Below are 288,358 nucleotides of genomic sequence, written 5' to 3' on the forward strand. Positions count from 1 at the left end.
GATTGCCTTATTTTACTGTACCTCATGCAAGGAAATATTGAATTTAGATAAACATTTTAAAACTTCCAGTTGTCCGTGGTCATTTAAACAGTATTTGAATGATATTGTTTGGGTTTGCATTTTGCTGCCTTTCTTTTACAGCTAGCTCCCTGATTCATTGTGGTCATTAGGTACCCGCATCGGTGGATGGTAAGTCGGGTGCACTGAAAATTATTAGCAGGGAACACACACACATCAACTTGGTAGAGCTCGTGAAGTCACCCGATCGATGTATATGGTGGTTTGAAAGTATATGGGCCCTGAAGCCGGAAACGGCGAAAACTATTGGTCGGGTGGCCTCGCGCGCTCTATCAAGGTGACATGTAGAACCCTGGCCCATGATTCCACGGATCATCATTGGGCAGGATGCCACATGGGGTCATCAACACAGCCCCACGGTACGAGGTTCATCAACCAAGAGCAATGGCGTTAAAGCTCTGTGCTCATGATAACAAGTGATTTAAAAGGGGGGAGAGAAGGTTAAAACCACTGTTAATGACTATGAGACAACACAGTTAAGAATGTAAAAAGGTGTAAAACTGGGAAGATGCCTCACCCTACTAGGTGGAAGCGCTGGCTTCAACGGTCTTCTCAGCAGTAAGCACCTAAATTCTGGGCTCCCTGTGTAGGGGGAATAAAGCAACATAGCATGAATCAAGGGCCAGGGTGCCCCTGGCAGTAACGTGATTGGCCGTGAGTGACCCATCTCGGGAGGTGGAGAGTTGACTGATCACCCCCACCTTTGTGCAGCGAGTGAAGAGCCCTCCACAGTCTTAAAACTAGCCACAGAACATTTTTTAGAAAGTTGAGGAGTGATGACACAATGTCAAGCTTTAATTTCCAACTCAGGACTATGTCATAAACTGTTGTGTAGTATTTGAATTTGAAAAAAATAAGCTAGCTATAGGTTTGAACAGCCATTTTTTTTACAATTTCTCTGCGACCATCACAAACACATTGCGAACACACATAGATAGGAATCTCTTTTTGTAAAGAGGGAAAGGGGTAACAGAGACTAACCATTCACAAGTGGAGATGCAGTAGTCTAGAATTAAAGACATGATTTCTTTGCTGCCTTTCTCATGATCACAGAGTACAAAGTTGAAGAGGTTGCCATTTCATGGTTTCTTTCTATGAGAGTGGTGTACCATTCTTTTCTTAGTTTTTACAAATCCTTACAGTGTCAAAACTATTCAAAAAGAGCTAAAACAACAATATAATCTACAAAATGAATTCACTAGTATGTACAACATATTTTAATCCTTTATAAAAATTACAATTGAAATGTAGATATGTATGGGAGTTTAATAAAAAATGAGTATCACAGTCATATTAAAAATATATCAGATGAACTGAATCTATTAGAGGGTATGTGTTTAAGAGGTTAGTGGTGAATGTTTTGGGAAGTAAGAGGAAAATGTATTAGTGCCCTTTTATTAGATTGTGTACTTTATTGTAAAATAATAGTATAGTATTGTGAAAAGTTGCAATGAGGAAATAAGAATGTTTTAAATGTCTAAAAATCATGTGCAGAATAGATACATCTGTTATTTGCAATCTGGGAGTTGTAGTACTTTTAATAACATTATTAACCCCTTGGCCGCTGCGGTAATTCCGCTGCGGCGCTGGGGGTAGGAGGGGTCGCATGGCACCGCCATGCTTGTGACAGAACCACTCCGTCACGAGCCACGGGCGCGCTGTGCTTATGACAGATTGGTTCCGTCATGGCTCCGCCCACTCACTAATTTGGGCGCACAAGCAGGGAATCAGTGCCGCGTGGGCGGAGCGGCCGCGGTGTGACGTAACCACTCCGTCATGAGCACACGCCACCCGTGGCTCGTGACGGAGTGGTTCCTTCACAAGCATGGAAGGAGTTAAACAGGAGTAGTGTAGTCACAAAGAAAAGATGAGAACATGTTGTCCGCTTGTATATGAATGAAAAAGAAATAATATTTGTTAGGAATGTATTGGGAAGTGTTTATCAATGTGGTTTTTAAATTATATGACTATTTTGCAAATGCTTAGATGATGAGATATGGTTCTTGTGATTGCAAATAGCTATATATACGGTGGGACTATTGAGTTTACTTAAAGATGCAGAGAGGTATATATTTTTGGAAAGATGCCTTAAAGGTGTACATCTATTAAGAAATCGCATATATGTTTACATGATGATCCATGTTTAGTAAGTCTGATAAAAATGTCATGTATATGGTGAGAGTGGTGTTTTTTCTTTAAACATGGTTTGTTTAAAATTGAGGAGGATTAATAGTGCTGAATGCCTCAAGAGTTCTTGTGCTAGCTTCATTTGGAATGTAACTTTTGTTTGAGAAATGTTGAATATATGTTTTAGAAGCAGAAGTATTTGAGAAATGATGTAGGTATGCCATTCACAAAAGGTTTTGTGCTTTGAAAAATTAAAAAATGTTGCTTTCCATTTTAGATACTTACTGATGCATGTGCACGCTCAGTAACAAAGCAATGTATGCACTTGAGAGACATGTATACAATTATGTATCAAGTGTGATATCTAGACTTCACTCACGCATAGCTCAGTAGAAAAGCATATATACAGTAAAACAGGTAGTTTGATACTGACAGAAGGAGATAACCAATTAGTCAGGGAAATTGTCACCACTGTTATGTATCTAACATCAATGAAAGTACTTTCACAGTAAGTCAGGCAATATTCAGGCACTCATGAAATCATCCAGTCACTAGTCAGGCAGTCATGAAATCAGTGATTCACTATCCATGGAGTTATTCAATTACCTAGACACTACACATGTAGTCTTGCAATCAGGCAGGCAGAAATTATGTAGTCATTGAACTATGCAGGCACTACCTATACATTCATCTAATCACCTAGACACTATCCCTTTATTTATGCAATTAACAAGGCTGTAACTATGCAGTGATTATAACACTTGCGCAGTAGAGAGTAGAGAGTATCATTGTAGTAAACCTATCATCCACCCAGTACCTATGCACTTGTCAATTAATAAGGTAATACTCTTGCACGACAATCACCCCAGCAGTACACTTACTTTCATCCAATCTCTCAAGCTTTAACAACGGAGTCATGCAATCGCTCAGAGCCCGATTCACAAAAGTAATCTGAGAAAAAATCCTAATTTTACGACTTTCGATATTCACTAATAAACTGAGACTTTTAGGAGTAGTAAAGTTAGGAATCCTAACTTTACTACTACTAAATGCCTTTTGTGAATACCAAAAGTCATAAAGTTAGGTTTTTGTCTCAGATTACTTTTGTGAATCGGGCCCTCAGACACTAGTCATGCACTCATCTAATCAGCCATGCACTACTGATGCACTCATTGAATTATCCAGGAAATACCCATGTAGGTATCTAAACACCCAGGCACTATGGGGCTTATTTATCAGCCCTTGCATCACTTTTGCACCGCTGGTGCGTCACTATTTGTGACGATCCAGCAGGGTAAAAAATGTGCCATGTTGCGTCATATTTACAAAGTGACGCATCTAGGTGTTCAGGGGGGCATTATGACACAAGTAAGCCTCGTAGAAATGACACAGTGAAATCTATGGTGTAAGACTGATGCAGGCACATTTCACATGGGACTAGCCCATGTCTAATGACTCATTGCTGTAGTTGCGTCACTTTTATGACACACTCCAGCAATGCGTCATTTTTGCGCCTACAGATACGTCAGAAATACTGACGTATCTGTAACTCCTTGCGACATGATGCGTCATACTGTAAATATGACGCATCCAGCATGTCGCAAGGAGGGTGCAATGAAAAGTGATGCATCGCTGTTTTCATGCAGCGATGCATCACTTTTCATAAATGAGGCCCTACCTGCTTACTGATCCAAAAACACATGGGCAGCAGCCATGTAGTCATCCAATGACCGAAACAGTACTTATGCACTCATCCAATCTGGTAGGTGCTCTTCATATACTTAAACAATCATGTATGCACTATCCATGCACTCGGTAAATCAACTTTATACTATCTATGCACTCCTGCAATCATCCAGGCACTAGAGTTGAACTCATTTAATCATCCAACCACTAACTATGCATGTATTGAATTTTTGAGCCATTAGTCATGCACTTATCTAATCATTCAGGCACTACTCATGCACTCATCCAAATACCCAGATAGTAGTGATTTACTCTTGCAAACACACATGCAGTAACACTACAGATATGGAACGATCCATAGAGTTCTCATATACTCAGGGAATCATTCAGGCACTGCCTGTAACCTCAGAGAATCCCCTAGACACTACCTGCACACCAAATCAATCACCCAGGGAGTATTTATGTATTCAACCACAAACACATGTATTTACAAGTTTTAGTGAGGAATATATAGTCTTTTAGAACCATCTGGTGAATTATATATGCAAACCGTGACACACTCTTTGACAATGTAGAAGTGAGATATGGTGTACCTGTGTTGTATAATTAACAATGATACCGCTGTGCACTCAGTTTATCCAATTTTAACGTGCGTTTAGATCTTCATTTGATGAACATGCGTCCCTGTCGTTGAGCTGTGTCTGAAAGCGCTGAACTAATAATGAGAGCAAGAGTGTCAGATTTTGAAACCGCTGCCTGGCTGATGGGAGCACTTATCACGAAAACCGTCCTGTTTTAGTCTCTGTATTTAAGTTCACTTCATTAACAAATTCCTTCTGCACCAATAATATCTTGGTCATTCTTTTAGTTAGGACTGTGAATTTGTCTCAAACCCAATGCATTTTGGGTCTTTTCCGACCCTTCCTCAGGGGTCTCATCATATCAGCTTGTAAAAAATGAAATAAAAGGCTACTTGATTCAGTCCTCAATCGCAATATATACAGAAAATTAATTTCATACCTAACTAACTCCAACAAGTTTCTAAAATACCAACTGCATGCAAATAAACGAAAAACCTGAAAACGGTGTGCACAACACCATCTCTCATAAAGTCCTCAAATGATAATGTGCCTTTCAAATATGCGTATGATTTATCTATGTTACAAGTGAAAACATGCCACTATTCAAAGTCATGCCGCAGTGAATCATATATACGACTGTTGCCTCAACTCTGCGTTCCATGCTCTAGAGGTTCACCCCAAATAAAAGACTAAAATCTCCAAACAATGAGTGATCGTGGTTTAAGTTTGAAAACAATATAATCACGATCTTTCAAATGTGACACGCATGCCTTAACTCGGAGCTAGTGTGCTAAGTCACCCGACTCGGACGCAGTGCGCTCTTACTACAAAGACCGGAAACGCTCACTAGCGAGCCTTCCTTTCGGTGATTTAAGAGTAGATGACGCTTACTACGTTTATTGTGCACGTTTAAAGGGTACCAATTACCAGGATGTTAACTAAACTGTTGAAAGGTAACTAATGAATACAGTTTTGTGTTTTGCTTTGTTTTGCTTTGGGTTTGGTATATTGAAGTAAGTGCATTTAGTAATATATCTAGGTTCATCTGTAGATTTAAAACGGCTACATAACATGAATACAGTTTTTGTATAATGTGTAAGTCAGTAGTAAAGTAGTTGGTATGTTGGCTAGGGTAAAAATTAAAATATACTTGTTTTTTGACAGAACAATATCTGCATAACTACACACAGTTAGAATGCCTACAAAAGCTCAGAAGAAAAAGCAAATGAAGAAACTACAGTACCTCTGCAGAACATAGTTATAAAAGGGGAAAAATGCAGAACAATTATAAAAGAAAAAAGAGAAATTGGTAAGAGGACAAAGTCATTTCTTAATAATATATGTGGACATTTGCAAAGATTACAAAATAAAGAATATAATTAAAATGGTGGATGGCATTTTTCTGAAGGAATTCTCTCACACACTGCGCATGTGCAGAGAGGAGACGCTTGGACGCCGGACGCCGGTTGTTGGTTGCGGTTCGGTTGTGGTGCTCGCGGTCTGTGAAACTTGGAGAGTTGTGGCCGCTTGCACCTCCGGAGCCCCCGGAGCCATTCACTCGCCACCCACCCGTCACTCACCCGTTGCCGTTGAAAGTGGAGTTCGGTTCCCGGCGGAGGTGGCAGGGCTCACTCCTGGTAGGGCTCAAGGGCTCGAGTGACGTTGACCAGTGGCCAGTGGCCAGAGGAGGGAGCCAGAGAGCGCGCTGACCGCCAGGACACACCAGCAGAAGTCGGAAGCAGACAGGTGCCGTCGGGAGCAGGTGACTGCACCTCTTACTATCCTCGTCCTGGCATCATCCCGTCACCACCCAGTGCTCACCAAGGCAGTAGAGCGAGGTCAAGAGGACGAGTGCGAGCTCCTGCGGTGGCAGCCGGTGAGCAGGAGTGATTGCGTGATTGCGGTGTGGGTGAGCTGACGGTGGGTGTTAGCGCTGTACTGAGCTGGGATAATAATCCAACACGGTCCCTATGCTGTCGCTGACACACCACTGCACTGCCGTCTCCCCCCCAAAAATCTATAGTTAGATCTTGTCTCTGTACCTCGAACCCCGAGCCACGAGCCTCCAGTTAAAATCCTTCAGCAAGGCGTAGATTTCTCCAAAAGCACCGCGCGCCCAATGCCTGTCCTCGCCGTAGACACGCCGGACTGCAGAGTCCTACGGCAGAAGGTGGAAGGGGAACATCGCCCAGTTCGCATGGCCCCCTGACCAATAGCCTATAACCCCGGAAACTCGACCCAGGCACCCGGTAGGAGAAAGCCGAGAAAAGGCGCCGGTGTGTCAGCCGGGGGGGGCAGGGAGCATTGGAGCCAGTGCCATTCGCTGTAGCACGAGGAGATGGAGTTCCGCGGAGCGCGGCGTGCCAAACAGAGGTATTCAGACGGCGAGTTCCTGTAGTACACCCACGCAGGAAGAAGGCGATCAAGTGAAAAATTGTGTCGAACGGAGAAAAAGTCCAAGACCCCTAACCGGGGCACAATGAGGTCGGGGAGAACGCGACGCCCGGTGGAAAATAAGAAGTCCACGAAAAAGTTAAAAAAGTTAAACATAGAGGATATACCTTCGGGGGCACAAGCCAACCAAAGGGAGAGGTTGGTTTCAGCACCCACCCCGGAATCAAAGTCAACATTCTCAAATAAGTCAGGGCTGTTAAAATTCTTCTACTTAAAGGATCCAATTGCAGCGATCTACACGTCATCAGTCGAAGCAAGCAATTTACCAAATCCAATTTCTCCAATTAATGCTCTATCCTCCCGGGACAACAACAAGTCAAGTATGAGCGACCCCAGTACACTACCCAATGGCTTCTCTTCTAAGGGAAGCAAACTGACAATTGCTGCACAAGTACACCATTCAATTGCCCACGCGGGGAGAACAATCCCTTAGAAGCTCAAAATCATACTATGGTGGTAGACACCACAAAGGTCCATACTAGGATATCAACCGACATTATAATACCATATGATGTGGCGGAAGTAAAAAATCCAAAAGGTCCAATAAGCCCCCAGGACAGCCCAATATCAACCGACGTGGTGGAAGTAAAAGATCCTAATAGTCAGACAAGTCTTAAGGAAGGCTCAAAAGGCCAGGCTAATTTACACGCAGAATCCATGTTTGATAGTGATCCATGGCAAAAACCATTGTTTTTATCAAATGATACAGAATTGGAAGAACTAACGGAAAGGATCTCAATGTATCTAGAAACCCAAGGCAGAGCATTACACTCTGAGCCAAGTCTAAAAAATTTACATCCGAGTCTAGGTCTGGCGATGTCTACTCCTCGAGGGCTAGTAGAAAAAAGAAACCTCCATGATCGCACCATAAATAACAGTATCAACATGACAATAAATGACCCACACATAAATCATTCTGCACCAATCACCATCTCGTCGGGCAGTCCGATGGACACTGATTCGAGAGTTGCAATTGAGTCCCAAGAAGATCAATCGTCCATTTGGATTAAGTCCTTACTAAACTCTTTAGATCAAGCTATAAAAGCTTTGAACTTTCAATCAAATAAAATGGAGGTGCAGATAGATCTCATTACTTTGGTGGCAGGCCACATTGCGGGCATAAACTCAAAAATGGATGCACTTACCTCCCTATTAGGAAACCAAGGAAATTAGTAACCGAACCTGAGTTTAATAAAAAACAGCTCTGTTGCGGTGTGGTCCAATAATCGAAAAACTAGCAAGTTTGCCAGCAATTCTGACGGACATTCTGCGGGAAGCAAGACAACATCACAACCCAGTTGAAAAGACCACAAAATGCCCCCCAGAAAAATTACATTTCCGCAATAGGTCAATTTCAAAGGAGCATTCAACCAGTAATCACCTGAAAGTCTCAGACCACATTTCAAGGGAAGCGGGGCTAGAAAGATCAGTACAAGTACAGGAACTAGCATCACCCTCCCAAATTATAAGTGAAGAGGAAAAAATTGCCGTCAAATAGGCCAAAACAGTAACCAAGAGACAAAAGAAAAAGGCCAGGAAAGCTAGGCTAAAGTACAAACAGCAACAACCCTCAGATCCAGGGAAGCTGTTTTCAATCTTCAACGTAAACTCCGCCCAGGTCTCTAATTCCGACTGTCCCTCCATGTCTCAAGACGGCAAGGTAAGCTTAACTCAGATGCCTGCGAATCAAGAGTCCCAACTTCAACCGAGGGTGGACAAACCCAGGCTGAGTTTACCCACAACATCGGTTAACCATCACAGCACAACGAATTTGGTATTATTTGAAGCTCCCAGCGGCCCAAAGGAAAATCCATCAGTACCGAAAAACATCTGGATTCATACGGAAGGAATCACCGAAAATGGATCACCAGAGTAAACAACGCCCAGAAAAAATGTGGGCAACCACATAGGGGGACAGGGGCAGTCTAACCTGCCCAACAATAATAGTCCGCAGCCCACCGGAAAACAGACTAGTCGTCAGAAATCTGGATCCATCCAAAAAAATAAGTCAGGAGAATCTAATGGACCACAGCTAAAAACCGTACCTACCCGCATGTGTGTTACTATTACGGAAAAACACCGCACCTGTGCCCTAACAAAAACTCGACATAATTCTCCTGCAAAGGGTTATCATAACCCAGGTACAAATCAAAGCACAACCGATCCGACGCCGTCAGCAATTACGGACCAGGGGCAAGAGTCCTCCGCACCATCTCCCAAACCCAATGGTTTTACAAAGCCCCAACAGTCTACAGACGATAAAAAAATCCTTTTCCATTCCGAAATAACACCCCACAAATTAACATTCATCCCGGAATACTCATCAAAGGGGCCTCAGGACTTTCTAAACCGGGGCAATCTGTTAAGATTATTCCAGGAAATAGAGGAGTTAAACGAGATAACCTCTCAGGACCTTCGGTCCGTTGAATTTAAAAGAATCCCCCAGCACATGGAATCTGAAGTCACCATCACAACGTGGGCTTCAAAAGCCATTGCTGACAAAATATTCTCCACAAGAGATCACTTTGAATCATGGGGAATTTGGCTTTTAAGAAATACAATCCCAAGATACCCATTTCCATTACAAAAAATCACCCATAAAGAAACAAAGGGTATCGGGGAAAAATGTCCGCCGTTCTCTTGCTTACTAGGAGCCCGTACTACCTCTCCAGCCGATGCAAGCGCAGCGGAAGAGGTAAACTTGACAGACTACAACCACCCAAATAGGCAGCCCGGTCGGGACTCAACAGATTGGTCCTGGGTCCCAAGGTTCCTGTGTAAAAAGAGACCCTAGCACGGAGAAAAATTCTTCCCGGTCTCCATGTAGGAGGAAGGAAGCGCAAAGTGCTAAACCTACTTCAACAAAAATATCAGTATGCACATGGAACGTACATGGTTTCCACGAAATGGAGCTGGACCATGAAACCCAACTCTTTTTTTCCAACCAAGACATAATCCTGATTCAGGAGACATGGAAATTAGCACCAAGTGTTATACCAGGTTTCAAGACCCACTACATCCCTGCAGAAAGACACTCAAATTTTGGCCACCCCCAGGGTGGTTTATCAACTCACATCACTCAAAAATTTGACTGGTCTTCAGAAGCACTGGATGTAGGACTAAACTGGGTACAAGTGATCAGAATCACGGAATCTATGTCAGTCGGGCACAAAAAATGGCAAATTATAATCTTTAATGTTTATATCCATCCTGACCGTAAGTTACAACAAGGAAAACAATTGTGTCTGACGTCGCTGATTAAAACAATGCAAAAAACCTACAAAGGATGTCCTCTATTAATCTCAGGGGACTTTAACTGTGATCTCAATGGAAAATTGAGGGCAAAAGAAATCATGCGACTGCCCAAAGGAGTCCCTGGGTTAGCCTTTGACCCAAAAGCTCTGGGTCTGACAGTTCTAAATGGCAACATGACGGGGGATAGGCCGGCAGGCGTCACGTTCCTGAGTGGTAGGGTCCACTCAACAATAGACTATACAATAGTAAGTGACGATTTAATCCCAGACATTGAGACCTTCAAAATCGTCCAACGATCAGAAAGTGATCATTTCCCCCAAATAACTTCCCTAAACACTGTGCCCAACTTGGCACCGAAATTAGCAAGTCTGCTTCACCAAGCCACCAAATTTAACTTAAAGAAAATAAAATGGAGAGGAGAAACGCTCGAAAAAATTCAGTGTGCCGCAATGGCTCGAAAATCCGAGTTAGGGATGCAAAAAAAGGAGGATCTGGTAAAAAACTGGGAGCTATTGGTCCTGGACCTTCTTCATAAATTTCCTGCAACTTCAGGTGTACGGAGTAAGTCCACCGCTAAAAAGGAGCCCTGGTTTTCCAACGAACTAAGAACAAAGAAAAGGAGGGTAGCAAATGCGGTTCATCACCTTGCGTGGAACAAAAAGCTGGGGTTACCAACAAATAGGGGGGTTCTGACGGAAGCCAGAAGCACCTATAGGAAGGCTTTAAACATTGCAAAATCTGCCTATAAAGAGAAGTTATGGAATAGATTGTTAAGTGCCGGAAAATATCCCAATAGTCGTGAATTTTGGGTCATCATCAACGACCTAAACAAAGGACAAAAACTCTACCAGGAAGCGGGAGTAGGAGCTGACGCTTGGTCTCAACATGTGCAATCCCTTTCCTGCATAAGAACAGTAGGCCTTCCAAAAAATACGCAGGCAACAAATACAGTAGAGAATGGCCAGTTGGAAATCTACAATCCAGGCACAGAAAGACCGGTGATAAAGGATTGCGCGAAAGAGGAAATGATAGTCCCAGAATTGCCTACTAGTGGGGAACTGTGTAAAATCATTATTAGGCTAAAGGCTGAAGGAGCACCAGGTCCGAATGGACTGCCCAATGCCATCTTTAAACATGACCCGGTATTTTGGGCAGAAATCCTGACACCATTGTTCAACCAAATCTATCGAGATTTACAGGTTCCTGCATCATGGAAGGGCAACGTGATTCACCCAATATTTAAACAAGGTGATCATGGTAACCCTACAAATTACCGACTTATATCGTTGATAGATGTGGAAGCCAAGCTCTATGCCTCTTGTATCCTCCTTAAACTGCAAGACTGGATAGAAGAATCTCAGAGAATCCCCTGGTTCCAGACGGGATTTAGGAGGGACATGGGGACACTCACCAACTTAACTTGCCTATCAGTATTAATGGACAGAATAGCAGTAAAGGGCGCACGATTATACGCCTGTTTTGTAGACATCAAATCTGTATTCGACAGAGTAAATCGAGAGCGTCTATGGGAAAAACTGCAGCTTTGGGGGACGCCTGCAAAACTAATACAGGCAATAAAAGCTTTGCACGAAGATACATGGGCAAAGGTTAAATTGGGAGACGGAGCGTACACAACAAGGAACATACCAACATTTCAGGGCCTAAAACAAGGTTGTGTTCTAGCGCCTACCCTTTTTAATCTATTCCTTTCTGATCTCGCAACAGTGTTGGACACAGATGAGGTGCACCCTCCGTCATTGGCAAACCGGCGAATTCCTTGTCTGCAATACGCTGACGACATTGTCCTGCTGAGTAAAACCCCAGTGGGTCTACAAAGAGCTTTAAACATCTTATCAGAGTACTTAAGACAAGAAGGACTGGACTTAAACAAAGAAAAAACTAAAGTAGTACGTTTAGTGCACCCAAAAAAACTTAGTTACATATGGTCATTTGACGGGACGAAGGTGAATGAACAAGGCTCGTATAAATACCTTGGAGTAACAATATCCCAGGGAGCAAAACTAACAGAGCATAAAACTGCAATTCGAGCTAAAGCTCAAAGACTAATCTTTGCTTACTGATTGCTAAAAACAAAAATGAATTGCCCGAACTATAGTCACCTCCTGAAGGTCATGTCAGCACAAATATTACCATCATTATCTTATGGTCTCGTCACCTGGTGTGGCAAGGAAGTAGACCTACTAAACGAGCTCCAAACAAAAATTTATAAATCAGTTTTTAACCTCCCAAAGAGTGCATCAGCACCGCAAGTAAGGTTGGAATTCGGTCTGCAAAACCAGAAATATAGAAGCATGAGCGGCTTCATAAAACTGTGTCACAAATTAAGATCTGCAGATCCGGATTCGATGGATTGGTTAAACTGGGAAGCCATAAAAAATCAAGGAGCAACTGGAACCCCTTGTCCTTGGGGAAAATACCTGAAAACCTGCGTGAAAGAGCTGGGGTTGGAAGGAATTTGGGAATCTGTGACGGACAAAGCAACAATAAGCAGACTAGCTAATAAGGCAGCAAGGTTGAAATCTTTTCAGGATGACAAAGCGCTACTTCTCAAGCGCCGACATGGTTGGACCATAATCAACTCCTTCAAAGCTGGACGACCGCACGCCTATTTAACCTCTCATTTTAATGTGCACATAAAAAGAGCCTTTACAGCCTACAGGATGGGTACGCACAGTTCGAAAGACTTAGCACCTTCTTGGAAAGGTAAACACCAGACCGAGAGCTGTAGACTTTGTGGCTATAAATCGGAATCATTAGCCCACTTTTTGTGCGTCTGTCCGACTCTCCTGGTTCAACGTCGAAGACTATTGAAACACATCTGTAACGAGTTAAATATCCGCACATGTAGGCAAGCGGTAACTTGCTGGCTAGGAGGGAGTTCAATTATTTTTGCATGCCGGGGAACAAAATTCCTGGCAGAAGTGAATAAATGCCTGAGTCTTGTGGAACTAGGACATGACGAAATAAGCGGTGTAATAACTCAGCCCTGATCCCTAAGACTGGTAAACCCTGCATTAATATGTAAAAATCATTTTGATCTCTTAATGCCGATTGTAGTTCACCTGAGGAATCTTGTTTTAAAACTGTGTAATATCATTTTTAACAAAGGAAGAGTTTAATCTTCTTTTTTAGTAGCATTTATTTTTCGTATTATAATCTTGACATGTGGAAATTGTAATGATTTTAATTAATTATGCAATAAAACTTCTTTGATTCTTTGATTCTAAAGAATATAAAATGAGAAACAATGAGTGGACAATGTGCACATTGTAAGAACAGAAAAGATTGTAACAACGATGGACACCAGGAGGCAGAAGCAGTTTAAGGAAATCAGAGCCAGGATGTTTCATAGTAGAGTGGTTGTAAATCTAGTAAGAAATTTGAAGAAGTATAAAAGAAGGAAAGATGCACTGAAACAGAACATTTTACTGTTTACTACATTATTTTTTTCTGTTTGTTTTCTTTTATCTCCTTTTATTTTTTTCTCTTTTTCTCATTCTGTCACCATGCAATCTGTTACACCTCCACATCCTTTTCTACAAGAACCTGCAGAACCACTACTTAAATGGCGTCTCTGGTATAGGTCAGTCAATGCTTATCTAAGGGCTATTGATGAGGTAAAGTTTAAACCTGAAAATGTAGCCTTTTATACTATTATTTTGGTGTAGAAGGTCAAAATGTGTTTGACCACTTACCTGTATATACAGGTCACGATAGTGGTGGCCTTGACGAGTTCTAATTAGCATAAAAAAAATTATCTATATACTTTGAAGGTAAAGCTAATTTGGTGGTGCATAGGCATACCTTTTTTACTCGTATTCAATCCCCTAATGAGTCTAATGACACTTTCGTCACTTCTTTAAAAAATCTTGCTGGTTATTGTGCTTTTGAGAATTTTACTTCGCAACTTATTAGAGACTGATTAGTTTCTAGACGTTCCTCTAAGAAAATTCAACAAAAACTATTGTCTTGCAAAAATCCATCATTAGATGAGGCTATAGATTTAGCCAAAAGTATTGAATGTTCACAATTAATGCAAAACAATTGGAGTCTGAATCTTCTTCTTCCACCAATGTTGTAAAATCATCTTCTAAAGATTTTCACACGCCTAATACCTCAGATAATTTTGCAAAAAAAAGCAAAGATTACCATGGATACTAGTACCAGAGGTGGTAAGGGTGCACTTCTCTGGTCGTTTTAAAGTACAATGTTACAGGTGTGGATCTAATTCTAATGTTTCTAATTTTAAGAACTGTTCTGCGGCAACACAAGGATGTTAGAAATGTAAATCGATGGGGCATTTTGGTAATGTCTGTAGAGGGGACAAACGCACTCCTATTCGTTATGTCCAAGACCAGTTTGTAGACAGTGAACATGATGTAGTTGAAAAGAAACTTGAGGAATTAATGTTAGCTGTTGATTGTGTGGATATAAACAATGTCCATGTAGATAACAGCATTAGTGATCCGTTAGTTCAGATACAAATTGACAGTATTAACAGTCCTCTTCTTATTGATTCAGGAGCAAGAACCACTATCATTTTCATTGACAAATACAAACAATTTTGGAAACACAAAGTTCTATTGCCTCCAGATGTTATCACCACAGCATTTGAAAGCAGTCACATTGATTTGTCAGAGTATTTCTCTGGTGACATCACTTTTGAAGGAGTGACTAATGAGGCAACCTAAAGACGGTCGCTCTGAGTAACAAAAGAGGATAAACATAACCAGTGTTTGTAAAAGGAACCCTCACTCACCGGAGCAGGGTTATGTTTATCCTTTTTTGTTACTCAGAGCGACCGTCTTTAGGTGGCCTCATTAGTCACTCTTTCGTTGTTATATATTGACTTACAGGGGGTACAAGAGTGACTTGCTCCCTCTCTCTCTTTTTGTTATACATATACTAGGCAGCATGCAGCTGTGAGAGTTTTTTTCCCTGTGTATAAATATACTTTCTGAACGTTTTCTTACAAATAGCTCTTTTTCAGGCGACTTCTATCACAAAATGGCGGAGAATCATGGTTTGTCGTATTCTAATGAGAAGGTTGATGCTTTATTGGCAGACCCCTCATTGTTCTCAGATCCCTCTATTGCCCAAACTATTTCACAAACCACCGACAAATTAAATGATCAGAAAAGGAGTCGCATACGGACCATCTTACATGGTACGATTTTGGTGGCCTATCTTACGAATAAAGTAGCACCAAAAGGCCTTTTGGTGACTAACGCCCCACGCATCTTTTTAGATGACGCACAGTTCAGGAAAGAATGGGCCCAGATCGCGTGGCACTGTACCCGCGACTGGCTTGTTATAAACATAAAAACTGCCCTTAGACTTTCTCAGGCAATGTTGATTGACATACAAATAACGGAAACGCATTTCAGAACCACTTTGACAGGCTATAAAAAACGTCTGGACAAACTAAACAAAGAAGTGAATGAGTATAAGGATTCACTGGCACAATCAAAAGCCCAGAAAAGACATAACGACATGGTCATATGCGAAGGTCCACCCTTATGCCAGTCCGGATTATAATCCACCGATTAGAAATGACCAGGGTATCAATGGGTCGGATGCCGATTCCTCTGCCAGTGGTTCGAGTGGGGATAGTTATCGATCTCGCCCACGCGGAAGGGGCAGAAACAGGAGACAGCCACAGTACCAACAATCATGGCCACCTTTCTCCCAACCAGGAGGACCCAACTTGCCTAATTCTTTTCAACCACCCCAATTCCACCTGATGATGGGGTGGAATGCCCCTTTTATGCCCCATCCACACTTTCAACTGATTCTGTACCGCCCTCCCTTTTTTAGAGGGGGGCCGGGGTAGGGGAAGGGGACGAAGACGAGGCAATAACCAAGTGCACTGGGAGCAAGAGGAGGCTGTTGGAGACAACACCAGGAGCAAAGCACAGCGTGCAGGGCCCAGCAACACAAAAGCCTAGTGACCAATCTTTCATCAGTAGTTTTGACGCCTGATGAACAAGCAGTACTCGAGAAGGGACTAGGCTTTATTCCTACGGCCCGCCTGAATCGCTTCAAGCTGCATTGTGAACTTGCGGAATTTTTCCGCAAATTGAAGCTGAAGAGTTTCTTCGAGAAACAAGAAACTGCATTGACACAAGACAATCAGGGTGATACAGCCTTTCGCCTTAAATCTTCTTTTACACCCCCACCTCATACCATCCCTCCCGAGATCACAGCTTTTGAGCAAGCTGTTTTTAATGACATTGAAGCCTTTGAAGCCTTTGAGGACACAGCAGTGTTTAAGAATGTGTAGGCCTGTGAGTTCCAGACTTTGGAATCTCTGAGAAACAGCCGTAATATAGTTATAAAGTCCGCCGACAAAGGAGGAGGCATCGTGGTACAGGATGCGGAGGCATATGATACGGAGTGCAGACGCCTTTTATCAGATGGTGTCAGTTATACTCGCCTCTCCGTGGACCCTACGCCAACACTTCGGGATACCATCCTGACATTAGTGAATGAGGCTGAAGGTCAGGGTTACATCTCAAAAACACGAGGCGGATTTTCTTACTGCCAGCAAAGGCACGATACCCTATTTCTACACCCTGCCTAAAATGCATAAGAACAGGTTGCCACCTCCGAGTAGGCCCATTGGGTCAGGCTTGGGCTCCCTTTTGGAACCGTTGTCGCAATATTGCGACTTTTTCTTGAAACCCTTGATTCAGGCAACAAGTACATATTTGAAAGATACTGAAAGTCTGCTTGCTCTCCTCCAAACAATCGAGCTTACCGATGACCCTACTTACCTGGTAACTCTAGACATAGAGAGTCTATACACTTGCATTCCGCAAGACTCCACTATCAGAGTGATCGAAGAGACTTTGGCAAGCAGTGACTGGGACTACATCACACCTCAGAAGTTCATGGTTGACTGCGCCACTTTGGCCTTAAAAGAGAATTGTTGGGAATATCAAGGAGTCCTGTACCTCCAATCAACCGGGACGTCAATGGGCAGTACTTTCGCCCCAAGTGTGGCCGGGATGTATGTCTGGCGAAGGTACATTGAAGATGTGCTTATCATCTGGAGAGGCCCTGAAGACATCCTCCTTGAATTCTTCACCTGGATCAATACCTATGATGCTAATCTGAAATTCACCCACTCATACCATGAGGAAGAAATGGTGTTCCTCGACGTTGTAATTACCAAGTCTGGTTACAAACTAGAAACCAGGACCCACCATAAACCTACAGCCAAGAACAATTTACTACACTTCACTAGCTATCAACCACGCCCTCTACGGGAAAACCTCCCTTTTGGCCAATTTTTGCGGCTAAGAAGAAATTGCAGTGAGGTTGCAGTCTTCAAAAACCAAGCCAATGAACTGACCAAAAAACTTCAAAATAGAGGCTACCCTGCTGTCATTCTCAAAAAATGCTGTAAGAGAGCCCGCTACCAGAATCGAGAAGCTCTCTTGGATGTGAACACTCCCAAAGTCTCAGAACCTCCACCGCTCATGTGTGTGACGACTTTCAATGCGGCGTCAAATGCAGTGAGCAAATCAATACGCAAGCATTGGCGAATCCTGGAGAGCAATAATCATCACTGGGAAAAACCTCTCTTCTCATACAAGCGAGCACGCAGTCTCAAAGATACCTTGGTTCATACGCGACCCAGGCCTGACACACCTGATCATCAGCCAACTGTTTGGAACGCATGGGGGCTTCCCCCAGTGGTGGGGCATTTCCCCCGCGGTTCATGTAGCGTGTGTCATTTGACAACCACCTTGAAACAGCTTGACCTTGAACAAGGAAAACTTTGGTTACAAAAATCGCATGAAAACTGTAATTCTACCCACGTGTTCTACCTAATCACCTGTCCGTGCAGACTCAGATATGTGGGGATGACAACTCGAAAGATTAAACAACGTATTTGCGAGCATCGCAGCAATTTTCGGTGTAAGAGAAACAGCACCAAACTAACAGATCATTATCTCCTACAGCAGCACACTACCAATGATCTACATTGGACAGTGATAGAGCACCTGCCACCTGGCGTTACCACCCATCAGTCGCTCTTTGAAAAAGAACAGAGGTGGATTTATTGTTTGTCCACCCACCTCATATGATTAAATGACATTATTCCTTGGGGCACAGTCCTGGCCCGCTGATCTGATGCATGATCACGGTGGCTTCTAAAATCCGTTCTCCAATAATTTTCTCCAATGGGGAATGAATATATCATAAGCGCAAAAAAAAAACCTTCTTTGTGTAATGAGTACTAAACAAACTGTCTGTGCTTGGTATGATGCGTCCTTTCACTCACTTTGATTAAGCCTTCAGGGTCCCGTAGAATATATATGTATAAATGACCAAAAGTACAATACAATACGTCCCTAACCAACAACCATCTCACTGTGGCAATCAAGCGAGGGCACCCAATAGCAACACCACTAAATATGTGTCTTCTATTAGTGTGATAACCAGGCATAATTTACGCTCGCTATCACCCCCACGGGTCCTGTTTTACCTGACCCGAAGGGTGCATTATGTTTATTTGCACGTAGCCATATGGTCTTGTGCCTTTGAGCATAATGCACCAGAAGGGTGCATTATGTTTATTTTCACATAGTCATATGGTCTTGTACCTTTGAGCAGGCTAAGAATCAAGGCCGTAGGCATAATATATTACCCCATTCAACACTCAAGCGTATGGGTCGATAATGACAGTCCCTTTAAAAACGAGGGATTTGTTGTTAATAAAGTTTTTCCAAACATACCACCAAAAACAAGGCAGCGTTCTAGTTGCCTACACATTCTAGTAGCCTAAGCCCTGGCACGCCCTCCAGCTCGCGTCACACGCCTTTTGACGTTGTGACGTGTCCGCGGAGTGGCATTTGTACCCGGAAGCTCCAGCAACCGGTAATATTCGGGCCAGGGAGGACCCGATCAGGTACATCGCTGGAACACACAAGACGGGAAGTAAGTCTGCCATCGGTAGGGTTTTCCTTAAACATGGGTTTAAAGACACATTCAGGCTTTTAACTGAGTATCGTCTCTGTTTCTCTAGATGCCCGGGTGTTGGTTCCCCCTCCCTGCCGGTCCCATGAAGTAATTGACTTCATAATTTTACGTAAGCCTTTTCTCTCCACCCAATGTTGTGATTATCTGAACCATTGATATCCTGTGTTGTGCTTAGGGATTCTAATACTTAATACTTCTATTCTCAAGTCGCTTTGTAACACAACATTTTTTTGGAGCTTTTCGGAAAAAACGTTTCACATGCTCATTTGGGATACTATGCCCTACCGTGTGGTACGCTGAATAGCCGCTGTGTTCCTAAACGGTATAGGCTTAAGAAAAATTGCCCCGACCGAGCCTTTTTTGAAAATAGACATACTCCAATAATGATTATGCGATACTCCTTTAAGACAGACAAGTGGATATGCCTTTCATGTGAAGATATAAACCATTCCCAGTATGTTTGCAAAATAATCTGCGTTTTGAGTACCTACAATGATCTTACGGCTAAACTGCATATATGCATTTCTACCTTTTTTGCAGGTTCCTAAGGTCTACGAATCTACGCAAGACCTTCTCGGTATAACCGTGAGTTGTACCACACTGTATTGTTCCACAGGTTAGGGTGCGCCTTAGCGAGCGCATACCGCCGTGGAATCTTGTATAGAACCTGATAAATACTTTGCTAATGGCACTTACAGGCAGAAACATGTTGCCCATTCCCTAAAACACCCCAAATCGGATGTTGCCAGCTACTTTACAGATCTGGTCCATATCCATCTCACTTCTTTTAATGGTCTTTGGTCAGCCTTTAATAAAATAGTTGATAGGCCAGTACCAAACGGATGTATGACATTACAACGCATGCTTTTTGAGCACGCATGCCTTTACAAAGCTGTTTTTACAACGCATGCCTTTACAACGCATAGTGCTTTGGGGCGCTGCATAGTGAATAGTTTAATTTACTATTCCAACTCCAGTCCCCGTGGATAGTAGGGAAGGTGTTGGATAGTAAATTAAACCTATTCCCTATCCTAGAGCGCCCCCCAGCGCAATGCGTTGTAATGGTTTGCGTTGTAAAAGTTGCGTCGTAAAGGCACTGCGTGGTAAACGTTGCATTGTAAAGGATGTTTCCCGTACCAAACACCTTTTAAATCTCACTTTTTCACTTTCATTACCTGTGCACACACGCCTTTTGAACACACTGCTCCACTGTAAACCAGGCATAGCAGCACACCAGGGAAGCATTCGGCTTCTCTGGTGGAACCCTATGATGAAGCATGTCACCGACCAGGTCGGTGAGTGAGGGTTCCTTTTACAAACACTGGTTATGTTTATCCTCTTTTGTTACTCAGAGCGACCGTCTTTAGGTTGCCTCATTAGTCACTCTTTCGTTGGTATATATTGACATACAGGGGGTACAAGAGTGCCTTGCTCCCTCTCTCTCTTGTTGTTATACACAGACATTACTTTTGAAACAAAAATCATTCATGGAAAAATTTATGTAGCTTACAAAGGCATTAATGTATTGGGTTGGTGGCATCAAGCAGAATTTGGCATGATAATTAAACCAGGTCATAAACATACTGTATCTCTCACCAACGCTGTTTCTGATCATACTCTTTGGAAGGAGACATTTAGAGATGTTTTTAGTGATAATTAAAGACTTTTCTCACACCACTAAGGTTAAGGAAGGTGTTTGTCCTGTGAAGCACAAACTGCATAATGTACCTCATAGTGGAAGAACTGAATTATCCCAGATGTTGAAGAACACGCAAGAAGATGGTATTATAGAAAGAGTGGATGCCACACTGCGGCTTTCTTCCATAGTTCTTCCCAAAAAGAAATGTGGTGAACTACGCTTATGTGTGGATTTAAGCTCTCTCAATAATGCCATATCAGATGAAACGTTCTTCTACCACGCAGTGATGATCGTATAACAGCTGTGAGCCATCTAAGTGGTTTTCTAAACTGGATTTACATGCCGCTTACCATCAGGTGGAACTGAATGAATCTTCTAGACATTTAACAGCGCTTGTGACACCTGATGGTACGTTTCAGTTTCGGAGAATGTCATTTGGACTGGTGTCCGCTGCTTCAGTTTTCCAAAAGGTTATGAGTAACATGTTCTATAGAGTATCAAATGTCGTTGTATTTCAAGATGACATCTTAATTCACACTGTTTCAGAGCAAGAAACATAATGTAGTGATTGAACAAGTTTTTTCGATTTTGCCAAAATAATCATGTTACTGTCATGGAGGATAAATGCATTTTTGCTGTTAATGAAATTGAATATTTGGGTCATGTTCTCTCCAAAGATGATGTTAAACCAAAACCAAGTATTGTGGATGGTATCATTAATGCTCCTCATCCTGTTGATAAGGATCAACTATGATCTTTCATTGGGTTGTGTGAATTTTATTCAAAGTTTATCCCAAAAAAATTCCAGTTCACTGAATGTTTTAGGAGCTTGTTAAAAAAAGGTACTGATTGTGCCTGGACTTCAACATGTCTAGCACATTTACAACTCATCAAAGAAAGCATACTATCTGCTCCTGCTTTTCAATCATATGTTGAAGTTTGTGATACTTATGTTACTGTCAATGCCAGTTCATATGGCATGGGCGCTATTCTTTCACAGATTCTAGGCAACAAGGAAGTAACCATTGGATTTGCCTCTTGAAGAATGAAAGATGTTGAGTTAGGGTATTTGGTTATTGAAAAAGAGATGTTGGCGTGTGTGTGGGGAGTAGAGAAATTCAAATCTTTTTTTCGGGGGAGAAGGTTTTGGCTCAGAACGGACCACAAACCATTAGTGGATATTCTGTCAGGTAATAAGATTAAGAAAGCTATGGCCAGGCTAGCCAGATTGGATACCAAACGTTTGGAATTCATCTTTTCAATACAACATATTGCTGGAGGTAAAAATGTCAAAGCTGACTAGACTTCCTGTTCAAGATGTTAACCTTGATGTGAGATAAGAGGTGGATATTGAAGAATGCATCATTGCTCCTGTTAATGACACTGTGATTTGTGCCAATATGGAAGAGTGGTGCATAGCTTTAGAAAAAGCCGCAATTTTAAAACAAGGGATGAATTTTGTGGTGGTAGGCTGCCCTAAAGAAAAATCAGTTGATCCTGTTTTACAACCTTTTTTGCAAAATTGAAAATGATTTGTTGGTAAGAGAGGGAAAATTAATTCCTTCTTCTTGCTTCAGGAGAAGAATGATTTTTGGTGACCTAGTGTTGATCGTGAGGTTGAGGCTCTAGTGAATGAATGCACTCAATGCTTGTACAGTGATAAACATTTATCTACATGTTCTCCACCTTCTAAACCTGTTCTGTGTCCCTGAAAAGTTTGGCAAAGGGTTGCCCTGGATTTTTTAGGACCATTCCATGTACTTCCTAATTGCATGAGATATTTTGTGGTTCTCATCGATCATCTATCTAGGTGGGTTGAAGTCAGAGGTGTTTTCAAACCCAATACTAAATCTGCAGAGGAGTTCCTGAAGGACTTTTAACTGATAATGGTGTGCAATTTACTTCAGTCAGCATGCAAGAAGTTTTAGCAAAAGTGGGAGTGAAACACTTACGCACTCTACTTTACTATCCCTAAGCTAATTGAAAAATTGAGAGATTCAATAGGGTCTTAGTTGAATGTATCCAAAGTGCGATTAAGGTGAGAGTTGATTGTGAGACTGCAGTCAGAGATGTTCTGTGGGTATACCGAACCACTCCTGATTCTGTATGGGTAGGCCTACTGCCCGTGACAGGAAACGGCGAAAAACGCAACACGTACACACCACATATTTACAGTGAAAACTGACTCTTTTTTGCAAAGTGCCTAGCTGTAGATTTTGAACCCTAAGTCTGCTGGCACCTAGGGAAACCTCGCAAACATATACATTGTTGAAACCTAGACACCTAGGGGAATACGGGATGGGGTGACTTGTATGGCTCTCACCAGATTCTCTTACCCAGAATCCCTTGCAAACCTTAGAATTCTGATGTCTCCACAATACATTTTGGGCCCTTGCTTATCGCGGGTACTGGACCCACCTACATGAGTGAGGTACCATTTGTATCGAAGACTTTGGGGAATGTGGGCTGGGTGGAATTTTGTAGATCCAGGCAGATTCCAGCACTTTCCATCACAGAAATGTGAGGAAAATTGTTTTTTTTAACAAAGTTTGAGGTTTACAAGGGATTCTGGGTAACAGAACTTAGTGAGCGCCACACACAAGTCATCCCATCCTGGATTCCCCTTGGTGTCTAGTTTTCAAAAATATACAGGTTTGCTGTTTCCCTACGTTCTGGCTGCGCTAGGAACCATAATCCACAGGTAGGCCCATTCTGAAAAAAAGTCAGTGCGTAGTGGGATTTCTGCCCCCCTGGGGAGGGGAAAAATCGAGGGCTATTGCCCCGATATGCCCCCAAGGGGGACAAAAAGACTGTGGCTGTTGTATTGGGGGGGTGGGGGGCATTTGGATGCCTATTCTGGGCAGCCCCCACCCCTACGTATAAAAAAGTTAGCATAATCGCTGGTGCCTAGTGGGCCCTCTGACCCGCAGGGGGCAAATCAGGGGCTACTGCCCCATCTGCCTCCTGGGGTGGCACAACGACTATGGCATCTTTTTGGGTGTGGTGGAGCATGGGCATGCCCATTCTGGGCAGCACCAACCCAGAACTTTTTAACTTTGTGGGCTTTCTGCCCCCCTCGGAGGGCAGATAAGGGGCTATTGCCACATCTGCCTCAGGGGGGTGCAGAAAGACTGTAGCATTTTTTTTCAGGTGGGGGCATTGGCAGCCCCCACCCCTACGTATATAAAACCAAAAATCCCTGGTGCTTAGTGGCCTTTCTGCTCCCCTGGGGGCAGATCAGGGGCTATGGCCCCCATCTGCCTCCTGGAGTCAGAAAGTCTTTTGTTTTCTTTGGGGGGGATAGGGTAGGGGAATTTGTATGCCCATTCTGGGCAGCCCCATCCTGGCCTAGAATAAAAAGAATCCCTGACATCTATGGTGCTGTCTGCCCCCCCGGGGGGGCACAAAGACTGGAATTTTGTGGTGGGGAGTTTGGGTGCATTGGCATGCCCATCTTATTCAGCCCCCAGCCCTACATTCATCGGGCGAAAACCCTGGCATCTAGGGGGGGCAGATTGGGGACTGTAATTTTGCGGGGTGGGTGTATTTGCATATTGGGCATTCTGCCCCTCAGGGTGAGAAAGATTCAATTTACCCAATGTAAAATGGCGGGAGTGAAGGCATTTGCCCAAGGGGCCGCTCCCCCTCCCTGGTGCGTAGTGGGTGGATCCCTGCTTGGGGATCACCCTGCTGGGGCAATCCCCAAGCAGGGATCCACTAGGGAGGGGTACCATTGAAATGAATGGAGAGATTCTCCCCTTTCCAAGGATACCTCTCCTGACTTTTAATCTGCCCGGGGGCTGAGATAGCCCCCTGAGATTGTAGAAAGTAAACTGAAATGAGCCTCATGGCTCATTTCAGTTTCGGTTTCACTGAAATGACATCAGCGCGACGTGCGCGCTGATCGTCATTTCAGAGAAACCTAAAATACAGCCTCAGTAGCTGGGGAAGCTATTCCCCAGCTCCCGAGGCTGTTGGGGGGAAAACCCGCACCAGATGGATTCCCTGTACTATGGCGTCGGACGATCGGGAGCCGCCCGACGCACATGAGCACTTATGCGTCGGACAGCTCCCGTGCGTCCGACGCATGGAAGGAGTTAACATGGAGTCATGATGACTACTAGTGGGAACATTAATTATGTTATTCTCCTTTTTTTTCTCCTTTTCTCCTCTGTTTGATAGAGAGGTTAAAAGGTGTCATAAAGCTGAACATAGGATATCTACCCTCTTTAGTCCATTCAGGGCCCGATTGGGTATTAAGTAGGATTGAAGAGAGGGTGCGGTTGCGATTACACATGTAGATGATGACATATTTGTAATAATATTGGAAAATTAAATTAAGGAAGGATTTTGGTAATCTCTATTATAGATTTTTGTTGTGTTCTTTCCCTCTTTACCGCAGCAATTAGGGTAATGATTGAACTACTATCATATAATGAATTCAGTGCAGCGACTGCCAATACTGATTTAAGTACCTCCCTTTTGATAGATTGATTTTATGTTTTCACGTATATTATGCTGTTTAATATTTATCTGTAAATATGATTTTGATTGAGTTTCTACCACACTGCACAGATTGCTGTATATGGAAACAAATCCTATAGCCACTAGCACCATTTTAAGATGGCTGCCACTTTTATGTAACAGTGTGCAGAACCCTTAGAACATCATCGCTTTCCATGAAATGTCGTGTGTTATGTATTCCTCCAATGTTTAAATGCTGATTGAATCATGTATGAAACTGACATTGAGAAAGGCGTCATGCCGAAATGTGTCTGTGAATGCTTTGTGATCAAGCCCAATAAACTAATTTAACAAGATTTCTTGAGGAATGCACCCGTTATTGGCAGCGCGACTGTGGCCGTAACTTTGCTGCCATGAGGGGAACAACCAACACCACATGCAAGACTCGAAGTCCCAGGCACCCTTGTGGCTGACACCACCACCGACGCCCATATCCTACGCCCAGAGGCGCATTAAGAACAGCAGCGGGCTCCCGCAGCGTGGGAAGCCCTGTAACTTTGCTGCTGTGAGGGGAACAGCCAACACCACACCCAGGACTCTAAGTCCCAAGTACCCTTGTGGCTGACACCACCACCAATGCCCACATCCCGCGCACAGAGGCGTGTTAAGAACAGGAGCGGGCTCCTGCAGTGCGGGAAGCCGTAACTTTGCCGCCGGGAGAGGAACAACCAACACCACACACAGGACTCTAATTCCCAGGCACCCTTGTGGCTGACGCCACCACTGACACCCACATCCCGCGGCCGGAGGTGCGTTGAGAACAGCAGCGGGCTCCCGCAGTGTGGGAAGGATGTAACTTTGCCGTTGTGAGGGGAACAGCCAACACAGATAATAGATAGATAGATAGATAGATAGATAGATAGATAGATAGATAGATAGATAGATAGATAGATAAATAGATAGATAAATAGATAGATAGTATGCTGGAAAGGGCTGTCAGTATAGTTGCCAATGAGATTGCATTAACGAAAAGGCGCTTGTCCCTGGGAGTCGTGGCAAAACAATCTGGTCTTACAACAGGGGTGACTCCAACTGATCCAGCTGCCTCCCCCTCTGTTATGTTATGTTATGTTATGTTAAGAGATTTTTTCAGCGCAACAGCTGCCCCAGCAAAGAGGCGTGTCGGCGCTACCAGATCAAGAGACAAAAACAGAGGCTAGTCAGATGTTAACAGGAGAGAACTATAATTATGTTATACTCTACTACTAGCACGCAGTCTACTGCTTTGAGCACCCTACTGCCTCAGGACACAGTTTTAATAATGAGGACTTACCTAATGCACATTGTAAGGGAGAAAGTGCTGTTGATTCCCTGTGGAATTCGGATCCAACTTTAATTTCTGCGGCCCTAGGGGCCAAACGCAAAAGGAAGATGGCCAAACCCACTTGCTCAAAAAGGAAACAACCTCCTCGTGCTAATTTACCCCGCACTACCCTGAGCTCGTGGGTATAGGGTCCTCCACTCCCCGTAAATGCAGATATTGTCAATCCTACCGTTGAGCCTGTTGTAATCACCACTCCCAGTTGCAGCAACATTGGTGATACTTTTATTGACATAATTGTGGACACTGTATGTGAGCGCATTAAAGATTTAATTGTTAGGAACTTCACCGCACTCTCGAAACGTTTAGACCACGTGGACACCTTGACTAATAGAATAAGTTTACAAATCAAAACTCCCAAGCCTGTTACTTCCGATGGGGCAAATTCTAATTTGTTAACTAGTGATGTGTCTATTCCTAATCTACAGTCGCAAGTGCCAACATCTATTCCATCTACGGGTACCTGTGATACCTGCAGTAAAGTCAAGGAATGTTTCCTATTAGAATCCACCACTGTTCCTGATTTCCATTTACTGTCGGTACTGCTAGTAATCTCCCTGCTACAACCATACATATGCCATCAGCCCCTAGTGCTATGCTCTGGAGTGTCCCAGAAAGAGTTAACTTAAGGTGGAGCTGTTAGAACTGGGGGTCTCTAGTTGTCAGAGGTAGGTACCACTGTCCAAATAGGGACCCTTGCTTCTAGTCAGGTTAAGGAGGAAACACTCTTAAGATAACCCCTGCTCACCCTCTTGGTAGCTTGGCATGTTCAGTCAGGCTTATCGCAGGCAATGTGCAAATTATTTGTACCAACACTCACGGTAACACAGTGAAAACACCACAAACTGTCCCGCAAGCGAAGGATGCGATGACGCTGCGACAATCTCGGCCTTCGCGGCGGCGGGAATTTCCTCGCACTGACGGGGATGCGCTCCGCAAGCGAGGGATGCGATAAACTTTGCAGAAAGTTCTTGGAATCTTGGTTTCCAGCTTCCCAACACGGGTACAACTTCCAGAGGCACCACAACTGGCCCAAGCACTCTGGGAAGGAAATACCTCTCTCAGTAGAGTTCAGGGAAGCTGGGGGGAAGTCCTTTTGTTCCTGGGACTTCTTAACAGGGAGCCAGATCTTCTTCAGGCCCTTGGAGATTCCTTCAAGCAAGGGGACACAGCACAAAGCAAAGTAATTACCCTCTCCTTGGCAGCAAAGCAACTGAAGGTCAGTCCAGCAAAGCAACAGCAGGGCAGTCTTCCTTCTTCAGTCTTCCAGCTTTCTCCTAGGCAGAGGTTCCTTCTTGATTCCAGGTTGATCTAATTTTCTGTAGTCAGGGGTCCTGTACTTATACCCCTAAAAGCCTTTGTTCCCTTTGTGCAGGAGGGCTCTGAGCCCGGTCTGAACCAGTTCTGGGTGTTCCTTGAGCACTTTGTTTTCCTGGCTTCTCTTTTCCTTTCAGAGAGAGGGGCAGGGTCGTCAGCCGCCCAGCATGAGGTGGAGCCTGCACTGTGGAAGGCAGGCACAGCCCTATTTAGGCTCAAGTGCTATCCCCTCCCACCACTCAAGATGCAGCTGCAGTCATTCAGCCTAGGGCTGACCCAGCCAGCCTCCTGGGGGCTCCCCAGCCCCTGTCACTCTCAAACCAGACAGTCAACTCACAAACAGGCCAAGGCACACAGAAAGGTCAGACAAGAGAACAGCAACTTTCTAAAAGTGCTGTTCTCAAACACAGGATTTAAAAACAACCTTTACTAAAAGATGTGTTATTAAATTCTGAGTTCAGGGATACCAGACTTATATGTCCTACCTTGCTCCTATGGGAAGCTATGCTGGTAGCGACTGTAGCCTATGGGCAAGGTAGCCTTACAAAAGTGAAAAATGAAAATGGCTGTCATGCACTACCAGAGCATGACACCTGCACTAGTACGTGCTCTACCTTTCACATACACTGCACCCTGCCCAAGGGTATACCTTGGGCCTTTCATAGGGGTGACCAATGTGCACAGAAAGGGAAGGGTTAGGCCTGGTCAGTGGGGACACTGACCAGGAGGACATGGCAGTTCACAGACTACACACAGGCACTGTGGTGGCAGGCCTGAGACACCATTTTAGGGCTACTCATGTGGGTGGCACAATCAGTGCTGCAGGCCCACTAGTAGCATTTGTTATCACCAGCCCTGGCACACTCAGTGCACTTAACTAGGGACTTCTTGGTGACACAAATATGCCAATCATGGATAACCAATCACAATAACAATTTACACAGGGAGCACTTGCACTTTGACACTGATCAGCAGTGGCAAAGTGCCCAAAGCATCTAAACCAGCAAAAACGAAATCCAGCACAGCGTCAAAAATACAGGAGGCAGAGGCAAAAAGACAGGGGAAACCACACCAAATATGCCAGGTCTAACAGGGGCATACAACGTGAGGGTGTTTCAGTCACTGAGAACATGGAAACTCAAGAGCCGAGCAGGGAGGTACTAAGTTTACCCCTGGCAGCATGCCCTTATGTCTTGGTCCTAGCAGGGGTACCTCCTCTTAGACAAAAAAACAGGTTGAGACATGGGTTCAATTGAGAAACAAAAGTGTTGTTTGGCTTGTAAAACACAGGGCGTTTTGGGTGGCACATATCAGTGATATCATCATGGTACTCAGGATTGGGTGGGTTGGCTCATCATCAAAGAATATTGAGGGAGACTGCATTGTTATTAACTTTCAAAACCCATCATTGGTAAGATCACTACTGATGCCACAGGAGCCAAACATTGCCAAATAAACCCACATCTGGTCACTGCTGCTGGGCTATTTTTATAAGCCACTCCTAGGGTCAAAAACCAAGGACGCGGGGGCGTGGCCTGCAGACGAACAAAATGGCCGCAGACTAAAGGGACTCCGAGACCGAGACTAAGTCCCCATTAATCCGCTCACTTATCTGTCCTAAATAGTGTACCTAGAGCCCAGATTTGCGAATTGGAGGTGGAGAGACGTGAAAAAAGCCAGCGCCGGAGCTTATGCGTGCTCCGTGGAGGGAGATATCGATAACTGCTGACTGCGGCCTGTGATTGTGGAGGAAGCCGGGGCCTCGAGTTACAAGGAGGCAAGAGGGTGGCGCGGAATGTGTGGCGGCTGAGGGGGAGTCGCCTCCTCTCGAGATCGCCAATGATTGTGATCCCTGTTGTCTGCTAACAGGAACAACTGGGGCCGAGTGCAGCAGTGCGAGCCTGGCATTTACAGGGAGCCCACACACTGAGGATCGGGCTGGAGACATCGCCTGTCCGGGTGGTGGAGCCAGGGGCCGGAGCTCTCGCGCGGCGAGCCTATCCTGCATCTGGGGCCCAAACAATAGTGAATCGGAGGTGAAACGACACACGGCAGGCAGACACTGAGGACTTTGAATGCTACGTGAGGCAAAATAAAGACGATTGGGGTTTGCGGCCTGCCTGAGTGCTGTAAACCGGGGCCTCGATTTGCGGAGCGGCGGAGGGACAGAGCGGACTGCATGGCGGCTGAAGGGGGAGGCGCCTCATTGTGAGACCATAAATAACCTTGACCCCTACTGCTTCGGGGAAAAAAGAAAAAGAGGCTGTTGTCCCCGACTACCGCAATCTGGAGTGGGCGTTCCAGGGGGCTCCTGCGCTGGAAACCAGATCAAGGACGGCGACTGGCCGGGTGGTGAAGCCGGAGGTTGGAGCTCCCTTGCGGAGAGCCCCGGGGCTATATCCTGCGAGTTGCGGCGGGAGTACACGCAGCATACCGGCCCACTGTTCGGGCTGGGACAGAGAGAGAACTCGGACGTGCCTGACGCAGGTAGGCCCGGGCCCCACTGGTGGGAACCGGGGACTCAATTTTGGGTGCTGACCGGCACGGCGGGAGACTGAGTGGTGGTATATGATTCCAGTCGGGCTGCTGAGAGGAGCGTCTGCTGCGGCGGCGCTACCGGCCTGAAGTGTGGACATAGCGAGGCCCATATATACAACTGTGAGACGGGACAGTCGAGGGCATACAGACTGTCTGTGCCCAGCTCGAATAAAGCACGCCCTGAGGTGAGACACTCTGTGACACTGCTGGACACCTTGTGGAGCCCTGGGTGACAATCCCCTGCTGAGGCCTTACAGAGACACCTTTAAAACTAACCTGGTTGAGTCTGGAACCTCACCTGGATCAGCCTGGACATGATTTCAGGCACTGCGTCCGGATACAAGGGATAATACTCCCCGATAAAAGTGGTGTCCCTGTCGCATTGCCCGTATCTAATGGACTACCGCCAGGACAACTCGGCATCAATGAGAAAGTAGTATAAGGGACTAAGGGCCTACTCATCGAGGAGGCGCTGTAGGAATCAAACTGCAGGACACGCCGGCGAGATATCCCCATAAATGGTGTTGATTTAAACAGTCTTCAGACGTCGCTCAGTTAGACGGTGGTGGCTCGAGGATTGGGACTCCAAACGGGTGCCAACCAGTGGATAAGCAGCCGACAACAACAGCGGGCGCCAAATAAGGTGATGCGGACTACACAATGAGTGGCAGAGGGACCCGAGCGACCCAACAGGGGAAGTTGGATAAATTTGCCTTCAGTAAGGACTTCCCGCCGCTGCCGGAACCGAAAGGGCAGGCAAATAAAGGAGGAGAAGACGCAAGTGCGCCCAAAGTAATGCTAGAAGATATTATGGCGGCTCTCCACAGTGTGCAGACAACGGTGGGCTCCATCTCGACAGATGTAACGTTCCTGCAGGTAGATTTTCAAAAAATGTCTGCCAGAGTCGCGGAAGTGGAACAGCAGACAACATCCCTCGCTAAAGACAATACCATTCTAACCAAGAAAGTGGCACAGTTGGAGGCTGAAAGCAAACGAATGGCAGCAAAACTGGACGAGCAGGAAGGGCGGTCTCGCCGAAACAATGTCTGAATTACGGGGAATCCCGAGACAGAAGGGAGCCCCGCTATGGATCTGTACATCGAAGATTTGATAAAAACGAGACTGCAACCCAAAGGTCTTTCCAACTACTTTTCCGTCGAACGCGCCCATAGGGGGCTGGGTGGCAGGTCGAAACCCGGTGCCCCCCCCGACATGTGATGGACCGCATATTTAACTTTCGTGACAGAGACGCCATTCTACAAACATTCCGGGTGGCACCACCTGTCAAACTGCACAACCCAGTGATCTCCTTTTTTCCGGACTATACGGTAGCAGTGTTGGCACGTCGAAGGAGCTTCCTAGAGGTCAAAAAGGCGCTGAGGCCCCGGGAGATGCCCTATTCGATGCTCTTCCCGGCTAAGTTGTGGGTGGTGGCTGACGGAAAGACATAGTTCTTCAAAACGCCAGAGGAGGCGCATGACTGGCTGGAAAGTTGGCGCCAGGTGGGCAAGACTTGTCGAGAACGTCAGGGGGTCCACCGTTTTGAAAGAGAGGACAGTCTTGTGCCTACTGAACAAGGTGAAGACGAGGGGGCCCAACTGCATAAGGAATCCGGGGAGTGAAGGCGCGGGTGCTGTACCTGACCCACTGGTAGAATCTATGGAGGAACCGCACACCTGAAATCACGTTGAATACAGACTTGATATGGACATAACACACAATATGGACTCAGGGACGGGAGAGGAACGTGGTCTTCCTTGGACTTCACGCTCCCGTATAAGCAAGTAATGTTTGAAGGTTGGGGTCTAAAGCACTCTGCTGAGTTGGGGTGGCGGGTAGTTCTAATTCCACTAGGCAGGGAGGCAGGGATGGGGGTGGACGGGTTGGGAGAGTTACAATGGTTCTGTTTCAGAATTTGTTCTCAGGTTGGCTATGGTACACATTTGGGCACTTTCAGAGAGCACGGCAGCACATGCGGGTCACACTTACAGCTAATGCCCCGCCCGTGGGACCCCACTGGATATGACATTGCGCAACACCACAACTGATATGATGAACGGAGACTCACCGGGACAGATACCAACCCTCACCTTGCTTACATGGAATGTCCGTGGGTTAGGGGACAAAATAAAACAGGGCATAGTGCTACACTGTTTTAAAAGGAGGGCACCAATGGTGGTGCTGTTACAAAAACGCATCTCACAGGTAGTGCCACTAAAGCGATGGATAGATGGGATTACAGGATGGTGGCACACTCTGAGTTTACTTCTGGGTCCAGAGGTGTGTGCATAATGGTTAGGAAACAATTCCCCTTACTGGTGCATAAAGTCAAAACCGACGGCGCTGGGCGATTTGTGGCTATTAGCGCTCAATGGGAGGGGCGACCCCTCAATAATGTATCTGCTTATGTTCCCCCAGCACTCCACGCCGTGGCACTCCCAGATCTTACTGCCTTCTTGTTAGACCTGCGGGAGGGGGACTTACTTATTGGAGGAGATTTCAGCGCCATCATAGATGACACCATCGACAGACACCCAGCACGGGCAACCGGGGGCGGGAGGGTGACACGTTTCGTTTTTTTTTTAGAAGCATTAGGACTTACCGATATCTGGAGACGATATCACCCGATGGCACGCCATTACTCATGTCACTCGGGGGTACACAATAGTTTGACACAAATAGATTATTTCCTTGGGTCGACTGGCAGTCTGAATAAAATAGAGAGTGTAGAAATTACACCGAGAGCGGTGTCTGATCACTCCCCACTGATTTTGACATACACTCACCGCCATCTGACGTGGCGTCATATATGCCCAATTCATTCCGGATACTTGCAGGTCCCCAAAATTAAGAAAGAAATCGTTACAATGCCCAGTAACTATTTTCTAGAGAACGCCACATCAGTTGATTCCCCAACCATACTCTGGGAGGCCTATAAGACGGTGGTCAGGGGCTAAGCTATAGCATCCATTACGTCATATAAAAGGGAGAGACAGTCGGAGCTCCATGCCTTGGAGCTAGACCTATACGAGGCGGAAGCCCAACATGCTGAGAATCCCACTGCAGAGACATCCCATAATTTACATCTCACACAGCAACAATACCAAGCACATTTACTAGATCTAACCAGAACCAAAATACTGACCACTCTTCATAAGGTGTACGAGGTCGGCGACAAAGCTGGGAAATTACTGGCATGGCTGGACAGAAGACATAGTGGTAACAGGTGGATAGCGCAGCTCACCTCAGCGGATCGGCAGACCACAGAAGACCCACAGGAGATAGTGCACATGCTGGCACAGCACTATCTAATGGTCTATGCGTCAACCTCTGACATGACCCTAGAGGAAGCCTTCACATATGTGCAAGACATTAATATGCCCAAGCTCACCCCAGAGATGGCGAATGACTTAGAAGCAGCCTCACCACAGAGGAGCTACAGAAGGCCATCGGGGCACTGCAGTTGGGTAAAGCACTGTGACCGAACGGCATACCTATTGAGATCTATAAAAAGGCATCGGGGATTATCGCGCCATATCTTCTTAATATGTTCAATGACAGTTTTAAAGGGGTGAGCTCCCACTAGATCAACGCACGGCCACCATAGTGGCTATACCAAAACCAGATAAGCCGGCGGATCAATGCACCTCAAATCGCCATATATCTTTAATTAATGCAGAAGCTAAAATCCTCGCCAAACTATTGCCAATTAAGTTGACACCCCACTTAATGTCCCTAATACATCCGGATCAGTCAGGCTTTATGCCCGGCAGAAATACGGCCCTCAATTTGAGGCGCTTACATGGAGTGCTCGCTCGGGCAGACTATTTACAGGAGCCGGCTGTAGTGTTATATTTGGATGCCCGAATGGCATTCGACATGGTCAAATGGCCCTTTCACTTCGCAGTGCTCCAGCACCTCGGTTTCGGTCCCACCTTTTGTGGATGGGTCTGGCTCCTGTATACCAACCCAGTGGCCCATGTTACCACCAATAATCATATCTCTGAGCATTTCCCCCTGTCACGGAGCACACGTCAGGGCTGCCCACTGTCGCCGTTCCTTTTTGCCTTAGTGCTGGAACCGCTGGCGGTATGGATAAGGTGGGATCCAATGATCAAGGGGCTCAGGTGGACAGAAAACTGGGAGGACCGAATCTCCCTTTACGCGGACGACGTACTGCTGTATCTGTCCTCCCCTAGACGGTCTATATTGTCTCTTCTTAACATATGTACGATTTTTGGAAAGCGTCAGGCTATTCAATAAACTGGTCAAAATCGGTCATGTATGTCCTCTACGGTCCGTCCCCACAACTCCCTTCGGATTGCCCGCTTAGACTTTCGGAGGGAACATTCAAATATTGGGCATATACATTACTAGGAACGCATCGGAATTCTTTGATAGAAACCTACAACCGCCTCTGGACCATCTTAAAAGGGATGTGCGTCACTGGGAAACCCTTCCGCTGACCTTGTTAGGAAAAGCGGCCTTATTTAAAATGATGGCATTGCCCCGGTTTTTATACGCACTGGAGAACACGCCTTTTTTAGTACCCCAAAAATACTTTAAGGCTATTGAGGCACAGGTTTCCGGCCTGCTGTGCGGCAATAAACCAGCACGCCGAGCACAGTCCAAGTTAATGCGCGGGTGGTACGATGGAGGGATTGCACTTCCAAACATACAATTCTATTATTGGGCGGCACAGCTGAAGGTAGTTAACCAATGGCTGCACGCTCCGCAGGATAACCCGGCATTCCGGGCGGATAGGGCGCAATTGGGCACAAGGGGTATGCTGTCGCCTCTCTACAACAGGAAACAAACACTGACACTGTTCGGTCCTCTTAAACACACAACGGGCCTTTGCCATATTGCTCAAGCCAAGCTCGGATGGCGCGGGGTCATGACCCAACTTACTCCCTTGTGGGATATTAAACGTCTCGGTAAGCTTCGAAATACCAAGGGTTTCGATAAATGGGATGACATAGGCATCTCCACGGTGGGCACCTATGGCACAACGGTGAAATGGTGCCATTTGAGAGTCTCCAGCAAGACTATGGACTGGCGACTGGGGAGCGATTTAGATACGTCCAGATCAGGCATGCCCTGATGACTGCGCTGCCTCCTGGCACAGAGATCCCGGAGGCTTCCCCCCTGGAGAATAGACTACTCACAGAATATATACAGAGGAAAGCCACCTCCCTCACCTATCGCAAACTAGTAAATAATATGCCGGATCCAACGGGTTCCCGGCGTGATGAATGGTCCCTTGACGTGGGGGACCTTGATGAGTCTGAGTGGCAGGAGGCACTGGCCTCTCCGAGGGAAGTGGGCATACCTTCTAGACTCCGGCTAGTGCAGCTAAAAATATTGCATCGCTCATATTACACCAGGCACACCCTTCATAAAATAGGAAGAGCACTCCACCCATTCTGTCTGCGTGGCTGTGGAGAAGAAGGCACCTTTTTCCATACAATATGGGATTGTACTAGGATAACGGAGTACTGGAGACAGGTGATGAGGACGGTCTCCCAGGTAGAAGGAGTTTCCCTAATAAGGGAAACGAAACGGTGCCTATTAAATGTGTGGGAACCAAATGACTTGAATCGCCTGGATCAGGGTTGGGCTACGCTGAGTATCATGATTGCTAAGCAGAACATTGCCCAGAAATGGGACGCGCCAGTAGTGCCTACCCTGGACACATGGGGAGAGATATGGACACTACCATGGTTGCAGAGAAATCAGCATTTATTAATCGGGGATGCCCCAAAAGGTGGAGTAAGATCTGGGGAAAGTGGAATGCATATAGAGGTAACATTTGCGATCCCCCGCCGGACCAAGCGGATGAAGTCTCGGACGTGGATTAAAAAGGTGGGGGAGTTGAGTTCACGGTGGGACATTGAATATAATGATGTACTAATGCGATGTGCTGTGCCCGTGATGTTGGATATGCATCTGTGTGCTGAAGAACGGAATGTTTTTAATATGATATGTACCCTGCCTGTTTCTTTGATGTTTATGACAATCAAAATAATTAAAAAAAAAAACAAACAAAAAAACAAGGACGCTTTCATTTTAACCACGCACAATAAGTTCTCCCTACTGTCTGGTCTAGATAATCAGGACTGACTCGCACCTTTTCTGACACTAGATGAGTCCACTACTACATTGAATATACTTGTGTGTCATCACATTCTAGAGACCAACCCAGCTATCACTCCAATTGAGCCTAATCTAAACCTAAATATATTAAGTTGGAATGTTGCCGATTGGCATTCAAAAGAAATGCACCAGACTGGACAGAAATAGTTAAAAAATATAACAGTTTCATGTTACAAGAAACTTGGGCCACACAGGATTTATATTTAGACCGGTTTGAATGTTTTAACATTGTTGTACCTACTCCTAAGGTCGGCTGTCCATCTGGTGGCCTTTCAATTTGGGTTAACATAAATGCAGGGTGTAGTGCAAAGGCTCTTGTTACAAATAATGACACATTCCAGGCTTTGATCTACACACAGGGGGCTTCCATTTGTTTTGTTAAGTTTTATAGTAACAATTTCTTTACCTCTCCGAACGTGAATTTTATTAATTTGTTTAACTATATTGCCACCTTACAAAGCCAAAAGGTTTATGATAAATTAGCTGTTATTTGTTTGGGTGGTGATTTCAATGCCAGGATTTCCAGAGGAAATATATTAGACATAGATTCCTCCTTTAACCCCTTGCCTGCGCTGAACGTTCCGCGCTAGTGCGAAACGTTCTATTGCGCGGGCGGGGCCGCGACGTTCAACGGACGTGTGCAGCACTACCGAGGTAGTGCATGCGACGTCAGCTGAACAAAACCCAGATCTTTCGACTGGGTGTGAGTGTTTGATTGGTTCAGATGCTCCGTCCATCACCACCCCCTTTTGTACCGCTTTGTTTGCCATAAGTTGGCAGGGTATGCTCAGACGTGAGTCCCTTGCTCACTTTGCCACTGGATTCAAGCAAGCCTGGTTGAAGACGGCTGAAATGTCAGAAACTGGTCCTAGGAAGCTTGTTTGCGGTCCAGGGAAGGCATGACTTGGCAGTTCCGGCTGGACTGTTCCCATGAGGCGCAGGGTCAGACTGATTTGCATATGGCCATGTCTGAACTGGGGCGGCAGAGTGGGCTAAAGAATGGTGATGGATTAAACCCAGATCTTTCGACTGGGTGTGAGTGTTTGATTGGTTCAGATGCTCCGTCCATCACCACCCCCTTTTGTACCGCTTTGTCCACTGAACGTCGGTAGCAGCGGTGGGGTTAATGTGCCTCCATGTAACAGGGGGATAGAATTACTGGATCATTTGACAATAATAATCTACCTAATGTCATGGAAATTACGGCAGTACCCAATAAGGATAAATATGTTGTGTCAACATATAGAGGCAGAGGCAGCGCTTCCAATATTGATTACGTTTTTATATCTCCTACCTTGGAAGATTTCTTGGTAAAAGCTGAGGGTGTACCGACTGCTCATGCTGACCATGATCCCATTAAATTAACATTAAGAATTGCCCCGAGAAGGACATTTGTTAAAGAGTGTTGGGCAAGCAACCTACCATCTTCTATTGATAATCTAAGATTGTTCTGGAGAGGCGTTGACAACAATGACTTATTTCTTAGACTGGTGGAATCAAATCAATTATATCTATGCCCATGGTGGGATCACGTCATGGACGAGATGGTTCAACAAATGATTGCTCTCGAGCAAAGAGAGAGCTCCGCAAAGCACTTATAAAGAATGTATGTCATTACATCGCATACCAACACCACGCCTGCCACTACAACGCAGGTATTACTACGCAATGTCAATGACAATGACATGCCATTAAATCGCAAACTTTAACCACGACTATGCCTTTACCACGCATGCCATTACAAGGCAAAGGCATGTGTGGTAAAGCTATATTTGTGGCTAAAGTTTACAAAGTAAGCGACTACCCTACCCCTGCACAACCCTCTCGCGACCCCCAGTCCTCTCCCTACAATAACACTACTCCCCTGCATCACCCCCCAACACTACCCTAAAACACTACACAAACAATACAACACTACCCATAACCCTAAAACACTACACTACACAAACACTACAACACTACCCTAAACCCTAAAGCACTACACTACACAAACACTACAACACTACCCTAAACCCTAATGCACTACACCACACAAAAACTACAACACTACCCTAAACCCTAAAACACTACACTACACAACCACTACAACACTACCCGAAACCCTAAAACACTACAAAAACACTACAACACTACCCTAAACCCTAAAACACTGCACTACACAAATACTACAACACTACCCTAAACCCTAAAATACTACACAAACACTACCCTAAACCCTAAACCACTACACTACACAAACACTACAACACTACCCTAAACGCAAAAACACTACACTACACAAACACTACCCTAAACCCTAAAACACTACACTACACAAACACTATAACATTACCCTATTCCCTAAAACACTACACTACACAAACACTACAACACTACCCTAAACCCTAAAACATTACACTACACAAACACTACAACACTACCCTAAACCCTAAAACACTACACTACACCAACACTACAACACTACCCTAAACCCTAAAATACTACACTACAACACAACCCTAAAACACTATACTACACAAACACTACAACACTACCCTAAACACTAAAACACTACACTACACAAACACTACAACAATACCCTAAACCCCAAAACACTACACTACACAAACACTACAACACTTCCCTGAACCCTAAAACACTACACTACAACACTACCCTAAACTCTAAAACACTACACAAACACTACAACACTACCCTAAATCCTAAAACACTACACAAACACTACAACCCTACCATAAACCATAAATTACTACACTACACAAACACTACAACTACACTAAACCCTACAACACTGACACTACCCTAAAACACTACATTACACTACACTACACAAACACCCTAAAACTAACTAACCTAAAACGTAAAACACAACCCTGCACAACACAAACATTACAACACTACTATAACACTACCCTAAACCCTACAAAAGTAACCCCCCCACCCCAAGTGCAATCCCCATTACCTCTCTTACCTCATGGTTCCTCTCCTGCGTCGACGTCTCTGCTCCCAGTTCTTGCTTTCAGCGTCATCTGAGGTGCGGTGTACGTCCTTGTGAGGAAACAGCCTCAGTTTCCTCACAACGACGTGAATAGCCATTACATCACATGCGTTATAAAAGCGCATACGATGTAATGGTACGCGTAGTAAACTATACGCGTTGTTACATCGCATGCGTTGCAACGCGTGCGATGTAATGGCTACGTGTAGTAAAAACTGCATAGTAATGGCTTTTTCCCCTTATAACGAGCCCAAGAGACCTGGCCTTTATTACATTTTTGAGGCAACAGTATAAGGCTTCAACTACCCTACGGAAAGATGAGATCATAAAAGAGCGTTGGGACAACCTGGCATGTGCTGCCAGATTTAAGAATGAGAATGGTTTCTGGGCAGCAGTCAAAGATATGAGGTCTATGGGCCACACATTAACTCCCAGCTGCAATAATATAAGCTGCAATATAACAAGTGAAGCATGGGAAGCCCATTTTTCCAGGCTTTATTTAGCCCCATTACAAAACGGGTATTTTTACAATCATCAAACTGCTTCTAATATTTAGATATCCCTGTGAGAAGTAGAGGATGCCATCCATCAAAGTTTGGGCAATAAATCTCCTGGCCCTGACGGGCTCCCTATTGATCTCATCCAACATAAACAGAGTTTTGGGCGTCCCTTTTATTAAATGTTTTTGATAATTTAACCAATGCCACAATTCCGAGCACATGGTCTACCAGCATTATTGTCCCAATTTTTCAAAAAGGTGATAGATCCACTCCAAGTTGTTACAGACTGATCTCTATGATTGATAACACCTTGATTATCCTCGGGAGGATCCTGTTTAACAAAATTTGGTTATGGACCGAGGAAGAACACATTTTAAATTCCTGTTAGTCAGGTTTTAGAAGTAGAATAGGTACAGTCAAACAATGCCTAAATCTTAACTTGATCATTGGGAAATATACCATAGCCCAGAAATCTCCTATTTATTTGTTTTTTTTGGATCTTACCTCGGCCTTTGACTATGTTAAGAGGTCACCTTTATGGTTCATTCTCTTAAATTATTGGTTGGGCGAGGTTTTACTTCACTTTTCAGCTTACTTATATAGGGAACTAAAAGCTCAGGCGAGGATCAGTTAAGGTGGGGAGGTTTCAAGGGACATCAATATCGGTAGAGGGGTCAGGCAGGGGTGTGTCCTGGCCCTTCTCCTTTTCATTCCTTATATTAATGGCCTTCATAACTCATTGATTAAACTTACCAATGATGTTCCTAGAATTTATGATAACATACTTCCTGCCCTACTGTACGCAGATGATGCGGTCCTAATGGGTCGCACACCCAATGCATTACGCACTTTAGTTTGGGGATGTGTAGATTTTATGGCCGGCTTATATCTTTGTATCAATTTAAAAACATTGTTTTTAATGGCCTGTGGTACAAAAAACCATCTTATTAATACAACCTCTATAGGTTCCTGGGTTGAACATATGGCACACAGCAGGAGCAAGTTTTCAAAAGCAATCAACCCAATCCTCTGCCTCCCGCAACGCAAAAAGGCAGAGGTGGTTTTAGCTATTACCAACGTTTTTAAATTACAGTGTATCCCCACTGCAACATACGGTGAGTTTGGGGTTTTACAAAGTGTAGTAGCATTCAGGGTGAGGAAAATAGATTTTGCCGCAAACTTCTGGGGGCCCGATCTCTTCTTAACAGTATGTTTGCCACAAGGAATTGAAACTGACATACATTTAGGACTATATCAAGGTTCGTCCAGCTACATTCTGGCTCTCAATCTGGAAAAACCTGGCTGCAACTCTTACCAATGATGTAATAATAGATTGCCTCAAATGTGAAAAGTAGAGGGATATACCCTGGCTTGCTGCTGTAAGGGTGAGCCTAAACAGCGTGAATCTTTTTAATATAGAGTACATAAATAAAAAATCCCTTCAGGAGGCTTTATACACACAGTATAGAAATGTAAGATATGAAAAGGAGGCTTTGAAATCCTCCATCGCCAGGAATATGTCCCTAGTTGACGCATCCCACATGTCATCATACTTACCATCTAGTTACCTTTCAAAAAACATAGGTTGTTGGAAGCGAGGATTGCTCTTTTGCTTAAGGGCAGGTACTTTGACATTTTTACTTTACTTCCCCTTAGGGTACAATGTAAACCTCGATCAACTGCCATGTCCCTGCGATGATCATAGTACCCAATCTATGTTACATTTTCTATTTTTCTGTCATTTTTATCAAAAATAACCTAAATGGTTTTTGATTCCATTTTTTAAGAAAATTGCCATAACCGATTATAAGGCAGCCTACATGAAAATCCTTGAGCTGGAAGAGGATGATTTATTTTTCATGTGGGATCTTTTCTGAAGGCGGCAGTTCGTGCACGTGCCTCAATGAGTACCCACTGAAGGCTGTTTCCATTAAGTGCACTGATTTGTAATTTATGACCATGGTTAAAACATCTGGATTGTTGTCCCAAAATGTTAACTATTACACTTGTTGAGATAGTATTTATCAATATATTATTACTCCATCTCTTGTTACTGTCTTATGTAGTTTGACTGTCATTTATTTGATTGTACTTTTATAGTCCAATGTATTTCATGCTGCTATTTCATCCGTATCTACGGGTCCCTATTGGTAATCTTCCACCTTTTTATGATGCTGCTGCTCTTTATCTTAAACGTGTTTTTATAGTCTAATGTATTTTTTTGCTGTTACTTGACCTGTGCTTTTATGGATATATTATATCCGAATAAATAAAGATTTAATTGAATTGAATTGAATCCATAAAGGCATTTAACAGCACCATGAGTTTCTATATTCTTTTATTCGGTAGAAATGCTGTCAAGGCGTTTCGATGTCACCTGGAAACGTTGCCCAGGACAATGTGCGCCATTTGGTGAAATGTCAATATGCTTGAAAAATGTTGTACATAGAAAATTAGTTTAGGTTCTTGAGAATGCATTTGGATCGCGCCATCCTTGAATGTATGAATTTAAAACCACCTTATATACATATATATTAGTTACAGATCACTGTTTAAAAGTTCACTATGTAAACAATAATTTCCATATTGACAAATCTATTTCTCGATGGACAGCCCCAGATATTTGTGTTTCTTAAAATTGTTACTTAAAATTGGAATTCATAAGAATATTAAAGTTTATTTTACATATTCATAAAAAACAAAACAAATTATTATAGACTTTAGAATGCAATAACGATGATTATACAGTTATAGAACTTGCATAACGTCGAATTTCTGAATTTATTATGATGTTTCTCTAGGCCAGTGCCTGATTATAATCCTCATTAGCATTGTCTGACTCCCTTTGAAAAGTGCTCAGTGCCTAATAAATAAATAACGTTGAATATACATTAACTATATTATCAGGCTCTGTAGGTAATCATGTGTGACTTAATAGGGTTCTAAGAGAATACATCCATATATTTTGTTACATAACTAGCAAATGCGTATTATATAAGACTCTACATTGTCACCTAATTTATTAAATGACGGTGACACATTTCATTCTGCACTTTTTGAATAGTCTGGATCACACTCATATTATTTGTCACTTGGTCTTTTCTGAAGTCATCGAGTTTGGCATGCATGCACCCTTATAATGCTCCGTTCCAGTAAGCACTTATAATGATACTTCCAAAAATATGAACCCGCCTTTTGTAGATCCGAAAGGATTGCACAGCCTTATGCAATAGTGTTTTAATTTCATCCACTTAAACCACAATAATCAAGTTTTCATTCTTCATCATATTTACTTATTCAGGTGGATGAAATCTTCTTAGATACTCATATGGTAAAATTATAATCACTTCTTATACTCCTGAAAGATTGTATGTATATGTAATATATAACCTCAATTAAATATATAAAAATTCCTTATACCTCACTTTCTTAAACCTGTACCCATATTAAACCTAAAAGTGTGCTGAGTAAAAAAACAATATTTCATGAAGGAACGCATGTGGATGGTGTCTCCTGCCTAACTAAATGTAAAGGAGGCATGTATATAGCTCCTCATCCATTTAGATCCAAATGGCTCTTTACTGTCTAGCTCCAAAATAAACGTTTCCAGTTTACGCACTCCTTCTCTCTATCTCCACACCTCTTCTTCTTGGGTATACAGCTGTGTCTCAAATCAGTAGGGTTACTTTGATGATGTTGTTCAAAATGACATGCAATAGGATAATTTCTGTCCTTGTTTATAATAGCTGTTATATGCTGCAATATTCTTTTGTGCACAGGCAAGTTGGTACTACCCACGTATACTTTTTTCCATGAGCATTTAAGAATGTACTAACAATAACGGGGGTAGGAGGTCTAAGGGAATTTTAAGACCGTGCCCAGGCTATTATCCCCTAATAGTCAAATGTAAAACACAAAGAAGCCTTGGGGTCTAAAGTAGGAGTCAAATATGTACTCTAACCTGATGAGACTGAAAGCCACAAAAGTATGCAAAGAAACCATACAGTCTTATTCCAAGTAGGTGATTCAGCGCATCAGACCACTTGCAAAGGTAGGTGAAACCCAAGGTCCAGAGATGGATTCCCATCAAAGTCTTGTAGGTGATCAAATGTTATCATCTGGTCATCCAATGGTTGGGCTAGTGTGTCTCTTGATCACTGAGACTGCCTCTAGACCCACCGTGTAGGACTGGGATCCGAGCCCACAAGTACATATTTGACTCCTACTTTAGACACCCAGTTTTCTATGCATTTAAGAATGTACACAACAAAGTTGTATTTACATGGCAAATTGCCCCTTATTTTGATTTTTCTCTTAAATGGTATAACAAGTGTTGTCAAATTCTAACCAATTTTACAAGCCTTACTTCTAGTGCATTTTTTAAAACAATCATGTTGTGCCAACCACGTCCTGCAGTTTGTACCACCCTTGTATTCACTCTTGATCAAATAATCCATTATCAATTTGGATATTCTATAGCTTATCTGTGGGTGTTTAGACATAGGTATACCTATAACCGGATCTTCTTTTATTAAGTGTCATTGTTTCTGCATGGCCTGTCTCACTCTTCCATGCTCTTTGTTGTATGTGGTAATAAATCTTTGTGATTGTGTCATGTCTCTTTTCTTCAGAATTGTTGTAGATGGATTGAAAAGAGCTTTTTTCCCTATTGAGTTGTCTAGCTCTCTTCGAGGCAGCATTGAGTATGCCATCAGAGTACCCTCTTTGTTTAAAGCGACTCATCATTTCCAACTCTGTCTTGTCATATTCTTCCTCTGTACTGCAGATCTATAGAATTCCTCAAAGGGAATACTTTTAATCATAGGGGCAGGATGAAAGCTACCTGCATAGAGAATGGTATTTCCAGCGTTAGGTTTTCTGAATAGTGAAGTTTCTAATTTCACATTTCCCACCTTGATTAGGACATCTAAGAATTTTACAGATGTGAAACATTTTATCAGTGAATTTCAAATTGAGGTCATTATTGGTTAGTTCACTCATGAATCGCTCTGCTTCACTCTCAGTGCCCCGCCACAGCACAAATAGGTCATCAATAAACCTAAGCCATAATATTGTATAATTCGACCAATGCTCCACTGTATGGTCCCTTGCACCTGCTCCTCCCACCAGCCCATATGCAATTTTGCATAGCTGAGGGCAAAGCAGGTGCCCATGGCCGTGCCTCTCTGTTGTTGGTAAAGCTGACTGTCAAATAAGAACATGTTCCTAGTTAAGCAACACTCAATAATTTCCAAAAGTATGGTGTTATGTGCAAAACCCAGTGGCGTCACTAGGGGGGTGCGGGGGGTGCGGACCGCACCGGGTGACACCATCCTCATGGGGTGACACTGTGAGACTCTGCAATATTACACCACATATGTGCACTTGTGAGCTCATGCTGGGCATTTACACAAAGACGCGTATGGGGGAAAGTGCACCTCGTGGTGAGATGACGGAACAACCATGAAGGTTTAAATGAAACAAGCCTCTTTAGAGAATAGAGACCACTCATAGAAACGCAGCCACCCACCAAACGCTCCTAAGGGTCATAAACGCGAGGATGCGTGTTAAGAAAAGTGCACTCGGAAACAACGGATGAAACAACCATAAAAATCATTGTAGTGCAGCATGACGCTCTCCAGAGTACCTGTTTGTTGTTCAGAAAGTGCCGGCACTCTCCCATTCTATGTATTGCAACAGTGCTGAGAAGTGCAGGTGCTCTTTCAAATAAGTAGCACTGCGTACTGGACAGTACTACCTCCCATTTAAAGCACGCGCATTACTCCGACGTTACATTTTCATAGGAATCATAGAATTGGAAATCTAGGACAGGAGTTGTGTGTCAAGGATGGAAACACACCGGGCCGAATTTACAAAGCATTTATACGAATACGCCATTCCAGAGCGCAAATCCACTTATACAACTCAGGAAGATTGGGCCCGCAGGTACAGCTGTATGTATTTACTCACACAGAGAATCCCTAAATGTGGGTATTCACAAGCATTTTCTGATCCTCTTCGGGACTAGGAAAATTATAGGTATTTACGCCTGTTAGGGGTTTAAGTAAATCCACGTTCACGGTTGTAAAGTGAAAGGAACATCTCCCCAAGTCGCTGTGGTGAGCACGAGGTGTGCCTCAACAGTAAAAATAGATTTGCACCCATGGAGAAAAAAAAAGTTTGTTTACATGGGCTTGTTTTTTTTTCTTGCAGACCAGAATATACATGTATATAATATTAGTGTGACTGGGTTTCAAGGTGTCACTCACGCCTCATGATATATGAGAACATAGAGTTCACAGCTCTGCCTTTTGCCATAAAATCCGCTGCCAGGGTGTTCGCAGAGTACTCCTCACTAGCCTGAGCTCATCTAAAGGGACGATATACACGTGTCAAGTACCCAAACCCGGATGATTGATGCAGAAGATGTATTCAGAAGTGCAGGCACTTTACAGCCAAGATAGTGCAAGCACTGCCTAGCTGGGATTCAACGTGACTACATGAAGTCACACCTGACGCAGGCATTGTCAGACAAAGACTCTGTGGAACCAGTCATAGACACTCAGGGAGTGCTGTGATTTCCCCTCTATCCCAGGCTCTAAGAGTGAGACAGGTGTAGGCCTTGTAATGGGCGATGTCGACGTGCAAGCATTCCCCCCCTCCTATTAAGGTCACAATCACTCCTCCAGATCAGAAAGGGTTAAGGTGATTCCAGGGCCAGCTTTAGTGCTGATGGTGCCACAATCTTTTTTGGTGCCCCCAATGACCGACTTCCTGCGCAGATTCTCTCACCACTACCCTCCAACAGTGCCCCTCATCATCTCTCCCTAGTCGTGAGGGGGTGACACCATGAGTCACCGCACTGGGTGACACCAACCCTAGTGACACCACTGGCAAAACCTATAGGACTTATGCGGAGGAAATGTTGTACTGCCCATAAGCAGAACCAGCATTGTATACTCGTCTAAAGGGTAGATACATCTAAGGTCATCAGTAACATATCTAGTTCCCATTTTACATCATAGATGTGTTTAAGAAGTCTGATGTGTCTTTTATATTGGAGGAAAGAGTCATGACTATAGGATTTAAAGAATAATGTATATCTTTTGAAACATTTTCAAATAGGTTATTTTGTGATGCAATTATAGGTCTCCCAGTTGGTCTCAATAAATCCTTAAGAACCTTAGGTATCATATAAAAAGTAGGTATTACTGGATGATCCTGTTTCAAGAATCAATATTCATCCCAACTCAAAAGCTCTTGGTCTCTCCAGAAAACCAATCTGCGCATAAATTCTTCTTGGACAGACATTTACACATTCATTGTTACTGGCATATAGCTGTCAGGAATCGTGTTGGATAGGCCTACCTAACCACTGAACAACATTACCCAGAAGGCCTGAGGAGGAGGAGGAGGAGGAGCAAGCATCAATAACAAGTCGCGACGCACACAGGTTTTCGTGCGTAATTCTGGATTGTTTGGATGGCTCTCGGCGGAGAGTGGACCTGTGCGGAGGGAGCTCCGTTCATTGAATTCGTTGGGCGGATATGTGTCTAGTTAGACACCACTTTGTTGTGCTCAGCTCAGCACGACGTGGATACCACTGTTTCTGGACTTAGTTTGGGTGTTCCGCGGAGAGATTTCCGGTTCCTGCGGAGATGCCGAAAAAGACTGAGCAGGTCTTGCTGCCTAAGCAATTTGTCGCTTGCAGATTGTACTGTGGAGCAGTCATTCGTTGTGCGGAGAGGATTACCGCTTGCAGCATAACGGTCACTACCACTCAGAGGTAGGAGTAGGAAAGCCTCATTTGTATTTTTGTTTTCGAGTACCTCTGGAGGGAACAGCTCCACAAATGGGCATGGTATGATTGTTATTTTCAGGATGTAATATCAGAGGATATACTTGAATGCTGTGAATTCAACTCTGGATGAAGACTTTGCTTATACGTTTAAATTTCAAGACTCTCTATTACAGGCCCGCCCAACTCAGTTGGAGTTGGGGATGTCAAGGGGTGAACCCCTTTATTACATCATCTGGACCCTGAGGAGTAAACGATCTCGAGGACATAGATGCTTGCAATAACATTCTGTGACATTCAATTGATACATTGCCTCATTCGGATACAATTCTCTGTCCCACACGACCATATTACCACCCTTATCCTATGGCTTGACCATAACATTGTCCATGTACCTACATTTCTTTATTGTTTTGAAGAACATTTTATCTTTCCGATCAAATTTGTCCCATCTGTTTTTGGTAGTCCAATTGATGTGGCGTATGTCCCTAGTTACAATTTCTGAGAAGATAACCAAGTTATCCTTCCTAATCTGTAGGATATATTTAGATTTTGGATGGAAGGAAGTAACACCCTCACCTTTCGTGATGGCCGAATATTGTCTTGAGAATCCTTGTATTCACTGCTGATCAGGTTTGCGTCTGCCCTCTTCTTGTAGGGCCATAAAGTCTACCAGAATAGCCAAGTTCAATACCACTATATTACTAGATAAATTGGTATGTACTTATACTGTGTCTCTTGTCATATTTGCTGTAATTGAAATTGATGTTTCTCGTAATTTGTGTATTTTAGTTAATTTAAATTTTCTAACGAATTTATAAAAATCAATTCTAGTTTCAGGATAGTTAAAATTATTCCTGTGACAATATGATAGTCCCAATTCTAAGGTTTTGATGTCATCTTCATGTAGAGGTGTTTGACGTTCCTCCTTGTGGTTTCCTCCACCTCGAAGTCTTTCTCATGCCTGCATTACTCTGTGGTCTGTGCTTTGGTCCTGTTGTAAAAAGCACTGCTCATCGGATACTATGAATCTGGATATTACGCCATTACTTCTGGCTGAATATTTTGTTTCTTTTTCTGATCCTGTATCAGAGCTGATTTCACTGCTTGAACGTTCTTGTTGTGACTTGTTTGTATCTTGTACTTTTTGTCTTGTTAAATTATCATAGCATCTTGCAAATATATATATTTGCTCTCTTCGATAATCTAGGTAGTCCCGTAAGAATGTGTTTTCTTTTCTTTCTTTAACATTCAATTCGTATTTAGCTAATCGTTCCTTCAAGTTGCTTTTGAATTTATTATTCTTGCATGATTTATATCATTTTTCAAGATGTTATTGAGATCTGTAATCTTTTGCAGTACCTCAGCTCTTTCATCTCTGCGTATTTAATTAATATGTGTCTCATGCCCGTAGAACTTTGAGCATTGTGTTTTGCTGACTCCTTCCGGTCATCTGGATAAGGGTTTTTATATGGTGATCATAATACTTTGACCCCTAAGGTCTTGTCCCACCTGTACATATTGTTTTAACAAGGCACTCTCCCACCAACGTGAAATCTCTCTTTTTTCAATTTTTCCAGTAGTTGTGTTTTTTTTTCCAGATCACTATTGACCGTTGTAGTTGTCTTCTCTCCCGCTGATGGTTTTCCGAAGTCCATGTCTGTAAACAGTTTTAGAGCTTCCTGTTCCCTGGCAGCGCATTCCACCTATTTCTTTCACACAACGTTTTTATTTTGACTGAATTCACTATGCTCTGCGCTTGCTCTAGGCGCTGTACACCTTGACCTGTGTTCGTCGAGAGCGCTGATCCTGACTCCCACCCTTGCTAGCTTGCCACTCACTTGGAGGAGAAGATCTTGTCCATTGGGCATCCTCGGACTCCCGGCTCGTGTGTCCGCTCTCTCCATTGTTCAGGCAGCATAGTGGGAGTCCACGCCGGGGGCACACCTGTTCCGTAACTTTTTCCCATAAACAGTGTGGCTGCTTGAGTGCGTCCTGAATGTCGGTGGTGCTGTTAGATCGAGGAGTCCGCCATACCTCAAATATTCAAATAGCATCTCAACTCCTTTGTAAAGCCATAGAGCAGCACTCCTCCATGGATTTCAATATTCTTTTATTCGTTAGAATTGCTATCAACGAGTTTTGCTTGCACCTGGCAACCTTGTTCATGGCAATGTGCACCTTCTTGTGAAAGGTTTTTATGCATGAAAAATGATGAACATAGAAAACGGGTTTAGGTCACGAGGAATGCGTTTGGATAGCAACATCTTTGAATGTATGAGGTTTAAAAACACCTTACATCCATATATTAGTAAGAGTTCAATGTTTAAAAGTTCATTATGTAAACAATAATTTCATAAGTTAAAGCTTCCAAGAGGACATTTGCAGGGAGTCTGGTAGCAGGGGTGGGTATCAGAGCAGACACTCAGAAACCACAGGTCCCAAAAGAGGGGGCGGAACGAGGCCCTTTGGCAGAGAAGGGAACCAAAGCTGCCCGAGCAGCAAGAACAAAAGCAGAGCTGCTCCCCCTCCTCATTGACCCTTGCTCTTCTTGCGGGTGCCTGCCAGAAAGCCAGTCGCTCACCCACCCTGCATCCCCCCACACCCTGATCCAGGGTCTGGGCCAAGACCAAGCCCCAAGCTCGATACTTACCGGCAGAGAAGTAACAGCAGCTGCGCAGACAACTAAACATGAAAGTCGTCCAGAAGTAAATGAATGGTAGCCAAGCAGCCAACCTCAGTGCTTTAAATGGGCCGGTACTCACCGGTACTGAGTGCTGGCACTTCTGAATTTTCTGGCCCTCAGTATCGGCACTTCTCTTTAGCCAGAGAGAGTACCGGTACCCTAATAGACGGGACTGCATGCTCCGGTTATGTCTCTCCTACCCAACCTGGAACAGGAAATACGCAGGCCACTGTGGTTGCAGGAGCGGGGAGAACCCTCCTGGCACCGGGAAGCATCTTATGGCTGGGGACAACCATAGTCAGTGCAGCCGCCATGCTGTGACCATTAAACCATTACGCATCTAACAGTGGTTATTTGGCCCTGTCGGCGCAGTACTGAAACATGAAGTGTGGTGCCCTGTAGATAAAAGTTAGACATGCAACCCCCATTTTGTGACACCCACATGCCATCATGACCTGGACCACCCGGGGCTTTACTGTAAACAAACGCGGGAGAGCACACTTGTTTTTTTTTTTTTTTTTGCTCCAGATCCACAAGTCTTGTGATTTCGTAGCAAAATGTAAATAAATTAGACTTTTTTTCCTTGGTGGGGTCCCAGAGAGACCCCAGGACCAGGGCTATGTTCTCAGGGTATTCCTACCCTGCCCCCTTTTCCTTTTTTATATGTTTAAGTGTTGGCAGCCAATCACATTTCAGTATGAGGACTGATGGATCCTCTGCGGATCTGTGTCCATATATATATATATATACAGATTTGTTTTTCCCTTATTATTATTATTTTTTTTAAACTACTGAATGGATTACACTAATTTACAAAAAGATTGCTTTCCGGAGCAAGAGCTTTACCTTGCTGCCAAATTTGGTGTCATTTCGTTCAGCGATTCAGATCTGTAGTTGCGTCTAAAATCTCTATTGGAATTAACATGGGAAACACACTTTTATTGACCCCCCTTTTTCACTGCCCCTTCTTGACGGATCACCCCGAAACTTTCCATGCACAATGAGACCACCTGGGACACTTTTTTGGATAATTTCGTGAAGATTTGTTAACCGGCACCAAAGATATAGGCAAGTCAAAAAATGCTTTTTCTCTGGAAACTAGGTCCTAACTATTACTACCTAATGGCGACTGCCAGTAGGTAATATATATATAATATTTATTAATATAATGTTTATGGGCAACCCTATTTGAATATTTGCCAGTGCTTTCAAAGCTCATTTTGGGTTTGTTTCTGTGTGGGTGAACAAAACTATAACAATGACAATGAAAGTGCTGCTCAAAGACTATTATTCAGCACACTTGACAAGCTCATTATTGTGTGCCCATTCTTGATGCAAGCAAAATGATCCTCCTGAGTGTGCACAAAGAGGCTTTGTAAATGCAGGACTCTGTCAGCAAAAAGTTACTCTGTCCATATTTCATTTTATTTTATTTCATTATATGTCTTGTTAAACCTTGTCAAATGTACTAGAAAAGAAAAGCAAATTTTAGACATATAGATATCTTCCACGGTCAGGGCTTAGGCCACAGACACGTAGACACAGGTAGACACAGGTAGAAGACACGTGATCTGCTCCACAGCAAGTTTTACTGCAACAAGTTTATTCAATATGTTGGAGTAAGTTGAGTCCTTCATTAAAGTGATTAACTAAACTACCAAACCGAATTTGCTATGCACATACTGAATTCTTATGACAATGGCATCAAGCTGGGGAAAACAAATGGTCATGTGAGTCATATGAGTAAGACCCGTTCAGGTCCAAATTCGTCAGTGACTGCCATACTAAATAACTTGTTGCAGTGAAACTTGTGGAGTGCCCCGTGTGTCTTCCAGCTCTGGAGGAGGAGTGATAGGTGCATTGAGCATTGTTTGTATTAAATAAATGAATATATTTTATTATATGTATTTTTTAAATTTTATAATGATGTTTTCAAGAATATAAATGTATTCGTTGAGTAATATTATAAAGTATTCCACAGTTATTTCTTTATATACCTTATTCATATTACAAGTAAAATTAGGCTGTTATCATTGCACAGAATTAAAAAAGATATGTATTTTCCATATTTAAAATAGTTACACTTTTATTTGAATTTTAGATGCAATCCTAAACCCCTAAACTTGTTGCTGCTTCCTTCTGGGCAAAGCTGAGCCACAACATGTGGCTTTCTCAGCCCAAAACTGTCATTGATAATGACACTTTGCCCCAAAGTAAATCTTTAGGGGGGGTCTCTATCAGAACAAAGCCTGAAAACATTATGGTAGCAGCCCTTGCAATGTTACTTGTAAGGAAGCAAGTGAGTCTTGGAAAAATTGACTTATATGTAAAAATGAATCTTGGTGTTCTGTGGATTGTGTAGTGATTTAGACATTGTGTCAAGGATTGGACGTAGTAAGGATCTCTCTTTGAATCTTTTTGCCTGAAAATCCCAGTAGGAACATTGCAATCCTGCACTTGGATTTATACATAGAAGTTGTATCCTTAAGAGGGTCATAATTATGAAGAAACAACTTTAAAGGCAAAAAATCTCTTTGGCAATAATGGCGGTACTTGATTGAAGCAGAAGGGTAATGTAAGAGTTGGACGTGTCAGACCCCTTTTGTGGGTCTCCAGGGCCATTCACGGCTCCATGAGGGGGGCTGCATGCTCCCCTCCATTGTAGTATTTAGCCCCGTGGAGGTGGTGGACCCCTGGTATCCGCGACACCCCCCCTGCATTAATGTATTTCCGCCCCAGGGAGGTGGCGGTCCTGGGGGCTGCAGGGTGGCTGCACAGCCCCCCCTTATTTTCAATAAATTGCCCCAGGGAGGTGGCGGTCCCCAGGGCTGCGGAAGGGGGGGGGAGTACAAGCCCCCCTCACAATCTTTTAGCATAATTTGCCACCGTTAGATAGTGGTCCTGGGGTATGGGCAGGCCCAGCGGGCTAGCCGGCATACATATTTTCAAGTGCCATGGGGAGGTGGCAGTCGGCGGTGCTGCGTGGTCCACATGGGCTTCCCTGTATTTATTTAAATAGGTTTTCCCCGAGGAGGTAGTGGTCCCTGGGGCATACATATTTTCAAGTTCCCCAGGAAGGTGGCGATCCCCGGGGCTTTCATGTTATGTTATGTTATGTTATTTCCATTTCTATAGCGCGCAACTCACCGTGTGGGATCTCGGCGCTTTCCTAGCGAAATGAGGAGGAGCATCAGTTAAATTAAATCTGTTAGAAGAGAAATGTTTTCAGTAGTTTCCTGAAGGCAGTAAATGAGGTACACTTCCGCTGAGGGACGGGGAGCTGATTCCAGTATCGGGGGGCAAGATATAAGAATGCTCTCCCTCCCGTGCGGGTAAGACGGATACGGGGAACCTTCAGCAAAGCCAAGGAGTTAGATCTTAAGTTGCAGCCGGAAGTCTGCTTTAGACATTTCTTCTGCAGGTAAAGGGGGCCTGTACCATTCACGGCCCTATTGGTGAGGCAGCAGATCTTAAAGATGGAGCTCTTCTTAATTGGAAGCCAATGAAGGTGCTTCAAAAGGGGAGCCGAAGAGGAGCCTGGGGGGCAATTTAAGATCATCCTTGCTGCGGTATATTGAATTACCTGCAATTTGGTAAGCTGTGTCTCCCCGATTTCCGCCAGCATGGCGTTCCCATAGTCCAAGCAGCTCATCACCATTGCTTGAACCAGGGTTCTCCGGTAATCAGTTGGCAGGTAGGGGAAAATCCGGCGTAAAAGACGGAGGCTGTAATAACAGGAGCTAATAGTGGTTATTTATTTTTTATTTATTTTATTGAACTTGTATTGCGCACAGCTACCCGTAATGGGTTTCCCGGCGCCAGGGACAGACTAGAGAAGAAAGAACCAGCAGTGGCAGAGAGAAAAACAAAACCAAAGAATTTAGAACAGAAAAGTCTTTAATTTTTTACGGAAAGCAAGAAGGCTAGTTTCTGTTTTTAGCGCCAACGGGAGAGCATTCCACATCTTGGGTCCCAGATATGCGAATGAACGGCCTCCCATTTTTGTCAATCGGATCCTAGGAATCACAAGATTGCTATTGTTGGATGACCTAAGAGAGCGGCCAGGCTGATATGGCTGGGCAAGATTGAGCAGATAACTGGGAGCAGAGCCCTGACGGATCTTAAATAGGAAGCACAGAGTTTTAAAGACCACGCGATCAGAAATTTTTAACCAATGAAGGTCACGCAGAGCTTGCATTGCGGACGTTCTCCGTGGAACATTGCACAACAAGCGCGCGGCTGAGTTCTGTACAACCTGGAGTTTATTTATTGTGGCTTTATCTGCTCCTAAATAGAGCACATTGCCATAGTCGATACGAGACATCACAAGGGCCTGTACGACAGCTCTTCGAGTGGACTCAGGCAACATCCATATGATCTTCTGCAACCAGCGTAGAGTGTTGAAACAGATTGCAGCGACCTTTGTTGCCTGCTGCCTCATTGAAAGCTTATCGTCGATCAGGACACCGAGGTTACGGGCAACAGACACGGGGATAGGCAACGGACCCATATCACTGGGCCAGTGTCTAGAGCCCCACAGATCTTTATGTTTACCCAGAATAATCACCTCAGTCTTGTCTCCGTTGAGCTTTAGTGTAGTGTAGTTCCTATTCTCCCAATAGGCTCTGCGCATTGGAATAGTACCTACAGCAGTAAAGGCCTAGGCCAGACGTTAACTAGGTCTACTACTGTCGATACTAGACTTAATTTTTGGGTTTGCCAGCTAAGCTCAGAGTTCGCTAGAAACTTTCTCGAATGTTCAAGGAAGGAATTAACTCCCCTGATTAGACAAGAAGGGATTTAGTTTCTGACAACCATAGAACATGACAACTTTGCTCTCCCCTAATCAAGAGTCAATCTCGAGAGTCGTGTGAGCACAAGGCAATTATTTTACTCAGTCAGTACGTGCATTCTTAGTCTCATCAGAATGTAGAGAAAAGGGAAAGAGACGGGCGTGTTCAATAAAAAGATGTTATTTATTGATCAGTCTCTTTTCTCGTACAAGAGAAATGGATCGATATTATTGCAATACTTATAGTTAAGTAAAGTGCATACATTAAAAGCAATAGTATAAAATAATACTGTAAAAACATTGATATGGTTTCTGAGCCATATGATGTTTAAAATGATTAAAATATATTTACATACACATATACATTTGACTAAACGTACTCAACTGGTGTTTCTAAATACGCCTACCCCGTGTACCTGACCTAAGTCTAAATGCGTGGGCGGGAATAGAAAGTTACAGTTTAAGTTAAGTTTGTTTTTGCCAAGTGAATAACTAAAGAATTCTCTGTGAGGGGTTATTCAGTTCTGTACCTGGAAGTTGGGATGAATGAGGAATGGTATCTCTTTCTCTGCTCTCGATATTCCAGGCTGCCTGCGAGGGCTGCCCAGAAACGCCGGTGCTGGGTCTCTCGGCTTGAGATAGCAGCGCGTCTCTCAGCGCGTCAGGAAGGCGGGGCTGCGCCAGCGGGGTCTGCTTCTGCTCTCGGCTTCGGCAAGTATGGCTGCTCCGTCTTGTCACAACGCATGTGTTTGCATAGGGCAAGATCGGCAATATTTATACCTTAAAGGTGCCGAGATTGACGTAAGGATGGACATAGATACGTCAATAAAGATGTCATACGACTTGCTCGTTAGCACATTCTTTACTAAAGTTCTCTGTGAAATCAAAACAATGGCCGCACGGATTTTCCAGGTTGTCATAGGTTTGATTTGTTATGAGAACGTCGTATGCCTTATCAGGGGCTGGAGGAATGTCGCTTCTCTAATTAGATCTCAAGCGTTATTACTTAATCAGATAACACGTTCCTGTGCCGTAGTGTGACTGCGTCAGATAACGGTATCTGCATCATGGGGGCTGTGATTGCCTCATGGGCTGACTGTTAGTTAACTTGATAGTTAGTTTAACCAGAATAGGGTCAGGAATAGGGGGATCGATTCAGAACCTATAGGAATACATGACACCCACTCCACGCTAACTATGGTCATATTTACTAATCTATGCATAGTATAACATAGTACAACATACTATAGAGTATAGTGTATACCTTACCACCCCAAAATACATAAATGCATTTTGAAATTTTCAAATATACAGAAAAATTTTGCAGTCATATATATTGTATGCACATAAGCTATGAATTAAATGCAAAAGTAAACACGCATTTGTATGCATTATTGCTTATTTGGTATATTAGAAATACACATGAAATGGCTCTTAATATGGCTATACAGAAAGGAAGTTCGAGACCATTTCATCACATAATAAAATATTTGTGAACATCCCAGCGGGCAACTAAAGTTTATAAAGTATCTAAAAATAGAAATCTTAGTTCTCTAGGAATAGTTTCTTACTTTAAGCAGAAGATAAGTGTCCCGAAAAATTTGTGAAAAATAATTTGGGGCTGCTAAAAAATTGTTGTCCGTGAACTGGTGGGAAGAATTGTTCATGTGACTTTATTTTTAAAGTTGAAGGCCGAATTCAGGGAACGCCGTGTGCGAGCTTGCTCAAAAGTCTCTATTTCTGTTCTGGAGAGAACATCATATCATTAAGGCTTTCGAAGAAACTGTCAACAGCTTCATGGGAAAGTTCCACTAAGTCGGAAATAGGTGCAACCATGCATTCTTGCTCATGATTGTCTCCATTGACATTCTGATTCGCATTGCTGACAGAAGGTCGTACCTGTTCAATGCTGCTTTCATCTTGAACTTCACTACTCTTCAATCGTAGTGGTGAAGATTCCACGAATGCCGTCATCAGGATTGGCAGCCTTTGAGGGCAGCACAAAGCGTGAACCTTGGTAGGAACCAACAGTGTATCTGCATCCACTGGCGCATCCGATTGTAGCGTCAGACAGGTGTCTAACACGCATTCTTCTCCGCATAGCAGACATCTCAATACAGGTAAAACACATCTTTGCCACATTGGTCGAAATGATAGAAACCAAGTCATGTTCAGGTCTCTAAGCCGGGATAGTCCCAGGATTTTTGATATCCGGTCCCGGTATCCAATGGCTAGGATGGTATCTTCCATTGTCGCGAGAGTTTGGTCTGTGACATGGGTTGCCATAGCGAAAAACAAGGACTAAGAATAGGATTCCAGAAATTAGTCCCAGTATTAGGGGAAGTCCGCCAAAAATCGAATGGACGAAATCTGGAAAAATACCCAGTATGGCTTTGAATGGTGTTAATGCCATCGAAAATACTGTCTTAAATACCCCTGAGATCCCATTGGTATCAGAAATATTTAAGATTTCACTTAGGATTTCTGCGAAATGTACGGGGGAATTAGTTGATAATAATGTATGTATCTCTGCAGTCGTCCTTGCGACTTGTAGATCATACGTTTCTTTTGATGACGTGAGCCTTGTAGGCGTCTGAAGAAGCACTGTTTTCATTCTGCTTAAAGTATCTATTCGAATAGAAGTAATTTTCAAACTGGGCCATGCCCTTGCCTCCCTGTCTGGAAAGGAGCTGGGGAACAAAGAACGTCCACAGCACTTGACCTTCGCCGTCGTAGTGACTAGATAAGGAGTCCCGGGCATAAGACTACAACATCTGCGGTCTACAATAAGAATGTAACTCCCATTATAGAGTCTTTGAAAGAATGGTTCTATTTCAGTTGCAGGTGCGCCTTGCTGGTGACATGAAAGGTTGTATGAATTCCCTTCACAGGCTCCGTGCAAACTAATGCCGTTACACAGAAGCGTGCCGCTTAGTGACATAGCACAATTGTTGCCACTAAGAAACACTTTCTGTCCTTTATTACTGATACATGCATGTGAATAGGGCAGGTGCCAAGTTGTTTTAAGGTACCCCTTTCCCAATTTCTCGTACATGCCAGCCTGTATATATTTTTGGCAGTATTGAAACCTGAAGGTTGAGATTGGAATATTTATGATTCCGTGGATTATCCATTCACTGACAGGTCGTTCTGACATTGTCATTGGTAATCTTTCTAGTTTTTCAATGCTCAAGATTGTATAATCAGCACCCTTTTGCGCCATACCGATTTGTCTATCAGTAAGGTTAAAGATTTGGAATAGTGACGTTGTGTTGATTAAACGCCATGGCACATAGCCTGAACGTAGATTTTGCAACGTCCAGCCAAGCTGTACAATAGAACGCAATTGTGACTGACCATGTTGTAATAACAGTAAGTCTTGCGATAATATATCGATTGCTGAAGACACAATGCTGTCCAATGAAAAAATTCTGGAGGACAGAGTCATTAACCCATTGTCCACTACAGAAAGTGATTTTTCCAAATTAATACGGTCAATTTCCCGTATTCTTTCTGCTGTTTCAATTTGAGTAACCTTCCAGGCCTCATTGTATGCTGCATATACAGAGGCTGCTATGAAACGCTTTTGACGCTGTTTGCGTGGTCCCAGTATGAAATCACGCAAGTCAGCACCATCAGTAAGTAAAGTTAGGTGTTGCTTAATTTCAGGCAGTGTGGAAGTTTGTAGCCACTGAAGGCATAATTTGCCCACACTGTAGGTTGTTATTATCCCTGGGTGATGTCTTTGGGGATATCTACGGTCTGGCCTGGTCATTTTGAAACCCTGTGTTTTATTCAGGAATCTATCTTGACAGTTATTTGTATCTGTGGGCCAGATCAACCATTGTTTCCAATCAGGATGTGTTCTGTTTTGGTTTAATATATGGTTTACGTCTATTTCTTCATCTGTATCAGAGTTATTGCTAAACATTATTGGCTTTGGAATAGACGGTTTATTTAAATCTTTGATTTTGGCTAAGCCAAGACAGGTGGTTTGTTGAACAGTGTCATTTAAAAATATCATTTGTTCTGGGATCATGCAGGCTCTAAACAAAGCTTCTAAACCCTGTACTTGCCATTCTTTTGTACCCCAAACACTTTTCCAATCAACATTTTTGTCCCAATAATCAAATCCAAAAGTATTCATTTTTTCAAAGAATGAATCTGAATATATCAATTTTGTGTTGGTTATCATGGTTTTCATCCCTGTCTTGTTTGACAATTTATAATAAAATGTTTCAGCATTACTTATGTTAAAACCAGAAAAATATGAATATTTGTCGTAAACGGTTCTTGAGCTCCCTTTTGGAGGTGTTGCACAATGTTCCCATTGATTATAATTTAAAACATTTCTAGGTTGTGCAGATTTATGCAAAAAATGATTACCATAGTGGTTATAGCAATACATACTATCATAATTTGTAGAACCTTGCAAATAATCATGTTTTGTAAATTTAGCAGACATTACTAAGTCAGACATCATGTTGTTAATATTTTCGAAGTCCCAATCATCAGCAAATGAGTTTGGTTTTGCAAAGTCACTCAAGGAGATCTTAATTTGGTGTGGATATTTCAGGATCTCGACCGGACCATAAATTTCATAGTCAGTGTTGTCCCAGGCTACCCCACCAGGTATTGGATTGGCTGTGAAGTTGGCTGAAGAAAGTTCTGGAGAAAGTTCTCTTTTCTCGACGTGTGAAGATGTGTGTGGTTTGAGGACCAAGTTGATGTTCTGGCTTGCTGTGTCCATTTTAGCATATTTTCCCTCAACGAAGCGTCCCAAAGTAAATACCATGATGAGCCAAAGTATGAGGATAAATGCACCAAAACCCACCCAAAATTCAATCCATGGAGAAACCAGATATGTTTCTTTTAGTTGTTTCAAAAGTTCCTTTGCTTTGTCTTTAAAGGATTTTGATGATGGCTGTGTCTTTGATTCACTGAAGCCGTCAGAGGAATCATCGAAGTTGATGAAGTAACCGGATGCAGTTCTGTCAATTGTTCCAATTGGTTCAGGATTTTTGTTTCTTGCATTGTCACTTGGTACTTCAGTATAGATTGGTGTGTTTCTGCTAAATGTCTTTATTTGGGTTTTCAGAGGTCTGAGTTCTATTGCATTGTTGCATAGTCCTTCTTGTTCTTCTTTAGGCGTTTCGAATGTGATGAGCCTTTTTGTTAAGACCTCTGTACTGGTAGCAAACCTTGGTGTTCTGCTACTTATTGGGAGTCCACTTGGCCTACTGTTTGTTATCGGCCACATGTTGTGGTTTTACCAGGTCGATGGATACAACTCGGTTCTCCTTTTTACCAGCAAGTGGCGGTAGTACAACTGATCTTGTCCCGTTGACAGACAAGACAGGAACTGCTTTTCTGTAAGAAGGCCCAAATTCCTTCTTTACCGCGATCTTCTCCCTGACTAGATCCCCGACTTTTGGAATCCAGACAGGTCTTGCTGGGACAGGTGGTGATTCTTCAGTGGTTGTTGGCTGTTGTTTCAACTGTATGTTGCTCAGGTCTTTTCTTGTTTTGTTTAAGTCCTGCAAAATAGCCAAACGGTCTTTGACATCAAAGCTTTTTTCTTTAACCACTGAAGTCTGACTATCAAGGTCAGAGATCAACATCCTAGTTCCAAATAATAATTCGTACGGACTGAATCCCTTCAGAGAATTTCTTGGCAAGTTATTTAGACTACGTTGGACACTTATTAGATGTTTGACCCACCCAGCTCCCGAACCTAATACCTTTGCCGTTATAGATTGCTTTATGTCACGGTTTTTTCTTTCAACAATTCCGTTCCCCTCAGGGTGAAATGGACAAGAGTACCGCAATTGCACGCCCATGCTGACCATGGCCTCCTTATAAGCCCGAGAGCTAAAAGCAGGACCATTGTCCGAATGCAGAATGCCAATTGCGTATGTGCCGATAAAGACTCGCAAATCTTTTATAACAGTTCTGGCGTCAGCCGTTCGCTGGGGCCACATCCAGATGAATCTCGTGCATGAGTCCACTGCAACCAAGATATATTTATAGTTACCATCCCTTTGTAAGGGACCGCAGTGGTCTAGATAAACACAGGCTAATGGTTTATCCGAGATTAGAAGGGGCGTCTGCGCTGGACGTCTCACCGTTGATACTTTCATTTTTTGACATATTTCACATGCTAGAACATAGTTCCTCGTTTGTCTTCTCATTTGTGGCCACCAGTATCTCTGTTTTAATAATGATACTGTGGCTGAGACGCCAGCATGGATAGAAGCAAGCCCTTCGTGTGCCGCTATTATTAGTCCTAACCTATGTTCCATGTTTGGAATTGCCCTATCCCCCACTCCAGGGATTTGAGCAAAAGGAACATTGTTTGCATCAGTTATGTATGAGTATTTCACTGGAAAGCCTTTAGGGAGTGGTTCTATCGAATCCTTTTCTGAAGCGCTGACAGCTTGTAATATTTCGCTGTCTATTTTTGTTTTTGACCTGGTGACGGCAGCTACGGAAGCCGTTTGCACAGCTGCCTTCGCGGCCTCATCAGCCAATGAATTCCCTGCAACGTGAACGCCATCACGTTGATGACTCAGTGTATGTATCACGTGAGTCTTTGGTAGTTCTTTTTGTAAAAGAGCTACTTGTTCCCAGAGCATTTTATGCTTGATTGTGCCACCTTTCGCATCCTTGAAACCGTTCTGAAGCCAGATCTGCAAGTATTCATTATAAGATTGAACGCAATAATACGAATCGCACACTATGAGTGTGGGGAATTCTCAATCGGTATTTTCAAGCGCCATCTTGAATGCTAGTAGTTCAGCTCGCTGAGCTGTACAATCTCCTAGGGATTGTGTTTTAGTGAGGGTTGGTTTAAATTTCCCTTCGTGCCAACGACCTTTAACAATCGCGCACGCAGCACTGTAAGCTTGTTTACCCCCTACTGCGGGTTGTGCTGATCCGTCTGTATATATTATACAGCCGTAGTGATCTAGAGGCAGAATTTCGGTTGGCGGAGGACATTCAAATTCATATTGGAGAAATTCTTGTGTTTTTAAATAAGGATCAAATTCGTACACCACGTCTGTTGCAGCAAGAGAGTTAGCCCATTGTATCCATCTTGGATGGAGTGCTTTAGCATTTGGAATGCTTGCCTTTGTTACCGCCTCTAAGGCTGGTATTGGTGTCACGATTATTATTCGTTTACCTTGTGCCAGGGCTCGTTCTTTTGCTATAGCTGTCTGTGTTGCTGTAAGAATTTTTTCCGTTGGGCTAAATTTCATTTCAGCCTTAGTGTACAAGTGTGATTTGAATGCAATCGGTACCTTTTCTCCCTCATTAGAGGTCAGGTATGTGAATCCGCATCTCCCTGGGATGACTCGGATCACAAGGTTACGTGTGTTATCACGTGTTTCTAATTTTGTTTTAATTAGCATGTCTGTTTGTAAGGATCTCAAAATTTCTGTGTGTGTTTGAGTCCAATTGGATCTTTTAAAGTCTGGTTTAATTAGATCATAAAGGGGTTTGACCCTTTCTGCGTAATTTGCAATGTATGTTCTTCCGAAATTTAGGAAGCCTAAAATTGACTGTAGGTTTTTTAGTGTTTTAGGAGCTTGGATTACGGCACATTTCTCTAGGAAATTGTCTGCCAGGCTTTTACCTTCACTTGATAACTCATATCCTAAGAATAGGACTGTCAGATGGGCAATTCTGGACTTTTTGAAGTTAAATTTGTAACCCTCTGCTGCGAACCCAAGTATTATGGTGTTCACTCTTTTCAAGTGAGTATCCAAGTCATCATCTGTTAAGTAAATGTCATCGACATAAGATAATGCTTCATCATCATATAGTTGTAGTAATTCTGTTACTCTCGCTGAGAATACCCCTGGGCTGTTCTTGTACCCCTGGGCTAATCGACAGAATTGCTTTTGAGTGCCATTTACTGAGAATGCAGTTAAATATCTGCTCTCTGGTGCTATGTTTTGACAAAAGAATCCATTGGAGATGTCCAAGGTTGTTTTGTATTTTTTGCGCACTATGTTATTTATTAGTGCAGCACTGTGTGAGTTTTGCACTGCAAAGGTTTTGCAACATGTGTTAAGGTGTCGGTAATCCAAAACTAGACGATATGAATTGTCTGGTTTGGAGACCGGAAACAAAGGATTGTTCATTTGTGAGGTGCAAGTTTCAATCACCCCCTGGTATTCTAGCTGATCTAGTATCTCATTTACCTGTTTTTTAGCTTCTTGCTTAATTGGGTACTGCCTTTGTGCAGTAGGTTGTGATTTTAACTGGATTTTGTGAGGAGGAGAATCCTCATCCATTGGAGATGTCCAAGGTTGTTTTGTATTTTTTGCGCACTATGTTATTTATTAGTGCAGCACTGTGTGAGTTTTGCACTGCAAAGGTTTTGCAACATGTGTTAAGGTGTCGGTAATCCAAAACTAGACGATATGAATTGTCTGGTTTGGAGACCGGAAACAAAGGATTGTTCATTTGTGAGGTGCAAGTTTCAATCACCCCCTGGTATTCTAGCTGATCTAGTATCTCATTTACCTGTTTTTTAGCTTCTTGCTTAATTGGGTACTGCCTTTGTGCAGTAGGTTGTGATTTTAACTGGATTTTGTGAGGAGGAGAATCCTCATCCCATCCTACATGATTTTTATATAAAGCAGGTGCTAAGGCCACTGCCCACTTTCTAGCAAGTGTGTATTTTTTATGAATCGGGATTTGATTCGAGAAGGCAGGCATAATTACTTCTTCGCCATGAGGGCACTCCCTGACAAACTCTGGTGGCCAGTCTTTTTCAGCTAGAAGGATGTCATAACCCTTGGAGAGGTTATCCCAAAATAGTCCCCTTATTTTCCTAGTCTTATCTCCCTCTATACGTAATGTTATCTCGTATATCTTGTGGGGCTTGCTAACTCTGGTGTCTGCAGTTTCCACTTGAAGGTATTCATTCGTGTCCACTGTCTCCAGATGATTCATAAGGACTTTGCGAGCTATGCTCACCTCTGCTGCGCTGTCTAGCATTGTCTGAGCCCATTCTCCGTTTTTCAGTTGTGTCCTCAGTATTCTCGGCATTGTTAACTACCTTGATACTGGCTACCTTCTTTTTTGGAAATTGTAATTTCTTTTTTAGCTGAGCAGGTTCCTTGTCTTTGGACTTGGCGTGCTCTTCTGATCGTCCTCTTCTTTCCGATTTCTGCGAGGAAGTCTGAAAAGATTGAGAGGGACGTGTATCAATGTCTTGATATCTATCAGGTTTTTTAATATTATCCCTATTTCTAAGGTTATATCTATTCCCAGAGGGGTCACTCTGCGGTGACCTCTGTCTTCGGTTCGGAGATTTCTCCCTTCGCCTAGGAGACCTTCCTCTGGACTGGAATTTCTTTTCTTTAGGATTGGATTGTTTGTTTCCATCCCAGTTCTTTTTTGGTGAATTATTATTAAGAAATATTTTTTCTGGACTTGTAGTCAGTTGCGGTTTTACTGGTATTCCACCTAGACTATCTCTGCCTAGTTCTTCATAGGATTTTTCTATGATTCTGGCAATTTCAGCTGGTTGGTCTGCTATATCTGTCTCTTTTAACCTCTGGCGGATCGCCACGTTTGCTGCTTCACCTTTTATATTGGCTAATAATATAGCCGAGACCTGCTTGAAGTCTTTCAGTAATTTCATACCAAGAGTTAAAGCTGGTTCTGGACCGTATTCATCTTGAATTTGTTTTAGCACATCTGGTATTACCGAAATGGATGGAACACCGTGCGTTTTTGTGTAGATTGAAGCAAAGACTGTACCCCAAGTGTCACAGTCCTCAATGTGTGGTGCGATTCCCATTGGGAGACATATAGTCAGAATCCTGTGTTTTTCTAATGGGGTGGTGTCAGGAAACACCGCCTCTATTTGGGTGATTTTCTGTGCCAACCAGAATGGTATCTGTTCCCGTTTAGCTGGAACTTTACCTAGGCAGGATTGGATGTTCTGTGGTGTAATTTTATTTGTGTTCCCTTGGTGAGGGGTCAGCTGTGGAAGTTTAATCGCTGGCTGAATTGTTGAAGTCCGCATTACATACTGAACTAATTGTCTATGAATTTTTAGTAATTGTTTTAGCTGTATTAACAGCTCTGCTGCAGGCATTCTTTCGATGTCTGGATGTGGTGTGTATCCGGCTAAGACCGGCCACGTTGCTCCTGGTCTTCCTAAAGGACCGAGCCTTGTAATGTGATTGTTATGTTTTAGGGCGCCATCAAATAAGAGCAAATGCTCTTGGAATTTGAGTGGTACTTCCACCTCCTCGAAAGGAGTGTACTCATTAGGAGGTTCCTCTATTTTGTAATAGTGGAAGTACTTTGTTACAGCATTTGCTGCTGGAAAATGTATCCATGAATAGTATACCTCTGTCTGCCGATATTCGTGTGCCTCAATTACGAATATGACTGTACCACCTCTAGGTGTCAGTCCATTTTCTATAAGTTTTAATGTTATAGATTTCCTTTTGATGACCGGGATGAGTATTATATCCGGGTCTGCTGCTTGCATGGTAGCATCAGCATCTGCGAGTTCAGTTGCTAATCTAACTGTCTCTCTTTCATCATCACTCTCTGCCATTTTACAGACAGGATGGATATTTTGTTTGTTTGCAGATCAGGTTTCTTTATGGAACAAAGATTAGATGCACAATATTTTGGAACTGTTTATCCTTCAACGTTGACTGTACCAAGAACCATACATAGGAGTTCCCTCCTGCGAGGTTTTGGAGGATATTACCTTTCACCCACTCCAGACGTCTTTAGAGTATTTGGGAAAAGGGGTCTGAGTGAGAAAGCACGACTGAGTTACTCTAAAAGTCTTACGTTAGTTTTATCGCCCTTTCCAAACGCGTTGGGCGCCATGTAGTGTAGTTCCTATTCTCCCAATAGGCTCTGCGCATTGGAATAGTACCTACAGCAGTAAAGGCCTAGGCCAGACGTTAACTAGGTCTACTACTGTCGATACTAGACTTAATTTTTGGGTTTGCCAGCTAAGCTCAGAGTTCGCTAGAAACTTTCTCGAATGTTCAAGGAAGGAATTAACTCCCCTGATTAGACAAGAAGGGATTTAGTTTCTGACAACCATAGAACATGACAACTTTGCTCTCCCCTAATCAAGAGTCAATCTCGAGAGTCGTGTGAGCACAAGGCAATTATTTTACTCAGTCAGTACGTGCATTCTTAGTCTCATCAGAATGTAGAGAAAAGGGAAAGAGACGGGCGTGTTCAATAAAAAGATGTTATTTATTGATCAGTCTCTTTTCTCGTACAAGAGAAATGGATCGATATTATTGCAATACTTATAGTTAAGTAAAGTGCATACATTAAAAGCAATAGTATAAAATAATACTGTAAAAACATTGATATGGTTTCTGAGCCATATGATGTTTAAAATGATTAAAATATATTTACATACACATATACATTTGACTAAATGTACTCAACTGGTGTTTCTAAATACGCCTACCCCGTGTACCTGACCTAAGTCTAAATGCGTGGGCGGGAATAGAAAGTTACAGTTTAAGTTAAGTTTGTTTTTGCCAAGTGAATAACTAAAGAATTCTCTGTGAGGGGTTATTCAGTTCTGTACCTGGAAGTTAGGATGAATGAGGAATGGTATCTCTTTCTCTGCTCTCGATATTCCAGGCTGCCTGCGAGGGCTGCCCAGAAACGCCGGTGCTGGGTCTCTCGGCTTGAGATAGCAGCGCGTCTCTCAGCGCGTCAGGAAGGCGGGGCTGCGCCAGCGGGGTCTGCTTCTGCTCTCGGCTTCGGCAAGTATGGCTGCTCCGTCTTGTCACCACGCGTGTGTTTGCATAGGGCAAGATCGGCAATATTTATACCTTAAAGGTGCCGAGATTGACGTAAGGATGGACATAGATACGTCAATAAAGATGTCATACGACTTGCTCGTTAGCACATTCTTTACTAAAGTTCTCTGTGAAATCAAAACAATGGCCGCACGGATTTTCCAGGTTGTCATAGGTTTGATTTGTTATGAGAACGTCGTATGCCTTATCAGGGGCTGGAGGAATGTCGCTTGTCTAATTAGATCTCAAGCGTTATTACTTAATCAGATAACACGTTCCTGTGCCGTAGTGTGACTGCGTCAGATAACGGTATCTGCATCATGGGGGCTGTGATTGCCTCATGGGCTGACTGTTAGTTAAGTTGATAGTTAGTTTAACCAGAATAGGGTCAGGAATAGGGGGATCGATTCAGAACCTATAGGAATACATGACATTAGCAGATGCGCTTGCATCCAAGCTGCAACACGAGAAAGGCCAATTTTAAGGGCGGAAATGTCCTGAGTCCTGCTGCTAGACAAAGAGAACACAATCTGCGTGTCGTCTGCATATGAGTATATAGACAGACCGGCGTCCTGTACGATAGAAGCAAGTGGTCTGATGTAAATATTGAACAGCAAAGGGCTCAATATAGACCCTTGAATGACGCCGTAAGCAGAGGAATAGATCGCAGATTCAGCTTTGTTCGAGAAAACCTGAAAAGTGCGCTCATTAAGAAATGAGGCCACCCAGGCAAGCGCTGGTCCAGCAACACCGAGGGAGCAGAGAGACTCCAATAAGATGGAATGGGACACGGTATCGAAAGCACCGCTCAAATCGAGAAGAATAAGCGCAAAGGTCTCACCGCTATCGATACCGTGTCGGAGTCGCTCAGTCACCCCAAGGAGTGCGGATTCGGTGGAATAATTAGCGCGAAAGCCTGATTGGGATGGATGGAGATATCCCATGTTTTCAACAAACTCATTTAGCTGAGTGTTAACATGACGCTCCAATATTTTGGAGCAGGCTGGCAGCAGGGATATAGGCCTGAAGTTAGCAAGATTTGTGATGTCGGCACCTGATTTTTTAAGCAGGGGAACGACCATGGCATGTTTCCACTCCTGTTCTACCCGAGATTCAGTAAGAGAGATGTTAAGTAACTTCATTAGGAATCGCCGCGGTTCGAGGTCAAGTTGTTTCAGTATCTTCATAGGGACTGGGTCCCTCGGAGAACCTGACCTGATGCTTTTCAGGCAAGACAGGAAGGAAGAGTCATCAAATAATGTCCAGTTGTAAATGAACTCAGTAGGGGGAACGAGAACATTGCCGAGGGAGCTGGGTTGAGAGAAATCAGTTGCTACATGATCCTTCATAGTTTGTGTTGGATTTAGTTTCAGTCCATGGTTTTTCACACCCTGGGTAGGCAATCGAGCAGCTCCTAGCTCTTGAAACCAGATAGAGGATGCTTTGCTTTTTCATAAGCCTTAGGAGGGGGGCCAGTGCACCCCCTCCTATTTTTATAGCATGCCCTCGGGACCTGGCCCATTCGGAGGCTATAATAAAAATAAGCAAGGGAAACTGCGCTTATTTAAAAAAAAAATTGCCATAGATTCACAACCCTGTCATTGGGTGCAAAATTTGTGCTGATTATGATGCTGGTTAGACGTGCGTCCAACCAACAGCCTAGTAGAAGTGGGACCGCCGAACAAAGAGTTGGAGGTCCGCTTTGCAGATTACGATCTGAGCACTGTGTTGGCGGTTGGATCCTGTATTTTTTACATTGCTGCTTGTGCTACTGCCCCCCAGCACAAGCCGCAATGGAAAAATTGCAGAGTTTAAACATCCTTGCACCATGTGGCAGGCACCATGCGGTGCCTGACACATGGTGCGAGTATGTTTAGGGGGCACCACAGGTGTTCTCCAAGCCCCATAGCAGACGGCCAGAGGGGAAGTGCGCCCAGCTAGGGATACCCAAAGTCACTTTTGTCCTGCCTTTTCATGACGGGCGGACTGCAATGAAAGGGCAGGCAGAGAGCAAAACTGTAATCCCAACGGCGGAGCCGAGGCTGACTCTGCTCCCATTTGTGGATTACATTTCTGGCCGCCGCCTATACGAGCTCTGTGAGCCTGTTGAAAATGGAACAGTATTTAAACACAGGTTTTCCTCCGACCGCCAGTATCGTAATACGGTGGTCAGACGGAATCCTCTGATGTTGGGCAGAAAGCCTCCAACAATCTGTCGAATAGGTTTCCGCCCGACATCATAATGAGGCCGTAAGTGTTGTAACTTGAGTCTTGCTATGGCTATTTCCTCTCTTCATGAAGAGGTTGTGTTAGCATTTGACCCATGCTCATTTGTAAAGAGCCTCTATTGTGTTGAAGGTTTTTCCAGTGGGTTTGATACTTGCCCCCTAAGATCTTTGTAATTTTCCATTTTCTTTCTGAGGTGAACAATTAGAGTTAGTTATTGTCTGACATTGTGGAAAGTTCAGATTGAAAGGTGCACTTCTGTTTTCTTCCAGAGTTGATAAGATTATGATCTAGAAGGCTTTCATGAAGTAGAGAAGGCAGTAGGATTAAATTATGCCGGCTTCCTGGGTTAGTAAATTCATTTTGAGTACTGATTTCTACATTAGCAGTGGGGCATTTGCAGATTTCTGTGTTTTAAGTTCAAAAGCTGAATGAATTGGAGGTAGGAAATCCTAAACATCACTATAGGTGATTGAGTATGTTCCTACACAATAATTGTTACATTTGGCGTTAATTTTCCCTAACCAATTATTTCCAGTTTTACTGAGCCATTAGAATTGGTCATTGTTACCACTCAAAATGGCCAACTATTTACTCTTTGTGGGAGAGTCTGTTTTAGGGGCTTCCATTATTAGGCAGATGAAGGAGAAATGGGTAAACCTCCAACACTGTAGCTGTAACGAGATTTCCTGTGCATTCATCCAGATCTGGCTAATTGGCATCTAATTGTTGCAGATCTAGTACTGTGTACACCCAGTCCCACACATCGTTTATAGAAGCAATTGCCTCCAAATGAATAACATTAGAATACACTGGGGCACTGCCTTTATCATTGTAATAAACGACAAAGAGTTTTGATATTCTTATACAGAGATGCTATTATCACTAAGACAAGCAACTTTGTGTCCCACGTTTGTCATTAGGACAAACACACCCCCCCGGAACAATGTGCCTCATTTATGAAATGTTGCTGTAGGGCAGTGCCACAGGCCTTCGTGCAGCGCTTCCCTACGCCAAAAGAAAAGGGCAGGAATTACGGTGCTTCCAGTCCTTTTCCCCTGTGCCGGCGCATCATGGGCTGCCGTGCTCCAACACAGCCACCTTTGCACCATGGCGCAGGGGTGCCTGTGTTGCGGGGATGATAATTTGTATGCAGGAAGGGAAACCTTCCTAAACAAAAGCAATCACAAGAGGCTTTTTCTCTTACTGTGTGTGCTGCAAAATGCAGCATACATAGAAAAAGGAAAAAAAATAAAGCTATTTCTCCATGTTGTGCCTGCCATACGCCTCCACTGTGGAGGCATACATTTTTGTTGCAGCCTCAGATTTACGATTTCTCGTAAATCTGGGGCAGTGTCAAAAAGCCATAGATGTTGCTGGGAACGCCTCCAGCAACACCCATTGCACACCACTTTAACGCAGAAAACTGCGTTAAAGGTAACAATATTTACGAGGCAGAATTAACCTAAAAAAATGACTTAGTACTGCCTCCTAAATATTGAGCAGTCTCCTGCGCAGCGGTACTTCACACTTCACAAAAAGTGATGTTCCGGAGTTGCAATAGGCCTCATAAATGAGGCCCTAAATGCCTCTTGATTAAATCAGTATTCTTGGCTACCACATTCCTTACACTGCCCCTCATTCCTGTTAAAAACTATGTGGGTATAGGAAGACGTTTCTATGATTTAATTGTTTCTAACCAGTAATCAATAATGTATACAAATTAAATTGATTAAAGCATAGATTTGTCATGCAACTCATAAATATTGATTGGTATGAAAAGACTCCAAATGTTGATTAATTGTTAAAGGCATCATCCGTCTTTTTTTAATAGGGATTTCTTGTAGTGTCGCTACACTTGTTCAACCTGAAGCAAGTAGTTGTACCACATCTATCTAAGTGTAATCAATTACTCAACCTCACTAGGGGGCTCATTCCGATGGCAGGTGGAGTTCAGTCCGCCCGCCATCGATGCGGAGCTGGGACCGCCCGCCGGTAAGGCGGCAGTCCAGCTGAGTGTATTAGGATGTGCCCACGACTACGGTGGGCGCATCCAGGCCCTTGACCATTGCGGACGGTGCTGCTGGCTGCAGCACTGTTCACAATACACACATGCCATGTAGTGCATTTCCATGCACAACGTGGCAGGCACCACGCCGTGCCTGCCACCTTGTGCATGGAAATGTAGGGGGGTACCACAGGTACCCCCCAGTGCACGTATACTCTCCCCCCACACATAAGGGGCCCGCAACGGGCCCTAGGACCCAGCCTCCACCAGCCTTTCCATGGCTGGCGGAGGCTGTGTATATTTTTTGCAGGCATAAGGACAGGAATTCCTTACCTGAAAAACTATTTTCCAGGAAGGACAAAATAAAAATGTTAACACCCAGCCATGAATCTGCAGAGTTTACGCTCATTGAAAGTTAGCAGGTTTGGTCCTATGCATATCCACAGAAAGCAATTTTTGTGGATCTAGGTATAGACTGTCATTAAGGATTAGGCTTATGCACATAAATCTATGATTTTCGTAGATTTAAAGAATAGGCGTATGCACATAAATCTATGATTTTCATAGATGTAATAAAATCCCATAACATTGCAAAAATAGTAGACATACACCTATGACTCGTTACATCATAATTTCTGAGGTGATCAAAGAATGACTCTAAAAAAGTAGCTGCTTCCATTTCTATCATGATAATATTATAATTTCCCAGACTATTAACTGATGCAACAATGGTTTCTCTCTTTATGGTGGATTCATCACAAGTTACTTCTTAAACAAAAAAAAAATATATATATACATACATACATACATATCCATTCTATAGCATTGATTTATTAGTATAGATTAAAGATGACAATATTTCTGCCCGCAATTAAAGTTTTTCTTCAAAATTTAAAATGTACTCATCCATGGACTTTGATGCAGATAATCTGTAATCTTTCTCTCTAATGGAGATTTATCTTTAGCTAATGATGTTGAGGTTATAGGTTTTGTGAACTACCAAATACAATGCTTATTAAAGAGGAACAAAGAGTAATTTAAAGTACTATCTGTGTTGTTGTGGCATCTGCTGATAACCTTAGCCACAAAACAGGAACCCCATGATGCATAGGACTCTGGATCCCTCAGTAAATTCACCGTAAATTGTTGAGTTGACTCAATTGTCTTTATACACATTTCTTTTTATTCATTCCTATTGGTAACAGACATGAGACAGTAGCCTGTGATAGACAAAATAAAAGTGAGTGCATATTATAGATTAAGTGAATAAGGCACTTGTTTAGAAGGTAGCATGAATGCAGCATCACCAATCAGAATGTAGGAACAGAATCCCTGTATGTACATCCCTTCTCCTACACATAGTATATGTCTTTTCAGCTGGCATTCAGGGGTCATAGGTGGGACAAAATGGGCATTATTCCTCATGCCTTGTCAAGTAACTTTGCTCGTAATAACTTATTTTAATGTGTGTTTGCTATCACATATGTTTATAGTTTTGATGCTTCAAGTGTTTCCATTAACCAATTTAATGGTGCTCAGTTGATATACCTTGGGATAGTACGTTCTGCTATTGTTTGAACTGTCAGCTGACACGAAATGCAGTCACTCCTATCTTCAGCACAAGCCCACATGGTACTCCTTTGGTGATCAGGGTTAAAGTTCATCGTGGCTGATTCTTCACTAAGCTGTCATTTTTTCAATTCCCATATGGCACTGGAACTAAGGGCACCACGGGGCCCTACAGCAAGACATATCCAAGTGGATGACTGCAGAACTGAAACCCTAGGACTCAATATGACACTGATTTCATCCTGGTAACATTGATCACATCTCATTTCCTCGAGGGATGCCCACACTCAGGTGTGTCGTATGCATCTTCTCACAGAAGTTTATCCTGATCTTCAGTCTTTCATGTTCTTCTTGTCTCAGCTCATTTAGACTGAGAGTCCTGATGGCGATTTCCATATCCTTCAGGGTATCAAACTATTGATTACTATTACGGAACCTTTCGCAATTGTATATAGAAAACTAGGCCATTTGTTTCATTTTTTTAATGCACACTCTTGATCACCGATTCTCACATGTATGTATCACATCTATAAGAGCACTGCACACTTTTGCTTGTACACACCCGCTGCGCCATCACTAACGTTTTTAAAGAAAACTATATATTTGATAAAAGCAGCGACTTTGTATATTGGAATTGACTTTGAGATCATTGGTGGAGAGACAAGTGTTTCTCTGCAATTGGCTTGAATCATCAGCAAACACTTAGCTCAATGAGCCTTCTCCAGCACAATAGTTTACAAAGGTGGAGTCTGTCTAGTGTAGGGTCTATATAATGAAAAACTTCTTTGAAGTGCAAACACTGTTTACAACCTTCTTACCAAGATGTTGCACAACATAATCATAAGCTTTATTCTTTGTGTTTATGCCTGTAGACGACATAACCTTTTGACCATAGCCCCACGCTCAATTACTAGAAACTGGGTAATCTGACCCTATTTAAAAGTAAAAAGTGGGTGTAGAAAAGGACTTGCAAGTTTGTTAATATGTAAAATGATTACCTTCCAAAAAAGGGATTTTAACGCTGTTTGCTACATGTAAGGGATTAACCTGAAGTCACCACAACTCCGGCTGCAAAGCAGAGGGATCTAGGAAAAAATTATTACCAGTGGCGGAATTTTATGTTGGAATTTCTCTGGTCTGAGACCAACACTCCTTAGAAACTTGTGACCGCAGATCTACTTTCCATTTCAACATGTTCGAAGGTCAAACATAGACTACTTTTTAGTAGATCAGAAACCTAGGTGGCAGGTCCAAGATGTTCGGCATGTAAGAGACCACCCTGCAATATGTCTTGATCTCAAACCAGATGGTAGAGCAGAACAGCAGAGGTGGACCTTAGACCGCATGCTTATGTTAGATGAGAAAGCCATTAGGACTCCACGGTCAGAAACAGAGGAGTTTTTTCATATGAACTTAGGATCGACATCTTTGAGCATAGTATGGGACTCCTTCATGGCTTTCGTAAGGGGTTAAAATCACTAGTTTAGGAGCTTTAAGGGAAATAACTACAACAATGAGATTAAAGAGCTGGGGTCAAAGATTCAGGAGGTGGAGGGGAAATTGACTCAACAGATATGGGACCCTAGTGAGATAGAATCGAGCAAGCCTTACAGAGGGTAAGGACTGTCCCTAGGCATTCTTAAATGCACAAAAGTGCGTGGTTAAATGTATACTGGTACTCCAGAGGTGATTAGAATGATAGTAGTCTTTAATCAGTTCGATTTTTAGTTTTCAGCACAAAGTTCACATTTCAATCATATTACGCCATATGATGGTACATTTTTGAACGTGAGTTTCAATCACATATCCAATGATCATAAAGAAAGTATACTCCAAAGGTATAATAATCCCCGATGCATTTCGTGCAAGGTTGCACTTCTTCAGAGGGAATCTGTGTAAAAAAGAAAAATAGCTGTAGGGCGCTAGAAATTAGCTGTAGAGCGCTAAAAAATACAGGAGCCTAAGATTCAGTGAGACCACAACAGAGTATGTAGAGTTAATACCTAAAGAGTGTGTCAGAAAAGGAAAAACCAGATGCGGGTACACCAAAATTAAAAACCGTGCAGATTCCGAAGATCTTAGAGATTTGGTTACAAAGTATTCATAGAAAAAAAGAAAGAACCGAACGTGTGGTGACTGACATGCAGGAAGAGTTAGTGCCGTGTCGAAACGAAGCATAAAAGTGACTCATTTGATATCAGCTCCAGTAATCCAAGAACGAGGTACTTTAGAGCGGAATAGTTATCGTGCAAAAATTAAAGTGGCTGGTGATTGGTGATATTGCGATAGGTGTAAAAGTATGTGAAAAGAAATCATGCGTTTATAGGTACTATTGGGAATTAATAAGTGCAAAGAAACTAGTGGCTGGGTCACTTACCGACCATAAGAGCAAGGATTAAACCGGCAGGTTCCTAACGGTAAAGTCCGGTCCGTATAGACGGCAACCCGGAAGACGCCGAGCATGCGTACATGCTCCTTAATGTGGGTAAAGGGTGTGGACATAGAAAGCGGACTATAATAAACGAAGTGGCTGTGAGAGTGAACGGTGACGCGATCATAAAAGGTCGTGATCGAAATGAAAAATAGAGAGCTGCGGGACACCATATATTAACAGAGTTAGGCGTCTGGTGGAAAGGTAATGTGTGGGAGTGTGGAGGAATATGAATAAGAAAAATTCTGAACGAAGTGTAGAAAAAAGAAAGAATAAGAAAAGGTGAATACAGGACAATATAGAAAGACAATTGGAATGAAGAAAAAGTGGAGGTATAAATCAGAAAAGGGGGAAACAAGTGTGGTAAGCAACACGCAATAGGGAATTAAAGGTAGGACAAGATGAACAAAAGAAAAACCAAAAGTATAAGCGGGCAAAAGAGAGATCAGGCATATATGGAACAGAATAATTATAAATGACAACTATATTCCAGTCTGTCATTAAGTCCTTTTGGATGTAGGGCATGAAGGCGATGTATCCAATATAGTTCACGCTGTGATAAATGTTTATTATTGTCTTTGTGAATGTGTTTATCCACCACTTCAAGGATAAGAAACCGAATTTGGCTGGGGTTATGAGAATGTTGAACAAAGTGAGCAGCAACGCAAGACTTCAGGTTCTTCGTACGAATGTTGCTGCGGTGTTCAGTCAGTCTTGTTTTAATTTTACGTTCTGTTTTTCCCACATATGGAAGGCCACATGGGCACTTCAACATTTATACAACATTCATTGAATCGCAGGTGGCATTGACTCGAAGATGTATGGGTGTACCTTGAGTAGGGTGGGATAGTGAATTACCTGGAATAATGCTACTACAGTGTCCACAGTTGTGGCACGGTATAGTGCCTTTGAAGGTGTCATTTCCAGTGGTCGCGGATTGTTTCAATAAAGATTGGATGTTTTTGGATCGTTGGTAAGCAAAGATAGGTGATTTATCAAAAACTTTGTTGAAGTCTGTTTCTAATTGTAGTAATGGCCAGTGCTTGCGATTGACTCTTTGATTTTTGTAGATTGTGTAGAGAATTTAGATACAAATACAGATCGTGTGTCTTTGTCTGAAGGCTTGTTTCTGAGTTTTAGCAGGTCTTGCCTTGGTCTGGCGGATACTCTGTCTTCTGCAGCTTGAGTAAGTTCTCTCGGATAGCCCCTTTGGTGAAATTTGGTCATAATGGTCGTACTGTCCTGTGCATACAAGTTAGATGTGGATGCAATCCTTTTGGCACAGAGAAGTTGTGAATACGGTAAATGACGTTTTAAACTTGGTTGTTGGAAGCTTCGATAATGAAGGTAATTGTTGCGGTCGGTGGCCTTGGTATGTATTGATGTAACAAATTGATTGTTGGATAATAAAATTTGTACATCCAAAAAAGGTATAGTTGATCTGTTGAAAGTGTGTGTGAACTGAATGCGGTCATTCACTTGATTAAGAGAATCAATAGCGTTGGTTAACTGTGTTTCATTACCTTTCCATGGCAGGGAAATGTCATCAATGTACCGGTGAATGGGGGTTTGACACTGGCTGATTTCCAATACTATGCAAGGGCCCTCTTATTAAAGAATGGTAAAGTGTTGTTAACCAGCCTGGACACCACGCTACGCTAACAGATGTTCAGGGTGGGGCTTCTTGTTTTATGTATAAATTCAGCTACCCCAAATACTACATGAAGTTCAGGTTTAAGATGCTGCAGAATTTAGCAGAGTTGTGGTCCTGATCAAGAAAGAGACCTCTGTCCCCTGTTTCAGTAGAAACTCACCAATCTGGGAATCCTTAGGTTCCCCTGATTGGATAAACAACAAATTAGCATTACACATCAGGGAGGTCGGCTTCCATAAATGGGGCCAACTATTCCAAGATGGTGTACTGTTGCCCTCTGGCGAGCTCTGGGTAGCCGCAGACAGTAAATTATCAAGTTTTAAGTGCCTTCCAATCAAAAGCTGGCCTCAGAGTTGAGGTAGGGAGATAGGAGTTCGAAAGATCTTGAAGAGACTCTATCTCAAGAGAAACCAAAGAAGAAGGAAGTTGCGAGATGGCATTGGCTGATGTTTGATCTAGCAGATGGAGAATTATTTTTGCTGGAGGAGCTGAAAGGAATGTACTTGCAAGATATACATGGCAAGTATCTATGAGCCTTTTATATTGCACTGTTAAGCATGCTTTTTTTCAGAGTAGCTATCTGTTTTCCCTCCACAGAACGTATTGGACCACTGAAAGACTATCGAAGACAGGGAGAGGAGGAATGGTGAACTGCTTAAAATGCTGGCTTGATAAATCAAATTATATCCATATGTTTATGGACTGCCCTGGAATCTCTGGCTTTTGTGAGTTGTGTGATGCCTTCTGTGTTGTACTTACCTCCAATATACACATAAGCGTCCCCCTTGTTCTCTTTGGGATTCTGCAGGGCAAGGTTGAGCTAAACAAGGATGGAGTGAAACTACTTTTTTTATTTTGATCCTCCTGACCCGGAGGGAGATATGTAGGAAATGGTGCAGAAGAATCCCACCTTTATACACAGAATGGCTGGCCTTGATTATATATAACTACAAAATTGACACTGGGTTGTTAGGGCAGGCGATACAAGCTTTGACTCCCTTTGGTAAAATGGTTTGAAAGAAAAGGCATGATTTGAAGGAATAACAGTAGCAAGTACGTTGTCCCATGATCAACCCCATTGCTGACTTTATACTTCCTACAAGGTCTCAAGGCTGTAGTGTGTCAAATAATCAGCAATGCATCCCACTGGTGCGGAGGTTTTGTCCGCTCTGAGATCTGAAAGAAGGGTGTGCATAGGAATCGATCTCAAGTGGGCAATCAGTGGTGAATGAGAAAGAAAAAAATAATAATATCCACATCATGCTTGACCTTAAGTCCAGCTACCTCCAACTTTTTGAATTGAGGTTTAGATGTTTTAGGTATGTCTTCCTGTTTACAGATGAGCATTGTGAGTCCGTCTTTGGTTTCACATACTGGTCCGATTTGTGCTCTGACCGTCGATCTTTCTCCAAATGTTTTTCGGATGACTCCTGAGACAAACATGTATCCTAATACCTGTTAGGTGGTATTATATAATCACGGTAACACAGGTTGTAGCACTTCTCAATGGCTTCCTGTTGAGAATACGCACCCCGCGATTTAGTTTTGTCTTGTTTTTCTTATTATCCCATTTCTTCTTTTAGAAGACTTGGGTGCTTGTTTAGAGTAATCTTTTTCAGAACTACTCTTTAGTTGTGGTTTCCCAGGTTTGACTCGCAAATCATATCTACCTAATGTTGCATAGGTTGCCTCGATAATTTTTAGTAACACACTCCTGTTGTCCTGGAGCCAAATCCCTTAAACACTGGTGTATAACCAAAACTGCTGCTTCCCCTTTTATGTTACTTAACATAATGGTGGATGCTGTTGCACAATTGCCCATCAGTTTCCTCCCCAAATCCAGGGCTGGTGCTGCCCCATACTCATTCTGGGTTTGTTTAAGTACTTCTGGCAAAACAGCTAATGAAAGGGTGTCATGTGTTCTGGTATATACGTCAACAAAAACTGTACCACAAGTGGTGCAGTCTTCCACAATCCCATCCTAATTGGCAAGCAAATTGTTAAAATCCTGTGTTTCTCCTGCGGCCCCATATGGGCAATCACCGCTTCAAGCTAACTTGTTTTTTGTGCAGTCCTGAATGGAATCTCCTCCCATCTGATGGGAACCTTACCCATATTTGCTGGCTGATGCCTGGTGTAGGCAATTGTGGTTTTGTAGCTTGAGTAGTCCTCGCCGGATTCAATGTTAATCTTCGCTTAACAACTGTGTCAAACACGTGTATAGTGTTACAAAATTTTCTTATAATCTACACATTTGTACTGTTTTCAAATTATCAACATCGGGATGCAGTGTGTATCCACAAGAGTGGCCATGAACTCCCTCATTGCTAAGGGGGCCTCGTCTAATGTCTTCTGTTGTGTGTGGTAGGACGCAATCGACCAAAATGGTGTGCTCTTGTTAAAGGTTTCTCTATTTTCTCATATTTTGTGTAGTTATTTGGAACTTCATCTAGTGAAATGTTGTGAAATGGCTTTGTTGTGACATCTACTGCCGGGACTATAAGCCATGAATAGAATACCTTTGTCCAATATTGCTCGTGAGTCTCAACCACAAGGACCACATCTCCACCCATAAGTGCAAGACCATGTTGTAGCAGTTCTAAGTAATAAATGTTAAGTTTCTCTGTTTCTGACATTGTAATGAATGTAATTCAGAGAGGGTAACAAATGAGAAAAATCCTTTGAAAGTTCAAGCTTGAACAACCTACAGCCAATACATATGGATTACCTACTCAGCTGAGGAGGATAGTCCCTACCACCATGGGCGTCTCCAGTAAGAAGGTGTGTAGGGATCTCTGGGTATGCAAAAGAGAATTGTTTGTTTGTACAACAACATAAACGTCGGGATGGTGCCAGACTCATTCTAGGCACCCCCTAGGATGTTTCTTTGGTCCTTCCGTATCCGGAAAGACCAAAGGAACATCCTTCGAACTGCATCTGCAGTTTTCCTGTGTAGACGGTTGTACCCGCCCGTCGTTCACTGCTCCTGATATTTATGGGAGATTCGCCAACTTTATTTACGCCACTACTCGCCGCTGTCCTGCATCATTTTACCCATTTCAAACCGGGTTGGAATTATCACCGGTCAACCGGTCCTAAGATATTTTGACAATTTTCAGCCCTCATGGATGACTACCCGATGGACGAAACACGTATCGGCTGGTTTGTTCTTGGTGTTACCTCTTGAAGGAGATCCATAATATATAAAATAGAGAAAATTCAACTATTGCTTGTCAACCCTGTCTTCAGTTTTTTAGCTTAACACAAAATAATTGTTGATATACGTTGTTTTAAATTCATTTACCTAACGTGTGCACAGGACCTTTGTTTACATGGTACAGGGTGGGCTCTCGCCACTCTTTTTCAGGGGTTTTGGGTTCCCCCTGACCTAGTAGCACCGTTTGCATTTTGTACCGATTCCTTACTATACCGCTACCTGTTAAGTGCGCCATTCTTCCTGTACACTAAAAACCCTACGCTGAAACCTCATTACTGTTGTCATACTTTAGAATTGTTGCTCTCCAATTACTGTGGTAATCATTTGATTTGTATTGTGGTATTACAGTTTCCTATACATGACCTTCATAACAATAATTTTTTAAAAAGACAAATTATCCTGCTCTGGAATGGATATTTCCTGTCACATCCATTAAAAAGTCCCTAGCCTATGCTGACGCTGTATTGTTTATTCTCTAAATCCCTATTGCTCAGTAGACATTATTGAACTGTGCATCCAGTTGCAAACTAAAACTTATTTCAAAATCTTGCCATATAAGGTATTTGGAAGATTTGATAACTAAATCGTCTCCATAAGGTATCGGGCACCTGGGTATAAACATTCTATTGGATCCTTCAAATATTGTCGCCTTCCATCTACAGGACATTTCAAAAAGTAAAGATGGACTATGATAGGTGGGCTACCCTTATTCTTACCTAATTGGATAAGACAAATGTTATTAAATTGAACAAACTTCACAGGTTTGTTTATAGACCATTTTTACTGTATTCCACATTTTATTGAGTAAAAATATTTAAAGCCATCATTTAGCTTGCCTGGGGAGTTTTTGTTTGAGTTATGAACAGAGTCCAAAACTTGCATGAGAACTATTAAAAAAGAATCCGAAAAGGGATTGTTTTTGATTGCCTGATTAATTAAACTACAAACTTTAATTGACTTCAATTCAGTTTAATGAATAGCTTTCTTGATGGGGAAGACTATCCTTTTAATTGGATAGAACTGGAATATACTACCGTAAAACTTTTCAGTATTGATGCATTTTAAATTCAGGCAGGATGCAGACGAAAGCCAAATTGTTCAAATATATTCATGCATGAATTCAACTTTATGAACAAGCACTGAAGCAGTTAAATCAGGACATATATCTTCATATATCTTCTTAAAGAATCTGCACTTAACCAGACATATTAAATTGTGCAATCCTGTGGAGAAAGAAGATAAAATATTTTTAAAGCAAACATTGAAAATAGCATTGGTTTGCAAGTACTTGGCTTCCTACTGTTACTTTTCAAGTACTACGGATGGAGAAAATTGCATCTTCATCTGTTTATACATTTCTAAAAGTCTCTGCTGAGGACACATTTTTGAAAACTTTAAAAGAATGCAGATCTTGATGAACAAATAACATACATTATATGTTTGAAGATGCTGGATACTAAATTTTAACTTGTCAGTTAATTTATAGATAACCTTTATACAGCAAAATTCCTTCATATAAAATTTGAACACCACTGAATCCTTTCAGATCGAGGCTGTCATATAATGATAGATGGTATGCAATGGGCTTGGCAGTGGACTAATACATATTATCTATGCATGCAAAGAAGTAAAGCAATTTTGGAGAGCGATCTTTGAGAATATTCCAGAAGAGTTTTTAGAGTTGAAATAACAATCTCTAAAACATGAATTACCCTGGGTTATGTTAATGTTAATGTTATTTATGCTTGTAGAGCGCGATTTGATACCTGAGGGTGTCCTGGCGCTATGTGAAGACCTGTTGGGGGCTAGGGGGGGAAGGAGAAATGCACCGAGTCAGTTAGAAAACAGCCATGTTTTAGTGCTTTCCTAAATGGAAAAGATTGGTCATATTTCTAAGGGCTAGTGGTAGAGCGTTCCATGATTTTGCCGCATTGATAGTAAAACTTCTGCCACCCAGTTGGCTTTTTTCACCCAAGGGAAATTTACGAGTTTTGCGTCGGATGACCGCAATGCTCTCTTTGGTAGATACCAGTGGAAGTGGTGTTTTAGGAATTCCGGTCCGGCTCCATGAAGGGCTTTGAATACCAGACAAAGAGACTTAAATTGAGTCAGTTTCCTGACTGTTAACCAATGAGGTTTTTTTATTTTGGCTGAAATAGATTCGCACTTTGGTGTGGCAGTTAGGAGTCTGGCCGCAGCATTCTGCAAAATCTGTAGTTTATTCATCAACCCTTTATGGATCGTGAGATACAGACTGTTGCAGTAGTCTAATCTGGACATTATAAGTGCCGTGACTTCAGTTTGTTGTGCGTCTATCGGCAGAAGAGGCATTATTTTTTTGCGGGATTTGAGGATGTACAATATAGAAGAGGCAACATGATTAACCAGGTCCTTAAAGCTTAGTTTAATGTCAATCAAGCCTCCTCAGTTCTTCACCTTCTTGATTGGCATAGGTAGAGGTCCCAGCTCCTCCGGTCAACACTTAGGAATCCAGAATGTAGGGTTGTTTCTGAACAACACTACCTCCGGTTTGCCGGAGTTAGGTTTCAAACAATTTTGGGCCATCCAACCCCCCACTGCTTTCATGCAGTCCTGCAGCCTTGACGCGGTTTCGTGTATGTCCCCTGGTAGTAATGTCACCACAATTTGGGTGTCATCAGCGTAAGACGTCAAGGTGAACCCAAAGGTCTGAATTAAGGGAGCTAGTGACGACACGTAGACATTGAATAATGTTGGGCTTAGAGATGAACCCTGCGGCACCTCACAAGGTAAAGAGAAATATTCGGCTTCAAACTCATCCAGGGTCATCGTTTGAATTCTGTCAGAGAGAAACGATTTAAGAAGATTCCACGCAGTGCCCTTAACTCCGATCTCATCCAATCGGTCCATCAGCAAAGCGTGATGGACCGAATCGAGTGCCACAGATAGGTCTAACATGATCAGTATGGCCTTTCCCCCTTAGTCCAGAATGGCCCCGATCTCTTCTGTGGACTTCAAGAGCACCGTTTCTGTACTGTGGCCCTCTCTAAACCCATACTTAGTTGGATCAAGGGCTTGGGAATCTTGCAGAAATTTATTGAGTTGGGTATTCAGATTACTTTCTCTGATTTTTGCAGGAAAAGGTAGCCTAGATATTGTTCTTAAATTGTTGGGATCACTAGCGTTTTGGATGGGTTTTTTCAGAAGAGGCAGAATAGATGCATGTTTCCAATCTTTAGGAAAATATCCTTCTAAATACATAGTGTTAATGATATGAGTCAGTTGCCATGAGACTGGCTCAGCAGCCAATTTTAATACTGAATTAGGACAGGGATTGTAGAGGAGCCTGACTTCACTTTCTCCAATAGTTTGTGGGTGTCAGAAACATTTAGAAGGGCAAAGCCGTTAAAAATCGGAACATCCAGATTTGATTCCAACTGATCATATGCCGAATCAGTGTTCAGTAAGAATGTTGAGAAAATGCTATTAACTTTATCAAAGAAAAATGTAGCAATTTGCTACGTAGCTCTTGACTAGCTGCAATGGGCGGTGCGCAGGGATGGGCTAAGGAGTTTACTATTTTAAAGAGCTCTTTAGGAGAGTTTTTGGCCGATTTGATTTTATTGCTAAAAAAGACTTGTTTGTGTTTTTGAGTAGCTGTTTAATGAGTGCTAGACCAGCTTTATATTCATTTTTATCTTTTTCCTTGTATCCCTTCCTCCAATTTCTTTCCAGGTGTTTGCAGGCCAACTTTTGGTCACTCAGCTCCTTCGAATACCATGGCGAGGAGGGCTGCTGCCTAGTGTGGCTAAGGCCTTTTGTGGGTGCTAACTTGTCTCCTGCAGCTTCTAACCATTTGGTGTATGATCTGGTTGCCTCATCCAAATTATTGGGTGTTGAGGTGGTAGTAGCGGTGAACAAATGGTGTAAATCCTCTGCTTTTATCTTGTTCCAGGCCCTGTCCTCAGAGTAATTTGTGGATAAGTTTGACAGCATGCGGTGCGGCACAGTGAGCTCAAATAAAACTGCTGAGTGGACTGCCCAAACTAAAGACAGGATCCTTGTGAAGGAGAGCTGCCGATTGTTAGAGAAAATGCCGTCTAAAGTGTGGCTTGCTTGATGGGTTGCACCAGTCATCTTTTGTTGTAGGTTTCCACCTTTCATCAAGTCAAGCAGATTGAAGGTGTCTGGGTCAGAGGGTGCGTCAAGGTGATAATTAAAATCTCCTAGAATGGTATAGGAGTTAGTACTAATCCCCCTTTCAAGTATACTGCTTTCTTGTATTAGAAAGAGTCCTCTTGGGCCCGGTGCTCTATATTTGAGAGTGCTTCTGAAGGTGTAGTGATGTGAAAGATTGAGACAAAACTCAAGCACTTCACAATCCTCTATGGCTAAAGGATTAAAGGAAGCCATAATGGATTTGTGGTAGATGACCGCAACCCCCCCCTCGTCTCTGTTGTCTGTTAAGTGTGTGACAGAAGTAGTCATGGGGTACGGCCTTTACGAGATCAGGTCCGGATGCCAGATCCGTCCATGACTCGGTAATAAATGCAGCGTGTAATTTATCGTCACCAATGAGTGAGGCAATTTCTAAGCTGTGTTTAACTAAAGACCTTGCATTGAAAAGTGCAAATTTCCATGCGAGGGGAGGCGTCCTTTCTAGCTGAGTGTTGCTTGAGTCTTATGTCTGCTATAGGCTGGACAACAAACTCTGGTATCTTAGTGTTGCACCCAGTACAGTTAGAATGGACCCGAGGTAGTGCAACGTCAAGATGAAAATTGCAGCAGTTATGATTTGTGGTGATTAGATTGAACTTTTTCAAATCATTACCAGAGTATCGTATTATTTTGTCCGTACCTGAGAGATTTTTTGCTGGGGGGCTGGCGCTGAGTGTGTTACGAGCACAGAGGGGCACAGACCGGCTTGCCTTTGGCGCACCTGTGGCGCGCTTGCACCAGCGTTTGTTTAAGTAGTGTCAGGGGCATGAGAGCTAGCCTGCCGACCTTCCTGCCTCCAAGATGTCTGCCTCAGTGTCGGAAGTCCAGTGAATCACCCTGCGGTGGACTTCTAGCTGAGAGCAAAGTAAGTGCAAAGTGAGCAATGGTAAAAACTGATTAAAATGATTTTAAAAATAGAGCAGCGTCAGAAATGTGCAAAATGATTCAATTACGAGCAATTACAGTGTAGGTCTCTCCTGGCTGAGCCTCAGGCTGCTTTACTTGAGAACCTTCAGATACAATTCTTATGGAAAGTATTAATGATTGCAAAGAAAATCATTTTGAGAATATGGAATTGCAGCAAGTGCCTTAAAGAGGAGCAGCGAATAACCGAACTGTGTTCCCAAGCATCACTCGAGAAGCTTTTACATTAAACTTTATTCAACTCTATTGAAACATAAAAAAGGGGGGATTTAGTAAATGAGAACATATGGCAAAAGTTTTGATTAGACAATATATCTTATGTAGTGCACATTATACAACACTAGCTGTGGTTTTTTTCTTGTCTAATCACCCAACCTTTTCTCTTCCCGTTCTCACTATCCTTATGAGCTCATGTACCTTCATCTTCCTCTCGAATATATGACGTTACAACGAATTCCGTTGCAACGCATGCCTTTACCACGCATGCGTTACAACGGAATTCGTTTACCACGCATTACATTTACCACAATTACTAGCGTGGTGACGTCATACGTCGTTAAGAGAAAGCGGAAGTTTATTTTCCGTTTTCTCTTAAACGACGCTGATACCCGACGTGACTTCAGGTGAGTTTCTTTTTTGGGGGGGAGACCCCCCCAAGCCCCCCTCTTTTTACCTTTACCACATATACCTTTACTACAAACCTCGTAGTAAAGGTATGCGTGGTAAAGGCTTTCGTGTTAACCACGCATGCGTTGTACTGCATGCGTGGTTAACGATTTCGTTGTAAAGGCTTCGTTGTAATGGCCGTTTCCCCTTCCTCTCCTTCTGTTGGTTATTAGTTGTTAATGGAGCTCTACATATAGAAACAAACATGGCTCAGATCATGCTATAACCTACTGATTTGAATATTGTTGAATACCGTTGTCTACCTATGAGATGTATTACCACACTGGACAAAGCTTTTGTAATTGTGATATATGTTTGACATTTATTATCTGCACAAGGATGTAGGACTTCTTTTTTTTTTTGTAAAAATAAAATAACAAGAAGTATAAAAAAATCTTAGCTGGTATTTTATGCTAATGAGGGTAGCTGTGCGTTTTAGTAATATTTTCATCAAGGTTTTTGAGAGTATTGTCTGCCAACTGAAAATTCAAGACATGCTGTATCTTCTCAGGACAGAGATGCTTAGTGCCTAAGGATTGTATAACCAGAGACTTTGTGAAATACCTCAAATGTTTAAAGCAAGCGGGAATGAATGAGCAGGTATTCTGGTACAAGGTAAATTATATAATCAGCAAATAGCAATAGCCGTATTCTCTTCCATGAATGGTGTGCCCTTTTATGTTTTGATTATCGCTAATCCATCTAGCTCCAGCTCATCTGCCTTGCAAAATTGAGTGTTGTCAATGAGAATCTTTATCTCATTTCACTTTTTAACAGAATGTTTTTCTTAGAAGTCTATACATTTTAATTTTTCGTTTCAGTGGGTGTAAATCCAACAGAATGGCAGAATTGATGTACTAAGTCAGATTGTACAATATTCAGTATGATAAAGTTCCAATTAATACAATCAAAAGCCTATTTGGTGTCAAGTGATAACAGCAAAAGTTGAGTTTGCCATTCACTGCACACGTCCACTGTATCAAGCACCCTCCCTACATTATTAATGCTTTGCTGTTGCTTAATAAGTCAATTTTGATTGGAATGCAAAATTAGAGGTAAATGAAAGGAGAGTATCATTCAGGTTGTTTTCTATCATTTTCTAATAAATTCTAGCATTACAGTTGAGAAGTGCAATCTGTCTACATGAGGTCAATAGTCTGGCTAAAGCAGTAATGAGAGTGCGGACTCCTTCATCATGGGAGTGATCGGGTCACTCATATCTGTGAACACATGGGTTGGCCCTTGTGGTGCCAGTGAAGGATCTTATGGTGGTGTGTTTTCACCTCCCCAGAACTGATGTCACAAGTCCAAAACGATTCCATCTGCTCTGGTGACGTCATTTCCCCTTTTCTTGGTGCCCCTGGTGCAAAGTAATAGAGCTGACTGATTTGAAAACGAAAAAAAAGGTATCTTTATTTGATCTAATTTTGGTGTTCAAGGGTTCAAACACAACTGTGCATCTTGCTGCAACTGTACATGAATGCCCCTAAAAGCCATGTAAACAAGAGAGGGAGCTGAGCTTTTTCTGATCCAACACCTTCAGGAGAAAATGTTAACATAGTATTATCTGTCAAGGGGTTTGCTGGAGTCACCAAAGAATCATTTAGTTTAGCCAGAGAAAGACCTTCTCTGAAAATTCTGAGAAGAGCAAATACAAGAAGCAAAAAAGCAGAAGGATTCACGTTTGCAGAGCTCTGGCAGAACATTAATGGCATCCTATGTACTCTATGGCACAAGCTGATACCTCTGATTTGTCTCCTAACCCAATCCCAATCCTTGAGAAACTACACCTGAAGGTACGTTTTTTCGACATCCACAAACCTACCTGTAGTAGGCCAGAATGAGGGAATAACACCAAGGTGCTGCGTGATGAGGTTTTTTATCAGGTATTTGTCTCATATATAGTTCTATGTTTATAGAGATTCCATATTAAACAGAAATGTCAGTGTTTTATTTGACCTGTGTTTTGGTAGGATGTTCCAGACTTTGTCCACCTCGCCATCACAAGGAGAGCAAAGGAAAAGAATACAAATGGAAACACCTTTATTTGTTTGTAGTTGTCACTAAGATGTATACACCACTTTCATCCTATGTGCACATGAAGGTTTAATATTCAGAAGCCCAGCATTTTCTCCCTAGAACTTCTGAGGATCACCTGTGAGGTGGGTGGCATTGTGACGGAAAGGGCAGGTTTGCAAGTGGCAAGGATATGATAGAGTGTCCTACCTACTGTCTACCATTGGTCGGGAGTGTATCCGATTTCAGTCCCCTGCGGATAACCACAGTTGAGGTTGCAACTCTGCATTCAGGTCTTCTCGTTAAATGAATGCCATTGAAGTTGCCAGCACAACCATTTTGGACACTCTGAATCAAAGACAGTGGTAATAAATAGGGCACAGGTACGCTCCATTCTTCATACGTGGTTAATGAATATGATGTTAAAGTGTAGCAAATTCGCACACAAACCATCAGCAGAGAAGCCTCAAGTGCCATCAAAGCTTCTTAGGTTTAAAGCTTTATTTTAGTCATACATTGAAGCCATAGATTTTCAAAAATGATAATTGGAACTTTATAGTCACGCAGGCAATTTTTGCCCATGAAGGACCAAGACACAGGTCTGTATATTGATTTGCGCAATGCCACTGACTTACACACCTACCTTCCCCAACAATGGTTTCTCTTCGCCATCAATATCACCTTAGGAGGATCAAGGGGGTTGTTTAGACTTTGGAGGATGTCTTGTCTGTCCTAATTAAAGTGTGCACCAGGGTATACACTGTAAACATTGCAAATGGGAAATCAGCCATCTTTTGGCACATGTTTCTCCTCTACAAAACTCTAATTATCCCAAATATCCTTACCAGCCATTATTAGGAGTGCAGGATTGAGTGTAATATTTTTCCATCCCAAAAGGTTGACTGTGAAAATGAACGAAAGGAAAATATGCTCTTTATTACAATGTGAAGTCTTTATTTTTCAAACGTTTTACCTTTGAAGGATTAAAGCATCCAGGTCTTCAAATAACCAGCAAAAAAAACTGAGTGCCCTTTTTGGAAAGCATATTTAGAAACTATTTAATGCATTTACAGCAAACCTCTCAAAGGCAATATTCTGTTTAAAGTGCTAGTTTCATATGAAGTTTAGTATAATTCGTTTCACAAGTTTTGCTGTTGCTTTGAACAAACATCTTGTGGAATTTATAATGGAAAATGCTAATTAACTTCCCCTCCCCATAACTTATGTCTTTTTGTATGGAGGTTGGCATGCCAAATCTTAAATTGACCAACCAATGGAGTGGCAAATTTAAAAAATCCGATGAAGCAAGCGTTGTAAGCAAACCAAAAAATCTATTTTAATGGAAACGTGAGACTTAACTAACGTATCACTCTTGCAGACTCTGTTATATACACACAGACAGACACCCACAAGCGCGCGCACCCACACACACAGATACACATGCACACACACAAGCGCACAAACACACACACACGCACGAATATCTAACTATGATGCTTTAAGAGTCTTTATGATGCACGTCCTGGACAGAAATTTTTAAAGGAGTTTAAAACATTTACAAAACTGGAGATTGCTAGTGAGAAGAAAAACAAGGCTGCACCTGTACACTGGCAATGCAAGATATATTCTGGTCAGCTATTTTTCTATAGTGTATTGTTATGCCAGCTGCTTCTGTGCTCTGGATGCAGGTGTGAGGATGGACTTTGCTATCTATAAAACCACACTACAGGAAAAAAAGTAATAATGCAGGCCAGCTTCCGCCTCACCTCCCTGGGGATCAAAGTTATTGTGTTACTAGTGTATACAGGGCAGAGTACAACCAAGGCGGCACGTGGTTGGCTTCGATTTTCTCAACTCAAAAACTAAGATCATTTTCGGAAAAAGTTATGGGTACAATGACTTACTTGAATGTACATTACACAATTTTACATTGCCTGATGAGCGGACAAAGGCAAACAAGAAAAGTGTATGTACTTTTTTCCAGGAGCACCAATATATTTGTATTCTTGGAGAAGGAACATCAAGAAATAGGCCATTTGAGACAACCACTAACAAAACTATTAAGAGAAGAAGCAAAAAAGGGATATCTGTACAACAACATGATAAGAAGAAAAGGGCAAAAACATAGACAGAGAGAACAGTTGTCCAAGGATTATCTGGATGAAAGACTTGCAAGCGAAAACTAATGCATAGCATACATTAGAGGGAGAAAGTGCATGATGAGGGTCTTGTGCTCACTATCAATAAAAAGGTTACAAAAACCTCTACCTTTGAGGAAACAACAATGGGCCAGAGAGAATAATAAGCAATATTTATCAGCAAGGTGAGAATGTTATATCTGGGAATCTACGGCCACATGCATCATTGTTGGATTTTGCACTTCCTAAATTGCGAAAATTAAGGAATCGCAATTTAGGAATTGCAAAATCCTATGCATCAAGAAATCCTAAAAGTTTTTAGGATTTCTTAATTTTCGGAAATTGCGATTCCTTAATTGCGTATCGCAATTAAGGAATGGCATTACATTGATTCCTATGGGCCTAATCAATGCCGTTTTGCATTTCTTTTTTTTTTTAACTCGCAATTTGTTGATGCATTGCAAGGGTGCAGAGGGGGGTCCAAAGGACCCCCCCTGCACCCCTGAAATTTATTTTAAAGTGCATGTTTCACACACACATGTCCTAAGGACATGTGTGTCTGTAACATGAAAGTTTAAAAAATGCATTTTTTTGCTTTTTTAAAGATTTTCGCACGTTAACACGAGGGTCAACCTCGTGTTAATTTGCACTTCCTATTTCAAAATTCGCATTTTTTTAAAAATGGATGCATTGCATTTAAGGAATCGCACAAATGCGATTCCTTAAATGCATTCGCATTTTTAGGAAATGCAAAAAAAAGCGAATTTTGAAACATTCTTTCATGCATCCCAAAAACGTATTTAGGAAGCGCAAACGGCCGAATTTACCGATTCGCACCGATTGCACTTCCTAAATAGGTTGATGCATGTGCCCAGTAGATACAAAAGAAAGTGCATGTGAATAAGGATGCTTATGCAGTGAGGAGCACAAACAAATGATTGAAAACTATGAAGAGAGTATAGTAAAAAAAGAGACAAGGCATGTTCCATCCAATTAAGTCTATGGGCCTGATAACGTTATTGGTTGGAGTTGCCTCTGACCGACACCGTTTTGGGGGAGGAATCATCCAACCATAGGCGGAATGTACACTGAATTACGATCGGACTGCACATAGTGCAGTTGGAAACTCTCAATTCGCAATGGGTGCCTGTGCGATGGGTGGAAACTGCCCGCAGCACAACCTCTTATTGAGAAATGAGAGTTTGTGAACATTCCTGCACCGTGTGGCAGGCACCACAAGGTGTCTGCCACCCGGTGCAGGGATTTTAAGGGGGCAGCATAGGTGTCCCCCAAGCCCAGATGCGGAGAGCCCCCAATGCCGCTTTCTGACAGCCTTTCCATGATGGAAAGCCCACTTGGAAAGGTTGTTGTAAACTGACATCATAATCCCGACAGCAAAATCACCGTCCTTAAGGGACTATGGTGAGTTTCTGACCGACCGACGGGCTCCATGAGCCTGTCGGAAAGTGTCGCTCAGTCCCACCGACTGCTGCTTCCAACCGCACACATTGTAATGCGCCGGTTGGACGCAGTAGTAGATGCGGTTTAGACCGCAACCAACAAGTTGTCATTTGCGGTCTGAGCCGCATCGTAATTAGGCAGAAAATGAGTTAAAAATACTATTAGTGTCAGTGGGGATAGGTATAAAAAGATACATTTATCTTTATCCACATCTAACTAGAAATGTATGTTTTACCAATTATTGATACATTACTTTTGCTATTGTGAAATTAGCTAATGAGCAATAATTCTAAGGAGATTGTATCGGTTCCATCTGCAAAAAGTCTCAATGCCAGCCACCTGAGGAAACCCAACTTCACATCTTTATCTATAGAAATATTTGTTCTGGTAAAGTTGAACTGGTTAAAATGTCATGGCATCAATGAACAGAAACATGAACTGGGCATTGTAATGTAATCTGTTCCTTGAATCAGAAGATGATGAGTCATCTGACATTTTTGATAGTTCAGATACCATTGACCTTTCTGATGCTGAATGATGAATATGACGCTTCAATCTATGACCCCTATAGTGATGAACAATAATTATTGTATCCTATTATTATATTATTGTATTGTTTTGAATAAATGTACGAGACTTGTGCCCAGACTGGGGACAAGGAAGCCTGATCTTAGGCTTTGAGAAAGAAGTGCTATGTTTAATAAATTGGAATATTCTGTTGGCTGGGTATGCTAAAAGGTTGATTTAAATTTTGTGGACTATATTAACAGTCTTTCTCTTGTATGTTTGCAAGAAACTTAACATGAATTGATTAATAAAGCATTAACCACACTGCCAAGGGCTATAATGGTGCTAATGCCCCTGGACTTGAGCTATAGGCCTGAGCCACAGACAAGGGTCTAACATGATGTTGACGGCCTTTAACAACCGGTACCTCCTGAGGCAGAAGGGCTAAAATGTTATAAGAACATTCCACCCACTGAGGATTGAATATTCTAAATGAAAAAGAAAAGCAAGCATTGAAATGTTCCAGCAGAAGGTCTATACCAGCCTTTATTGGTCCTGATCTACTCCAATGTCATCAGCTGAGATCTCAACATTTCAGTGTTCTAATCTCCATTAATTTAGTAGTGGACTGAAGATCCATTAAAAGTTGACCATCTGGCAATTTTGATACTCGAGAAAGACTGTAAAACTGAGGTATTTCAGACCCTCCTTGGGCTAAAAAATCTGGTAAGTACGTGCTCCTGAATTTCACAAGTAAGTAAGAGTACTACTGACTCACTTTTCGAATTCTTGAGTAACTAGGGGGCATATTATCAAGGATCAGAGTTAAAATTATCGCCATTTTATCAGCAGGAAACTGCAGATAAAACGGCGATAATGGGCTTGATAATACGCCCTTGTTAATTCCCATAGAAGACCATGTTCTGATGTTAACATGGGCTGCTATGGGAATTAACAAGGGCGTATTATCAAGCCCATTATCGCCGTTTTATCTGCAGTTTCCTGCTGATAAAACGCTGCTAATTTTAACCCTGGTCCTTGATAATATACCCCTTGGAGTATTACAATAGTAACGAACAGCAACTTCTTTGTGAATCGGTCTGATTATGTTCTTGCCAAAATCAGTTGGTGTTAAAGACATTATATTGTTGTGCATCTATTTGCAAACATTTTTAGCACTTAAAATCTTAGAATTTACTTTAACACCGCTTGTATTATCAAAAGTGCACAGCCTTAAACTCGGAATGAAAAGCAAGCAGGGGCGTAACAGGCCCCTGCAGCCCATGGGGTGGGGGATGGGGCCCGAGCTGCAGGGGGCCCCCTCAGCACAGAGCTCAGGCCTGAGTGCTCTGGATTAAATCCAGAACGGAGGGCCCCCTCTGTGTACCTTGCAGGGTCCCCCCCCTCAACTTTCGTTACGCCACTGAACACGAAGAGAAGAAAAGTCCTCCCAACAAAGAGTTAAAGATTGACACGCATGAAAAATTGACATCCTGCACACATCATAGAAATGGGAAGCTTCGAAATACCCAGGCGTTGTCTTTTTCTTGCAACAACAGATGCTTAATTTTAGTTTGTTTTCATGGGTTTTACACCACTGCTCTGTGACCTGTGGTCTCAGGCTTGACATTGATGCATGGTGACACTGTCGGGAAGTGACATACAGGTGGTTGTAACTTGTTAAGTGTTGTCCAACAATTCAAACGAGTAGTTGCCCCTACAAACACTGCACTTTACTTAAAAAGTCTGAAAATTCATCTTTAAAACACCATACATTATTTCACACACACTGTACCAAGGTACTTATGCAGGCAAACAAATGATTGCACAGTTACAGATTCTCTTCTCACACATAATGAACCTAGTCACTCAATCAATGAAATGCACGCACTGACTCATGCTCATATTGACATATGCATTTAAACTTTCATACTTCATTGCCGGGTGGGAGTTAAGGTTTCTTTACATCCTGGTTTTCCTTTGCCTTTAGGCATGCATAGATTTGTACTCGAAGAGCAAGCAAAAATACTGTTCACTTAAGAACCCAGCCAAGCCGAGGGCAATTCATACCATTTACATGTTTGTGACCTATTAAATGCTGAAAAATGCATGCATAGTTTTTCTATATTCAATGGTATTGCGGGCATAAAGTGCACTGTTTATTTCCTTGCTAAGTATATGACTTCGGATCCAAATTTTTACATTTAACCCTGAATACATGTAACTTAAGTTGTTATAAAGCATATCATTATCAGGTTGTTATACAGCATATCATGTTCAGGTATATACTGCAGCAATAAAAAATTGCCATGAAGCAAAATTAAAAACCAGGCAAAAAAAGTTTGCCATTTTGTACAGCTCTACGTAAAACATTGACCATAAAATGTACTGAAGGTATGTATATATAGGTATGCAGAGTTTTATAATTTCTATCTCTACATACGTTAAGTATGTATATATAAATATATGGATGTACGTCATTACGACGCACACTTTTACAACGCGTTCCATTACAACGCGGTTGTAACAACGCAAGTCGTCAAAACGACTTGCGTTGGGGGGGCGCAAATTAAAATTTTTTAATTTACTATTCCAACACCAGTCCCCGTGGATAGTAGGGAAGGTGTTGGGATAGTCAATTAAATGATTTACTATCCTTGAGCGCCCCCCAGCGCAATTCGTTGTAACAACTTTCGTTGTTATGACCGCGTCGTAATTGAACGGCGTTTCTAATGGTTGCGTCGTAAACGTTGCATACAATATATATATTCACTGAACATAATAAAGCTAAAAGTGACTTTATAGCTAGGTGTTGAAATGAAATAAAAATAAAACCTTTAATACGCCCCAAAACACTGAAATTCACCAGTTATGGTTTACTGAGTTAACTTTAAATCCTGCCCCTGCCATGCACTGCTTATGACTTCATATATTACGTCACTCATGACATGTTAAATTACATAATTGATGACACTACTGATCACATCGCAAATGGCATCATTGATGACATCACTGATGATATCATAGGGAGAGGTAGTAGAGTGCCTCTCATCCCAGCACAGTTCACCCCATTGCATTCTGTTAAATACAGTACGCTTAATTCAAAGTTGCTGTAGTTTTTCACCAAAGTTGGTGCAGGTAGTGCTGCTATCTTTAGACACGTGTTTCTGGGTTTAGCCCTTCATCAGTAGAGAGCGGAAGTAGTAGAGAGCAGAGAAACTTCATCTGGGGTTGCTCAAATGCTGCCCAAGTCTTAACAGGTCATAGTACCACCCCATGTTATATCATCCAGTCTTTGTGACAGCATCCTATAGGGTTTGTGGATATGAAGTAATTCAACATGCTACACCTGTGTGTGGTAAATGTTCTATTACCAATCACATGTAGCTGGACATGTAGCTGGACATGTAGCATATCTGTCTAGTCACCCACATTTGGTGAATGTTACTGTCTTTTTACTGGTATTCACCCACCTAACAAACAAAGGGCTTCATTTACAGTTGAATGGCACAATGCGGTGCCACAAGCAATTTTGCAATGCCGTGCTGTGTCATTCTGAAAGTGCAGGAATGCGCTGTATTTACAAGAACTTTAGGACTCCTAAATGCCTTCTGTGAATACCGAAAGTCTTAAAGTTAGGAGTCCTAACTTTACTACTCCTAAACTGAGAAAAATCCTAACTTTAAGACTTTCGGTATTCACAGAAGGCATTTTGGAGTCCTAAAGTTAGGAGTCCTAACTTTACTACTTCTAAACTAAGAAAAATCCTAACTTTAAGACTTTCGGTATTCACAGAAGGCATTTAGGAGTCCTAAAATTAGGAGTCCTAACTTCTGTGAATACCGAAATGAGTAAGTGCCTACTGTGAATATCAAAATGAGTAAGTGCCTACTGTGAATATCAAAATGAGTAAGTGCCTTCTGTGAATACCAAAATGGTAGTAAGTTTAGGATTTTGTCTTAAGTTAGTTCTGTGAATCGGGCCCATAGTTAGCACAGTTAACTATTACTGTTGAATATCAATGTTTTTTGGCGGTTAAACATTTGTTTTTATCTCCTTTCAACAGCTTACTGCAGTACCATTTTAACCTTCATTTTTTCCAGCGAAAATAATATATGTATATCAATAGGGCACATAAAGGTGGAGTTAAGTATAGGAAATCTATACTTGCCTATCTGTACCTGCGTTCCTATATTTTTGTAGTCAATATTCGTGCTATTGGATTTTTAGTGCTATCCATAGGTCACAACGTTCTGGTGGTGTTGGAAATGTCCCTTTTTGCAGGGTTGTCCCCAAACTTTTTGCTTCTTCCTCCCTTGTTTTTCCTGACCTGTGGTTGTTGGCAATAGGACTCTGGGCACTTTACCACTGCTGATCAGTGCTAAAGTGCATATGCTCTCTGTGTAAATTGTTATTGTGATTGGTTGTCCATGATTGGCATATGTGTTTTACCAAGAAGTCCCTAGTAAAGTGCACTGAGTGTGCCAGGGCTGGTGATTCAAATGCTACTAGTGGACCTGCAGCACTGATTGTGCCACCCACACGAGTAGCCCTAGAAGTGTGTCTCAGGCCTCCCACCGCAGTGCCTGTGTGCAGTTGCTAACTGCCATGCTGCCCTGGCCAGTGTCCACAATGTCCAGGCCTAACCCTTCCCTTTCAGTACACATTGGACACCCTTAAAGAAGGCCCTAGGTATCCCCCTGGGCAGGGTGCAGTGTATGTGAAAGGTAGAGCATGTACTAGTGTGGGTGACATGCTCTGGTAGTGAATTACAGCCATTTTTGTTTTTCACTATTGAAAGGCTATCTTGCCCATAGGCTTTAATGGGCAATGCTGTGTATAATGTTTACCTGCATATCTTCCCATAGGAGCAAGATAGAAAATTAAAGGCTGGTATCCCTGAACTCAGAATTTAATAACACATCTTTTAGGAAGGATGTTTTTTAAATCCTGTGTTTGAAAACAGCACTTTTAGAAAGTGGCTGCTTTCTTGTCTGACCTTTCTGTGTGCCTTGGCCTGTTTGTGAATTGACCGTCTGGTTTGTGAGTGACAGGGCTGGGGGATTCCATAAGACAGAATGAGTCCGCCCAGTGGCGAATAGAGAGATCTGCATCTAGATGGGAGGGAGGTGTTGCACCTGGGACCTGAATAGGACTGTGCCTGCCCCCCACAGTGCTGGCTCCACCTCCTGTGGTGCGTCTGATGTCTCTGCCCTGCACTGTGAAAGGAGAGAAGGAATCATGTCAACAAAGTGCTCCAGGGCTGTGCTTTCCCTCCACAATGCTTGCTCCACCTCCTGTGCGGCGTCTGATGTGTTTGCTCTGCACTGTGAAAGGAAAGAAGGAGTCATGTAAACAGAGTGCTCCAGAACTGGTTTTGACCGGGCTCAGATCCCTCCTGCACAAAGGGAACAAAGACGTTTTGGGGTATAAGTACAGGACTCCAGACCACTAAACTTTAGATAATCCATGAATCAAGAAGGAACCTCTGCCAAGGAGAAAGCTGGAAGACTGCAGAAGGAAGACGGTCCTGTTGTTGCATTGCTGGACTGACCTGCAGTTGCTTTGCTGCCAAGGAGAGGTGAAGGACTTTGCTTTGTGCTGTGTCCCCTTGCTTAAAGGAATCTCCAAGGGCCTCAAGAAGAGCTGGCTCCCTGTTAAGAAGTCACAGGAACAAAAGGACTTCACCCCCAGCTTCTCTGAACTCTACTGAGAGAGTTCTGTCCTTCCCAGAGTACTTGGGCCAGTTGTGGTGCCTCTGGAAGTTGTACCTGTGTTGGGAAGCTTGAAACCAAGATTTTAAAGACTTTCTGCAAGTTTTAACGCATTGCTTCCTTGCGGAGTGCATCCCCGTCAGTGCGAGGAAATTCCCGCCGCCGCAAAGGCCGAGATCGTCGCAGCACTTGCTGCTGCCAGAGTCATCGCATCCTTCGCTTGCGGGATGCCCCAGACCGGCGCGGGAAGATTACCATTGTTGCAAGTATCGTCACACAGCCTGTCGTCACTGGGTGAGATCATCGCAACGCTTGCTTGCGGACTGCATCACATCGCGGCAAGAGTCGTCGCTGAGCCATCGCATCGAGGGATCGCGAGAGGAGAAGATCGACGCTGAGCCTCGCATCGTCGCCGCACCGGAGATCGTCGCCGCCCCGAAGATTGTCGCACCGTACCTTTTGCGAGCCGCTTCCACTGAAACCTGTGCACCTGAATCCACTCAAGGTATTGCATCCCTCCCCATACAGACCAGAGTCACCACAACACACCCACTACATCCAGCGGGGTTATCGCATCACCTCCCCAGGGTCTCAGGAGTGACGCATCGCTTGCTTTTCAATGCTGCAGCTTTCATTTGGAACTTTTGTCGCATCTAAAGGTACTTTTGGCTAAAACGTGATGCAACTGTGGATTATTTTAACGCAACCTTAAGAACTCTTATGAAACCATATTCTTGAACTGTGTATGTTGGATTTTTGTTGTTTGGTCTTGTGTAGTTTAGATTAAATACCTTTATTTTCTAAACTGTTGTGGAGTCAGTTTGTGGTGTTTTCACTGTGTTACTGTGAGTGTTGGTACAAATACTTGGCACATTGCCTTTGATAAGCCTGACTGCTCGTGCCAAGCTACCAAGTGGGTAAGCAGGGGTTATCTAAAGGGTGCATCCTTCTTACCCTGACTAGAAGCAAGGGTCCCTATTTGGACAGTGGTAACTAGAGACCCCCACTTCTAACAGGTGGTATATATTTTTTTCACACCCGTAATCAAGCAGCAAGGGAACATTTTGGGCTGATGTGCTGGTCATATACTCGGAGGTTGCTAAACTGGTGGCAATGATTTAGCTTGTTTTTGCAATAGATGCAAATTTACTTTTGGAAATAACTTTCCATGATGCTCTGCCTGAGTTGACAAATCCATTCCAATATGTGAACCAGTTTAGTCCTTTTACTGTATGAGAGCAAAGCACTAGGCTCCGCTTTGCATGGAGCGTGAATGTGGGGGTTCTCTAACCATGAAGAATTAACTAAAACCGAAAATAGATTTCTTAGGAATGTTTCCTCATTTCCCTTAGCACCTCATTATACCCACTTCTTTAGGATCTGGGTCTAAAAGGGTTGTCAGGCAAGATTTTGGCTGTATTCGCTGCTGTATTGGCGATGTTTATGGTCTACCCCTGAACATGTTCATTACGTTAAAGGACTTAAGGATGTTATGAAGGCTGACTGCTTTAATAGGATCCCATGGCTTATGCATTAAGGATGTGCTTTACTCACTTGGAATGTCTGAGTTGTAGGAGCATCTGGAACCTGTCAATTACCCGACTAAAAACATTTGAAAAAGATTTATTAGGAAAATCTTATGGCCATTGAATCCTGAAGAGCCATCTGCTCTAAGCTCAACAATGATTTCATTGACTTAAAACCCACTCCTAGGTTTGAGCTGTTTTGGGACCAGGTGACTGTTGCACTAAATAGAAAGTTATGTTTTTAATTTCAAGAGGGTAGTATGCCATTGAGAGCATTCACTTCTAACTGGGCTGGTGTGAGAGCTTCTCTGTGCCCAATTATTAATTTTTTAGAGGAGAATGCTCTGCATATCTTCTTTGTGTGTTCAGCCTACAATTCCCCCCACAGTGCCTGGTTAGCGCCCATTTGTAGGCTGCTTGGTGTACACAATCATTCTGCCACCCTTCATATTCTTAGGGTGAATTGTTGCCTGGCGGAGCCATCTCTGTTGCCAATTGTTTGCCAGCTATGTGGGTGATTAGAAGGAAGGCTCTTTCTTCCCATGCAGTCACCTGCCATTGTTTGGACCATTTGTGAGGTACTGTTTGTTGTTCAGAGTTTTAATATTGTCTTGAAGCGTTTTAAACTGGGTACTTGTCTGCAACAATGTTTTCATATTTTTCATTTATTATTGCTTGTTTCAATTTGTTTGTACTTGTACAGCCCTGGTGGCCGAAGTAAAGTTATTTGACTGACTTTTTGCATAGTATCTTTTGAGGTTTCGTGCTTGACAGTTCTAGATGTTGTCTCTTATTCAATCGCCAGTGATGCAGCCTCAAATCAATTTCCACATGATCAAACCAGCTAAGAATTCAGTATATTTATCTAAAACGTTTTGCAAATAGCTTCATTGGGTGGGCACTGGAAGGAAGGCAAAAGCCAAGGACATTACTGATGGCACTATTGACGGAGGACCCCATGCACACACCTTTACTCTGACTTACTCTTGTAGTACTCCTAGTGTATTCCTGAAACTCAATAGCAGCCACAGCCCATGCAGATAAGAACAGTGGGACTGTGGGGTCGGGTTGAGGGGGGGATTTCGACAGACGATGACGAGGGAAAATTAAATAAATAATACATTTTCCTTCATCATTGTCCATTGAAATCCACCACCACCCGTCCCCATCGCTCTTAACTGCATGGGCCGCGGCTGCTCAAAATTTAGTACTGCAAGTGTGAAGCACACCTATTTTATCTTTGTGAGTTGAGTTCCCAAAGGTGACTCACATAGGCCCAGGGCGACCGGGTCAATTTCAGTTTTCCTGGATATCATCAAAAATTAATTATTAAAGCACTGTTTCTAAATGGATCCCACATTTGCATTGGCTGTGACTATCTTGAAAATCTGGCAGGGATCTGGCCCATCTGAATCTATTTTGGGAGCCCATGGTCTAAAACAAGCTCGGCTACATACACATAACACGACTGGGAAAAAGGAAGGAACATTCATTCTCCATTGTGAAGAAACATCAGCCCATACATCCACTCTATAAATCATTGTTAATCATTTACAATTTGAGGATCTTTTGGTTGCTTTCTGATTACTTGAGCCACCGCGTCTAACCTTTAGTAAGGTTAAGGAGCTCATTTTTCTTTTGAATTTTTTTATTTGTAAATTAGGCCAGAGGTGAAATGTTAAATTACTATGCTTTTATAAACCATGTGTTAAACTCGAGATATTTACTTTTGCATTATAAATCTTCTTGTAGCTCCGTTGGTGAGTAAATGCTAATTAAATTTCCAAAGGCCGACAACTTTCACCATAGAATGAAGACATTCCTTTGTTTACATGTCGATCTTTTACTGCAACATCAAAGGTCACATTGAACTGCAAAGCAGCACTTTGAATTGCACAAAATGGCACCAGAGAAGTGGAAATGTGATAATGACTATATAGCAATAAGGAAATAACAAATTACAAATAGCAGCAAGAAAAGTACCCAACTTACAGAAGAACATAACTCTGAAAAAACAATAGGTCTGGCCTTGGCAATTGTTGCCTTTTAAAAAACAATTAACCATCAGATATATTTTCCATTGAGCAGAAAATATGATTCTTATTGTTGCAAAGAAATGAGAAAGAATTGTATTGGCTTAAATTATTGTAACCTAAAAACATAGTGCCTCATTTACAATATTTTGACGCTCAGCAGCGCAGCAAGCCTTCCTGCTGTACTGCCCTGCGTCAAAATAAAAGGGCAGGAATGCGCTGTATCTACAAGATACAGCGCATTCCTGTCCTTCTTCCCTGCGACTGATGCGGAAACAGCAGCCGTGCTATTTTACAAGGCTGCCTGCGCTGAGGGGATGATTGCTTTTGTTCAGGACGGGACACTTTCCTGCACAAAAACAATCATTGATGGATTTTTTCCTCTTTCTATGCGTGATGCAGAATGCATCATGCATAGAAAGAGAAAAAAACAAAGGAGAAGAAATAAAAGTATTTCTTCTTGTTGCTCCTCCTTACGTCTCACCTGGGGAGGCATTGGATTCTGATGCATCCCTAGGTTTACAAAATGCGTTGGAACACCCACAACAACACCCATGGAATGGCCCTTTCATGCAGAGTTATGCATGTAAGGGAAACATATTTACAAGTTCATGAAAAGACATGCAGGGTGACTTTACATGGCCTTGTAAATATGGGGAATGCCATTGCGCTGTGCCAATAAAAGTGATGCACCAGCAGTTCAATGGGCTTGTACATAAGCCCCAGTGTTTAAACACACCACACAAGTATGACAAAAAAAATAGAAGTATAAAGAGAAGAAAGAATAAATTATTATCATAGTATTGCCTCACTGCTGAAGCAATTTGTTTTGCTACCAAAACCCCTGAGTAGGAGAAAGCTGGATTTCATAGCCCTTGAACGTGCTTCATTGCTGGGATTGATTTGCCCTTTGCCCCATTCCAAGATTTTAAATTCAGATTTAGCTGCTTTTTTTGTTTCTCAAAATCTACTGGCGGCGCAATACTGGAATCTTTAAGTGTGCAGGGCTCCAAGAGGTAGACATATTTTCTGCTAAACCTGTTTCCAGTGCGACAAAAAGCTCCAAGTAGGATGAACCAGGTTTTATTGCCCGTCTTGGGTGTGCTGTCCTTGGGCAAGCCTTAGCACCTTGTACTAGTTCTCTGGAGATGGAAAATGTGAAAGCCCTAGTTTTTTCAAATGCTCAAAAGGTCAAAAGGTTTGTCCCAGTTCCCTATTTAAGGTTTAGAGACACTGGTTCTCTCTCCTTCAAGAAGCTACACAATAGGTAAATTGTATTGGCAGATCAACCTGAATGGGCAGGGATGACTCCTCTAAGCAGGCCTGGACTGGGAATGCAAGCCGGCCCAGGCAATTAAGTCTGACAATCCGATGGGGGGTTAATGTGGGATGCTGGTGGGAAACACTGCTACTGCTTTTGGTACAGGGAGACGATATTGCAGTACTGCTTCAAAACGGCCCCCATGTACCAAAAATGGCCTCCACCAGTCCAAAACCAGCCACCACCCTTCCGGCCCACTGGGAAACCCAGTGTCCACTATGGCTAGTCTGGCCCTGCTTCAAAAGCAATGCAGAATATGCAGAGGGGAGCCCTTCAGCATCCTATTGGCTAAAAAGTGTCGTATCCTGCTTGACAGGTCAATCAATCAATCAATCAATGCATTTATAGAGCGCGCTACTCACCCGTGAGGGTCTCAAGGCGTTGAAGGGAGGGGGGTGCTGTTACTGCTCGAATAGCCAGGTTTTGAGGTGTTTCCTGAAGGTGTGGTGGTCCTGGGTCTATCTGCACACATAAATCTCTTGCACTCTGAAAGAGGTCAAACTGGACAAGAGAACAATTACTGTGTATCTTCTGTTTGGGTACTGAGGGACTGTTTCATTAGACTTCTGTCTCCTCATTTGTTGTGGGCTCATGGCTTCAAACTGGAGTTTAATGGGATGGCACTGTTGATTTCCCTATGACACTCACTCACACCCCCAGCTTTCAATGTACAACTTTAGTGTGGCTAAAGCCTTTAGCTGTCTTGAAAATTCCCTGGTACATGGCATTTTGGGCCTGTTTGCTGTAAGGCAAACAAGAACGACTGAAAAGGTTGCCACCAGGTACCTTTACCCCACTGATTAAAGAGTGCCCAGGAGTCACCCTCACCCACTGGATGGTGCCAGCCATAAATGTGGCACCCCAAGGTACCATACATTTTCTGTATGTGTGCAAGAACAAATGAGGATGGAACTTGCTGTCTGTGACCTGAGAGAAGCCTTCATAGACTAGACCTGCTCCCTGTGGCACCCATGCAAATAAGTGGGATCCAGTGGTGTGTTGGCTGACTTCCAGTGTGACTACATGGACGCAATAAGCTTCAAGAAGCCTTTTTCCTAAAGTCCTCAGATGGCCAATTTCAGCTAAACTTGGACTGGACTTTGCAGTTGGCCTCGGCCTGATGCACCGAGTGTCTCTAAGTGTCTTCCCCTGAGGCCCTGGGTGGTTTAGACGTGTCCTCTTGTGGTTGTGTGGGACTTAGAAGACATGTGAACATTTTTCTTCAATATAATTACAATGTCAATCAATCAATTGTGTGTTTGTATAGCACAGCCATGAGGGTCTCAAGGCTCTTTGGGGGAAATGGGGTTGCTGATCCGGCTGGGTTCAGTTGAAGAAATCCTTCCTTAATTGGGTCAGCTACGGGGATTGCCTAAGGTGGAGAGGCAGGGTGTTCCAGCTCTTGGCTGGGAGATATGAGAAAGATCTTCCACCAGTTCTTGTCTTGTAGATCCGAGGGACGGAGGCAAGGACCAGCTGGGCGGATCGGAGGTGTCTGGCAGCAACGTGAAATTTGAACTGGTGGTTCAGATATGCTGGTTAGTCAGTAGCTTTAAGGTGATTCTTTTGTTGACTGGGAGGCAGTGATGTTCACAAAGGTGTTCGGTGATGTGGCTGTGGTGGGGGTGTTGAGGTGTCTGGCTGCAGTATTTTAAATATTGTGTAGTTTCCTGAGGCGTTTCTAGGTGATGCTAGCGTAGAGGGTGTTGCTGTAGTCGAGTCTGCTGGTACTGAGTGTGTGGGTGACCGTCTTTCTTGCTTCGGTGGGGATCCATCTGAAATTCTTTTAGAGCAAGCACAGTATGAGGAAGCATGAGGAGGATACAGCTTTGATCTGGCTGGTCATTGTGAACGAGGAGTCTAGTATGATGCCCAGGTTGCATGCATGGTCTGTGGGGTTAGGTTAGGTTCCCAGTGTGGCAGACAATCAGGAGTCATACCCGATTGCGGGAAGGGGTCCCAGGATGTGTACTTCAGTCTTGTCTGAGTTGAGATTGAAGCAGTTGTCCTTCATCCAGGAGGCAGCGCCTTCATTCCTCTGTGGTTGTTGATTCTGGTGGCTGAGGGTTTGTTGGTAAGGGATAGGATCAGCTGGTGTCATTGCCATAGGAGACGATGCTAAGTCTGTGGTTTCTTACAATGGCGATGAGGGGGAGCCATGTAGACAATGAAGAGGTTGGGGCTCAGAAAGGACCCCTGGGGCAACCTGCAGCTGATCTGTGTAGGTTCGGAGTGGAACGGGAGTAGTCTGACTCATTGAGTTCGGCTGGAGAAAAAGGAGTGGATCCAGTCCAGGGCCTTGCTGTGGATGCCGGCGTCATGGAGTCTTGTGATTATGGTGCAGTGTGAGACTGTATCGAAGGCAGCCGAGAGGTTCAACAGTTTCAGCGCTGCAGTTCCACCTCAGTCGAGTAGGGCACAGCTGTTGTTACCAGCGGCGAGGAGGGGGGCCTCAGTGCTGTGATTGCTTCTGAAGCCAGATTGGGATATGTCCAGGATGTGGTTCACTTCTATGAATTCAGAGAGGTGGGTGTTGATGGCCTTCTCGGCGACCTTTGTTAGGAAGGGAAGCAAGGAAATGTGTTGGAAGTTTTTGAGTCTGTCAGGTTGGCAGACAGCTTTTAAAGCATGGGATTGATCTTGGCATGTTTCCAGTTGTTGGTGGAAGGTGGCGATCTCGATGGAGTAGTTGGTGGTGTGCTGGAGTTCGGGCGATGGAGGTGGCTGCTCTGGGAAATATGTGGTGCGAGCAGGGGTCCGATGGGGTTCCGGAGTGGATGTCTTTATGGTCTTGAGTATGTTGTGCGTGGTGAGCCGGGTCCAGTTGAGCAGTTTATGTTCAAGTCTGGTGTGGTTGGGTGCGGTGCGGTGGTGTCGGTCTGGGTGGCAGGGTCTTGGGCATTGAATCTTTCATAGATCAGTCTGATCATGTGGTGGAAGTAGGAGCCAAGTTTGCCACAGACTTCTTGGGAGGGGGACTGTCCATTGTTTCAATGCTGGGTCGGGCAAACTCCTTGACAGTGGGGAAGAGTTCTTTACTGTTGTGTGTGTTGGTATGGGTTCTGTCTTGGAGGGGGAGGTGGTTTGTAGTGGAGGTGGCGTTTATGAACGCTGCGTGGGTTTCCGGGGTTTTGTTGTTCTTCCAAAGTCCCTGTCTGCATTGTGACTTAGAAACGTTTTTGACTGGCAGACTTTCACTGGGACCAATCTGCTGGTTTTATCCGACCATAGCTCTATTACAATCGGCCTCAACTCATGCCTAGGTTGCAGTCTACCTCTTCCATAGACTATCATTGGTGTGTTGCACTTTTTGATTCTATGTACTTTACTGTAAACTTTAAAAGTTCATATTTCCGATTCCCTGTTATTGGATTTTGTTCTGTTATTTTGGTGTCATTTTATTGAATAAATATTACTCAATTTCAAATGGTTTTTGCTTGGTGTTTTGACATTATTTCTGTTCACATACTGCATAAATACTTTACACATTGCCCTAAGTTAAGCCTGTCTGCTCCATGCCATAGATACCACAGGGTTGAGCTCAGGTTACTTTAATGACTTTAAGGGTTCCCACTGACAAGAGTTGTGGTTATTACTTAAAATGGGCAGTCACCAAATCCAAATATGAATCAATTTTCTTATAATGGTCTGTACCCCCATTAAGCATGTATCATTTCAATTGATCATACAGGACATACCTAGTAAAAATTACTCTGTATATGAGATACATGTTCACAATTACCTCAATGAATGTTTATTGCACTTTCTGCTCCCTATCTCTCTCTATTCCATTCTCTCCCACACTTATAGGGCCAGGACGCCTTCAGGTATTTGCTGTACTTTACAAAATACATAACATAACATAAAAATATTAAGAATGTTTAATCTGTGAACTGTCAATGTTCAACTTTCAAGGTTAAAGGCAGCCTTAAAAGAACATACCTCTTCTATGAACTCAGTGCTCTTACTTTGGACATTATTACATGCAGTAGGGAACCAAACACAATCTTCCAATATTAGCCGTGGTACTAAGTAGCGGATTTGGCCTTTTCTTTCTTTCTATTCAAAGGAACCAAACTATGGGGTCGATTAGGATCGTGGATTTTCCGCATCCTCCGGGCCGGCGGAAGCCACCGCCGGCCTGGAGGATGCAGAAAATCCGCTGCGGACCCACCAAAGACCCACCGCCAAATTAGGATGACTGGTGGGTCTTGGTTTCAGTCCGCCGCTTTTCCGCTGAGGTCGGCTTACAACCGCTGCGGAAAAGCTCTAACATGTCTGGCGGTGTCTATCAGACCCCGCCAGGCATATTAGGATGTCTGGAGTACTATGCCTTTCCACGGCGGCATTTACGCCGTGGAAAGGCATATGGACTTTTGTTTGGGGGCCCGTTGCGGGCCCCCAGGGGTGAAGGGGGGGTGGGGGGTGCACATGGGGGCCTGCCTTTGTGTTCACAAAGCGGCAGGCACCGCGCGGTGCCTCCCGCTTTGTGCATGCAAATGCACTGCTTACATTTTTAACATTGCGGTGGGTGCTGCTTCAAGCCGCACCCGCCGCAATGTTAAAAATAGAGGATGTGACCGCCAGGGTGGCGGTCACATCCTAATTGCACAGGAGGGAACGCCGCAGCACATACGGACATTCCCTCCTACTCAGGGCTCGCGGACGGACGCAAGTCCGTCCGCGATCGTAATGTGCCCCTAGGTAACTAAATATCTTACTGTTGGCGAAGTGTGAAAAAATCAATCTGCCATGCTGTTACTTTAACCCTGTGGCTGAAAGAGAGTTAAGGATGGAATTTACATTAATGATATTGTATCTGCTGTTCCAGGACCTTAGATGTTGCTTGACAATGGTTCGGCAACTAGTCACTTTGGGTCTGATGTATGTTGCACTGGCCACAAAATTCTGGCAGCAATTTGTGACCAGTGTGCTATTTTGAGAACCAGCTTATGTAGTAATTGGTCGGTTAGCAAAATACCAATGCATAGTGGGTTGTAATCTGACCTACCTCATGAGTAATAATGACGTAGCTTGCAAAATGTGACCCATTATGAATTAAAGCCATCTAAGGGATGGTGGTTTGCTGAGGTCAGCAAACCTTTCATGAAGGAAAATGGGATGTGTTTATAAAAAAAGAAAATGTTTAGTATCCTTTTTTAAGAGTAGGCAGTGGCCTTTGGCACCACTGCCTACTCTTAAAACATATTTTTGTCAACATTCAAAAAGCGATAGGGGTTGCTTGAAGACCCCTTCCTATTTGTGAATTGGTTGCCACTACATGTTTGTAGTTGGAAAAGTATTAACGTATTGCAACAGTATTTCATTCGCAAAGCATTAATACATACAATTTCTGTTTCTGCATTTAAAAGGGATGCCCTAAATACGCCCCTTCCAAATACAGAATCAGTATTTGATCGCAAACCCAAATTGTGGTTTGGTAATGTGTTACCGAATAGCAATTTGGGTTTCATACATGACAAAAAGTCCTTTTTGTGATTTCAAGGGACCCAATTCTGTGAGTTGGAACTTCTGCAAATTCAAAAAGGCTTCATACATCTGGCTCTTAGCGTCTTTGTTGTTTCTGTGAATGGCGTAGGTTGGCTAGTCAAGGATTACTCTAGGAGGCAGGTAAGAGTTGGTTCAGGCACACTATATCACAATCACATACAGTAAATGTCAATGTTGAGTAAGTGGCTTAAATAAAATCAGTGCACATTTATTTAATTGTCATTTAGGCAATAACAGACAGAACACAGAAAACCAAAAGTCTATATTGCTTGAAGGAGCTCAGACAAGGCCCCTAGGGAGAGTGCCAGCACTTAAGAGTTAAAGCTGGCGTATCTTCCCCATCAAAGACCAATGATTTCCCATGAGCAGAAAAATTATAATGCCTTGGCTGTGTTTGAATTGCCCAAAGTCCTAAGTTAATGTGACCTGTGGTTTAACATTAAATGAACAAGCGTAGCAAGAAGTGTCAACTATGTTTAGCACAACACAGGACTGGTTCAAGGCTGTCCAGTCAACTGAAGGCCCTTGGTTTAGAGATACAGCAACCAATAAGCATAGAAGCCGAAATATACAGGCTCTGCAGCGGGAGAGTGTATGACTCCCGGATTCACGAGACTGAAGGCACGCAGAATGCATGTGAGTGAAGTGGCTCCACTCACAATTGCTGATTACCTTGCATGGGATTAATTGTTGTGGCTGCTTCTTTGGACGCATTTCCCCTTCTTGGCTCCGGCTGACTCCAACGCATAGTTATCACGGTCAATTACCTACTTCTGGATACTGAGCACACACTCCACAGCAGTCCCAGCGCACAATCTCTGGCTTTCCAGCTCCTTGATTGAGAGCCATCCTCCCACCAGGAGTACTTGCTGGTCCTTCCGATTAGCCCGCAGTCCTCACCATACGGACAATTGTCAATCTCAGGCATAGTCCTGATGATGATTCCATATATCACTGAACGAGACCGAAACGTCATCGACACACAGTACCATGACTATTGCATATATCATTTATTCATAAGTTTATTAGCATTGGTACCAAAAATTGTGACGCAAACTTTGTAGCATTATTACTTTTGACTTTTTTTTAAATGTCAGAGTTTTATTATTTTACCTTCTCTGTTGAATCATGTTTCCCACTCCAATTGAGTTCCTTTTTGTTATGTGTTTGAATAAATATTGTTATTCTTTTATTTTCCAAGCTTGTGGCATAGAACTCATTTAACTTCTATGCGTATTGGTTGTTGGACTTCCAGTATAGATTAGTCAACTCTGCTGAATATTTTTGTCCTCCATTGCCTGCAATTTGGTTGATCCCCCTTCTCTGCTTGGCAGACTATATGCAGGGCAATTCCACAGTTCACGGTTGGTAAGAAGAGCCGCCCCCCCCCCCCCTCTGACTTGTATTCTGTTTATGCAAGGTAACTCCAGGACCAATGCCATTTTCTCATGCCACTTTATGTTTTTTCCGCATGAAGGCTGATCTCAAATTTCTAGAAGCTGGGTCCTGCTGTATCAATGCCTACTGAATGCCCCGTGTCTGCAAGAATGCTTAAGATTGTTATAGTCATGTCTATAAGGACTAACCCAAAGATGGGAAACCACAATGTATCCAGGCACAAGCCATCTAAATGGGATCCTGCAATCACTGTGCACATGAGGAGCATGCACACCAAGCCTTCCACTAGGGAGTCATACCACTTATTTATTTATTTTGATAAATTTTACAGAGTTTTAAATAGCGCAAACTTGACCCGAATCAGGTATCAGAGTGCTTTACATAGCACCAGTTGCAGTACATGAGGACATATTTATTTTTGGAGATTAAGTGATTTGCCCAGAATCGCAGGATGTTCAGCATCATTGCCAAGACTCGAACCTAGTTCCCCAGATTCGAGATCGACTGCCCTAGCCGTTAGGGCCAGGCCAACTCCTCTCCCAAAGAGAGGAGTATGTACACCACACATGCATGGGGAGTTAGGGTCTAGTTATAGGCAAATTAATGCATTTTGCACAGTGAGGGTAAGTACTTCCTATCCCCTGGGGTGTATTAAAAAGCCTGTAGCATGTATGTTTCTAACAGCTGCCACCAACCAACACAGAGCAGCTGTGTGCGTCACATAGTCTTGGTGAGATGGGAATTCAATCCCCACAAATATAAAGGGTGGCACCATGTGAAGCCTCAAAAAATAACAAAGTGTGCAGTTTTGGAGCAAAACAAAAGCTAGCCACTTGGTTTCATGAATATGAGGCAACTGATGCAAAAGGTAAAGGGAGACCTGCATGTAAAATTAAAATGAACAAAAGAGTACTAATCACTACACAATGCAAGGATTTTTTTCCCAATATCTAAGGTAGTCTTCTCCAACGAGTACCTTGTCATCTACTGGTAGCTCTCCAGCTACCTAGAAGTTGCTCTCCTCTGTGCAGCCCAATCTAATAAATAACAAGATGTTGCTTGGTTGAATTGATATATCAATACCAAAACTGAAAACTGTGTATTAGAGATGTAAATGGGTGTATTTTCAGAACTCATAAACTGACGTGTGGAGAAAAATCGTTGAATTTACAAAATATATTTAAAGCTGACATTTGGTCAATAAATAATGCTGTGTTGGGTAGACTTATTACTATTGTTGCTACCGCTCAGCCACGTGCACTGCACCTAGGGCTGTTAAGTAATACCCACATAGAGGTATTTCATGTTGACATTTGACTTTTCTACATTATAGCTGGCAACCGTGACTGATGAACTTAGGTGTTACTGCTCGAAATCTCCCAAATGGCGGCCACTAATATAACCTTGTCTTAAGTGGTCACTATTACAAGACTAATACAATTAGTAACTCAGGGTGATTTTCATTGCATTTGAGTAGCTCTTCCTACCATAGATGTTGGAGACTCCTGATCTAAGGCATGGTATAACAATTGAGATCAACACATTGGCTTCTGGAAACTGCAGGTGAGCACATTGTAGACTCATCCAAAGGGCCAGATTCTCTTCTAAGTGGATTATAAGCTTCTTTGCTGTGGATGAGAACTGTAATAGTAGCAACTGGTGAACTGAGATGGACTATAGACCATTCAGTATTAAATGGAATTTCATATTCAGTTTGCCATATCGATCAAAGCTTTTCATGAATGAGCTAGCATTTCATTGATCATTGATTGTCAAGTAACTGAAATTAGGCAGGGCAGGAGGTAGGACTTAACCATTTGTTAAAGCTGTTTTTAAATTAGTAGCTCTCTTTTATTGGCTTTCACTTCATACATTTGAGACCATTCACCATCTGACTGCTTCAAGACAGGGGTACGTGGATTTGATGTTTTTGTTATTTTTCCTTGACATTCCAAAAATCATTAGGGGGGTCAACGGCGTACATATGAAAATAGTTACCCAAAATGTTTCAATAGTTTTTCCGGGGTCTCATATAGAAGTTAGAAACAAGTGGTGGCATCTCTGGAGAAATAGCTAATGCTATATGGGCTCCAACACCACCACCATCCACCAAACGTTTGGGATCATCCAGAACAGAGTTGATGTAAGAAGATGCATAAGCAGTGATAATCTTTGTTGGATTCAATATTATGGGATGTACCTATTTTACCTTGCTGTGGTATACATTCAAAAAGTATTTCTTCGCGCTGGAGTATTACATACATTTGTAAGAATTGACTTGAAGATTAGGAGCACAAGTTTTGGTCGGTCAGTGCGCTTAAAACCTAGTGGGATGAACTATTTAATGCTATATGTAATTATTAGTGAAAAGATTCTAGCTCACAAGCAAAAATCTGTTGGCTCAAGGAGCTGTGATGATGTGTACAGTTTGTCTGCTGATAATTGAATTTTCTTGAGTGTTTTGATAGCACTCTCATTTTTCACCACCTGTTATAGATCGTTGCCTGTCCCTGCTTTGATAGAGTTGGTCAACAAGATAAAAAGCACAATCCTGTGGAATTGATTCTGTAGTGCATTACGAGGCTAGTAATTTGTAAATATAAGGAGAACGATTCAATCCTATTTTCAAAGACTATTAATTCCTTAAAGGCATAAAACATACAGACATCTTGCACTTCATTAATTAATTCTAGTAAATCATACACATGTTGCTTTTGTGCTTAATACCTAACCTCTGCAGTTTCCAAGCAGTGTAAATGACAGATGTTACTATTACCTAACATACTGTACTAGATTTACCAACCTTGTGAGGATAGAAGTCTTCATCTGCTTTTCTGGCATTAGAGTTCAAGTTGTGACCCTCAGGTGACCTATTTGCAGCTGCAAATGTCCAGCTCACTGAGACATGGTTCCCTTTTTAGGAAACCAAATAGTGAACTATAAATGAAGTTGGATTATTTATGTAAGATTATTGAACACTTTTTGAGCGCTGAGCTTTGGTTAATGAATAACTCTATTCTCTTGATGTATAATATCCGTATTCTGATACAGTAAGGTTTTTTCTTTTATTTGTACTTGCCCTGCGGTAAAAGAAAAGAACAGCAGAGTAGACATTGATGAGAAGGTAAAGCTAAAAAGCTGAAACAAACAATTAGTGTGAGTCTTCATTCATCCTGCTTGAACATTCACCAAACATGGCACAATTGGGAAGTATTTAAAGAGGATTGTTCAAAGCTATAAGTAACACTAGTTCAGTATGACGTGGCTGTCTTTCACAAGTCAGAGCTTTACCAAGCAATTAAACATTCATACAGACTTAAAAAGTGCTTTCCTTTTAAAACTGGGGTCCTAAAATCACCTTTTTACTCTGCAGCACCTACATGAATGCCCAAGACCTTGCTAAAGGTTTGTCACTAAACATCTGCTGCATTATACCAAAAATTCATGGGCAGTATTCGGTAATTGTGTTGTTTTAAAACTGCACTTTTGTACCTAGCTCCAAAGGGGGGGGGAGAGGAGAGAGAGAGAGAGAGAGAGAGAGAGAGAGAGAGAGAGAGAGAGAGAGAGAGAGAGAGAGAGAGAGAGAGAGAGAGAGAGAGAGAGAAAAACAAAAACAAAAACACGTTTTCCTGGCCAGTATTCGGTAATTGTGTTGTTTTAAAACTGCACTTCTGTACCTAGCTCCAAAGGGGGGGAGGAGAGAGAGAGAGAGAGAGAGAAAAAAAAAAAAAAAAAAACACGTTTTCCCAAATTATTCCAGGAATTGATGTTGTGTCTCTTCAGGCTAATGGAACCCTAAGACAAACAAACTACTCAAATATTTGCAGTTTGCATTTTCAAATGTTGTAATTCAAGATCATTTAATATTACGTGTGCAAGCCAAAGCAGCCGCGGGCTAAATTATCCCTTATGTTTTGACCACACTTTTTCTGTTTGAAGTAAGACAACTTTTTATGAAGTTGACAGAAATGCCTGGTTACAGGGATGGCTTTAGGGCGGTGCAACTGGTGCGGCAGTGGGGGAGGGGGCACTGACATTTTAGAGGGGGTGTTGTGTCTAGCAATAACCTACGATTTGAAAGCACCTGCTGTGGAGTTCCTTGTACGTCCAGCTTCCAGGCAGCAATCAAAATGCCAAGATAACTCTTGAGATTAACGTTCCTGGGAGAGAGACATCAGAGTTTTGTCTAGTGGCAGTTTTGACTCCCCATAAAGTAGCGCAGAGGGTTAATATGCCTGCTGCAAAGAACAGATCTGTATTTTATGTGGATAGCTGAGTGGATTAGTAATGCCTGCCTTTAACACCGCTTTAAAACCAATTAAATGTATGTGAGAGAGGGGCTATGGAGGGATGAGGAGCCTTTTTGACGTGTGGTAGTGAGGGAAACCGAGGAGGAGGGTGAACGGGTATGCCAAATAAATTGTCGCACCAGGTGCCACCAGTGCTAGAGCCAGCCCTGCCTGGTTACAATCTGGATCGGTCATCTAAAAGTGATTCATGCTTGTGAGTCTATGGGATGCCTGACACCAGCTTAGGCTCCAGTGTTCTGTGGTCTCGGATCACCATGCCTCTGCATATACTGATTGCTGCAGTAAGGACATAGCAAATATACACTGACTTATCACGTGCCACCCATTGAATCATGCTACTCTTGACTTCACCATAGGCTAGACCATTTATGACAGCCAGAGGGAGTTCACATCATGTTCTTGGCACTCCCATTTCAAGCTTGTGGACACAACATAGCTCCTAAAAATGTGCTTCAATCAAAAATAGAAAACAAGGGCTTGTCAATCCCTGAAGGATGTTGTTGTCATTAAGTAACGATATTGTGTAGTCCCTTAGAAATGACTCTTTGCTAAAACTGAAAACGTCATGCTGAAAAAACATCTTAAAATGTGCTGTGTATATGTGTATGGGGTTCTTGAATCACAGACACTGTTGCAATAGTTTCAGAAGTCATTGCATAAAAAAAACTATGTCTTGATGATAATCCAGCGCATTAATTGCATCATTGAATTGAAACGTCAATGATAATTGGGTTTTTGTGCATGCAATCCTTTTAACCAAGATTTATTTTGTCTATTGTAATTTTTGATTTATGGTTTACTTGTTAATATTCTTTCCTCCCCCATGAACTCAGTATAATTTACTGTACATTTTTAAAGGTTGTATACAGATTTGTTCAAACTTGTACTTAGCAACACTTTAGGGTCCAACTACATTGTAGATATATGTTTATTGCATTTATGCATACATGATTTACATTTACTGTGTAAAAGATCTAACTGGGGTACTAGCACTTGTTGTACACATGAGTTATTTATAAATAGTGCGGTATAAGTGTTTTCACATTGATGTTTTACTGTTGTTAACATTACTCCCCTATGTAGCTAGGTTTCCGTCGTGCAGTTACATTGTATATGTTCACAAGCGATTAATTACATGGCATCACAACCCAGGCACGAGGGACTATGAAAGAGCTTTTACCATCACACTGCCGTGTAAAAGGAGAAATTAATTTGTTGTTGACACTTCTATAGTTAATTTTGTTACGCATATATTAAGTCATGAGTTCATTTACTATGTCCCTGAAGCAATATGAGTGTCAGCCTATCGAAGCATCATTAGAGGTAAAAGTGGTTAACGAAAATGGTTGAACTTTGACACAAAACCTGATGTTTAGGTATTCCTACACCTAAACAATCATTAAAAAATGGCATTTTGTAACTGTTATGTGTGCTGCATTAAGCAGCACACAAACGCAGCACACATAACAATTACAAAACGCCATTTCAACATTATTTATTTGCATGAAGGGAGACCTTCCTGCACATAAACAATCTTCACCTCAACGCAGACACCCTTCCACTATAGTGCAGGGGTGCCTGCGATGGCGCTGGGCTGCTGAATTTAGCACCAACGCAGGGGGAAACGCAGGGCTGCCTCGTATGTTGTAAATATGCTGCAGCCCTGTATTTTTAAAGTGACGGAGCATGTCGCTAGCCTTCTTGGCTTAACGACACAATTCACCACTTTATTGTAAATATGCCCCCCGTTTGCTCCTTTGTAAGGTAATGGAATATGGCCTAGAAGACATTTTGGGTTAGCGCTGCATTTTTTCTATTTTGAGACAGTGAGGGGCCTATTTACAATAGAAGTGACGAAGTGTGGCGTTAGCCTTCTTGGCTTAACGCCACGGTCCGCCACTTCTGAAACGCAGGGCTGCACAATATTTACAACAATATTGTGCAGCCCTGTGTTTCCCCCTGTGCTGGTGCTAAATTTAGCTGCCTAACGCCAACACAGGCACCCTTGCACCATATTGCAAGGGTGTCTGTGTTACAGGGGAAGATTTTTTATGTGCAGGACAGTGTCCCTTCCTGCACATAAACAATCTTTAAATGGTGTTTTGTAACTTCTATGTGTGCATCTTAATGCAGCACATATAGAAGTTGCAAAAAGTATTTTTCTTTTAATGATTGTTTATGTGCAGGAAGGGACACCTTCCTACACATAAACAATCAATAGCGTTATGCTGTTTCCATTTATGCTGCAAACGCAGCACACTTGGAAACAACAAAAACAAGGAGAAATTAAACATTTCTCCTCGTTGCGCCAGGGTAAGACCAAGTTTTTCCTGGTCTTAATTTTGGAACTGTGCCATATTTACACCAACCTTGTAAATAAGGGGAGCGCCAAAATCAATGGGTGGTTGCAGTGGAACACCCACCACAACACCCATTGCCCTCCCCTTTCACGCTAAATATAGTGTCAAATGGTTCCTTATTTACAAGACAGCCTTAAGTCATGTTAAATGGCTTAACGCTGCCTTGTAAATAAGGAAATAGGGCAAAGCCCCTATCGCCAACAGAACGTTGCGTTGTGGTGGCGATAGGGGCTTGTAAATATGCCTCCGTGTGTTTTGAAAGGTTATCACTTAGAAAATATACTGTAGCAAAAGCTAAAAGTACAACAAGTGCAGTGGCACCTTCCTCCTATCTTGGAAAAGATCCTCTACGCCCTAGTTATGCTGTCTTTTACTACCCCATTGAAGCTAGAGGCCATTTGTCTTGCTTGCATTGGTACCCATGACAACCTTGATGCACCAATGACTATAAGTCATGTAATTAAAAGAACATTCCTCATCATATATGCACTTTTAATTTGAGTTCATATTGAATATTGAGTTCACAGTTATGAGACATTTTTTTTGCACTCTATAGCAATTATTTTTTATTCTGCCATTATTTTGTTAGCATTTTTGTATTTTTAAGGCTCGTTCCATGAGACATTTGCAGATTCTGCACATGAGAGATACAATTGAAAGGGATGATTCATAAAAGCATTTATGAATATAGGAAGTGGTACAACAGGAGTATTCCTTTACAGACGCTTACATCCCTTTGTAAATCTTCCCCGAAATGTACAACTGCCTAATATTAAAAATGGAAGGAGGGCAAATTCCTTTTTATTTAAACTAATTGTATATGAATCGGATCTGAATATGGCCATTTTTATTTCCATTTTAGGTGTTCTGGGGCCAGTTCTCAAATGGATGTAAAAAGAGTAGTTAGTACAGGAGTAATACTTTAGGTACTCCAAAATGTTTTGTAAATAGGTCCCAATGAATCTAATGTTTTGATGTAAATGATAAACCATACGAATTTCAACTTGTTTTTATATAACGCTTCATATGATACTTCTGCTGTTTCAAGTTGCTGTAAATACAAGTGTTACTAGTACCCATTTTAATGGTACTCAGTAAACTCACCACACAAGGATGAAAGGCTGAGTAGTCTTTGATGGAATTCGAAGTTGTGACCTGTGATAAGCCATCCTTTCATAAATCGAGGGTGCTAATTGATCTTTCTGCAAATGCAATCCAAACTTACCAATTACAGAACACGACACACTGAGCATTCTCTATATTTTTAGAAAACAAAAATTATGTGGGCAAAACGCGCAACAAAATGCCCTAGCCCCCTACTCAGTCCACTGAAGAAAGGAATAACATAACATGTTTCCTGCTGTTAAAGCATCAGAAAAACAGCCGTCGCTCAGAAATAGTTTGCATACTGCAGCCATGCAGAGAAAACAGACCTGGGGCCCCCTTGTCGTGAAGTGTGCAGTGACCTTCTCCTACATACAGTGCTGTCTTGTTTTTCTCACCACATCCCTTCCTGCCCACCACCCCACACACAAAGAGAGTTATCTGCTTCATCACAGCTGATTGATCATCATCCCCTCACTCTTTCCACCCCAGCTGATGTCTCATTTCTTAGCCTTTTGGGTAGAGAAACCAATTCTGCAACAATTGAATCCATAATACATTTTCTTCAGTATATTATTTCTAAATTGACTTGCTTGAAGAAAATTACTGCAGTCGTCAAGGTACCTAGGAATGTATTGGAAATGACCACCCAACTATTACTTCAGAAGCACCATAAGATGGTTACTCCAGAAAAAACTACAAAAAAGGAAGTGGAGTCTGCACATCACAAAAGAGTAAGGAGCAAAAGTAAATAGTCAGGCAAGAGAGAATTTAAAAAAAAATGGCGCAGGACATTAAAAAATAAAAAAAGAACATACAAATATTTAACCAGAGACTCGCAATGCAAAGGATGTTTAAAACACAAGGAAGAAGACAATGAAAATGTGTGGTTTGGGGTAAATAAATAAAATACCCTATTTATCTAGGGCAATCGAATAGAAATAATAACAAAGACAAAAATACTAATAAAAAAGAGAAGCAACCACTCAGTAAACCGTTACTTCCAAGCAGAATAAATGTGACTTATCAATTGAACAACGAAAAAAATACAATAATTTAGAAATCTATGTGAAACCCTTGACCGAAATTCCAGTTGACTGTAAAACAATATTTGATAGGATTCAGTTGTTGGCTAATCGGCTTTTGAAAATCTATCGACCTCTTATGGAGAAAATTGTGTGCATAGATTCCACTTTGAGCTCAATCGTGTTAATTGATTTCAGTATTCGAATTTTAGCAGAAGTTCCTTTTTTCCTGCCCAACATTTAGTTAAACTTACCTAAAAAAGCATACGCCACAAAAGTTCTCAAGAGTAATTAATTGTAACTAATGAAATTAAGCTATTGCTACATACATTCATTATTAGATGACAATTAAGTGATTTAGCATGGTGAGTGTGCCTCACAAAAACAATATTTTGGTAATTATTTTCACATTCTTACATTAGCATCATTGTCCATGAAATTGTCAACTGGTGTGTGAACTACACATCCACTCATGAGTTTTCTCTCTTCATTTGTGCTGTCTGTGGACAACAACCTTTTACAATCTCTTGGTTAGGGAGGTTCTTTTCGGGTAGCCATCGCTTCTCTGTGTTGGCTTCAACCTTGTGGCATGGCCTCCATGTAGTGCATCCCAGGATCCCCGCTTTTTTTGTTTCTTGTACAAATGTCTTATATATCTCTGCTGCTGTGGGCATCTGCATTTAGCAACAGGAGCCTTATTCTGGTCACTTACAGCTTACACTCTTATTCTCTTAGCAAGACAGTGGTAAAGGGGACAGCCAAACATGTATACCACTAACCTGATCCTGACAAACGCAGCCAGTTTGGGCTGTTACCCAGTAATAATAAAGCAATGACAATTGTTTGTATAAAAAACTTTTAATAAAATACTTTGAAATAAAAAAAATAGCTTTACATGATCTTCAACATTGATATGGTCTATTAATGAGAGGCAGTCAAGGTAAGGTCCCACCACAAGAGATGCATGGCCGGTGTTGGTCAGTGTTGGTGTTCCCACTGCTAAACTGTCGAGTGCCTCTCACTGACCTTCTAGAACCCAGAAAGGAGTGTGCAGACTTGCACACCTAAAGACCAGCTGCGGCCCGTGCAGGTAAGAGCGGTGTGGCCGGGTGGGGGCAATTTCGACGGACGATGGTGAGGGAAAATTAAATAAATAATTAATTTATCATCGTCCGTCAAAATCCTCCACCACTCGGCCCTACCACACTGCCGCTCTTACCTGCACTGGCTGCTGCTGCTGAAGACCACGAAAGATCTGATAAGCCCCTTACACCTCAGAGATCGTGCTAGGACTGAACTACCATGTTGGTATTGTATTCCCACGAGAATTGCAACTCTGTCATCAACACTATTAATATAGAGCGACACTCATTTAAAATAATACCATTAATGTACATGTGTGCTTAGAATATTTGAAGCACAAACTAAGTGGATCACACTATGGCCTTGAAATGGCATTACTCACAATTCTGCCACAACTGTAGCATGGTGCACAAACGTCACTTTGGGAAATATGACAGAGTATGTGAGCACTGTACACAGCATGACATTACAGTTGAATAATGACTTTCAAAAACAGAGTAGCACAAAAGACAAAACACATCAGCACAACAAAGTGCAACACACAAATATGGACACACATTCATATCATACATTACCACCTCCAGAATGCTACTTTCATAAAACGGTGGCAAAGGGGGTTTGCGCCAAGCATTGCTTTAATTTACCACCAAGGACATGAAATAGCGACAATCAAAAATATTTTTTTATCTGGTCCCTTATCTGGTGTGCAGGTAGAAACGTGATTGGCTGCAACCAGTATTTGATCTTGCCCGCATAATTCTGAGTAGTACATTAACTAAGTACACCATGAAACAGCTGATGAAGTTTTTACTGGAAAAAGTGATAGAAAGTAGGGGAAAATCTGATGAAAGCAAGTGCAAAAAGTCAGATTCCTTCTTTCTAGGAGGAAAAACTCGTAATTATGCAGTACTTTTGCGCCATGGAACAAAATCATGGAACAATAACAGTTTCCTTGGAGGTCTAACTATCACATATTACATCAGTTGGAAGACCTAAGACGTTAGATGCTGTAGTCAGCAGACTGAAAAATAAATAATTTTGTGTTTCGGGAAACTCAAGGAGAAGTCTGGCACCGCTTTTTTTTATCCCATATATATTTTTTAAGTGGCTCGAATTTGAGTATCTACTGATATTAAACTGATCTCTCTTACTACTGTGCAATGCCTGGGTTAAAATCAAATATCAGTACCTATTTTATATTCAAATATTTACTGCTCAAGAAAAATACTAGAAGCGGATTTCTTCTAACTAGGACCCAGATTTTATAACAATCTGCTCCAGGGGTAATGCAAACCCGACGCAAAATATTATTCTGCGATTTACTACCCAACAAAATACTTTCTAAAAGTAATGCAAAGGTGTGCTATGCGCTGCTTTGCATTATTTTGTATCAATAGGGTATTCAATGGGTGGAATATGGGTGTTCCCATGCAACTACCCATAGGTTTTGATGCAAATCCGTATCTGCAAAAATTTGGAGATAGGGTTTTCCACCACAATCTTACGCCTCTTTGAGACAGTTGAGAAATGTTTACGTCTCACCTCGTTTTTCCTACTTAGCATGCATGCTGCATTGAACAGCGCACACAGAAAGCAGTAAAAGTGCAAAAGTATATATTTTTTAAATGGAAGGGTTCATTTCCAGTACAAAAACTATTTCTTACAGAATGCACACAGCCTTGCACTGTTGCGCAAGGTTGTGTGCATTGGCGCATGGCAGCCTGATGGAGGGAGAGAGGAAACTGAGCCATATCTTAGAAGATTTATTGCTATTCTGCTGTCTCTCTTTCACACAAAGCAGTACCACGCTATTTATCTAGGATTGCAAACTAAATCTAGCAAAATGTGACATGATGTATAGATCAACACCTAGAGCTGCAGCAGCTAAAAAGCTGCATTTAATGAAGTGTAATGAGACAAAAATAGAGACAGGTCACGAGAGGGAAAGTGACAGTACAAAAGCATGTGAAAGGGAACATGAAAATATGAGTGGGAGGGATGATGGAAATTAGTCATGTCTATGCAGACATACCATGGAAAAACTTACCACTGCAAAAGGGAACAAATATAATAAGAGAGAGGGGAGAAATATTACTAGGTTATGGTTGAAAACAGCCATTTAACATTTCACTACTTTTTATAAGGACAGAAAGTGTAGAGAAAATCTACTGATTTAAGTACATACTCATTATAACCTTATTCATTAAAAAAGCAAGATATTTCTGCAAGCGTAGCTTGCACTTGTCATTTAGGGAGACTTTAAACTTTTACAAAATTCACATAACAGCTAAGTGCACACAAGTGAAAATTAAGGGGCTTATTATGATGTTGGTCGGTAAGACTCTGACCGCAGTATTATGATGCACAACAATACATGGCTTACTGACCGATGAGGTTCTTCAGAATCCAACTGCGAAGGTTTGGACAGGTCGAATGGTGCAGATCTGAGCACGGTCCAGTCCTGGAACCACCCTCCCTATCATGAGGCGTATTTCCGAAGCACCGCCTGTGTTTGTCAAACCACCTCATTAGAGCTGGCGAAAGGGGAGGCTCATAAGGCCGAAAGCCACCACAACACGTTTTCACAGTTCCTGTGCCACTATGGAGGCCATCATACCGCTTCTGTACCTGCTCGGTGAACAGCAAAACCAGAACAGTTGCGGATGTCGCCAGTAAGTGGCACACCTACCCCTACACCAGTGGGTTTCAAAATTATCAATGCTGCACCGCCCTATAAAAATAAATAAATCCTTGGGCTCCGTCAATTGTTGCACAATTATCCCTGTAAATTGGCAATGTATAATGTGGCTAAACCAGGCATCTGGTGTTGCTGAGGTCTTTCATTCCAATGTCTGCCAAAGGGACACACAAAAGACCCTTACCTCAATGGTGATGCTGAAGATGAAATGATGAACAGGCCTATAAAGGAACTCCAACATTACAGGTGTAAAATTATGACACCATTTCATTAATGGCTACAAATACATTATTAATGTTAGCATAGCACACCAAAGAGAATATAATTCAATTCAATTCAATACAGGAGGGTTGGTATTATTCAAGCTCTGTTACCTCTTTTCATACATACTCCCAGTCAGGAAATAAATGACCACAGTTGTCATTGATGGTCCATTGCAAGGATAGCTTACTGCTGCTCATGCTCCTAGCACTTAAAACAAAGCATGATGCTTCTCTTGGCTAGAGACTGGTGTCCCCCCCATATCATTTAAGGCCCCCCTGCCCCAGGGGGGACCACCCTCCAATTTTGAAAACCTCTGTCAGTAATGTGAAAATGCCCTGTAGGATGTTGTGCAGGGGAACAAAGGAATGTCAGCATCAGGTATCCCTAGAGTGAACTGGAAATACAGACCCAACATAAAGGTAGGAATACAAATGGGAATAGGCACATAGATATATGTACAGAAATATGCATGGTGAGCTCACCATTGCTCTAAGTGCACATGTCATGGCAACATAACACTAATGCACATCTAAAAGTATGTCCCACAGAAACAATACACTGGCAACACTACATCTTCCCTGAACAAATACCATCTTTACCGCTGCTGGGAGCAAAGAATGAGGGTCTACCTGACCTCCTAAACTGCATTGTGAAGGAGAGTGTCGCAGTGCAGTGTCATGCTGAAAATGTTTACCTTGAGATGTACCTCATGAGGGGGCTTGAAGGAGTAAGCACTGACATATGTTTATTAGTCTATGGATAGTTATTGGACTTGATAGTGCCCAGCATTAGGATGATGGCAATTGTATGCACAGAAAGCTACCATCCAAACTCCACTGAGTTCAGCAACATCTTGAAAAAACAGCAGGCTTTGCTGCAGCATCACCTACTAGTGCCCCACAGCTAATACCCGAAATATCTGTAACACTACAAGCACATTCTCCTACTGTCTTCCCTGACCCTACTACCAATCCCAAAGCATTGAAGTCACATTTGTGTCAACAAAGGGAATTGACAGTAACAGCCTTTGCCAATGTCAAACACTCAGGCATCTTAGGTACAATGCAAGGTGTGCGTTCACTTAGCTAGATCCTGTCAAATGCCGGAAGTGTTGACAAAACAACAATAACAATATGAAAACCACAATCATTTGGCTCATTTGGATAAAAAAAGCTAGGCACATAGACACAATATACATCCCTATGAGTCCACACCCACATTTCCTTGCTAAACGAAGATACTACAACTTAGGGTATGACAAACAAGATAAAGCAGCCACGATGCAAAGATCACTAGACTGATATACTCTACCATAACCCAGAAGTCCTAACGCTTGTGGCTGTGCCACTGTTTCCACGTGACACATCATACCTGGACATACACTCACACTCAACATGACTTGACATACAAACACTCCTTGACAACCCTGACCCACACTTAACAACAAACATGATCCTTTAATTGCACTTACATCCCATATCAGGCAGGTGACCATGGTTAAGTGTGGTGCATGATATCTTTGGGTGGAAGATCAAATGTGGGATATGTGTGCATCAAGACTGAATATAAAGGCACATTGCGTCAGCATGATGTGGCCTATGTTCAGTGTACTAATAATGTATGTGCACAGACTCACATACTGCACGTTAAGCCCTGAAGCTGATGTAAATTAGTCTGAAAAGTAGTGCCCAACTCAACAATCACATCATATTATAACTAGCTATCAACTCCTGTGACACCCATTACTGTGCCATAAGCCAGCTCCTCATGCAATGAACACATACATCAGTAGTGAATTAGGAAGTATAGAAACACAGTCTAACTTTCTAAGCATTGTCATGTATCCACACACGCCATCCACATGAAATAGCCAACTAATGTGAATGGCATTGCTACTGTCAAAGTTCCACTACACAGGGGGCCACAGTACATAGACACCTCACATTCAATGGATCTCTAATTTAAGGGGAGTCCTGGAAGACAACAGGGCCAGGACACAGTCTGATTTGTATCTACATCACACTCTCCATGTGGACAGGACATTGGGAATCAGTCTCAACTGTGACTAATGGCTATTGGCACAAAGTGGCATTCACATTTGGCAAATGTGTTATTGGAAGTATTTTACAAGATCCACTGACGGAACAGCAATTGTCCCATATCTATTAAGTTACATTTCACAGTTTACACATTGCTCTGTGTACATGTGTGGCTAAAGTAACTATCATGTATGTAGAGTCACAATGCTTCCAAGTGTATTGATAAGAATATTCACTTTGTACATATCAAATACATATGCAGAATATATCTCATTGAATTTTGTCCATTGACAAACTAGCGCAATGAACTTAAAAATCTAACTAGACTATGAATGAATACAATATCCAATGCAAAGTTTAACCCTTCACCCACACTCATACACAAACCTCATGTGAACATTGAGACCCAGACAATACAGGTACACACATCCACACAACATCCCAATAGACTTACCTACTCACACAACTCAAATTACACATGAATAACAGTTAACAGCAAGAGATATGTTTGGACACAGGAATACCAAAAGCAAAATAAAAATGGCTTTATTCAGCTTCCAGAGCTCAAGTATGAAAGCAACAGCCAATGGGCAGTCCAAATGTTCATGTTGTGGCCCAGCAAAGTGTGCCCCACCCAAACTTTCCTTCAGTAATGATTCTGCGGGATACCTCCCCTGGAAGGGGCATCTAGGGGCATAATAGGCACCAATATAAAATAACTAGGTGGGACTGTGTTGGTCCTTGGGAGGGCTGGGCTTAGGATTGGGGGGGGGGGTCAGCCGGATGTAGGTGGGGAGGGGCTGGGCTTCACCATTTTGGGCATTTTACACCCTGAAAGGGTGGTGAAGGGAATAGGGAGGGGGAGGACCTTTTTGCCTTTTAATTTCTTACCCTTGGAGGTACTGAGATATGATGGGGAAGAATATCTTCTGTGTTTAGGAGGGGGATGAGCAGTGGCAAGAGGGGGAGGTTTCATTTCTCAGCTTCCTTGCTGTTGCCTTTGGATGTTGAAGGGTATGGCAGGGGCACAAGGGTCTTCCTTTTAGGTTTGGGAGGGGGTGGATAAGTTTGGGAAGGGAAGAGGCTAAGGGCAATGAGGTGGAGTTTCTGGGCCATGGTTGTGATGTATGCGGCATGTCTGTGTGCTGGTGTGGTGCTCACCGTGGCTGTGTGTGATGGTGGGCTGTCTGCCTGTGTGCCTATATGCGAGCCATTCGGTGAAGTGGGTGTTATGTCTGCCTGCAAGCAAGTGGATGTGGAAGTCAGGGTGCCTTCTGTCTGCTGAGTGCATGTGTGTCTGTTTTTCGCCTTATGTCTGTGTGTTTGTATGCTGTATGTGGATGTTGCTGTGGATGCATTGTCAGGTTTGCATGTGCTTTGGTCAGGTATGTGACTAGGGACTATGGATAGGTGCGAGGCTGGAGGGGGGATGGAAAGCTGGATTTGGGATACTGCTGCTGTCAGTGTGGAGGCTAGAGCCTGAATGGATCTCTGTAGGGAAGACATGTCAGAGTGAATGCCCTCCAGGAAAGATACCATCAGAGTCTGCTGATTGGGATGCACCTGGAAGACTTTCAGCACTTCTGTCTGACCCACAGAGATCTGTCTCCGGAGGTCGATGGCCTCCACACTCAGGGCAGCAGAGGAGACAGAGGCAGGGAGAGAGGTGCCTGGCGTTTAAGGGAACATCCACGGACAGTGGGCTGGGGAGCAACTGTGAGGATGGAGATGGTGGGGGGGTGATGGACTCAGATGTAGTGGACACAGGTCCAGGGGGATCCACCACCAAAGCTCACTGAAACTGGATTTGGACAAAGATGGTCCAGCCATCATGTCAGTCATCTCCTCAGAGGTGCGCCTGTCACCCTCTGTGCCACTGGTTTCCTCTTCTTCACTGGCAGCACGAGAACCACTGTGGCCAGCTGCTTCCCCAGCAGTTGTGGCACTGTCTTCCTTGCTGCCCTGGTCTGATGCTGAAAAACAGATTAGAAAAAAATGTGTTGAGATCTTGATATGTACATGGTACATAGGTGTAATAACAATTCTACCCACAATGGCTAACATAACAATTTCTACTTAGATGACAGAACTAAGTCATATAGAGTCAATAGCTACTATAATTATAATAATTACTGATTGCTACAAGACCGGTGCACACTCTCAAATATTGGCGTCAGGAACATAGTTTGATGCAACTTCATGTTTATCCTTCTTACACATCTTAAGCATATCTATATACCAGCTGATGTTTTGTCTCTCACTCCTGATGCCCTCAAAGTATACCACGTTTACCTCATGTAATCCAAGGGAGAATTGACCTTCTACTAAGATATGGAAGAACACTGCAGCCTTAACATACAGTATATAGTGAGCTCTCCCTAATCCAGAGCTTATGGGACAGCAGGTGCCCTGCTCCAGTTAATGTAGTTTGATAAATCACCATCAAGATGGAGGAGTCATGGGATAAGATATTTCACACAGATCACATTACTGTTGCACATCTGTCCATTAGCAGATGAAACAGTTCTAAGTGCCACATGTGTAACTCATATAGAAGTTACACATGGAATATATGTATAGCAAGGCAAAAATGTATGTCTCCAAGTATTGTGTCATGTTAGTATAGTGCAACAAACAAATGTACGGTAGGCAGATTGCAACACTTTTAAACACAGCTTATCACACTGCCATTGACAATAACTTAATATTACTTCATGGACATGTGGCTTACCATACCACCAGACCAGGTACAATCATTGTGTGGCCACAGTCTTATTGCACAACATTTTACTTGATACCTTTTGCCAACACTATTTCTTATTGTGTACATCCTGCTGATGACTACATCTCACAAGGACAAGTCAGCCTATCCATTCCTGATAAATTTAATCAGTCACATATTGTCCAGCTTAGATACCGTTGTGTTCTTCACCTGAATATATCTGCCCTTCTCTGTTGTTGATGAAGCCTCATTTCCAGATATATGATGTGTAAATGCCCAGAAGGTTGCTTTCAAGTCCTGTTGGAATGCTATCTGTTTTCATCGCAGATTAGATACTAACTATGTTTCTCCTGTATTTTTAGCTATAACGAGAGACATTTTAAGGCTTCCAGTAACTATGTATTTATCCTCTGACACCTCATCTGTTCCCAAAATGATCATTGTATCAGATAAAGTAAGGAAGCCACCTTGAATTTCACCTTATTGCCTTTTTTATACTATTAGAAGACGTATATAACTTCAAATGTATAGCTATTATGTTTATGTTTTCTTATTATTATGTCCACAGCTTTTGTTTGTCACCTATCACTTTTTCTAACTTTGTATAAATCAGTACTATATTGTTCCTCTTCCCCCGCTTTCCCCCTACTTTACGCAGCCCAATATTCAAATGTTTCATATCTATCTATATTTTAAAGAAAACAAATTGATTCATTGGAAAAAAAATGGTTGGATGATGGTGGATGTAGGTTAGGGCAGAGGGGAAAATAAGTGAGAGGTCTATAGAAATAGCTGTGGTCTAGATTTCAGATTCCCAATTTCATGGCAGTAGAATCATTACTACATATTGTCTTCCACTCTTTAAGCCTCTCATGTGGTAAGGAACCACTATATAAATATACTACACTGCAATGCTAGTGTTTCCCCATTTATAGGCAAAGAACCACATAGGGTCCACCTATGGATGCATTATAGTTTTTATATTCTAAAATCTAAAAAAAAAATAGCATGATGTTTTATTTCACTAGCTCCTGAAATTCAGAATGTTAAATCCTTTTCATTAGAGCTTTGGTGATAAAAAAGTACCTCACGTCAGAAGGTAGGTGATAGCCTGCTTCGGAGCTAACTTCCACCCTAGACAATTTCGGCACAGAGAGATTAAGTGATTTGCCTAGAATCGCAGGATGTTAAGCTGATGCTAAGACTGAACCTGGTTCCAATGTTCCAAAGTCATGCAACTTACTGTAACTTGGAGAAGATGCACCTAGCTGTGAATCATGTCGGGTATTAGAAATGTCTGTGGCTTGTTTACATTTATTCATCCAATAATGTTACCTGAGATTCATGCAGCCATTTAGGATGCGATTGCCGATACACGGCAAGATTTTGGAAAAAACTGGTATTGAAAATTACGATATTCGTATTTACAGGGACGTTGTGGTTTCACCACGTCATTTTTCTCAGGAATTTGAAGTTTGGATGAATAATGTTTACAAATTTATAGTAAATGAATCTTCATTGGAGATTATGTTTGGCATTATATCTTTAGCCGATACACGGCGTGAATTGATGGCAGAACAACCTCTTTGGAACCTATACTGATGAATTGTAAGGTATAACACATTCAAAGATGGCGCGCGAAATCGATTGTATGCTGAAGTCCATTGTTTGTTTCTATGACCCTTACAAACACAGATAATGGTGCTGCGCAGCGTTTTCAGATGTGAACACTGACGAAGGGATCTCATTCCCGAAACGCGTTTGTTCTTTAATAAATCCTTTTGCTGAATGCTGTAAACCCCGTGAGTGCTGTTTTTCTTCAGACCGGGCTGGGTATCTCAGAGGAAATTGGAGCTACTATTTGTCACGCGGGACAACACCGCGTAACAGCACCCGCTTTCTAAGAGTGACTCGTGCTATTGACTCCATTTTACACGCTTTGCTTAAGAAATGGCATGACAAGCAAATGTTGGAACTTGAAGAATATCTTTTTCTAAAGACTGTAAATCCTATCTTACCTTGTTTTTACCATCTGCCCAAGGTTCATAGGAACACTACCAATCCCCCAGGGAGACCTATCATCTCCTTCATGGGAGGACTCACTGAGAATCTTTCAAAATTCTTAGATCATTATCTGTTCAACTTCGTACTTTCATTGAAGTCTTACATTAGAGATACATCAGACTTCATTGAAAAGGTGGAACATCTAGACTGGCAACCTTCTTATGTACTCATAACCTTAGATATAACAAGTTTATATACATGCATTGATCATGAAAAAGGTCTTTTTGCTGTAGAATATTTCCTAAGCAAAAGAGAATTGAAATATGCAATGCACAATAAAATGCTGCTAGAGCTCATTCAATTTTGCTTGCATAACAATATCTTTTTCTTTCAGGATGATATTTACAGACAGCTCTCCGGGACGGCGATGGGCTCCTGCTTCGCCCCCAGCCATGCGAATTTATTCGTTGGCTGGTGGGAGGAGCAGGTAGCCTGGGCCCCCAGAAATGCCACTTGGAACAACAAAGTGGTGGCATGGAGCAGGTATATCAATGTCCTGTTCCTTGTTTGGGATGGGTCAATAGCCGAGGCTAACGAGTACATACAAGTGCTTAATGATAATGAGTGCAATTTGAGGTTCACGGGAGAAGTGAATAATGAAAAGGTCAATTATTTGGACCTTCAAGTTAGTGCGAGGGACGGAAAAATCTGCACACATTTGTATCGTAAACCTATGGCTGGCAACAGCATATTGCACGCCTCCAGCAGTCACCCCCGGAAACTCATTAACAATATCCCCTACAGGGAATTTTTAAGACTTAGGCGTAATTGTACTCAAAATGAGGACTTTGAGGAAGCAGCCAGTGACAGTGTGGATAGATTCTTAGACAGAGGTTATAGTTCCAATCTCTTACAGGATGCCCTGAATAGAGTTAGGAAACTACCACGCAGTACCCTCTTTGTAAAAAAGATCCATTCCATCACGGACGGAAAATTCCGCATGATAACACCATATTCAGCAAACTCTTTTAAGTTAAGATCTATTTTGACCAAGCATTGGCACATTTTAAAAGCTGACCAAATTGTAGGACCGGACATACCTGCTGTTCCACTTATAACTTTAAAAAAGGCTAGATCACTACGCGACCATATGGTCCACAGCCATTTTAAGCCGACTGATAAACAGCAAGGGACGTTGAAAGATGCCAAAGGCTTTTTCCCGTGTGGAAAATGAAAAGCCTGCTCAGCTAGTAAGAGAACTCTGATATATGATGTAAAAGGCTGCAAAGGAGGCAAGAGAATTAATAAGTTCATGTCTTGCCACACAGATCATGCGGTCTACTGTCTAATGTGCCCTTGTTCTTTGAGGTACATTGGCAGCACTATCAATCCTGTCAAATTGAGGGTGTTGGAGTATATGCGGGCCATCGTGAATAAGGATTTCTCATATCCGGTGGCCCGTCATTTTGCAATTAAACACAATAGTAACAGGGACCTTCTGAGATACTTTTGTTTGGATTGTGTCACTGATAATCCAAGGGGAGGCAATAAATTACAGACACTCAGGAGATTGGAATCTCGATACATTATCGACTTAGAGACTAGGGCACCAGGGGGTCTCAATATGGGAGAGGAATTGGCATCCCATTTGGGATAATGAGATTAATATAGGAAAATGTGATTGTTAAGATGTCTAAATGAATTATAGAATAACTGATACACTTTGTACTAACATGAAGAATATGAGTTTAAGAAGGCTTTTTATTGGAGAAGATGCACCTAGCTGTGAATCATGTTGGGTATTAGAAATGTCTGTGGCTTGTTTACATTTATTCATCCAATAATGTAACCTGAGATTCATGCAGCCATTTAGGCTGCGATTGCCGATACATGGCAAGATTTTGGAAAAAACTGTTATTGAAAATTACGATATTCGTATTTACAGGGACGTTGTGGTTTCACCACGTCATTTTTCTCAGGAATTTGAAGTTTGGATGAATACTGTTTACAAACTTATAGTAAATGAATCTTCATTGGAGATTATGTTTGGCATTATATCTTTAGCCGATACACGGTGTGAATTGATGGCAGAACAGCCTCTTTGGAACCTATAATGATGAATTGTAAGGTATAACATATTCAAAGATGGCGCGCGAAATCGATTGTTTGCTGAAGTTCATTGTTTGTTTCTATGACCCTTACAAACACAGATAATGGTGCTGCGCAGCGTTTTCAGATGTGAACACTGACGAAGGGATCTCATTCCCGAAACGCGTTTGTTCTTTAATAAATCCTTTTGCTGAATGCTGTAAACCCCGTGAGTGCTGTTTTTCTTCAGACCCGGCTGGGTATCTCAGAGGAAATTGGAGCTACTATTTGTCACGCGGGACACCACCGCGTAACAGCACCCGCTTTCTAAGAGTGACTCATGCTATTGACTCCATTTTACACGCTTTGCTTAAGAAATGGCATGACAAGCAAATGTTGGAACTTGAAGAATATCTTTTTCTAAAGACTGTAAATCCTATCTTACCTTGTTTTTACCATCTGCCCAAGGTTCATAAGAACACTACCAATCCCCCAGGGAGACCTATCATCTCCTCCATGGGAGGACTCACTGAGCATCCTTCAAAATTCTTAGATCATTATCTGTTCAACTTCGTACTTTCATTGAAGTCTTACATTAGAGATACATCGGACTTCATTGAAAAGGTGGAACATCTAGACTGGCAACCTTCTTATGTACTCATAACCTTAGATATAACAAGTTTATATACATGCATTGATCATGAAAAAGGTCTTTTTGCTGTAGAATATTTCCTAAACAAAAGAGAATTGAAATATGCAATGCACAATAAAATGCTGCTAGAGCTCATTAAATATTGCTTGCATAACAATATCTTTCTCTTTCAGGATGATATTTACAGACAGCTCTCCGGGACGGCGATGGGCTCCTGCTTTGCCCCCAGCTATGCAAATTTATTCATTGGCTGGTGGGAGGAGCAGGTAGCCTGGGCCCCCAGAAATGCCACTTGGAACAAAAAAGTGGTGGAATGGAGCGGGAATATCGATGACCTGTTCCTTGTTTGGGATGGGTCAATAGCCGAGGCTAACGAGTACATACAAGTGCTTAATGATAATGAGTGCAATTTGAGGTTCACGGGAGAAGTGAATAATGAAAAGGTCAATTATTTGGACCTTCAAGTTAGTGCGAGGGATGGAAAAATCTGCACACAACTGTATCGTAAACCTACGGCTGGCAACAGCATATTGCACGCCTCCAGCAGTCACCCCCAGAAACTCATTAACAATATCCCCTACAGGCAATTTTTAAGACTTAGGCGTAATTGTACTCAAAATGAGGACTTTGAGGAAGCAGCCAGCGACAGTGTGGATAGATTCTTAGACAGAGGTTATAGTTCCAATCTCTTACAGGATGCCCTGAATAGAGTTAGGAAACTACCACGCAGTACCCTCTTTGTAAAAAAGATCCATTCCATCACAGACGGAAAATTCCGCATGATAACACCATATTCAGCAAACTCTTTTAAGTTAAGATCTATTTTGACCAAGCATTGGCACACTTTAAAAGCTGACCAAATTGTAGGACCGGACATACCTGCTGTTCCACTTATAACTTTCAAAAAGGCTAGATCACTACGCGACCATATGGTCCACAGCCATTTGAAGCCGACTGATAAACAGCAAGGGACGTTGAAAGATGCCAAAGGCTTTTTACCGTGTGGAAAATGCAAAGCCTGCTCAGCTAGTAAGAGAACTCTGATATATGATGTAAAAGGCTGCAAAGGAGGCAAGAGAATTAATAAGTTCATGTCTTGCCACACAGATCATGCGGTCTACTGTCTAATGTGCCCTTGTTCTTTGAGGTACATTGGCAGCACTATCAATCCTGTCAAATTGAGGGTGTTGGAGCATATGCGGGCCATCGTGAATAAGGATTTCTCATATCCGGTGGCCCGTCATTTTGCAATTAAACACAATAGTAACAGGGACCTTCTGAGATACTTTTGTTTGGATTGTGTCACTGATAATCCAAGGGGAGGCAATAAATTACAGACACTCAGGAGATTGGAATCTCTATACATTATCGACTTAGAGACTAGAGCACCAGGGGGTCTCAATATGGGAGAGGAATTGGCATCCCATTTGGGATAATGAGATTAATATAGGAAAATGTGATTGTTAAGATGTCTAAATGAATTATAGAATAACTGATACACTTTGTACTAACATGAAGAATATGAGTTTAAGAAGGCTTTTTTATTGGAGAAGATGCACCTAGCTGTGAATCATGTCGGGTATTGGAAATGTCTGTGGCTTGTTTACATTTATTCATCCAATAATGTAACCTGAGATTCATGCAGCCATTTAGGCTGCGATTGCCGATACACGGCAAGATTTTGGAAAAAACTATTATTGAAAATTACGATATTCGTATTTACAGGGACGTTGTGGTTTCACCACGTCATTTTTCTCAGGAATTTGAAGTTTGGATTAATAATGTTTACAAACTGATAGTAAATGAATCTTCATTGGAGATTATGTTTGGCATTATATCTTTAGCCGATACACGGCGTGAATTGATGGCAGAACAGCCTCTTTGGAACCTATAATGATGAATTGTAAGGTATAACACATTCAAAGTTGGCGCGCGAAATCGATTGTTTGCTGAAGTCCATTGTTTGTTTCTATGACCCTTACAAACACAGATAATGGTGCTGCGCAGCGTTTTCAGATGTGAACACTGGCAAAGGGATCTCATTCCCGAAACGTGTTTGTTCTTTAATAAATCCTTTTGCTGAATGCTGTAAACCCCGTGAGTGCTGTTTTTCTTCAGGCCCGGCTGGGTATCTCAGAGGAAATTGGAGCTACTATTTGTCACGCGGGACACCACCGCGTAACAGCACCCACTTTCTAAGAGTGACTCGTGCTATTGGTGTAACAGGAGCTTCAACTATCATATTGCCCACCTAGCAACATGAATTATGCTGATACCCATATGGATATGTATAGATTTACAAGAAAATTAAAACTTAAAAAATTCTTTATACAACACCCAAAGAAATCGAATCCATCGGAAACAGCATCCAGTCCGACTTTTTCAAGCAGCCAAAGCCAGACGACTTTTAATACCATCTGGGATCTGCAACAACAATCATCTGCAGGCACTTTGAGGGAAGTTCCATTAGAACATACAGAACAACGGATTACACCTTTTAAGCCCAAATCAACTTTTCTGCCGATCATGGCACATGACTATCTGGATACCTTTCAGGAGATGGTGGTGCGTGATATTAAACAACTCTATGCTAGTACCAACAAGAAAAAATTCTATGTCTCCAAACAAAATCGTTGTTACAAACAACTGGTCACAAAACTCAAACAGGACCATAACATCATCGTGAAACAGGCCGATAAGGGCGGAAACGTGGTCCTTTGGCCCAGAGACATGTATCTCCAACAAGCGGAATCACAACTTAACGACACGACATGTTACCGCAGAAGTAATATCCAGGTTGTCAAAAATGCATGGATTGAACAACATCAAAAGCTCCAAATATGGAGAAGTGCTGGGCTTCTATCTCATGAGGAGTTGAAATACCTCAAAAAGGACTATCCTGTTATCCCCTCCTTCTACTTACTTCCCAAGGTGCATAAGGACTGTGACATACCACCAGGTCGTCCCATCATTTCAGCCATAGATAGCTCCCTGGAACACGTCTCGAAATACATTGACTTTTTTTTACAGAATCATGTCAAAAATCTGAGATCCTATGTGAAGGACTCCTTTGATTTTCTTAGTAAAATTGAAAAATTTGACTGGGAGGACGACATGATACTCATGACGTTGGATGTTTCATCCCTATACACTTCGATCAGACATGGGGATGGTCTTAAGGCCTTGGACTATTATCTTAACAAGGATTTACCTCAACCTACGGCACACAACAAGATGCTTGTCGATATGACCAAAATGTGCCTTGATCAAAATTTCTTCATTTTCAATGGCGCAATTTACCATCAGATTAGGGGTGTGGCGATGGGGGCCTGCTTCTCTCCTAGCTATGCGTGCTTGCACGTTGGGCTGTGGGAGGAGCAGGTCCTTGCCATTCAACATCATGAGATTATCTCCAATAACATTGCTATTTACTTGCGTTACATTGACGATGTTTTTATTATTTGGAGAGGTAATCTTGCTAGTGCCAGGGCCTTTGTAGATTTGATTAATTTGAACAACGTTAACCTTAATTTCACAGTAAACTTGAGTTCTGATTGCATTTGTTTTTTGGATGTTGAAATTTTTGTGAAGGATTGTACTCTGAATACACGACTCTACAGGAAGCCCAGTGCGGGCAACACTATCCTGCACTCAAACAGCCAACATCCGGCTCACCTGATCCGGAGCATCCCCTTTGGGGAGATGCTCCGAATCAGGAGAATTTGTAGTACGGATGCCGAGTGTGCGGCTGCACAGGAGGCATGCAGAGTACGTTTCCTGGCCAGGGGCTACTCCTCAGATAGTATCATGAAAGCAATTAGGCGCTCTAATTCAGTGAGCAGACAGGAGGCTTTGATTCCCAAATCCAATAGAATTAACTTGGAGGTTCCCATGATAGAAGATCAACAAATGAGTTCTCCACGACTCATTTTGACATTTAATCGTCAACATGGGGCTTTACGTAAAATCTTAAATAGCAATTGGAACTTGGTTCGCAGTGACCCGGTAATTGGTCACATAATAGATACCAAGCCCACGCTGACTTTTAGGAAGTCTCCATCAATGTCCAAAGCCTTGGTCAGTAACACACTAGAACCCAAGACCTCTGCAACTTGGAAAGCATTAAGGAAGGGCTTCAAAACCTGTCCACAATGCAAAGCCTGCCGTTATGGTACTAATAGGACCCATTTTCAAAGTCCCTTCCAGCAACATCCAACTGCTATTTCAAAATGGCTCAACTGTAAATCTGAATATGCCATTTATGTGTTGGAGTGTCCGTGTGGGCTCCAAAATGTGGGCAGCACTAAACTGCCCGCTCACAAACGGATACTCCAACACATACGTGCAATAACTGGGCATGATCAAAATTATCCCGTTGCCAGGCACTTCCAGGATAAACATTTAGGCATCCCTGACAAGCTCCGATACTTTTTAATTGACTGTGTCGAGCCTTCGAGGAGGGGAGGTGACCGTGAGGCCAAACTCCGCCTCCTCGAGACGAGGTACATCTTGGAGCTCAACACCAAGAACCCACAAGGTCTCAATGGCAGGGAGGACCTTTATACCTGTTTATAGGTTTCAGGAATTTGCCGATAAGACCTGTCCGGATATGTTGGATTAACTGTTGTTCTAGAATTGTTGTTTCCGTTTCTTGTACTTGTATATATAGATGAATTCTTTCTCATTCTTAACTTGAAATTTTAATGTAATTTGTGGCAGATTATTGGTACTAATTTTATTATTGGATAATGATGATTTTTTTACCAAACTGTTTACACGTGAATGCCATATTTGCACCACCACTTTTTGCACTTTTCTTGTCTGTCAATCATTAACAGTGACTTGCCCACTTGGGCTTCATTCAGTTACAAATTGTCATATGGCTTTGGATTAATGCTGCTACCTCATATGATGAGCATTTTACTGTTAAAATATACTTTGGGCACAGCATAATAATGAGTTAACAATCTCTTTGTACATAGATATTACTAATTATCATGTATATATTTGTATGCTGTTTTTGATTACCGTCTTGCCCTGTAAATATGCTCCTTTGTTTATAAAATCGTCTTATATGATTTTATTAACTGTGCAATGCTCATTGAAATAATTAATGCCACATTGTTTGCAGTCTTTGATTATTTGCACGAGTATAGCGTCCTACTATAGAGTATTTTTTCCATGCCTATGATTTGTCTAATCGCATTGTCACTTTAAAAGGTTTTGCTCGCTATGTGCAGCTTGTCATGTGATCAAGCCTCCCTGGAGGCGAAACGCGTCATGGCGGCAGCGCTGGCTTTATGTAAATAAATCTCTGTGCACCAGCACCCCTGGGTCGACTCTTTGTTGCGGAAAACTTTGGGCGGATTGTTTTCTCTTTGCCCGGCAGTGACAACATTCGGAATATGTATATATATATGCACTCTGTGTATTTGTTAAATAGGATGTATCTAATAATTGTATTGTTGTTCTTTTTGCTGTTTCTTAATAAACTCAAACTTTAAAAAACAAATTGTGGCTAGGACTTAAAATCTTTTTTATATTAAATGTGAGGTAAAATTTGCTTTAATTTGTTTGGGGAATTTCTAAGGAGTAGTAAGTTGGCCCATTTTTCAATTAACACTGGGAAATATCCGCCATGCAAGACATCTGTATGCAGATGTGCTCCTACTTTAAGAGGCGAATCTCTTGGAGACACAGAGTCATTGCCTACAGTGATAAGGATTCACCACAGTCTACCATATATTATTCCACACGGGTTGAGGGGGGTAGGGATCTTGATACATGCCTGGATTCCCTTTTAGATGACTCACATCTCCCGGGATGATCGGGGTGGCTTCCTCTGGGTGGTGGGATTTTTCTAGGGATCCCCATTGCATTCTGTTCAAGCCCTCTCCTCCATAGTCTCCAAAATCATACCCTGCAAAGCTCTTTCATTTGTGATTTTATTGTCTAGATACCGTGCCAGGCACTCCCTTTGAGGTACTGTTTGAGGCTACTTTTGAGAGTGAGTTCAGACTTTACACTTTATATGGCGGCCATACATAATTAATGAAGCATGTATTTTATTTATTTATTTTGAGAGTTTTATATAGCGCGAACAAGAACCTTGCAGGTATCAGAGTGCTTTACAAGCACGATGTCAGGAGCAGATAAAGATATAGTAGAAAATATATGATTGAGTCTAGTACAAAGAAGTAACTACCAATAAAAAACATATACATTACAGGTTATATCCAAACTTTTTAGAAACATAATATCTCTAAGAATATATTTCAGATCTTGTTGCGAGAGATTCAATACAAAGTAGTCACTAAAAATCCATATATAAAATATTTCACGTAAACTTAGCCATGAGATTCGATTTCACTTATTTTTTTTAAAAGGCAGTAGAGGGGTTCTGTCTCGTTTCTGGGGGAGGGGCATTCCATATCCTAGGAGCCATTCCTGGGAAGGATCGGTGATAAGTTTTTTTCTTGGCGAATCTTTGCGGTTTCAAAAGAAGATTCTTGGAACTCCTGGTGTATCTGCTACCACATGAGAGCGAGAGTTTTTTGTTAGATAACTTGGACTATTGTGGTGTCGGACCTTGTGCGTCATGTAGGCGATTTTTAGATGAATACTTGCCTCGAATTGTAGCTCTAAGGTCCGGGGAGATATGAGAGCTTCTTTTGGAGCCTGTGATTAGTCTAGCAGCTGTGTTGATTGTGGCTTTTAGCAGGGCCGTCATTGATCTGGGAAGACCACAAAGGGCGACACATCCATATTCTACTCTTGGGATTACTAAGGCTTGCACAGCCTGTTGGAAGTCATTTGTGGGCAGAAAGGGTTTCAGTTTTCTCAAGGTGTTTATTTGAAAATGTGTTCCTTTTGTAGAGGCACTGATATGTTTCTGCATGTTTAGGTTTCTATCCAGAGTTATTCCCAGTGATTTTGCTGAGTCGACAATGAGTGGTAGACCTTTGAATGCTGTTAGGTGATTCAGCCAGTCCTGAATGATGGAAGAATGGTTGGGGGGAGCGATTTGGAGGAATTCAGTTTTGAGGGTGTTTAGTTTCAGATGCTTTTTGGCCAGCCAGGATTGAGTTTTTTCCAGCGTTGAATTGAGAGATTTGATGTCCTCAAGTGAATGGATCTTTATGTAGAGTTGTATATCATCTGTATACATGTGATAGTGGACCTTAGATGCGCTGAGGATTTCAGTGAGTGGTTCCATATAGAGGTTGAAAAGGGTGGGTGAGAGGCATGATCCTTGCGGTACTCCTGGAGTTAATGGCACGGGATTGGATAAGGAATTGTTGACCTTGAATCTCTGTGATCAGTTTTGGGGGAAAGAGGTGAACCAGGTAAGTACAGAACCAGATAAACCCATTCTGTGTTTCAGGAGGTCTAGCAAGTTGTCATGTTTGACTGTGTCAAAGAACGAAGATAGGTCAAGCAAGATTAGTAAACAAGTTTTGTTTTGGGCAAGAATTTTTAGTGCGTCGTCTATTATTAGCGTCATGGCTGATTCTGTACTGTGACCTACCCGGAAACCAGATTGGTATTGGTTGAGCAGGTTGAAATGGACTATATGGTTGCCCCATTGTGTATGAACACATTTGTCTAGGAGTTTGGACAGAGTGGGGATGTTGGATATTGGGCGATAATTGTTTAAGTATGCTTCTTTAAGATAGGGGATACCTGCCCTGCTTTAAGGATGTCTGGGATGGTTCCTTGACTGAGGGATGTGTTCATGATCTTGGTCCATGGAGGTAGTACAAATGGTATTAAGTCTTTTAGGTAATTTGCGGGGAGATGGTCTGTGAAGTGGTTGGAGGGATTCAAGGCCATCAGAATTTGTTGTATAGATTCTTCACTATAAAAGTTGAAGGAGGACCATGACGCCTTGTGTTTGAGGTCGAATTTTGAAGAACTGAAGGCTGGGGCTAGTGGTGTGGTAATTTGAGGGACTGTTTGAGTGTCCGTGAGGGTTATTAAGTCGTTGAGCAGGTCCGTCTTTATGCTTTCTGTCTTCCAAGTAAAAAACCGCTGCAAAATCCTTGCAATTGGGTCTTATGTCAGGATTATCCTGGTGAAGGAGGGGGGGGGGGTGCATCCTTAGTTTGCACCTTGATTAATTTGAATCGTTTTTTAGGTTGGTTCTTAGCTGGGTTTAATTGAGTGCTGGAGAAGTCAGGTTTAGATCGTCTGACCTTTCTAAAACAGGCATTACTCATGGTTCTTAGAGCCTTGAGGTGGTCAGCTGATGGGATTGTAGCAGGGTTTCCGTTCTCCCACAGAACTGTGCATAGAGATTTGGAACCTCGGCGAATTAGGGTGACCCAAAACTCACCTCAGTACCCAAAATCCCCTTACCAGGCTAGCTACAGTGTCTCATTGGTCATAACAAACTCCCAATGTTTAGACAAACCAGAACATGAACTTACAATACCTCAGGTCACGTGGAACACATGAACACTCTTTCGTTATATAATCATTTCAAACCAGAACGTGGAGTAAATGAGGACACATAGTTACTAGTCCATAAAAAGCAAATGGTGACAGCATACTAAGATGCTGTAATGAATAAGGGTTAACACCACCTATTTCTCACCCTCCCTAACTAGCATATTAAATTAATATCTAAGAAGGTCTCTTTGGGTTTTAGCAGGGCGGGCCCATACCTCAAGATCCTAGTATGAAGAGATCACATCAGCTTCCACCAGCTCTCTCTGCATGCAAACCGCATCAAGTGTGTGTCTCTGTTTCAAGCAGAGCAATATAAAACCCGCCTAAAGCCTAAATTTGGCAGAAGCTGCACTTATGTTATGTCTATGAAGGTGCGGAGATCAGACCTCATAACAATTCTGTATCGTGTTATCCTTGAAGCTTCAGCACTCTCTGTACAGACATAGTTTATTTAGCAAAGCTGTTATCAGAGCAATAACATATTATTCTCATGTAAATCATAACGGACTTCTAGGTTGAAAGCTAAATCAACAATTAAGTGTCGTGTGCAGAAGCAGCAAAAGGAAAAATGGCGTTTAAACATTTAATAAGCCTATGCTAACCTAACACATTATAAAAATAAACAGTAGCTATATGACACCCCCCCATGATCCGAGCACGGACAAGATAAGATAAGATAAAATAAGGGCATCTTCATGAAAGCAGAGTTCAAGAACGAAGAGCAATGTTATAAATTTAATAATTGATGGAAAAAAATTCCATGAACTAATTCAAAACAAAAAATGTAAATACTGTGTTCATCAGCACACAATTCAATAGGTATGGGAGGTGAAAAAATGCAAAGAAAAAGGTGTCATGATCAGAAACCAAGAAAGTTCTTTAAGGCAAGACCGAATATGCAAAATATGCAGCAACAGCCTCCAACATGAAATCACCGTCTTGATCCGAAAACAGTTCAGCCATCCAATCCAAAAGTGGGAAAGAACATACGTGCTCCTCCAGTACCGGAGCCTCTATCACCATCAGAGGACAACTCGGTGGGTGTTCAAGAAAGCTCCGTGCCAAGAAATCTTGCGCTGCTGCGAGTATGTTCCAAGGACCCATTAGTCCATGCATCATTGCCAAGGCCATAATCCTATCGCCAGAACAAATCAACTCGTGAGCCACGACGGGACACATCAGCTGATTAAAATCGACGTCAGGAGAAACCGTCTTGCAGAGACACAAATCAATGGCCCAGTCAAAATCACAACTCAGGCAATGAAATACAGGCTGGACACAGGTGAAATAGGAAAATCGAAACGATAATCCAAACGCCGTGCTTAAAGTCGCAAGCGGCAGTGTGCCATAATATTCAAGCATCCTGTTGCGAAACAGTGCCAGGAGGGGCTCCGCGGCTTCTTGCACATGAAGGGCATCCATATTTAATGAAACAAAAAATCACCAGAACGCCTGCCGCTAGTGCCAGTAAAACCGGGAATCCACCAAACAGACTTGAAAAAATGGAATGAAAGAAAGCAGGAATGACTCCAAATATTTTCTCAAATGAAGTCACAAGACCGCTGCTAACTATTTTAAAAAAGTGCGCCAGCCCCGTCGTCACAGACGCTTTAAAGATTGAATGAACCAGTTCGCTGAAATGCAACGGTAAATCAGTATTTAAAAGAGCCTGAACCTCTGTACGGGTGTTAGCTATGTGAAGCACGAATGTTTCTCGAGCCGAACTCAAGGCCACTTCTTTTTGGGACAATAGAGCTCTTATTCTGCTCATGCCATTGAACTCCGCTTTCAAGGTTGGGATGCGCGGCCAGATGGAAACATCCCCGTTCCCATGCGTGGGTGGGTATAGCACATTTTTGCAGCAAACTACACGTTCAGTTACTGTTACCACATAAAGCAACACCTTTAATTATCCCGCAACAATCATCATTATTTAAAAGTAAATAACTTCCGTTCCCCAGTAAGGTAAAAGTCGGGATGATTGCTGGAACTGGAGTCCCTTTTAAAACACAGGCTAAGTTTGGCCGGTCCTGGTTACAAGAACCGTGCAATTGTATGTGCCTACACATTAATGAGTGATCTGGTGTTTCTGTACACTCCTCTCCATTCAGATAAACCTCCTGCCCGTCTTTCAAACATCTATAAGTAAAAGGAAGGGACCAGACTTCATGGAGAAACGCACTACCCAATGGTTCATATCGACCTATGGCAACATATCGCATACAATTTGTAAATTTATACAAAGCAAAAGGTAATGTTATCAAACCGTGGATAAGCCACGTTGCAGCGGTGGCCTCTGCCACAGAAAAAGGCAAGGACTCTAATCTCTCAATATGTAACATTGAAAAGGAAGCATCTCGCATGGAAAGCAAGCGCTGCTTGTCAGTTAAATTAAAGGGGGCAAAGAGAGAGGAGACATTCATGTAGGTCCATGGCACCTTGCCAGACTTAAGTGTTTGTAGGGTCCACGCAAATTGCATAATAGAACGCAATTGATTCTGCCCATGGTACAATACAGACACCTCATCCTGCACAATATCCACTACAGAAGACACAATATTATCCAACGTGTAAATGCGGGAAGAAAGCATGTTAATACTATTATCCACCACAGCAAGCACCTTTTCCAGATTGGCTTGATCTATAGCTCTAAGGCGTGTCGCCGCCTCAATCTGTGATGTCTTCCAGATTTCATTGTAAATAGCATATATCCACCTTTTTGATCTACCGCTAGCCGGGCCTTTTATGAAATCATTTAAATCTACATCATCATTCAGCTTCGCAAGATGTAATTTAACTGCAAACAATTTAGAATGTTTCAGCCAATTTTGACATAATTTGCCCACTGAGTAAGTCGTGACAGAATGTTCAGTTTCAAAATGTGGATCAGGTCTGACATGTTTAAAACCATCAGATAAACCTAGAAAACGGTGCTGGCATGAATCAGCACTTCTGTGCCACATCAGCCAACCTTTTGGATCCATACTGGATATGTTAAAGGATGAATTCAGCAATAGGGTTTGCAAGTCCCTAATCGAAAACTGAGTATAATTACCCCAGCCAGAATATTCTTCTAACTCAGGGATGGTTGGAGTATTCAATTTTTTAGAAGTAGCCAATCCAAAGCATGTTGTCTGTGAAATAGAGGAATTCAAAAACAACATTTGATTCGGGATTAGACAAGCACGATGCAAAGCCTCAGTGCCTTGTACATTCCAGCTTTTAGAACCCCAAACTGATTTTAGGTCAATAGTTTCCTTCCACAATTCATATCCGCCAACAGCCAGCTGATCAAGAAAGGACTTCGAGTACAACAATTTGGTATCGGTAAGTCTAACCTTGGACATAGGCTTCTGTGTCATTTTGAAATAAAAGGATTCGGGATTAGACTGATTTAAGTCAGTAAAATAAGTGTACTTTTTCAAAAAAGTACTTGAACTGCCTTGTTTAGGAGCGGGTCAATGCTCCCATTGTGTATAATTTACAGTATTCCTTCTGGAAGTCGTTTTATGTAAGAAGTGATTGCCAAAACAAATCACCATAATTAGCAGATTCTAAGTACAAATCTTCAGCATCAAAGGCAGCATAGTATTTCAAATCAGAAAACAAAGACTCTATGGCCTGAACATCCCAATCATCAGAACGTATGTTTTGTTTTACTACATCTCCCATGTTAACTCTAAGCACATTAGGGACATTAACAACCTCAGTAGGGCGATGAATTTGAAATCTAACGGCATCCCACACTATCCCATCAAGGACAGGCCAAGCAGTGATGTTAATATATGTCAAGTCTTTTCAGTCTGTGTGCAGAATGTGAAGAGGAAAGGGGGGCCAAAGTTCCATTGAGATGTCGAACGCATGTTCTTTCCTCCACATAATGTCCATTTACAATTCGGAAAAAATAAAACACAAACCCAATTGACATAAAAAGGTAAAATGAAAAAAGCACCAGCCAAATATATGTCCAAGGGGGAATCAAAAAATGTTTTTTAAATAAGCTGGCATAAACTGCAAAACGTGAAGGTTTCTTCGAGGCATTGGAAACAGTGTCAAATGAAAATCTGGATTCTGTGGCCAAACGTGCTTGCAGGTCAGGCATGGATAAGTCAGTGGGGTAAGTGTAGTCTATGTCATCATGGTCAGTACCAGGCAAAGTACATAATAAAGGACTTGAAATTGCAGGCAATTCGATGGCCACTTCAGTTTCAGGATTAGAAGCAGTGGCCAAAACTGAATTTCTCACAATGAAAGGGCAGGAGACTGCCGGTGTCATACTAAGAAGAATCGGCCACTCTGTGTATCTTGACATTGTCAACTGAGATAAACCTGTTTTCCTTACGACCAGGAAGCGGCGGTAAAATGACTGTTCTCGTGCCCTTCACTCCAACGACGGGAACCGGAGCTCGATAGGAAGGACCAAATTCTTTCTTGTTATCGATCTTCTCCCGAACCAGTTCTCCAACTTGGGGTAGCCAGCCGACTACCGGGATCTGTAACGCAACATCCGACGTGGAGGGCAAATGTTCCTTTGCAAGACTGTCTCTGGTCTTTTGTACATCCTGTAAAACAGTGCAATGTTCATCTACGTCAAAGGTTGTGGCGCGAGCCACGCAGTCTAGACCGTCACGGTCAGGGACGTACATCTTGATGCCAAAGAGCATTTCGTATGGGGTCCGCCCACCCAGAGACCTTCTAGGGAGATTATTAAGAGCACGCTGCACGCCATTGAGGTGGGCCAGCCAGTTTCTGCCAGTGCCTATAACTCGAGCTGTCAAAGATTGCTTTAAGTCACGGTTCATCCGCTCCACTACACTATTACCCTCAGGTCTGTAGGGAGACGAAAGCTTGACTTGAACCCCCATCGAAGTCATGGCATCCTTATACGCCTTAGAGGCGAAAGCCGGACCCTGATCCGAATGGAAAGTACCACAGGCAAAAATCCCTACAAAGACACGCAAATCTCTAATGACAGTCCGTGAATCAGCGCTGCGATGGGGCCAAACCCACACAAAGCGTGTGCATGAATCAACTGCTACTAAGATGTACTTATACGCAGAATCAGAGGAAAAAGGACCGCAGTGATCTAAATAAACACAACCTAGTGGTTTATTAGATATGTACAGCTGTGTCTGTGGCGGACGCGCAGCAGTCGAAGGTTTAATCTGCTGACAAATGTCACATTGAAGGACATAACCTCGCGTCTGTTTGTACAGTCCCCGCCACCAGTTGTTGTAATTGAGCTACAGTGGCCGAGACGCCCGCATGCGCAGACGCCACACCTTCATGCGCCGCTGAAATCAAGCTAGCCCTGCGATCCGAGTTGGGAATCAAACGTTCTCCAACTTCAGGAATTTTCCCAAAAGGATCCTTTTCGGGACTTAAGTGGTATGTGTACTTCGAAGGGATGTTTACCTCCCTTCTCAGTGGCAGCAACAGCCGCCAAGATGTCATCATCAATCTTACTTTTGGACCGTGTAACTGCTGCAACTAAATATGTAGACACCGCTGATTTCGCTGCTTCATCAGCAAGCGAGTTACCGACAGCGTGGACTCCCACACGCTGATGGCCGAGAGTATGAATCACAAAAACGAGCGGCAGACTAGCCTTAAGCTCAGCCACTCGAACCCAGATCATCTTGTGTTTTATTGTGCTACCCTTGGAATCACGAAAATCATTCTGAATCCAAAAGAACAAGTTTTCATTGTAAGACTGGACACAGTAATAAGAATCACTCCCAATAAGAGTTGTCACACTAGGATCAGCGTACTCCAATGCTAGTAAAAGAGCACGAAGCTCTGCCAATTGCGCGGTGCAGTCCCCTAGAGTCTGGGTGTGCACAACTCTGGACTTGAACTCATCGTTCACCATGGCACCGACCACAATGGCGCAAGCGGAAACGTAGGCGTGTTTAGGGCCATGCGCAACCTGCGCCGAACCATCAGTGTAAATGATGCAATGGAAGTCCTCCAAAGGTCGCATAGCCAGAGGAGCAGGATGAACGAATTCATACTTCAAGCACTCTTGCGACCGTAATGAGGCGTCAAAAATAAACGTGACATCCGTGGACGTCAAGGAAGCAGCCCATTGAATCCACCGAGGGTGCAAAGCTTTAGAATTTGGTACACTGGCTTTCGTGACTGCCTCTAAATGAGGGCAGGGTGTAACAACCAACATGCGTTTTCCCTGTGACAGAGCACGTTCTTTAAGAATCGCCATCTGTACAGCCGTGAAAACTTTCTCCACAGTAGAAAACCGCATTTCAGCCGAAGTGTACAAGTGTGACTTGTAAGCAATAGGTACTGTGTCTCCTTCATTAAAAGTGAGGTACGTGAAACCCACTGTCCCAGGAATAATTCTTATCACCAGGTTGGTGTGGTTATCACGTGTCAGTAAAAATTTCGAAGCGAGCAGATCAGCCTGCAAGGATAGCAAGATGGCTGAGTGCTCAGGCAGCCAGCATGATTTGGAAAAAGTTGGTTGTATCAAAGCATACAAAGGCTTGATACGCTGGCTGTGGAAAATGACTAAAATTAGGTATGCATAAGCGGCGTTCATTTATGTTCCCCACCGCCACTGTTGAATGTAAAGTGAAAATCGTGAAACAGTGGCCACGCCATCCTGTCCCTTTTAGGCCCCATCATGCACGTAAGTGGCAGCCATTTTGTGTGTCATGGCCTCTCTGCCCATTGCCAATAGCCTGCGCGTCTCTCCCCCTCACTCCCCGGCCTCGCAAGCATTCCCCCGCGCCCGACAGCCCCCGGTCTCTCCTGCTTGGGCCATAAACGCACCTCCAACGCGACCCTGTCTCCGAGCCACATCCCGTGCTGAACCCCCTCGCTCTTTCATCTCATTCAGAGAACAGTCCCATTTGATAAACCCTTCCTCCCTGCCCGATTGTCCGGCCTAATCCCAGGCCATCACCTAGCCCAACAGATGCAATTTATTACCCCTACAGTAGGACCTCGCCTGACTTCAAAGGAGTGGGGATTAATCAATGCTTTCGCACCCCGAAGATCCGACTGATCACACACACCCCCGTTCCCAGAGGAATGTCCAGCTGCGCGATGACCACCACATGCTGAGATCGGGGTGGGAACTCTACTGTAGATATGTGTGGGAACGGGCCTGGACCGGGGATTCCGAGGATGTCTTTTCTGTCCTTCAAAGAAACATTACGGATGCAGTGTATGTAATAAAGCCATAAACCTGTGTATAAGAGGCCAGGCCTCAGAGGTACGGCTAGAGCACCTCGAGAAGATACCCTGTTGTCTGATTTGACGTGTTCTGCTCCGTCTGAATAAACTCCTGTTTCCTGCCTTCTTTCTCCAGCGCCTGCCTCTTTGTTTGGTAATCTCGAATGGTATGAGAGGCGGCTAACGCCGGGCAAATACTGAAGGGTTCTTGGTCGAATTCGGCCTTTACCTTTTTATCAATTGGCGTCCCAAACGTGGGGCCCATCAGCGACACGTGGATCCAGTGGGAGAGGTCCCAACGACAGAGTGAACGACTGCGACGATCGGGAAGTGCACCTGCCCGATAGACCCTCGTCTGGCAGCCGATCATCCGAACTTCACTGGTTCTGAGCAGACCTCTCTCGAGTGATCTACGGTCCTGACTGGGAACCATCAGGAGTGCCACAGCCGATCAGGTGCTGGAAGCGGAAGACGAGAAACTGTCCATACGGTCCGGGTAAGGTCGTGCATCGCAGCGAATTGCGAATTGATTGTTTGATTGTTTGAAAATACTAGTATTACTCATTTGATTGTTTCTGAGAGATTCTCTATTTGCAAACAAGCACAGAGTCGCAATACTCTGTTTAGTCTTTGCAGATAGTGAAGGGTAGGTAACGCAGGCTTTTGCCCCCATTGTAATCCGTCGTGCCTGCTTCCCTCTCCATTTGATTGATTGTTATCCAAGCATTTACTGTTTTGGAATTGGTTCTCTTTGGATCATTCTCTATTTGCAAACAAGCACAGAGTCGCAATACTCTGTTTAGTCTTTGCAGATAGTGAAGGATAGGTAACGCAGGCTTTTGCCCCCATTGTAATCCGTCGTGCCTATTTTTATCCCTCATTTGATTGATTGTTTATCCGAACATTGATCGTTCGGAATTGGTTCTCTTTGGGTAATTCTCTATTCACAAATAAGCACAGGGTCGCAATACTCTGTTTAGTCTTTGCGGATAGTGAAGGATAGGTAGTGCAGACTTTTGTCCCCTTTGTAACCCGTCATGCCTATCTTCGCCCCGTTTGTTGGTAGTTGGTTCAGCCCGGACCGCTTATTAGAGGTAGATCATCCGGCTCCACCGGAGGACACCCCTAATAAAAAGGACATATATATAAAAATACGGATTAGCCGTCGTATCGTGCTAGCAAACTATAACATAAAAATCGTTAGGGAAAACAAAAGGAATCGAGCAAAATCAGTAGGCCACTGATGGGATCTTTTTGACCCCGCTAAAATAGAAACATTAGGAACAACCCCTCATGAGAAATATGAAACTAGTGAGAAGAACCGAGCTCGACGCCATGATGGCTGCAAGACAGCTCGGATCCATCGCCCACCCCGCCCAAATAACGACAAACCCTATGCAAATATTATAAATATATACAACACTCCAGCAAAGTAACATGTTAAAACTTTTTATTAAACAACTATTTACATGGCAGCCGGCTGCAACAACAAACCCAAATGCATTTGCCGTCTGCTTGACGCTGTTCCTGTTGGGCTACTTTGAGCTGTTTTTTAGTAGGCTTTGGGCTATAAAAAAGTCTACAAAAGTCGTCAGCCGGCGAGGTAGCGTCGGTGGCGGCCCGTTGTGCGAATAGGCCGGAGGCTACCCCACGCGCCAAGACCCGTCCCCGGATCATCCAGAGGTGATGTCCAGCAACTTGTGTGCGGGGGATGCCTTACTGATGGCTCCCCCCTTTGCTGCCTGGTCCAGCCATCTTGTATATCTACGCCAGGAGATGGCGTGGGGCGCCCGCGTAGAGGAGGCGCGGACGGCCCCCTCTCCCCCGCACCCCCCCAGGTGGAGGTTCCTCTCCTGCACCAAGGCTGCCATTAGCGTTCCACCCGCGGGCCCCCCACGGCTGGCTGACCGGGAGGACCCGCTCCGGTGGCCGTGGTGAAGGGCGGCTGCTGGATGGGGGCTCTCAAGATGGCGGCCGACACCCCGGATTTGGGCCTGGTCCATTAGGATGGCTCTGAGCTACCTTGGAACTCGGATGCTTGCCTGCTCGGGCATGAGCCCCACTCCTGAAGACGTTCTCTCAGCTTTAAAGATTCTACGAGAGTCGTTGGCCCTCGACTCCCGCGGGCTTCCGGTGGGGGCAACCGCCACTGTTGCTCGACTGTCCCCCATGGATGTGCCGCTGCCCCGGGCGACCGCCGCCTTGTCCACGTCTGGTGCCGTGGGAGAGACTGATTCAACGCATCTGTGGAGGGAGGCGCCTGCTGTCCCGCTCTCCGGAGTGGCCACAACCTTGTCGCAAGATGGTGATGCTCTCATGCTGACACCAGCGTTTGTCCGAATGACTAAGAGACCCTGTAGACTGCCAACTCGATCAGTTCCGGTGGGACCTCAGCGTGACCCGGTAGGGAAGATTTTGCCTTCCTCGCCTTTAAGTCGCGGTTCATGACGCCTGTCTCTTCTGCTGGCGTTAACGGAACTTTTTGAACTGCCGAAAGGGACTCTGGTCCGGCCGCTAGTCATTGGAGGCATTTGAACTATACTCTGGACCCGCCTGGCCTCGATCAAAATGGCGCCAGTATGGGCGGGACTTGCAACTCCTTATGACGATTCTAGTTACTTAGCCCTGATGTTATGGGGTATATATGCGGTCTTTGTGCACATGGCGGGTGGGGAAGTGTACTGACTGAGCATACGGACAACCCTATTGATGTCGGGTTTTTACCATTGATGATTGTATTATTAAAGCTCCGAAGTAAGGTTACTTATGATACTAGCCTATGGTATGCGTATGAACGATTTTATTGTAACTGATCCTGCTATGCTTTCAATTATAAAATCAACCTTCACTGATCCTGCAACCGTTTGTCACGTTTAGTTTTTTCCAATTAAATGGCTCGCTCGTTACGTACTCCTATACTGCAGTGTAATCTCTCCTTACCTCATGCGTTTCCCGTCTGCCCCGTGGCCGGCCTGTATGGTTGGGGGCCCGTATTTGAATGCTGACATTTTACAATCAAGGTTTCAAAAGAAAAAAAATATATATATATGGAACTAGCATCGTAACAGTCATTTAGATTGATAGGGTTGTGTTCTTTTTAAAATACCATGCTCTGCGAACAGGAACGACCCTATACCACCGTAAACCTTTTTTTTCCTCGAATGAAAACATGAATCCGTCACCCCCTACCTTATACTGAATACCCCTAGCCTTTGACCCTCTCCTACACGCGGTCTGTACTACCGCCCTTGGACGATCTATGTAATAAACAGACTACCATTGGTTATCTTTGCCGTACTACCAGTTCCTCTGGGCTTCAATGCCGATACATAAGGGACTGCATCCCAGAGAAACAAGTCAAATACGTGGTAGGTAAAAAAAAAACATTTTCGTGTTTATACGCGCTGATGTGCTTTGAACGCTGCACCCCCCCTCTTTTCCTTTTTGCAGGTTACATCGAGATTTCAGCTGAAGTATGGAGAAGACCTAAAAACGGCATTGTGTTCCACGCGAAGAAAATAGGCTAGCTCTGTCAGACGGTACATTATATGTAGGAGCTATCTCTGGGAGCATGAAAAATTGTATGGTATGAATGTGTGCATGGGCCCTGATTTGTACGGTATGAATGCGTATGTGTGGCGCACGTCTGGGTCAATAAAAGAATGCTTTTTGTGTGTGATTGAGGCGTTGATCGAACGGCTAATGGGAAAGAAAAATTAAGCCCGAACATGGTACCCGCATGTGAAAGACGAATAGAACTATAGCACTTACCTTACTTAGGAACGACTCCCTCTGGAGCTAGCGAATGGGAGAGTGGCCTACACCAGAAACTTGAAGGCTTATTTCAGTACAACGACCCCAACCCAACCGATATCCCAAATGTACACCCAAAATAATGCGCACCAGTGAGTCAATTTATGTGCTGACTAAATAAGAAAAGTTAAGAGTACCCCGGGTTGGGGTTCATCCAAAACCCCCCTCAGCCCAGATATTAGGGATATTGTTATTTTTTAGATTTACCCCTTCTTCTTCCACCCTCATAGAAAAGTCGGAATTGTATCACCGCACGTCCGACTGACACCCCTCCTTTACCTCAGCTTGGATCATCATTTGCTAGATGTTGGAAGACCCCACCGTGAGTATAAGCACGACTGGACTAGAGTCCGACCAATTAAAAAGGAGTAAGTATTTTTGAAGCGAGGTTACCAACAAAAATTGTCTACCATTAGGAAGGAAGGAGAACAAAAAGCTCGACCCCCAGAATGAATTAAAGGGAATACTGAGAATACGCAACATGCATGACAAAGTCCTTTTGCCCAAAATAGCTCTGTGTCCTGTCTTAGGTTTCCGTACTTGATGTATGTACTGTCGCACCCTATCTGGTATTTGTGTGTACGTAAACTATGTATTTATGTTTTCCCTCAGTTTGTGTTTTATACGTGAAACCGACCCGTACTGTTCTATATGTGTGTGCACGGATGTATGATGGTACAACGCGGTATAAAACACCGCAGACCATCACAACGCAGGTTTTACAACACAAGTCGTTACAACGACTTGCGTTGGAGGGCGCTGGACTTAGGAGTAGTGTAATTTACTATTCCAACTCCAGTCTACATACAGTAGGGAAGGTGTTGGATAGTAAATTACACTATTCCTTGTCCTAGAGCGCCCTCCAGCGCAAGTCATGGTAACGACTTGCGTTGTGAAACCTGCGTTGTAATGGCACTGCAGTGTCATTACTGCGTCGTAAAGGATGTTTCCCGTGTGCACTGAATAACCTATTATTATACACGTTTCTCTCTCTCTCTCTCTTTATGTTGTACGTGTACTAATAGCCTATTTGGTGCACACGACGCTCTCTCCCTCTGAGGGCTCCCTTTCTCCCTTTTGAATAAATGACGACACTGTACCTCGCCGGTACAGGTATAATTGGCTTTGGACACGACAGTGTTTGAACAAATTGACATAAACAAAACGATCGTATTTTGCCATATTACTACCTCTCCTTTCTGTAAAATGATGGAACTTAATTGGCTGAGAAAGAAAGGACAGGTAAGACGACTAATGTCCCCTAATCTGACCCTTAAAAGGGAACTATATGTCAGTGGCTTTTGTTTTAGTGCATTAGTAACACCACCCTTATCATTTGGATTACCACCGCCCATTGCACAAAAGTAGAATGTCCGAAACGTCCCCGTTTTCCCAGAATGGCCCCAGTTCTGTAACCAGCCGTCCCAGAAAATTTTAAAGACTATAGCTGATGACCTTGTGTTTAAAGATAAATCGTCCAAAACTGATAAAAGTTAGCAGTTGCTGTCAGAAAAGAGAGAAAAAAAAAATGCTTAACGTATGCCCTGCCCTGGAAAAGGTAGCTGTAAGCCCATGATAATAAGCACTTCACACTTTTTATGAATTAGCAGACTTTGAAGAAAAATATAGCTCAACAGGATTTGTTTTAGAAAAACACAAGTCTTTACTGGAGAAGCCGGTTTGAATTCAATGAACCATGTAATTGTTAGATATCAGACTCCTTGCCACGCTCGCGAATATAACAGGAATAAACACCAGACAGACATGATGTTTGAAAATAGAAAGATACTTGCAGACCTGCACCACAGCAATGATGCATGAGTTAACAGCATACACCGATGTAAGGATTACTAAGCCTCCACCCTATCGTGACCAATAAACGTTTCCCCAACTACTTGGGGTTGGGAGAGAAATTAAAGTGTATAAACATCTTCCCCTGCCAGTTCTCTAAAAACTTGTTTTTGTACTCATTTAAAGATAACGTGTGGTCGTTGGAGGAGAGGGGCCGGACGTGACGTACAGCCTGGCTGCAGATCGGGGAATATCTATGACCTCGACCAAGGTGGAGCCACAGAGCAAAGAGTTGCGGGACAAGGCACCATTCTCAACGTGGAAAGTGAAGGAAAGAAGGGCTGTTCAGAAGCCTCTACATGTTGATGAGTTCGTGCCGAAAGTCCCAGCCCATTGTGCCCGATTGATGGGCCCACTTGCTTGAAATTTCTGCCCCTCTTGGTCCGTTTCAGATCTGATCCCACTCCACCCTCTTTTCCCTTGGCCTCCCAAAGCACGCCCCCATCACCCCTTTTTCCATATGGAGTTTTTGAACTTTGACTTAAAGAAGAAACACTGCACAAAAAGATAGAATAGGGTTTGTCCCGGAAAGAAGAACGGGATACGGGTACCCCGACTAAAGTACCTATGGTAGATTAGTTAGGTAACAGGACAAACAGGGCTGTGGTTCGAGAGCAAAGAGTGGCCACACCCTGCAACGCGAAATCTGAATCTGAGCTGGACGCATAGCTCCACTGCCGGTGCTCAACAGTGCCAACGAAAGAAGAAAAACAATGAGAGCCTACCAGTGATGGCTCGCTGTAATTAAGACACTGGAAAGACGAACGTCTTTTTGAACATTACCACCCCTTGACTGTCCCTTGTATTAATTTGAATTCCCCTCCCAACCACTTTGTATTGATTAATCACCCAATTGAGCTTTCGAAACCTTACATCGGTCACTTTCAACTGTACATGGATAACTAAGAAGGCGTTAACTCTGTATCTTGATGATTGTAGAACACCAGTTATGCACATGAACATGCTGTTTAGTTTTGACCCCCATGGAGTCCAGACCTCAAGTGATAATAGCCCTTATCCTGCCAGAACGTTTTTTGTATGACATCATGTTTGTATTCGAACGAATCTCCTACATCGTCTAATGTAATGTCCCCGCCTCCAAGGTCTAACGTATGATGCAGCTAATGTAATTTTGTATGCACTGTCTCCCCGCCCGTCACATTGACTACATATGGTTATGTACGATTCTGTCTGCATTGATAACAAAATTGTTTCCATCTGCCTGTAATGCATATGGGCTACCAAAGCGAATTGTATAACTAATGTCAACTTGTACATCCTCACCTGTGACATGAACAGGAATGAACTAACTTATGATAAAAACTGGGGACTGTGGAAAATGACTAAAATTAGGTATGCATAAGCGGCGTTCATTTATGTTCCCCACCGCCACTGTTGAATGTAAAGTGAAAATCGTGAAACAGTGGCCACGCCATCCTGTCCCTTTTAGGCCCCATCATGCACGTAAGTGGCAGCCATTTTGTGTGTCATGGCCTCTCTGCCCATTGCCAATAGCCTGCGCGTCTCTCCCCCTCACTCCCCGGCCTCGCAAGCATTCCCCCGCGCCCCGACAGCCCCCGGTCTCTCCTGCTTGGGCCATAAACGCACCTCCAACGCGACCCTGTCTCCGAGCCACATCCCGTGCTGAACCCCCTCGCTCTTTCATCTCATTCAGAGAACAGGCCCATTTGATAAACCCTTCCTCCCTGCCCGATTGTCCGGCCTAATCCCAGGCCATCACCTAGCCCAACAGATGCAGTTTATTACCCCTACAGTAGGACCTCGCCTCACATCAAAGGAGCGGGGATTAATCAATGCTTTCGCACCCCGAAGATCCGACTGATCACACACACCCCTGTTCCCAGCGGAATGTCCAGCTGCGCGATGACCACCACATGCTGAGATCGGGGTGGGAACTCTACTGTAGATATGTGTGGGAACGGGCCTGGACCGGGGATTCCGAGGATGTCTTTTCTGTCCTTCAAAGAAACATTACGGATGCAGTGTATGTAATAAAGCCATAAACCTGTGTATAAGAGGCCAGGCCTCAGAGATACGGCTAGAGCACCTCGAGAAGATACCCTGTTGTCTGATTTGACGTGTTCTGCTCCGTCGGAATAAACTCCTGTTTCCTGCCTTCTGTCTCCAGCGCCTGCCTCTTTGTTTGGTAATCTCGAATGGTATGAGAGGCGGCTAACGCCGGGCAAATACTGAAGGGTTCTTGGTCGAATTCGGCCTTTACCTTTTTATCAGGGCATATTCCGGAATGTATGTTCTCCCGAAATTTAAAAAGCCCAGTAATGACTGTAATTTTTTCAGTGTTGTAGGAGCGCGCAACTGTGCGCATTTCTCCAAGAAGTGAGGAGCCAAACTTCTACCTTCATGATTGAGCTCATAGCCCAGGAACAACACTGTGTACTCCGCAATGTGCGATTTTGCAAAGTTAAATTTGTAACCCATGTCTGCAAAGGTACAAATTATCGAAATCACACGACACAGATGCTCCCAAATTTCGTCGTCTGTGAGATATGTCATCCACATACGAGCAAGCATCTGGGTCGATCCTCTCCAAAAGAGAGACTATGCGTGCGGTAAATATACCAGGACTATTCTTATAGCCCATTGGGAGACGCAGAAATTGTTTTTGAACCCCAGCGCTTGTAAAACTGGTCCATTGGGAGCTAAAGCTATCCAATCTGTGGGCATAGAAACCGTTGGAAATGTCAAGCGTGGTTTTAAAACGCTTACGCACTAGACTATCCACTAGGGCAGAGCCGTGAGTATTCTCTACTGCACAGTTACGGCAATGCGAGTTTAAATGCCTGTAATCCAATACCAAACGATATGACTTGTCAGGCTTGGTTACAGTAAAAAGAGGGTTATTCATCGGTGACACACATGTTTCAATAACTCCTTGATATTCCAATTGTTCAAGGAATGCCGCGACGGAAGCTTTGGCTTCACGCCGTATGGGATATTGAGGTTGAGGCTGCGGCTGAGACCGTAAAGGAATCTCGTGGCATGGGGACAATTTATCCCAACCACATTGGTTGCGGTACAGAGCCGGTGCTAGAGCCCTAGCCCACTCTTCTGCAAAATGCTGCGCATGCTCTTTCGAGACAGTGTTCGCGAAACTCGGGAGGATTACCTCCTCCCGTCTCGGAGCAGCGAGAACAAAAGTTGGGGGCCAGTCAGCCTCCGAAAGCAAAATGTCATACGAAGACGAAAGATTTTCCCAAAATACCCCTCTGATGGTAGGTTGTATGTCACCTTCTATTAACAGGACAATTTCATAAAGTCTATCAGGGGGAGCAACTCTTGTATCGGCTGTTTCTATCACAACATAAATATCAGTCGCTGTCACCTTCAGTAGTGGACGCAGGGCCTTTCTCACAATGGTAATCTCCGCAGCGCTGTCCAGCAAAGTCAGAGCCCATGTCAGATTCCGAAGCCGCGTTCTCACTATCTGTGGCATATCGATGCGCTGTTAAAGCAGTGACTTTCTTTTTGGCAAACAGTGGTCTCTTCGGCGTCGAGCCGTCCTGCTGTCCTGTGACGTCTGTCTGGCGGGGCTGGTCAGGTCCTTGCTGACCACCCCGACCCCTTCCGCCTCCTCCACCACCGGTCTTCGGGGCCGATGAGTCCTGAAAGGAACGAGGAGAGCGTTGATCAGAAACCTGAAATCGATCAGGTGATTTAATTGTTGCGCGATCGCGCAAGTCATAAACACGTTCTGGCTGCACAGGCATCTGAGACACAAGATGAGACTCCTGTTTCTGTTGCTGTTGCTGTTGCTTACCCTGTTTCTGTTTCTTAGGCCAATTTTGTTTTTTGGACTGGGGCTGAACTTCCGTTTGTGAAGTCTGCCCTTGGGGTTGCTTTTTCTCCTTTACAGAAAAAGGCTTCAGACCCTTGCTATTGCGACCCACCTTTCTATAAGCAGCCACAATAATCCTCGCCAACTGCCTGGGTTTATCGGCATCAGGAATCGCCTCCAAAGCATTAGCAACTTGAAAGTTCACTGCATCCCCCTTGACATTAGCAAGAATGAGATCGCAAACTATATCAAAGGAGCCACACAGGCGCATACCCAATTCAACCGCTGCCCCCGGTCCGTGATCATCTTGAACACGCTTAACGATATCAGGCAGGACAGCCATAGACGGAGTGCCGTAACACCTCGCATAGACCGCCGCAAACGTTTTTCCCCAGGTCTCACAGTCAACGAGTTCGGGGGCCAAATCCTTCGGTAAATTAATCGTCAAGATCCTATGTTTATCTCCAGGAGTTGTATTAGGAAACACTGCTTCCAGCTGGTCAAATTTTCGGCAAGCCAGAAAGGAAAATCATCCTTTTCCTGGGGACGCTTACCCATCACAGCATTGACCATCACAGGACTGAGCTTCAAACCGCCCTGTCCCGCTGGAAGAGCCGGACCCCCCGGGGGCCCACCCGGGGTCCCACCCGGGAGATGACGACCTATGTATTGCACTAATGCACGAATCACGGCAATAGAAACTACATGTAGACTACGAACCTCCGCTAAGGTACAATTGCCGTGTTGTGGATGAGGAGTAAATCCCGCCAAAACAGGCCAATTCGCGCCCGGAATGGACAAAGGACCTAACCTCGGAGCAGTCAAAGAATGGGGTAGGGCGCCACCAAACCAAACACGATGCTGCCACTGATCAATAGGTACCTCCAGTGCCCTGTACGGAGTATATTCATTCGGTACAGGTGAGGGAGTGTAATTGTGGAACACACCAGAATTAGCGTCCACAGCCAGAAACGTCACCCACGAATAAAAGAGTTCGTATGGGTGAGCTGCTTCCGCACTCACCACCAAAATCACAGCCAAGCCATCAATAGGTACATTGTAAGTTTGCAAATGATTGCGCACCCCTATGCGACTATGCTGCGGAATGTCCACAGGCTGGGCCATGACTGCAAAGGGATTGTAGAAAAACAAAGGAAACTTTGTAGCACAACTGGGTAGTAATTCAAGAAAACCGTTTTAGAGAGATTCAAGCTTGAAAAGACCTATTTCAAAAATAGGTAGGTTTTTCTGACACCACCGTTTACCGGAAACGACAGTGAAGGTGTTAAGGTTTGCATGATATACTACTCTAGTGTCATGATATAAGACCACCAACGTATGGGCGCCATGTAGCAGGGTTTCCGTTCTCCCACAGAACTGTGCATAGAGATTTGGAACCTCGGCAAATTAGGGTGGCCCAAAACTCACCTCAGTACCCAAAATCCCCTTACCAGGCTAGCTACAGTGTCATTGGTCATAACAAACTCCCAATGTTTAGACAAACCAGAACATGAACTTACAATACCTCAGGTCACGTGGAACACATGAACACTCTTTCGTTATATAATCATTTCAAACCAGAACGTGGAGTAAATGAGGACACGTGCACTTTTGAAATATTTATTTACTAATGCCGTTTTCTCAAACGCAGTATCTTAGATAATATAAGGAAACATATTATCAGAAGCAAAGTTATCAGCATAGTTACTAGTCCATAAAAAGCAAATGGTGACAGCATACTAAGATGCTGTAATGAATAAGGGTTAACACCACCTATTTCTCACCCTCTCTAACTAGCATATTATATTAATATCTAAGAAGGTCTCTTTGGGTTTTAGCAGGGCGGGCCCATACCTCAAGATCCTAGTATGAAGAGATCACATCAGCTTCCACCAGCTCTCTCTGCATGCAAACCACATCAAGTGTGTGTCTGTGTTTCAAGCAAAGCAAGATAAAACCCGCCTAAAGCCTAAGGGGCATATTACCAACAACTAGCGATAATTTTTGTCTCTAACTTGTTTAGAGACAAAAATTATCGCCGCACATCGGCGATTTTTATCGCAGATAAACCTTGCTATTAGCAAGGTTTATCGCAAATGCGATAAAAAACGGCCGCAATGCATGAATATCGCTGAAAAGTCAGCGATATTCATGCATTATCGAGCAAATGCTCTTAGCCATGTTATCCACCTCCCATTGGATAACATGGTGAAGAACTGCTCAGGGCAGGTGTTAGCTTTTGGAGATATTCGCGCTTAGCGCGAATATCTCCAAAAGTTGGTAATAGGAGATAGCGATGTTAGCGACTGTTTCCAGTCGCTAACATCTTGGCACGCCCACTTTGCATGTCATTAGTGATAAATATCACTGACATGCAAAGCGGGGCCCAAGATGGTCGCTATCTCCTATTAGCTGTCACTAACTGGTGTTAGCGACAGCTTGGTAATAGGGAGATAATTTTATCTCCGCTTTCTTGGCTTTTAAAGCCAAAAAAGCGGAGATAAACCCCCTTGATAATATGCCCCTAAATTTGGCAGAAGCTGCACTTATGTTATGTCTATGAAGGTGCGGAGATCAGACCTCATAACAATTCTGTATCGTGTTATCCTTGAAGCTTCAGCACTCTCTGTACAGACATAGTTTATTAAGCAAAGCTGGTATCAGAGCAATAACATATTATTCTCATGTAAATCATAACGGACTTCTAAGTTGAAAGCTAAATCAACAATTAAGTGTCGTGTGCAGAAGCAGCAAAAGGAAAAATGGCGTTTAAACATTTAATAAGCCTATGCTAACTTAACACATTATAAAAATAAACAGTAGCTATATGACAGGATAAATATCCACCGTCGTTCGATTATTCTAAGGAATCTTCTTTCTTCATTTAACCTGCCATCATACCGTGGTTTTGAGTCTTTTTTGGAGGTTCTTTTCAGTTGAAGGGGAGCTACTTTGTCTAGAAATGTGTTCATGTGTGGAAGTAGTGATTGGTCAGACTATGAACAACGGAAGATCCTTCAGGGGAGAGCAAGCTGTTAGGGATGGAGCTTGAGAGTATGTTGGAACTGATATTTTTCATATCTCGCTTCCAAATTTACTTTCTAGTGGGTTGTTTATCGAGTACTTTAGTTGATTCATTGATCTTGAATGTAATGATGTGGTGGTCAGACCAGTCGCACAGGAGGATTGATTCTAACATAGTAGAGCCATCTTTGGCGATTACCAGATCAAGCATTGCGTCTTTATCATGTGTGGGACTTGTTCAATTTTGGGTGAGGTTAAGGTCTGTGAGAAAAGGTGAGGTTTTCCCCTGGAGGGTGGTAGAATGTATGTAGAGAGCGTATAGGCTTTTTATTACTAGTCATACCTAGGTATAGGTATTCGTAAGAAGATAATACTGCTGGGGAGTGGGATCGGTTCACTGTTAGATTGCTTCGGTGTATGCAAGTGATACCACCACCTGATCTATCCATTCTGTCTAGTCTAGATGCCATAGTTTGGGGTTACCAGTATGTCTAGAATGAGCATAGATGATTCACTTAGCCATGTTTCAGTCAAAATGAGTATGTCTGCTTCATTGGTAAGGATGAGGTCAGCTAGATCAGTTATATGTCTTGATGCCGACCGGCAGTTTAGAAGCATGCAGTTCATGTAGTAACTGAATGAACCACATCACTGGCACACACACCTAAACACTCCTTGTCTTGGGTTCAAAGACACCAGTGGTGAGCTTGCACTTTTACTAATTAGTCGAGGAGACTCTGGCACTAATATATCTTTTCCACTCTCTTATATCCTACTTGACAATGGCAGCATTTACAGCGTTCTCGTGGCGGGCTGTAACAGTATATCCCTTCGCAGGGAAACCCTGACATTGCATGGGTTTCATTTTTTTTGCATGAAACCTTCTGTCCAATGGGAGCATGAACCCCTGAAGCTGGTTCCTAGGAATTTTCCTCAGGGCCATATCCCTTCCATGCAACCAAATACCACAACTGCTTGCCTCGCATTTTAAAATCAAGAATGTTTCTCACCTCATACTCAGATTCTTGATCTACCCATACCGGTTCTGGTCTCTGGGGTATAGAAGGGCATAACCAACGACACGTGGAATACCGGCTGTATCCTCATGTGTTGAGGTAATACCAGTTTAACCATGGCAGGATTTATCACCTTGATTATCTCATAAGTTCCAATGTATTGAGGGTTAAATATGCTGTATCGTTTAAACATGATGTTCTTCGTGGACAACCATACCAAGTCCCCTTTTTTGTACAGTGGTTCTTTTCTCCTATGTTTATCCGCCTGCCTTTTATATCAGTCTTTAGCTACCTTCATGTTTCTCTGAGTCATATTCCAGTTGTGTTGGATACGTTTCATCCTTGTTTCTACTGCTGGCATTTTCTGCGCATTTATGGGATGTGACAGCGGGATGAATCTAGGCTGAAACCCATACGCTATAAAAAGATTTTGGCGGCCTTATAAACACATTCGCTAGGTATTTTTCCAGATACGATCAAAAATGCTAATTCTCTGGTTCAGATAATGCGTAGATACGCCCACAGGGTACCACCGCCCCGGGAACTAGATTGATTTGGCACTCGTATTGTCTGTGAGAAGGTAATTCTTCTGCCTGGTTCTCACAAAAAACATCCTGAAAATCAGAATAGATAGAAAGGGGACATCTTAGTAGTGTTATGCTGAGTGCTGTTGTAAGCCACCTCGGCAATCCATACCTAGTCTACCCATGCCTCTGTGTCCTTATTCACATAACATCTTAAGTATTGTTTTAGAGTTTGGTTTAACCTTTCTGTTTGACCATCAGTCTGTGGATGAAACCTGGTGGAAATGGCTCAAGATAAATGTAGGGCTTCACACCAAACCTTCCAGAACTGGGCTGTAAATTGTGACCCTCTGTCTGAAACAATAACTCTCCGAAACCCAGGAAACCAGACTGCAGGCTACATGCGCTAAAGTTGCTAAAGACTTGGATCTTGAGGCGGGGCTTGATATGGTCCCCATGTACACTCTATTGATGGGATGAATATAAACCTGTGTATCTGGTGATTGTCTCATGATGGTACAGGGATTAACACTGCATAGCGTTGTGAATACACTATAATATACATTAAGCCCTAATGAAATTCCTAGTGTGAACAAAGCAAAACCAAAGGGGATGATGAACGGAGTGAGCAGAGTGAGCAGATTCCAGGAAGTGGTAAGGAGACATACTAGTGCTGTCTCTTCCCCAAAACAAAAGTTGTTAAAATAATAATTTTCCCTTTCTGTGATTATTTTCTTTGACTGTGGTTGTTACAGTTTAAAATTGAAGTTTTAACCTGCCTGTAATTGCATATTTTATCACCTGTTTTGTGTTTTTAACTTGTGGTTTTCCCTGCCCATGATTGCCTCCATTTAACGTGTTGAATTGTGAGATTTGCAGTCCATACTCTGTAGTTTATCCCTCTCATTCCTGTTGACAATTCAGTTTTCCCTAAAACTTTCTCCTCTGCGCTAAGAACTGTATGTTAAAACAGTGCACCCCCAGCCACCATTTTGTGTTCACAAGCCAGTGAAACCAGCCCCCCTGCCTCCCTCCCCCAGCAACAGGGATATTCTACATCAGAGGGTGCTTCTGTGAGCTGTTTAAACTGTGTTTACCAGGGACTGTGCGCTTCATTTTTTGGCCAGGAGAGGGAGTAAAGTTTTATTCAAACAGTATTGTTAGATTTCAAGTTAGTGAGGCCTTTACCTGCAGACGTCCAAAGTGTGGATTGAGCCTGTCTGTCTCCTAGGATATTCTGAACAGGAGAAGCAGCTCCCCAGCCCCCACCCCTAGGCCAGCATACTATTGGCTATTCAGCTACCAGGAAACTCTGAGTCCTCCCCTCACACTTGCCCTGGCCCCTTAAGGCTTTGCTGGGTGCACCCCAAATCATTCTCCTCCATCTTGTGAGTTGCAGCCTTCCTGTGCCCAAGATTGTAGTGAGCAGAGTCCAGGAAGTGGTATGGAGACAGACCAGTGCTGTCTCTTCCTTAAAACAAAAGTTGTTAAAAAAATGGTTTTCCCTTTCTGTGATTACTGTCTTTGCCTGTGGTTGTCACAGTTTTAAATTGTAGTTTGAATTGTGGGATTTGCAGTCCAAACTCTGTATTTTATCCTTCTCATTCCTGTTGACAATTCAGTTTTCCCTCCAAATGTCTCCTCTGCTCTGTGCTAAGACCTGTACGTTAAAACAGTGCACCCCCAGCCACCATTTTGTGTTCATAAGCCAGTGAAACCAGCCACCCTGCCTCCCCCCCAACAGGGATATTCTACATCAGAGGGTGCTTCTGTGAGCTGTTTAAACTGTGTTTACCAGGGAATATGCGCTTTGTTTTTTGGTCAGGAGAGGGAGTAAAGTTTTATTTAAACAGTATTTTTAGTTAGTGAGCCCTTTACCTGCAGAAGTCCAAAGTGTGAATTGAGCCTGTCTGTCTCCTAGGAGATTCTGAACAGGAGAAGCAGCTCCCCACCCCCCACCCCCAGGCCAGCAGACTATTGGCTATTCAGCTTTCCCTCCAAATTTCTCCTCTGTGCTAAGAATGGTATGTTGAAACAGTGCACCCCCAGCCACCATTTTGTGTTCACAAGCCAGTGAAACCAGCCCCCCTGCCTCCCTCCCCCAGCAACAGGGATATTCTATATCAGAGGGTGCTTCTGTGAGCTGTTTAAACTGGGGGACTGTGCGCTTTGTTTTTTGACCAGGAGAGGGAGTAAAGTGTTATTCAAACAGTATTGTTAGATTTCAAGTTAGTGAGGCCTTTACCTTAAAAAGTCCAAAGTGTGGATTAAGCCTGCCTGTCTCCTAGGAGATTCTGAACAGGAGAAGCAACTTCCAACTCCCTGCCAGCAAACCTTGTCTAACGTCGCCAGGACCTTATATGGTCTGCTATTGGTTGGTAAATGTGTTCACTGATTGGTAGTTGTATCTGGTGTTTCTATTGGATTAGGGTTAGTGTCCTCAATGGTTGGGTATTTGAGGATTCTGATTGGTTTCTGGGCCTGTGATTCAATCAATGTAGGGTTGGGACTAGGGCTAGGATTAGGTTTTCTATTGGAAGTAGGGACTAGGGCTTCCTCTGTTATTGGTTGTTGGGAGTAGGATGGGACTAGGGCTAGGGTTAGACCTTTAATTGGAAGTAGCGATTAGGGCTTCTGGTGTGTTTGGTTGTTGGACTAGATGTGGGACTAAGAGTAGGGTTAGACTTTCTATTGGAAGTAGGGACTAGGGCTTCCTGTACCATTGGTTGCTTGGACTTGGGTTGGGAGTGGGGCTACTGGTAGGGCTAGGGCCTCTATTGGAACTAGAGATCAGTTTTTTTTTAACTTATTGGGTGCTTGGACTAGGGTTAAGATTTGCTATAAGGTCCTGGTCTCCTATTGGTTCTTGATTTTTGGGCTAGTGTTGTGATTGGATAGTGTTAGGGCTAGGGTTCCCATTGACTGAAGGGGTCACCTGATTACTAGGGCTATAAAAGGCCAGGGTTAGGGCGTCTCAGACCGGGCGTCGAGGCTAAGGGCGGAGAGGACAAGGGCAGTTGCCTGTTTGAGCCTGTTAAGGGCGGAGAGGACAAGGGCTGCTGCCTGTTTGAGCCTGTTCGAGACTGAGCAGGGCCAGGGCCACAAATGCTGCCCATTTTCCCATTCAGCAATACCCAGCCCACACCATTCACATCCACAAACTTAAGGTACTTATGGATCTATATATTTATCACTTTCTTCTAATTTAAGCATTTCCTATTTCTCAGCCTATACATCTATCAATATTTCCTCTACATCCACTCTCATTTATCCCAAACCCCGTACCACTACTATGATCTCCAAAATAATCCTTTCTTGACTCTCTCCTACTCTACCCCTCCTTGTATCATCTGACACCTCTTTCTACTATACCTATCCCCCAAAACAAACCTTTCTAAACTCTTCCCTCTGACTCCTCCCCTCCAAAACTCCTTTTCACTCATCCAAAAGCCTCCTCCTCCTACTGCTAAAAACAAAAAAACACAAAAGAAATCCTTCACTCTTTTATCCCTCCACTATCCTTTTCAATCATAATTAACAGACTAACATGTTCACTTCTGAAATTCCATATACAACCATACCAATTCACCACTAATCCTTTATGGGTTCTGGAGTGGCGTGCTTCAACACCCCATCAGGGGTAACAAGTGCTATATGAATGCAAACCTTTCTTCCCCTTTTATCCCTCCGCTATCCTTCTCACTCAAAATAACTGACTAATATCCACTACTGACATTACTTTCATATTTCACCATACTAATTCACCACTAATGAATCCTTTATGGGCTTCCGGAGTAGCGTGCTTCAACATCCCATCAGGGGTAACAAGCGCTATATAAATACAAACCATTTTTCCTCCTCTATCCTTCTGCTATCATTCCAAATCCAAATAACTGACTAACCTATTCCCCACTTAAAATGTACTTGCATGTTTCACTATACTAATTCAACACTAATACTCTATGGGTCCTGGAGTAGCATGCTACTTGCCGAAAAAGCGCTTCAACGCCTCGTACGGTGTAGTAAGCGCTATATAAATGCAATTAAAATAGAATATGCAAATCAGTCTGACCCTGTGTCTCATGGGAACAGTCGAGCCCGAACTGCCAAGACATCCCTGGACCGGAAGCAAGCATCCTGAGACCGGTTTCTGGCTAATCAGCCGTCATCGGCCAGGTTAGCTTGAATCCAGTGGCAAAGTGAGCAAGGGACCCACATCTGGGCATACCCTGCCAACTTAGGGCAAACAAAGCAAAACCAAAGGGGATGATGGACGGAGTGTTGAACATTGCAAGCGCTCACCCCCAGTCAACTTATCTGGGTTTAATCCATCATCATTCTTTAGCTCACTCCGCCACCCCAGTTCAGACATGGCCATATGCAAATCAGTCTGACCCTGTGCCTCATGGGAACAGTTTAGCCCGAACTGCCAAGCCATGTCTTCCCTCGACCGGAAACAAGCATCCTGGGACCTGTTTCTGGCTAATCAGCCATCATCAGCCGGGCTAGCTTGAATCCAGTGGCAAAGTGAGCAAGGGACCCACGTCTGGGCATACCCTGCCAACTTAGGGCGAACAAAGCAAAACCAAAAGGGATGATGGACGGAGTGTTGAACATTGCAAGCACTCACCCCCAGTCAACTGATCTGGGTTTAATCCATCATCATTCTTTAGCTCACTCCGCCACCCCAGTTCAGACATGGCCATATGCAAATCAGTCTGACCCTGTGCCTCATGGGAACAGACCAGCCGGAACTGCCAAGCCATGTCTTCCCTGGACCGGAAACAAGCATCCTGGGACCAGTTTCTGGCTAATCAGCCATCATCAACCAGGCTAGCTAGAATCCAGTGGCTAAGTGAGCAAGGGACCCACATCTGGGCATACCCTGCCAACGTAGGGCGAACAAACCGAAACCATCAACTGTTGTTTTGCCCCTTGCCCCCGGTCCGCGGCAGACCGGGGCAAGGGGCCTTTATCCCTGGCTCTCGCATTCAATACTCTTCCGCGGCTCTGACTCAACTGCAGGGCCACTGGCCCCTCGATTCCTGTTCCATCCACCGGATCGCACTGTTGGGCTGCCATTCCACCTGTCAGGTCTGCCCTTCTGGCTGCCCTCTCCTTCACGAGTCACCGCCCCCCCCTGCCTCACTTACCTGCTGTGACTCAAATTCTCCCCCTCTGTCTATCATTTTACTCAACACCAGATCGGCCGTTAAACATCATCACGAACTTTTTACTCTTTTAGATACTGACAAACCCGATCTTCTATTGCTGACAGAAACGTGGTTCACTGATGCCTCCCTCCCTTCCCTCCTGGCTACCCTGCCCTCGACTTATTATGCCATCCGTTCAGATCGCCCTGGCGGGAAAGCGGGTGGAGGCGTCGCTCTTATCGCCCGCTCTGAGCTCCAGTTTCATGTCCTCCCTTCTCTTCCCCTGGGCGGAATTGACTATCTGGTGGTTCGCTCCTCCTCACTTTCCCCCCATCTAGCCATAGTACTCGTTTATCGCCCTCCTCAATCTACCCCCTCTTTTCTCCCGGCCTTTCAAGACCTACTTGGCACCTTGGCTGTCAACTACGCCTCGGTTTTGGTCCTCGGCGACTTTAATTATTGGCCTTCGGACCCTAGGGAATGTGTGCCATCTAAGGAATTCTCAGAAACCCTTCTCTCTCTTAATTTTATTTCTTCTGTTCACACCCCTACTCATATTCACGGGCACATCCTTGACCAGGTCTGGTCCCTCAATTGTACTCTCTCTACGCTGGTGGTTGTCCCTTGCACTTGGTCCGACCACTTTATAATTTCGTTTTTCCTTAGTCTCTCCTTGGTCAAGACCCCTGCTCACATCAAGAACTCTTGGGCTCGCAACTGGGGCAAGGTCAACCTGTCCGATCTTTCGATCTCACTCCGGGCCTCCCCTCCCCTTCTATCGGGACTTGATTCCGCAGCCCAAGCCAAAGCCATTGATTCATGGCTCACGGAAGGCAGCGATTGCATAGCTCCTCTCCGGCGTACCTCGATTAGGCGCCCTAAAGACGCCAATCGGTGGTTTAACACCGAGCTGAAGGAACTGAAGCTTACAGTCCGTAGAGCTGAACGCAAGTGGAGACTGGTTTACTCCCCGAATACCAGGGCCCGCTACGTCCTCCTCCTAGGGACTTACAAGCATAAGATCACGGAGGCCAAGAAAGCATATTTCTCGGCGAAAATTCTAGCTGCCGAGAATCAGCCAAAGGAGATCTTTACCATCACCCACGAGCTGGCGTTCTCTGATCGGACCACACTCAAGCCCCCTCCCTCCCAGAAACTCTGTGACTCACTGAATTTTTATTTTTTTGACAAAATCAGGACAATCAAATCCAACATCCCCTCCCCCTCCCCTTCTTTTGTTGACTCTCTCCCTCACCTAGTTCCAGCTTCTTTTAATTCCTTTCCCCCCCTCTCTGAAGAACTTTTTTTGTCCCTCCTCCCTAAAATCAAGTCCGGTTCCCCATCTGATATCTGCCCGGCCCACATCCTACGGCAGATTTATGCGGTCTGCCCGTTGCCCCCTCTGGGCTTCCTCAACGATTCATTGGCCCGAGGGGTTGTTACTCCAGCGTTAAAAGCCGCGTCCATCGTCCCCATCCTGAAGAAACCGGGAGCCGACCCCGCTGTGATGGCCAACTATCGCCCCATTTCCCTCCTCCCTTTTCTAGCGAAGGTGCTTGAGCGGCATGTTACATCTGCACTCAGCTCCTTTGCCGAGGAGAATGGGAGGTTGGCCCCATGTCAGGCGGGATTTCGCCCAAAGCATTCGACAGAGTCAGTGGTGGTGTCGGTATCCGACACCCTCAGAGAGGGCCTGGACTCCGGTAGACCTCAGGCGCTGGTCCTTCTTGACTTGTCCGCCGCTTTTGACACGGTGGACCATTCCATCTTGCTTTCCCGTGTCAAGGCGGCGGGCATAGGAGGATCAGCCCTTATCTGGCTTTCATCCTTTTTGAAGGACCGGACCCAGGCGGTCCATCTTGGGGAGTTTTCAGCTACCCCCTGCCAGGTCCAGTGCGGTGTTCCCCAGGGCTCTTCTCTCTCTCCTTTACTCTTTAATCTGTATATCGCTCCACTCATCTTTGCCCTACAGCATCTGGAGGTCTCGGTATATAACTATGCCGATGACCTCCAGCTCATTTTCGATCTTTCTTCCTCTCCTGACTCCATCTCTAATTTCCAATCTATTCTATCTTTCATCAGGGACTGGATGAATTTCAACCACCTGAAACTCAACCCCGATAAAACGGAACTTGTGGTGACGGGTGGTTGCTCCAGTCCCTGGAATTCTTTCTTTTGGCCCCCCTCATTTGGTTCTTCTCCTACTCCTGTTTCCTCTGTTAAGACTCTCGGTATTAAGTTAAACAACCAACTTACTATGCACTCCCAGATTGGCTCTGTGGTTTCTTCTTGCTTTCTTACTCTCCGCACTATCCGTTCTATTTCACGTTTCTTCTCTTTTCCTGCACTTAAGCTTATTATGTCCGCACTGGTCCTGTCCCGCCTGGACTACGGGAACATCCTGTACAATGGTATCCCCCAGTACAGCCTCCGTAAATTGCAATTAGTGCAAAACCAGGCGGCCCGTCTTGCCTTTGGTCTGCCTAAATTCCACCATTCCTCCCCCCTACTGAAAACCCTCCACTGGCTCCCGGTGCGGGAACGCGCCTTGTTTAAATTAGGCTGTGTGGTGTTCCAGGCCAGGTCTGGCCTGGCCCCCTTATTTATTTCCTCAGCCATCAAGGCTTATGTCCCTGGCAGAGACCTCCGTTCTTCGGCACAACTTCTCTTGACCGTGCCCCGTTATCGGAAGAAAAGACAGGGGGGCTCAAAATTCTCCTTTCTTGCCCCCACGTTCTGGAACTCTCTTCCTTTTGATCTCAGGTCTCTTACTGACTATTCCGCCTTCCGTAAAGCTCTGAAGACCTTTTTATTTCTTCAGGCTCTTCTTTAGCAAACTGCCTATTCCCCAGCTGTTGTTTTTAGTTGCTGTCCTCGCTCAGTAAGTCGCCTTCTACTTTAGCGCCAAGAAACCGCCCAGGTGTACGTTGCGCTCAATAAATATTTTAAAACTTAAACTTAAACTTGTTTTTCCATTTGTCACCCAAGTGTGACGGGTATGCTCAGAAGTGAGTCCCGTGCTCTCCATGCCACTGGAATCAAGCTATCCTGGCTGATTAGGGCTGAAAGCCCGAAACCGGTCCCAAGATGCTTGTTTCCAGTCCAGGGAGGACCTGGCTTGGCAGTTCGGGCTGGACTGTTCCCAAAGGGCACAGGGTCAAGACTGATTTGCATATGGCTAGGTTCAAACTGGAATGGCATGGTGAGCAAAAAAATCGATGGATTTAGGCCCAGATCTCTGTACTGGGGTGAATGTATTACATTGTTCTGCATTCTGTCCATCAACTGTTGTTTTTGAAGTTTCTAGTGTGACAGGAACAAAACGCTTTGAATGCTTTTATTTCATGTACAATAATTTTGGAATAATAAAAGAAGATGATGGATTAAAATGTGCTACATTTAATGTATTTTCTGGTGCACCTTCTACTTGAAGAATATCCTGTTTTCTGGCCTCCAGTGGCACCAAACAGCAGCAAGTGCCGGAAGAGGATCCACAGGACACTAAATTGAACTTGATGGAATTGAGGTGCAAAATCTGTGGTCAGCCACTGTTAGCTTTGTGTATGCACATGCATAAGTAACATTTGTGCTACTTGCCCGGAGGTCGGTGTTTGTTCACAAGCTATTAAATGACCCATCTTGGTTAGACTATCCACAACTATCATGATGGTGGTACATCTTTTATTCTTTGGCAACTCCACGATAAAATCTACGGAGATATGTTCCCAAGGGGTTTTGGGGAGTATGTTAGGGACGCAGCAACCCATATGGTTTTCCTCTTTTTGATTTGGCTTGCATGCATACTTCACATCTAGGACTACGAAATGAAAGGACAAAACTACTTAAAGTCCCTTTTATTGTACGCAGAATACGATCATGTAGGCAAGCCCTGAAATGTTGTCTTCAATCAAATGATATAGCCTTGAATGCTACCTTTGTAAAAATTTTATTAATGGTAAAAACAAAATTAGTAGACTAACAGCCTGATTCATGTACGGGCCGTTTTGCGTGTCCCTAATAGCGATCAATAGCGACTCGCTATTGAGGAAACGCAAAACGGCATTCATGTACTTTTCGGAGAAAAAATAGCGACTCGCATGCGGGCGCTAAAGCCGTTAGCGACCCACAAAAAACGCAGAATAATCGCTATTTCCGGCTACCTGCGATCGGGATTGCGACTCGCAATCCCGATCGCACGAGATTGCGCTCGCAATCCCGATTGCACGGGATTGCGAGTCGCATTCTCGCGGGATCTGGAAAACGGGAAGACGCATTCCGAGCACCGTGATGACATCACAACCAGGAAGCAGCCAAATCCCACTCCCAAACACCACAGTGACGCTATCAGTCGACTGTCCACGACGGAAAGCTGCCACCAACCCGCCGTTTGCGCATCCCGACCCCGCCGAAATAGCGACCGCTATGTCAGACGACCCGCAGCCCGGACCCAGCAACAGCGCTGGCCGCAAGCGCAAACTGAAATTCTCCGAACAGGAGCTGGAGAACCTCATAGAGGGTGTGGTGGCCAACCACGACCAGCTGTTTGGTGCAAACTCCCGGAGGGTCCCAGAGCAGGAGAAGAGGAGGATCTGGGTGGGGATTGCCGCAAGCGTGAACTCTGTGGGCGTTGCGGACAGGTCCCTGGAGGAATTAAAAAAGCGGTGGTACGACCTCCGAGGGCGTGCCAAGGAGAGGGTGGCGGAGCGCCTTGGTGAGGCATCAGGCACCGGAGGTGGTGGACCGACTGTCCCACCCAACACCCCCCTGGAGGACCGGGTAGAGGACACGTTGGAGAGGGAGGCGTGTGTTGGCGTGACCCCTCTGGACTCCTCCCGCCCCACCCAAGACACCCAAGGTAAGTGGCATGCGACTGCGACCCTGTCCCCTATGACCGCCCCTGACCAAATAGGCTCACTCATTGGCCCTTAGTCATGCCGTGCATCAGGAAATGCCCTGAAGCATTGTGGGAGACGTAGTATGTCCACAATGTAGTAGTACCACAATGCGGCCCGAAAGGTTCCAAAGTGCGCAAATACACAGCCACCCAGGGAATGACACCCAGCATGCATGTAACATCTGCACGTCTGACAGTCACATGCACCTAATGAGTATCCACTTACCCTCACAGGTGCGGGAGATAGCAGCGACAGTGAGAGGCTGCTGATCGACGAGGAGGCCCAGGAGGAGGAATCCCTACCTGCTACCCAGCCACCAGCCCCTGCGGCAGCGCCAACACCAGCAGCCAGGCCACCCACCTTGCCTGCTGCATCCGCCTCAGGCCCACCGGCTGCCAAGGCCAGGCCACCCACCTTGCCTTCTGCATCCGCCTCAGGCCCACCGGCTGCCAAGGCCAGGCCACCCACCTTGCCTGCTGCATCCGCCTCAGGCCCACCGGCTGCCAAGGCCAGGCCACCCACCTTGCCTTCTGCATCCGCCTCAGGCCCACCGGCTGCCAAGGCCAGGCCACCCACCACACCTGCCGCACCTGCAACACCAGCTGCTGCAAGACCTGCAGCTCGTCCACCACCATCTGGGCCAGCCACATCCGCTACACAGCGGCCGACCACCAGGAGGGGCAATGGCCATTTCCACGCCTGCATGAGTGTGGAGCGGCGCATGCTGCGTTTACACCAGCGCCAGTCGCAGCAGCAAGGAGCCATCCAGCTCCAGCTGCAGAAGATCGGCCGCAATGTGGCGGGAGTGGGCGAGAGGGTGGACCGCATGACGGCGGCCATTGACCGCATGGCGACGGCTATGGAACACAACACTGCAGCGCTGGTGAAGCACCGAAGTGTTGCTAGCAGGCGCCACCACCAGTTGCTGAGCCGGCTGTCCACATATAGCCGCTCCAATTATGCCTCGGCAAATGCCACCACCCTGCTTGCGCGGCGCTCGTTAACCCAGCAGCACCAACTCGTCCAGTGCTGCGAGGATATTACCCGGGTGCTGGAGCATCTGACAACCGCCGTCACCGCACTGCACGCACCTGTGATTCCGGCAATTGTGGGGGGTGATGATGCTAGTGAGGGTGCCTCTAGTGTCAGCAGCCACTCTGCCACGCAGGCCCCCCCACCTAGGCGCAGCACAAGGGCTGCCCCAGCTCCAGCTGCCCAGGAAGAGGAAGAGGCTCCCAGGCGCCTGGGAATTGTGCGCCGGAGGCGCCAATGACATTGTGTCAGGGACACAGGCGCAGGCTGAACTTAAGCCTGCCATGGAGCGTCTCATGCAGTATGCATGAATACTGCATTTTGTAAATAGTTGTTAAGAAGACCCATTTATTTTTTTGTGATTCAAACAAATACATTTATTTTGGTGCACACATACGCCTTGTGTAATCATTACAGTTTGCATGCAATTGTGATATGTGGGGTGGGGGAAGGGGGTGGGCTAGAAATTGTTAGCTGTGATGTGGTTGCGACGTCTGTGGCCTTCAGCTGGGTTCTCCCCGCGTGCATGGTGCGCATGTGCTGGTGGCCGGTCGTCCCCCTCAGATTCACTGCCTGAGATGTCAACTGGTATCCGGCGCTTGGTTGCAATGTTATGAAGCATTGCACAGACAGCCACAATGCGGCAGCACGCTGCAGGACTGTAATACATGGCCCCACCTGTCTTGTGCAGTATACGGAACCTGCTCTTGAGCAGGCCAAATGTCCTTTCAATACAGTTCCTTGTCCGGATGTGCGCAACATTGTAGCGGCGTTGCTGAGGTGTGGCAGGGTTGAGGTAAGGGGTCAGGAGGTATTCCCGTAGGGCGTAGCCACTGTCACCTGAATGAGAGGAGCAGATGTTGATTGCCTGTGCAGCGCAGTTACTTCATAGCAATGTGACATTGTCGACAAAGTGTACTTACCAAGTAGGTGTCCTTCCCCAAACTCTCCCCTGATCAGTCGTGTGTGGAGTCCGCTGTGCCTGAAGATAAAGGAGTCATGGGTACTCCCTGGGTACTGGGCCACAATGTCAGTGATGATGGTCTTGGCATTGCAGACCATCTGTATGTTGAGGGAGTGGTACGACTTCCTGTTGCGGTACATATACTCCGTGCCAGCTGGTGGGCAGATGGCGACGTGGGTACAGTCTATGCAGCCAAGGACATGGGGAAAATGGGCAACATTATAAAATTGTAGTTTTGTGAGGTCCAAATCCTGTTGGCTCGTGGGAAATGTGATGTGCCGGTGGAGCTGGGTGAGCATGGCGTCAACAAAAGTGTGGAGGCAGCGTGACATGGTGGGCTGGGAAATCCCCCCAGCAGCGGCTACTATGCCCTGGAAACTGCCGGATGCCAGGAGGTGCAGGCTGCACAATACCTGCACATGTGTGGGCACAGAATTGTTTCGCCTTGTTGGGTGCTGCATGATGGGGTCGAGTTCTTGTATCAGCCAGGTGATCATTTCCCCATTCAGCCTGTATTTAGCATAAATCTGTTCTCTGGTTTGCCCCAGCAAGGTGACCCGCTGCCGGTAAATCCTTGCCTGCCTCATGCGTCTCCTCCGTGCTGCTCGCTGTAGCCTTCGCCGCCTCACCACCATGTACATCCCAGGCATTGTGGAACGCCTATTGCTGCTGCTGAATGTCCTTATGTGTGATTGGTCAGGCCTGGACCTGTTGGTGATTGGCTAACAGTTTTTCAAATTTTGGTTAATCATGGCTTTTATGGTTACCACCTGCTTTGAGTTGTCCTTAAATTGCGCCGCGCTAATGTGCGATTTAGCGATTTTTCGCTAATGTATTTCTTTCATGAATGCCGATTGAGACAATATTGCGTTTCGCTATTCAATTCGCAGATTCCGTGGTTGGTCGCTATTTCATTATCGCTAATGCTCGACTTCCCGGAGTCTGCGACTTTTACAGCGTAATCGCTATTCCGCTCGCTATTATTTTTTTGCGATTTCGCTATTTCGTACTTGAATGCCGATTCCGTGTTTTGCACCCGCAATTGCGTTTTCGCAGCCATTGCGGGCGCTATTTCGCTTCATGAATCAGGCTGTAAGTCCTAAATGAAGTATACTAAGGATATATTTTAATGAATTTTATGTTGAAAGTTTTATTGGTTTTATACTAAAAGTATTTTTGTAACTGTATATTGTAAGATTTTAAATAATCAAACAATAAAGTAATTATTATTATTATTACTTCACATCTGAGAATATTTTTTGGCAGCCTACGCAGCACCCCTACATATATGCCTATTCCCTGCTGACGAGAGGTAAAAACCTCGAAACACGTGCCCAGGGATGGCCAACGCAACAGTGATTTTTGCTCAAGACTCTGGCAGAGGCGCACCTGCTGATGCTTACTTCATGGACCACAATGCTTTGGGGCAACACGCTGATAGGACAAGCAGTGTGCGACCAATTGGACTTACTTTTATATTTAAGCTCCCTTGAGCTGGTGGGGCTGACGAGCCCGGGTTACGCACCTGCGTGCCACGAGTGGTACCGGACCTGAGAATATTTTTTGGCAGCCTGTGCAGCACCCCTACATATATGCCTATTCCCTGCTGACGAGAGGTAACAACCTCGAAACACATGTCCAGGGATGGCCAAGGCAACAGTGATTTTTCTCAAGACTCTGGCAGAGGCGCACCCGCTGATGCTTACTTCATGGACCACAATGCTTTGGGGCAACACGCTGATAGGACAAGCAGTGTGCGACCAATTGGACTTACTTTTATATTCAAGCTCCCTTGAGCTGGTGGGGCTGACGAGCCCGGGTTAGGCACCTGCGTGCCACGAGTGGTACCGGACCTGACAATATTTTTTGCCAGCCTACGCAGCACCCCTACATATATGCCTATTCCCTGCTGACATGAGGTAACAACCTCGAAACACGTATCCAGGGATGGCCAACGCGACAGTGATTTTTTCTCAAGACTCTGGCAGAAGCGCACCCGCTGATGCTTACTTCATGGACCACAATGCTTTGGGGCAACACGCTGATAGGACAAGCAGTGTGCGACCAATTGGACTTACTTTTATATTCAAGCTCCCTTGAGCTGGTGGGGCTGACGAGCCCGGGTTAGGCACCTGCGTGCCACGAGTGGTACCGGACCTGAGAATATTTTTTGGCAGCCTACGCAGCACCCCTACATATATGCCTATTCCCTGCTGACATGAGGTAACAACCTCGAAACACGTATCCAGGGATGGCCAACGCGACAGTGATTTTTGCTCAAGACTCTGGCAGAGGCGCACCCGCTGATGCTTACTTCATGGACCACAATGCTTTGGGGCAACACGCTGATAGGACAAGCAGTGTGCGACCAATTGGACTTACTTTTATATTCAAGCTCCCTTGAGCTGGTGGGACTGACGAGCCCGGGTTACGCACCTGCGTGCCACGAGTGGTACCGGACCTGAGAATATTTTTTGGCAGCCTACGCAGCACCCCTACATATATGCCTATTCCCTGCTGACGAGAGGTAACAACCTCGAAACACGTGTCCAGGGATGGCCAACGCAACAGTGATTTTTGCTCAAGACTCTGGCAGAGGCGCACCCGCTGATGCTTACTTCATGGACCACAATGCTTTGGGGCAATACGCTGATAGGACAAGCAGTGTGCGACCAATTGGACATACTTCACATCTTTGTATCATATGCTTTATATCTTGCCGGACCGAAGGCCACCAGAATCATCTTAACACTCTTTCCTTTGTTTTTTCCCAGCTATTGTGACCTGCGCTAGTAAATTATGACACCAGCTCAACACCTCTGATTGAAGGCTCTTGGCGGGAATTAGAACTTGAGCACCTAAGGTAAGGATGCCTTGTTTTATCTTCCATTCTTTATGTTGAAGTAACCAACGCATCCACTTAGGTGACTTTATTGCTTGTGCTATATTTTCCAAAACTGGTCAGTTTGCATGGTACATATAACCTGCTCGGGATTGATTATTACCCGGGATATGTTTTCTGTAGACATAGGCTTTAATTCCTGTCTTGTGAGAGCATCTGCTTTTTTGTTTTCACTACCTGGTCTATATGTGGTCTATATGTGAGAATGAATTGGAATTCCTCAAAAAATAGCATCCATCTTAGCTGCCTGGGTGATAAAAGGTGGGCTGACTTCATGTATTGTAGGTTACGGTGATCAGAATACACCGTTATTATGTGTTTTGCCCCCATAAGGTAATGCTGACATTCCCGAAAAGCATCTCGAATTGCCAACAGCTGTTTTTCGGCAATGGTAGAACATCTCGCGGATTCATTTAGTTTCCAGGACATGTAGGCAATTGGATGCAATTGGCCATTCACGCTGTCTCTTTGTGATAGAATTGCTCCTATCGCCACTTCCGAGGCATCCGCCTCAACTACATAGGGTTTTTCAGGGTTAGGATTGGCCAGAACAGGAGCTGATGTGAAAGCCTTCTTTAAATGAGTAAAGGCGAACCTGGCTTTGTCTGTCCACAAAAACTGGACCTTTTGCTTCAACAACTTCATGATTAGGGGCACATTTTCTGAAAACTGATTAATAAATCTGCAATAAAAATCTTCGAACCCTAAAAATCACTGAATGTCATGGACATTGGTCAGTGTTGGCTACTCTTGTACTGCCTTAATCTTTCTCTCCAACATCTCATGACCATGTTCTATTAACATAACTCCCAAGAATTCTATACAAGAAACGTGAAACTCACACTTATTGAGCTTACAGAATAATTGGTGTTCTCTAAGAGCCTGCAACACTTTTCTAACATGTGTACTTTGAACCGAGGTATCAGATGAAAAAATCAGGATATCATCTATGTATACTATGGCCAACACCTCTAAATGTTCCCTTAAGACATTGTTTAGAAAGTATTTGAATGCCGCAGGGGCATTACACAACCCAAATGGCATGAACTGGTATTCAAATAAGCTGTGTCGAGTTTGGAATGCTGTTTTCCACTCATCCCCTCTTCTGATACGAGCTAGAAGATAAGCCCCCCTCAAATCCAGGTTCATAAACATGACTGCCTGTTTCACCTGATCCAATAACACGGATATTAGGGGGAGAGGATGCCGTTTTTTATACAGTTATCTTATTCAATGCCCTGAAGTCGATGCAAGTTCTCCGCTCACCATTTGCTGTAGTTATAAAAAATAGATGTGAGGCAGAAGGTGATTTTGACGGCTTTATAAACCCATTCATTAGGTATTTTTGCAGATAGATGCTCCTTCTCTGGTTCAGATAACCAGTAGATACCCCTACAGCGTACTACAGCCCCGGGACCTAGATCAATTTGGCAATCGTATTGTCTGTGAGGAGGTGATACTTCCGCCTGGTTCTCACTAAAAAAAACATGTTGAAAATCAAAATAGATTTTTGGCAGAGTAATATCCTGTTCTGCAGCAGTTGCTATCATGTGTTCCATACTTAATACCTTTACCGGTATCCGAATCTTCGTTAAGCAATTATGTTTAAAGGAGTCAGATGTATATCTAATCTCTTTCGTTTCCCAATTTATGCTAGGATTGTGTTGACATAGCCATGGTAACCCAAAAAAGGATACCATACTGTGGAGCTTTAATAATGTTAAAAATAAGCTCTTCTGAATGATTTTCCCGACAGACCATCTCCACTCCTATTGTTTGAAATGTAATGTGTCCTGAGTCTAGATTACTCCCATCCACAGCCATCACTGTTTCTGGGATTGCCTTTCTGGTTTTTGGGGATTCTCATATTGTCAACTAACGCTTCATTCATGAAGATGCCTGTAGCACCTGAATCTATTAAAGCCTTCATAGGATGAGCCTTTCCATCTAATAGCAAGGTAACAACTAGGGAAAAACGTTCTTTCGGTAAACTGTTCTCTTCTGGTACTCAGCCCAAAGGACTCCCTTCTGTTATCTCTGGGCTTCTTAGTTTTCCGTTGCCTTACTGGTCATGGTAGGTGCGTTTATGGGACTTACTTCCTTACTTTTTGGCATTGAAAAACAGTTCCTCACATAATGATCCTTCTTCCCAAAATACAGTCTTGGGGGTCACTGTAGGCAGGTCAATGTCAAGGGCCTAAGCTGCTCTACAGAGCCCCACAGTGTATGTGGCGCCCTCCTCCATACCCACAGCAGGAGGGGAAAGAAAACCAGGATCAGAGGAGAGGTCATGGCCACCGGCATCCTCTAGCTCTTCTGTCCATTCCTGTTCTGACCCACACTGCCTTGCGAGAGGGTCCTCAGACCCCTCTGAGTCGTCCCCTTCCTCCACTGCCCTTGGACAGGCTGCGGTAGTGCTGGGGGACAGGGGAATACAAATGGTCGAATGACGCCAGGAACGGTGCCTGGAATGGTGCTGGTCGACGCCCATCTGGCTCTGTGTCCCAATTAGGGTCCCAACCAGGAGCAAATTTGTCCGGGAACCCGGGCAAGGACGGTGGTGGAACAAACGGAACCCACTGCGGCGCCGGGATCGGAGCCGCGGGCGGCACCTGTGCCACCGGCAAAGGCCCCTGTGGGAGCCAGGGCCAGACCCACCGGCAATGCTGGCAATGGAGCCAGCACAAGGGAGGGCCCTCAACTGGCACCACGGGGCCCGAAGGCACGCCGGCGGGAGCCCGAGGCCTTAAGAGGTGGTCCATGGCTGCAAAAAAATCTTGCACCTGGGCAGGAGACACTGACAGACCTGGATAAGGTAGGTAATCTGCGGGATGCACAGACTCCACAGGAGCCGTGGGGGTGGTACCCCCAGCCCCCTAGTCCGTTTCCGGTGACCGACGAGGGGACATCAGAGAGCGGAAACGCTTCTTCGCTATGGCCAGACAGTCGGAACATGACCAGGAGCCATGGTCGCGCTGCCGACAGTAGAGACAGACGCCATGGGGGTCGGCCACTGACATCGTTCGGTGACAGTCCCCACAGGATTTAAATCCAGGCATCCCTACGTGGCACCAGGAGTCAAAAACTCAAAAATGGAGGACAGAAAGTCTCAAAAGTTTAGTCAAAAAGTGACTAGGGTACGTGCTCGAACCGGAGCTGCGTTTGCTAGCATGGAAAAAGAAAGAACTAATGTCAGCGCGCATGAGTGGCGCCTAAGTAGTCTCTGTGACGTCATCTCAGTGCCTATGATGCCAGCGAGGGTCTCGGCGCCACACAGCGCCACCTTCCGACACGCTGGGGTACTGCTGACAAAAACTTTCCGGATCCAGTCTGACGCCTGGGGAAATTCTAAGGTAAGGAATCTATCACTAACGTGTCTCTCTCAGATATAAACCCCATCAACAAGTACACTTTGATTCCTTGATACCACATGATTTTTGCAATACCCATCCGTGTATTATCGCTTTATAGACTCTGTAAATTAAGCTTCTGTAATCTCATCCACACATGACATCGAAAGAGTTAACTAATAAACTGCGCTTGTAACCGTTGTAGGAAAGCTGGCAGAAAACCTTTTCTCTAACCGAGCTTTCACCCAAGCCTTATAACCTCACATGGTTACAATGTTTCCTGTTTCTTTACAGACAAACTACAAAGTATTCAAAAGTTATGAGTCACAATGACAGTTGGAGAACTTGCGGGAAAATGCTGTTACGTCTTAGCATTCACAACAGCCATTCTGAATTTCCTCAATTCTCCTTTGCGTGAAAACACATGCGGTTCCACTCAAAGCCGAACCGCTTACTGAACCGACGTCTTTGGAGGGACTTCTATGCGAGCGGCTCCGTCACTGTACTCCTCGGAATAATCTGTGCGGCTTTGAGCGTGTTTCCATCAGAAATAATCTTCTCACAGCTGCAGCCACTGAGGGCGTGCTCTCCCGCAATCCCTAGCTAGGGATTCATGGGAGTTGTAGTCTCAATTCTACATTACCCCTGATTTAGATCCACCACACCCTTAAATCCTGAAATAGCGAAAGCAATTGTTGCATAGCAGAATGCTCCACTCGCTATCTTAGGGGGAAGACAATGGCAGAGTTTACAGCGTTCTCGTAGCAGGCCCTAATAGAGGCGTGTGTTCGGATTGTGCATATATGCTCCTGACTATCTGCCCCTGGTCCTTCTAGGTGCACGCAGACGGGGGGGGGGGTTGCCTTGTACATAATTCTTGTTTGTGAGGATGTTCATAAGGATTTATGTGATGCTGTAGAGGGTATCTAGTCCATTGTCTGCCTGGAGTTATGGAACGCAGTAGAGGGTATGATGCCACTAGTCCCGCTATGAGTAGAGTGGATGCAGTAGAGGGTAGGAGAAACCCTGGTCCTGCCTTGAGTCATGAGAATGCTCATACGGATTTAGGTAATGCAGTAGAGGGTATGTAGTCCCTGGTCCTGCAGTGAGTTATAGAATGCAGTAGATGGCATGTTGTCCCTGGTCCTGCTATGAATGCAGTAGGGGGTATGAAGACCCTGGCCCTGCTATGAGCTGAGTGGATGTAGTAGAGGGTAGGAGAAGCACTGGTCCTGCCTTGATTTGAGTGGATAGAGTGGAGAGTTTGAAGTCCCAGGTCCTTGATTTGACTTTATACCCCTAGTCCTGTATGCCATTGTGCAATTGTTGAAAGATACCGATTGTGAAGAAGATGCCTTGTATGTTAGGCATGGTGGGTTGAGGGACAATCATTGTGTAAGGGTTGAAAGATACCTAATGTGAAGATGCTCTGTGTGGGAGGCGATGAGGGTTGAGAGACACCCATAGTGTAAGGGCTGAAAAATACCCATTGTGACTGTTTGTTCGAATTGGGTCATCTTTTGTCCTTTTGATGTGATGTATGATGAGAAGGTATATTTATGGGATTCATTGATTGAGAGGGAGATGTGTTGTGACTTGTCTTGGTTACTAAGCATCCTAACCAGAGTTCCAAGTCCCAGCAGCTCAGCCAGCATGTGAGGTCATGAGAATGTAGGATGTGTTTGTGTTTGGATGACGGAATGGTGGGGCTTTATCTGTAACTTGGAACAAGCTTAATAAACCTTCATTTTTAATCCATTCTACTTGGCTACTCACCATCCTTTATTGATTGTAACAATATGTAATCTACATGGCCAGCATTCATTAAAGACATTTGCAATGCGGCCACACAGACTAATCCTGATATTTTTGTTGCCCATTATCAGATTCAAATTGGAGGATCCTTATCCTCTCTTTTGGGTACATTGGTGTCTGATTCTATAAATCTTTAGAAACCAATTATGTGCTCATTCAAATTACATAGGTGTTGAAGCTTATTTTGGTGTTGTCCTATTTCTTTGAATCTGTGTTCTTTTTTTAGGACACCTTGATTTGCTTGGGTATATCCTCTTGTCGTAGCAGTGGTGTAGTACTAAATCTTGGGGTCTTCCTGCAGGATTTTGGTGAGCTGTCCTTGGCAGGACATATCTAAGAGATATATATAGGCCTTAGTCTGAAAGGGCACCATAGGAAGGGTGGGGTCCCCTGTACCTCAGTGGCTACCAGGGTATGCGGTATGCTTCTGTATTGTAAGGAGTGTGGCGAGGAAGAGAGATGAGGAGATGATAGCCTAGACACTTACTGCAAATCTTCATTTCTATGAGTCAAATTCTTCCTTGCCACAGTTCTAAGACGCCCTCCTTCCCACAGTGAATAGCCCCCGGAGTGCTAAAAAAAATTCTTATTTGAGCTTAATATTATTAGAACATGATGTTGTAAGTTTCACTTATACAGGGGCTGTATATGCAATTGGGACTTTCGGATTACTACCAAGAGGTACTTTTGATTTCAATTGTGTTTTTGTAAATTAAGTCAGGCTTGTGAACACATTTTGTGTGGCAGGTAAAAACCTTATGGTGCACGGACTGTGACAGGCAAGATTGGCACTCAGAATAATAAGGACTACTGGTAAGTAACCGGACTCACTCCCTGTTCAAGGCAGGAAGTACAGTGGGAGGGTTGGTATAGTAGCATTCTTTCTATTAATGCCAATGCACTCTGGAATGGTGCCAAAGATATAACTGCACTTAACTGGTCATGGGAACTTTTTTTTCGTGCATGTATAAAGTTCATATTTTGGCTCCAGTACCACCCTAGCATGATGTTTGGAATGCGGCCACACAGACTAATCCTGATACTTTTGTTGCCCATTATCAGATTCAAATTGGAGGATCCTTATCCTCTCTTTTGGGTACATTGGTGTCTGATTAATTAAATTTAAATTAAATTAAATAAAAAATTTTTTAAAAAGTACTACAATAGGGAAGCTGGTCCCCTTTAACAATTCTAAATAGCACACTTATTTAGAAGTAGGGAAAAACTTGACACAATAGTATTCCATAAATGAAAGATCAACGTTATTTAATCACATTGAACAAGGGTTCATATAGTCACAAAAAATATATACAAATATGTACCAGATGTAGGTAATTTTAAAATCTGATATAGAGTGGCAGCCAATCATCTTCTTCAGGTTAAGAGACACATGTCCTGAATTCCTCTCCATGCTGTAAACTGGAGTACTAAAATAGGGAAGCTGGTCCCCTTTAACAATTCTAAATAGCACACGAATTTATGGCAAATTTATTGTACTACTTTATCCCCAACCAATTTATGGCAAATTTATTGTACTTCTTTATCCCCAACCACCATGAGCAGACAAGAGAAAATTAATTGCCAGTAACGCGGTCCGAGAAGCCGACCTTGACTAATTAGTAAATAATTACCTTGTGCCCTCTCGATGTGACCATCTCTGTCAAGCAAAGGATAGTAATATAGCTGACATGGATTTAATCTATTTCCCCTGACTAGTATGACCTGAAAAGTTCATCCACACTACAGCACTTTTACCTTCTTTCAATATCTACTGCAGCACTTCTGCTGCCGTACTCTAGTTTATGGGGTTATAGAAAAAGGGTAAACCCAACCAATGTCACCGGGACCTGGGGATAAAGAAGTACAATACATTTCAGATGTAGGTAATTTTAAAATCTGATATAGAGTGGCAGCCAATCATCTTCTTCAGGTTAAGAGACACATGTCCTGAATTTCTCTCCATGCTATAAACTGGAGTACTACAATAGGGAAGCTGGTCCCCTTTAACAATTCTAAATAGCACACTTATTTAGAAGTAGGGAAAAACTTGACACAATAGTATTCCATAAATGAAAGATCAACGTTATTTAATCACATTGAACAAGGGTTCATATAGCCACAAAAAATATATACAAATATGTACCAGACAAGTGCCCCACAAAAAAAGGGAAGAAAGGGAGAAAATATTGTGCATTAAGAGAGGGTTGAAAGAGTGAGAAGGGAAGGGTAGTGACATTAAATCCATCACATCCTTATTTACAGTAGAAAACCGGCTTTGCTCGGCCTCACAGTGAAACGAATAATAAATACTAAGCCAGTTGTATATGATGGCACAGATGACCAAGCTGGCAAACAAAGGAAAACATGTCGAAGTTTCCACCTCCAAATTAAGTAGGCTGTTTGGGTCCTTACACCGGGGTCTTCCTTTAGGACTGAATGTGGGGCACCTAGGAATATTAACAAAGAAGTGTCTTAGGGCTAGATGTAGGTAATTCCCATTTACAGACTCTTAAATACCGAATTTTTCCGATTCGGTATTTAAGTGTCTGTAAATGGGAAGGGGGCAGATGTAGGTAATTTTAAAATCTGAATTACCGAATCTGTAAAATTTGGTATTTACCGATTCTGTAAATACAGAATCTGTATTTCCCATTGATTCCTATGGGCTTCAAAGCCCATAGGAATCAATGGGAAATACCGATTCTGTATTTACAGAATCGGTAAATATCGAATCCTGCAAGGGTGCAGGGGGTGTCACTTTGACACCCTCTAGCACCCCAAGTACAGGCTTGTGTGCCATGTGGCACACATACATGCCCTAAGGGCATGTCTGTGTGTCACATTGCACAGGGGTGCATGCACAGATGTGCATGCACACTTGAATTCTGTATTTTACCACACAATAGGATTGTGTGGTAAAATACCGACTCTTAAGGGCCTGTGGCACTGTAAAGTGTGCCACCTACATTTGTAATTACAGAATCGGTATATTTACCGATTCGGTAATTTACCGAATCGGTAATTTTACCGAATCGGTAAATATACCGATTCTGTAATTTTAAGCCCCCTACATCTGAAAACCCTAATACCGGTCGGAAACGGCCGAAATCGGCCGTTTCCGACCGGTATTAGGGCTCCTACATCTGGCCCCTTGTTTCTAGTGTGTAAGGATATTTACAAAATCATAGGGTAAAGCATAAACTTAAAATTACTATGCACCACCAGCAAATGTTGGGTGGGAAGATTGTAGGGGGTCCCACGGGCTCCAAAATCAAAGAACGGAAGAGTGGCACCGATAAGAGGGCCATCAGGACAATATCACGTATATTTAGTGGGGTATGTACAGCCTTCTCCAAAAAAGTAATGGATATCACTCACTTTATCTAAATCTCAAGGGTTCCACACTACTGGGAATCACTCCTTCAGTCAGGGAATTTTACTGATAATTTATGAAGTCAGTATTGGGCGCATATAAACTCCTAGGTTCCGAAAGTATCTGTATTGTAAAAATGGAGAAAAGAAAAAGGACCTTAGGTCAACCACCACTCTCTATAAAGAATGACTGCAGTCTAATAAATTGCACTTTATGGAGAAAAGAAGGAGAGTGTTTTTACCTTTAAGTGTAGAAACATATTCTCAATTTCCTCTAAACTCTGAAAGCTATCCTTAGTAGGATCCAAAAGGGGGAGGGCAACCACCATGAGCAGACAAGAGAAAATTAATTGCCACTAACACGGTCCGAGAAGCCGACCTTGACTAATTAGTAAATAATTACCTTGTGCCCTCTTGGTGTGACCATCTCTGTCAAGCGAATTTATGGTGAATTTATTCTACTTCTTTATACCCAGGTCCCAGTGACATTGGTTGGGTTTACCCTTTTTCTATAACCCCATAAACTAGAGTACGGCAGCAGAAGTGCTGCAGTAGACATTCAAAGAAGGTAAAAGTGCTGTAGTGTGGATGAACTTTTCAGGTCATACTAGTCAGGGGAAACGGATTAAATCCATGTCAGCTACAGTATTATCCTTGGACAAAAACCATATGCCAACCTATGAAGAATTGCTGACATTACTCTTATGAACACTGTACCCTTCTCTTTCTTCTGCTGGTCTCTCCATTTCAAGTCCCTGAAGATGTGCTTCTAATATGCTTACAGACGGTAAACTCTGGGGCCTATTTACGAGAAAATGTTGGAGCGTGGAGCTGCGCCAAATTCGGCAGCTCCTTGCTCAGACATTTTCAAAATGCGAGAATGCACCATATTCATAAGAATATGGTGCACCTCTGTGTTTTCCCTAGCGCTGTCACTAAATTTAGCCGCTTGGTGCCAACGGAAGCACCCTTGCACCATAGTCAAAGAGGGCCTGTGTTGCAGGGAATGACTGTTTATGTGCAGGAAGGTATCCCTTCCTGCACATAAACAATCACTAATGGTGAATTGTTACTTCTATGGGTGCTGCAGAATGCAAATTGTCATTATTTAATGATTGTTTATGTGCAGGAAAGACACCTTCCTGCACATAAACAATCATTAAAGGCATTTTGCTCTTTTTATGTGTGCTGCAGAAGGCAGCACACATGGAAAAAGAAAAAGTGAGGAGAAATAATATGTATTTCTCCTTGTTTTGCCCTTCTAACGCCTGCTCTTGCATGAGTTAGATTTTGGCGTTGCCTCTGATTTAAACCTCCTTGGAAATCTGGGGCAGAGTCAAAAGCAATGGGTGTTGCAGTAGAACGTCCACAGCAACACCCATTGCACGTCCCTTTCCCGCTAAGTAATGTGTGTAAAGGGGCCTGATTTACAAGGCTGTGTTAAGCCACAAAATGTGGCTTAACATTGCTTTGTAAGTATGGAGAAGGCCAGTTTCGCCACCAGAACTTCCCTAAAAGTGACGTTCTGGTGGCGATATCCCCTTGCAAATAAGCTGCGGAAAGAGGTTCTCAAACATGTGCAGTGCATTGTTTAATCTAGACTGTATTTTGAGGGATATTAACTGAGGTCATCTTCTAGGACTTCTAAGACTGAGTTCATGGGTAGTGAACGTACACTATGAAAGTCAGCAAAAGGAGTTCTTATGGTTCCATTTTTCTTTTTGGTCTTCCTCTTTTCACCTCATCACCCTCTGACCGTAGACTCCTCTAATGTCGGCGAGGAGGGTGTTGTTTTGCTCCATTGCTATCCGACTAGGTTCATGCAATGCAAATACCACCACTTACATACATACCACAGGGCAGCATAGGAGAGGATCTGGCGCAGTGGGCAGAGCTTCTGACTCGGGAGCTTGGGATTTGGGTTAGGGCCTGGCGCAACATCCTGTGACTCTGGGAAAATCACTTAGATTCTCATTTATGAAAAGTGTTGCATCGCTGTGTGAAAACAGCGATGCAACGCTTTCAGTGCACCCTACTGCGACACCATGAATGCGCCATATTTACTGCACGGCTCCATGTCGCAAAAATTTGCAGATACGTCAGTATTTCTGACTTATCTGTATCTGTAGGCGCAGTAATGACGCATTGCTGGAGTATGTCGCAAAAGTGATGTTACTCCAACAATGGGTCATTAGCCATGAACAAGTCCCATGTAAAAGGTGCCTGCGTACGTCTGACGCCTGCTGGGAGGGAGGCGAAAGGATTTTTTTTTCTAGATTAGGCATAGTGAAATCTCATAGATTTCACTGCGCCACTTCTACGACTCCTTTTTACAGGGGAACACCCACCCTGCATACATTATACCTGACGTAGGTATAATGTAGCACAGAGCTGTACCACGTGACGCATCTGCTTAGAAGCGTCACTTTGTAAATATGGCGCAACGTGATGCATTTTTTACGCTGCTACAGCGTCACAAAAAGTGACGCAACAACAGCGCAAAGGGTTAAAAAATAAGCCCCTCAAATCTCCCTGTGCCCATGAACAGCACCTAGATACCCTCACAGTGATAAGCTGCGGCCATATAAATCTACAAGCATAGAAGGGAATAAGGAATAATGAAGAGAAGTTACGAGCTGTGGTACAAAAGAGCAAATAATTCATGTGTGAATCCGATAGAGGCCTTCTTTAACGTGCTAATAAAAAGTTATGACAAGAAAGCAATGCTAAGTAGAACATAGAATGCCACGAGGTTAACTGTTTTTTTTTTATGCCATTGTATTTATTTTGCAATAAAGGCACAATTCATACCTCTGTATTCTTTCCAGGAAAAGGGCTCTTGCGGGAGGTTTTGCCAGATCCAATAAGCAAGAAATCGTCCAATGAAACGACTGAGCCGGTGGTTTGTGGTTGAAATCCACGAAGTGTTCTGTAATTACGAGAAATTACAAGCAAAGAACTGGAAACACTTCATTCACACACACACAATCACATTGTCTACAGAAGCAGGTGACTTTTAATGGGCCACATTGAAAATAATGTAAGGAAGCCGTTTCTAGAACGCGGTTAGTTGTTAACTTACAAACAGTAGCAAATTCATAGCTAATGGTCTGGAACAGGAGTCTGTACCTCAAAACAGGCTGTTAGTAATCAGATCATCATTACCGAAAAGATCACCTTCGACCCAGAGTTCGACATACTCTTTCTAGAGCAGATAGGGAGAACTTTAGGGAGTAGAAGTCTTTAGTAGAACCGAAATTGGAATACCTGCCCATGTACCTACCAGTGGTACAAAATACACTGGCCAGATTGATCCTTGATATTCCTAAGCGCCAGTCAGCCACCAGGGGGCTCCCCATCAGAAAACTCATTGGGCCTCATTTATGAGGCCGTGCGTCACTTTTACACCGCTGGTGCGTCACTTTTTGTGAAACACTAGTGGTGTAAAAAAATGCGCCTTGTTGCGCCATATTTACAAAGTGACGCATCTAGGTAGATGCATCACTTTGTAAACCCCTGCACCACATTATACCTGCGCCAGGTATAATGTATGCAGGAGGGCGTTCTGACGCAAGACAGGGTCATAGAAGTGACGCAGTGAAATCTATAGGATTTCACTGCGCCACTTCTAGGATACAAATGCGTCAATTTCTTACGCCTGCCTCACAGCAGGCGTAAGACTGACGCAGGCCCTTTCACATGGGTCTTGCCCCATATGAAATGACCCATTGCTGGAGTTGCGTCACTTTTGTGACACACTCCAGCAATGCGTCACTTTTGCGCCATACAGATACGTCAGAAATACTGACGTATCTGGAACTCCTTGCGCCATGATGCGTCATACTGTAAATATGACGAATCATTGGTGTTGCAAGGAGGGCGCAATGAAAAATGACGCATCGCTGTTTTCACGCAGCGATGCGTCACTTTTCATAAATGAGGCCCATTATGTTTCAATCTTTCTGCATAGTGCATAATGATATTTACTAATTGGTTGAAGGCCTTCTGATAACCCAGTATGTGAAGTCAGTCAGTCTCAATTTGATTTGATTTGCAATTTGTAAAGCGCAGCAATTACCCATGGACATCAAGGCGCTGTAGTGAGCTGTCCAGGTAACCAATCTTAGCCTATAAAATTCAGGGGGAAAGTCTATAGCGTGTACAACCGGGTCTTAAGTGCTTTCCTGAACGGCAACAGATGGGGGATAGCCCTCAAGCTTTGGAAGAGGAAATTCCAATGTCTGCTTGCCGCGGTTGAGAATGCTCCATCCCCCCATTTCTTCTTTTTAGTTGTAGGTACCAAGAGCTGATTTTGGTGTACTGATCGCAGGATTCTTCCTGGACGTTACTAGCAAAACACATTTTTGATTCTTGCTGGATTGGGGAGGAACATGGCCTTACCCTTAGTGAGATATTTACCAGGTGCAGAAAATGCCTTCTATTCGAGCCTTCGACTGAAAAACAATTAAATGCGGAGGTGGGTCTTTTGCACCGAGTAGGAAATGCATCGGAATTGCCATTTTTGTGATAGTACATTTCAGCAGGCTTGAGGGCATAACCCTGGGATTTAATGGGTGTTGTAAACTCCTTCTATTCCGAGTATTCCCCAGAAAAATTGGGATTTGATCTGAACCAAATTCTGCATGTATTAGAATCTACCCTGCACTTACCCCCTCTAAATTTCACAATATATATTTTTTTTTTTGCAGAGTTTTATATAGCGCGAACTAGAACCGAACCGAATCAGTTATCAGAGCGCTTTACATAGCACCAGTTACTTTACATGAGGACACACTTTGATTTTTAGGCACGGGGAGATTAAGTGATTTTCCCAGAATCACAGGGGTTTTTTGGCGTCGTTACCGAGACTCGAACCAAGTTCCCCAGGTCCGAGGTCGAGCGCCTTAGCCGTTAGGCCAACCCCTCTCCCCTTTGCCTGTGGAATATTGAGGGGTGTTTGCCATGATATTTCGATTTCCAATATATGTGCAGTACCAGAAGTAACCGAGGCTACAACACATATGAAAATTATTTCCGCTACTCATAAGTAAGGCCTAAATTGGAAAGAGATGGGGTTGAGAACTTCTCTTAGTTTTCCTTTCGCTTTTCCTTCATGACCTAGTGCTTATATGCCCTTGTTTTTTGTTAAGCTGGAAAGGATGGTCCTTAGTTTCTACACCCATTACTGAACTAAACTCTGACTCCCTCCATCCTCTTTAATGAGTTGTTTTTAAATTTAGTTTCCTGTCTCATTTCTACAGATTGCACTCTGACCAACTTCCATACTGGCAAGCGAAAGAGATGCCTAAGCACGTTTGTAGCACCAATGTGATAACAAGCTCTATCCAAGGACTACGCGTAATCAAATGAGTAGTGCATGATAGTAGGAAAGAAGAACTTCAGGGTCTGACAGAACACTATTAAAGTATAAAATGATTAGGATCGCCTACATTTCATCGATGTGATTGGGTACATGGAAGCTTCCCATATTGGTGCCCACCTGTCAGCTGCCATAACGGCAAGCAAGTGTCATGTACAATTGGTGGAGTGACACACTGATATGAGATTAAACCGTTTGCCAATTTTACACCAAAAGTTTATTTGTTTGAATGTATTTCTCTTTCCAGTGCTTTTTTAAGATCTATAGCAAGAATTCACAAGGACAAAATCTAGACAAGCAGAATATCCAAGATTGCAACTTGTAGCCCACTAAAAAATACAGGGCCCTATTATGATGTTGGTCGGAAAGCCTCTGACCGACGGTGCTGAGATAGAATATCGAGTTGGAAATGTTGACTCACACAAATATCGAGTTGGATTTATCGTGATTCAGAAATATCGACAGCAAGAATATTGTGGTCAAGAATATCGAATTTAAGGTAAGAAATATAGTTTTTCAAAATATAGAAGTCATTAATATTGTTTGCAAAAATATAGATGCTTAAAATATCGATTTTTTAATTAGTGTTATGTATTTTAGTTTATATTTTAAATGTATGTGATGTATTTTTTGTATAAGTATTGTTTATGTTTTTTTATATATGTGTTACAGTTTTAGTAGTTATGACATTTTTTAGTTTGCATTTTTTAGTTCTGTAGCGGGTTGTGGGTTTATAGGGGAATAGAGTGGGAAGTAGTTTATTCATAATGAATTAATGATTATTTTTTCTTTATTTAATTTAGATTTTATAGCGTTAATTGTTGGAAGTAATTTATTTGTAAGTAATTATTAATTGTTTATTAATTAATATTAATTATTTGATAATTAATTATGGTAATTGTGTAAATTTGTTTAGGTGCGGGTAGTTTGGTTCAAAGGGTAAAGGGTGGGGAGTAATTTATTTTTGATTAATTAATAATACGTTGTTAATTTATATTAATTATTTTATTGAAAATGAAATATGGAAAATGTTTTCATAATTTTAGGTGCAGGTTGTGGGGTTTATAGGGGTAAAGGGTGGGAAATAATTTATGTTTAATTAATAAAACATTAGTTGATCATTAATATTAATTCAATAATTTATATTTAATTTGGGTACTCGTTTATATCTTTTGTGGGGAGGGTTTATTGTTATAGTAGTACAGTGTGGGGAGTAATTGAATTTTACTTACTTTATAATTAGCTGTTAAATACTATTAATGTTGTAATTGAAAATAGGTTTTAATTGTGTATTTTTTTACAGTTTAATTGTAGTTGTGGGTTGTGAGGATTATAGGGGTAAAGTGTGGGAAGTTAGATAATTTTTATGAGTTTTAATTTGTTTTGTAATTAATAATATTTCTTTAATTGGTAATTAATTATGTTAGTTGAGGAAGTACGTTTTTATTTTTATTCACATGTGGGCTGTGAAATGTGAGGTGTCATAGGGTAGGAAATTAAAAAAAGTACATTCATGTAAAAATTTATATTTTTGTTTCTAAATAATTTATTAAAAATATTAATTTGTTTGGAAATGTTGTTTTATTTTATTTAATATTATATATGTAGGTATGTGTTATATGTATTTAACATTATAATATGTTTTTATTTATTTTGTTTTTTAAATATTTAAATTGTTGTAAAAATGTTGTTTGTTTTACATTTTGAACTGATTGGAGTGAGAATATTAATTGTTACTCCTCTGCTATCCAACACTTAACCTACTTTTACAATTATTGGAGTGGGAATGGTAAATTTTATCCCACCACTATCCAACACTTTCTCTACTGTTGCACTCACTGGAGCGGGGATAGTAATTTTTACCCCTCCGCTTTCCAACACTTTCCCTACTGTTGCACTCACTGGAGTGGGAATAGTAATTTTTACCCCTCCGCTATCCAACACTTTCCCTACTGTTGCACTCACTGGAGTGGGAACAGTAACTTTTACCCCTCTGCTATCCAACACTTTCTCTACTGTTACACTCACTGGAGGGGGAATAGTAATTTCTACCCCTCCGCTATCCAACACTTTCCCTACTGTTACACCCACTTGAGTGGGAAATTTAAGTTTGAAATAGTTAAATTTTTTAATTCATAATAGAATGTTTTTTTGAAATATATATATATAACGCCGGTTTGCTGATACCGGCTTAAGGACACACCCTCTCGTTCAGGTGCTCCGCGCTCTTCAGCAAAATCTTTGGTAGGAGTACAGACGGTGCTAAGCGCGGCGCCCCCCCCGAACAAAAAGTCATTGCCACGTGGCAGTCATTTCAGTGAGGAGAGAGAGTAGCAGCACGAAGTTGCCTGATAAGGATAACAACAGAGGTTAAGTGGGACTATTCATTCAGGACTTTGTATGCGAGCGCTGAGCCCAGCGCCCTGAACTTGGGACATCACTTGTTGTTTGGCTCCGCTCTACACGAAAGGCAAAACCAGGTTGGACTACAGTACCCAGCATGCAATTTGTCCTGAGCCACAAAGCACACCTGCGTGAAGGAGGAGGGGCCGAGAGACTACTTTAAGGGAGTGGTCTCGGAGTTGAATCCAGGATGTAACCACCAGCCTGTGAGACCGGCACTGATGACGGCCGAACCCGGCTAGAAACGTGTCTGCCAAAAGCGTTTCACGGACTGCGAGGGTTGAGCTGTGTGGCACTTAATAAATCCCCTGTTGTTACCCGGAGCTGTGTCCTGCTTGTTTTCCAGTGGAGAGGAGCTGTGGTATGGATATATAACGCCGGTTTGCTGATACCGGCTTAAGGACACACCCTCTCGTTCAGGTGCTCCGCGCTCTTCAGCAAAATCTTTGGTAGGAGTACAGACGGTGCTAAGCGCGGCGCCCCCCCGAACAAAAAGTCATTGCCACGTGGCAGTCATTTCAGTGAGGGGAGAGAGTAGGCAGCACGAAGTTGCCTGATAAGGATAACAACAGAGGTTAAGTGGGACTATTAATTCAGGACTTTGTATGCGAGCGCTGAGCCCAGCGCCCTGAACTTGGGACATCACTTGTTGTTTGGCTCCGCTCTACACGAAAGGCGAAACCAGGTTGGACTACAGTACCCAGCATGCAATTTGTCCTGAGCCACAAAGCACACCTGCGCGAAGGAGGAGGGGCCGAGAGACTACTTTAAGGGAGTGGTCTCGGAGTTGAATCCAGGTTGTAACCACCAGCCTGTGAGACCGGCACTGATGACGGCCGAACCCGGCTAGAAACGCGTCTGCCAAAAGCGTTTCACGGACTGCGAGGGTTGAGCTGTGTGGCACTTAATAAATCCCCTGTTGTTACCCGGAGCTGTGTCCTGCTTGTTTTCCAGTGGAGAGGAGCTGTGGTATGGATATATAACGCCGGTTTGCTGATACCGGCTTAAGGACACACCCTCTCGTTCAGGTGCTCCGCGCTCTTCAGCAAAATCTTTGGTAGGAGTACAGACGGTGCTAAGCGCGGCGCCCCCCAGAACAAAAAGTCATTGCCACGTGGCAGTCATTTCAGTGAGGGGAGAGAGTAGGCAGCACGAAGTTGCCTGATAAGGATAACAACAGAGGTTAAGTGGGACTATTCATTCAGGACTTTGTATGCGAGCGCTGAGCCCAGCGCCCTGAACTTGGGACATCACTTGTTGTTTGGCTCCGCTCTACACGAAAGGCGAAACCAGGTTGGACTACAGTACCCAGCATGCAATTTGTCCTGAGCCACAAAGCACACCTGCGCGAAGGAGGAGGTGCCGAGAGACTACTTTAAGGGAGTGGTCTCGGAGTTGAATCCAGGATGTAACCACCAGCCTGTGAGACCGGCACTGATGACGGCCGAACCCGGCTAGAAACGCGTCTGCCAAAAGCGTTTCACGGACTGCGAGGGTTGAGCTGTGTGGCACTTAATAAATCCCCTCTTGTTACCCGGAGCTGTGTCCTGCTTGTTTTCCAGTGGAGAGGAGCTGTGGTATGGATATATAACGCCGGTTTGCTGATACCGGCTTAAGGACACACCCTCTCGTTCAGGTGCTCCGCGCTCTTCAGCAAAATCTTTGGTAGGAGTACAGACGGTGCTAAGCGCGGCGCCCCCCCGAACAAAAAGTCATTGCCACGTGGCAGTCATTTCAGTGAGGGGAGAGAGTAGGCAGCACGAAGTTGCCTGATAAGGATAACAACAGAGGTTAAGTGGGACTATTAATTCAGGACTTTGTATGCGAGCGCTGAGCCCAGCGCCCTGAACTTGGGACATCACTTGTTGTTTGGCTCCGCTCTACACGAAAGGCGAAACCAGGTTGGACTACAGTACCCTGTAGTGTAGCTCCTATTTTCCCAATAGGCTCTGCGCATTGGAATAGTACCTACAGCAGTAAAGGCCTAGGCCAGACGTTAACTAGGTCTACTACTGTCGATACTAGACTTAATTTTTGGGTTTGCCAGCTAAGCTCAGAGTTCGCTAGAAACTTTCTCGAATGTTCAAGGAAGGATTAACTTCCCTGATTAGACAAGAAGGGATTTAGTTTCTGACAACCATAGAACATGACAACTTTGCTCTCCCCTAATCAAGAGTCAATCTCAAGAGTCGTGTGAGCACAAGGCAATTATTTTACTCAGTCAGTACGTGCATTCTTAGTCTCATCAGAATGTAGAGAAAAGGAAGAGACGGGCGTGTTCAATAAAAGATGTTATTTATTGATCAGTCTCTTTTCTCGTACAAGAGAAATGGATCGATATTATTGCGATACTTATAGTTAAGTAAAGTGCATACATTAGAAGCAATAGTATAAAATAATACTGTAAAAACATTGATATGGTTTCTGAGCCATATGATGTTTAAAATAATTAAAATATATTTACATACACATATACATTTGACTAAACGTACTCAACTGGTGTTTCTAAATACGCCTACCCCGTGTACCTGACCTAAGTCTAATGCGTGGGCGGGAATAGAAAGTTACAGTTTAAGTTAAGTTTGTTTTTGCCAAGTGAATAACTAAAGAATTCTCTAGGAGGGGTTATTCAGTTCTGTACCTGGAATTTAGGATGAATGAGGAATGGTATCTCTTTCTCTGCTCTCGATATTCCAGGCTGCCTGCGAGGGCTACCCGGAAGCGCCGGTGCTGGGTCTCTCGGCTTGAGATAGCAGCGCGTCTCTCAGCGCGTCAGGAAGGCGGGGCTGCTGCCTGCGGGGTCTGCTTCTGCTCTCTGCTTCGGCAAGTATGGCTGCTCCGTCTTGTCACCACGCGTGTGTTTTGCATAGGGCAAGGTCGGCAATATTTATACCTTAAAGGTGCCGGGATTGACGTAAGGATGGACATAGGTACGTCAATAAAGATGTCATACGACTTGCTCGTTAGCACATTCTTTACTAAAGTTCTCTGTGAAATCAAAACAATGGCCGCACGGATTATCCAGGTTGTCATAGGTTTGATTTGTTATGAGAACGTCGTATGCCTTATCAGGGGCTGGAGGAATGTCGCTTGTCTAATTAGATCTCAAGCGTTATGACCTAATCAGATAACACGTTCCTGTGCCGTAGTGTGACTGCGTCAGATAACGGTATCTGCATCATGGGGGATTTCTTGCCTCATGGGCTGACTGTTAGTTAACTAGCTAGTAAGTTTAACCAGAATAGGGTCAGGAATAGGGGGATCGATTCAGAACCTATAGAAATACACGACACCCACTCCACGCTAACTATGGTCATATCTACTAATCTATGCATAGTATAACATAGTACAACATACTATAGAGTATAGTGTATACCTTACCACCCCAAAATACATAAATGCATTTCGAAATTTTCAAATATACTGGAAAATTGCAGTCATATATATTGTATGCACTTAAGCTATGAATTAAATGCAAAAGTAAACACGCATTGTTATGCATTATTGCTTGTTGGTATATGAGAAATACACATGAAATGGCTCTTAATATGGCTATACAGAAAAAAAGTCGAAACCATTTCATCACATAAAATATATTGTGAACATACCAGCGGGCAGCTAAAGTCTATATAAAGGCTATAAAGTATCTAAAAAAATAGAAATCTTAGTTCTCTAGGAATAGTTTCTTACTTTAAGCAGAAGATCAGTGTCCCGGGAAAAAATATATAGAAAAATATTTTAGGGGTTTGCTGAAAAAAGTTGCTGTCCGTGAACTGGATTGTAATTGTTCATGTGACTTTATTTTTAAAGTTGAAGGCCGAATTCAGGGAACGCCGTGTGCGAGTTTACTCAAAAGTCTCTATTTCTGTTCCGGAGAGAACATCATATCATTCAGGCTTTCGAAAAAACTGTCAACAGCTTCATGGGAAAGTTCCTCTAAGTCGGAAATAGGGGTAACCATGCATTCGTGCGCATGATTGTCTCCATTGACATTCTGATTTGCATTGCTGACAGAAGGTCGTACCTGTTCGATGCTGCTTTCATCTCGTACTTCACTACTCTTCAATCGCAGTGGTGAAGATTCCAGGAATGCCGTCATCAGAATTGGCAGCCTTTGAGGGCAGCACAAAGCGTGAACCTTGGTAGGAACCAACAGTGTATCTGCATCCACCGGCGCATCCGATTGTAGCGTCAGACAGGTGTCTAACACGCATTCTTCTCCGCATAGCAGACACCTTAGTACAGGTAAAACACACCTTTGCCACATTGGTCGAAATGATAGAAACCAAGTCATGTTCAGGTCTCTAAGCCGGGAGAGTCCCAGGATTTTTGATATCCGGTCCCGGTATCCAATGGCTAGGATCGTATCTTCCATTGTCGTCAGAGTTTGGTCTGTGACATGGGTTGCCATAACGAAAAATAAGGACTAGGAATAGAATTCCTGCAATTAGTCCCAGGATCAGGGGAAGTCCGCCAAAAATCGAATGGACGAAATCTGGAAAAATACCCAGTATGGCTTTGAATGGTGTTAATGCCATTGAAAATACTGTCTTAAATACCTTTGAGACTCCTGTGGTATCAGAAATATTTAAGATTTCGCTCAGGATTTCCGCGAAATGTACGGGGGAATTGGTTGATAATAATGTATGTATCTCTGCAGTCGTCCTTGCGACTTGTAGATCATACGTTTCTTTAGATGACGTGAGCCTTGTAGGCGTCTGAAGAAGCACTGTTTTCATTCTGCTTAAAGTGTCTATTCGAATAGAAGTAATTTTCAGACCGGGCCATGCCCTTGCCTCCCTGTCTGGAAAGGAGCTGGGGAACAAAGAACGTCCACAGCACTTGACCTTCGCCGTCGTAGTGACGAGATAAGGAGTCCCGGGCATAAGACTACAACATCTGCGGTCTACAATAAGAATGTAACTCCCATTATAGAGTCTTTGAAAGAATGGTTCTATTTCAGTTGCAGGTGCGCCTTGCTGGTGACATGAAAGGTTGTATGAATTCCCTTCACAGGCTCCGTGCAAACTAATACCGTTACACAGAAGCGTGCCGCTTAGTGACATAGCACAATTGTTGCCACTAAGAAACACTTTCTGTCCTTTGTTACTGACACATGCATGTGAATAGGGCAGGTTCCAAGTTGTTTTAAGGTACCCCTTTCCCAATTTCTCGTACATGCCAGCCTGTATATATTTTTGGCAGTATTGAAACCTGAAGGTTGAGATTGGAATATTTATGATTCCGTGGATTATCCATTCACTGACAGGTCGTTCTGACATTGTCAACGGTAATCTTTCTAGTTTTTCAATGCTCAAGATTGTATAATCAGCACCCTTCTGCGCCATACCGATTTGTCTATCAGTAAGGTTAAAGATTTGGAATAGTGACGTTGTGTTGATTAAACGCCAAGGCACATAGCCAGAACGCAGATTTTGTAACGTCCAGCCAAGCTGTACAATAGAACGCAATTGTGACTGACCATGTTGTAATAACAGTAAGTCTTGCGATAATATATCGATTGCTGAAGACACAATGCTGTCCAATGAAAAAATTCTGGAGGACAGAGTCATTTACCCATTGTCCACTACAGAAAGTGATTTTTCCAAATTAATACGGTCAATTTCCCGTATTCTTTCTGCTGTTTCAATTTGAGTAACCTTCCAGGCCTCATTGTATGCTGCATATACAGAGGCTGCTATGAAACGCTTATGACGCTGTTTGCGTGGTCCCAGTATGAAATCACGCAAGTCAGCACCATCAGTAAGTAAAGTTAGGTGTTGCTTAATTTCAGGCAGTGTGGAAGTTTGTAGCCATTGAAGGCATAATTTGCCCACACTGTAGGTTGTTATTATCCCTGGGTGATGTCTTTGGGGATATCTAGGGTCTGGCCTGGTCATTTTGAAACCCTGTGTTTTATTCAGGAATCTATCTTGACAGTTATTTGTATCTGTGGGCCAGATCAACCATTGTTTCCAATCAGGATGTGTTCTGTTTTGGTTAAGTATATGGTTTATGTCTATTTCTTCATCTGTATCAGAGTTATTGCTAAACATTGTTGGCTTTGGAATAGACAGGTTATTTAAATCTTTGATTGTAGTGTAGCTCCTATTTTCCCAATAGGCTCTGCGCATTGGAATAGTACCTACAGCAGTAAAGGCCTAGGCCAGACGTTAACTAGGTCTACTACTGTCGATACTAGACTTAATTTTTGGGTTTGCCAGCTAAGCTCAGAGTTCGCTAGAAACTTTCTCGAATGTTCAAGGAAGGATGAACTCCCCTGATTAGACAAGAAGGGATTTAGTTTCTGACAACCATAGAACATGACAACTTTGCTCTCCCCTAATCAAGAGTCAATCTCGAGAGTCGTGTGAGCACAAGGCAATTATTTTACTCAGTCAGTACGTGCATTCTTAGTCTCATCAGAATGTAGAGAAAAGGAAGAGACGGGCGTGTTCAATAAAAGATGTTATTTATTGATCAGTCTCTTTTCTCGTACAAGAGAAATGGATCGATATTATTGCAATACTTATAGTTAAGTAAAGTGCATACATTAGAAGCAATAGTATAAAATAATACTGTAAAAACATTGATATGGTTTCTGAGCCATATGATGTTTAAAATGATTAAAATATATTTACATACACATATACATTTGACTAAACGTACTCAACTGGTGTTTCTAAATACGCCTACCCCGTGTACCTGACCTAAGTCTAATGCGTGGGCGGGAATAGAAAGTTACAGTTTAAGTTAAGTTTGTTTTTGCCAAGTGAATAACTAAAGAATTCTCTAGGAGGGGTTATTCAGTTCTGTACCTGGAATTTAGGATGGATGAGGAATGGTATCTCTTTCTCTGCTCTCGATATTCCAGGCTGCCTGCGAGGGCTACCCGGAAGCGCCGGTGCTGGGTCTCTCGGCTTGAGATAGCAGCGCGTCTCTCAGCGCGTCAGGAAGGCGGGGCTGCTGCCTGCGGGGTCTGCTTCTGCTCTCGGCTTCGGCAAGTATGGCTGCTCCGTCTTGTCACCACGCGTGTGTTTGCATAGGGCAAGGTCGGCAATATTTATACCTTAAAGGTGCCGGGATTGACGTAAGGATGGACATAGGTACGTCAATAAAGATGTCATACGACTTGCTCGTTAGCACATTCTTTACTAAAGTTCTCTGTGAAATCAAAACAATGGCCGCACGGATTATCCAGGTTGTCATAGGTTTGATTTGTTATGAGAACGTCGTATGCCTTATCAGGGGCTGGAGGAATGTCGCTTGTCTAATTAGATCTCAAGCGTTATGACCTAATCAGATAACACGTTCCTGTGCCGTAGTGTGACTGCGTCAGATAACGGTATCTGCATCATGGGGGATTTCTTGCCTCATGGGCTGACTGTTAGTTAACTAGCTAGTAAGTTTAACCAGAATAGGGTCAGGAATAGGGGGATCGAATCAGAACCTATAGAAATACACGACACCCACTCCACGCTAACTATGGTCATATCTACTAATCTATGCATAGTATAACATAGTACAACATACTATAGAGTATAGTGTATACCTTACCACCCCAAAATACATAAATGCATTTCGAAATTTTCAAATATACTGAAAAATTGCAGTCATATATATTGTATGCACTTAAGCTATGAATTAGATGCAAAAGTGAACACGCATTGTTATGCATTATTGATTGTTGGTATATGAGAAATACACATGAAATGGCTCTTAATATGGCTATACAGAAAAAAAGTCGAAACCATTTCATCACATAAAATCTATTGCGAACATACCAGCGGGCAGCTAAAGTCTATAAAGTCTATAAAGTATCTAAAATAGAAATCTTAGTTCTCTAGGAATAGTCTCTTACTTTAAGCAGAAAATCAGTGTCCCGGGAAAAAATATATAGAAAAATATTTTAGGGGCTTGCTGAAAAAAGTTGCTGTCCGTGAACTGGATTGTAGTTGTTCATGTGACTTTATTTTTAAAGTTGAAGGCCGAATTCAGGGAACGCCGTGTGCGAGTTTACTCAAAAGTCTCTATTTCTGTTCCGGAGAGAACATCATATCATTCAGGCTTTCGAAAAAACTGTCAACAGCTTCATGGGAAAGTTCCTCTAAGTCGGAAATAGGGGTAACCATGCATTCATGCGCATGATTGTCTCCATTGACATTCTGATTTGCATTGCTGACAGAAGGTCGTACCTGTTCGATGCTGCTTTCATCTTGAACTTCACTACTCTTCAATCGCAGTGGTGAAGATTCCAGGAATGCCGTCATCAGAATTGGCAGCCTTTGAGGGCAGCACAGTGCGTGAACCTTGGTAGGAACCAACAGTGTATCTGCATCCACCGGCGCATCCGATTGTAGCGTCAGACAGGTGTCTAACACGCATTCTTCTCCGCATAGCAGACACCTTAGTACAGGTAAAACACACCTTTGCCACATTGGTCGAAATGATAGAAACCAAGTCATGTTTAGGTCTCTAAGCCGGGATAGTCCCAGGATTTTTGATATCCGGTCCCGGTATCCAATGGCTAGGATCGTATCTTCCATTGTCGCGGGAGTTTGATCTGTGACATGGGTTGCCATAACGAAAAATAAGGACTAGGAATAGGATTCCTGCAATTAGTCCTAGGATCAGGGGAAGTCCGCCAAAAATCGAATGGACGAAGTCTGGAAAAATACCCAGTATGGCTTTGAATGGTGTTAATGCCATCGAAAATACTGTCTTAAATACCTTTGAGACCCCTGTGGTATCAGAAATATTTAAGATTTCGCTCAGGATTTCCGCGAAATGTACGGGGGAATTGGTTGATAATAATGTATGTATCTCTGCAGTCGTCCTTGCGACTTGTAGATCATACGTTTCTTTTGATGACGTGAGCCTTGTAGGCGTCTGAAGAAGCACTGTTTTCATTCTGCTTAAAGTGTCTATTCGAATAGAAGTAATTTTCAAACCGGGCCATGCCCTTGCCTCCCTGTCTGGAAAGGAGCTGGGGAACAAAGAACGTCCACAACACTTGACCTTCGCCGTCGTAGTGACGAGATAAGGAGTCCCGGGCATAAGACTACAGCATCTGCGGTCTACAATAAGAATGTAACTCCCATTATAGAGTCTTTGAAAGAATGGTTCTATTTCAGTTGCAGGTGCGCCTTGCTGGTGACATGAAAGGTTGTATGAATTCCCTTCACAGGCTCCGTGCAAACTAATACCGTTACACAGAAGCGTGCCGCTTAGTGACATAGCACAATTGTTGCCACCAAGAAACACTTTCTGTCCTTTGTTACTGACACATGCATGTGAATAGGGCAGGTTCCAAGTTGTTTTAAGGTACCCCTTTCCCAATTTCTCGTACATGCCAGCCTGTATATATTTTTGGCAGTATTGAAACCTGAAGGTTGAGATTGGAATATTTATGATTCCGTGGATTATCCATTCACTGACAGGTCGTTCTGACATTGTCAACGGTAATCTTTCTAGTTTTTCAATGCTCAAGATTGTATAATCAGCACCCTTCTGCGCCATACCGATTTGTCTATCAGTAAGGTTAAAGATTTGGAATAGTGACGTTGTGTTGATTAAACGCCAAGGCACATAGCCTGAACGCAGATTTTGTAACGTCCAGCCAAGCTGTACAATGGAACGCAATTGTGACTGACCATGTTGTAATAACAGTAAGTCTTGTGATAATATATCGATTGCTGAAGACACAATGCTGTCCAATGAAAAAATTCTGGAGGACAGAGTCATTAACCCATTGTCCACTACAGAAAGTGATTTTTCCAAATTAATACGGTCAATTTCCCGTATTCTTTCTGCTGTTTCAATTTGAGTAACCTTCCAGGCCTCATTGTATGCTGCATATACAGAGGCTGCTATGAAACGCTTATGACGCTGTTTGCGTGGTCCCAGTATGAAATCACGCAAGTCAGCACCATCAGTAAGTAAAGTTAGGTGTTGCTTAATTTCAGGCAGTGTGGAAGTTTGTAGCCATTGAAGGCATAATTTGCCCACACTGTAGGTTGTTATTATCCCTGGGTGATGTCTTTGGGGATATCTAGGGTCTGGCCTGTTCATTTTGAAACCCTGTGTTTTATTCAGGAATCTATCTTGACAGTTATTTGTATCTGTGGGCCAGATCAACCATTGTTTCCAATCAGGATGTGTTCTGTTTTGGTTAAGTATATGGTTTATGTCTATTTCTTCATCTGTTTCAGAGTTATTGCTAAACATTGTTGGCTTTGGAATAGACAGGTTATTTAAATCTTTGATTTTGGCTAAGCCAAGACAGGTGGTTTGTTGAACGGTGTCATTTAAAAATATCATTTGTTCTGGGATCATGCAGGCTCTAAACAAAGCTTCTATACCCTGTACTTGCCATTCTTTTGTACCCCAAACACTTTTTAAATCAACATGTTTGTCCCAATAATCAAATCCAAAAGTATTCATTTTTTCAAAGAAAGAATCTGAATATATCAATTTTGTGTTGGTTATCATGGTTTTCATCCCTGTCTTGTTTGACAATTTGTAATAAAATGTTTCAGCATTAGTTATGTTAAAACCTGAAAAATATGAATATTTGCCATACACGGTTCTAGAGCTCCCTTTTGGAGGTGTAGCACAATGTTCCCATTGATTAAAATTTAAAACATTTCTAGGTTGTGCAGATTTATGCAAGAAATGGTTACCATAATGGTTATAGCAGTACATGCTGTCATAATTTGTAGAACCTTGCAAATAATCATGTTTTGTAAATTTAGCAGACATTACTAAGTCAGACATCATATTGTTTATACTTTCAAAGTCCCAATCATCAGCAAATGAGTTCGGTTTTGCAAAGTCACTCAAGGAGATCTTGATTTGGTGTGGATATTTCAGGATCTCGACCGGACCATAAATTTCATAGTCAGTGTTGTCCCAGGCTACCCCACCAGGTATTGGAATTGCTGTGAAATTGGCTGAAGAAAGTTCTGAAGAAAGTTCTCGTTTCTCGACGTGTGAAGATGTGTGTGGTTTGAGGACCAAGTTGATGTTCTGACTTGCTGTGTCCATTTTAGCATATTTTCCCTCAATGAAGCGTCCCAAAGTAAATACCATGATGAGCCAAAGTATGAGGATAAATGCACCAAAACCCACCCAAAATTCAATCCATGGAGAAACTAGATATGTTTCTTTCAGTTGTTTCAAAAGTTCCTTCGCTTTGTCTTTAAAGGATTTTGATGATGGCTGTGTCTTTTGTTCGCTGAAGCCTTCAGAGGAATCATCGAAGTTGATGAAGTAACCGGATGCAGTTCTGTCAATTGTTCCAATTGGTTCAGGATTTTTGTTTCTTGCATTTTCACTTGGTACTTCTGTATAGATTGGTGTGTCTCTGCTAAATGTCTTTATTTGGGTTTTCAGAGGTCTAAGTTCTATTGCATTGTTGCATAGTCCTTGTTGTTCTTCTGTAGGCGTTTCGAATGTGATGAGCCTCTTTGATAGGACCTCTGTACTGGTAGCAAACCTTGGTGTTCTGCTACTTATTGGGAGTCCACTTGGCCTACTGTTGGTTATCGGCCACATGTTGTGGTTTTACCAGGTCGATTGATACAACTCGGTTCTCCTTTTTTCCAGCAAGTGGCGGTAGTACAACTGATCTTGTCCCGTTGACAGACAAGACAGGAACTGTTTTTCTGTAAGAAGGCCCAAATTCCTTCTTTACCGTGATCTTCTCCCTGACTAGATCCCCGACTTTTGGAATCCAGACAGGTCTTGCTGGGACAGGTGGTGATTCTTCAGTGGTCGTTGGCTGTTCTTTCAACTGTATGTTGCTCAGGTCTTTTCTTGTTTTGTTTAAGTCCTGCAAAATAGCCAAACGGTCTTTGACATCAAAGCTTTTTTCTGTTACCACTGAAGTCTGACTATCAAGGTCAGAGATCAACATCCTAGTTCCGAATAATAATTCGTACGGACTGAATCCCTTCAGAGAATTTCTTGGCAAGTTATTTAGACTACGTTGGACACTTATTAGATGTTTGACCCACCCAGCTCCCGAACCTAATATCCTTTCTATTATAGATTGCTTTCTGTCTTGGTTTTTTCTTTACACCATCCCATACCCTCAGGAAGGAAGTGAGAAGATTCCCGCTGGGCTGTGCTCATTTGGCCATTCTTTCCCCCCCCAGGCTGGATTGCCTGAGAAAAAGAAAAAAAAATGGTCGAACGTAGCATGCTCTTAGCGTATATGCCATTTAGACTCGCAAATCTTGTATAACAGTCCGGACGTCAGCCGAGTGCTGTGGATCTACATTATAAGTGGGAACTAGCCTGTATATGTTAATCGCAAGCCATTCTTTTTAGTGGTGATGTTATCTGCCTTGATACGACGAGGTATTAAACTGCTTCTCTCCCCACTGCGATCTCTGTTGCAGTTTGGGCAGTTTTTTACAAACATGGTGTAGTGCAGGCTCATGCCTGGCCACCAGTACCGTGATTGTAATTCTTCCAGAGAATCTTTTAATTTAAGGTGTCTGAGACCCTCGCCCATGTGTGCGTCTGCGATTAACAAGTTTCTCCTGTCCATGTTTGGAATCACTCTATCCCCCACTCCAGGGATTCGAGCAAAAGGAATGGAGTTTGCATCTATGATGTATGTGTAATTGAGTGGATAGTTGATCGGTAACGCCGAGCAGTCGCCTTTTGATGACGTTTTTACTGCCAGCAATGTTTCGCCGTCAATGTATTTTAATGTACGCTTTTTTCGATCTACGGGAGCCGGTTTACTGGCTGCCGCTGCGGCTGTTTCAGCCAATGAATTCCCTACAACGTGAACGCCATCACGCTGGTGACTCAGTGAGTGTGTCACGTGAGTCTTTGGTAGTTCTTTTTTCAAAAGAGCTACCTGTTCCCAGAGCAGTCTCTGCTTTATTGGTGCATCCGTGTCATCTTTGTAATCGTTCTGAATCCAGGTCTGCAAATCCTTGTTATATGTTTTGACGCAGAAATACGAATCTGACACTATAAGTGTCGGGAATTCGCGATCCGCATTATCTAGCGCCATTTTCAAAGCTAATATTTCAGTTTGTAGTTCTGAATTAGTTTCTACTGAGTGTGATTTTGTTAATAGAGGTCTTCGTTTACCTCCGTGCCATACTTCTTTTGTAATCTCACATGTGGGATTGTATGCATGTTCTCCCCAAACGGAGGGTTGAGCATGTCCGTCTGTATAGATTACACAGGCGTAATGTCGTAGAGGCAGAATGTCGATTGGCAGAGGATACGTTTTTTCATATTTTAGATTTTTTAATTCTTCTAGTTCTGGATCAAAGAAGTAATATACTTTGTCCGTTGTGATTGAATTTACCCATTGTAACCATTCTGGATCCAATGTTGTTGTTGGTAAATTACACGGTGTTGTTAAAGCCTCAAAGGCTGATTCTGCTGTTCTGACTGTGATATGTCTACCGTCAGCTATGTCTTTTTCTCTAGCTATTGCGGTTTGAACTGCTTGAACAATTTTTCCTTTGTTGTTGAATCTCTGTTCAGCTTTTGTGTACAAATGTGATTTGAATGCAATTGGTACCTTATCTCCTTCATTAGAAGTCAGGTATGTGAATCCGCATCTCCCTGGGATGACTCGGATCACAAGGTTGCGTGTATTATCACGTGTTTCTAATTTTGTTTTAATTAGCATGTCTGTTTGTAAGGATCTCAAAATTTCTGTGTGTGCTTGAGTCCAACTGGATCTTTTAAAGTCTGGTTTAATTAGATCATAAAGGGGTTTGACCCTTTCTGCATAATTTGCAATGTAAGTTCTTCCGAAATTTAGGAAGCCTAGAATTGACTGTAGGTTTTTTAGTGTTTTAGGAGCTTGGATTACGGCACATTTCTCTAGGAAATTGCCTGCCAGGCTTTTGCCTTCACTTGATAACTCATATCCTAAGAATAGGACCGTCAGATGGGCAATTCTGGACTTTTTGAAGTTGAATTTGTAACCCTCTGCAGCGAAACCAAGTATTATGGTGTTCACTCTTTTCAAGTGAGTTTCCAAGTCATCATCTGTTAAGTAAATGTCGTCGACATAAGATAATGCTTCATCATCATATAGTTGTAGTAATTCTGTTACTCTCGCTGAGAATACCCCCGGGCTGTTCTTGTACCCCTGGGCTAACCGACAGAATTGTTTTTGAGTGCCATTTACTGAAAATGCAGTTAAATATCTGCTCTCTGGTGCTATGTTTTGACAAAAGAATCCGTTGGAGATGTCCAAGGTTGTTTTGTATTTTTTGCGCACTATGTTATTCATTAGTGCAGCACTGTGTGAGTTTTGCACTGCAAAAGTTTTGCAACATGTGTTAAGGTGTCGGTAATCCAAAACTAGACGGTACGAATTGTCTGGTTTGGAGACCGGAAATAAAGGATTGTTCATTTGTGAGGTGCAAGTTTCAATCACCCCTTGGTATTCTAGCTGATCTAGTATTTCATTTACTTGTTTTTTAGCTTCTTGCTTAATTGGGTACTGCCTTTGTGCAGTTGGTTGTGATTTTAGCTGGACTTTGTGAGGAGGAGAATCCTCATCCCATCCTACGTGATTTTTATATAAAGCAGGTGCTAAGGCCACTGCCCACTTTCTAGCAAGTGTATATTTTTTATGAATCGGTATTTGATTCGAGAAGGCAGGCATAATTACTTCTTCGCCATGAGGGCACTCCCTGACAAACTCTGGTGGCCAGTCTTTTTCAGCTAGAAGGATGTCATAGCCTTTGGATAGGTTATCCCAAAATAGTCCCCTATTTTCCTAGTCTTATCTCCCTCTATACGTAATGTTATCTCGTATATTTTGTGGGGCTTGCTAACTCTGGTATCTGCAGTTTCCACTTGAAGGTATTCATTCGTGTCCACTGTCTCCAGATGATTCATAAGGACTTTGCGAGCTATGCTCACCTCTGCTGCGCTGTCTAGCATTGTTTGAGCCCATTCTCCGTTTTTCAGTTGTGTCCTCAGTATTCTCGGCATTGTTAACTACCTTGATACTGGCTACCTTCTTTTTTGGAAATTGTGATTTCTTTTTCAGTTGAGCAGGTTCCTTGTCTTTGGACTTGGCGTGCTCTTCTGATCGTCCTCTTCTTTCCGATTTCTGCGAGGAATTCTGAAAAGATTGAGAGGGACGTGTATCAATGTCTTGATATCTATCAGGTTTTTTAATATTATCCCTATTTCTAAGGTTATATCTATTCCCAGAGGGTTCACTCTGAGGTGACCTTTGTCTCGGGTTTGGAGATTTCTCTCTTCGCCTAGGAGACCTTCCTCTGGACTGGAATTTCTTTTCTTTAGGATTGGATTGTTTATTTCCATCCCAGTTCTTTTTTGGTGAATTATTATTAAAAAATATTTTTTCTGGACTTGTAGTCAGTTGCGGTTTTACTGGTATTCCACCTAGACTATCTCTGCCTAGTTCTTCATAGGATTTTTCTATGATTCTGGCAATTTCAGCTGGTTGGTCTGCTATATCTGTCTCTTTTAACCTCTGGCGGATCGCCACGTTTGCTGCTTCACCTTTTATGTTGGCTAATAATATAGCCGAGACCTGCTTGAAGTCTTTTAGTAATTTCATACCAAGAGTTAAAGCAGGTTCTGGACCGTATTCATCTTGAATTTGTTTTAGCACATCTGGTATCACCGAAATGGATGGAACACCGTGCGTTTTTGTGTAGATGGAAGCAAAGACTGTACCCCAAGTGTCGCAGTCCTCAATGTGTGGTGCGATTCCCATTGGGAGACATATAGTCAGAATCCTGTGTTTTTCCAGACGGGTGGTGTCAGGAAACACCGCCTCTATTTGGGTAATTTTCTGTGCCAACCAGAATGGTATTTGTTCCCGTTTAGCTGGAACTTTACCTAGGCAGGATTGGATGTTCTGTGGTGTAATTTTATTTGTGTTCCCCTGGTGAGGGGTCAGCTGTGGAAGTTTAATCGCTGGCTGAATTGTTGAAGTCCGCATTACATACTGAACTAATTGTCTGTGAATTTTTAGTAGTTGTTTTAGCTGTATTAACAGCTCTGCTGCAGGCATTCTTTCGATGTCTGGATGTGGTGTGTATCCGGCTAGGACCGGCCACGTTGCTCCTGGTCTTCCTAAAGGACCGAGCCTTGTAATGTGATTGTTATGTATTAGGGCGCCATCAAATAAGAGCAAATGCTCTTGGAATTTGAGTGGTACTTCCACCTCCTCGAAAGGAGTGTACGTTTCAGGAGGTTCCTCTACTTTGTAATAGTGGAAGTACTTTGTTACAGCATTTGCTGCTGGAAAATGTATCAATGTATAGTATACCTCTGTCTGCCGATATTCGTGTGCCTCAATTACGAATATGACTGTGCCACCTCTAGGTGTCAGTCCATTTTCTATAAGTTTTAAGGTTATAGATCTCCTTTTGATGACCGGAATAAGTATTATATCCGCGTCTGCTGCTTGCATGGTAGCATCAGCATCTGCTATTTCAGTAGCTAATCTAATTGCCTCTCTTTCTCCATCACTGTCTCCCATTTTACTGACAGGATGGTATTATTTTTGTTTGCAGATCAGGTTTCTTTATGGAACAAAGATTAGGTGCACAATATTTTGGAACTGTTTTATCCTTCAACGTTGACTAGACCAAGAACCATACATAGGAGTTCCCTCCTGCGAGGTTTTGGAGGATATTATAACCTTTCACCCACTCCAGACGTCTTTGGAGTATTTGGGAAAAGGGGTCTGAGTGAGAAAGCACGACTGAGTTACTCTAAATGTCTTACGTTAGTTTTATCGCCCTTTCCAAACGCGTTGGGCGCCATGTAGTGTAGCTCCTATTTTCCCAATAGGCTCTGCGCATTGGAATAGTACCTACAGCAGTAAAGGCCTAGGCCAGACGTTAACTAGGTCTACTACTGTCGATACTAGACTTAATTTTTGGGTTTGCCAGCTAAGCTCAGAGTTCGCTAGAAACTTTCTCGAATGTTCAAGGAAGGATGAACTCCCCTGATTAGACAAGAAGGGATTTAGTTTCTGACAACCATAGAACATGACAACTTTGCTCTCCCCTAATCAAGAGTCAATCTCGAGAGTCGTGTGAGCACAAGGCAATTATTTTACTCAGTCAGTACGTGCATTCTTAGTCTCATCAGAATGTAGAGAAAAGGAAGAGACGGGCGTGTTCAATAAAAGATGTTATTTATTGATCAGTCTCTTTTCTCGTACAAGAGAAATGGATCGATATTATTGCAATACTTATAGTTAAGTAAAGTGCATACATTAGAAGCAATAGTATAAAATAATACTGTAAAAACATTGATATGGTTTCTGAGCCATATGATGTTTAAAATGATTAAAATATATTTACATACACATATACATTTGACTAAACGTACTCAACTGGTGTTTCTAAATACGCCTACCCCGTGTACCTGACCTAAGTCTAATGCGTGGGCGGGAATAGAAAGTTACAGTTTAAGTTAAGTTTGTTTTTGCCAAGTGAATAACTAAAGAATTCTCTAGGAGGGGTTATTCAGTTCTGTACCTGGAATTTAGGATGGATGAGGAATGGTATCTCTTTCTCTGCTCTCGATATTCCAGGCTGCCTGCGAGGGCTACCCGGAAGCGCCGGTGCTGGGTCTCTCGGCTTGAGATAGCAGCGCGTCTCTCAGCGCGTCAGGAAGGCGGGGCTGCTGCCTGCGGGGTCTGCTTCTGCTCTCGGCTTCGGCAAGTATGGCTGCTCCGTCTTGTCACCACGCGTGTGTTTGCATAGGGCAAGGTCGGCAATATTTATACCTTAAAGGTGCCGGGATTGACGTAAGGATGGACATAGGTACGTCAATAAAGATGTCATACGACTTGCTCGTTAGCACATTCTTTACTAAAGTTCTCTGTGAAATCAAAACAATGGCCGCACGGATTATCCAGGTTGTCATAGGTTTGATTTGTTATGAGAACGTCGTATGCCTTATCAGGGGCTGGAGGAATGTCGCTTGTCTAATTAGATCTCAAGCGTTATGACCTAATCAGATAACACGTTCCTGTGCCGTAGTGTGACTGCGTCAGATAACGGTATCTGCATCATGGGGGATTTCTTGCCTCATGGGCTGACTGTTAGTTAACTAGCTAGTAAGTTTAACCAGAATAGGGTCAGGAATAGGGGGATCGAATCAGAACCTATAGAAATACACGACATGATTTTGGCTAAGCCAAGACAGGTGGTTTGTTGAACAGTGTCATTTAAAAATATCATTTGTTCTGGGATCATGCAGGCTCTAAACAAAGCTTCTATACCCTGTACTTGCCATTCTTTTGTACCCCAAACACTTTTCAAATCAACATTTTTGTCCCAATAATTAAATCCAAAAGTATTCATTTGTTCAAAGAATAAGTCAGAATAAATCAATTTTGTGTTGGTTATCATGGTTTTGGTCCCTGTCTTGTTTGACAATTTAAAATAAAATGTTTCCGCATTACTTGTGTTAAAACCTGAAAAATATGAATATTTGCCATACACGGTTCTTGAGCTCCCTTTTGGAGGTGTAGCACAATGTTCCCATTGATTAAAATTTAAAACATTTCTAGGTTGTGCAGATTTATGTAAGGAATGGTTACCATAATGGTTATAGCAGTACATGCTGTCATAATTTGTAGAACCCTGCAAATAATCATGTTTTGTAAATTTAGCAGACATTACTAAGTCAGACATCATATTGTTAATACTTTCAAAGTCCCAATCATCAGCAAATGAGTTTGGTTTTGCAAAGTCACTCAAGGAGATCTTGATTTGGTGTGGATATTTCAGGATCTCGACCGGACCATAAATTTCATAGTCAGTGTTGTCCCAGGCTACCCCACCAGGTATTGGAATTGCTGTGAAGTTGGCTGAAGAAAGTTCTGAAGAAAGTTCTCGTTTCTCGACGTGTGAAGATGTGTGTGGTTTGAGGACCAAGTTGATGTTCTGACTTGCTGTGTCCATTTTAGCATATTTTCCCTCAATGAAGCGTCCCAAGGTAAATACCATGATGAGCCAAAGTATGAGGATAAATGCACCAAAACCCACCCAAAATTCAATCCATGGAGAAATCAGATATGTTTCTTTTAGTTGTTTCAAAAGTTCCTTCGCTTTGTCTTTAAAGGATTTTGATGATGGCTGTGTCTTTTGTTCGCTGAAACCGTCAGAGGAATCATCGAGGTTGATGAAGTAACCGGATGCAGTTCTGTCAATTGTTCCAATTGGTTCAGGCTTTTTGTTTCTTGCATTTTCACTTGGTACTTCTGTATAGATTGGTGTGTCTCTGCTAAATGTCTTTATTTGGGTTTTTAGAGGTCTTAGTTCTATTGCATTGTTGCATAGTCCTTGTTGTTCTTCTGTAGGCGTTTCGAATGTGATGAGCCTCTTTGATAGGACCTCTGTACTGGTAGCAAACCTTGGTGTTCTGCAACTTATTGGGAGTCCACTTGGCCTACCGTTGGTTATCGGCCACATGTTGTGGTTTTACCAGGTCGATGGATACAACTCGGTTCTCCTTTTTTCCAGCAAGTGGCGGTAGTACAACTGATCTTGTCCCGTTGACAGACAAGACAGGAACTGCTTTTCTGTAAGAAGGCCCAAATTCCTTCTTTACCGCGATCTTCTCCCTGACTAGATCCCCGACTTTTGGAATCCAGACAGGTCTTGCTGGGACAGGTGGTGATTCTTCAGTGGTCGTTGGCTGTTCTTTCAACTGTATGTTGCTCAGGTCTTTTCTTGTTTTGTTTAAGTCCTGCAAAATAGCCAAACGGTCTTTGACATCAAAGCTTTTTTCTGTTACCACTGAAGTCTGACTATCAAGGTCAGAGATCAACATCCTAGTTCCGAATAATAATTCGTACGGACTGAATCCCTTCAGAGAATTTCTTGGCAAGTTATTTAGACTACGTTGGACACTTATTAGATGTTTGACCCACCCAGCTCCCGAACCTAATATCCTTTCTATTATAGATTGCTTTCTGTCTTGGTTTTTTCTTTACACCATCCCATACCCTCAGGAAGGAAGTGAGAAGATTCCCGCTGGGCTGTGCTCATTTGGCCATTCTTTCCCCCCCCAGGCTGGATTGCCTGAGAAAAAGAAAAAATGGTCGAACGTAGCATGCTCTTAGCGTATATGCCATTTAGACTCGCAAATCTTGTATAACAGTCCGGACGTCAGCCGAGTGCTGTGGATCTACATTATAAGTGGGAACTAGCCTGTATATGTTAATCGCAAGCCATTCTTTTTAGTGGTGATGTTATCTGCCTTGATACGACGAGGTATTAAACTGCTTCTCTCCCCACTGCGATCTCTGTTGCAGTTTGGGCAGTTTTTTACAAACATGGTGTAGTGCAGGCTCATGCCTGGCCACCAGTACCGTGATTGTAATTCTTCCAGAGAATCTTTTAATTTAAGGTGTCTGAGACCCTCGCCCATGTGTGCGTCTGCGATTAACAAGTTTCTCCTGTCCATGTTTGGAATCACTCTATCCCCCACTCCAGGGATTCGAGCAAAAGGAATGGAGTTTGCATCTATGATGTATGTGTAATTGAGTGGATAGTTGATCGGTAACGCCGAGCAGTCGCCTTTTGATGACGTTTTTACTGCCAGCAATGTTTCGCCGTCAATGTATTTTAATGTACGCTTTTTCCGATCTACGGGAGCCGGTTTACTGGCTGCCGCTGCGGCTGTTTCAGCCAATGAATTCCCTACAACGTGAACGCCATCACGCTGGTGACTCAGTGAGTGTGTCACGTGAGTCTTTGGTAGTTCTTTTTTCAAAAGAGCTACCTGTTCCCAGAGCAGTCTCTGCTTTATTGGTGCATCCGTGTCATCTTTGTAATCGTTCTGAATCCAGGTCTGCAAATCCTTGTTATATGCTTTGACGCAGAAATATGAATCTGACACTATAAGTGTCGGGAATTCGCGATCCGCATTATCTAGCGCCATTTTCAAAGCTAATATTTCAGTTTGTAGTTCTGAATTAGTTTCTACTGAGTGTGATTTTGTTAATAGAGGTCTTAGTTTACCTCCGTGCCACACTTCTTTTGTAATCTCACATGTGGGATTGTATGCATGTTCTCCCCAAACGGAGGGTTGAGCATGTCCGTCTGTATAGATTACACAGGCGTAGTGTCGTAGAGGCAGAATGTCGATTGGCAGAGGATACGTTTTTTCATATTTTAGATTTTTTAATTCTTCTAGTTCTGGATCAAAGAAGTAATATACTTTGTCCGTTGTGATTGAATTTACCCATTGTAACCATTCTGGATCCAATGTTGTTGTTGGTAAATTACACGGTGTTGTTAATGCCTCAAAGGCTGATTCTGCTGTTCTGACTGTGATATGTCTACCGTCAGCTATGTCTTTTTCTCTAGCTATTGCGGTTTGAACTGCTTGAACAATTTTTCCTTTGTTGTTGAATCTCTGTTCAGCTTTTGTGTACAAATGTGATTTGAATGCAATTGGTACCTTATCTCCTTCATTAGAAGTCAGGTATGTGAATCCGCATCTCCCTGGGATGACTCGGATCACAAGGTTGCGTGTATTATCACGGGTTTCTAATTTTGTTTTAATTAGCATGTCTGTTTGTAAGGATCTCAAAATTTCTGTGTGTGCTTGAGTCCAACTGGATCTTTTAAAGTCTGGTTTAATTAGATCATAAAGGGGTTTGACCCTTTCTGCGTAATTTGCAATATATGTTCTTCCGAAATTTAGGAAGCCTAGAATTGACTGTAGGTTTTTTAGTGTTTTAGGAGCTTGGATTACGGCACATTTCTCTAGGAAATTGTCTGCCAGGCTTTTGCCTTCACTTGATAACTCATATCCTAAGAATAGGACCGTCAGATGGGCAATTCTGGACTTTTTGAAGTTGAATTTGTAACCCTCTGCAGCGAAACCAAGTATTATGGTGTTCACTCTTTTCAAGTGAGTTTCCAAGTCATCATCTGTTAAGTAAATGTCATCGACATAAGATAATGCTTCATCATCATATAGTTGTAGTAATTCTGTTACTCTCGCTGAGAATACCCCCGGGCTGTTCTTGTACCCCTGGGCTAACCGACAGAATTGTTTTTGGGTGCCATTTACTGAGAATGCAGTTAAATATCTGCTCTCTGGTGCTATGTTTTGACAAAAGAATCCGTTGGAGATGTCCAAGGTTGTTTTGTATTTTTTGCGCACTATGTTATTCATTAGTGCAGCACTGTGTGAGTTTTGCACTGCAAAAGTTTTGCAACATGTGTTAAGGTGTCGGTAATCCAAAACTAGACGGTACGAATTGTCTGGTTTGGAGACCGGAAACAAAGGATTGTTCATTTGTGAGGTGCAAGTTTCAATCACCCCCTGGTATTCTAGCTGATCTAGTATTTCATTTACTTGTTTTTTAGCTTCTTGCTTAATTGGGTACTGCCTTTGTGCAGTAGGTTGTGATTTTAACTGGATTTTGTGAGGAGGAGAATCCTCATCCCATCCTACATGATTTTTATATAAAGCAGGTGCTAAGGCCACTGCCCACTTTCTAGCAAGTGTATATTTTTTATGAATCGGTATTTGATTCGAGAAGGCAGGCATAATTACTTCTTCGCCATGAGGGCACTCCCTGACAAACTCTGGTGGCCAGTCTTTTTCAGCTAGAAGGATGTCATAGCCTTTGGATAGGTTATCCCAAAATAGTCCCCTTATTTTCCTAGTCTTATCTCCCTCTATACGTAATGTTATCTCGTATATTTTGTGGGGCTTGCTAACTCTGGTATCTGCAGTTTCCACTTGAAGGTATTCATTCGTGTCCACTGTCTCCAGATGATCCATAAGGACTTTGCAAGCTATGCTCACCTCTGCTGCGCTGTCTAGCATTGTCTGAGCCCATTCTCCGTTTTTCAGTTGTGTCCTCAGTATTCTCGGCATTGTTAACTACCTTGATACTGGCTACCTTCTTTTTTGGAAATTGTGATTTCTTTTTCAGTTGAGCAGGTTCCTTGTCTTTGGACTTGGCGTGCTCTTCTGATCGTCCTCTTCTTTCCGATTTCTGCGAGGAATTCTGAAAAGATTGAGAGGGACGTGTATCAATGTCTTGATATCTATCAGGTTTTTTAATATTATCCCTATTTCTAAGGTTATATCTATTCCCAGAGGGTTCACTCTGAGGTGACCTTTGTCTCGGGTTTGGAGATTTCTCTCTTCGCCTAGGAGACCTTCCTCTGGACTGGAATTTCTTTTCTTTTGGATTGGATTGTTTGTTTCCATCCCAGTTCTTTTTTGGTGAATTATTATTATTATTAAAAAACATTTTTTCTGGACTTGTAGTCAGTTGCGGTTTTACTGGTATTCCACCTAGACTATCTCTGCCTAGTTCTTCATAGGATTTTTCTATGATTCTGGCAATTTCAGCTGGTTGGTCTGCTATATCTGTCTCTTTTAACCTCTGGCGGATCGCCACGTTTGCTGCTTCACCCTTTATGTTGGCTAGTAATATAGCCGAGACCTGCTTGAAGTCTTTTAGTAATTTCATACCAAGAGTTAAAGCAGGTTCTGGACCATATTTATCTTGAATTTGTTTTAGCACATCTGGTATTACCGAAATGGATGGAACACCGTGCGTTTTTGTGTAGATGGAAGCAAAGACTGTACCCCAAGTGTCACAGTCCTCAATGTGTGGTGCGATTCCCATTGGGAGACATATAGTCAGAATTCTGTGTTTTTCTAATGGGGTGGTGTCAGGAAACACCGCCTCTATTTGGGTAATTTTCTGTGCCAACCAGAATGGTATCTGTTCCCGTTTAGCTGGAACTTTACCTAGGCAGGATTGGATGTTCTGTGGTGTAATTTTATTTGTGTTCCCCTGGTGAGGGGTCAGCTGTGGAAGTTTAATCGCTGGCTGAATTGTTGAAGTCCGCATTACATACTGAACTAATTGTCTGTGAATTTTTAGTAGTTGTTTTAGCTGTATTAACAGCTCTGCTGCAGGCATTCTTTCGATGTCTGGATATGGTGTGTATCCGGCTAAGACCGGCCACGTTGCTCCTGGTCTTCCTAAAGGACCGAGCCTTGTAATGTGATTATTATGTTTTAGGGCGCCATCAAATAAGAGCAAATGCTCTTGGAATTTGAGTGGTACTTCCACCTCCTCGAAAGGAGTGTACTCATTAGGAGGTTCCTCTACTTTGTAATAGTGGAAGTACTTTGTTATAGTATTAGCTGCTGGAAAATGTATCCATGTATAGTATACCTCTGTCTGCCGATATTCGTGTGCCTCGATTACGAATATGACTGTGCCACCTCTAGGTGTCAGTCCATTTTCTATAAGTTTTAAGGTTATAGATCTCCTTTTGGCGACCGGAATGAGTATTATATCCGCGTCTGCTGCTTGCATGGTAGCATCAGCATCTGCTATTTCAGTAGCTAATCTAGTAACCTCTCGTTCTTCATCGCTGTCCATTTTGCTGACAGGATGGTATTATGTTTATTTGCAGATCAGGTTTCTTTATGGAAACAGAGATTAGATGCACAATATTTTGGAACTGTTTTATCCTTCAACGTTGACTAGACCAAGAACCATACATAGGAGTTTCCTCCTGCGAGGTTTCGGAGGATATTATAACCTTTCACCCACTCCAGACGTCTTTGGAGTATTTGGGAAAAGGGGTCTGAGTGAGAGAGCACGACTGAGTTACTCTAAATGTCTTACGTTAGTTTTATCGCCCTTTCCAAACACGTTGGGCGCCATGTAGTGTAGCTCCTATTTTCCCAATAGGCTCTGCGCATTGGAATAGTACCTACAGCAGTAAAGGCCTAGGCCAGACGTTAACTAGGTCTACTACTGTCGATACTAGACTTAATTTTTGGGTTTGCCAGCTAAGCTCAGAGTTCGCTAGAAACTTTCTCGAATGTTCAAGGAAGGATTAACTTCCCTGATTAGACAAGAAGGGATTTAGTTTCTGACAACCATAGAACATGACAACTTTGCTCTCCCCTAATCAAGAGTCAATCTCAAGGGTCGTGTGAGCACAAGGCAATTATTTTACTCAGTCAGTACGTGCATTCTTAGTCTCATCAGAATGTAGAGAAAAGGAAGAGACGGGCGTGTTCAATAAAAGATGTTATTTATTGATCAGTCTCTTTTCTCGTACAAGAGAAATGGATCGATATTATTGCGATACTTATAGTTAAGTAAAGTGCATACATTAGAAGCAATAGTATAAAATAATACTGTAAAAACATTGATATGGTTTCTGAGCCATATGATGTTTAAAATAATTAAAATATATTTACATACACATATACATTTGACTAAACGTACTCAACTGGTGTTTCTAAATACGCCTACCCCGTGTACCTGACCTAAGTCTAATGCGTGGGCGGGAATAGAAAGTTACAGTTTAAGTTAAGTTTGTTTTTGCCAAGTGAATAACTAAAGAATTCTCTAGGAGGGGTTATTCAGTTCTGTACCTGGAATTTAGGATGAATGAGGAATGGTATCTCTTTCTCTGCTCTCGATATTCCAGGCTGCCTGCGAGGGCTACCCGGAAGCGCCGGTGCTGGGTCTCTCGGCTTGAGATAGCAGCGCGTCTCTCAGCGCGTCAGGAAGGCGGGGCTGCTGCCTGCGGGGTCTGCTTCTGCTCTCTGCTTCGGCAAGTATGGCTGCTCCGTCTTGTCACCACGCGTGTGTTTTGCATAGGGCAAGGTCGGCAATATTTATACCTTAAAGGTGCCGGGATTGACGTAAGGATGGACATAGGTACGTCAATAAAGATGTCATACGACTTGCTCGTTAGCACATTCTTTACTAAAGTTCTCTGTGAAATCAAAACAATGGCCGCACGGATTATCCAGGTTGTCATAGGTTTGATTTGTTATGAGAACGTCGTATGCCTTATCAGGGGCTGGAGGAATGTCGCTTGTCTAATTAGATCTCAAGCGTTATGACCTAATCAGATAACACGTTCCTGTGCCGTAGTGTGACTGCGTCAGATAACGGTATCTGCATCATGGGGGATTTCTTGCCTCATGGGCTGACTGTTAGTTAACTAGCTAGTAAGTTTAACCAGAATAGGGTCAGGAATAGGGGGATCGATTCAGAACCTATAGAAATACACGACAACCCAGCATGCAATTTGTCCTGAGCCACAAAGCACACCTGCGCGAAGGAGGAGGGGCCGAGAGACTACTTTAAGGGAGTGGTCTCGGAGTTGAATCCAGGATGTAACCACCAGCCTGTGAGACCGGCACTGATGACGGCCGAACCCGGCTAGAAACGCGTCTGCCAAAAGCGTTTCACGGACTGCGAGGGTTGAGCTGTGTGGCACTTAATAAATCCCCTGTTGTAACCCGGAGCTGTGTCCTGCTTGTTTTCCAGTGGAGAGGAGCTGTGGTATGGATATATAACGCCGGTTTGCTGATACCGGCTTAAGGACACACCCTCTCGTTCAGGTGCTCCGCGCTCTTCAGCAAAATCTTTGGTAGGAGTACAGACGGTGCTAAGCGCGGCGCCCCCCGAACAAAAAGTCATTGCCACGTGGCAGTCATTTCAGTGAGGGGAGAGAGTAGGCAGCACGAAGTTGCCTGATAAGGATAACAACAGAGGTTAAGTGGGACTATTCATTCAGGACTTTGTATGCGAGCGCTGAGCCCAGCGCCCTGAACTTGGGACATCACTTGTTGTTTGGCTCCGCTCTACACGAAAGGCGAAACCAGGTTGGACTACAGTACCCAGCATGCAATTTGTCCTGAGCCACAAAGCACACCTGCGCGAAGGAGGAGGGGCCGAGAGACTACTTTAAGGGAGTGGTCTCGGAGTTGAATCCAGGATGTAACCACCAGCCTGTGAGACCGGCACTGATGACGGCCGAACCCGGCTAGAAACGCGTCTGCCAAAAGCGTTTCACGGACTGCGAGGGTTGAGCTGTGTGGCACTTAATAAATCCCCTGTTGTTACCTGGAGCTGTGTCCTGCTTGTTTTCCAGTGGAGAGGAGCTGTGGTATGGATATATATATATATATATGTAGATTTGTAAATGTTTATATAATTTTAAAATGAAAAATAAATAGTTTATTAATTGTTTTAAAGCAAATATATGTGAATTATTATGTATGTGTGTTTAACTTTTTTTTAAATAAACCATTTATTATATTTTTTAAATTTAAGTTTAAGTATAGTGAGTCAATATTTTTGCATTCTATATTTTTCATCAATATTTTTTACTTCTATATTTTTAACATCGATATTTTGTCAGTGAACCCCAGTTGGCTCCCGGCGGCTAATTGAAACCGCAATGTAATCCCTTTAGGACGGTGTTTCCGCTGTCGGGATTACGATGTTGGTTTCAGACAGCCTTTCTATGCTGGCCTTTCCGACATGGAAAGGCTGTCGGAAAGCAACTTTGGGGCCCCTAGCAGGGCCTCTTTGCCTCTGCGGCCTATGTTGTGGGCCTGCCAAGGTGCCTGCCACACGGTGGAGGGATTTTCACAAGCTCCCATTCTGAATGGGAGCTTGTGCTGCTGTCAGGGTCCGATTTCAGCACAAGCACCCATAGGGTAATGGGAGTGTGTGACTGCACCATGTCTATTCTCAATGAAATAATGTGGTTGGGACCGCCGACTTGAGGTCAGTTGGTCCCAATTCCACAGCGATGTTAGTCAGAGGCAACTCTGCCCGACATCGTGATCAGGCTCACAATGTCCCTGCAAGAAGACACACAGGCACCACCTCCACAAAATGGACAAGTCCAAATCCCCACTAAAGGACACCAACCATTTTCACAACAGAAATTAGTTGACCTGTTTTAAAAAACCACTGCCATGTGAACTATTGTTCTCTTGCTATAAACTCTCCTCCATTCACTTGATACACTATCAAATTGGGATTGCTCCTGAAGATAATACTAGAATGCTTCAACTTGGTACAGCTCAACTTCGGGGGTAGTAGGTCATTCAAAGTTACAACTTTTCTATTTTTATGCCTTGTTGTAACTACCCCAACCTTACTGGTGCACATACATTCTGCTACTCTGCTATTTTTCTAAACTATTCGAATCAGAATACAGTCCACATTTTCACCAGGATTTTCTTTTTCAATCTAAGCCTCACATAACACTATTGTAACCAACTATTGAACTTAGCGGTAAGCACCTGTGGTGTACAAACAATAAGAGACCTTACCATCCTCTCACTGAATGTCAAAGGAATGAATAATTTCATTTACCGGAAAAAAATTCTTGCTTACTTGGCGATGAAAAAATTGCATATCACTCTTCTCAAAGAAACTCACCTTTTTCAATCAGAATCTTTCAAATTACAGAGAGACTGGGTCAGATACATATTAAACACAACCAGAGCAGAGCATAAAAAGGAGATAGCTATCCAAGTACATACATCCCTACCAGTACACATCTGCAAGTCCTAGTCAGATCTGTATTCAACAAACTAAAAATCGATTCTTCAAACATAATACTTGCCGCTATTTATTTTCCCAGTGGTAGCAAAACAGCTTTTGTTTCTAATCTGGGTAGGCTATTGATTGGGCACACACAGACCAAGATGATAACAGTGGGTGACTGGAATATCATGCAAGATTCATTGATTGATATATCAGGCCCCTGGAAAAGGGCAGTGCTCTGAATAGAAGGATCCTAAATGAATTAATTTAGGATCTCGCTTCACTAGATCCTTAGCGCTTGCTACATCCCAGAGACCAACAGCATACATCCCTATCATGTGCACAGGGCACTGAAGCTAGATTTAAGTTTCAGAAGGTTGCTTATACCAAGTGTCTGTTAGAAGAGATGACACTTAAACATAGGCTTTCGAACACCCCTGAAACTTTACAGTTGTTAATGAAGGCCAAATCTGAACCCAATTCACTTTTTTAACTCAAAGGTCAAATGGGCACTATCAAGGATTAAATTTAAGTAACATGTGCAGAGTGAAATACTTGGTAGCCTACAAGCATTGCTATTGGAGCAACAGGTGTCAGCTTGATCTAATCTGTTTACTACCTCCTTGATGGAGTCTCTTCTTACTAAACCACTGAAACAAGTACAGAGTTTGCCACCTTCTGCAAGCAGTGATGCATTGCATAATTTGATGAAGGGGACATGAAAAAAGAAGAAGCATTTATAGATTCCTGATTCTTTCTGTATTCACAGATGAAGCTGCTCATGATTTAGACTGAAGAGGAAAGTATGATAACTATATAATAGAAAAACATGACAGTAAACAAACCTCTGATAGAAGATCCCTACTCAGGTCTACAAGATCATAGCCCTCTGGTTATGCTAAGTTCTCAAGGAAACAGAAGACAACGCAGGTCTCAAACAAGAATCCAATAGGGCCACCATTTCTTTGCTTCTGAAACTGGACAAAGATTTTCACAAATGTAATAGCTATAGACCTATTTCCCTAATTGACATGGACATCAAAATTCTTGCGAAAATATTAGCACAATATTGAAGAAGCTTATGCCCCTGCATGCCCACGGTAACCAAGTAGGCTCGGATGCAGAGAAGGCCTTTGACAGAGTAGCTAAAATATGACAATCCGAAGATATTCCAGGAATCCAATCTGCAGTAGGTGATCATAAATTACTTCTCTATACTAATGATGCCTTGCTGTTAATATCCAAACCTGAAACATCAATTTCAAGTGATCCAGACCTGATATCTAGATTTGGCAGGTTTTCCGGGCTCAAATTAACTGGACAAAAAGTTAAGCACTTCCTATAAACTGATACGTAGTGGCTTGCTCACTAACAGAGCACCATTTGTGATGGTCAAAAAATAAGTTAACATATCTGGGAATAATTTAAAAGCCATTATTATTAAAAAAATTATGCATTTGATTGACAACACCCCCAATGGCTTTTTAAAATGATCGGATCTTCAAATCTCCTTCTAGGAGAAAATATAAACCATACAACTAGAGGGGGCACCAATATTTAGTAACATTTCAATATTCTTCTCCTGTCTTTTCCAAAATCTATAATTCAGCATGTAGATATATGTATTAAGGACTACGTGTGGGGGTCACAACAGCCATGCCACAACATGAAAAAACTTTGGAGGCCTCAGTCTCTCCCATATGGACTTTCACAATAAAGTTAATCAGTTGGCACACATTGCATATTTATTTTGTTTGAAGCTTGAGATTGTGCTTTAGCTAAGTCTACAAAGGCATTTGAGCGGGAACATTGAGAATGTTATATTCTGCAACATCTTTATCTTTGGAACCTCAGAACTATTGGCTTAAAGAAACCGAACTTGTATGGCCTAATGTGCATAAACTTTCCTGAATTAAAAGCCTCCTACATAGACAAGCACCAAATTGGAACAATGCTGTATTTCTTATCAATCACTCAATCAATCAATCATACAGGACTTATTTAGAGCTGCTAATCACCAGTGAGGTTATCCAGGCACTGAGAACCCTGCTGCAAGGGAGGGTTACATTGAACAGCCAGGTCTTGAGTCCTTTCCTGAATTCCAAAGAGAGGATGTGGTCCGGAGGTGAAGTGGGAGGTCGTTCCAGGAATTTGCAGTGAGGTAGGAGAACGAGTGTCCTCCACTGTTGCTTCGGATGCTGCGGTGGGTATGAGCAAGGGAGAGGGAGGCAGAGCACAGGTGTCTGGAGGGTCTGTGGAAGTTCCAGTGGTGGTTGATATATGCTGGTCCTTGGTTGTGTAGAGCTTTGTAGGTGTGGATCAGCATCTTCAATTGACATCTCTTCAGAATGGGGAGCCAGTGGGGTTTCTTGAGGTGGGGGATGATGAGGGTCTGCTTTAGGAAGTTTAGGATGAGTCTGGCCACTGAATTCTGAATGTTCATCAGTTTCCAGAGGAGTTGTGAGTTGATTCCTACGTAAAGTGTTTTGCTGTAGTCCAGCTGGCAGGTGACTAGGGCTTGAGTGATGGTTCATCTGTTGTTGACGGGGAGCCACTTGAAGATCTTACAGAGCATGCAGAGAGTGATGAAGCAGGTGGAGGAAAATGCTTTGATCTGGATTTTCACAGTGAACTTGCTGTCAGGGATGATGCCTAGGTTGGGGGCATAGTCTGTCAGAGTGGGTGAGGGTTCTAGTTGGGAAAGCTACCAGGAGTCGTTCCACAGGGAGGTGTTATTCCTGAAGATCAGCACTTCTGTTCTGTCGGTTTTGAGTTTTAGGCAGTCGTCGTTCATCCAGTTGGTGAGGCTCGTCATGCACCTGCGGAAGTTGGTCAGCATGGTGGTTAGCGAGACGACAAGCTGGGTGTCCTCAGTGTAGGACATGATGTTTAGTTCACGTGTTTTGATGAAGTTGATGAATGTGGTCATGTAGGTGTTGAACAGTATAGGGTTGAGAGACGAGCCTTGAGGGATGCCACAGATGGTGATCTTGGGTTCCCAGGTGCAAGGTTGTGGGTGGATTTTCTGGGTCCTTCCGTAGAGGAAGGAGTCCATCCATTTAATGGCCTTGCAATGGATTCCAATGTGGTAAAACCTCTTGTTAAGGGTGAGGTAGGATACTGTGTCGAGCGCTGCTGAGAGGTCGAGGAGGGTCAGGGCCGACCGTTTCTCCTAGGTCAAGGAGGGCTCTGATTTCATCAGTGGGAGTGATCAGGGCGGTTTCTGCACTGGGGTTGGTGCGAAATCCGGATTGAGAGGTGTTCAGAAGATTATTGTTCTCCAGGTGTTCCCTGAGTTGGCTGTTTATGGCCTTTTTGAGGACTTTGATCTGAAAAGAAAACAGAGGGATGTGATGGTATTTCTTGAGTTCGCTGGGGTTGGCGGATGGTTTCTTGAGAAGGAATTTGACTTCTGCATGTTTCCATTCTGCGGGGAAGGTGGCCATGGTGATGAAGTGTTTATTTTTTTATTTTTGAAGTTTTCTATAGCGCTGTCAAGACCCAGAGGTAACAGAGCGCTTTACAGTAGAGAATAGCATATAATCAACAAGAGCATGACATATGAAGGGTTTTTGACAATCAACGAGTGTCACAATGAGAGCTGCATATGTGTACTGCAGAGCTTCTTTGGTTTCAAGGGTTCAATACACTTTACAGTCATAGAATCGCATATAATCACCAAAGGCATGACATAAGAAAGGTATTGACAATCCACGAGTAATAGAAAGAGCTGCATAAATGTACTGCAGAGCTTCTTTGGTATCAAGGTTCAATGCGGGCATAAAGTTCTGGTGTTGCAGTCTGTTACATCTTATCCACAGCCAAGAGAACGGATGAGGAACAAAGATTTGAGTTGGGTTTTAAATTCCACAAAGGACGGTATGGTTCTGATGTGCGTGGGGATGGAGTTCCACATTTTTGGGGCGTTTCCCGTGAAAGAGCAGTCCGCTGTTCTTTTCTTTCTGATTTTAGGTATGATGAGCAGGAGGGAGTTAGAGCTTCTCAGATTCCTGGCTTGACCAGCTTTTTTGAGTTTTTTTGCCAGGTATTCGGGTTTGCCGGTATGGAGGGCTTTGTGGGTTAAGCAGGCCGTCCTGAAGTTACTTCGCATTTCTACTGGTAGCCATTTGAGATCTTTGAGTGCCGGGGAGATGTGATCAGATTTTTTGATGCCGGTGATCATTCTGGCTGCCGCATGTAATGTTCTTTTGATCGGTGCCAGGTGCGATTTAGGAATACCTGTTAGGATTGCATTCCCATAGTCCAGTCTTGACAGTACCAGGGATTGAGTGGCCAGTTTGAGATCTTTGTTATGAATGTAGGGTTTGATTTTGTTCAGAAGTTTAAGGTTAAAGAATGCACTTTTGGAAGATCTCTTAATGTGTTTCATCATGTTTAGTTTTGGGTCCAGGGTGATGCCAACAGATTTAACAGAGTCTGCTAGAGTAAGATTCCCTTTGAGCGCATCGTTTGCCTTTGGCCATTCAGTGATTTGAGGGTTGTCATCCTTGTTCGAGATGAGGAGTGTCTCGGTCTTGTCTGGATTTAGTTTCAGATGGTTGTTTGTTAGCCATTCTTGAACATCTTTCAGGACATCATTTAGTCTTTGGATGTCAGTGAGAGAGGAGGTTTCCAGATAGATCTGCGTGTCATCCGCATAGAGGTGGTAGCGGATGTTGGTTTTATTGAGTAGTTTGGCAAGCGGTTCCATATAGATGATAAAAAGCTATGGAGAGAGCACCGATCCTTGGGGGACGCCCTTGTTAACTTGCTGGGTTTCGGAGGTGAAGTTCTTGATTTTTATTAATTGGGTGCGGTTGTGTATAAAGGAGGAGAACCACTTGAGAACTACCTCGCCGAGGCCAGCTCTTTCTTGGAGAGCCTTGATGAGGAGTTTGTGGTCCACTGTGTCAAATGCTGCCGAGAGGTCAAGGAGAATGAGGAGGCAGTCTGAGTCTAGAGAACAATGGATGTCATCTATGTAAGTGTTGAAGATGGCAGTGAGCACATTGCTGATCATCTTGCTCCCGAGGTTGAAGATGTGGTGGGGACAAGGCAACGGGGGTGCTCCTGAGTAGACAAAGTTTATGATGGCTGTTGCGTCTTGTGTAATGAGCTGGTCCTAGGTGATGAGCAGGTGAAGGTCTAGCAAAATTTTGGAAAGTGTGGTTTGAAAAGGAAATAAATTACTTTGTTCAACTAATGGATGGGGATACCATTACATTTCTTTAATACCTGCAAATGGAATTTCAGATGAATAAAACACAAATATGGAAATATCTAGAACTAAAACCCTGTCTCCGTTTGAAACCAATTTTATTATCAATACCAATTCCTGCCTCTCTGTTTCATATATATTTGAAATATTGCAGTACTCTTAAAGGAATCATTTTTGGATTGTATGCCACGCTACTAGAAGAAATCCATTCAAACCCAAGGTACATCAAAAGACAGATGACAATAATTTCTAGCCATTGAATACCCTGATAATAGCCATTGAATACTCCAATAACGACTGGTCTTCACTTTTAGGCATATGAGATCATGGATTCTGGGAAACTAGACTAAAATTTATCTTCTCCAAAATATTACCCGGATGGTACTAGTCATAGCAGAAATTGAGGTTAACTAACATAACTGCTTACTCGGACTGCTGGTGTTGTGATAATCAGGAGAAGATATGCTTCATCTGCTCTGGTCTTGCCCTTCCCTGAGTACTTTCTGGCAGGAGGTTGAATGCCAACAGTATATTAATCTTAGATTTTATTCTGTAACTTGGTTTGCTACCTGACACCTCTGAAATATTTAGTATGACTCAGCACCCAAAGTGAAGGATAGATACAGCTACTGCAGTAGCTAAAATGTGTATTTTACGCCATTGGGGGCAATCCTCTCTTTGGCTACAACATATGTCAACACTAGTAATGCATCACTCCATAATCTGCTGGGTGTCAGACACTCAACACATCGTAGAAGCAATATCGAACTAATTACTTTCTGATCTGACCAGATGACTCATACTTTTTTGTAACATTTGTTATGGTTATTATCTGAGAGAGATTTAAATGACTTAATATGCTTTGAATTTTCAATCTTGTCTTTTAATGGCACTAGTTGGTTGACCACACTATGTCTACTGAATATTTCGGTGGAACTATGTCATGATTTTACACTGGTGTAACGAAAATTGAGGGGGCTTCTCTGCATGGTACTGGTACGAAGATGGGCCCCCTCCAGGCTCAATCAGGAGCTCTCTGGCCAGAGTGCAGTGCCGAGGTGGCCCCCTGGAGCTTGGGGCCCCCCGCACCGTGGGGGCTGCGGGAGCCTGTGTTAGGCCCCTGAGATTTTATGTTTTCTTTCCTTTCATTTTTCCAGAATGTCCAACAATTTGTCCTGTCTTGTGCTGTACAGAATACAGTGAATCAGATGGGGTAGGGTAGTTGAAACTACTGTTAGACTTTTTTGTCATACTTGTATTTATGCTATTGCATACCATTACACCGAAAATAATGTTCCTTACCCTAAAAATCGTATTATGAATTGGGATACACACTAGATTTTGTCACATGGGCTACTGTTAGTGCTCTTTATGGCAAAGTGCTCTACACAACATTAGTGCTAAAATCTAAGGACCTCATGTACTAAGGGCTTTAGCATTTGCAAACCCTCTGATTCAGTAAATCAGGAGGTTTGCGCAGGCTAAATCCTTTTGCAAGTGTACTGAGACTCTTTAATGATTCAGAAAAGGTTTTCTAAATCATTAAATGGGTTTAGGAAGCCAGACAGATCTGGTATTTGGAAGGAGTAGGTTTTGGCCAAATATCGATTCGTTCTTTAAGGTACGTATTAATGTTTTTCAATTGAAACTCAGTCACAAAACAATAATATTTTGACGAATCCTCAAAAGAGATGGTAACCAATTCACAACAGGAAGAAGTTAACCTTTCTGAATGTTGAAAATACATTTTAAGAGTAGGCTGTAGTCCAATAGACACCTGCCTAGTCTTTTTAAAAGTTTTTATTTTTTTTAAACATATTATGTTTCCTTTTTATGAAAATGGGCTGCATTAAAAAAAAATCGTTTTTTTTAAAAGCAATTACAGACATGGTGGTCTAATGACCCCAGCAGGACTCCATCTCTGTGCTGGCAGCGAGTCCTAATGGGTTGTAATTTGTGACCTACCTTATTAATATTCATGAGGTAGGTTGAATTGCACCCACCATGATTTGGCATTTTGTGAACCGACCTATTAGTACATAGGTCGGTATGCAAAATACCAATGCATTCAGTAAATGTCAGCGAGCAAATTGTGTTCATTTTTACATTATTTGCACGAGGCCCAAGAATCCTAAATAATTCCTTTCATTAGTGCATATTGTGCTTGCAGCACCGTTTTATTAAGGAGACCTACTACTGGATGGCTCACATTTACTAAAATCTATGCAGGTACTCCTGTGATGAAACTCATTTAGCGCCGGACATGCTGGCAAGAAAATGAACCCTATTTCATGCATTGTAAATGTGGGCCTATATATTTTCAACAGACAAAGTAAAACGCTTGCTTTCTTTGTGCAATACATCCGTTATACTTTTTTTTAAATTATTTTTATTAAACGCCTTTTGACACAGATTAATCACACTGTTAGTGTTACATTTGTCGAGTATATGTCCATCCGCGTAGCACTTTTATTCATGTGTACATTTGTATAATAACCTCAACTGGAAAATTATGTATTAACAATCCCCTCCCCCAAACTTTTCTTCCCCCCCCAGCCCTAGATTACAGTGCGGTCTCCCTCTGTCAAATGGCAGATAGGGTCAATATCGACATCGCTAAGTTAGCATGAGCTCTGCGACTATGATGCCGCTTTTGCGCACGTTATTACATGACTTTATTTTTGCAAGACACTGTTTATGCCTTTCACATGAGAACCGTCTGCTTTGTGAGTTCTCTCTCTGTTTCCTGGAGTTTAGTCTGAACACGGTGAGCAAGGTCGATAAACAATGCCCTTTGTTATTCTGTTCTGGTCAGTCCCTAGCACATAGACAAAACATGCTAACACAGCTGCAGGTGCTAGAAAACTTTGATATTATGGGGATGCACGTTGGTTTAACAGAAACTTGGAGAGGGACCTTTACAGGGAGAGGAGCCTATGATGTAGATATACCATTTAGGCACTAAGGTATGGGGTCTGCTGGCAAAGACCAGAGATCTTCTATTATATAATAACATTTCTTCCTACCAAGGGGAGGGTGGTTAGGCCTTATAGCCCCTTATCCACTGTCTTTATAAAATGACATCTCCTTTTATGATAAACTAGCAGCCCGCCCCGACGTTGTCCGGGGGCAATGAGGCTTATGGGCCAACTGCCCGCCCAGGCCCCCGCCCGCCCCGGCCCCCGCCCTAGCCGGTACTGATGCCACTGAGCTCGGGTCGGGACTGCAGTGCGCGCCTCAATCGCCCTATATGCCTATTCACTTGTGTTTGAAGCCGCCGTTCTTCAGGGCCAACCTCCCACCCCGGCTCACTCCCGCCCCGACATTGTACGTGTCCCTTTGCCTTACCTGAGCGCCGCTCCTCCCCGTGCTCCTGACTTCACCGCCGCTCCTCGTCGCTCGTCACCGCTCCTCCCCGCCTGTCCGCCGCTCCTCCTCGTCATCACGCACGTCGCGGCCAGCTTCTTCCAGGGGACTACTTTTTTTTAAGTTACATTTGTAAATTTACATTTAATTTTTATTTTATATAGCCTATGTCCATCTGCACACCCTGACAATTTCAACGATGTATCGGGTGTGTGGATTGGCGTTGTGGTTCCCGAGTTTACCTGGCTCAAAGGTTTGTGTTCTCTCTTTATAATGGTAGTATAGATGAGCTTGCTACAATACTGTGTTGAGTATATGCATTTTGCTGTTGGTAGTAGCTTGTATACTGCATTATAGAACACAATAGTTAAAATAAACATTTTAAACTATACTCGTGTCTCAGCCAATTCTTATTGTGGACAAGTACGAGTGAGTGAGCAAAAGGACATGTCTTTTTACACCGATTCCTGAGAGAGTCGGGAGTGTTGTGTTCCGGAGTGTCTAATCATTTGCATCTCTGTGATTGTTTAGGAGAGCGAGTTAGACACTATAGCTAGTCGGTCCTGGGATTGTGGGTACTGAGGCGGTAGGAAGGCTTAGCCCCTATACACCAAGGTCCTGCATACCTGTGCATAGTTCTGTGGATGTGCAGAATCCCTGCAACACCTCCTTCCACTGGCTTTATTCCAATGTTCTCTGGAGCACTGCCTTCTTCTTGCCATCCCCCACGGATGGTTCATTACTTATAAACTTTTGATGTATGAAAGTTGCCAATGCCGTACATCTCCAATGGTAGTGCTGACTTTGCTGTGTCTCCTGAATGTCCCCTCACCGTGCTTAATCCCCTCCCTCCATGTCTTCATCATTCTCTCCGTTATCTGTAGTCATGCTGCCCATGAACTCTACCCACTCGATTATGTCCTCCTCCAATTTATAATCCCCATGGACTTTCTTCATGTATATTTCCTCTGCTCATGCCCATTCTAATACATCCTTAAGTCATAATTCTATGGAGGGTGTCCTCGCACTCATCCATCCTATAGCCACTCTCCTTTTTTGCCAACACCAACGCTAACTGTAGAAATCTCCAGCCTATTTTGTCTTTCATTGGTTTCTTAACCATGCCCAACAGGCATTCCCTCAGGAGTGCATCCATGTCTGTTATGCTTACTGCTTTTCAGAGATTATTTGGATTCCATCACACTCTCTGCATGAGACAAACTCAAACAGGATAGCCTTCAATCTGGGTGAAACACTCAGGCCTCCAAAAGAAAACTAGAGCACTACTGAGTCTTATGTAAAATTCTGAATGCTATCAGTTTAGGCCAACCACAAATCATAGAGACATGTTATCCTTATTTGTCTTGAAGAAACAAACTCTGAAAGAGGTTGGTTAGTTCTCAAAATGGTATGATAAATATGTCTAACACACAGACAGCTTTCTCCCTGTAGTTAGGGTTCATTATCTTTTTTTCCTTGACCGCTATGCCCATCACGGCATTCATGACAGTGGCAATGGCGGAGGAGCATTTCCCCACTGCCTGGCTCAGAGCCAGCAAATGAAAAATAACACGATGTTCAAGCATCGTTTAATTATTCATTTGTCATTTCTGAGCCAACTTGTGAAGGGAGGGGCAGGACGGGCCATGGGGAGGAGGAGTACTATGTGCACTTTCTAAGTACGCATATGCATTTGGCCGGCCGTCTCAGGCTGACCAAAGCACACATGTGCACTTAGGATTCTCCATCCCGGCTGCATTGAACAGCTGGGCTGGAGAAACACCCACAGACTCCCTGGTCTGAGCGAAGCTCTTTCCTGCCCGCTCAGGCTAATCCCCGTGTTGCTCTCATAGTATGAGAGCAGCAAGGGGATTGCACAGAGAGTCTGTAATGCTGCCCCAGTGCTTGCTGGGACCAGGAAGGATAAGGCGCAACGTGTGAGGTGGGCACCAGCTCCAGGTAGGAGTTTTTTTATTTTTATTATTAAGCCCCCCATGCACGCTCCCTCTCTCGCGCTCCCCCTCGACCCATCCACCCGCCGCACCAACTCTTCATTGTGGTGCCGCCATTCAGTCATGAACAACAAAAAAGAGTATAGGAAGGCCCGTCCTAAATAGTTTGAGTATTCTTTCCATCTGGTGTGGCAGCCATGTGGTGGATGGGTTGCCAGTGAAGACTTTTTCATAATCAGAGACGGCTGAGGTTCTGATATGGGAAACCTGTTAGTTCTCACACCTATAAAGTAGCTTGGGAAACCAAAAGATGGTTGGGTGGGAGAACTACTGACTTATTGTGTTTTTTTCCGGTCACACCATACTATAGATGACCCTCTTAGTCTGTCTTCTTCATAGATAGTTTGATATAAGATGATGTTTAATGCACTATAGGTTATGATGACTGAAGCTCAGAAAGCAGAGATGACTTAGGGCCTGACTATGAGTTTGGTGGTGTGGGAGCAGGCCGTTTCCCCCCCGCCCCGCTACCACACCGCCAAACTCAACCGCTGACCGTGCGCCAGTTTAGGAGTTTTCTCCTTGTTTGGCCGGCGGTCCTTTGGCGGTCCCACAGCAGTGTTGTGATAAGGCTCAGCAGCGCCAAAGCCCGTTCCTGCATGGCATGGACTGTGAACTGGGGGAAGGCGCGATGGAGGAAGAGTGAAGCCCGGGGCCGCCGCCGATAAGGTAAGGTGTTTTAAATTGTTCATTTTAAACATTTTAAGAGAGCGGGCGTGAGGCGGGAGGCACATAGCGGAGCTACGTGGAGTGCGGAGATTGGTTCCATCTCCGTGGCACTCCGCGTAGCCCAGCTACGCCCACTACACCCACCCCTGCAGTGAACTCCATGCTGTGCAGGTAAAGAGGATGCATGCACATGGGAGGTCACATCATTTGCCATCCTGCATGCATCCCCAGGCCTTGAGGCAATAGGGGGCCCTGTAGGGCCCCTTTGATTCCTCACCGCCACACTGCTCATGATCGACTCACCGTAATGAAAACTATGGCAGTGAAGAGACTTGTAATATGCTTGGTGGTGCCGCAGGGGCACCATCGGCATTTTGCGAGCCACTGACTGCAGTGCCACCGCCGAGGGATCATGGATCCCTAGCGGTTGCTGCGGTCCAATGGTGGTCTGAACGCCAAATTCATAATAGGGCAGTCGGACTGCTGGTGCAGCGGTTGCTGCACTTCCACCATGGGTTTACTGGTACATCGGACCTCCAAACTCTTAATTAGGTCCTTAGAGTTTAACAATTTGCTATATGCAAAACAGGATACATGATGGTCCAATTTGTGATCACATACTCTCTCAGCATCAGTGATGGAAGACCAACATTGACCTATTATCTAGATTTTCTTAGGGGACAGTGGGGAGGGCTTGGTAGCTGGCCATGGCATCTAACTGTGCAGGATTCTCCACTGTCGCTGAGGTTATATCCCATTTGCTGCTTAAGAACAAACATCAAAAGCAATTCTTCCAGTACCTCTTGGTGGAGCCTATCTCTGAAAGAAAGTGCCTATTGTTGGCTCTCTTAATAGGGAGGGAGCTTGGGCCAGCTAGTAGAGTACAAGGGCCCTGATCACCTCTGTCTCAGTAGATCATTACCTTTTTGGATCCAATAAAGGGATTTTTTCTGATATGAAGAATTTGGACCTCAGAATTACTTGATAATTGGATTGCAACTGTAAAGAGGAAGAAGCTTCATTAAAAAGTATGGTTTAATAGTCATGTGGAGACTGGTGCACACATTTCTGGTTCCCCAGGCAAAGTGCCCCAACTTCAGGCAATAAAGCATAATCTATGCTTCTTTGGGCTATCAGTGCACCCTCTGCTGTTGACATACCACACAGGTAGCCTTGCAATATAACTGGCCATTCACCTACCTACCTAAAGACACTCATGGCATGCATCAACCATCATACATATAATGACCAACGCCCAAAGTACAGCCTGTTACTAGATGGTGGTAGAGAGGTAAATACAATACTTCTGACAGTTCCACTTTGCAGGGTTATTTGTCACCGGCTCATTGTTTATTATGTCCTGGAAGATCTACTTGGACTGTCTACAAAAGTTCCTTAAGTAGACAGTTTTGCACACCCCGATGTGATGCCAAAACTATACAAGATACCACGTGTTGCCTTATACTGAAGATGTATCAACCCAAGATAGTATATGGATATGAGATTAAATGGGCTTTTAAAACAATTAGTGGTATATGTGACCATCACTGCTCAAATGCTATTGTGTTGGCATTATTTAGGACACTTTTACTGGGTGTTGTATTTATATTCAAGAGCAATTCAGTTGGTAAAACATAGCTGACTAAAATGTCAATTAGAATGTAATTAAAAGTTGGATATGGGAGCCTGGCCTTAATGCACCAAGGATGGATGGTCCATGGTCGGTTACAGAATCCCACCAAATATTTGCTTAGAAAGCAGGGACAGAAGAAGCCTTGCAGTACCAACTCTACATTATAATGATATTGCAAATCATTAAGGAATTTAATGCCCACATAGAAGAAAGGGGTGAAAGGCTGAGAGTAATTTTAAGGGCATAGAACTGCAAGGTGACAGTCATATTCTTATAATGTACCCAGTTGAAAATACATTATCCCATGCAATATTTGTCCCTTACAGGTGCAGCATGCATCTGCATTCATGCCTGTGCTCTCCTTCCTTTCACATAAGTTGCTGGGGGGCAGTGTGCAGCTTCGTTGTAGTCTCGGATTCAAGGAAGTGATTGGGTTGCAGTGGGGCCCTATCCGAGCTTAGAAGCTACTAAGGTAGTGTATATGGCTTTCCATGGGTTCAGCATGTGGAGAGGCAGCAGGGCCATGAACCTTTCCATGTGCTTCGAGTGTGGTTTGCAGCTGAGGCATCATATATGGCCTCTTTGTAGTTCCAGGGTAGCCTCTCTATGGTCAGAAACCATGGAGCTATCCCGCTTGGTCTTTCTCCAGACATATCATTTACCTCTTTGGTTGGGTTGCCTACTGTCTCCTATTCCTGCCAGTTAGGACTTTGAGGATGAACATCACAGGGTCATCATTAAATGTGACTACGACAGCATGTTACTATTCAGGGGTGATACCATTTTCTTATTATTCTGATGTCAGAATGAGCCTGTAATAAGAAAATAATCACCTGCACCGTATAGGGAGATTAACATTTCTACCAAATTATATAAACAGAAAAAAGTGTCTGGTAAGTTCTGTTCTCCTTATAGCAGGCTTTTTTCTAATTGTTCTTTTATTTGTTGTACAATGGTAAAAAGAAAGCAAAGATATGCAGCTATCATCTGTGCCAAGTTTGGTTGCCTTCCACAAACCACACAACCTGGCCACAGTTTCAGGAGCAAGAGGTTCATGGGTTGGTTGGTGAAGATCATGTGCTGAGGAATAGAACTGCATAAATGGATTTACTAGAAATAGTATCTGTGGTATCAACAACTTCATTTATAATCACAAAAATGGTGGAGAAGGTGGAAGAGCTGCTTCTGTCATGGTAAGTCCTGCCCCGGTGGCTGGAGAGAACTCACAGACAGAAGAAGGGCCATCTCATAATATTTTGGTACCATGTGTTTTTTTAAAAACATATTTTGCATCCCTTTTTTTCCACTTGTGGTGCCCCAGACCTGTGACGAAACGCTGCAGGGCTATATCTTGATGGTGCCTGTGGCACTTTCCGGATTCGTGGCCTTTGTATGCATAATGCTTTTCGGTGAAGAAAATACAGAAATTTAGAGTTTGAGAGATGCTCGCTGCTGGGTTATTTTCATATCCCCAGTTATAAAACTGGCTCAGGGCGAACCACCTTCGGGCAAGTACTTGTAGCTTGCCAATGATTCTGAGAACAATGGATAATTGTTCTACCTCATTGGCTGAGAGTAACTCACACATGCCAACATTCAGTTCCGGTAGAAAAGTAAGATTTTGAGTGAGCTATCCAGGATGTGATGGGGAAGAGGGAAACCAGGAAGAGGCCAAACCGCTGAATTATCGCTGCACTTGGCATGGCTGACCCTGTCCTTGGAAATATTTATGTGTGTTTCTTGAAAATGTAGCAATCTGTAGATCTTGTTCTCGGTACTGCAAATACAATAACAAACACATACACTCACACGTACATGCCCCTGCAGGCGCACACACACAATCACACACACACACAAACACACACTCAAACACCAACTGTGTCACTTGTTCTCAGCTTGTAGCTCTCTCACTCTCTCTCTCCTTTAACTCTCTTTGAGTGGGAACCCACTTTTCTAACATACAAACTGTTTCTTGGTCTCCTCCATGTTCATCTTTTAGTAAATCACTAACATTGTACACCACTTCGACACACTAAAGCAAGACACATATGCTTTGTCAAGTAACACAAACTTATATTCAAATTCTTAGCATACCGCTGCATTAGATATTGTTGAATGAAACAAAATCAAACTTTGACCTTACAGTTGCTGTTTTATTGTCCCGCTTTTAATTCCCTAATGTACGAATAACTTCTCTCTCCTTCATTCTGCTTTCACATATTTCTGTTTCTTTGAAAGTTCCAGCAGCGACATCCCCGTGACCTCACAGCGTTCTGCATGTCCCTTTAAGTCCCTTTAATCCTGTGACTTACAGGGGAGAATATTTACAAAGTCAGTTATGCGTATAAGCCCAACCTATGCAGGTATATATTAATTTATAATTCTCAAATATTGTAATCTCATTTAACATTTCTTATTTTGAAATTAGTCTACGTTGCTGCTTCTGTGTAATTTGATACAAATCCAACTTTATTTCAAATTATGCACAGCCAGCCGACACCTGTTTCAATGGGTAAACCATTTTCTTCAGCACTGATATTCCATATAATAATTATATCCATGGAAATTTCCATATCACAAATAACTTTCATAAAGATTAGATCATTGTTTGCCCCATTTTAGTATCAGCAATCACGCCACATCAGCAAACTCAACTCATTACTCCAGGTCACATGCTGGAGTAATGAGTAGAGTTTGCTGATACTGCAATGGAGCAATAAGTGATCTAATCTTTAGGAAATTGTTTCATGATATGGTAGCTTGTTCTATTTGGAGAGCTTCTATGAATTGTATGGTGTTTGGTAGATTCTTTCCAGTGTGGCTAGGAAGGCAAAGTGCCATCTTTCCGCTACAACATTGACTTTGGCTTATTGAGCCATGGTGTTGAAGTAGACATTATACCATGGTATTTGTAATTTGGGTTGGTGTCCGTGCCCAAAATGTTACAGTCTGCCAAACCAAGTGTCTTCAAATTAGTGGACTTAGTTTTTAAAGTTTTTATAACTTTGATAAAAGGAGGATTCTCTTAACATTTCATAGTGGTTAGCTACATTTATGACATGTACATATGCTAGGGCTTTTAATATTTTAATTTAAAAAACAGTTTGTTGCATATTTACCACTTAGGTCCCGTTTACGAGTCTGGCGGTCAACAGACCGCCAGACTCTCGGGGGCGCGGAAGTCTGCCGACCGCCAAATTATGATATGGGCAGTGGGACCATCACAGCCCTACCGCAACCACCATGGAACAGCCATTCCCTGGCAGTGTTGGGGCAGTCAGGAGGCAGTAATATGCATGGCGGGACCACCGCAGTCACGCCAAGAATATTACAAGTTTCCTCTATGCCATAGTTTTCCTGGCCGTTCCACTGCATTGAAAACCGTGGCAGAGAGGAAACAAAGGGGTCCTACAAGGCCCCCTGGTGCCTCACACCCTGTGGATGCACACAGGGGAGCACTTTATGTGATTTAAAAGTTCAAAGTAAGTTGCACTTAAGTAGGCAGCAGTACATAAAAAAGGGTATGTTAGTTTTTTTTATATTTACCACGTATGTTGTATGTCTAGGTGAATGGTGGAGGGCAAATGATAAATGCTTCAGCCATCCTTCACGTTCCACATTGGCCTTGGCTTAAGAGGTGATTTTCAGTTACAAATATAATTATTGTTCTGCTTTCATTGTGATTGCCATGAAGAGGAAGGGTTCATCGTTACATGTAGTGGTTAGGTGTTCTGGAATCTTCATGTCTTGGTATTGTCTAGGGACAGCAGGGGGTTGACCTGTGGCTTTTTATTACATGTTATCGATTGTTTTAAAGCAAGAATTGCTGGAATCTGAATTGTAATGTGATCAGGTACTTTAGGGAGTATGTCTTTTAAAATTTTAGTAGTGGGCTCTTGGGAACTAGTGTTTGCCTCTTTTAAATCTTGTGGTACATGCCTCACTTACTTCTATCTTTGTTACGTGTGATGGGTGGTTGTGTTCCCTAAAGTTAAATACAATATCGTTTTTTATTGTAGCCCTCCCATAACTAGCACTTATATAATATTAAGTACACTTCCAATTCACTTTTCCGAAGCTTGTGCTGTCCTAGCTGTATGTGTATGCTATGAGTGAAACCAATTTCTTGCCTTTCTGTGAATTTATATATGTGGCTCTTACTGCCACTCTGTCTGAAAGTAGCATATTTTAAAATTAATACTTTTGTAAACAGATGTTTATTATGTGTGCTAATATAATTAAAACATGTTTTCAACCGCTTTACATTTTAAACGTACATATGTGCTGTTGCTTTAAGTTGCACTTGATTTTCTTCCATTTGTCTTTGATGAAGTTTAAATTTGAGTCAGGGGGCTTTCCTTTTCTGTTAGTGAGTACATATTTGTCTTTGGTTTATGTTAAATGGTTGGTTTTGAGGGATGGCAGGGTTTTAACCTGAAGTTTAATTTATAAGGGCTGTTGTATTTTTATATTGGTTTTTATTTTACTTACTTTCAAAGTGCCTTTGTTCAGGTTTACTAGTGTGGAGTTTGAGGCTTTGGTCCGTGGTGCTTTGTTTTTGCTGGAGTGTTTATTTAGTATCTAAGAATTAATATAGATAACAAAAAAGAGGGTTTAGTAATTTATGTATATATTTGCTATGTTAGGTTACACTTCAATTTAGTTATGTTTTAAACTTACTTGTGAAGGTGGCTTGTAATTTTCTTGAAGTCTTCCTTCTGGCCTTTCTTCTGCAGTCTGGCAGAGGGTAATTGTCTTGTAATTGTATATTTTTTGGTGTAAAGAAAAGTGAGGTTTTTTGCTCTTTTTATACTGTTCATTTAATAAGGTATATATTTTTATTGGTTAGGTTTTTTTCAGCTGCCTCATTTATTGGGAATGCTAATTAGTATTTCAGTTTTTTAATATGTGTATTCTGTGTTTCTCTGTATTATTATTATATTTTACGTTACATTTATTTGTATTACTTTTTATGTGTGCTGTAATATTTATTTTCTTGTTATGTTTGATTTCTAAAATGCGTCTATTTTTAATAGTATATGTAGTGTGACAAAATATTGTTTTATATATTAATACTTTTATGTTTTCAGTTTTTGTGTACTTTGTTTATTTCAATATTTTTTATATTTATCTTGTTTTGTATATTTTTCACACCTTTATTGTTGTCAATATTGTGTGCGTTGACATTTTTTATATTGTGTATATATTGAAACGTTAAACGATTATTTGTGTTTGGATATTTGTGCGTTCGATAATGTTAGATTTAGATTTTTTGTAGCAGAAGTATAGTAGGATAGCAATATTTTTGTAATCAATATTATATTTATGATATTTTGGTAAACCAATATTTTTCCACAATATTCTGTCATGGAATTATTAGGAAGAATTGGTAAAAATAATGTATATCACAAATTTGAGTCGTTAATATGGATGTGAAAATGATAAAGGTCTGAATGTTACAATGAACAGATTATGGAAATCGGGTCAGCAAAGTATAATACTTTACAAATCACAAAATAGAGTCTGTACCACAGATAAAACAGTCTCAAGCAAAAGTGCAATACTAACTTACTTTAATGAAGACAGATCATGAAAGGAAGAGGGCTTGAACACCAAGGTGACTTAAATTCATGTCCAATGAGTGGTCTGAAATGATCCAAAAGTGTCCAATTGAGCACAACCAATGGGATTTACTTGAAATAAGTGTGAATAAGTATGCAATGGCCACATATTCTCATGTCACTCAGGTATGTGAAGTACTAATGCTGTACTCAAGCTGCTACCTTAGTGTTACAGTATTTACAAGGGCCCCTTTCTCACCTTTGTTGGCTTCAGGCTAAATTAAGAAAACATGAAAAGTTTGAATGCCCAAACACAGATAAATACTGTACCCCAAGACATACCCTACATCTCTAGCTAAACCTCACTGGTCTTATTCTGAAAAGAAGCCTTGAATGGTTTCCCCTGACTGCCACCGCAGCCCATGTAAAACTGGAATCCATCTTACAGTAATGCCTAAAATATACTAGGGAATGGTTTAATGTCATCTCAACTAAATTTACTTCTCCGTTCTCCAGCATGGTAGCACTGTACACATATATTTGTGTGCATGCCATACATAGATCAATGGTTTTACTCATCTTTAGTTATATACTGGACCCTATATTTTTGCTTGTTTTAGAACACCGGACACTTTTTCCCTGCTACCCAGTAATAAAGTGCCCATGCTGCCCATTTTAACATGGTCAAATTGGCATTCTGCGAATTGGCATATTGAACTTGCCTTTAAGGCTCTTGTATATGGTAGACATGTACCCAGGGCCTAGAAGTTGAATTCTCCTAGTGGACCTCAGCACCTATTATGCCATCTACTACAGTAGCAGTGAAAACATGGCTTTAGGCCTACCATTGTAGCCTAACTCTGGCTGTGTAAAAACTGCAATTCGACCTCTCAAAATAAATACATTTTACAAGTCAAAAACCTCCTTTTTATTAATAATATGTCACCCCTATGTAGGCCTTGTAGACCACAAGGTAGAATGCATGGTATTTAAAGTAGGATAGGTAGAAATATAATGTTAACATTTCCTACAGTGACTAGCCACAAAAGCTATTTTTCACTGTGGCATGTATGTAGAAATATTAATACAGTCTCTTGGGAATGGAACTAGCTAGAATAAAAATGAAACAACTGTCTTTCGTAAAAATCAAATTCAATAGTGCAGTCAGATGTTAAATACATTCTAAGAAAAATTTACTTTTAGAATGTTACCCTTTGCATGCCTGAGCTATCAGAAATCTAATTAGCATAATGCTCTAACCTGAATGGATGATTCCGCCGAGTTCAGCATAAAATTCAGGGTGGGACTTTGGCCTTCTTTGCCCATTATGTTCTAATCAGCCCTTGGCGTGTCAGTCATATGGGCGAAACACGTGTCGGCCACTCTCTGTTTCTTTTTCTTTTGACAACAAATAAATACAGAACAAAAAACTCACTACACATTTGGATTTTGGAATTTTTAACCCAGGAACTCACTCATATACTTTTGGTACAACATGTCTTGTACACAATAATTTCTCAGAATTGGTGGAATTTGGTTGTAGTCACCTGACAGGTTTTTTGCCTCACAAACAATTGGGTCCTGTCTGGTTGTGAGTGAAGCCCAGCAGCTCACCCCCTATACAATGTAATACGTTTTCCAAGGCGTTTGGAAAGGACTTCAGCAAACGTTTTCAACCACTGATTCTCAACCATGACACTCATGCACACAAATTTAGATTTGGAAACCACACATTCAGGATGGTTGAGATCGAGAATTATGTCCAACTAGCCTTGGCCATTCCAGCCTAAAAGGTTTGATCCCGCTTTAGCTACATAAACTTCACACAAAGCTTTTTTCCATCAAATTCTAACAGAGCTTGAAATTGACCTTCAGTATCTTGCCCCCTTACACATAGACTTTGATACTAGACTTCCTCAGGGCCTGTGGTAAAAATTGTTTAAAACTCCAGGACTAATCATTGTAAACAGCAATCCTGAATCTGCCATCACTCATACTTTAATATTGTTCATCATAATATTACTAGGGGTGGGTGATAAATTCTGCTCAGCCGCCGAAGTTGGCGGAGTTTTAACCACTTGTGGAGTCCTTGCCAAATTCCGCCAACTGCCACATGGTGGAGTTTTTCTCATGCATGGCACTAGTTAGATTTGTGTCCCCTAGCGCGATTTTCAGTTGCTGGTATGCTACCAGATGAGATTTCCCCAACGTGGATGGTTGTGGGCAAATGTGAAAATTCAAAGTCAGAAAGCTGCCACTCAAGTAGAGAATCTGCCACTCAAGTAGAGTGCCAGCAAAATCAACTCGAGAACCAGTGCCCTCTGTCACACCGTTTGGTGATGCTCTGGCTGACTTTTCACCCAAAAACAAGCTCCTGGCGCTTTAATCAACAACAGCAGCGCACAGTGCCTAATTCCTACCATTTGCAGAACTCCATGGAATCTCGCTTCTGCTTTCATGTAAGTCCACGGAATTCCGCGGGTTCCGCCCACCCCTACATTTTACACAATGGTGGATTTCTTTTTAATGGTTTCATCAACTCAATACTTACACATTTCTCCCCATCCATGACCACACATGAAAAATCACTGTTGTTAACCCCATCATTCACTTCAACAGTAAGTATAGGATCACCTCCCCCATGCTTACTATCCCTGAATCATCAACCAATGACACAGTAGGTTTACATGTATTGTGAAAGACTCTATCAAAATGCCCCTTCTGGTTATATTTGAAACTTATCTGATTTAAGGCTGGACAATTTTTTGCAGACGCAACATGGTCATGGCTGCTAAACCTGAAACATACAACGCGATAATCAATTCTAGACTTTTTTGTTGTCAGATGTGCAAATATTACTCATATGTACTCAATCCTTTCTTAGTACTTTCCAATCATTCCCAACCTTAAGAGCACACACTTCCTTGAACAAGTCATGTTCCATAGCCTTAGATATTTCGCTAAAATACACTCGTGACTTCTCAACTCCTCTTGCAATAGATAAGGTATAAAAATCGAGGACAGGGTCTTCAGTGGATAACAACTGTTCCTATATCTTGTTGTTATTGTTTTTGTCAAATAGTTAATCATGAATAATATTGTTCTGAACACACGATAATTGCAAGTATTGGCCAAGGTTCTAAGAGCTGATACAAAGTCATCAATGGATCCACTATGCATTTGAGACCATTGAAGAAATGTTTGTCTCTCCAAAACAACATTTCTGGAAGGAGAAACATTTTTTGTCAAATTCTTTTTTTAATACCGAACTTTTATTGATTTTTATAGTAATCCAAAGCTGTATCCATTTCAATGTACACATTTGAAATAACATCCCACTTGATCTGATTCCATGGCTTCGGCCTCCTCCCAACCACACCATACATTTATAAAGGTAGTACGTAGTCAGCACGCCACTTTCCCCATTGTTTTGCAGGCTTTTGATGGCAACCCCGGGCTTCAGATACAGGGCTACCTAGCCCACACACCAGTTGACACCCTCCCGCCACACCTCCAGGTAGGGAGCCTCCAGCAATGGCCAATGTCCGGTTTGGCCACAAGGTATACCACCCAATAAAATTCCTCTCATAACGAGATTCCTTGGCATCCTTCAATTATCCCAACAACACCTCCCGAGGGCCCAGCGTAACAGTGTGTTCCAGGACCACCAAATTTTCCTGTGTCACTCCCTCCCAGAAGGGCACTAGGCATGAACAGGAGTGGACCATGTCATGTGAAGAAAATCAGCACTGGAGGCCAGACAGCAGGCACACCAACCACCATTCCCCTCACCCATTCGCTGGAAGCATTGCAGAGTGAGATAAATAGCATGTAGATAGTAGTAGTAGTACACTTTATTCGGTAACCAAGCCCCATTAAAGTATATTTGCACAATATGTGACAATATATAACATTAAAAAATAATTTTAATTAGATATAAGATAAAATCAATGCTATTTCAAATCCATTCCTCTATACAAACAGTGCAAAGCTAAGCTTGGACTGTGTGCAAACAGGCAGAAAGAAAGGACCTCATTTTTTGACACAAAGGAAAAACAAACAAGGGACACAATCATGCAGTAAAACCAATACTACTTCAAATTCATTCCTATATGCAGTTAGTGCAAAACTTGGCTAAGATGGTTAAAAATATATACAAGTTCAAATTCATTAGTGTTCAGAACACATCTTGTTCACTGAGTTCCCCTGACTACAATTTACCATGATTGAACCATACCGCCTATAAACATTTACTGATAGCAAAATCAATTACAGGGGAGGTATCACTCTTTAAAATTCAATAAGCAAAGAGGTATCTGGATCTCCCCAAATCTCGACAAATTGGGCCAATCCATTACGGTCGAGGCTCGATATACCTAGGACAAAAAAACTGTACGTGTATCTCTTCTTCGCCATCCAAGCCACAAGCCGTTCACAAAGTGGAGACTAAATCATTGTTCCATTTAATAGTGAAAGATTTCAAAGGGAGAATGCCAAATCAAAAAATGGATATACAAGCTTTTCGATAAAGGTGGTCGAACAAAATCTAAGAACCTATTAGTCAAGGAGCCACTTAGCTTGGTATTAGCGTAACCCTCCTGGATGTGTGACCAGTAACCGGATTTCAGGACTTTGCGATCAGCTTTACGAATGTTTATCAGATCATCCCATAGCCTTTGCAATCCCAACCAACTCAGCCAATCAGGAACAAACTTGACCCAGGGAACTGATTTGGCACTACCCACATTTAGTAAGTCTACAAGAGAAACTCGCTCAGCTCTGGTGTGACCCATAAACGAACCCAATAAACAAGAGGTCTAAATGCAGCCAAATCTGCAAATCTTTTTAATCCGAAATCAAAATATAGGGGAATTAGCTGTGAACAAGTAGGAACAGAAACTAACTGAAAACCACATTTATTTTCTGCAATAGATAGTAGAGAAACATCAATGCAACACCAGGTCTCAGCACCTTAGAGTGCAGCTCCTTGGGCCTGAGCACGATATACTTCAACGGGCAGTGAGACTGTACGCGAGCTCGTTTGCCTATACAATCTGATAAAAGCATTCAATCTATGCTCAATTAATAGTGAGCTTTTGCTAAGTTGTCCTTTCCATTTAAGATTCTCCATTACTTTTAAACCTAGATAATCGAAGCTCCGCACCCTGTCCAAGGCTTCTCCACCTATTCGAATAATTGAGTTTTCAGCCACTCCCTTTCCAAGCACCATGTATTTGGTCTGATTAACATTGAGCTCCAAGCCCTTGGATGTACAGAAGCCTAAAAATGTATCAACCAGGACCTGGAGCCGCATGAGTGGGAGGAAATCATCTGCAAATACTAGAATAAGAACCTTTTATTTGCTATGGGCTGGAGAGTCATTTTTGCAGTTCATCAAGGTGTCTACTACGTCATTTTTATAAAGTGTAAATAGCTTGGGTGGAAGCACGCACCCTTGAGGCACACCACGCTGAATAGGAATGCGTTCGGTTAATTTACCCATTTACTCACAGCGAACCTGGGCAAAGTTATTATTATGGGACTGAGACATGAGGTGAACCAGATTCCCAGGGACCCCAATAGTTGATAAGACATGCCACAAGTTGGCGCATGGAATAAGATCAAAAGCAGCTCCAAGATCGCCACATAGAGCTTTCCAATGTAATGTAGTGAGTCTAAAATTTTGATCAGAAGCACTAATCTCTGATTGAAACCCAGATTGGAGACCAGACAGGATATTATTGGATTCCACCCAGTTTAACAGTTTCTCAAGAACTTGTTTAGCAAAGATCTTTTGTGCATTGTTAATTAGACTAATTGGTCTATAGTTTGAGGGGGCACAAGCATCACCTTTTTTATATATTGTAATAATCTCAGCAGATCTCTAAATGTGCAGTCAAACCCAAAAGTCTCCAATACACTAGAAAGATAACACCAATTAACGCGATCAAAGGCTTTTGCAGCATCCAATGTTATAATTGTTAGGGGAGCTCTAGCCACGGTTGCCAGATCTATTGCACCAATTAAAGAGATGACAAGATCCTTCATCTTCCGCTCAGGGGGAAAACCCTTCTGATCTTCATGTATTATTGCCCCTGCTATTTTACTTAACCGCGCATTCATAATACCAGTAAAAGTTTTATAGTCAGCTTTCAATAAGGATATCGGGCGATAAGACAGACATTGGGTGGGATCTTTACCAGGTTTTAAAATCAGGGTAATAATTGCCTCTTTCCAAGTATTTGGTAATAGGGAACGTCCTCTCAGGATATCATTAAATAATTGCAGCCATATAGGAATGACTTCATCCATTAATATCGAATAGATCTCATTAGGAATCAAATCTGGACCTGCAGCTTTGCCTTTTTTAATTTCAGAAGAGCTTCCATAATTTCACTCCCTGTTATATCTTGATTAAGTAGTGTTAATCCTTCAGGGCTCACTTTAGGAAGCTGTTTTTGAGAAAGCCAAATTTACAGACCTTCCTCTCAATCTCACTCTTTTTGTTGGAAAACTGAACAGAAGGCTCATCACCATTTTCTAATCTAATCCTTCTAATAAAGTTTTGAGACCTATCCATTCTACTTTTTATTGCTAACAATTGTCCGCATTCCTCACCCTGACCAAACTCTCTCATTCTGCTTGCTTACCACTTCTGTAACATGATTCCTTCCAATGTCAACCTGTATTCACGTTGCTGATCCTCCACTATATCAGTTTATCCTTTTCCTCCCCCTGGACTTGACCAAATGTTAAGCTTGCTTCAGATTTTCTCAACCGCTCCTCCAATGAAGCTATCTTCTCCTTTTCTAATTTAACCCACCCTGCAGCCGCCCCTTCAGCATCCCTCTCAGCCATGCTTTAAAGGAGTCCCAAACCAAATGGATGGGGCCAGACTCTATGTTTTGGCAAAGAAAGGCTGAGGCATCTAGTTTAATTTTCACCATAACTCCAGCTTGTGAGAAAAGTCTTCTATTTATTGTCCACCTCTTAACTAATGGGGTGGAGGGAAACTCCATACTTAATTCGATTGCACCATGATCTGATATATGAATGAGCAGATATTCAATTTTCTTAACCTATTCTACTTCTAGACGATCCATAAAAATATGATCTATCTTGGAGTAATGACCGTTCTTTTTCCTGAAAAATGAGTATTCCCTTACATCTCCCATTTTCTTTCTCCATACATCACTAGATTTAAATGATCTAACATAGCAGAAAGGCAATCTCTAACTCGGGCGCATACATTTGTGTACAAGGTGAAGATCTATCCAGCTCATTGTTCATTAATAAGTTGAAGTCCCCGCCAATTATCAGTGGGGCCTCAAGCTCTAGCAGAGCTGATCATAGATTGATCATAAAACGAACCTCGTCCTCATTTGGACCATAATAACTAGCCAGGCTATAAGTGCTGGCCTGAGTTTTTATCTCTGCAACCACCCAACGCCCTTTAGTATCCACCTGGGTTTTACCCAGTTCAATTCCGGAGTGTTTTTTTATAACTATTTCAACTCCTTTAGAACAACATTGCTGGTCTGTGGCTATCACCTTATTTACTCATTTCTGTTTATTAAATAGTGCCAAACACACCGACGACCTCAAAGGATGAGTCTCCTGAAGCATAAGAAAATTAATGGGGTTATTTTTCAAAACCAGTCTATGTCTCCTTTTAACTCTCAATCCATTTATATTCAGGCATAATATGCCCAAACGCTCACTTCCTGTGGCTGGATTCCTATCTCCCATCTTTAGATTTTCTAATTCTTCTGATTTCAGTAATGTTCGCTTTATCAATCAAGGACACTTTTAAATCCCTATGCTTCCCACCATACACCCCTCCACCACCCAAGTGCCCCCCGCCCCATCCGCCCTCCTCCCCTGGAAACCCTCCCTTCCTACTTATTGGCTATCGCCAATTTGAGCTGGAAACCCACACCCGCCTTCAATATAAACATTTGTTAGCCCTGACCCCCCGCATCTAATCATCTTAGTCTATTTTCTTTCTCGTAATTATACTCAGCTAACCACTTGCTTTACAGCCTAGCAAAAATTAATCTACCTCCTCGGGGGAATGAAAATTGTACATTTTATTGGCCCTCATTACTTTGAGATATGCTGGGAACCTCAGCTGAACCTGGGCACCCAGTTGTCTCAAGGAGTCCATCCTCTTGCCTAGCTCCCATCTTCTGTCTTCTGTGACCCTGGATATATCAGACCTTATTTTAAACGAAAGGTCCTGGGCCTGAATAGCTGTTAATTTTAAGGCTGCCCCAAAAAGTTTTTCTTTGAGGGAATACGATTGTATATATACTAGGATTTTCCTAGGCTTCTTACGACCAGGATTAAGCCTTAAAGGGTCCTGGTGCACTCGCTGGATTTCCGCATCCCAGACTGAAGCAGAAGCAATTTGAGGAAAGGATTTAGACAGAATATCTATCACAAAGCCTTTTATGTTCTCCCCTTCTGCATCCTCCTTTATATCAATAATCCGGATATTGTTCCTCCTTGGATTATTTTCCATCCTTTCTAATATGTTTGATATATCCTTTTCCTTCGTCTTGAGCCTGTCCAGTTCCTGGCCATGGTCTTGCATATCTTTCCCAATTTCTAGCATTTTATTTTCTAAGTCCTCCGTGCATTTTGTTAACACGGATAGATTCTCCTCCAAGCTGCTGCACGTTTCTTGGATTTCTTCTGATTGATCTCTGAAATAGCAAAACGATCTTTAATCTGTAAGGACAACTGGCTCAGTAGATCTTTCACAATATTTAAACCTGCAATATCTTTAGCTCCCTCTTTAGCTAGTATATCCACAGCCTGGTCAGTTTCCTTTAACATTATTGAGATCCCAGATGCCTCATTAGTAGAGATGCTAGTATCATTCAGGGCTGCAAACCTGTTTGAAACCAAAATGGCTGGGACGCTGGCTGATATATCAGCTGGTTGTGCAGATGAAGGTGTAGATGAAGGTGAAGTTAAAGTTAAAATATTCTGTGTTACTGGCTCCGTCTGTAGGAGTAGGCAGCTCCATGCTGCTCTGAGAGTTAACCTGTGGGTTTAGCTTGAAATAGGACCTCAGTGAAGGCGTCACTCTGGGGGCTAATGGGACAGATTTATTCTTCCTTTCTTTTACAGGTGTACTCCTCCCTGCTTTAGCAAACAAGTTTTTATTCTTGGTTTTGGCTTGCGAGCGGGTTAATGGCTGACCTTCTTGTGACTCTGCCTTAGAATCTACAGCCCTGCCCAGATATTGATTCGATCTCAATTCATATCTTCTTCCCCGAATCACTTCTCTAACAGTATTTTCCAATTTTCCTTCCACTGAGTCTTTTTCTAATATCAAATTCAAAGTCTCACTCCCTAACTCTGCCCCTTCATCATTTCAATATTTACCCATTCGAAATGTTCTGCAGGTAGTCATGCGAAACCCCAAGATTACCTTTTTAGGCTGCTTTGCCTGCTTTTCCTGGTTTGCCTGCTGCGACTGTTGTTTTACATCTCTGTTTGTTAAGGCCTTCTCATTTACGGCTCTCTGCCGCCCTTTCTGGACGCCCTTCTGGGCGTCACATGCACTGATCCTTCCGCTGATACTGCCACTGCTGCTGCCCTGAGCGATCCCTGAATCGAAACCACCCCCCACAAGGTGTGGAAACAAAGAACAGAAGCGGAGCACAGTTTGAGACTCCCCGAGTGCACCCGCCGCCCTGAAGACCGCTGGGCCGACACACATCCGGCCGCGGGCAGAATCCAAACCCGGACCCGACCGCGAGGCAAAGGAGAAAAAACCCGGGCAGGAGCGGGGGGAGCAGAGGCGGGAGATCGCTGCCCGTAATAGCCGCCGCCGCCAAACAAACCCCAGCAGTTGCGACCCCCAAGGACCAAAACAAGGTGAGGGAAGTATACCGGCACAGATAAAGTCACGGGTATGCTGGAAGAACTGGATGAACCAGTCTTGCGGCTAGTGCATGCGGGTGTCGGGAAACAGCTCTCGACCAGCTCGCTAGCTAGCCACCATGTTCCCTTGTGGGCCCTTTAGAGATCTGTTGGGGAAAATATATAGCGTACCACAAGCCCAAATATTAGTTAATGGGAGCCTTTCAGCTCCGGTAGCAATAGGGCGAGGTACCAGACAGGGCTGCCCATTGTCTCCTACTCTCTTTGATCTATATATCCAGCCGTTCGCTCAAAGCTTAAGGCTAAATAAAGAAATACATCCCTTTTTAATAAACGATTTCTCAAGGAAACTTGCTTTATATGCGGAAGATTTAGTACTCTTTTCGTCCAATGTTAACCAAGCTTTACCAAGTTTATTCAGGGAAGTGCAGGTTTTTGGTAAACTGTCACGCTATGAGATTAATAGCAGTAAGATTGAGATTATGTCATGGAACTCGGAAGTGCAGGGGTTTTCGAGTTTCAAAGGAGATAAGGTATCTGGGATTCACCATCACACAAGAGCTGACTGAACTACCTGAAACAAATATAGTCCGAGTTTCTAAAGAGTTTGAAACACTTTTGAAGAGATGGCAAAATCTTCCACTTACAAAGTAGGGCAGGGTAAATCTGGTTAAAATGTATATATGTAATATATTGCTGAAGTTCACTTATCTTTTTAATAACATCCCCCTGACTTTTAAAAAATCTCTTCTAAATAAAATTCAGGGAAAGATTTCTACTTTTGTTTGGGCTGGTAAGGGGATCAGACTGTCATGGAAAAAGCTTAGACGAAAACTGGCACACGGAGCTCTTAGTCTACCAGACCTACAGTTATATTGTTGGGCATATTAACTGCAAAACAGTAGAATGCTCCTATACAGGCTGGATGATCATTTGAGGGGCCACATGTTTAAGGCTATGTTGCGCGAGAGTCTAGCTGAGGGTTTTATGTACAAGTTCGGCGCCCCAAATTTTCTAAAAAAAATTTGCCTGAAGGTTTTACATGCTGCTGCCAAACTATGGTTTGATTGTCGTAGTATTTTAGGTATTCCTTACTATAGCGAGTGGGCCCCAGTGTGGGACTCCCCAGGCACTCCGTGATGCTTGAACGACGTCTTATCTCAACCTTTGAAAGAGGCGTGGGTGAAGAGGTGGGGTGATATAGTTGAAGGACACAGCTGTCTTTCCTGGGACACCTGGAGTAATCTAACAAAAAACAGACTCTCCAGATTTAAATATTATCAAATTTCGACTTGGTGCGAAAACCAACACTGGCAATTCCCAGGAGATTGTTCAATGGAGGACGATCTCCAGGACCCAAATCCAAGGAAGAAGGAGATCGCTCTCTGGTACAACTATCTACTGGAGGCCGCAGGCAGGAACCTGGATGCCCCCCCAAATGGTCTGAGATAAGTGCTTGCCAGATGAAGAGCTGCAAACCTTATGGCAAGTATCTTTGGATAAATTATACCATTTGATTAAATCCGCTGCCCTAAGAAAGAATCACTTTTTTACCATTTATAGGATATATTGGTCTCCGCTCAAGATATTCAAAATGAGGGGAGGAGGAGAAGCTAGATGTACAAGACGCCGTACCCAAGAGGCGGATGATATCCACATGTTTTTTACCTTCCCAGTGTTGAAGGATTACTGGAAGTATGTGGGTAGGACCCTGACGGAAATACTGGGTAAAGATATAGAGCTAAGCCTCGTATTCATGTTTTTTGGTATAGTACAGCCTTCAGAGGGGGAGGGGGACATCACTGTTGAACAGGGTAAACTGGTGTTTGTTTTAGATTCTCCTAGCAAAGAGAGAAATTTGTAAAAGGTGGCGTCAGGTAGATCCCCATCATAGAGGGAATGGTGGAACTCAGTTAGATATTTTAAAGAATTGGATCAAAAGGATAATTGTTTTAGTAATAGAAGAGAGGAGGATGCTTATACAATAGTATGAAGGTTATATGAGGATAATATATAAAAAAAAAAATAATAATCTTAGCATGTCTCCAAGAGCCTGGTATCGCGCCCCTTTTGCTATGGCATTTGAAAGTAAATCTAGATAGACTGACCAGATCTGGGGCTCTGATTTATATAGATCTCCAAGGATTTTATCCAGGCCTTAGCAGATTTTAGCACGGCAGCTGCTGTAGCGTCTAAGCTAAAATCAACAGCTTGGACAGCTGCTTCTGTGACAACAGCTCTAAATGTGTCTAGAGTAGTTATCTGGTCACAACACCGCCCGTGTTAGTGTGAACTTTGTCCTCATAAAGGTCAGAAAAGTGGGACACCCACTTTTCCGCAGAAATATGATGGGGGTAGCTTGTCATTTTTTCTGTTCTGGATTGGGCCACAGCGCGCCAAAAAGAACGACTGCCATTTGTTTTAACAGCAGACATCACATCATTTCATATGTTGTCATCCCAATCATTTTTTGCAGAGTTTAGTGAAGCTTTGTAGATACATCTAGCTTTGGCTATTTGGGACCTGTCACCACCTTGAACAGCTGATCTCAAGGAGCACTTAGCCTGTCTACAGGCGAGATCGTACATTTTGCTTCTTTACCCACTGCTGGCTTCTTGAGAACCACATCTTTATAAAATGCCTTTTTTAACTCCTTAAATAATAGGCTATGTATGCTTAGAATAGGAATTTCTGCTTCACTTAACACCATATGGTTCAACAGAAACTTAACAAATGACCCATAAATTTGGGACAACAGTTTTTGATTAGACAAAACACTAGGCCATGAGACTTAACGTCATCTGCTAGCCATTATGGGTTCTGGCACTGTTGTGTAACAAATATATGTATTCCTTTCCAGAGACGGTATTAAGATCAGGGAGTCATGGTCACTATCTGGTTGCCAGTCCACTTTCATATCCAGTAGAAGTGGCCATAATCTCACACTAGGATAACATAATCAATAACACTTGTAGGGTAGCCTCTCCTGAAAGTAGGGGCTCGATCTGGGTCAGAAATAATGCGGCCATTTCTTGCCCTCAACAACTACTGACCGTTAAAGAGGCTAATTTGAATCCAGTGGTCGTAAGATTAGCCCTGGGACCTCCTGTTAGTGACGGAAGGGAAACATACATTACAACAAATTCACTGCAACGCATGCTATTAGGTAGCATGCCATTACAATGCATATGCTTTTACCACGCATGCCTTTATGACAAATTTCGTTGTAAAGTCATGAATGCCAAAGGCATATGTGTTTTACATGTAAGTATATATAAATATGTAATATGATGTAAAATGTAACATCATCAGCAGTACATTGCGGGCGCGTGAGTTATAGTTAGCAGAACTAACTATAACAGAGGAATTTCTATGGTTTTGAACGACTGAAATGTCCAGCTAACTATAACACCCCTAAAACCTATTTTTTGTGTGGATTTCTAAGGTTTTTTATATGCTAATTTCCAACTATAACATGCCTGAAACCTATGGTTTTTTCAGTGAATTTCAAAGGTTTTTGAAATGCTAATTTCAAACTATAACGTGTCTGAAACATATGGTTTTTTAAGTGAATTTATAAGGTTTTTTAAATGCTAGTTTCTAACTTTGCCTACAAAGGTAGGACATGTGAAGACAGAAGATAAAACGTACAGGAAGAAGCAAAAGAAATGCAGAATGAAGCAACAGAAGTCCTCAAAGACGAAGAAAAGTGCAGGAAGAAGCAACACGTGCAGAAAGAACCAACAGAGGAGCAGAAAGAGGCCTTGTTGCAAAATCATCCTGTGCCCTCAACTTTTTGAGATCGGTACTGGTGGTAACTGACTATGACTAATCAGGCCTAGAGCCAGTGCTATGCTAAAAGACACTTAGAATACAGTGAAAACACCTACATACACTAGGGAACACTATGCGTTGGGGTACCCCTGTGATTAGCATGACCTCCTCTGTAAGGCCCTAGTACATAATAAGGCAGGGGGATTAAAACTACCTCTAAGTCAGAGGTGCAGAAAGGCCCTGCCCCCTCCCTTCACCACTGTGCCAAAACGCCCTGTGGCACGTTTTAAGTTGGGGTATTAACCCCTTGAATGTTCATGACGAGCTGGACTCGTCCTGGCACACAGTTCTCGTGTGCTCATGACGAGTCCAGCCCTCTGGTGTGGGCGCCAGAGGGCTTCCCTTTATACCAAAAGAGCCTCGGGAGCTGGGGAAGAGCTTCTCCAGTTCCCGAGGCCCCCATGGTTTCCATGAAATGACGATCGGCACGCACGTTGCGCTGACGTCATTTCAGTGAAACCGAAACTGAAATGAGCTAAGAGGCTCATTTCAGTTTCCCTTTTTATCCACCTACTAGACACCAGGGGGGGAGCGACCCCTTGAGCAAGGGCCTTTGCTCCCCCCATAAAAATGTTGGCATAATTAGTCTTTCTTCCCCCCCGGGGGGTAGATGGGGCAGTAGCCTCCAATCTGCCCCCCTGGGGGGTTAGAACGCCCACTAGACACCAGGGATTTTTATGGGATATTTATTAGGGGTGGGGGCTGCCCAAAACCGGCATGCCGATACCCCCACCCGGCCACAAAATCACAGTCTTTCTGCCCCCCTGGGGGGCAAATGGGGCAGTAGCCCCCAATCTGCCCCCTGGGGGGCAGAAAGCCCACTAAACGCCAGGAATTTTGTTTTTGCACCATTTCTTTTTTGGGTGGGTGCTGCCAAAACAGGCACGCTAATGCCCCCACCCCACCACCCTTACAGCCTTTCTGCCCCCCCCGGGGTAGTATACAATTGGGGGGGTTTACCCAAACGGAGTCACTGGGTTCTCAATCCCACTGGGACCCCTTCCTCATAATACAGAACCCCCCCCCCCCCGGGGGGCAGATGGGGCAGTAGGCCCAATCTGCCCCACCGAGGGGACAGAAAGCCCACTTGATGCAATGGATTTTTTTGTGCAATTTTTTTCAGCGTAGGGCTGCCCAAAACGGGCACGCCAATGCCCCCACCCCACCACTATTACAGCCTTTCTGCAGTAGCCCCCAATCTGCCCACCCGGGGATAAAAAGCCCACTGGACGCCAGGGTTATTTTGGGGCAAATCTGAATTGGGCTGGGGGCTGCCCAAAATTGGGCATGCCCATGCCCCCACCTCCTTCCCTGCAAAAATAACAGCCTTTCTGCCCCCCCTGGGGGGGAAATGGGGGCAGTAGCCCCTAATCTGCCCACCTGGTGGTAAAAGGCCCACTAGACGCCAGGGTTATTTTGGGGCAAATCTAAATTGGGGTGGGGGCTGCCCATGCCCCCACCCCCTCTCCTGCAAAAATTAAAGCCTTCCTGCCCCCCCTGGGGGGCAGATGGGGGCATTAGCCCCCAATCTGCCCCACCGGGGGGGGCAAAAATCCCACTAGACCCCAGGGATTTTTTAGGGACTTTTTTTATTAGGGTGGGGCATTGGCATGCCCGTTTTTGGCAACTCCCACCCTAAACTAAAAAAAAATATGCTCAAAAAAATCCCTGGCATCTACAAGGCTTTCTATCCCCCTGGGGGGCAGATGGGGGCATTAACCCCCAATCTGCACCTCCGGGGGGTGGGCAAAATGCCCACTAGTCACCAGGGATTTATTTTAGGCAAATGTGAATTAGGGTGGGGGCTGCCCAAAACAGGCGTGCCTATGACCCACCCACTCCCCCACAGAAATAACAGCCGTCCTGCCCGCCAGGGGCAAATGGGGGCATTAGCCCCCAATCTGCCTCCCGGGGGGCAAAAAGCCCAGTAGATGCCAGGGATTTTTTTGACAAATTTTAATTAGGGTGGGGGCATTGGCATGCCCGTTTTGGGCAGCCCCTAACCTAATTAAAATGAGCCCAAAAAACTCCCTGGTGTCTAGTGGACTTTCAGCCCCCCTGGGGGGCAGATGGGGGCATTAGCCCCCAATCTGCCCCGCCGGGGGGGGGGCAAAAAGCCCGGTAGACGCCAGGGTTTTTCTGGGTCAAATTTGAATTAGAGTGGGGCAGCCCAAACCGGGCATGGCCAGCCCCCACCACCTCCCCCGCAAAAATTACACCCTTCCTGCCCCCACGGGGGCAGATGGGGCAGTAGCCCCCAATCTGCCCCCGGGGGGGCTAAAAGTCCACTAGACAGTGTGGCATCACCGGGCTCATACAAAGTTCCTACCACCGAGCATTCCCCCAGGTCTCCCAATAAAAATGGTGCCTCACTTGTGAGGGAGGCCCAAGTACCCGCGACAGGCAAGAACACAAAACATTTTGATGCAACATTGCCCATCAATGTTTTGGGCCCTTCCCTGTTTGGGTACTTGGGCCTCCAACACGAGTGAGGCATAATTGTTATTGTGGGACCCGGGGGATCGCTGGGTGGTGGGAGATTTGTGTGAGCCCGGTGAAGCGACACTTTCCCACACAAAAATGTGTGAAAAAAGTGATTTTTTTAGCTAAAATTGAGGTGTGCAGGGGATTCTGGGTAAGGAAACGTTGGGGGATCCACCCAATCCAAACCTCCTTCAAAGCCCCCGGGTGTCTAGTTTTCATAAATGTGTGGGTTTGGTAGGTTTCCTTAGATGGCTGCGGGCACGGGCCAAAAACCCAGGTGACCCTCCTTGCAAAACCAAGTGGTTTTGAGATAGGCAATTTTGATGTCGCCTCACTATGTTTTGGGCCTTGCCTATCGCGGGCACTTGGGCCTCCCACACAAGTGAGGCACCATTTTTATCGGGAGCTTTGGGGGAACACTGGGTGGTAGGAAATTTGTGTGAGCCCGGTGATGCCACACTTTCCCAAACAAAAATGTGTGAAAAAAAGGTGATTTTTTTCAGCTAAAATTGAGGTTAGCAGGGAATTCTGGGTAAGGAAACATTGGGGGATCCACGCAAGCCATACCTCCTTGGAAGCCCTGGGTGTCTAGTTTTCAGAAATGTATGGGTTTGGTAGGTTTCCCTAGATGGCCGCTGGGCACGGGGCCAAAAACCCAGGTATCCCCCTTGCAAAACAAGGTGGTTTTGAGATAGGCAATTTTGATGTCGCCTCACTACGTTTTGGGCCCTTGCCTGTCGCGGGTACTTGGGCCTCCCACAGAAGTGAGGCACCATTTTTATTTGGGAGACCTGGGGGAACGCTGGGTGGTAGGAAATGTGTGTGAGCCCCGTGATGCCACACTTTCCCACACAAAATGTGTGAAAAATTGATTTATTCAGCTAAAATTGAGATTTGCAGGGGATTCTGGGTAAGGAAACGTTGGGGGATCCATGCAAGCTATACCTCCCTGGAAGCCCAAGGGTTTCTACTTTTCAGAAATGTATGGGTTTGATAGGTTTCCTTAGGTGCCTGCAGAACTAGGGTTCACAAACTACAGCTATGCACTTTGCCAAAAAAGGGTCAATTTTCACTGCGAAATTGAGGTGTGACCACGTTGCGCTTTGCACCGTTTCCTGTCGCGGGCACTAGGCTGACCCACACAAGTTAGGTATCATTTTTCTCGTAAGACTTTGGGGAACCTGGGTGCGTATAAATGTGTTGATCCACGCAGATTTCAGAACTTTCTACCACGGAAATGTGGGGAAAATTTATTTTTATTGACAATATTTTAGGTCTGCAAGGGATTCTGGGTAACAGAACCTGGTGGGAGGCAGTCCAGTCACCCCATTCCACTGAGTATCTAGTTTTCAAAAATGTATAAGTTTGCTAGGGTTCCGGCAGAGTTAGGGTTCAAAATCTACAGCTAGACACTTTGCCAAAAAAGGGTAATTTTTCCCTGCGAAATTGAGGTGTGACCACGTTGCGTTTTGCTCCGTTTCCTGTCACGGGCACTAGGCCGACCCACACAAGTGAGTTACCATTTTTCTCAGAAGACTTTGGGGAACACGGGGTGGGTGGAAATGTGTGGATACACGCAGATTCCAGAACTTTCCACCACAGAAATGTGGCGAAAATGTTTTTTTTAAAAATAATTCTTTAGGTTTGCAAGGGATTCTGGGTAGCAGAACCTGGGGAAAGGCAGTTAAGTCACCCCATCCAGGATTTCTCTGGGTGTCTAGTTTTCAAAAATGTATGGGTTTGCTGGCTTTCCCTGGGTGCCAGCAGAGCTAGGGTTCAAAAACTACAGCTTGGCACTTTGCCAAAAAAGGGTGATTTTTTCACTGCGAAATTGAGGTGTGACCACGTTGCGTTTTGCGCTGTTTCCTGTCGCAGGCACTAGGCCGACCCACACAAGTGAGGTACCATTTTTCTCGGAAAACTTTGGGGAATGCGGGGTGGGCAGAAATTTGTGAGTGCAAGCAGATTCCAGAACTTTCCTCCACAGAAATGTGGGGGAAATGTGTTTTTTTGACAATTTGTTAGGTTTGCAAGGGATTCTGGGTAACAGAACCTGGTAGGAGGCAGCTAAGTCACCCCATCCTGGACTTCCCTGGGTGTCTAGTTTTCAAAAATGTATAGGTTTGCTAGGTTTCCCTAGGTGCCGGCAGACCTATGGTTTAAAAACGACAGCTAGGCACCTTGCCAAAAAAGGGCCATTTTTCACTGAGAAATTGAGGTGTGTCCACGTTGCGTTTTGCGCCGTTTCTTGTCACGGGCACTAGGCTGACCCACACAAGTGAGGTACCAATTTTCTCGGAAGACTTTGGGGAACGCAGGGAGGTGGAATTTGTGGATCCACGTAGATTCCAGAACTTTTCACCACAGAAATATGGGGAAAATGTGTTTTTTTAATAATTTTTAAGGTTTGCAAGGGATTCTGGGTAACAGAACCTGGTGGGAGGTAGTCAAGTCACCGCATCCTGGATTCCCCATGGTGTCTAGTTTTTAAAAATGTATAGGTTTGCTAGGTTTCCTAGGTGCCGGCAGACCTATGGTTCAAAAACGACAGCTAGACACTTTGCCAAAAAAGGGTCATTTTTCACAGCAAAATTGTGGTGTGTCCACGTTGTGTTTTGAGCCATTTCCTGTCGTAGGCACTAGGTGGACCGACATAAGTGAGGTACCATTTTTCTCAGAAGACTTTGGGGAGCGCGGGGTGGGAGGAAATATGTGGATCCACGCAGATTACAGAACTTTCCACCGCAGAAATGTGGGGAAAATGTGCTTTTATAAAGAAATATTTAGGTTTGCGAGGGATTCTGGGTAACAGAACCTGATAGGAGGCAGTCACGTCACCCCATCCTGGATTTCCCTGGGTGTCTAGTTTTCAAAAATGTATAGGTTTGCTAGGTTTCCCTAGGTGCCGGCAGAGCTATGGTTCAAAAACTACAGCTAGGCACTTTGCCAAAAAAAGGGTACATTTTCATAGTGAAAATGTGGTGTGTTCCCTTTGGGTTTTGAGCCATTTCCTGTTGTGGGCACTCTGCCTACCCACACAAGTGAGGTACAATTTTTATCGGGAGACTTAGGGTAATTCCGATTTATAAAGCAACTCTCATTACCTATTGATTTTTGATGCAGGACTGCCTTCAAAATGAAAGACATTGTGTAAAAAAGAAGTCATTTTGAAAAATGACTGATAATTCTCATGCTAGTATGAGTATTCCCAATTTCGAAAATTTGCAAATATGTACTGTTTCTAAACTCTATAATTTGTTCCCATTTCAGAAATACATAGGTGTCTTTCATACCGATTTTTCCATGTGTACATTTTCCCACAATATTTGCTATACACCCGGTACATAATAAAAAGCCATTGCAAATTGCTGATCACGTTCGGCGGTTTCTTGATGAACATACAAGTCCTATATATCCCCACAACCAGAAAGGTCCAGTGGATGTAACAGTATATTGCTTTCAAAGAGCTGTCATAATTAGAAGAAGTTACAGGTGAATACGTTGACACAAAAGGCTGTTTTTTCAACTTATTTTGGAGAAGTGTGGCTCAATGGTTAGAGCGGCAGACCCTGATGCAGAGGTCTAGCCCGGGACCAGGGTTCAATTCCCCGCCTCGGCGGGTCTTGGGCTCAAAATTCCACGGACCTGATAATTCTCGCCTCGGTGCCTATTCCAAGCATGGAGTCCCACTCTGCAACTCTGGGCAATAGCTTGCTTAATCTCCACAACGGCCCCCACAACGCTAAGGATTCCTGGCCTCCACCGTGGGGGTGTCCAGGAGTGGACACCTCACAGGGAAAGCCAGGATGGGTTCCACAGCGGTATTCGTACAAGCGCCTTGAGACCCTTGCGGGTGAGTAGTGCACTATACAAGTATCAATTTACATTTTCAATTTTTCTTATATTTAACTGTTAGTTTCTATAAAGAAACCTTGATGAATCTACACTAAATTCAGAATGTTGTCTACTTTTCTAAAATGTATAGCTTTCCATGATCCATTATTGCTTTCATACCCATTTCTCCCATTAACTGGAAGGAGGTTGAAAACACAAAAAAATAGCAAAAATAGGCTAAGTCCCAGAAAAATGCCAAAACTGTGTAAAAAAATGTTGGTTTCCTGACAAAAGTCTGTCATTTCCTAAAAGCTGGGAAAATGGTGATTTCAGCCCCACAAACCCTTTTTGATACATTTGCAAGGAAAACCCGAGACACTTTCATTTGCAGCCCTTTTTTCCAAACAAAATAAAAATAAATAAGCTGTATATTGGCTAATTTCAGGGATCCCTCCAGAGGAATCCACAAACCCTGGGTACCTTTACAATCATCATGATGTTGGAAGAAAAGGACGCAAATTTGGCGTGGATACCCTACGTGGTCAAAAAGTTACTGGGGCCTAAACACGCACTACCCCAAATAGACAAAAAAAGGGTTAGCACAGAGGGAGAAAAGGCCTAGCAGCGAAGGTGTTAAGCCCCTTGAATCCTGAGGGTCCCTGGGGTCCAACTAGCCCACCAGGTACCTCATGTAAGCACCAAAGAGCTGCGTTGCAGAGAGATGTAAAAGGTGCGTGGCCTGGACAACTTCCCTGCAAAGCAGGACTCTGGCAGTTACTGGAGGTACCTGTTGAGCTAGTTGGCCCCCAGGGGCCGTCGGGGTTGAAGGGGAATTAATTCCCCAACCTAAAACATGCCACAGGGCTTGTTTGCACACATGTAACCTCAGGCCCTGCCCCCTCCCTTCACCACTGTGCAAATGCACACTGTGGCGCGTTTTAAGTTGGGGGATTAAGTCCTCTTAAATCCTGAGGGTTCCTGGGGTCCAACTAACCCACCAGGTACCTCCAGTAAGTGCCACAGAGCTGCATTGCAGAGAGGTGTAAAAAGGGGCATGGCCAGGACCACCTCTCTGCAATTCAGGCCTATGGTGCTTTTTGGAGGCACCTGATGGGCTAGTTGCCCCCAGGGGCCCTCAGGATTGAATAGGAATTAATTCTCCAACTTAAAACATGCCACAGGGCGTGTTTGCACACATGTCACCTCAGGCCCCAACCCCTCCCTTCACCACTATGCAAACACGCCCCGTGGCGCATTTTAAGTTGTGGGATTAAATCCCTTTGAATCCTGAGGGTCCCTGGGGTCCAACTAGCCCACCAGGTACCTCCAGTAGGAGCCACAGAACTGCATTGCAGAGAGGTGTAAAAAGGGGCATGGCCTAAGACCACCTTTCTGCAACGCAGCCCTATGGCGCTAACTGGAGGTACCTGATGGGCTAGTTGAACCCCAGGGACCCTCAGGATTGAAGGCGACTTAATCCCCCAACTTAAAACACGCCTTGGGACGCGCTTGCACAGTGGTAAAGGGAGGGGACGGGGCCTGAGGTGACATGTGTGCAAACACGCCCTGTGGTGCGTTTTAAGTTGGGGAATCAATTCCTCTTCAATCCTGAGGGTCCCTGGGGGCCAACTAATCCACAAGGTACCTCCAGTAAGTGCCATAGGGCTGCGTTCCATGGGACGGCCCAGGCCACGCACCTTTTTACACCTCTCTGCAATGCAGCTCTGTGGCACTTACTGGAGGTACCTGGTGGGCTAGTTGGACCCCAGGGCCCCTCTGGGTTCAAGGGGACTTAATTCCTCAACTTAAAATGTGCCACAGGGCGCGTTTACACAGTGGTGAAGGAGGGGGGCGGGCCTGAAGTGACATGTGTGCAAACACGCCCTGTGGTGCGTGTTAAGTGGGGGAATTAATTCCCCTTCAATCCTGAGGGCCCCTGGGGGTCAACTAGCCCACCAGATACCTCCAGTAAGCCCCAGAGGCCTGCATTGCAGAGAGGTGGTCCAGGTCATGCCCCTTTTTACACCTCTCTGCAACGTAGCTCTGTGGTGCTTACTGGAGGTACCTGGTGGGCTAGTTGGACACCAGAGACCCTCAGGATTCAAGGGGACTTAATCCACCAACTTAAAACATGCCACGGGGTTTGTTTGCACTGTGGTGAAGGGAGGGGGTGGGGCCTGAGGTGATGTGTGCAAACACGCCCTATGGCGTGTTTTAATTTTAAGTTGGGGAATTAATTCCCCTTCAATCCTGAGGGACCCTTGGGGCCAACTAGCCCACCAGGTACCTCCAGTAAGTGCCAGAGGCCTGCATTGCAAAGAGGGGGTCCAGACCCCGCCCCTTTTTACCCCTCTCTGCAATGCAGCTCTGTGGCGCTTACCGGAGGTACCTGGTTGGCTAGTTGGACGCCAGGGACCGTCAGGATTTAAGGGGACTTAATCTCCCAACTTGAAACGGCCATAGGGCATGTTTGCACACATGTCACCTCAGGCCACCCCTCCCTTCACCACTGTGCAAACGCGCCCCGTAGCGCGTTTTAAGAGGTAATTTTAATCACCCTGCCCTATTATGTACTAGTGCCTCGCAGAGGAGGTCATGCTAATCACAGGGGTACCCCAACGCATAGTGTTCCCTAGTGTATGAAGGTAATTTCACTGTATTCTAAGTGTCTTTTAGCATAGCACTGGCTCTAGGCCTGGTTAGTCAGAGTCAGTTACCACCAGTACCCGTCTGAAAAAGTTGTGGGCACAGGATGATTTTGCAACAAGGCCTCTTTTTACTCCTCTGTTGGTTCTTTCTGCACATGTCTTGCTTCTTCCTGCACTTTTCTTCGTCTTTGTGGACTTCTGTTGCTTCTTTCTGCATTTCTTTTGCTTCTTTCTGTGCGTTTTTCTTCTTTCTTCACATGTCCTACCTCTGTAGGCATAGTTAGAAACTAGCATTTAAAAAACCTTTGAAATTCACTTAAAAAACCATAGGTTTCAGGCACATTATAGTTAGAAATTAGCATTTAAAAAACCTTTGAAATTCACTGAAAAAACCATAGGTTTCAGGGATGTTATAGTTAGAAATTAGCATTTATAAAACCTTAGAAATTCACTGAAAAAACATAGGTTTTAGGGGTGTTATAGTTAGCTGGAAATTTCAGTCGTTCAAAACCATTGAAATTCCTCTGTTATAGTTAGTTCTGCTAACTATAACTCGCGCGCCCGCAATGCACTGCTGATGATATTACATATTACATCATTCATGACATGGTCAGTGGCATCACTGATGACATCACTGAAGACATCTCAAATGACATTTTAGGGTGCATGGTGGGTATGGGTTTTGGGGTGATAAGGGTAACTTTAGCGTTCATGCTGGGTATCGGTATTGTGGTGGTAAGGGTATTTTTAGGGTTCAGGGTGGGTATGGGTTTTGGGTGGCAAGGGTAATTTTAGGGTTTAGGGTGGCTATGGCTTCAGGGTACAAGTGTCAATCAATCAATCAATCAAAATCTTTATTCGGATAAAAAAATAGCAATAAAAGAACAACATAAGACATTATTTTACAGAGGAAAATAAGCATAATAAAATTTTATCCAACATAATCAATACACAGGGATTCACTTTCCAACGATATTACGAAGCCGGACTGTGGTGGAGATATACTTATAAATCATAAAACAAGTAAATTCATCATTTAAAAGAAGTAGGTGACATAATGCAGGTTGACGCTTTCTAATGTTTAAAAATCTTAATAGGGGTTTTAAAAAGGTGCCACTCAGTTTAAGGTAAAGTTTACAAAAAAACATAAAGTGCAGAGTGCTCTGTGCAGAAATTGAGTTACATGGATACAAATCTAATTTAGCGTCACAGTATACATTACTTGGATACGAAACCAACAGATGAGCAATGCCCATCCTGAACCTAATCAATAAAACATCTTGACACGATTAAAATAGAAGGAAAAATAAGATTCTATTTGTGGGAAGCTAACTAACAACGATTGCTCTGCAACCCTTTTTTAACCATCTCTTGGCTATCTTTTACATTGCTCAAATATAATAAAACATAATCTTTAAGTTTATCTTTTGGAATTGCAGATATATTTCCCTGTCTATTAAAATAATCCTGCAATCCCAGCTTCTCCAGTTGATCTTGCAAGTAAGAAAGCCAGGGGAATTTTTTTTTGCACAGTCCAATTTCAAACAATTCAAGATTATGTCACGGTTCAGGGCTGGTTCCTTTTTTACCCAGATGCTGTGCCAGAGCATCAAACGTGCTAATTGCACGGGATGTGACAACGGTATTACACCCAATTCCTTATGACAGATGATGACAGGGGTACTTTTAGGTAGTGTCAAAACACGTTTTAGCATCAAGTTCTCAACTCTCTGAAGGCCCTTAGTATTGGTGTAACCCCATACAAGGTGGCAGAGAAAGTATGTGCTATGTATATATCTATGATTGCTTTTATGGGGCGAGAGCCTAATTCTTTTGTAAATCTAAAAATAACCTCCACATTTTTATTGAACCCCACCGATTATTGCATGCACCAAGTGAGACCAGGTATTTTTGTCATTAAAAAGAAAACCTAGTTGGTACCTGACACAGTATTTCATTCTTTATGTAGAATGTCTTCATTTTAGATGGTGATTTGCCTACTACCATTACATGTGATTTAGCGACGCTTGTTTTTAACCCGAGATCACACATAAAATTGTTAAAACTGGTTAAGAGTTTTTGTAATCCCACCCTAGTTCTTGCCATTAGAACACAGTCATCGGAATATAATAGGGCAGGTAAAGACCTTGAGCCTATTGTGGGTGCATCTACATTTCCAATTCTGAGATGACTTTCTAAGTCATTTACATATAAAGAGAATAGGAAGGGAGCGAGTACGCATCCCTGGCGAACCCCACAAGCCATCTTTATGGATGTGGTAAGCTCGCCATTTATTCCATATCGTACTCTACCCGTAACCCCCTGATGCATTGCGGCTAAAAAGTGGACAATAGATGATCAATGCCCATAAGCAGCATTTTCTCCCACAGTTTCCCCCTCTGTACCCAGTCAAAGGCCGATTGCAGGTCCATAAACCCTAAATATAAGGACCCTGACTTGGCCATAGTGTACTTGCCAATGACAAAATGCAGATTGAGGCACTGTTTTACAGTGCCTAGGCCTTTCCTGAATCCATATTGGACAGCGGAGAACTTCCCATTTTCTGTTATCCAGGTCACCAACCTGTCCAATATCACACGTCCCATAATCTTGCAAGAAAAGTCAATCTGTGAGATCGGTCGATAACATTTGGAGTCTGACCTGTCACTCTTTTTGTATATGTGGACTATTATAACCAATCTCCAAGACTGCGGGGGACCCTGGACTGCGTAACTTCTTAATATGTTGGTCAATAATGGTAGCCACAGGGAGGTGTTAGCTAAAAATAAATCTGCGTGTATACCATCCGGCCCCGGGACCTTGTTCTTTACAGTCTGGGGAAGTGCCTTATTTACCTCAGCTAGAGTTGGGGGTTCCAAAGATGATGCCACATATTGGGGATGGGGTTCACATTGTATCTCAATGTTATTACTATAGAGGCCAGTGAAATGTGTTACCCACTTTTCACACATGATTGTTGCTTCGATATTGTCATTTTTGTATCACTAAAATACTCTTCATTAACAGTTTTCCAGAAGAGTTTGGAATCTTTACACTGAGATGCCAAATGTAATTGGCCCCATGCTTCTTGCCTGATCTCCATCTTACGTTTCTCCAACACGCGCTTATAATCTATGCGCATCTGTCTCACACTTCCACCATATCTCGTGATTTAATTTTTAAGGTCTTAACTAATTTATTATGTACTTGGGAACATTCCCTGTTGGACCACCTTTTGCTATACTGTAATCTGTTAGGTTGGCTCTTTGTTAGGAGTACCTTTATTGTTTCTGTTATTGCCTCATACGATTTAATCATAACCGAGGTGTTCAGCTTTTCTTCCAAGCAATCCAGAACTTGCCCGAGGTTGCTCTTTATATTCTCCTCCAGAACAAGGTCTGGATTGATAGTACACCACTTCTGAACTAACCCCCTATTGTTGGTATACGAGAGTGGGACTGCTTTGACTGGAGTAATAGGAGGATCTGATGGGACCACTCATTTTAATGTTAGTGGGTAATAATCGCTAAAATAGAGTTTAGGTATATTAAAAGTCACAGTTTGAAGATTAAAATAATCAGACAAGATAATAAAATCAATCAACGTCCCTTGACCTCCTCCTACATATGTTACTACATCGAATTTAAGAATTCAATAAAACCCAAAGTTAAAAAGAGTGAGAATTTCAGCAATATAGAGTTCAAAATGTTCCCACAAGGAGTATGTTCAAAGTTGTAAACACCCGCCATGTCCATTGCTAAACAGTGACATGCCTCACGTTTAGACAGTACGCACAATTTGCAATTAAAATACCCCCCCCCAAAGTATTGCGTAGTCCGTTTTTATCTTCTCAATGTGCTTCGTTAGAACAGTTTCCAATTCCTGTACAATAGTAGTATTGGCATTATTAAAATTATTGTGATAAAAATTAATAACCACAAGGGTCACATTTTTCTTGAACAAAATTGTGATTATCTGGAAATGTGGGGATTCCAACCACATTTTCCTAACTCTGCCATTTAATGTGTTGAAATTAAAGTTAATAAGCCTCATTTGTCATGGCCACCTACATATGGTCTAGCAGATATGTGTACAGAATAAAAACCATCAATGTGGGCTGTATTGCGCATCCATGTTTCCTGTAAGCAAACTATACTAAATTTACTAACAAACTCTACCCAGTCTTTAATGCCTAATTTAATCAACAAACCTGCTATGTTCCAAAAGAGATTACAGTGAGTAGTTACACTGGTGTGAGAAGTATCCTCACTTGCTATACTACCAATCTCTATATCATCCCCTTCTTCTAGCAACCCATTGGTTAGTACATTAAAATTTGGAACATTAGCTGATAGTACCTCCGGGCTTACTGGCAAAGGATCTGATGTACCAGCATGGGACATATTATCAGAATTGAGCCCTGTAAGATGTGTCAAATCTAAAATACCAGCCCGATTAAAATAACAGACATCGTTAGCCATTTTGGTGTTAAAAGAAGACGACAAATTTGCTATTGGGTCATGATAAGTATCTCCTTCTCTTTCAACAGGGACGTGCAAATAGGGTAAATTTAAATTTGAAACAACTGTCTCCCTCAGCGACTGATAGTTCAGTCATTCCACCTGATCTAGGGAAGAAAAGCGATTAAAAGTTGGGATGAGAAATGGAGAAGGCAATTTTAATTGCAAATGGGCATGACTAGTGCCTGCATTAAACAATGGCCTATAAAAATATCCAAGTTGTACAGCTTCAATAGGCCTCCCCTATTTCAATTTTAGCCCGTGAGCCCACCCATGAAACACGTTCTACATTGTTAATATTGTCATTTAAAGCGTCACATCCTGACCAATCCCAAATTTTTGCCAGCCAGTGCATCGTTTTATTTTTGAGCTTTTCCAATCTTCTGTCTTGCTAGAGGGCACGGATGGGACATTTTTAGGGATGATAACATACAGGGTGACTTCCTGAGGTAGATGGAGTATTCTCAAATTACTTTTATCAATGTCAACTGGAGGTTTATTATGATTTCTGCCAATGAAAGCGTTTTCACTTTTATCCCCACTTGCTGTTGAAAGTCCAGGCCGTGCATTTTCGTGTTGTTTCAAAGAGTACGTTGTAATATCAATATTATTAATGGCACCAGCTACGGGGATCATTGGCTGTGATGGTACAGGGGGTTGTGGGGTGTTTGTGTTTGCATCTGCAGTCAAGTTGGTCGGCGCTTCTAGGCCTGCAGTGACCTTCGAGATAGTAGAGCCAATTAATATTTTAAGCGAAACGTCAATGCTGTTTAATACCCCTACCAAAGGATCTAAAATTGATTTAATAATAACCTCCATCGAACTTGTAAGATGGTTAACTAACATGTTGTCCCCAGTTGGCTCTATGTTCGTTTTCATGGGGTCTGTAACAGGACCCATTATTCGTGTCTTTAAAACTGGTTTTCGTGGTGGGGCCGTAATTTTCTTTCGTGTCGCTGTGGGCAGTATGTCTTTCTTAGCTTTCACACAAGCCTTAGGTTTTTTAGATGGTGGTGGGCAAAGGGTGTCCATAGAACCCCCCTCCTGAATATTTCCGGTATTAGCTTCATCTCCACTACCTTCCAGACTAATAGATAGAATATCTTCCGATGTTTTGTCATTTTCATATACGGTAGCCATTGGAATTCCATGTTGCAATGCTCTTTGCATTTCCCTCAGTCTCTCCTCCCCTGACTCAATTTCACTCGTTATTGCCCCCATCGCTGTAGTAAACTGGTAATTGACTATGTTAACGGTTTAGCCTTAGTGGTCATAACCATTTTACGCTTCTCCATCTCCTTACCTTACAGTCGTACTTTTGTCCAAATTGTTAAAACTGGTTAAGAGTTTTTGTAATCCCACCCTAGTTCTTGCCATTAGAACACAGTCATCGGAATATAATAGGGCAGGTAAAGACCTTGAGCCTATTGTGGGTGCATCTACATTTCCAATTCTGAGATGACTTTCTAAGTCATTTACATATAAAGAGAATAGGAAGGGAGCGAGTACGCATCCCTCGCGAACCCCACAAGCCATCTTTATGGATGTGGTAAGCTCGCCATTTATTCCATATCGTACTCTACCCATAACCCCCTGATGCATTGCGGCTAAAAAGTGGACAATAGATGATCAATGCCCATAAGCAGCATTTTCTCCCACAGTTTCCCCCTCTGTACCCAGTCAAAGGCCGATTGCAGGTCCATAAACCCTAAATATAAGGACCCTGACTTGGCCATAGTGTACTTGCCAATGACAAAATGCAGATTGAGGCACTGTTCTACAGTGCCTAGGCCTTTCCTGAATCTTTATTGGACAGCGGAGAACTTCCCATTTTCTGTTATCCTGGTCTCCAACCTGTCCAATATCACACGTCCCATAATCTTGCAAGAAAAGTCAATCTGTGAGATCCGTCGATAACATTTGGGGTCTGACCTGTCACTCTTTTTGTATATGTGGACTATTATAACCAATCTCCAAGACTGCGGGGGACCCTGGACTGCGTAACTTCTTAATATGTTGGTCAATAATGGTAGCCACAGGAAGGTGTTAGCTAAAAATAAATCTGCGTGTATACCATCCGGCCCCGGGACCTTGTTCTTTACAGTCTGGGGAAGGGCCTTATTTACCTCAGCTAGAGTTGGGGGTTCCAAAGAGGATGCCACATATTGGGGATGGATTTCACATTGTATCTCAATGTTATTACTATAGAGGCCAGTGAAATGTGTTACCCACTTTTCACGCATGATTGTTGCTTCGATATTGTCATTTTTTGTATCACTAAAATACTCTTCATTAACAGTTTTCCAAAAGAGTTTGGAACCTTTACACTGAGATGCCAAATATAATTGGCCCCATGCTTCTTGCCTGATCTCCATTTTACGTTTCTCCAACACGCGCTTATAATCTATGCGCATCTGTCTCACACTTCCACCATATCTCGTGATTTAATTTTTTTTTTTTTTCAAAACCGTGTTTATTAAGAGTTCAATCAAGATTCAGGACAGCCCTCCACAGTCAGGAGGAAACTGTCAACAACACAGACAGAGAAAGGCATAGTAGTGAACTCAGAGTTTCATGGAAACAAAAGGGGCACGCCCCTAAACCCCCCAGCCCACCCATCCCCAACAGCATCCCCCAACACCCCTTCCGACTACCCACCCCTTATCCCACCCTAACCCAGTGCACGTGATCGCTAGTCAGCAACAGGAGACGGAAGCAATGTCAGAGTTGGCTAATAGCCTAGGGCCCGGGGTCCACATCAAGGGCCAGCACATCATCAATGTCAGCTGGGGGATCGAGGTCCAGATCCCTGTAGTCTGCCCACCGCTTCCAGATCTTATAGTGTTTCCGGGGGCACCCCCTGGCCTCAAACACTGGTAATTCTAAACCCATCAGATAGTCTAAACCTGCCTTCCACGCACTCAGGGGGGGGGCACGTTCGCACTTCCATGCTTGGGCCAGGTCACGCTTAGCCACCACGAGTCCCAACAGCAGTAGGTGGCGCTTGTAAATGTTACCCCCAACATTTTCCAGAATATGAAGGAGACCCAGCCTAGGGGTACGGGGAACATCCCACCCCAGCACTTCCGACAGGCAGTCCCACACACCCGCCCAGAATCGGGTCAGCCTCTCACAGGACCACACGGTATGGAAAAGTGTCCCCCTCTCAGCACCACACCTCAGACATTCAGGGGCAGCTATGAGGCCCGCACGCCACAGCCGCTCCCTAGTATAATAGGCCCTATGGAGGTATTTAAATTGAATGAACCGAAGACGGACGGCTATAGCTGCACACCGAGGAGATTCGAGGGCCTCCCGCCAATCGTCATCATCCAAGGGGCCAACATCACTCTCCCAGGAGGCCTTCAAAGTCGAAAGGGAGGGGGAGCAGTGGACGACCAGGGAGCGGTATATCTGAGAGACTTTCTTGTCGCCCAGGTCGCCCATAAACAATTTAGCCTCAATGGGACTAAAGTCGGGGAGCTGTTCCAACCCCACTAGGCTGGGGCCAAGGGCATGTCGGAACTGAAGATAGCGAAAGAATTGAGACCTGGACAAATTATACTCGGAGCTAAGGTCCTGAAAGGACTTAAGCGTGGTTCCGTTGAGAACATTACCGAGGGACGAAATCCCGATCGCGTCCCAGCCGCCGAACCCGGACAAGGAGGCCAGCTCTGGTAGTAGACCGTTATGCCACAGTGGCGTCTCGGCCGTCAGCCTGCCCCACCACCCCATGCGGCGCAGAGCCTGCCGCCAGATCGCGAAGACCACCTGGGTGACCCTTGGCAAGGCTCTCCTCCGCCTGGCCGAGTACAGCAGAGTGTGGAGAGTGGCACCGCCCATCAAGGAGTGTTCCAGTGCATAGGCCGGATCGCTACGATCCCCATACCACCACTCGTTGAGCACTAGAAGGTGGGAGGCCTGGTAATACGATAGCAGATCCGCGGACGCCAAGCCGCCACAGTAGGTAGAGAGGAAGCAGGTGCGCAGTGCCACCCTAGAGGCACCCCCGGCCCACAGAAATCTGCCCAGCACCGAGTTGACACCACGGAACCACTGCGGGTCTATTTTATACGGGTGATTCTGTAGTTGGTAGAGGAGCCTCGGCAGGGCCACCATTTTGAAAATAGCCGACCGGCCATAGATATTGAGGGGCATACGCGTCCAGGTCTTAACATCAACCTGGACCCTGTCCCACACCGGCTGGATGTTACGATCCCATGCCACAGCAGGCGAGGCCGAGAGGTGAACGCCCAGGTACTTCATGCCGTCGACCGCCACCTGAAGAGACGCAGCCCACTGGCAACCCACCGAGGCACCCCCCAGAATCCACAGGGTTGACTTGCGAGGGTTAAGAAAGAGCCCCGACGTCTGGCCGAACTCCCGCATTATGTCAAGAACACGAGGTCCTGTACGGTGTAAATCGGTCATGAAAAAGAGCACGTCGTCCGCATATAGGGCAATGCGGTCCGAGTGGCCCGACCCCCACACAAAGCCCCGATAGAGCGCGTCCTGGCGCACTCGGGCGGCCATGGGTTCCATGGCTAGCGCGAAGAGGTATGGGGAGAGGGGGCACCCCTGACGAGTGCCCCTGGCCACGGGGAATCGCGCGGAAATCGCCCCAGAGACGCGCACAGAAGCGGTGATATCGGTATAGAGTAGCTTTACATAGGAGACGAAAACCGGACCCAGGTTCAGTAGTGGCAGGAGGGTAAGGAGGTAGGCCCAGCTGACCGAGTCAAAGGCACTATCTATGTCAGCCAACAACAGCGCCGCCTGGTCCCCAGTCGTCCCAATCGCGTCAATCGCCGCCTGCGCCCGCCGAATGTTGTGTTGCGTCGCCCGGTGCGGCATGAATCCCGCCTGATCCGGGTGGACAAGGGCCGATATGTGGGGAAGCAGGCGATTCGCAAGCGCCTTGGCCAGGAGTTTGGCTTCAAAATTAATAAGGGAGATGGGTCGGTAGGACTCGTGGCGCTCGGGGGGTCTGCCCGGCTTTTGAAACACCACAATCTCGGCGTGACGCCAGTCCGGGGGGAGGCTACCCCGCTCCCGAGCCAGTTCCAGAGCCCGCCTGTAATGCGGCCCCAGCTGCAGGTGGAATTTCCGGTAAAATTCACTGGGGAACCCACTAGGCCCAGGTGCTTTACCCGTATTGAGTTGACCCAGTGCGTCACCCAATTCCTCTGCTGTCAGGGGGAGATCCAGGGCATCGCGGACCTCGTCAGGTACCGCTTGCGGGCGAACCGCCGCGAGGTAAGCCCCAATGCCATCGGGGGAGAGGCTCTCACGAGGGGCATACTGACGCTCGTAGTAGCGCGCGAAGCTCGCAGCAAGGATCGAAGGGTCTGTTATTGCCGCCCCCGCGCCGTCGACCAGCCCCGGTAAAGTGATCGGCTGAAAAGTCTGCTGACACAACCGGTGGAGCATGGTGCAGGACTTGTCGCCCCACTGGTACACCCTACTACGCGTAGCCAGCCACGCTTGGCGGGCCTCATCCAACAAGACCGAGGAGTAAGACCGTTGTGCTTGTAGCAGCAGCCGCAACGTCATATCATCGGCCGCCTCCCTGTGTCGTGCCTCACGCCTTTCCACACTCTCCACCGCAGTGGCAATACTTTCTTGTCGGGTCCGGCGGGCAGAAGCGCACCAGGCAATATCGACAGCCCTCATGGCGGGTTTCATGGCTTCCCACACTGTCACTGCATCAACCTCATCCGTCAGATTGTCCCGCCAATAGTGGTCGATCGCACTGCGCAGGTGCCGAGAACAGCCCGGTTGCTGCAGGTGCCATGTAGACATCCGCCACCTGAATGGTTGGCGCGCCTTGCAAAGGTCAATTTGAACCGCCACAGGGGAGTGGTCGGACAGCCCGCGAGGTCGGATCGCCGCCCCCTTCACTCTATCAAGGAAAGTCCCCGGTACAAATACACAGTCTAAGCGTGAAAGGGAGCCATGCACAGCAGACACATAGGTGTATTCTCGTCTCTCTGCATGAAGGTGTCTCCACACATCCACCCATCCAAGGCCATCAATCATTGCACTCAGCTTCGTAGGCGAGGCCGCAGCCGCGACCCCCGGCCTCCTCTGCCTGTCCAGAGCCACATCCAACACGTCGTTCCAGTCGCCACCAATTACCGCCAGAGAACGGGGAAGTTCGGCCCACAGGGTAAACAGTCGCTCCGCAAGGGCCCACTGCAGCGGGGGAGGGGCATACACACTACCAAGGATTACGGGCTCCACACCAATCTTCCCTTGCACAAACACAAACCGGCCCTGCGGATCGAGCCACTGACGCTCATGGGTATAAGCTAGTCGTTTATGAACCAGGATGGCCACCCCCCTCGAGCCCCTGGCAAACCCTGCATGAAACACCTGGTGGAAGCCAAACCTCTGTAGGCTCAGAGCCTTCGTACCCAGCATGTGCGTTTCCTGGAGGAGGAGCACGTCAGCCAGGTCCCTTTTTGCCCAGCGGAGCACAGCCCCCCGTTTGATCTTGTCCAGGAGCCCCCGGACATTCCAACACAGTACACGCATGAGAGCAGTAGATGGCACAAGTCGTGGGGCGTCAGCCATTGTCCCAATGGGTCCGTGTCCACAATCCCCGCAGCCCAACCCAAACTCCCAGCCCACCAGCCGCCGACAGCATACGAAACACGTGCATCCCACAGAACACATTCCCAACCCCCGCTACCCCACTAGACCCAACCCAACCCCCCAACAACCAAACACCCCAGAACCCCCCTCCCCCACCCCAATACCTCAATAAACAATGAAGCATCTGTCGCGGTATACGGTACTTCAGACCCAAAACACAGCGTCTAAAGCCAGTCATACCAATGGATCCCAACTAGACCCCCCTTAAAACCCACCAGGCACACTCCCAGAACCACCCCCCAACCCCATCCGGAGGAGGCAGCCCATAAAGTGCACCCCGAACCCACTCCAGGGAAACAGCAACATCAGTAGTAAGGCACCACAAACCAAGGGGTGTCGGACCGCAAGCGTCCACACCCCCACCAGGAAAGGAGTCAATACTGCACCAGTCAACGGCTGCTCCATCGGCCAGAGTTCAGCAGCCACGGGGTAGGGACATCGACGAGAGGCCGCCAGCAGGTAGCCCCGGCCTGCGACAATCCTGAGTCTTCGCCAGGCTATTCTGTGTCAGGTTGTGTGTCCCCCAGCAAGGGATCCCGGGACAGGGACCTCCGTCGGGAGCGGGATTTGCGATGGCGTTTCCCCTTGGCAGGCGGGTCGCTCCGGTCCGTCGAGGAGCTACGTGGCGACCCGGAGTGCAACCCCGGCTGGACGTGCGGGCGAATCCTGACAGTTTCATCAGTCCAATTGAAGACGGCCTCTGGTGTATCGAAGAAGAGAGTCTTTGAGTTGAAGACCACCCTGAGGCGAGCCGGGTATAGCAGCGAATATTGGATCTTGAGACCTCGCAACTTGGCCTTTGCCTCCAGAAAGGAATGCCTCTGCTGGTGGACCAGTTTGGTGTAATCAGGGAATATCATAATCTTGTGGTTGTCATAGAGCAGCGTGTCCTTGAGCCGCGCTTCCCGGAGGATAACATCCCTGTCGTGAAAGTTAAGGAGCCTTGCAATGATCGGGCGAGGTCGCTCCCCAACCGGCGGTTTCTGCGTCAAGGTGCGATGCGCGCGCTCCACCACAAAGCAGCTCGACAGGGCGTCCGGGGGCAGCCAGCTCTCCAGCCACCGAGACAGGAAGACATCCACGGGCCCTTTCTCACAGTCCTCCGGAAAGCCAACAAAGCGCAGGTTGTTCCGTCGCGCCCGCCCCTCGGCATCCTCCACCCGCAGTGCCAGGCCTCGTTGAGTCTGTTCCATGTCGGCAATCTTCTTCTTAAGGACGCCAACATCACCCTCTACTGTCGTGACCCTGGTCTCCGTCTCCGTTATGCGAGCGACTGCGTTGCGGAGGTCCTGGCGCAGAAGCATCACATCGGCTCCCACCGCTCCAATTTTCGCATCTAACATATCACGGGACTGATTGATGGCCGTCAGCAGCGCCGCGTTATCCGGTCCAGTACTCTGGCCCCCACCAGCCGCTCCAGCACTTCCACCGGGGCCGGTAAATTTGTCGATTGGCCCAGTCTTTGTGGCGGCCGTGCCCCTGGTCATGGCGGCGGCGGCAGAGGCGATCCACCAGTAGCACGCACCTGTAGGGGGGTCGCACCGCTCGAGGGTCCCCCACTCAGGCCCCAGCCGGGGCGGCCGAAGCACACCAGTCCACTCAGGATCTCGCCGTCGCCGAGCCGTCGGTCACAGGGAGGGACTCAAGTCGTGCAGCCCCGCCAGATCCCAGCGCATGGAAGCCTCTCCCCAGGTGTCCGACTCCTCCAATCTATGCCAGTGGGACCAGCGAGCCCCAATGTATGCAGGGGCACAATGTCCTGCACCTGCTCCTGCGCAGTTCGACGGTCTCCACAGCGGGCCGGCGCCCGGGCCACACCGATCTCACCGGCACCCCCGGCTCGTCACGGGCATTGGCCGCCCCCGCCCGACTCGGTCCACGAGGGCGGAGGGTGCAGCGCGCACCGACGGCCTGGCACCGCGGTTGGCCGTAGGGAGGAGCGCCGTGCCCGCCGGCAGCAGAATGCGTCAAAGGATGCAGGGCGCTGCAGGCGCCAACAGCGGAGGGTCCCAGGATCAAAGGGTCCACGATGTGCGGGGGCCGCCAAACTCGAGGCCCCGGCTCCGCCGAGGTCAGGAAGGCCGCAGCTCCACCAGGGCACCCACAGAGGCACGGGCCCCCACCTCTGGCAATGTGGGGAGAGATAGGGCACTCCTCAATGGGCCGCCGGCAGTGGGTAGCCCTGGAGCGCCGTCTGGGAGCGGCGCCGTCTGCCCCGGGTCCGGCCCGGGGACGCCAAAATTGAGGCCCCGGCCTGTCCGGCGGGCACCAGGCCGCTCGCTTCACCCACTCGCCTCTTCGCGCCAGATGGACTCCGCGCTTCGTGTCGGGCACCGGACGGCTCCCAGCGACGTCCGCTCGGGTCTCCTCGGTCGTGGCACACTCCGTAGGGTTCAGGGACCAGGATAATGCCAGGATAAGTGTCGGGCCGGCGGGAGCTCTAGCAAGCCACGTCCGCCATGATCGCCCGCTAAGCCACGCCCCCGTGATTTAATTTTTAAGGTCTTAACTAATGTATTATGTACTTGGGAACATTCCCTGTTGGACCACCTTTTGCTATACTGTAATCTGTTAGGTTGGCTCTTTGTTAGGAGTACCTTTATTGTTTCTGTTATTGCCTCATACGATTTAATCATAACCGAGGTGTTCAGCTTTTCTTCCAAGCAATCCAGAACTTGCCCGACGTTGCTCTTTATATTCTCCTCCAGAACAAGGTCTGGATTGATAGTACACCACTTCCGAATTAACCCCTTATTGTTGGTATACGAGAGTGGGACTGCTTTGACTGGAGTAATAGGAGGATCTGATGGGACCACTCATTTTAATGTTAGTGGGTAATAATCGCTAAAATAGAGTTTAGGTATATTAAAAGTCACAGTTTGAAGATTAAAATAATCAGACAAGATAATAAAATCAATCAACGTCCCTTGACCTCCTTCTACATATGTTACTACATCAGAATTTAAGAATTCAATAAAACCCAAAGTTAAAAAGAGTGAGAATTTCAGCAATATAGAGTTCAAAATGTTCCCACAAGGATTATATTCAAAGTTGTAAACACCCGCCATGTCCATTGCTAAATAGTGACATGCCTCACGTTTAGACAGTACACACAATTTGCAATTAAAATAACCCCCCCCCAAAGTATTGCGTAGTCCGTTTTTATCTTCTCAATGTGCTTCGTTAGAACAGTTTCCAATTCCTGTACAATAGTAGTATTGGCATTATTAAAATTATTGTGATAAAAATTAATAACCACAAGGGTCACATTTTTCTTGAACAAAATTGTGATTATCTGGAAATGTGGGGATTCCAACCGCATTTTCCTAACTCTGCCATTTAATGTGTTGAAATTAAAGTTAATAAGCCTCATTTGTCATGGCCACCTACATATGGTCTAGCAGATGTGTGTACAGAATAAAAACCATCAATGTGGGCTGTATTGCGCATCCATGTTTCCTGTAAGCAAACTATACTAAATTTACTAACAAACTCTACCCAGTCTTTAATGCCTAATTTAATCAACAAACCTGCTATGTTCCAAAAGAGATTACAGTGAGTAGTTACACTGGTGTGAGAAGTATCCTCACTTGCTATACTACCAATCTCTATATCATCCCCTTCTTCTAGCAACCCATTGGTTAGTACATTAAAATTTGGAACATTAGCTGATAGTACCTCCGGGCTTACTGGCAAAGGATCTGATGTACCAGCATGGGACATATTATCAGAATTGAGCCCTGTAAGATGTGTCAAATCTAAAATACCAGCCTGATTAAAATAACAGACATTGTTAGCCATTTTGGTGTTAAAAGAAGACGACAATTTTGCTATTGGGTCATGATAAGTATCTCCTTCTCTTTCAACAGGGACGTGCAATTAGAGTCAATTTAAATTTGAAACAACTGTCTCCCTCAGCGACTGATAGTTCAGTCATTCCACCTGATCTAGGGAAGAAAAGCGATTAAAAGTTGGGATGAGAAATGGAGAAGGCAATTTTAATTGCAAATGGGCATGACTAGTGCCTGCATTAAACAATGACCTATAAAAATATCCAAGTTGTACAGCTTCAATAGGCCTCCCCTATTTCAATTTTAGCCCGTGAGCCCACCCATGAAACACGTTCTACATTGTTAATATTGTCATTTAAAACGTCACATCCTGACCAATCCAAAATTTTTGCCAGCCAGTGCATCGTTTTATTTTTGAGCTTTTCCAATCTTCTGTCTTGCTAGAGGGCACGGATGGGACATTTTTAAGGATGATAACATAGAGGGTGACTTCCGGAGGTAGATGGAGTATTCTCAAATTACTTTTATCAATGTCAACTGGAGGTTTATTATGATTTCTGCCATTGAAAGCGTTTTCACTTTTATCCCCACTTGCTGTTGAAAGTCCAGGCCGTGCATTGTCGTGTTGTTTCAAAGAGTACGTTGTAATATCAATATTATTAATGGCACCAGCTACGGGGATCATTGGCTGCGATGGTACAGGGGGTTGTGGGGTGTTTGTGTTTGCATCGGCAGTCAAGTTGGTCGGCGCTTCTAGGCCCTCAGTGACCTTCGAGATAGTAGAGCCAATTAATATTTTAAGCGAAACGTCAATGCTGTTTAATACCCCTACCAAAGGATCTAAAATTGATTTATTAATAACCTCCATCGAACTTGTAAGATGGTTAACTAACATGTTGACCCCAGTTGGCTCTATGTTCGTTTTCATGGGGTCTGTAACAGGACCCATTATTCGTGTCTTTAAAACTGGTTTTCGTGGTGGGGCCGTAATTTTCTTTTGTATCGCTGTGGGCAGTATGTCTTTCTTAGCTTTCACACAAGCCTTAGGTTTTTTAGATGGTGGTGGGCAAAGGGTGTCCATAGAACCCCCCTCCTGAATATTTCCGGTATTAGCTTCATCTCCACTACCTTCCAGACTAATAGATAGAATATCTTCCGATGTTTTGTCATTTTCACATACGGTAGCCATTGGAATTCCATGTTGCAATGCTTTTTGCGTTTCCCTCAGTCTCTCCTCCCCTGACTCAATTTCACTCGTTATTGCCCCCATCGCTGTAGTAAACTGGTAATTGACGATGTTAATGGTTTAGCCTTAGTGGTCATAACCCTTTTACGCTTCTCCATCTCCTTACCTTACAGTTGGACTTTTGTCCAATGTACCAGTACTCCTCTCTCCATGTCGAACAGCCAAGGGTTCTGGCCCTACCCGGCCTCTTCCGGTTGCGGATGGGCGCAGACGGGCCTGCCCTTGTCGCGGGCTTTGCCCGCACACGGCCCGGGCATGCCTGCGCACGTCCCACCCTGCGGGAGCCCCTGCCCACTTAAGTGCACTGGCTGACACGCACAGAACACGCTCCTAGCGCGAGGGTTGTTGGGCGTGGTGGTCCGGTTCCTTAAAGTGCTATGCACCAAGGGCTCCTGCCCAGTAAAGTGCTATAGTGCAATGTGCGGACTGCTGCCAACTTGGTATGTCTGAGGTATCTCAAAGCTCACCACTCACCAAGGACACGCGATGTGCAAAATTCTGCTGTGCAAACTGCTGGAGGCTCCCGCCCGCCGCCGCTTAAGTGCGCCGGCACAGAACACGCTGCTAGCGCGAGGGCTGCTGGGCGTGGTAGTCTGGTTCCTTAAAGCGCTATGCACCAAGGGCTCCTGCTCCTGCCCAGTAAAGTGCTGTAGTGCATTATGCGGACTGCTGGCAACTTGGGATGTCTGAGGTATCTCAAAGTTCACCCCTCACCAAGCACACATGATGTGCAAAATTCTGCTGTGCAAACTGCTAGAGGCTCCCGCCCCGCGGGAGCCCGCGGCCACTTAAGTGCACCGGCTGACGCGCACAGTACGCGCTCCTAGCACGAGGGCTGCTGAGCGTGGTAGTCCAGTTCCTTCAAGTGCTATGCACCAAGGGTTCCTGCTCCTGCCCAGTAAAGTGCTATAGTGTGTGGTGCGGACTGCTGGCAACTTGGGATGTCTGAGGTATCTCAAAGTTCACCCTTCACCGAGGACACGCGATGTGCAAAATTCTGCTGTGCAAACTGCTGGAGGTACATGTGTATTTTTAGGGTTCAGGGTTGGTATGTGTTTTGGGATGCAAATGAATTTTTTTAGAGTTCAGGGTGGGTGTGGGTTAGTGGGTGGTAAGGGTATTTTTAGGGTTCATGGTGAGTATGGGTTTTGGGCTACCAAGGGTAATTTGAGAGAGCAGGATGGGTTTGGGTTGTGGATGGCAAGGGTAATTTTAGGGTTCAGGGTCGGTATGGGATAAGTGGTGGTAAGGGTAATTTTGGGGTTTAAGGGGTATAGGTATTGGGTTGGAAAGGGTCATTTTAGGGTTTTTGGCGGTATGGGTATTGGGGTAGTAAAGGTCATTTTAGGGTTTTAGGGGGTATTAAAAAAATATATATATATGTAAATACATAATTGGAAACTGAACAATCAGGGATTTCATCACAATTGGGGTTTCACAAATTCTTGCTAGGGGAGGAGGTGAATTGTCTCAGACAGGACAGAAAACAAACTCTGAGACCCCGCAAACAAAACATACAAACAAACAAAAGCTCAACGCAAAGCGAAGAGAAAGGCGAAAATGCAAATGGAGGAGGCACCAACAAGAAAGCTCAGTACAAAAAGAAATGACAACTGAAAAAAAGAATAAAACCAATACAGTTGTGAATTTATCACCTATGAGTCTTACGAGAGCGGAAACACAACTGTTGGAATTATGATGATGTACTGTCCCGAAAGTAATTTTGATTTTACAAGAACTCACATAGATGTTTACCAATTCATTCGTAAACTGAAACTGAAAAAAAATAATTTGACTAATCGTAATGTGACCAATAAAAACACGACAACACAAGCTGGAACCAACATTCAAGAATCAGTTTGCGCGTTGACTGCAGTGGAGGAAGGTCTTTTGGCAAACCTACATGAATTGGCACAAGAAGTGCAGTGACAGCCAGTCATGGGGTAAGTCCAGGTGGAAGTGTTTATGGCACAATTCGAACCAACTTTAAACCAAAGTCAACATTCCAACCTATGGCAGCGAGAGATTCTTTTGACGTCTTTGGTGAATTGGTAACTTCTGAAATGAAAAGCTTAAAATTCAAAACTGCTAGATCACAACCGCAGAGACGAAGCACTTTACTTTCAGAGGAATAGGAAGACTAATTGTTATAACGAAGCTCTGCCTTGAAAAAACCCATGGCCAATGGGCCACTAGGGCGAAACACGTGTCGGCTTTTCTTTTCACTATTTCTGTCTGCACTTTATTTATGGAAATATAAATAAAAACCAAGCGAGTGATAAACATCAGCAAAACGTCTGACATTTATTCCATACCGACGTTGACCAATCAAGAGGGCACAACCCTCCATCTCTTCTCACTCAACTCTACAATGGCTCTTGGGTGTAGCCATTTACAAGGAATGTGCCACAACTAAATTGGGCCCTGACAATTGTAGCACTAAAAGTAGTATATATATATATATATATATATATATATATATATATATATATATATATATATATATATATATATATATATATATATATATATATGTGTGTTTGCTCAATAGCACCAGTAACGTTGTGCAGTCGCAGGCGGGAGCTCCTAAATGCAGGGGTGCTCCCGCATAACAATTGCTAGTCAACTCTCCTCCCAACAAAGACCTCCGTCTGGAAAAAAAAGCACTCACAGGGGCTGGTCACTGTTATTTTATTCACAGCGACCTTTGCACAAACGAAAACAGACGCGTTTCTGTAAAGACATTTCTCTAAAAAACAGTGACCAGCCCCTGTGAGTGCTGTCTTTCCCAGACAGAGGTCTTTGTTGGGAGGAGAGTTGAGCAGCAATATATATATATATATATACATATATATATATATATATATATATATATATATATATATATATATATATATATATATATATATATATATATATATATATATATTCACTGAAAAAACCATAGGTTTCAGGAGTTATATAGTTAGGAATTAGTTTTTAAAAAACCTTTGAAATTCACTCAAAAAACTATGGGGTATATTATCAAGGGGTTTATCTCCGCTTTTTTGGCTTTAAAAGCCAAGAAAGCGGAGATAAAATTATCTCCCTATTACCAAGCTGTCGCTAACACCAGTTAGTGACAGCTAATAGGAGATAGCGACCATCTTGGGCCCCGCTTTGCATGTCAGTGATATTTATCACTAATGACATGCAAAGTGGGCGTGCCAAGATGTTAGCGACTGGAAACAGTCGCTAACATCGCTATCTCCTATTACCAACTTTTGGAGATATTCGCGCTAAGCGCGAATATCTCCAAAAGCTAACACCTGCCCTGAGCAGTTCTTCACCATGTTATCCAATGGGAGGTGGATAACATGGCTAAGAGCATTTGCTCGATAATGCATGAATATCGCTGACTTTTCAGCGATATTCATGCATTGCGGCCGTTTTTTATCGCATTTGCGATAAACCTTGCTAATAGCAAGGTTTATCTGCGATAAAAATCGCCGATGTGCGGCGATAATTTTTGTCTCTAAACAAGTTAGAGACAAAAATTATCGCTAGTTGTTGGTAATATACCCCTATAAGTTTTAGTGGTGTTATAGTTAGCTGGACATTTTACTCATACAAAACCAATGAAATTGCTCCTATATAGTTAGTTGTACTAACTATATTTCGCGCACCCGCAATCCACTGCTGATGATGTCACATATTAGATCATTCATGACATGGTCAGTGACATCACTGATGACATCTCAAATGACATCACTGATGACATCACTGATGACATCATACAGTGAATGTGGTTTGCTTCGTTATTTAAATATGCATTATATATATAGCAATTTACATTGAAGAATGAGTGGATATATATAAATAAATATTTGGATGGAGGATTTAGTAGCAGTGTAATTGACTGTTTACTTGACCAATTTATAATGTCTCACTAAATATAGTGGATAGTGACTAAACTGTGTGAATATCTGTATCACTTTGTCAGTTGTTGTGTAAACTGATTCTACAGTTGGTTACTAGCTATGTGAAAGTCTATATTAGTTATTGATTAGTTAACTGAGTATTTGTATGGGAGTGTGAAAGTGTGTGTGGTTCGGTGGGGGTGTGTGACTGTCCAAAGATGTGTGAATAGTTGATTCAATAGATATATGAAGTTAAAACTACATGTTCTAACAGTTTGGGTGAGGGAATCTCTTTATGGGTGTGGTGATGAGCAAATATATTTCTCAAAGGTACAGGTCCAACAAACTAGAAAAATAAAAGGCAGTGTATGTGTCAGTTGTTGTATATAAATAAGTATACATAAGACACAATGATTGTGTGAGTGACTGTATGGATAACTGTATACTTGTAATAATGATTTTATAATTCACTAAGTATGACTTACTATCTAAATGAATAGAAGAAGTGGTGTTTGTATAAGTGTTTTGCTAAGTAAATATGTAAGTATGATCCATTGTTTGCATAAGTGAGTAGGATGACTTCATTTGTGAATAGGATGCGTGCTGTTAGTTAATGTCGATATAGATGTATAAGTATTTTTGATAGTGTTCTATTGTTCATTGACAGCATGTATGAGTGAATCCATAGGTAAGTGATTAGATGTGTGTATACATCTATGAATCACTGAGTGGATTTTTAGATACTTGTATTGCTGTGACAATGGATTTAAATATGATACTCTGTATTTTACAAACAGTGATGAAAAATTGTAATAGTGTATCAAAAGGTGTATGTGATTGTCACGTGGATGATGTCATCAGTGATGTCATCAGTGATGTCATTTGAGATGTCATCAGTGATGTCACTGACCATGTCATGAATGATCTAATATGTGACATCATCAGCAGTGGATTGCGGGTGCGCGAAATATAGTTAGTACAACTAACTATATAGGAGCAATTTCATTGGTTTTGTATGAGTAAAATGTCCAGCTAACTATAACACCACTAAAACTTATAGTTTTTTGAGTGAATTTCAAAGGTTTTTTAAAAACTAATTCCTAACTATATAACTCCTGAAACCTATGGTTTTTTCACTGAATTTCAAAGGTTTTTTTAAATGCTAATTCCTAACTATATAAGGCCTGAAACCTATGGTTTTTTCAGTGAATTTCAAAGGTTTTTTAAATGCTGATTCCTAACTATATAAGGCCTGAAACCTATGGTTTTTTCAGTGAATTTCAAAGGTTTTTTAAATGCTAATTCCTAACTATATAAGGCCTGAAACCTATGTTTTTTCAGTGTTTTAAAAAAAAAATTGATTGGTTAACTGGCTTATTAAGTGTATCTTAGTGAATACATATATTAGCGAGTAATGTTTAAATATTTAAATATATGCATGAGTGATGTAATATGTGACGTCATCAGCAGTGCATTGCAGACGTGCAAGTTATAGTGAGTCCAACTAACTATAACGTGGGAATTTCAATGGTTTTATGCGAGTAAAATTTCCAGCTAACTATAACTGGTGTGAAACCAATGGTTTTTTCAGTGAATTTCAAAGGTTTTTTAAATGCTAATTCCTAACTATAACTGGTGTGTAACCTATGGTTTTTTCAGTGAATATATATATATATATATATAATTTCTATGGCAAAATGAAACCCCTCATTTTGTTCCTTTTCAAATTAAATGTATTAAGTGTTACTACTTTATTCCAATCAAGATGACTTCAGGTGTGCCATACTTTTGTCTTAAGTAAGACTGTTAGCGTTCTAGTTGTTCTTTAGAACACTCTGGGACATTCTGTCATTGGGCTATAGTTGGGCTACATCTGGCAGATATTTGGGCTACATCTGGGCTCTTTTGTCTCTGGTGGCCATCTTGGGAGACTGCATATCAGAATTGTTTTAATGAAATATAAGAGGATTTGAGAAGTCACTCAAAATGTGCCCTCATTTTTCTTTCTTCAGCACTAATCATAATTTCTATGGCAAAATGAACCCCCTCATTTTGTTCCTTTGCAAATTAAATGTTTTAAGTGTTAACACTTTATTCCAATCAAGATGACTTCAGGTGTGCCATACTTTTGTCATAAGTAAGACTGTTAGCGCTCTAGTTGTTCTTTAGAACACTCTGGGACATTCTGTCATTGGGCTATAGTTGGGCTACATCTGGCTGATATTTGGGCTAATTTGTTTTTTTTTGTCTCTGGTGGCCATCTTTGGGCTACATTGGGCTACATTGGGCTACATTTGGGCTCTAACATATATATAGCCCAATGTAGCCCAATATATATTTTTTCAAAGTTAATTTTCGTAAAAACCACTGGAGCACATATCTTGAGACATAGCAAAGGCACATCGGGCCACCAGTCCCTACAATTTTGCCAAGTTTGGTGGAAAACCATTCAGCCGTTCGGGCTAAAAGTGAGTCCAACCGCCCTATGGAAATTAACATGGGGAAAACACGTTTTGGGTCCCCCCCTTTTATCTCGGCCCCCCCGCTTGACGAATCCCCCCCAAACTTCCAGGGAAGGAGCGGAGCGCCGAGGGGCAAAGTTAAGGAAAATTTCAGGAAGATTCCTCAACCGGCGCCAAAGTTATTCCCAATAGAATGTTGCGATTTCCCTATGGAAAACAATCCTAACTATATATACCTACTGGCTATCGCCAGTAGGTAATATAAAATTTCTATGGCAAAATGAAACCCCTCATTTTGTTCCTTTTCAAATTAAATGTATTAAGTGTTACCACTTTATTCCAATCAAGATGACTTCAGGTGTGCCATACTTTTGTCATAAGTAAGACTGTTAGCGTTCTAGTTGTTCTTTAGAACACTCTGGGACATTCTGTCATTGGGCTATAGTTGGGCTACATCTGGCTGATATTTGGGCTACATTTGGGCTCTTTTGTCTCTGGTGGCCATCTTGGGAGACTGCATATCAGAATGTTCTTAATGAAATATAAGAGGATTTGAGAAGTCACTCAAAGTGTGCCCTAATTTTTCTTTCTTCAGCACTAATCATAATTTCTATGGCAAAATAAACCCCCTCATTTTGTTCATTTGCAAATTAAATGTTTTAAGTGTTAACACTTTATTCCAATCAAGATGACTTCAGGTGTGCCATACTTTTGTCATAAGTAAGACTGTTAGCGCTCTAGTTGTTCTTTAGAACACTCTGGGACATTCTGTCATTGGGCTATAGTTGGGCTACATCTGGCTGATATTTGGGCTACATTTGTTTTTTTTGTCTCTGGTGGCCATCTTTGGGCTACATTTGGGCTACATTTGGGCTCTAACATATATATAGCCCAATATATATTTTTTCAAAGTTAATTTTCGTAAAAACCACTGGAGCACATATCTTGAGACATAGCAAAGGCACATTGGGCTACCAGTCCCTACAATTTTGCCAAGTTTGGTGAAAAACCATTCAGCCGTTCGGGCTAAAAGTGAGTCCAACCGCCCTATGGAAATTAACATGGGGAAAACACGTTTTGGGACCCCCCTTTTATCTCGGCCCCCGCTTGACGAATCCCCCCCAAACTTTCAGGGAAGGAGCGGAGCGCCGCGAGGCAAAGGTAAGGAAAATTTCAGGAAAATTCCTCAACCGGCGCCAAAGTTATTCCCAATAGAATGTTGCGATTTCCCTATGGAAAACAATCCTAACTATATATACCTACTGGCTATCGCCAGTAGGTAATATATCCATTTCAAAAACGCTCCAATGGGAGATCCCTCACCTTTGTTCGGGGTGGCTCAAAGCAGGCGGAGCAGCCGGTAATCAATATTCGTCAAAACAGCAGCGTACCAGCGAGCACTCAGGTCAACAAAAACACAAATCAGGGTCAAATCCTTCAGATCAGCATAACCAGGTTTATTATCTCCATAAACCCATTGTGACGCGTTTCGCGCGTGTGAACAAGCGCTCTGTGAAGCGCGAAGCGCGTCACAACGGGTTTATGGAGATAATAAACCTGGTTATGCTGATCTGAAGGATTTGACCCTGATTTGTGTTTTTTGTTGACCTGAGTGCTCGCTGGTACGCCGCTCTTTTGACAAATATATATATATGTATATATATATATATATATATATATATATATATATATATATATATATATATATATATATATATATATATATATATATATATATATATATATATATTCACTGAAAAAACCATAGGTTTCACACCAGTTATAGTTAGGAATTAGCATTTAAAAAACCTATTAAATTCACTGAAAAAACCATAGGTTTCACACCAGTTATAGTTAGCTGGAAGTTTTACTCGCATAAAACCATTGAAATTCCCACGTTAATAGTTAGTTGGACTCACTATAACTTGCGCGTGCAATGCACTGCTGATGACGTCACATATTACATCACTCATGACATGGTCAGTGAAATCACTCATGACATCACTGATGACACCATCCAGTGTATGTGTGTCTTTTAAAAAAATAAATATGTGTTATATATGTATATGTAAAAGTTGATGGAAGAATACATGTTTAAATAAGTGTTTACATGGATGTTTAAAAAAAATTAATTTGATTGGTTAACTGGTTTATTAAGTGTATCTTAGTGAATACATATATTAGAGAGTAATGTTTAAATATTTAAATATATGTATTAGTGTTCCACTTTGTGTATAAGTGGCTGCATGGGTTGGTGAGTAGCTACATGTGTATGTATATGGGTTATTAGATGTTTTTCTTAGTATCAGTATGAGTGTTTGTATGGTTTGGTGGGGGTATTACTTAGCACATAGATGCATGAATGACTGACTCTCTCTTTGTATGTGTTTTGAAGACAGCATATGTGCAGGACTGTATGGGTGGATGAGTGTGTATATGTGTGTGTTAGTGAGTGAATGACTGTCTCACTAGTGTGTTTATCAGTAACTACATATCTTTTAATGTAGTATATGTGAATATTGATGTATATAAGTGAGTATATGTGAGAGTAAGAGATTGTAAGAGTTCCTGTTTAAATAAGTATCTGTTTCTATAAGTGATTGTTTAAGAGAGTAAGTATGTGTAAGTTTCCTTAGAAGTAAGGTGGTAGTGTTTGTATAGCTGTATATGCAAATAAATGGATGTTCAATAGTTTATTTGCATGTGTGAGTATGTGTGAGAGTATCTTTTGGATGACTGTCGGTGTGTAACAGGATGTATAGGTATATCACTACATATGATGAGTGAGTATATGTATGAGTGACTATATAGAACTGTTGGTGAATGAGTGGATGTGTATATAGATGGTGGAATTATTGAATTGGTTGTTGTAACTGGTATGGGTATCTCCATTTTTTTGAAAATTTTAATTTCTTTTTTTGAATATGTGTTTCAAGGGTTACATTACAGTGAAAGGAGGTCTGTCACTCTGTCACAAGGATGGTGTCATCAGTGATGTCATGAGTGATGTCACTGACCATGTCATGAGTGATGTAATATGTGACGTCATCAGCAGTGCATTGCACGCGCAAGTTATAGTGAGTCCAACTAACTATAACGTGGGAATTTCAATGGTTTTATGCGAGTAAAACTTCCAGCTAACTATAACTGGTGTGAAA

Source organism: Lissotriton helveticus, chromosome 6 (assembly GCF_964261635.1).
Source record: "Lissotriton helveticus chromosome 6, aLisHel1.1, whole genome shotgun sequence".
NCBI lineage: Eukaryota > Metazoa > Chordata > Amphibia > Caudata > Salamandridae > Lissotriton > Lissotriton helveticus.